Source organism: Eschrichtius robustus, chromosome 2, assembly GCF_028021215.1.
Source record: "Eschrichtius robustus isolate mEscRob2 chromosome 2, mEscRob2.pri, whole genome shotgun sequence".
Classification (NCBI taxonomy): Eukaryota; Metazoa; Chordata; class Mammalia; order Artiodactyla; family Eschrichtiidae; genus Eschrichtius; species Eschrichtius robustus.
Window position 1 is genome coordinate 136,402,650 of NC_090825.1, and position 288,358 is coordinate 136,691,007.

Below are 288,358 nucleotides of genomic sequence, written 5' to 3' on the forward strand. Positions count from 1 at the left end.
CTGTGAAACATTGAGCAGAATGCCTGGTGCATAGTAAGAGCCCATTAAAGTTGAACTATTATTGTTATCATTAGCTGAGTGAGGCAGCTTTGTATATCATTTCAGAGAAAAGTACTGGGAAAAACATTTCCGGGTCTCTTGCCTGCCAGGTCAGCGCTCACTTCAAGCAGCCAGTTTAAAAGCATCCATTTGTTCAAACAGATTCAGGCCTTGTGTATCTGCAGCACTGATCTTGACCCCAAAGCCTGATTCTCTTTTCTTTTTTTCTTTTCTTCTCTTTCTTTTTAAATGAATGCCTGCACACGTGTTACTTATTTATTCATTCTTTATTTACTTATTTATGGTGAACGTTAAATTGAGGTTTGAACCGAAACTCAAGCTGCGCGTACTTGTAAAGTGGACGGGCTCGTTGGGCAGCGGTTAGAGCTCTCGGGATTTCCCCGCGGGGCTGCGGAGAGTACAGACAGGAAGCCCGGGACCGAGCGCCTGACCAGAACTTCCCCGGGGGAGGCTGGAGCAGAGCACGAGCATCCTGCCCAGAACTCTCCAGGGCGCGCCGGCCGAGCGCGTCGTCGGCTCCCCCGGCGCGCGTGCAGCGGGTCCCGCGCCCCCGCCCGTGGGTCCAGACCCAGCGGGCAGCGGGAGGGAGGGGGAGGCTATTCCCCAGGGAGAGGCTGACCCTGCCAGGCTGGAACCTTCCATGCCGGCCCAGCCTCTTCCCCCTTCTCTGCGCCCAGGAGGGAATCGAGAAGGGACTTTCCAGAGAGCGTTAGCGTGCAGGGTGTGGAAATGGAATAAAAGCATATGCAAATAGGCCCTTTCGTGCCTTCCTCTACCCCTGCGAGCAAGAGCCTTTCTCCAGAAAGATGTCCTTGCTCCAAGACCCTTGACAGCTCTCTTCCTTGCCTGGACGGCGGCAGCAGGGCCGCGTGAAGTGGTAACCCCCTGGCAGCGAGCCGCTGCAAAGCCTGGGTGGGCCGGGAGGACAGGAGGGAGTAGCGAAAAGAGGAGGACAAGAACGGCCGCTGAGCTGGAAAGATAGAGTAAAATGAAATTTTAGGAGCTCGCTGTGAGTATGAGCTGGGAACAATCATCACTGCAGGCTGATTTATTATGTACTTACCCTCTGTCTGAAAGGTAGCTGGCTTTTGTGCAGTGGGTTATTGCAGAGTAAATGGCACATTAAAGATGTAATCAAGATGTTTAAGGCATATTGAATGACGTTAAAAAGTAGGTGAGACTTTTGTCATGGTCCATAAATATAAAAATGTCAGGGCCTTGGAGAGATTTCCAGTACTTTAGTTAAGATGTGGCTCCACTTCCACAAGGAAAATATTTTTAACCTTTCGTTATTTTCAGGGTGGGGTGGGATGGAGTCTGGAAGTGGTGTAGAACCTATAGGGATGATAAAATAATATGCTTTAAACCCTGGAGTTGTAGACTGTCACCTCTACTTAACAAGTCATAAACTTCCTTGCAGTGACAGTAGCATGAAAATATTACATAGTACATGTGGGACTTTTTATTTTATATTGGAGTATAGTTGATTAACAATGTTGTGTTCGTTTCAGGTGTACAGCAAAGTGATTCAGTTATACATATACATGTATCTATTCTTTTTCAAATTCTTTTCCCATTTAGATTGTTACATAATATTGGATCTCATTCAGTCCTGCCTTTGGGTATAAGAGTTTTTGTGTTTTGAAAATAATCTTTTTTTTTTTTTTTTTTAACATGCTGAACCTGACTTTATATTAATGGGGCAAATAGTGTAGCTTTTCTTTTTTGAAGGCTTAATTACTGTATTATTGTATTTTCTTGTCTTTTGGGACCTGCACATTCAGTGTCCATTATTTCACTTGCTTACCCAGAGTTCTGCCTGATTTTTCCCCAAACTCTTCTGATTGCTGTACACTGCTGACATTGGCCCCCATGCTGTAAACTATGGATTTGAATAGAGTGGATTTCTCTTCATTTGTTTAATAAAAATCACCTTGCTGTCCTTAGGCATAGCACTTTTGAGAACAGATAAGCAAACTCTTTATGGTGGAGTTCACAGAGGGAGAAGAAGGTAGAAACTTGACTTGGGGGTTTGCTCGGATAGTTTGGAGCTGCTTGGATTGGTGGCACGTGGACTGACTGGGGTCGGAGTCTTTTCTTCAGGATCCCGCCAGGCCCAGGCATGGATGGGGTGCCGTGCTGACTGGAAGGCCGGTGATGATTCTTGCTCATCCTCTTATGTCTGAATTCCTATCACCCCACCTTTGTCCAAGGACCCTGAAGAAACTTAGTGTAGTCTTACCTTCTCAGTGTGGGCCTTTGGGCTAAATCTATAGCAAATGTTTATTTTCTCTGACTGTCAGCATTTTATAGGCTTGGGTGTGGTCCCGAAAAGCCAGCTTTAGGTACTTTTTACAATTCAAACGGTGATTCCTCCCTCTGGTTGTTCTACAATCTGGCAAAAGTTCCTTATTTTGGTCCTGGCCTCAATCTTAATAACAACAAGACATTCTTTTTATTTTAATGATGACTAATGAAGTATTTTTATGGTTTACAATTTGCAAAGCATTCTCATGGGTCATTTCATGTAATTCTCCCATAAAATTTGTAAGGTTAGTAGAGACAGTAGAATTGGCACATAATGGGAGCTTCTTAAATATTTGTTGAATGAATGAATTATACCCATTTTACCCATTGAGACTCAAAGAGGTCAAGCGACCTACTGAAAGCCCCACTGCCCAGGAGGGACTCGAACTCAGATCTGCTGATTTTTTTCCACTCCAGGTCGGCTCTGATATAGTGTTTTACGTGATATTTGTGGTCTTTTCTCTAGGAAAATGTCTTTGATTCTCAAAAGAAGATCCTGAGAAACTGCAAACAGTTGGCTATACTATCAAAGGGTGGCCAAGAGCTTCCCTACCCCTTTATACAGATTTTTCTTAGGCTCCTTACTCTGCCAGAAATTTATATCTTTAAGGTCATGACTATTTGGATACATTCCTTATTGGGGATAAACATTCAAGGTTATGCTGAAAAAATGACTGTCTTGGATTTTTAGTATTTCTTGGAGGTGTGGGCATAAAACCACACAGATCTCAGAGGAAACTAATACCGCGGTCTTGCGTGTGTAGCTGAAAAGTTGTCTCTAGCTTTGTCTCCTGAGGTATGGGGAGAGGCATGCAATGCCATCTTTTGGCCGGGGGCCTGGTGTGCAGGGACCAGAGGTTGCCTGGCCTACAGTAGTTGTGACCACTGCTCCCACTGCTTGAGGAACTGTCATGTCATCCAGATCCGCTCGGATATTAAAATAACAAGGAAAGAGCCTCTTGTTCTCCCAAAGCCAAGACTTAGGCTCTATGCACCAGTTAACACTCCATCTGCTTGCCAGAGACTTCCTTCAGCCCCGTGACACCGGGAAGGAGAATTTCCCTTCTAAATCTAAAGCTAGTTAGAGAGGAATGCCAGCGGGGGTCCACCTGGGCCCTTTCCCTTTGACTTCTGGAATTGGAGATTCAGAGCTTTGGCTGTGAAATTTCTCCCAGAGGAAAGTTGGGAAAACAGTACTGATACCTTCTCTGCTGAACTGATACCCCTTGTGTCTTCAGTGTGTGATTGTATGGCCACCTAGGTGGTCTCAGACCTGCCAGTGTTGCCCTTGATGGTTTATGTGCCTTGTTTAGAAAGGCCTTTCTGAAGTGAAGGCTATAAAGATTTATTCTTATATTTATTTTATTTGCAGTTAACTCTTTCATCCAGCTGAAGTGTATTTTTCATAAGGTGTGAGACAGATCTGATGTTAATATTTTCCTCTATAGATGCCAGTTTCCCCCTCTGCAGTTCGTTTGTTTGTTTTTTAATAAGCTTTTGACTTTAGGATAGCTTTAGATTTACAGAAAATTTGCATAGAGAGTACAGAGAGTTCCTGTATACTCCTCTCGGCTGCTTTTTGACTTGAAAGGATATTTTTGCCTGCTCCTAAATTCCCACGTATACACACATGTCTTTCTAGAATCTTACTTTTATTCTATTGATGCATTTGCTATTTCTGCCTCAACATCATATGTTTAATTAATATTATTTCTAGAGAGTTCATAGCTTTTGCTAGGGAATCTGAGATCTTACAAGGCTTTTAAGAGGTCATGTCCAGACCTCAAGGAAGGAAGCCAGTATTAGCCCTGTGTATGGGTGTTACTGCTGCTGAGGTGACTGGCCAGGAAGGAACACATGTACCTCCCTAGTACACAGGGAGGGGTCATCATTGGTGACCTGAGTCTCGTAGAGAATGCCCTGTTCCTTGAGCACAAGCCTCGGACACAGTGACACGGACTAGGCTCTGGAGTAGGATTTTTCCTCCTTAGCACCAGTGATATTTTGGGACTGATCATTCTTTGCTGTGGGGCTGTCCTATGCATTGCAGGATGCTCAGCAGCGTCTCTGGTCTCTACCCACCAGAGGCGTTAACAGCCCTGACTCCTCACGACCATCAAATTATGTGCAGACGCTGAAAATATCTCCTGGGGGCCAACCTCCATGCCTCACCCTCACCCCAGCTGAGAACCACCGGTCTGGTTCTAGCTGCCTGAGCGTTAACCCTGGCTCCACCGTTCAGCAGCTGTGTGCCTCTATTTCTTCCTGTGTAAAATGCAAACAATAATGGTGTTTGTCTCCTAGGATGGTCCTAGGAGACCATTTGACCATTTGGGCAAATACACATACAACACTCAGAACAGACACTGGTGGGACAGATCCTAGCTCAATGTTAGCCATTACTATTATTTAAAAAGCCCTTTATATTTGCTCACACTTCTAATAAACACACAGACTTCCCATTTTTCTACTACCTCCATAGCTTCCCCACCACGGAGCAAACGTGTTTAAATCATAACAATATTCGCCCCAAAGTTACATGTTAATGAAATGGAACTCTATTTTCAGGGTTCGGTAACTGCTAATTAATCAGCTCCCATGATAAACTCATCCGAGCTGCCTGTGATTTTTATTTGCAGCTACAGAAGAGCAATTCCAGTTAGTGAACAGGCCTTTAAGTGACAATCCAGCTTTGTGGAACAGTAGAAGGGCCCAGAAACGATTTTCTAAGCAAGACAGTAATGCCAGTGGGAAGAGAGAAATCTGGAATGAGGACAAGACTGAGGATTTGCTCGATTCATTCACTTGGTGGCTTTGGGAATGCTGTGTTCATTTACCGTTGAAACACATCATCATCTTGCAGTTCAGAGAGGGCTGGATGGAAGACTTGTCTTCCAGCAATTCATGTGAGTCACCCAGAGGTTTTTTTTTTTCCTTTTGTAGCAGTAGCTTTTGTAAAACCATAATGTCTGCTGTTATAAGCTTGTCCGAGAACCCCTCTCGTGGGGATGATTATTTCCAGTGTGTAAGAAGATCTGGCTGATATGGGGGAGGGGGTGTGGGCTTTTTCTACCTTTGTCCAAAGGGCTCACTTCCTCCAGTGAAACCAGGAGTGGTTTGAAGAGGCGAGGACTGCCCTGGCTTGAGCTGGAGGGGCTGGAGTCTGGGTGGGGCTCATTAGTTTGCTGGCTTCAGTGAAGCTTGGTTAATTCGCTTAGCCTGTGCAGCTGGGCTGTTGGGGACCTGGGTGCGGGAATTGGAATGATTAGGTTGAAATCCCAGTTCCTTAACTCGCTGGCTGTGTGGCCTTGGGCAAGTCCCTTGAACCTTTTTTCATCTTTAAAATGATGTTGATGATTGTACCTTCCTCATAGCTTTTTTTGGTGAATTTTAAGTGAGATAATTCATTTAGCCCAGTGGCTGGTGCATAATAAGCACTTAATACATCTTAGCTGTTATGGTAGTTGTATAATTATCATTTATTTGAGTGTCCTCTGTGAGTACATTCAGGTCAAAATTCTACAGTTTGTGCCTCCGAAGAGTTTAATACTCTGGAAATTAGTGTTTTGACAGGTGAGCATCGAAGGCTGGGGAAGTGGGAGGGAGTCAGAGAAGTCCCCAGAGACTGGTACCTTAGTAACCACAAGGGCATGGACCCTGGATGTGGCAGAGCCTATGGATAGAGGGAGAGACAGTCAAGGCCATGGAAACAGGGACAGGGAACTTAGAATCCTCCCCTCCTCCCCCCCCCGCCCCAATAGGAAACAGTTACCAAGTTTAAAGTGGATAGCCTGGAAGACCAGAGAGAGAAGTATCTTCCACTTCTGCTAAGTGAATCCAGCCATCAGTTTCTGCAGACTTTAAGCCTGTTTTGTAGTAAGCTCTGTCTGATTCCTGGCCGAGTGGGCCCTAGAGCCTAGAGGTGCCTCCCTGACCCTCTTCCCATGTACGGGCTGCAATCAGTTGTTTGGTGAGTTGTGTTTTAAGTCTCTTTTCTCTTCATAGGAACTCACCTCATGTTTATAAGGGGATTTTGTTTTACACAAAGGGCTAGTGAAGTTCAACCCTGCAGGATAACCCTGCAGTTTCTTACTGGCAAAGATTTGTCAACTCAGTTTCTTTAATATGGCCATGTCTGCTCCAGCTTTCCTCCTAAGGCTGTCTGTGGAGACCTAAATGAGATAATTACTCAGGCTGTTTAAGATAAAAAAAAAAAATAAAGTGCTACGTAAGGGACTGTTTTTTTAGTAGCGAGCATATAAAGCAATTTGGAAGCATCTTCTTTATACCTTTGGGAAATGAACTGGAAGACCAGGATTCATTTAGCTCTGAAAGGATTTTAGATTTGCAAAGTTATACCAGATGAGTAGCTCTCCTAAAAGCCTCACATACTAGAAACTCATTCCTATATTCTAAATGTATATAGCAAGAGCAAAGTGCCACAGTAGTAATTTTGGGGCGGCAAAATCTTATTTATAACAACTTTTGGGTTAGTTTTTATTTTTTCCTCAAAGAGTGGGGAAAATGCATGAAGGAGAAGGGCATGAATTCTTGGAAACAGAAATGGATAATTCGTCTATCATAACACACCAAGACCAAGTCAGGTGTGGGTTTCTTTCCGTAGGATAAATTACATACATTTACCCAGCAGAGTTACACAGTGGAGTTCTGTCTTAAAAGAGAATTCGGGTTTTTATTGATTTAATACAACTTTAGCTTTCCTGGGCTCTGTACTGGGGAAGTGCTAATAATGGGTAGAACAGGAGTGTTGATAAATGTGAACAGTCAATGGTTAAAAGGCCTTTGTATTGTTCTTTTGTTTCCGTGTTTTCTGACTACAAATCTCATGAAGTTGATAAAATGTCTCATAGTGTGGAGTACGTCCTGGTAAATAGGAGGCAGTTACTTTGCTGAGTTGCTCTGTCCTGTTCTCCATTCCGGCTGAGAAATGGTTCTGGCTGTGCCGTTGAAGTTCACGGTGACCTGGCGGCTTCAGCAGTGCAGGAGCAAATCCTGCCTCATTGGTGATGCAGACTCTGAAGAACCGGAGGTTGGAGGGTCTGGGTGACCCCGTACAGGTGGGGTCCCTGATATCCCCTGTCCGGGTGATGCAGTGGCTCTTGAGAGAGCTTGTGAGGAGGTTATCTGAAAGGTGTGGTGGTCTTCAGAACCAGAACATGACAGTTGGGTGGAGGGTGGGAGAGCAACTGGGGACAGGAGGGAATCTTTCAGAGGGCAGAGGGAACGAGTTGTTCATTGTAAGAAAGACATAGAATTTGTTATCACAGAACAATTACTTGAGAAATGTTTTCTAATTGTCTACCATGTGTAATGTACCACTGTTATGGCGAGGGAGGGCAAAGAGGTTGAAAATATCACACCTGTCTTTGAGAATTTCAGTCTCACAAGGCATGCACTGATGGATGCAAGACCCCACAGGATCAAGTGTTAAATTGCATGATGGATATGCGGGACTATTTCGTGCCCTCCCCACAACTGTTCATCACATCCGGCCAGAATATTTTAAAAATGCAATCAGGATCACATCACTTCCCTGTTTCTTCTGTTTTCCCCTAATTCCTAAGCAAGGGTGATGCGAACTGGCCCTTGGCTGCCTGGGCCTCCTTCACTTCTGTGCCACGGCTGGTCTCAGTACCATCCCCAGGAGAGGGGTCCGTCTCGGTCCCCACTTGTGTGCCTGCTCATGTCCTATCTCAGAGTGTTGAGAGTGTCTGTTCCCTCTGCCTGAACTCCTGACCACAGCCTATTTTTCCTTCAGGATTTCTCCTTAAATGTCACTTTTTCCTAACTACCAGGTGCTTGATAGGATCATGTGCTTTTCCATTGGTAGTGCTTCTCACATTTGAGATCACTTGTTTTGTATGATTATCAATGAGACCTCAGTCTTTCCTGCTATTTGGTCATCTCCAGGAGCATCAGGGCAGCGGCCGTGTTCATCTTCTTCCCTGCTGTCCCCAGCATCGTGCTCCAGAGCCTGACACATAGCAGGTGCTCTGTAAATGAGTGATAGATGAATGGATGGCTGGATGTGGACAGAGAGATTCCACTGTCCTTTAAAAGCACTTTGTCCCTTCTCCTACTGGGGCACTTGGTATGTTGTACTAAACATCCTGTCTACCCTCACATGCCTACAGCTTCCAGAGGGCAGGAATTGGCTCATAATCATCTTTTCATCTCCAGAGTCTGGCTCACATAGAAACCAATGAAGGTTTGTGGATGAACAATGTATTATGCATGAATGGGGTCGGGGTGGGGGGCTTATCTGGGTTTTAAAGCATGCCTGGGGATGAGGGTGAAGGAAAAGTGAATTTAAGCATCCAAAATACCAGTGAGAGTTGGGATGCAAAATAAGTTTAGGGTTAAAAAAAAAAAAAAAAAAAGCTGAAAACCTGAATTAGAAATATACCGCATAGTCACCAGACACAGCTTGACAGGATGTACTCATACTGCAGATTGGAGGCTTGGGTGGCGAGGTTGCTGGGAATTTCCCCACCCGAACTTAATACCTTGAATAATGTCTGTCTTTCAGCCTGCTGTCCACCTCAGGAGTTTTATTCATTCTACAAATATTTATCAAGCACCTATTCTCTGCATTCCCAACAGGGGAACTGTCACCCCCAAAGGCACAAAAATTGGCTTGTGGGAGGTGAAAAATTTCATCCTTTCTACATATAAAGCACAGATATACATATAGTACATGAACAGATGTATAGTATGTCCATGGTATTAAAATTTCATAGTGGAGGTGATTAGGAAAAAAATCTCTAAAAAGGCTCTTTTGGGGGATGATAATGAAAAAAAGGTAGAGAACTGACTTACTCTATGCCAGGCATTATTCTTGTCAAGGTGCCTACCCCCATGGAACTTTCATTCTTGTGGGGCAGGCAGTAAACAAATAAGTAGCCATAACTGTCAAAGAGTAAGAAATCCTGTAAAGAAGAAAAAAGCAGGCATAGAGATAGAGTGCATGGGGGTGAGTATGGGCACGTCTGTGGCTATTTTAGGTAGGGGGGCAGGTAACTTGGATGAGGTGACACTTGAGAAGACTCTGGAAGAAGTAAGGGGGAAGAGCATCCCAGGAAGAGGCAGCAGTGTGGAGGAATTGGAACGGCAAGGAGGCCACTTGGGCAGGAGTGGATGAGTGAGGGAAGGATGGTGGGAGATGAGGCTGGAGACGGGACAGGGGCCAGATCACACGGGCCTTATATGCCGTGCTAGGGGGTTTGGGTGTTGCTCTGAGCAAGCTGGGAAGCTTTATGCAGGGGAGTGACTGACCTGATTTGCCTGACTCTTGTTTGGAGGGTGGACAGTAGAGCCAGGAGTAGAATCAGGGGACCAGCAAGGAGGCTATTGCTGGGGTCTCCGTTGGAGGTGATGGTGGCTTGGGTGAGAGAGAGGGGTTAAGTTCCATTGTACTGTGAAGGAAGAGCTCACAGACCTTGCAGAGGGATGGAAGGGAGGGTGTGAAAGAAAGAGGAGTCAGGTAAGCCAAGGTTTAGCCCAGGCGCTGGGTTCCATTTATGGAGACGAGGTCGACGGTGGGAGGAGCATGCCTTCCCGGGGACCATTCCTAGAGCGAGGTCTTCCTTCTACCAGCTGCAGGCCCCTCTTGTTGACGCCAGGCTTAGCATTAATATATATTTAATTTAATATGTATATATTTAATTTTAATTGGAAAAATGTTATTTTTATACGATTTTTAAAGGTTACTTTCCATTTGCAGTTTTTATGAAATATTGACTATATTCCCCGTGTTGTACAGTACCTCTTTGAGCCTATCTTAGCATATATTATATATTGCCTTCTACAGTTACTAATTTTTCGTCTGTATACATCGCTACCTTACCTAGTCTTTAAATTTCTTTAGGGAAGGAACCTTTTTTTTTTTTTTTTTTTGTTCTTTCTCCAAGAGGCAGGCAGTGGGGCAGAATGGTTACAATTGTTAGTTGTGTGTGCTAGGCTAAGTGTTTTAACTGCTTAGCTTTTACCCTCTTTCCCTTTCTCTTCTTCTTCCCCCACCCCCCACCTTCCTCTTCTTCCTCAGTGTTTTTTTTTGTTGTTCAGTGAAGAAGGCAACCGTATCTACTTCCTACCACCACTTTGTGAAAGCAAAGTGAGACTTGCATACAAAACCTTGAGTAGGTCTGGCAAGCGGTCGGTGCTTGGTGGTTTTTACGTCACGTGGCTCTCCCCTTCCCATTAGATTTCTGTGTTGCTGGCTCTTGTATCTCAGGGTCATCTAAGCTGGAGCTCTTTGCAGTAAGGGTATCCCTTGTCCCCTTCCATGTCTTGGTTTTCCTTCATAAAAAAAAGGGGAAGCGAGACTTACTGAAGCGATGGAACAGTGGAGCCCCTCAAATGCGGGTATTTGCTCTGTACATGATGTTGAATCCTAAGTGTGACAGGCTCTGTTGAGTTGAGGATGATGGAGAAGCCTTTCCATGCCACCCGGGGGGAAGTGAGCGCCAAGTGAATCATTTTCAGTAAGCGGAATTGATGCTGCAGCCTGAGCAATACAAGACGTTTATATAGTAATCACCAAATTGTGTGGATCCAACCAGAATGAAAAATGCCTGGAGACTTGGCTTAGGGCCATGGATGAACAGAGCATGAAGCCTGGCATGGAACAGGAGGAGTGGAAGGCATGGGGGTAGCACAGTGATATAAACAGATGTACATTTAAGTAGAGATGAAAATGCCTCGCTGCCTCTTTCCCTCTCTGCAGTCGTGGCAGACTTCGTTAATCTATCACATCATTCATTCCTGATTCTGATACAAAGCTAACATTTCTTGAGTGTTTACTGCATGCCAGACACTGTGTTCTGTGCACATCATCTTCTTTACTCCCCACAACAACTCAGTGAGGTGGGTCTATTATTATCCTCCTAGTCCGATGAGAAAACAGTCTCAGAGTGGTCAGTAATGTGCCCAGGGTCTCCAGGCTGGCCCGTGGCAGAGCTGGGATTACAGCCCTGGCCATCACACTCCAGCGCCTGCTCTCTAATCGTCATGCTTTACGGCCTCTAGCTGCGCCCGGATGCTACCTCAGAATCCTTCTACCCCGTAAGTTTATTCCCATCTGCTTCATTAAGGTTGTGGGATAGAGGTTCGTACTACATGTGCTCGTTTGTTCATTCATTCACTAAACAATACTTTTGTGCGTCTGCCATGTTCCAGGCACAGTGTTAGGTGCTGAGGGTTCCGTAGTGAATGAGACACAATCCCTGCTCGGGGGCTACACTTAGTAGAATCATCACATCTTGTCTGAGACTCCCTGTGGGTAGGAAGAAGACTCAGAATTTGTGTGATTCGGGATACTTCCCTGTGTTGAACCAGAAGGTATCCCGATTGATGATGGAAGTCAGCAACAACCTGAAAAATGCATTATAATGCCCCAGCATGCACCCTGGACCAGAAATTGGGCCACCTGCCACCTTTTTCTGACTTGACTGATTTAGCTATTTGATCTTGGGCCTCAGTTATAACTCATGTTCAAGCAGTGCTTTCTTATATGTTTGTTCACTTTGTTCCTTCCAGTACCTGAGTGGAAGGAGGCGTTCTCTGATGTACGGAGAGGTTATGTGACCTGCCTAGTTCTCACAGCTGGTTGGAGACTAGCTGGTTGGAGACTAGAACCCAGTTCTAACTTCTAGCTCCTTGTTCTTATTATCTCATCATGCAGTATCTTAATGTCTTGAGGCTTTCAGTTTCTCCATCTATAAAATAGGGAAATTAAACCACATGGTCTCTAAAAGTTCCTCCCTCCCTCCCTCCCTCCCTCCCTTTCTTCCTCCCTTTCTTTCCTTTCTCCCAAATCACTGCAGTGCCTATGTGATCCAGACATGATGCTAGAAGTTGGAAATAATGTTATGGAAAACACACACACACACTCACACTCACTCATCAAACAAGTTAAAAGCCCATAGAATGGGAGAAAATATTTACAAATCATATACATGGGACTTGTATCTGGAACATGTAAAGCACTCTTACAACTCAATAATAAAAACAGCTCAATTAAGAGCTTGGCAAAGGATATGAAAAGACATTTCTCCAAAGAAGATGTGCAGATGGCCAGTCAACACATGAAAAGAGCCTCTACATCATTAGTCATCAGGAAAATGCAAGTCAAAACCACAATGAGATACCACTTCACACCCAGTAGGATGGCTACAATGAAAAGAAAGATAATAACACGTCTTGGCAGAGGATGTGGAGAAACTGAAGCCCTTATACGCTGCTAGTAGCCTTTTAAAATGGTGCAGCCCCACTGGAAAACAGTCTGGAATAGAGTTACCATATGACCCAGCAATTCTACTCCTAGGGATATACCCAAGAGAAATGGAAATGTATATCTACACCTATGCTTGTACACAGGTGTTCACAGAAGCATTGTTTGTAATAGGCAAAAAGTGAAAACAATCCATCTGGATTGTTTGAAGAAAATGTTTTAAAACTGGTTATGTTGATGGTTACATAACTCAGTGAATATACTAAAAACCAACAACTTGTACACTTTAAATAGGAGAATAGTATGATATGTGAATTATATCTCAATAAAACTATTATATATACTTTAAAAAGCCCTAGCATGAGCTCTGCCCTTGTGGAAAACATAATCTTGTTTGGGAGATAAATTTTAATCAAATAACTATACAAAATTTTGTGGTTACCAATTATGGTAAGTGCTATGAAGGGAAAGAGCCAAATCTTATGACAGAGACTAGCAGGAAGTTAATGGGGGTTAGGGAATAGATATTCATACTAGGAAAGCTGTAACATTCCAGTGCTCCAACAGAGATCCTCAAATAGCAGTGGCTTAAACGAGGAAGATGTTGAATTCTCGCTTATACAGTAGTGCAGGTGTAAGCAGTGCGGGGCTCATATGGAAGCCCACAATTTCAGGGATCTTCTGGCGTGTTGCTCTGTCTTTCCCCTGGGGGGGCTGCTCTCATCTGCATGGTCCATGGTGACTCTCCATCAAGTCTACAGTCCGGCACTGAGATGGGGAAGGGGGCGCTGGAATGCTCGTCATTTCTGCTCACATCCAATGCTCAGTCACATGAGGCTGGGAAAGGAAGTCATACGCCAGGTGTCCATGTGCCCTTAGGGGCTCTGTTATAACCTTGGAGATTCTATTACTAAAGAAGGAGGGGAGAACAGATGTAGGGTGAACAATTAGCAGTTTCTGCCATGGATGGCCTCTCTGAGGAAGTGACATTGAAGGTGAGAACCTGAGGATGAGTTGGTAGAGAGGGAAGAGTTTTCCAGGCAGGGGGAGAGCATGTGTAAGGGCCAGAAGGCAGGAAAGCCCAGCTACAACGTTTAATGATGTTTAATGATGCGCATGTCTGCGAAGCACATCTTCCAGGTACTTAGGAGTGCCGGAACTAGACCTGGTCATGGGAAGCAGCGGCTCTGGATTCACCTGGCTTTTCTCTCTTGTATCTTACAGGGCTGGGACAGGCCTGGGCCGTGAGGAGGGGGGCTTTGTGCCGACTCTGGAAAGCCTATGTGTATCCCCAGCTCTGAGAACTGAATTCCATGGGTTGTGTCAGTGTCAGACCTGTGAAGTTTAGTTCTTCAGCTGGGATATCTCTATCATCCTGGACCCGAGGGACATTGGAGAGAACAGATCCGAGTTCGGCTGAAGAACTTGGAAGACTGGAGACAGAAGGGCCAAGTCTCAGGCTCTGAAGCAATAGGGAGGATGGGTTCACAGGAGGAGCGCTCATTTAATTGTGAGAAGACTTGGATTCTAGCCGAGCAGCGTTCTAACTAGCTAAATGGATGCCCTAGGCAAGTCAGTTTTGCTGCTGCTGCTGCTGCTTTTACTAGTTTACGGTTATTGATTACTTACAACGTTCCAGGTGCGGTACTAAGTGCTTTCCATGCTGTTATAGGAGACTCTTGGGAAAAATCACTTTAGTGACGCTTGGGACTCCTGGCGCTGCCATGCAATGATTTTTTTCCCCTTCTACATGGAATCAGACAGAATTAACAGAATGTGACAAGTACTCTTTAGCATGGATTGCTGAGCTAACTGGCTGGTCCCTTTTTAGGATGAGATACATGGATACATCCCTCTTGTGGTCCCCCTCTCCATTTATTTGAATCTCTACTTCCTTGCCTTCTGTAAGTACATTAGGGCTATATAGTGTCTTTGTATTCCAAACTAGGCAAAAGGAGGTTGTGATTAGACCTTACTGTGGTTCCCAGTTTCTCCCAGGGAAAAAGGATACGAGTGTTTTGAAGGCCTCCTCCCTTTGCCAGTATGGTCAGCTGTGTGCTGTGGGTCAAGCCCTCTGTTGTCCTCCTGTGTCACTGTCAGCTTGGTCTGCTCTGAGGGTCACGCTTTCTACAATAATGATGATTTCCACCTTTAGGCAGAGGGCTGAGGGCTGCCTAAGTAATATCTGGGCTTTATTAGGCTTTAGATTTGATGGGGAGCCCGGCGTTCCCATCTATGGGAAACTCATCTTTGAGGGTCTTGGTGTCCTGAAATGTCCATCTCCTTATGTCTACAGAATGCAGGTGTGGTCTGGCCCGGGGAGGGGAGGCAGGCACAAAGTGGGAGGTCCACAGCACATGCCTTCTCACTGTGTCTTCTCAGTGACACTGATGTGTATCAAGTGCCCGCTACATGCTGGGCACTGGGCTCAGTGCATCTTGTGCATGATCTCAATGAATCTCACATCAAGCCTTATCTGGAAATCGAGGACAAATTAACCAAAGGATGTCAAGTAAAAAAGTGTAATGATGTTATACGATGCAAAAGGGTGCTTGGTTCTTCTGAAGGCCCCCGGCATGGGTGTTGGACATGCGTGTGCTCTCTGGGCTGTACTGATGGTATTAAGGGCCTCTCCCACCCCCTCTCAGTCTGCCCACTTCTGTCCTTTGCTTACTAGACCTTTAGCCAGTGACTCATTCTAGAACCAGAACACTGGTGAAACTCAACTGAGACCAGAGATCAATGTCTTTAGTCCTAGATGCTGGAGAAATTCCAGAATTTACTCCAGAAGCTCCAAATGCTCTGGATTTCAGACCGTCTGTGTTGTGAACAGGGGCTTAGAGCACAGACTCGTGGTTTACTGCAAAAGGCTAATCCTTAATGCAGGTGAACTCTTCCTAAAGCAAACCTGGTAAATGAAATATGGAATTCTCTCTCTCTCTCTCTCTCACACACACACACACACACACACACACTTAAAAAAATAATGCAGTAGATCTATGAGGAGTAGGTGAAAATTCACTATAAAAGAGAATATTTCATTTCCTAAGAGAACTTTTATTAAGTAAGAGGTGATTCCATTAAGTAATACATTTTCCAAGGATTTTTGAGATTGTATTTGCTTTATCAAAACTTATTTTATGTAAGTGGAAAAAGTAGGTTACAAAATTGCATGGATTATATGAATCAATTTATGTAAAATTATAAATGCATAAAGGAATATGTGCATTGAAAAATGTACATCAATTTATCAACAGGGATTATTTCTTTAGTGGTGGGAATTAAGATGTGTTTTTCTTTCTTTGTATTTTCTTCTAGTGTTTGATTCTTACACTGAGCATGATTCATTAAAACAATAAAGTTATTATTTTTTTAATCAATTTTTATTGGAGTATAGTTGCTTTACAATTTTGTGTTAGCTTCTACTGCACAGCAAAACGAATCAGCCATACATATACATATATCCCCTTCCTTTTGGATTTCCCTCCCATTTGGGTCACCACAGTGCATCGAGTACAGTTCCCTGTGCTATACAGTATGTTCCCCTCAGTTGTCTATTTTATACATAGTATCAATACTGTATATGTGTCAACCCCAATCTCCCAATTTCTCCCACCCCACCCCTTTCCCCCTTGATATCCATACATTTGTTCTCTACATCCGTGTCTCTATTTCTGCCTTGCAGATAAGGTCATCTATACCATTTTTCTAGATTCCACATATATGTAAAACAGTAAAGTTATTGAAGAAGATTTCACATACAATTGTGACGAATCTAGACTAGTGCTGTGCATTTGGTAGAAGTTATGTTGCACAGGTGTGTCATGGAAGAGTGGATGGAGGTTCCTGATGTGTTCAGTGAAGGAGGTGGGCATAGGGAAATATACAGTGTGATTTTTTTTTCAAGAGGGAACTGTGTATGTATGTCTGTGTATGGAGTCCAGTGGGTAGTGTGTGGTAAGGTAGCAGGCGATTTTTCTCTTTCCCTTACTTATGCTTTTCTGCCCAAATAAGAAGAAAAAGAACTCTCAGTGTATATGTGCTACTTTCCAAGAATCCATCCATTGTGTAAACCAGTGGTTTTCAAGTTAGTTTCTTGGATGAGCCACATCAGTATCACCAGGGAACTTGTTAGAAGTGTAAATTCAGGCTCCACCCTTATCCTACTGAATAAGGAACTCTGGGAATAGGGCCCAGCAATTTCTGTTTTAACAAGCCCTTCGGCTGAACTGTGGGTGTTAATCAAGGGACATCCCCACTCCACCAAACTGAAACACGGCTGATGTTGATATGAAAGATGCTGGCCACTCCTACAAGTACAAGGGTAGGTATTCTGTAAAACTGATCTCTGAGAGATGAAGGGCAGGACCACAAACCTCAAGATCCTTACCAATGATCATTCCCTGCAGCGAATAGTAGATCTCTAAGTTTTTAAAGTGCAAACTTTAGGTGCATAAAATCACCTGAAGAGGTTGTTAATTAAGGCAGATTCCTAAGTCATGCCCCTGACCTACAGACTCAGCATCTCCTGAGGTCTGCCATTTCAACCATCACCCCTAAGGGATTCTATCAAGGAAGTTCTAGGACAACACTTTAAGCAACGGTTTTGGGCTTTTTCAGACTCTCTTTCCACTCCCCCCCCCCCCCCCCCCCGTATCCTCCCTTACATTTCTTCTTTCCTTCTCATCCCCTCCCTTCCTGCTGTGATTGGTGGGATCTCAGAGGCAGATTCATCATCCTTTCGGCTCTGTGCTTCAGAGAGAACAGGTCATATGCTCTTGGAGAGGTGCCTTGGGAGTAATAATAATAATAATGGAAGTATTGACTTGCCATCCTCAGATTACAGGGGAAGGTCATGATTTATCAGCTCACATTGATGGGACACGGTGGGTAGCTGGACACACAATAGTCACTGTCTATCCACGTGACAAGGCTGCTGAGACTCAGTGATTTAGGGACACAGTGGTTTCTTAAGTCCTCCCAGCTGTCAAACCCCTGTGTTAGTTAAGGTGAAGAATCCTGTTCTAGGGTTCTGCAGAGAAACAGAACCAATAGGATTATATACACATAGAGATTTATCATAGGGGATTGGCTCATGTGATTACGGAGTACCACTTGGCAAATCTCATGATCTGCAGGGTGAGTCAGCAAGCTGGAGACCCAGGAGAGCCCATGGTGTCGTTCCAGTCTGAGTCTGAAGGCCTGAGAACTAGGAGAACCAAGGTGTAGTTCCAGTCCAAAGGCCAGCAGGCTCAAGGCCTAGAAAGAGCTGATGTTTCAGTTTGAGTTCAAAAGCAGGGGGAAAAAATGTCCCAGATCAGCAATCAGACAGGAGTTCTGTCTTACTCCCAGGAGGTCAGCCTTTTTGTCTATGCAGGCCATCAACTGATTGGATGAGGCCCACCCACACTGGGGAGGGCAATCTGCTTTACTCAGTCCATCAATTCCAATGTTAATCTCATCTGAAAACACCCTCACAGACACACCCAGAACAATGTTTGACCAAGTATCTGGGCACCTTGTGACCCAGTCAAATTGACACATAAAATTAACCTTCACAGTTCCTTTTTCATGTTTTTTCACATCTAGATTCTCTTGCCCTCTTTTCTGATAATATTTCAGAGCTTGGGTGTCTGGTTGGCACAGAATCTTGAAAAATGCTCTGGGGGGTAGGGGTGGGGAGCCAGGCATCTTGCCCCATTCCTCTTTGTTCTTCTTGGCATTAAAGTGCTTTGAGTAACTGTTTTTAAAGGAAGTCCTGCTCCTACCTCCTGGGGCGGCCCTTCCAAGTAGAAGAGCTAATTTCAGTTTTTCCCGGGAAAGGGCAACAATATGATTACAACTTCCCTATAGTAGGTGTTCGCAGTGCTCCAGGTGTCTTATATGAAGAAAGATATCATCTCCATTTTCTAGATGAGAAAACTGAAGGTCAGGGAGGTTATGTACCTTGCCTAAATTTCACACACTATTAAGTTCACAGCCAGGATGTTAATCAAGGCTGCCTAATCAGAGCCTATGTTCTTTTCACTAAAGTTTTTACTGGGCTTTACAGTTTATAAAGCACTTTAACACACATTATTTTATTTGCCGACCATAGCTTTCCCCAGTGAAGTAGATACTATAACCATAATTTTAGAGATGGGAAATAGAGTTTTCAAAGGTTACACATCTTGTCTATCTCCTGTGTCATGTAGCTAGAAACTGGTGAAGCTGGGCCACAAATCCAAAATCTCAAATAAAAAGATAATTTTTATTCTAAAAACATTCATAGGAATACACATAAACTTAGAAGGAAGGTAAGAAAGAAAAAGATCCCCTGCCTCAGTTTCTCTAATGTGACTGAAAACAGAATAGTATACATTGAGGTCCACCCTAATTCCCCTGCCTATGTCTTTGGTAAGCAGAAGTGAGCCCTTATACATGATCAATTCCGCCCTCTGGGGCACGGATATACTTTAAAATATATTAAAATTACATTGTTGGTAGCTTTTAAGAAACCATAATATATTTTTGCCCTGGGTCTTGCCATATGGCTAAGGCTGGTCAGATTCCACCTGCCTCTGGGCAACAACTGTGTGTTCTTGTTTAAAAAAACTAACATATTTTTATTATATGAGTAATATGAGTTTACTGCAAAAGAATTCTGAAAATGCAGAAAAGTGTAAAAGAGAAAAAAATTTAAACTATCAAAAAAATTTTATTATACAGTAAAGTATTTTTTAACTGTGAATTTGGAAAATTCAGAAAATCATAAAGCAGAAAAACTATCCATAAGATTATAGATGACTATTTTGGCTTATACCTTTTCATTTTCACTTTTTAAAAACACAATTGGGATCATCATTTAAATGTAATTTGTTTGTGTTTGTAATTTGTCTTCCTGTTTTTGTCATAAGTATATCCTCATGTCCTTATATGATCTTTTTCATGCATTTTAAATGGCTGCATATGTAGTTCATGGAGTGGATGTGCATTTGTTTGCATGATCTTCCCCTATTGTTGGACATTTAGAACTTGGATCTCCTGAATCCAAATCTGCTGCTCCCCCACCCACACATATCTGTCTTTATTTCCTTTTAGCCTTTTGCTTACATTGATTCAGGCATTATTTGTGATGACCTTAGGAGTGTTAAAAAAAATAAAAGCCTAGTAGCTTCTTATTCATTAATGTGTAATGATGCTAGTGTTAAGGATTTACTATGTACCAAGTTCTATTTTAAGACTTTGAACAGATTTTCATTAAAGTTACCATTTCTGTTATTATTCTCATCGTACAGATGATACCACAGAGGCACAGAGAGGTTGAGATAAGTTTCAGAATGCACTCACTTGTACTGAGCAAAACATTCAGCTTACAGAGCCTTATACAAATAGGTATTTATTCATTCTGCATATGGGCAGCTATTGATATTGGTTTGGAGGCTCAGACACTTTAAGATTGCTGTCACTGCAGGCCTCTTCTCCCATGCCTCTTGGTTTTAAAATGGCTGCGACTGATCTAGACATCACATCCCAATTCAGGGCAGGAAGAGAGTGAAACAGGTGGTTCTGACTGATCACCTCTGCCCCCTTTATCAGGAAAGCACATTTTCTTCTCAGAACTTCCTTTTTCACTCAGCAGAATTCCACTCATGAATTATTATATTTTATATGATCACTGCCAACTGCAGAAGAGGCTGGGAAAAAAACTTACCTCTAGAGGAGAAGTTGACTAGATGAGAGCAATTTGGTTAGGACTGTTGGGTCAGTTAACCTACATTGGCCACCACAAGATACTTGCCAAGGTCAAGTGTTGGTCTTATTTGACCCACCCAGCCTATTTCATACAGGTGCTAATACCCATTAGCTGGGAATTGCTGTTTCTCACACCTCTAGAAGTGACTAGCGGCCACTAGAAGTGGCCTGGAGCCTGCCAAAACTCATCTTTCACTGAATATAACACCATCTAATGCATGCTAACATTTTTTATCAATATTAATGTCACCGCAAAGTACCATTAAAATAGAAGTGGTTTTCATACATTATTTGTCTGCAGTGTGTCCACCAAGCCATTCTTTTGCTGGAGCGCCGTCTCCTTGGCATTTGTAAACTAGGTAATAAATCTGCAGCTCACTGGGTTCGTATCCTTGGTCTGTGGCAGAGGGAGAGGAGGATCCACAAGCTTTTTGGGCTAAAACAAGTTGCTGCATCACTTTTCTCTCAGCCCTGAGCATGTTCATTAAGGGCCTGGTTGCAGATGCGCTGAACTAGGGGCTGCACAGTGGCAATGCTGAAAATGATGGCCGTACCCCACTTCTTGAAAATATGGCTTTATCTAATTAGGAGGGGGCTCAAAAAAGATCCGTCATTTACTGGAACCTTTCAATTGTGGTTGTTTCTAGAGCAGAAGTCTAAAGTAGCAATTAATAGGAGTGTTTTGTTTGGGGCTGGGACTGGGGTGAGGTGAGTGAGGTGCTTAGGATATTTAAGCAAAATTTAAGGGGATGTTCACTTCCATGGTCGTGTATTACTTGCACGGCCCTGGTTTTGTTTTGTCTTTACTAGTTGCTAATGTTTAAAAATTGGAATAATTATTCAACAAAGGTTTTTTGATCACTTCTGTGTGCCTGGCACTATTCTAGTCACTGGGGATACAGTAATGAATAGAATTGTCATTATTGTCCTCAGGGTACTGATATTTTAGTAAAGAAGAGATTTCATAGAGAAATTTGGATTTTTGGCTCCTTAAAGTATCAGAAGAACTGATAACTGTGAGCTGGCTTTTCCTTATGACAGCCATCACTCACATCTGGGGAGCTGCCGCTTCCTTTTAGTTGAGGCAGGAGTTCGTCACACTCCCCATCACTCCCTACTGTGTTGTTTGATCCTCACGGGATCTCTATGAGTGGATACCACTATTATTGCCAAGTTGCAGATGAAGAAACTGATACTCAAAGAGGTAAAGTGACTGGCCCGGGGTCTTCTAGCTATAGAAGGCAGAGTGGGATATGAACCCAGTTCTGTGCAACTTCCGAGGTTGAGATTGCTGTCTCTGTGCAGAGCAGTGATTTAGGAGGCAGGAACACAGAAGTATCAGCAAGCAAAAACATTCAGCCCATATAAGATCAAATTAGAGAGGGGTATCAGCAGGAAAGAGATGGCACCCTCAAATTAGGATAGCTCAAGCAGAGTTTCATAAACTATTTACAAAGGCGTGGGCAGAGTGTAGGGAAACCACAAGGCATAGTGCAGAACCCCAGATTAGTAATAGTCAGACTCTACTGCCACTCCTAGACCTCTAGGGGCAGGTGACAGGGTGGGCTACTGGAATCGGGGAGATAGGACTGTAGAGAGGGCTGCACACTTGAGCTGAGAACTTCGGATGCAGCTGGCCCCTTGGCACCCCACGGGGAGGGAACTTGGAGAATAAATACCCCAACCTTACCAAGTTCTCTCTACTCCTTCCCATTGATCTCTTGCCAGTGCCAAACTCAATTGGAATTCAGAGGACAAGAAGCCCATTGATGCATCCCTCCAGGTTCTGGGGGTACAGAGCAGGGTGAAGAGCAGTGGAGAGTGGCTCAGGAGGGGCAAACAAAGGCAGGGGGCAGGTGAAAGCCAAGGGCATTTTAGGGGGCAGGGACTGATGATGGGTAGGGGAAGAAATTAAGATAATTGTGAATACGGGGTCCAGCTTTGTTTTTCTTCATCAGTATATTTTTAAATTGAAGTATAGTTAGTTTACAATGTTGTGTTAATTTCTGCTGTACAGCAAAGTGATTCAGTTATACATATATATAAGTTCTTTTTTAAAATATTTTTTTCCATTATGGTTTATCATAGGACATTGAATATAGTTCTCTATGCTATACAGTAGGACCTTGTTGTGTATCCATTCTGTATGTAATAGCTTACCTCTGCTAACACCAACCTCCCTCTCCATCCCTCCCCTAAACCCCTCCCACTTGGCAACCACTAGTCTGTTCTCCATGTCCGTGATTCTCTTTCTGTTTTGTAGATATGTTCATTTGTATGATATTTTACTTTTTTTTTTTCTGGCCATGCCGCGCAGCATGCGGGATCTTAGTTCCCCAACCAGGGATTGAACCCGTGCCCCCTGCAGTGGAAGTGCAGAGTCTTCTTAACCACTGGACTGCCAGGGAAGTCGCCATTTGTGTCATATTTTAGATTCCACATATAAGTGGTATCATATGGTATTTGTCTTTCTCTTTCTGACTTATTTTGCTTAGTATGATAATGTCTAGTTGCATCATGTTGCTGCAAATGGCATTATTTTGTTGTTTTTTATGGCCAAGTAGTATTCCATTTTATATATATATATATATATACCACATCTTCTTTTTCCATTCGTCTGTTGATGGACATTTAGGTTGTTTCCGTGTCTTGGCTATTGTGAATAGTACTGCTATGAATATAGGGGTATGTGTATCTTTTGTAATTATAGTTTTGTCTGAATATATGCCCAGGAGTAGGATTTGCTGGATCATATGGTAATTCTATTTTTAGTTTTCTGAGGAACCTCCATACTGTTCTCCATAGTGGCTGCACCAACTTACATTCCCACCAATAGTGTAAGAGGGTTCCCTTTTCTCCACACCCTCTCCAGCATTTATTATTTGTAGACTTTTTAGTGATGGCCATTCTGACTGGTGTGAGGTGGTACCTCATTCGTGTTTTGATTTGCATTTCTCTAATAATTAGTGATGATGAGCATCTTTTCATGTGCCTCTTGGCCATCTGTGTGTCTTCTTTGGAGAAATGGCTATTTAGGTCTTCTGCCCATTTTTTGATTGGGTTGTTTTGTTGTTGTTGTTGTTATTGAGTTGTATGAGCTGTTTGTATATTTTGGAAATTAAGCCCTTGTCAGTCGCATCATTTGCAAATATTTTCTTCCATTCTGTAGGTTGTCTTTTCGTTTTGTTTATGGTTTCTTTTGCTGTGCAAAAGCTTGTAACTTTGATTAGGTCCCATTTGTTTATTTTTGTTTTTATTTCTATTGCCTTGGGAGATGAAAGGTCCAACTTTGATGGGGCTGGGAAATTTCTTTCTCTTTCTCTCTCTCTCCCCGTCAGCCATGTTTAACCACCTGTCTACTAGAAACATCATTGATTTCATGTCAGAGATTCCTCAAGTTTGTAACACAGGGCTTGAAACTTTTGTTGTCATGACTTTCCAAATGGACAAAATGCTGAACAATGTAGGGAAGTAACTTCTTCCAAGTTTTCAGAAGGGTGACAGAGTTCATTGAACCCTAGCATTGTAGAAGGCTGTATCTTTAAACATCCAAGACTGATCTGTCTGTTTTAAAGTTTCTCCTCTAAAATCTATTCAGCTTAATACTTCTTGTCAAACACTGTATATCTTGCTAAACTGAGCCATATATTACCACCACTAAAAATCATTTACTTGCTTGCTTTCAGAATTCTGTTTCTGAAATGAACTGGACCGTGGCTTTGGATCTTTAGTGGATTTTAATCAGTATGTTTCAATCATCTTTGCAGTTACATTTCCCATATGAGTATCCCTGTCAGCATAGTAACAGTAACAAAATCAGGAGCACCTTAGCTAATACGGTAACAATGCAAATAGTAGTTAAACCTAGTATATGTGGCTCAGAAACAATGTACTTCTGAGAATACATAGCTGCAGGGAGGGACATAGAATGTCCCTGGGTGAGAACACTCATATGAGGAGCATGGTGTCATAATTAATTTAGGGAACAGTTGTGACACCATTGGTTGGGTACCTATGAGCCCTTCCCCCTCTTTTTCCTTGTTAATAGAACCCCAATATTGTTCAACGAGTAGGCAAGTCATGTGCCTTGAAAGGGGGCTGGCCTCTCCAGTCCCAGGGAGAAAATCATTTGTCCATTCCAGGCTGGATAACCTTGTCCCTTTTACCAATGATTGGATTAGCAGGGTCATGGAATGCAGTCCTAATAGGATGTGAGAAGTCTGCTGTGGATATTTCTAGAATAGGTTCTTCTTGTTGCTAAAAAGAGTCACATAGGAAGAAATAGTTGCCTCTTCTTTACTGGACAGTATCATAGCAGCTTGTGATGCCTAGAACTGTGGCAGCCAGGTAATGATGTGAACGGAGCCAGGTCTCATGCTGAGGGTGGCAGAGTACAAAGATGCTCTAGGATGTCATAATTCAGGTAACCACGGAATTCACCATCCTGAGTCCTAGCCTACCTCAGGTCTTATTATGTGAGACACTGTGTTTCTGATTGTTGACACCAAAGACACAGGCAGCTCAGATCTTTATGCATCGTAGAGATGCATGAAATTCAGGAGTTTATGGGAAGGGTAACTGATGATTTTAACATTTTGTTTTCCTAATTTTTTTGAATTCCAAAAGTAATATATAGATGTAAAAAATGCAATCAAAACAGAAATGTTAATAATAGAAGCCGGAGTAAATCCTGAGTTCTCATTGCAAGGAAAAAATACTTTTTTCTTTTTCTTTTGTTTTATATCTATATGAGATGATGGATGTTCACTAAATTTATTTATTTATTTATTTTTTAATTTTTAAATTATTTTTATTATTATTATCTTTTAAAAATTTTATTTATTTATTTACTTATTTGGCTGAGGTGGGTCTTCGTTGCTGCATGGGCTTTCTCTAGTTGTGGCGAGCAGGGGCTACTCTTCGTTGCGGTGTGCAGGCCTCTTATCGTGGTGGCTTCTCTTGTTGCGGAGCACAGGCTCTAGGTGCGCAGGCTTCAGTAGTTGTGGCATGCGGGCTCGGTAGTTGTGGCTCACGGGCTCTAGAGCACAGGCTCAGTAGTTGTGGCTCACGGGCTTAGTTGCTCCGTGGCATGTGGGATCTTCCCGGACCAAGGCTTAAACCCGTGTCCCCTGCATTGGCAGGCCGATTCTTAATCACTGTGCCACCAGGAAAGTCCCTCACTAAATTTATTGTGGGAATCATTTCATGATGTATGTAAGTAAAATCATTATGTTGTATATCTTAAACTTATACAGTGCTGTATGCCAATAAAACAGAAGGAAAAAAAAAAAGAAACTGGAAGTCTCCTGTAATTCTCCACCTCCTACCTACATATGTTAATATAATGTTAAAAAAATAGGATCTTGAATAGACATACTTAACAGGACATCTTAGATGTCTTTTATATGGATAATGTAGATCTACATCATTCTTTTTAGCAATTGTGTAATATTCCTAAGTATGGCTAGATCATACTTTTAAAGACCTGATGTGGGTGGTGCTTTTAAAAAATGTGATCCATTGGTAACTATATTCATCTCTGCCCCCAATCTCTGCCTTCAGTCATTTCTGGCAGGTGTTGCTGTCGTTCAGAGAGGCGTGCACAGGGAGAAGGTGTGTGGCACAGTGAAGGGACACAGGATTTGGGGTCAGGCAGGTTGGGGCTGGGATTCAGCCCTTCCATGTATACTAGCTGTGCCATCTTGGAAAGTGATTAAACCCTTTATGTCTCCGTTGCCTCACCCCGCTAAAAGGGATAATAAAACCTACCTCTTAACGGTGTGAGGGTTAGAAATAATGTATTAAATCACTCACAACCTAGAATGATATTCAATGAATGGCAGCAATTATTCTAGGAAAGGAGCCGCCTCCATGAACTAGTGTAAATGTCTTTGGTCATCCTCACCGAGCACACAATGGACAAAGGTGCACAAGGACTTGTTAGCCTAAAATAATTTCTTGAAATTATTGAGCAATTGTACCCCAAATGGTGCAAAGTAGGTCCATGGAAACAAACAATCTAAATTCATGTTTGTGTCAATCTTGTAAAGGAGTTAAACATTTAACCTTCATTTCCTGGTCAGAGGCCTGCACATACAGTATGAGCAATTTATCAAATAGGCCAAGAAAAGACACCATAGTAAGAAGATTTTGGTAGGCTGGAGTGGTAGGCTAAATTAAACACGGTGAACTTAATTAGGGGAATATGTAAAATTTAACTGTTTCCTTTTCTTTCTTTTTTTGCACCATACAGAATGGGAGAAATGTGATTTAATAACAGGTATGAAAAAGGCATAGGTTTTAAGTGGCTGAGGGTCAATGTGAAGCCATAGTGTGATACAGCTGTCTAATCAAGCAACTGGAATCTTAGGCCTTATAAAGAGAAATAGGAAATTCAGAATGAGGCAAGTGATGCCTCCACTTAGTTTGCCGCGTCAGACCACACGCTGTAACACTAGGAAGGCGAGTAACTGGCATGCAGGCTGAGGCTTCATGTTTGTATGCCATGGCAGGTAACACTAACAGACCATATTCCACTGTGTTTCGATGTAGCCTCTGAATCCTTCTCAACGCTGTCTTTAAGGCAGCCAATATTTCTTCCATGGAGTTGGCATGCAAGATGAAACCTGTCGGTAGCCAACGGACTGCAGGCTTCTCCTATGATCTCCTTCTAAGGACGCATTTCATGCTTAAATCACGTGGTTCAACTTTTTACCAACCACAACAGATTGGATATGGACCCAAGTTCCGCCAACCTATAGGATGCTTAAAGAGCTTTATCCAAACTGGAACAAGTTCCCTCACTTTGATTCTTTTGTGAATTTGAACTGGGAAAAAAAGAGTAAATCAGGCAGTTGCTGGCGGGCTCAGAGTGGACATAATGAACATAAGAAAAGGGAAGCAAGAATGAGGAAGCAGAAGCTCTGAGGTAGAGATAATCTATAAGGGGAGAGGGGATAAGGAATTGGCTGGTGGCAGCAAAAATGGTGGAAGAAGAGGCAGAGCGCTGAGGATAAATGTCACCCTGCTGCTGAGGGTCTGGCAAGATCTCTTGTCCTCTGGCCGGAGATCCAACTACATTGGCATCTCTACTCTTCCCAAGAGGCCTCATCAGCCTGGGGTCCAGTCAGGCTGGCCGGAAACTTGAGGTTCCTGTTTTTCTTAAGTCCACTATAAACACCCCCTCTTACTTGAGGTGACCGAGGGAATCTTTGTTCCTTGTAGCCCAAAACATCTACTTAAGGTTCTTCGTCTAGCTCTGGGCGCCATAGTGGCAAACCAGAGCAGGTGCCAAAGAGAGAGACTAAAATGGTAAAGAAGCCTGGGAATCTCACACAGAAGGAGTTTTCAAAGTTATGAGGGTGTTCATCCAGAGCAGTGGTTCTTAAAGTGTGATTCCCCAGGCGGCAGCAGTGGCAGCAACGTCTTAGAGATGTGAATTTCTGGGCCCACCCCAGACCTACTGAATCAGAAACTCTGCGGGTGGGGCCCAGTACTCTGTGGTTTAGCAAGATCTTCACATCTGATTCATGCTCAAGTTTGAGAACCACTGGCCTAGAGAAGACCAAGGCAGAATATTAGTACCATCTCTAGTTATTTGAAGGACTGTCAGGGCAGGTGTGATATGAGACCCCTGAGGGCAGCACTAGAACTAGAGCTTAGACAAAATGTGGAGACAGATTTCAGGGCAATAGAAGGGGGACTTTGCAAGCAGTTAGTGTGGTTTGAGAATGGTTTGGGTCTGTTGGGTAGTGAGCTGCCTGTCTCTGGTGGTGTTCAAGGAGGGGGCTGCATGACCTCCAGGTGGTAGATATTGTAGAGGGCTGTGAAGTCCACAGGAGGGAGAAGAGAAGACTGAAGGAGGAAGTGTGAATTAGGAAGACTCTAAATCAGGAACAGTGATTGAGGACTGGCATCCTGGGTCCCTCGTTGCCATGGTGACAGTGGTGGGGCGGGGCAGTAACAAGCCAGTTGTGTGTATAGGAGCTTCAGGTGGGGCTTCTTTCCATTAGAGGCAGATCCACAATCCTGGTCTCTGTCAGGAAACAAATCCTAACATCTAGGACCAGGATCCCACTTTGGGATTTGCTTATTAACCCTATCTCTAGATTCTAGCCCTTCCTTAAACGATCTTAAGCAAAGGCAGAGACTCTGATATTGGGGCAAACAGGTCGAGGCAATCTGATCACTCACTCACCCAGTCCTCTTGGGACAGGCAGTAGGATAATGAATATTAATATCAAACTGTCATATTGCGCTTAGTGGGTACAAGTTTTGGCTCTGGAGTCAGAAGGCCAGACATGTCATTGCATGACTTGAACATACTTCTCTCTGCCTTATTTTTCTTGTCTCTTAAATTGAGGCTTATATGAGTTGCTATCTCGTAGGATTGTTTTAGTGTTGAGATGGCAGCTGTGTGCCCAGGCCATGATGAGCGCTCAATATGTTTAACTTTTATCATTGTTGTCATTGTTGTGTCTCCTCAAACTCCTAAAGTGCCTATGAGGAGGGCAGGGTAGGTTTTGTCGCCCCCATTTTACAGCCCCAGGAGCCGAGGCACAGGATGCTTAAGACCAGGCTGACGTCACACTGCTGCAGTGTTAGTGGCAGACTAGAGCTAGGACTTAGTTTTCCTGGCTTCAGGTGGCCAGGACAAAGCACAGGTTCTGTATGTGTGTTCTAGAAAGAAGAGCAGAATTAGTTTTTTTGAAAAGGCAATAGATGCATGTGAGAAACATTCTACAAAAAAGGCATGTGGTGAAAAGTATGTCTTACCATGCCGCTAACGGGCTGGTCTCCTTGTGCCTTTCTGTTGGTGGACTCTGTGCAGCCTCCAGGAGCTGGTTCATGCTTGGACAGGCCTGGGGTGTATGGATCCCTGGGCACTATTTCCAAGGCCTGTTGCTGTTTTGGTATCCAGTTCCAGGCGCGTGCACACGCGTGTGCGCGTGCGTGCGTGTGCGCGTGCGTGCGTGTGCGTGTGTGTGTGTGTTGTGAGGAGGGTTTGTGAGGGCAGAGTGGGGTTTGGGATCTAACCTTGCCCTTGGAAAGAGAGGCCAGTAGGTCTGGGCAGCACCAGAGATAGGCCAGGGCCAGTGCTGGGTGGCCTCCTTCAGCCTCCCTCAGGGCTGGGGGCCTTTGAGTTCTCCCCCCTGTTCCAGAAGGCACAGGTGGGTGGCCTGGGGGTGTGAATGCTGGACCACTTCTCCCTTGCTCTGAGTCTGGCTTTTATCTCTTTCTTAAGGTGCTCTCACTCCCCCTGCTCCTCCCAATCTGCCTGGGGAAGGCTGATGGGGACCCCTAGACCCCAAGCTGCTGGATCATCACACCTGAGGCACAGGACAGGGGTGGGGACGCAGGTCATGGAGGTGCAGGTCAATGGCCCAGGGGCCCGCACTCCTCGGCTCTCCCCTTCCTCCTGGGCTCTCTGCTCAGCCAGCTCCCGGGGGAAATGTCAGACTCACTCAGCTTTAGTAATCCTGCCACTTTCCCAGCTTAGAGGAACAATCTTAGTATTTATTATTATTAGTACTATTATTATTTAACTTCTGGAAGCCATGCTCTGACAAACACAGCATGGCCTTAGCTGCCTGCCATTTTGGTCAGGAGACAAGGGATGGGGCCAGCTGAGAATGCAGGTCCTTTCCGGGGTCAGCTGGGCAAGCAGAGAAAGGCCACGTGCCGAGGCCATCCCCTGTCAAATCCCCTGACAGGCGCTCTGGTGTCAGAGCAGATTTCTGTGCTTCCTGGTTTCTGGTTCTCTCCAGGCCTAGTTCCTGGCTTCCCCTTTCCCTCGTCTGGAGTTTAAAAGGTTCTGCGTGAAGGCCTTGGTGTGTTGCTTCTCTGAGCCTCTCTCAGCAGGGTCCTGCCTCTCTGACGCCTGGAACTATTTAAAAACATCTCTATCAGTCAGCTCCTTGCTGGCCTATGCAGGCTTGAGTATATCTACTCACGGGGGTATAGTCCACCACTTCTGGAATCTCCCATCTCATTCTTAGATGGTTCTAGAGAGAAGAGCAGAACTAGCATTTGTGGCCAGGACTGTTTGTTTTGACAGGTACTGGGCTCCTAACCTCAAATTCCTCTTTCACTTAAAAGTCCTATGGGTTCTTAATCTCAGGATGTCTTTGAACATTTCTCTTAGGGTCAAGTTTCCAGCGGCTCATCTAAAAGTTGGATGGGCTGGGTGGGCCCATTGTTCACCGGAAGGAGTGTAAATGTAGGAGAAATCCATCTGTCACAAGAGAGAATCAGGTAGGGGATGGGCAAAGTGACTTCTAAGGTCCTGTCCTCATCATGCCTTTGGGCTCCACATTCTCTTATTCTCTGAAGGAGCCAGAGTCTGCGGTTTTGGGGCCTTATCCTCGGTGCAAGGAGAGCAAGTTGGAGAAGTTACCGAGTCCTGGGATGAGCCCAGCAGCTTTCTTCCTTTTCTCACTTTGCTTCTCTCCTTCCCCCCACCCTTTCCTTCCTGGGGCGGTATGGCCAGCAGCCAGAGCTCCTGAGCCCTGTTATTTAAAAAAAAAATTCAGCCATCACCATGGCAACCTTCATCCTGCACCACCTCAACCAGAGATACAAAGAAGCAGTGAAAGGGAAAGTTTAATAAGATTTTTAATTTATTTTTTTATTTTATGAATCTCACTGACAGTGTCTATCTTTTTGGGAAATAGAAATGTTCCATTTTCGTGTCGTTATCAAAATGCTATTCATTTTCTGCCCCTTGGCTTCAGGAGCGTCACCATCACTGCTTGCTTTCTAAGGGCTCCCTTCAGAATGGGTGAGGGGTCTTTTTTTTTTTTTAATTTATTTGGCTGTGTCAGGTCTTCATTGCGGCGTGTGGGATCTTTCGTTGTGGTGCACGGGCTTCTCTCTAGTTGTGGCATATGGGTTTTCTCTTCTCTAGTTGTGGCGTGGGTTCCAGAGCACATGGGCTCTGTAGTTTGTGGCACGCGGGCTCTCTAGTTGAGGCACGCGAGCTCAGTAGTTGTGGCGCGTGGGCTTGGTTGCCCCACGGCATGTGGGATCTTAGTTCCCTGACCAGGGATCGAACCCGCGTCCCCTGCATAGGAAGGCGGATTCTTTACCACTGGACCACCAGGGAAGTCTCTGGGTGAGGGTTCTTATTTGGCATTTTGGCTTTTTGAAAGGGTTTGGGGTTGGGCTAATGCTAGAGCATTTCCATGGCTTTATTCTCCCTTCCATTTCCCTGACGTCCAATCAGAGTCACATCAGGATATTGAAAGCTGGAAGGGTCTTTAGAAATCACTTACTCTGCAGTGCCATTTTTGTTTCTGCACGTCTAGCAACTGTTCTCCCACATTCCGAGATTACTTCCTTGATCACCCCCCGGGGTGCCTGGTCTCTGGCTGTGTCAATCCACGTGATTCAGGTGGAGCCCAGAACTTCCCTTGACCACAGCTACTGGCTCAGAGGTGAGCATGTGGCCTAAAGGCACCTGTGAGGGCAGTCCAGGGCCTTTTGTCTGCTACAGCTAAGAGAAAGCCCCTCTATTTTTCTGCTGTGGGGATGAAAGCCTGGAGCTGCTGGAGACCCCCATATACAAGGAACCTTCCTGCAAGGGGACCAACAGAGAGGGAAGCAGAGCTGAAGGATGAAGGAGAGAGACCAGGCTCAGAGGAAGTTGCTTGACATCCTGGACTAAGTCCTCAATCCATGGCTTTTCGGTTTCATGAGTAATACATATCCCCCTTTTACTCCCCTTAAGGCAGTTTAGGTTGGGTTTTCTGACACCTGAAAAACAGTGGCTTTGATGTTACATACCCCAAGAGTTTAGAAATGAGACAACAGAGAGCCGGGGCAGGGAGGCACCACCCAAGGTTATAGAGAGACAGCCCCGAAGGTCAGGTGTCCTGATGTCCGTGTAGCCTCTCAATCTGCTGTCCTTCCATTCTCAGGCTGATTTCCCCACCATGGCAGGAACGAAAGCTGAGCTGGTGGGGGCAGAACGTTAACAAGTGTAATTATGGTAAAGACACCTGCCCAGCTACCTGCCCCAAGGGTGATAGTGAGCATTTGCGGTGATATTCAAGGAAGGTCTCCATCCTCAGAAGATTTTTGTTTCTTTTATAGGTTAGGAGGGATCCCAAGACATGTCAAGAAAAGCAGTAATCACATGGCCGGTGCTGCATAGCCGTGAAACCCTAAGACGTAGCTCACCTGCTTTCTCCACTGAGAAAGTGCTTTTTAACTCTGTAAACAAATATAATTCAGTCAGTAAACCAACACTTGTGATTTCATTAATTCCACGGAAAAGCATTAATTGAGGGCCTCCTATGTGCTAATCGCTAGTTTAGAGACACAGATTCAGTAGTCAACAAGGTAGCCTCAGTGCCTGTCCTCAGGGAACTTACACTTCAGGGTGGGCATGAAAATAATCAGAGAAACACAGACTTAGGGACTGTGGAAAGTCTTATGAAGGAAAAGTACCCAGTGCCATGAGAGCGTATGAAGAGGACCCATCTCGTCTGCTGAGGCAAGGGAAGCGCTGAGCAGAGATGGGCAGAAGGAACAGGTATTAGCTAAGCAGCGTGGGGACCAGTATTTTGAATACTGGACAGAGCCTGAGCAAAGTTAGGGGGGCAGGACTTTGAATTCATTCATGCCAGTGTTTGTTGGGGGCGGGTACCATATGTCAGTGTTCCTCTCTTTTGCTTGCTATTTTAGGTCCTTTTATTCCTGCCATCAGATTCTCAGAGCCCAGGAGTCCTTGAGTCAGTTATATAAACTATTTTCAACCTAGGATCCTTGGTGCTCTGGCCTCACGTCTCCGCAGGTTCAGATACGCTGCGGGCTAACGTCTAGTTAGTCACGCTTTTGTGTGTGAGGTTAAAAAATTCCGCCATCATAACCAAGCCTGCTCTTTTAGAGAAGGGTGCGGATTGCTTCTATCCCTCCTCAAAAGTGCCTCCTCTCCCCCAAATTTCCCTTTCATTTGTCTGTAGAAGAATGTGGCGGCAGTGAAGCTTGCTACCACTAGGGGGCAGGAGCGCCAAAGCAAAGGACTAAGTTCCGGGAAGAAAGCAAATGAAGCTCGCAGGTAACACGCAGACAGTCCGACAGGGTTTGCGCTGGTGTAGGCCCCGTCAAGCTCCGAAGCCCAAGCTTTACGTGTCTCGATTCCGATACACCAAGTGTGCTTACAATGATGATTCCCTTCTGCACACTGTTCATTGCTACAGATACTAGTGCCAGCAGAGAAATTTTAAAAAGGAGCTTCTGGTGGGGGTGGTTCTTATTGTCTGTAAAACAAAGAAATGGAATCTTGGATTAGAATTTAAGCTTGAAGAGTCCTTCAAAATGTGCAGAGGGGCCAGAGGGCCCCAGTCCTGGTTCGCAGTGTGCTGTGTGACCTTGCTTAAGAACATAACCTCTCTGGGCCTAAATTGCTCCTTTATAAAAGGATGATACGATGTGAAAAGTCTCTTCTGATTCAAAGAATCCAAGTGGTGAAGACAGTTAAGAGTGGAGGCCTGCCCCCTCAGATGACTCCTTGTGTAATTTCTAATTTGGGGGGTTCTTTCCCCTGAGGGAGTTCTGTTTTCCTGACTCATACCTCATTTCATTTTACAGATGAATATACTTTACCACAAAGGAATGAAGAGCTATGGGCGGGGTTCTGGCAAGTGGTGAGAGAGATACTGTCGACTCTTTCAAATCGCACCATGACTGAATCCTCTTTGCCTTTGATAGGGACGAGCCATTTGGCTCTGATGTGGGAGACAGGGTGACTATCTGTGAGAAGCAAGTATCTCCCTGAAACTCAAATTAAACCCTCCGTTATCCTGGAATCCAGAGCCTTATTGAACTAGCTCACGAGGCTGCTGGCTTGAGAACAGCGTGGAAACAGGACTGCTCTGGGACTGAGGGATGATCTTTAAGGCCCTTTTCTGCCTTGTCACTCTAGAATGAGAAGATTTATGCCCAGACAAGGCTATTCCTGGGAGGCTCCACCAAGAAGTGGAGCTTCGGCCTAAAGCCACAGTCCTGTTCTAAGACAGGTCCCCTGGGACTGGCCCCTGAGGACCTGTGCTGTCCTCACCGCCCCCTGCTGCCTTGGGCTGGGGGAAGATCGTGGACCATAACGGAGACAAAAACCCCAAACAAATCAAAAACCAACAACAAAAACCCTATAGAAAAACCTCCTTTCTCTGGCAGCACCAGTTTCTGGGATTCACAACTTAGACCCAAAATGTAGAGTGGGAGGGGTCAGCAGGGGCTCGGGGAGGCTCCGCTTGGATTCTCCTTCCCGCCTTGGGTGATGGCTCTCTCTCCCCGCCCACCACTGCCTGATTGACAGCAAGCGGTTGCCTTGCGTGGCCGCTGCCATTCCCACCGAGCAGGATATTATAGATACCTTCGCTCTGAATTAATATAGATCAGCACCATGATTCGTGTTTCTCTAAAGATTATTTTAATGTTGACGTACATTTTAATGGAAGTTTATTTTTTGGTTGGGTGGCATCAGTACCACAATTTGTAATGATTGCAGAATGTTCCAGTTATGAATGTTTTTGGCTTTTTTTGGCCAGGCCTTGCAGCTTACAGGATCCTAGTTCCCCGACCAGGGATGAACCCGTGCCCGCCGCAGTGGAAGTGTGGAGTCCTAACCGCTGGACCACCAGGGCATCCCCCTGCCCCACGGTTTTAACCGGCACCTCCCCACCCAACCCACACATTGCACATCCCCTAGGTTGCCTCTCTTCATCTTGACACCGGGTGGAGGTGGGGAATCACCGCATCTTAGGGATCATCCTCTCTAGCCCTTTCATTTCCCAGAGCAGGGATGTGGCTTCCAGCTGATGGCTGACCGGGGCTAGAATTCAGGTTTTCTGAATCACCACCCCTCTCTGGATTACTGAAGGTGGCCAGGAAGGGAAGAAGAGGGGACTTCACCCTCCAATGCCTGGCAGTTTACAGATTGTTAAGAAAAGTGTCCCCTCTTACGCATTTTTATATTCTCTTCCATGTTTCTACAAGTAAGTGTCCAAAATCCTGTCCCTGGCTGCTTGCTTGTTGGACAAATTTGTCCTGCCCGTCCTTCCTGTGCCCAAAAGTGGCATTTTAAACCCCTCCTTCCTCTCTCCCAGATCTGTCCCACCTCTGCATCCCCCAGATTGAATTTCCCAAGGGTGACTGCCACACAGAGCTAGCAACCCGTCACGAGATGGCTAAATATAAACTGTACAGACTGCAAATAAGCCTCCATGATCATCTGCTCCTTTGTTTAGCTTATTATCCTCCCGAATCAGGCTGGCAGGGAGGCACGCGCCTCGTCCGTGCTGCGCAGGACCCGGTGGGTGTTGGTGTCCCACAGGACAAGCCAAACAAACACACTCTGCTGTGTGCCGAGTCGTTCCCTTCTCCATGGAGCAGGCCCTGCTTTCCAGATAAAGCCGACAGTCCCCAGGCTCTGATTTCCGAAGCAAATAACTGTGAATCCCCTCAATATTGGGAACAGATGCAACAGTCTGGCTGAGGGCTGAGTGCAGCTAGGGACAGAGACACATGATGTGCTGAGGAAGTCGTCTTACCTCCCTCAGGGGAGGATGGGGAGTGGGGGACGATGATGTGGGAAGGGATCAAGGGTTCAGAGCTGTACCGCCATCCTAGAACATGGCATGTTGGGATAGTGACCCACGGAGGCACATGTTTTTCAGGGGAGACTTCCGATCAATTAGTGATGTCTGACCTGGACCCAGGTTTGGTAGGTGTGAATAGGTGTGCCACACACTTGCCATCTGTGATCTAGAGGAAACCAATCTCAGGAGGTAGGATTTCTTGGTATGTAGGGTGGAGCCGTGGCTCCAGAAAGTTACAGGCTTAGCTGAAGCCTCAAACTGTCATGATGAAAACATTCCTAGTGTTCAGGATCTCGTGAATGGTTGGTTTTTCTAGAGAGTTGAGGTCCACTTTGAACCTTGGATTGTAATGGGGACAAGGCACAGGAAAGAATCTGTGTTTGGAAAGGACCCAGAATGGGATGCTATCTTGAAAGGACACCGATGACCTCCACTGCTAATCTGATGGATATTTATCTGTCTTCATCTTAAATGACCCTTATCAGCGCTTGGGGCTACTGGCCATTTCTTTCTTCTTGAATTATGCTCTTCCCTTGCTTAAAAACACTATTCTGCTTTTCCTTCTGTCTCTTTGATCTTGCCTTAATTTCTCTTAAGTTTCATCCTCCTCTGTCATTAAATATTATGGTCCCTTGTCCATAGACTTGTCGTAGGTCCCTTTATTTTCCCACCCTGTGTTCTCTCCCTAGGTTATCTCATCCTAGCCAATTACTTTAATTCCCACCTACATGGATATATTTAACTTCTTATATCTTGAGCTACACAGAATCCCTTAGCTCCAATGGCCTATTTAGCATATCTGCTTGGGTGCCCCAAAGGCGAGTCAAACTCAACATGTGCAAAAGCAAGTCTGTGATCTCCCTTCTGTGCCCCGCCCACTTGGATCTCTTCTGGTGTTTCTTATCTCCAGTTAAATAAGACAGAAATGTCACCCTGAACATACCCTCTCCCTCTCTCTTCCTGTATCCAATCCATCACCTAGCCCTGATGGGTTTTTTTCCCAGTTTTATTGAGATATCATTGACGTATAGCATAACGACTTGCTATATGAGGGGTACAGTGTAATGACTTGACGTACATATAAATACCATAAGTTTAGTTAACATCCATCTCATATAGTTACAAAAACATTTTTTCACCTTGTGATGAGAACTTGTAGGATTTGCTCCCTTAGTACCTTTCAAATATGTCCTACAGAAGTGTTAGCTGTAGTCATCATGTTGTACCTGACATCCCCAGAACTTATTTATCTCATAACTGGAAGTTTGTACCTTTTGACCACCTTCATCTAATTCCTCTGCACCCTGCCCCCCCCACCCCGATTCTAGTAAACACACATCTGTTCTCTTTTTCTATGAGTTTGGTTTCATTTTTTTAAAAGACTCTACATATACATGAGATCATACAGCTTTTGTCTTTCTCTGCCTGACTTATTTCACTTAGCATAATACCCTCAAGGTCTATCCATGTGGTCACAAATGGCAGAATTGCCTTCTTTTTAATGGCTGAATAATATTCCACTGTACGTACATATCCCTCACATTTTCTTTATCCATTCATCTGCTGATGGACACTTAGCCTGATCATTTTACCTCATAAATATTTTTGAATTTGTCCACTTTTTTCTATCATGACCACCATCCTAGATCAAGTTACTAAATACTTTCCTTTCTTGCTCAGACTACCAATGGTCCCAAACACCCCAATTCCTTTCCTTAAATTAATTTCAGCTCCCAAGTGGTCAAAAAAGGTCTTTGTCACAAGGCACCTGGGATCCCCCTCTCTTTCTCCTCCTAGTGCTTCTACACTGATACTGGCCTCTAGTTTACTGCAATGCTGAGAAGGACTGGTAAACTCCCAACATTCACATGGTGCTTTCATTTCAAAGCACTTTTGTTCACATCGTCTCATTTGATTCTCAACTAGCCCTGCAAGTGGGTCACAATCACCGCATTTTAGGGATCTTACCTGTCTTCCTTGGAAACAGTCTCAGAGACATGGATCACCTCTTCTAAGGTCATCACTGGTGAGCAAGCAGGCTCACGTCTGTTGACTCCTGACACTCACCTCACTGTTCCTCCCACTCCTCAAAAGAGGACTTTGGATGAGCCAGATGCCCTTTAAGGCATATTCTAGGGCTCACAGTCTGTGATTCTGTGGTTTACAGGGACCAAGAGGAAGTTGCAAAAACTTTTCAAAGAGAACTTTAGAGGTGAGGTTGAGAGAAAAGGTTCAAAGTGAAACTTGCCTTTCTCCACAAGTGAGTTTCGGATCTGAAGCCTGCAGACAACAGATCAATTCTCTCCGCCTCGCGGCTGCTGCTTCTCTGGCCTCTCGGTGACCATGACTGGAGGCTGGCTTACAGCCTGATGGTGACCCAAGAAGGGTCAAGGGGTTTTAATATTGCTTGGGGAAAAGATTGAACGTGGGAGGAATGAAAACCTCGCTGTTTTGCTAAAGAGGGTAATGAGAAGTAAAAATAATCCACTGTGAATGAGCCCCTGTGACAACTTGAAATAGAAGCAGGGGAGCCGTAGGGATGGAGAATTTGAGGGAAGAAAGAGTCAAAGCAATGAAGGGCTAGTGATTTTATGTTCCCAAATGCAATCCACATAGTTTACATCTGAGAACATAGCAGAAGTTTGTGTTTGTGGTATAGATTGCTATGTCTTCTCGTAGTTATGTGTGAATTAAGGGCTTCTCAAGCTGCAAAAAGATTGCTAATGGACTGAATGATCAGGAGGGACTCCGTTGATGAGATGGTCATACTTCATGAACTTTTCATTAGGCTGGATACAAAAATATAGACATTTCCTTATCCTGGGTGTGAATATGACAAATGGTGAGCTTGTGGACCGTGTAAAGTAGGGATGGTAAATAAGTTTAATTTCCCGTGGTATCCCTGATTGTGTACATGCTTGTGACTGTCTTTTTTCTTTTTTTCAAATATATAAAATGTCCAGAACAGGGAAGACAGAAGACAGAAAGCAGATTAGCGATTGCTTAGAACTGGCGTTGTAAGGGAAGGAAGAATTGGAAGATGACAGGTAAAGGTTACAGGGTTACTTTCTTTTAAATACCTTTTAACCTCCCTTCACCCATTTCTCCCCCCAACCTCTGGCAACCACCAATTTGTTCTCTGTATCTATAAGCTTTTTTTCTTTTTTTAAAAAAGACTCTACCTATAAGGGAGATCATACTCTAATTTGTCTTTCTCAATCTGACTTCCTTCATTTAGCCCAATGCCCTTGAGGTCCATTTATGCTGTTACCTATGGCAAGGTTTCATTCTATTTTATGGCTGAATAATATTCCATTGTAGATATATAAACCATAATTTCTTTATCCGTTCATCCGACAATGGACACTTGGGTAGTTTCCAACATCTTGGCTATTGTAAATAATGCTGCATTGAACATGGGGGTGCATGTATCTTTTGGAGTTACTGTTTTTGTTTTCTTCAGGTAAATACCCAGAAGTGGAATTGCTGGATCATACGGTAGTTGTGTTTTGGTTTTTAAAGGAACCTCTATACTGTTTTCCATACTGGCTGTACCAGTTCACATCCCCACAACAGGGCATGAAGGTTCCCTTTTCTCCATGCCCTCGCCAACACTTGTTATTTCTGGTCTTTTTGATAATAGACGTTCTAACAGGTATGAAGGGTAGTGACTGTCTTGAACACTGGGATGAGGAAGATTTTAAAGCCAAGCATGGGCTTCATGGGGAAATGTGTGATGACTGATTAGCAATTTCTGCCATGTTTGAGGAATGAGGCAGTGGGGAGTACAAGTGCTGACCTGGATCAGTGCTACTCAAAGTGTGATTTGCAGATGGATGTAGGTCTAGAAATATTTGTTACCCACGAAGAAATGAGTACAGAAACGGTAAGTAAGCATTTAGAAACTTTTATAGCAATTTGACATTGCTGCCTCATCCAAGTATATAATTCCTGTTATTTTATAAAGTATTGATCTGTGGCAGATTGAAAACAAAATTAAAACCTGGCCCTTTACCAGAGATAGTTTGAGAAGCAGTGACCTGACAGACTGTATTTGACCCGATTAGTTCCTATAAAAGACTTTGGACTTGGAAAGCTTATGAACGCAGCCAAGGTCCTATACATGTAAATGTTGGCATTTACATGGACTTGTTGACTGAGCATGGGTGTTTGCCAGTTTTCCTCCTCTTGCTTGGCAGAAGGATTAAGGTAATAACTACTCAGAGATTGCCAGAAATGCCTTCCTGGACTTCTCTACCCATTTCTACTTTCCATTTATTCCATAAAGCCTTCACTAACATTGGCTTCTTCCAGTGGAGAGTCAGTGAGACCAGCAAAGAGGTGATGTCATAGAAGGACCTGGAGGGTGGTCAGAGAGAGGTGTCCAACATCAGCTGTTGAATTGGCCTGGGTGGCCGCTGGGATCATACATGAAATCACCCATTCGTTTGCCCATTCATGCATTCTTACTCTTTCATTCTGTCATTCAGCAACTCTCTGTGGAATGCCAACTATAAGCGTCAAAGTGCCAGGTCCTGGAGATATGATGGTGACCAAGGCAGATGAGTTCTCTGCTTTTACGAAACTGACAGTTTAGGAGGGGGACAGATATTAAAGCAATAATGTGTATGAGTGGTGATATAAATCTTGGTAGGTAGTCTGATGGAGAAGCATTGGTTTCTCTGAGAATATTCAGCAGGACCCCTATCCTAGCTAGGGCATCTTGGAAGGCCTCTGAGGAAGTGACACGTCTGCCGGAGTGGCTGGACCATGATGAAAGACTGGAGAGCAAAGGAAGTGACTAAGATGATCCTGGGGAGGTGGGAAAAGGACAGATGGTGCAAGGCCTTGCAGGCTGCAAAAAGAGTTTGCACTTGATCCCAAGAACAGTAGGGAGCCTAATGGAATTACAAATATGGTTAAGACATGGCCTCTGCTCTCAAGAGACCATCAGCACTGGGGGGGAGAAAGATACCTAAACAAATACCTATAATATAATGTGATCTGGGTTGTACAGAGGTGTACACACAAATGGGAAATAATGGGGTTAGGGGACTGAGATGCTTTAACAGGTGAAATTTGACCCTTCATTCTCCTGCTTTAAACACTTCGGTGGTTGCCTGTTGTTCTTAGAATATAGATGAGATCTTTCTGTATTGCCCCACATGGTCTGGTTGCTCCCTCCATCCCCAGACACCTCTGGGGCCACTGTCTTGCTTCCTCCACTTCTGACCGGCATCCTGACTGATCATTCTTTAAGTCCCCAGAAACCACACACTTTCTTCCTATAGAGTGGCCTTTATTTATTTATTTAATTGATTTTTTTGGCTGTGTTCGGTCTTTGTTGCTGCATGTGGGCTTTCTCTAGGTGCAGCAAGTGGGGGCTACTCTTCATTGCGGTGTGCGGGCTTCTTATCGCAGTGGCTTCTCTTGTTGCGGAGCACGGGCTCTAGGCGCATGGGCTTCAGTAGTTGTGGCATGCAGGCTCAGTAGTTGTGGCTTGTGGGCTCTAGAGCGCAGGCTCAGTAGTTGTGGTGCATGGGCTCAGTTGCTCCACGGCATGTAGGATCTTCCTGGGCCAGGGCTTGAACCCGTGTCCCCCGCATTGGCAGGCAGATTCTTGACCTCTGCGCCACCAAGGAAGCCCTAGAGTGGACTTTTGTTTGGAATGCTCTCTCCCTAGGCCCCCACCGCACCCCTGTCTGCTTCACTCATTCACTCTAATTTTTCATATCTCAACTTAAATATCCCTAGTTCCCCAGAGGACCTTGTACTTCTCCCTCCAAGTGCTTAGGACAACTAGAATTCTTTATTTGTATGATTTGTTGTTTAATGTCTGTCTCCCCTGATGCAGTAGGCACCCGACACATATTGAATGAATGAATGAATGAATGAATGCATAAGAAGACAGCCTGCCTGGCCTGGGAAGATAGCAGTGCTGGCGTGAGAGCGTGGACATGGGGCATGGAGTTTGGGTCGAGGGTTGGGGAGTGGGCATGACTGGTCCCAGAGCACAGCTGTTCCTTCTCTGTTGGCTTTTCCTCTCTCCCAAGCATGTGTGAAATGAGCCACAACATGCTGGGACTCTCTGAAAGGCCACTTTTGAGGGATTATCAGTGCCAATCCTTAGCTCTTCAGGGAAAGCAAGTATCCCAGGTAGATAAACCGTGCCTAGTCCTATCTCTGTGAATTATAAGAAAACCCTTCAACCTTAAAGTTGCTCAGGGGGCTTCCCTGGTGGCGCAGTGGTTGAGAATCTGCCTGCCAATGCAGGGGACATGTGTTTGAGCCCTGGTCTGGGAGGATCCCACATGCCGCGGAGCGGCTGGGCCCGTGAGCCACAACTACTGAGCCTGCACGTCTGGAGCCTGTGCTCCGCAACGGGAGAGGCCGCGACAGTGAGAGGCCCGCGCACCGCCATGAAGAGTGGTCCCCGCTCGCCGCAACTAGAGAAAGCCCTCGCACAGAAACGAAGACCCAGCACAGCCATAAATAAAAAAAAAAAAAAAAAAGTTGCTCAGGACCACAGAGCTTCTGTTGGGGTGTGTCATTCAGCAGGTGATGAGCATATTGGAAGGCTGGGGGCTGGGGCTGTGGTCAGCCACAGCTGGGCCCTCCCTCTTCATTCCCCTCTGCCCTGTGTGAGTCAGTCCCTGCTGGCCTTAAGGTTGTGGTTCAAGAACCAAGAGGCCCATGTCTGTAAAATTTTCTCTGTGAGTCATCTATTGCCGTGTAACAGCTTATCTCCAAATTTCGTGGCTTAAAATAATGCATATCATTGACTATGTCTCATGGTTTCTGTGGGTCAGGAATTCAGAATACAGGGGGCATGACTTGTGTCTGGTGCTCCAGGTCTGGGGCCTCAGGTGTGGGAGTGGGAGGGGTTGAAGGCTGGGTGCTGGAATCATCTAAAGTCTCCTTCAGTTATGAGTCTGGCGGGTGATGGTGGTGCTGGCCTGGGGACCTCGCTGGGTCTGTGGGCCGAGACACCCAAGTGTGGCTTCTTCATGTGCTTGGGCTTCCTCACAACATGGTGGCTGGATTCCAAGGGCAAGCATCTCAAGGGAGAGCCAGGTGGAAGCTGAATCCATTTTAGAGCCTAATTCTGAAGTCACACAGTGTCACTTCTGCTACATTTTATTCGTTAGAAGAGAATCACTAAATCCTCCTCGTGTTCAAGGGGAAGGAAATTAGACTCCACTGTTTATGGGCATATTTGAAAACTACCACATTCCCTTAAACAAAAGTCCAGAGAGTACCCTGGAATAGCAGTATACGCTCCAGTGTAAAATAATGACGTCCGGGAATTCGCTGGTGGTCCAGTGGTTAAGACTCCATGCTCTCACTGCTGAGGGCTCGGGTTTGATCCCTGGTCCTGCAGCCACGCGGCTGAAAAAAAAAAAAAAAGAATGACATCATGACAAACATTTCATTTCTGAGATTCTGTAGGACCCTACCCTGGGCAGTGTTTTGACAGCTCCCCACAGCCCCCATCTCCCTTTAGGAAGAGGCCCTAGTTTCTGAGAAACTTCTCTAGCCCTGGTTAAATAAACGTAGGACAGTCTGATTTTACTCTGTGTGTGTGTGTGTGTGTGTGTGTGTGTGTGTATGGTGGGGACCATCCACAGTTCACCTGAAACTCTGCAGACAGGCTACTCACTATCCTGGAACATTGGGCAGCTTCTCAAGGTTCAGTACACATTTCTGATATTTCAGAGCTGCCCAAAGAGATAATAAAGAAATAAATAAGCCACACTAATAGTGAAGAGTTATATTTAAGAGAAGGTTCTTCCACTGAACTAGTTTAAATGTTAATTTTATTACTCAAGAGGACACTTTGGAGCTCCCTGTCATTATCAAACAATTAAACTGTAGTTCCTTATTAATTTTTACTGCTTTCCTAGGGTAATTAGTGGTACATAATGTGAATTGCATCCCATTAATGAATAGATTTTTGAATGTGAGTGGGCAGAAACTTTTCTTTGGCTATCCAACAAGATAAGGCCCACGAAAGGAAGAAAGGTGGACCCTTGCCAGAATAGAGGGCCTCTGCATGTCTCCCTGAGTCTAGGGTGAAGCCCGGCAGTACCCTTTATAAAATATGTAGTCATCAAGCTTCAGGAAGTATGATGGTCCTGGCGCCTTCCTTGAACTCAAAGTTGGCAGTCAGCGAAAGGATAGTTCTATTGGAACAAAGATTTGGAAACCAAAACCACGACATGGAGATTCCTGAAGTCTTAAAGGAAGACTCTCACTTGCGGATTCATCTTTTTGGTTTTCTTGAAAGTGCAGTTTACGAAGCACCTACTATATGCCTGGTACTTTACCAGGCAACCTGAGTATATTATTTAATTCTCCACACTCCTTCATGAGATCGCTATTATTATCTCCATTTCATAGACAAGGAAAACTCATCTCGGGCTTAAAAACATGAGATCATATAGTAAGTGACAGATCTTGGCCCTGAGGCCAAGTCCAGCTGAGTCTCAAGCCCCAATTCTCAACCACTGCATCACTGCCTGATGGTCGGGCCATATCTTTATTCGTATCCTCTGTTGCATCACTCTGATTTATTTTAACATTTTTCTTGTTTGCAGATTCTTAACTAACAAAATTGAACACAAGTGTTAAAGGACCTTAGAGATGTAATGTGATCCCTTCATCTTTTTTTTTTTCCCCTTCATCTTATAAACGAGAAAATTGAGGCCCTGGGAGGAGAAGGGACTGTCGACTGAAAACATATACAGAACCTAAAAGTTGAGAATTATGTTTTATTTAGCGGACTTTCTGAGGACCTCAAGCCCAGGACACAGCCTCTCAGATAGCTCTGAGGGACTACTCCCAAGAGGTAAGGAAGGAGGTGGGATATACAAGGGTTTTTGCAACAAAGACCAGGTTGTTGGAACATTAAAAGATTACCGTTAATTAAAGAAAACCAGATGGCTCAAGTTAATGAATTTAGCACTTTTCTACGTATGGGAAGATGCAAGAGTCTCGGCTCATTGAAATCATTCCTTTGCTATGCACCTCAGCTCTCTGGGGCCAGTGTCCTGTTCTTGCGCATCCTGAGTCCCCCTCAGGGTGCACAACTGGGGATGGCGGCCATGGCTGAGGGCTTGGCAGTGGGCAGCCTGGCAGCCCGGAAGCCATTTGTCACCATGCTGAGTTCCCGCAGGGCTCACCACAGGGGCAGCTGTGGTGGATTGATGGCTGAAACATCCTTTGTTTACTGACATGGCAGGCAACTTTTTTCATCCACAGGACCATCTGACCCAGTGAGGGAGTAGTGAATCTGGTTCCATGTACGTCCTAGAGGTGGTCCTGGCTGCCAGCGGTTCCCCTGATTCCTACTCTGTTTGCAGAATCCTCAGATCCTAACAGAGAGGCTGACCTCTGGCTTCCTGGGTGGGCTTCTCACCAGCAGTGTCACCTGCTCTGAGAATCTAGGTAAGTAACATTCCCTGTATGGGAAAACCATAGCCAACTCTGTCTTGTCCGCTTGCAACCCAAATGTCACCAGCCTGAAAATACAAATTGTGTTGGCACAAGTCCCCACCTGCCTGGCTGACAGCATTCACCCCCTCCTCGGTTGACCTGGGGGTAGGTGGGGGGCAACTGCTGAGACCACAGAAAGCAAAACTGCAGATTTGAGCTGCCAAACCAACCCTAAGGGTGCCTTCCTCTGGGCTTCTCACTTAAAAACAATCAATGCAGAATGGTTTAAGACATTCTTAACCTCTTTATCAGTTATTTCCGGCTGAAAGCTAGCCTAACAGATAGTAGCATGTTGGGTGACGGGACACAGTCCCTGCCCCGACGGAGCTTACATGCACTTTCTAGATGACAGAGAGGCCGGGAAGGGAAGAGAGCGCAGTTGTCAGCTGGGGCAATGCCCGGGTACCAGCTCAACCGTCCTCTTTTGCTTATCAAAGGAGAAGAACAGCATTCCTTGCACACTGTGTCTCCGTTCAGTATAATTAAATTCCACCTCTATTTGCTTTTACTTTTAACTTCTAATTTCTCAGAGTAAATATGAGCCAGGAAGAGCTGACCAAGGAAGCAGCTGCTCCTAGGAGCCTGGCCGGTCTGCAGGCGGCTGTGGTAGATTGCGAGCTCATTTAGAGAACACTTTTGGATCGATAATGATTTCAGTTCCACTAGAGGCAAAGTGTTTGGAGCCAGTGACTCCGGAGGCGGAGTGATGCTTACATTCGGAGCGCTGGGGCCGCGGGTGGAGGCTTTTTCCTTCTCGCCTTCTCTGCGTGGGAGAAGTAATCTCTTTTTTGGCTGGAGGGTTGCTAGGTCAGTCAGTCCTGGCAATGGTTGATTCACAGTTCAGATTTTCTCTCACAGGTGACAAGTTTTGCCAAGGGAGAGGCAGTGGAGGGTGGTGGTTAAGAGCTCCAGCTCTAAGAATCCAGACTCTACCTCTTTACATGCTGTGTGACCTTAGGCAAGTTACTCAGCCTGGCTGAGCCTGGATTTCTTTATCAGTGCTCTGTGGATAAGCACAGGAGACAAGGCTTCTGCTGGCCCTCAGCAGGCCTTCCATAGATCTTTCGAGGAGCATGGTCACCAAAGGCTGGAATGGGGAGGGAGTGAATTTGTGGAATGCACAGAAATGAAAACATCCCCAGCAGCTGGGGGTGTAACATCAGTAAAGGCACAGAGGTCAAACAAAACCAAACCCAAAACACGTTGAGGGAGGGGTACCCAGGGCGTTACCAGGAGGTGTTGAGATGAACTCTTTGTCTCCCTGCCTAGATCTGGTACTGCCAAGGTCCTGCCCTGTGAGAGGTGCCCCCTGTTAAAAAGAACTAAAACACTCCCCCAAACATGACATCCATAAACAAATATTTTTAATGATATTCAAGTTTCTGTGTTTTCAATGGAAGAAATAGGCACCTTTATGCTGCTGGTAGACGTGTATTCTATTAAAATATTTTAGTAGGACAATTGTCAATATGAATCAAGAGCCCTAAAAGTGATCACATCCTTTGACTTGGCAGTTCCACTTTCAGGAAATGATTAAAGGAATTAAGATTATGGTTGTGAGAAATTTAGTTAACATGCTTTTGGCACAGTGTTGTAAAAATAGAGAGCAACTGTCCAATAATTTCTTAAATTCTGGTGAATTTGTAAGTGGAATACCATGTTACCATTAAAAAATATAGAACATTGCTTTTTAAAAAAATTTTATTGAAGTATAGTTGATTTAAAATGTGTTAATTTCTGCTATACAGCAAAGTGATTCAGTTATATATATATATATATATATATATATATATATATATATATATATATACACACACACATTCTTTTTCATGTTCTTTTCCATTATGGTTTATCACAGCATATTGAATATATTTCCTTGTGCTATACAATAGGACCTTGTTGTTTATCCATCCTATATATAATAGTTTGCATCTGTTAATTCCAAACTCCCAATCCTTCCCTCCCCCAGCCCCCTCCCCCTTGGCAACAACAAGTCTGTTTTCTATGTCTGTGAGTCTTTTTTTGTTTCGTAGATATGTTCATTTGTGTCGTATTTTAATTCCCTGTGTAAGTGATATCATATGGTATTTGTCTTTCTCTTTCTGACTTACTTTGCTTAGTATGATAATCTCTAGTTGCATCCATGTCACTGCAAATGGCATTATTCCATTCTTTTTAATGGCTGAGTAATATTCCATTCTGTATATTTTTCACATCTTCTTTATCCATTCATCTATCAATGGACATTTAGGTTGTTTACATGTCTTGGCTACTGTAAATAGTGCTGTTATGAACATAGGGGTACATGTATCTTTTCGAATTATAGTTTTTTCTGGGTATATGCCTAGGAGTGGGATTGCTGGATCACATGACATCTCTAATTTTGGTTTTTTGAGGAACCTCCATACTGTTTTCCATAGCAGCTGAACCAATTTACATTCCCACCTACAGTATAAGAGGGTTCCCTTTTCTCCACACCCTCTCCAGCATTTATTATTTGTAGACTTTTTAATGATGGCCATTCTGACTGGTGTGAGGTGGTAGCTCATTCATGTTTTGATTTGCATTTCTCTAATAATTAGCGACGATGAGCATCTTTTCATGTGCCTCTTGGCCATCTGTATGTCTTCTTTGGAGAAATGTTTGTTTAGGTCCTCTGCCCACTTTTTGATTGGGTTGTTTGTTTTTTTGTTATTGAATTGTGGGAGCTTTTTGTATATTTTGGAAATTAAGCCCTTGTCAGTTGCATAAAAAGTGTAGAACATTGTTGAAAGCCTGAGAAAAGGCTCAAGATGGATGCAGATGTGAAACATGAAGACTGGATTATACTTCTGAGGTTTAAACCTGCTTCTACCACTTCCTAGTTGTGTGGCATGGGACAAATTACACAACTTCTCTGTGTCTAGGATATTTCATCGGAAATAGGGGTCAGAAATGATAGTTGCTTTATGGGTTTATTATAAGTGAGATAATGCTTGTAAAACTTAGGGCAGTGACAAGTACATGGTAAGTGCCTCATCTATCTATCGTTCAGTGAAACTATGAGGACATGTTTCAAAAAAAATTAAAAGGAAGAGGAACATATGTGCAAAAAAGAAAAAGAATTTATTTATCTATTCAATACACATTTATTGAGTACCTCCCATATGTCAGGCTCTGGAATACAATGGTGAACAGAAGAAGCCCAAATATCTGCATTAGCAGGGTTTACAGTTCTGAAAGGAAGTCATCCTAAGAATCGCTGGGGGTGCCTTTACAAAATGCAGGTGCTGGGGACCCATCCATACCCAGAAATCTGGATTCTGCAGATGTGTGGGCATGCCCAGGAGTCTGATTTTGTGTATGCACGGGGAGATTCTGCTGCAGGCTTTGGGAGACTGTGCTGGTGGAGGTACCACCGAGCGATGGTTGGAGAGGGATGAGGAGTGACTGATTTTTTTCCTTGTATTTTGTAGAGTTTTAACAGTAAGTAAGAATATTTTTTTAAAAATTTTATACCTTTGTAAACATTTTATATATATAAATATTCAGCAGATCTGCCCCTCCAGTCTGCCTTCCTCCACATCCAGCACAACCCTTATTTCTTCCCCAATAGAATAGCAGAAGCACATTGCATAGATTCCAGATTAGGAAAGGCCTCTGGGAATGGATAGTGGGGCTGTGATTCTCAGATACCTGCAATATCACAAAGGGAAGGTGGAAAATTTCTTGCCCAAATCATCTACTTTTACTTGAATCTGCTTCGGAGCAGCCTCTCTTATGCAAAAGCCCTCTTTAAAGATGCATTTCATTTGCTTTCTTTTTCCTTCAAATTCTCCTGACCTTGAGATTTCTCTGGTGGCTCTAGTAATTGGTGCTGTTTCCAGAGTCATTTGTATGGACACTGTGTAACGCGGAGGTAGGGGGAGAAATCTCCACAGTCATCCTGTGCTTGTATCAGGTGAATTTATATTTTATGGGTTTTGGTCAGATTGATTTGTGTGAAACACCGTGGAGTGTTTGCAAATATGAAAGTTTTTGTAGTGCTGGTCACTTGTTTGCATTTACAGGAAGAATATAAAGAAGAAAAAAATTTGCTCTCTCTGCCAACAAAGTCCATCGTCCCAGGAGCGTGGTAGAGAAGCAGATGAAGGGGTTCCAACAGGAGAGAAAATTAGAGGCAGGGAGATCAGAGATCAGGGTGAGAAGCTGCCAGTGAAGGCTCATCTGCCCCGGGAATTATTGACAGGTGTGGGCTGCATGTTTTTAAGTACTGGGGAGGTCTCACTAAAGAAACAGGTTAAGATAAACACAACTGCTATGATTAAAGGCTTTAAAATCTCTGAACTCTTTTATAAGTGGGCTCCGTGGTCCTACCTTGAGTTCATTCGGCGAAACAATGTCCATTTTGGGCTGATCTTAGTAGTTACAGATACATAGAAGGAGTACCTGTCAGCTTGGTTATATAAATTGAAAAACATATCTTCCCCAACCCCAAACCAAATCAAACCAAACCAAACCAAACCAAACCAGAATACCTAACTTCTTGTATCAGTTGGTTCTGATGCCTGAAATACTTTTAGTGTGGTTTCTTTTGGTAAAGGTAGGCATAGTAAGTATGTAGCATGCATACTGCTACTTCTTACTTCTGAGCTCATGACAGACATTACTAATCAATTATAGTATTCTCTACTGCTGAGGCCAGATGTCAGCACTAGTGCCTAATAATCTTACTTATAGTCTGGGCAGAACATTCTTTTGGGGTTGGTCTTAAGCATAGATAGGGTTGGTGTTTGACCTAACTAGTAGAAATTATAAGGCCTTCCCTACTCCACCAACCTTTCCCCATTAAGCAACTCCATTCCTAAATTTCTCATCGTGATAGCCATCCCCCCTTTTTAACTGAAGTATAGTTCATTTACAATGCTATGTTAGTTTCAGGTGTACAGCCAAGTGATTCAGTTATATATATATACATATATATATATATATTCTTTTTCAGATTCTTTTTCCTTATAGGTTATTACAAAATACTGAGTATATTTCCCTGTGCTATACAGTAGGTCCTTGTTGGTTATCTATTTTATACAGTAGTGTGCATATGTTAATCCCAAATTCCTTATTTATCTCTCCCCTCTCTTTCCCCTTTGGTAATCGTAAGTTTGTTTTCCATGTCTGTGGGTCTGTTTCTGTTTTGTATATAAGTTTGTTTGTATCATTTTATTTTTTAGATTCCACAAATAAGCGGTATTGTGTAATATTTGTCTTTGTCTGGCTTATTTCACTTAGTATTTCACTTCATGTTGCTGCAAATGACATTATTTCATTCTTTTTTATGGCAGAGTAATATTCATTTTATATATATATATATATATATATATATATATATATATATATACACACACACACACCCCACACACATCTCTCTCTCTCTCTCTCTCTGTTTATATATATATATATAAAATGGAATATATATACCACATCTTCTTTATCCATCATTTGTCGCTGGACATTGAGGTTGCTTCCAGGTCTTGGGATAGCCATACCTTTTGGATAAAGCACAATTGGCAAAGGCAAAGCATCTGTATTGCTTTTCTTACTGCAATGCCTCCATGTTTTATCCTTGACAGGCACCAGTTATAAATCACAGCTCTCACAATTAGTTCAGGAGTCACCTTAGAATCTTTCTCAACACAGCTTTCCTTGCAGCTTCTACCAATAGATGAGATTTTGTATAAAGCAGGAAAGGTATTTGCCATCCATGGGTTTCGGAGAGTGAGGAGGCAAGGCATCTGCTTGTGAATTTTCCCATCTGATTAGTGTCATGGGGGAATGGGGGGAAGGGAGGGAATAAGGGTAGGTGTAAACTCTTCGGTCTGGTACTTAAGACCCTTTGTGGTTTGGCCTCAGTTTCTATCTCTAATCAAAGAGCCTAGGTTTGCTCAGACAAGCATTCCCACTTGCTTCCATACTTCTTGTTTTTTTCCTTTTTTGGGTCCTCTGTTCACTGTTTCCCCCACTTGGAACACCCTCTCTCCTGTCCATCCAATTCTTGCTGTTATTTAAGGCTTAGCTCATGGTCCATCTCTTTTTGCTAAGTCTTGTCTAAATACTAGCAATGCTTTCTCTGTGGTTTAAAGTCCCAGGACGTTTACAATTCATTCTACTCACTTGGCATCAAACATCTTCCCCTGAAACATTTGTTTCCTTTTAATGTCTATGTGTTTGAATTTTTTAGCCACTGGACAATAGACCTTGCCAGCAGGGTCTGAGCCCTCATCTTCCATTGTGTTGAGTGTATATGTTGGGTAAGAACCATTTGTCTGTCCAGGGCTGGTGGAAAGAGGGGATGCTGGTGGAGGGTAAATGAGCCGCACTTCATCTGCTCTGCTCTCTGGTTTAAGCCCCTCTCTGTTTCCATTTGAGGCCTTTGAAATAGGATTCAAAACATAGACTGGAATGTCGGTGGGTTTTCCCACGGAAAGCTAATGCAGTATTGAGAGATGATTAAAGGGAGGATCTGGAGGGTGCAGCACAGCGAACCGCCAACTCCAGGTAGTGGGGCGGAGCACTGAAGTAAGTTTCACTTCCCTTTGGTTCTTCCCGCCCTAGTAGGAAGTGATGACAATATCCAACATTCAAAATCATTTAATCTTCAGTCTTGCCATTAGGGAGGAGTTGCATTTTATTAAAGCAACTATCTTCACTGTCACTCTGCCCTGCTCAGAATCTGGTGTCAGAGAAGTAGGGCTCATTTTGTACGTCTGAAATATTTCTTAGTAAGTTTTTAAAATAAATCTTCAATGCTACGTAAAAGTGATATAAAGTTCATCACATATAAATGCTTGCTTTCTGAGTGTTTTCTATGTATTTCCAGATTATATAAGGATGTTTTATTCAAAACGATTCAAAATGATTTTCCTTCATTACAATGGCAACACATTTGTATTTTTATTTTACTTAGAGAATAAATTGATAACAAATACACAAGTTCATAAAAATATTCAATGAAAAATTTGTACCAGCCACTGAGCATATAAATGATCCTTCTTTTCAGGGTAGTAGATACTAAGGCAGAAGTTATTGAGAACCGAAAGTTCAGTGGAGAAGCTGAAACCCAAAGGGCATGGGACGTGGCTAATGCCCTGGCTTTGTTAACACAACTTGAAAAAATTAGCCCCAATTTTCTTCCACATCCTAGCATGCGTACATCCAGTTTCCATAGCTAGTTGGTAGGTTCCTTGATATCAGAGATCCAGCTTCTGTGATCTTTGACAAGCAATTAGACCAGTAAACCCCACAGTCCTCGTCTGTAACATGAAGAAGTTGGATGAGCTGTGGTTTACAAACTGTGCTCTGCGGTACCCTAGGGTTCCCTGGGGAGGGCAAGAGGCCAGCTCTCTACCAATCTCTCCCACTACAGCAGCTCTTTTTAATTACTGTTTTTCGGTGTTACAGTTAAGATTTGATTTGGAAAAAATGGACTGGATGATATCCAAGTTATTGTTCAGCTTTCAGAAATTCTATCTCCAGTCTTTACTCCTAAGGTCTAGTTCAGTGAACACAAAAGGGCTTAATACATTTCATTGGCTAAGAAAATAAAAGGAAACATTTTGTGAATAATGGCTGACATTGACGGGCTATCTATAATGTGCTAAATGCTTCATAATTATTATTTCATTTATCCCTCACCACAGCCCTGTGAGGCTTAATCCTTATAGAGAAACTGATATTTTTAAGCAACCTGGATAGAGCATAGCATATCACTGGTAAGTGGAACTACACTGATATTTTAAAAGTATTTATAAAGTAGTTATATTTGGGTCCATTCTCAAAACCTTTGTGTACCATTGTAGTTTTCCCTTGAGTTCTCTAGTCCCTTTTATTCAAGAGTTCATAGTCCTCCTGAATCAAAGTTTTAAAGAATCTCAGGAAAAAAATGGAAAATCATTTCCCTAGATCTGGGCTCTTGAGGATGCTTTAATCATGCAACCCACGGGAGGCAGAGGACTAGATGAAATGACCCAGAGAGGTTAATTTCCACGTTCCTCATTCTATGTTCTCATTCAGTGATGGCCAAGATGGCTGTTGCATCGAAGGCCATGTTTCTGAATGGATTTCTGTCTTCAGCATCCAGGGAACACGTGCCCTCTAATCACCTCCACCCACCCTACCAACCCCCAGATAAGAATTACACACCCTCAGTGGTTCAAGATGGCAATTTTGGAGCTAGGTGGTGAGGCTAGGTTTAGGGCATTACATTTGAGTTCTTCCCCCAGTGGTAACAGCTTTAACTAATGTTTCCAACATGTTCTCTGTAAGTAGCAGGAGACAATAAGGGAGCATCTGGGGTTTCCAGGAGCCTTGGAAAACAACTTTGCATAAGTCCTCTTAGGAATCAGTGTGATAATTTCTTGGGGGATATACCAGGAGTAAGATCCATGAGTGGTAGGTAAGCTACACTGACCCTGGGGTAAGGTCGGGTGGGATACACGGTGAGCACTGGTACAGTGCCCTCCAGAATGACCTTAGCTTTTCACTCCCATGAAGATCCCATTCTCCCTTATCCTCACCGAAAGTCTGATGAGTCTACAGAGGTTTCTCACTGTCATTTTAATGTGCATTTGTCTGATTACTAGGGGAGTTGAGCAGAGGATTATCTTTCTCTTCCATGAAACTGTGAGTTCCTCTAAGGCCGTGGAATAATCGTGTGTATCCTTGGCCTCTGCTACCCAGCAGGACCTCCTTACTTACATCAGTGCCTGGCTCGTCCCTCAGCGGAGGCTTCAGGTGTTCCAAATACAAGCTTTTTCTTGATATTTCTTTAAGTTGGAAGCATCTGTGTCTAGCTAGGGTCTGCCAGAACTGCAATCAGGATAATGACCAGAGTATTCACTTGTTTCTGTAAAATCAGAGAACTGGTGAACTTCAAGGGCACGAAGAGGAATGGTCGGCTAATGACAGGTTTCACTCAGTAAACTCTGATTTCCTCTCTTGTTTTTCCTCAGTGTGATACGTCATCTTGTCAGCTTGTGTGCCGCTCACTTTTGATCTGTTTGAAATGCTTGCCTGGGGCCATCCATGGGAAATAATCTAGTCTGACCCATCATGTCCCCATCTCTACACCAGTGGTTTTGAGCACTTTGGGGTCATGTGTCCCATTGATACTATGATAAAAGGTACAGACCCATTCTCTGGAAAATTCATGTGTGCACAAAATTTTGCACATAATCTCAGTGGACACGACCACCTAAAGACTTATGTGGCAATTGTTTGTGCACTCATTTATTCATTTACTTGCTCATTCACTTATTCACTCGTTCATTCATTTATTGTTAGTTAATGCTGTGATCTAGGTGCTGTGTTAGATATTGGAGACCCATGAACAACAGTCCCTGCCCTCAAGGAGTTTATAGTCCAAGCTTACAGATGGTAACTAAACCACCTGTGATGGTAAATTTTGTGTGTCAACCTGATGGGGTTAAAGGATGCCCAGATAGCTGGTAAAACATTATTTCTTGGTGTCTGTGAGGGTTTTTCTGGAAGAGATTAGCATTTGTCTTGGTAGACTGAATAAAAACGCCCTCCCCCGCCCCCCCCCCCCCCAATGCTGGTGGGCATCATCCAATCTGCTGAGGGCCTGACTAGTACAAAAAGAGGATGGAAGGGCAAGTTTGTTCTTTTTGCTTGGCTGAGACATCCATCTTTTCCTGCCCTCAGATATCAGCATTCCTGGTTCTCAGGCCTTCAGACTTGGACTGGGACTTAACCCCTGGCTCCCCTGGTCCTCAGGCCTTTGGACTCAGACTGAATTACTCCACTGGCTTTCCTTGTTCCCCAGCTTGCTTTTTTTATTGTGGTAAAATATATACAACATAAAAGTCACCATTTTAACCATTTTTAAGTGCACAACTCAAGGACATTAAGTACATTTACAATGTTGTACAACCATGCCACTATCCGTTTCCAGAACTTTTTCATCACCCCAAACAGAAACTCCCTATTCCCCCCTCCCTCCTCCCCAGCTCCTGGTAACCTTTATTCTACTTTCTGCCTCTATGAATTTGCCTATTCTAGATACCTCATATAAGTAGAATACTACAATATTTGTCCTTTTGTGTTTGGCTTACTTCAGTTAGTGTAATGTTTTTGAGGTTCATCCATGTTGTAGCATGTATCAGAATTTCATTCCTTTTTAAGGCTGAATAATATTCCATTGTATATATAGACCACATTTTGTTTATCAGTTCATCTGTTGCGGACACTTGGGTATTTCCACCTTTTGGCTATTGTGAATAATGCTGCTATGAACATTGATATACAAATATCTGTTTGAGTCCCTACTTTTGATTCTTTTGGGTATATATCTAGGAGTGGATTGCTGAATCATATGGTAATTTTATGTTTAACTTTTTTAGGCTATATATATTTTTCTCAGAAATTTTTGAAAGGATTTTCAAACTGTGCTTTGTAAATTACTTGGCTACTTATTTAGTTTATGAATGGTTATTTTAATTTTTATTCTATAACATTATTATCCTTTTATTTTGGTAATCATCTAGCACTGTGGTCCTCATATTTAAGCTTGTATCAGAGTCACTCGAAGGGCTTGTGTAAACAGAGAATTGAACTCCATTCCCAGAGTTTCTGATTCAGTAGGTCTGGGGTGAGGCCTAGAAGTCTTCATTTCTAGCAAGTTTTCAGACAAGGCTGACTTTGCTGTTCTGGGGGCCACATTTTGAGAACCACTGACAATGCATACTCAGGAATTCTTGAGGTAAAAATAGAACTTACCAGCTGTTTTCAAATGTAATAATTTTATGAATACTAAACCTAACAATTGCTGAAGTTGGCGTGATATATTTTATAGACACACACATTCGTTGCAACTTTGCAGTTTTATTTTTGTATTTTGTAATCAACAGTCTTTTTTCAGGTCTTTAACATTTTTATAGGCCTCTCCCAAACTTATAGGCCTTAACTGTGCCCAAAGCATTGTTGGAGAGAATGGTTTTTCCCAAGGCTTATAGATTTACCTTATTAAAAAAAAAGAAGACTGGTAATTATCCCATTGTGTAGATGCATCATAATTTAATCACACCCAATCAATAAACTGTAAGCTGTTTGCATTGTTTTCCTTCTAAGCAAGGCTACAGTGAACACCTCTCTATACCAGGGGTTCACATTTCTGGCTGCCTGTTAAAATCACCTTTTCTAATCAGTTTTCTATTCCATATCCTTGGACCTCACTACCAGAGGTTCTGATTTTATTGGTCTGAGTTCATGCTGCTCAGGCATGAATATTTTTTAAAAGGTCCTCAGGTGATTTTAATGTGTAGCCAGGGTCGAGGATCATTGTCCTACATACACCTTTGACCACATGTGCTGTGTCTTGTCTGGGCCAGGACATTCCCTTGAGATCTGATGCTAACCCAGAGGAAGATTCATTGTTATCTTTGTAAAAAAGATGTTCAAATGATTGTGCCACAAGTCAAGACATGCTATGTTATTGCTGCATTGGCAGTGGGAACAACTGTCCTGCTGGTTCTCCTCTGCTCTAAAACATGCAAGCTCCCAGCCTTTTCTGGCACAGATGCTTGTCTTTTAATTGCCAGGGAGGAGGGAAAAAGAGTGTTAAAAAGACAAGCTTCATTGCAGGAATCAGGATGGTAGCTCATTCCTTATCCTTAAGAGTCTCTGAATTTAGTTGTTTTCATTATTTAAATTCTAGCATTGAAGAAATCTTCAGTGTAGAAACATTAGGACAGATTAATAAGTGAAAGGAAAAATACACAAGTGTCTATTTTCTATTTAATGAAGAGTAATGAGAATCAAGTCTAATCATCTTAATCAACAACAGTGTTCAAGCGCAAATGTTACATTTTGGGTTGGAGAAGATGAATGACTAGCAACAGATGCAGAGATTTTTGTCACTGTTGTACGTAGTTGGAGACAGATGTGACTCTATAAACCAAGCCAAAAAAACAAAGGTGATGTTCAAAATATACAACAGCTGGTATGGCATGGGGCCTGGTGCTGGTCGGGACACAGTTCTGGTCTGTTTTGACCAAAACCAGCCCTCCAAAAGCATTTGACGTGGGGGTATTAAGAGTTCCCTGCTTTCACAAGCCTACCCCACTTGCCTGTCACACTGCCTGAGATTGCACCCCTCACCTGAGTAAAAATTTTATCTTTCTTGTAAGATAAATACAGATATCTTTTGGAGGAGAGTATGTGTATATATGTGGGAACTTCATTTCCTAATAGCTTTTTACCCTTGCTATTGATTACTTTATAACCTGAGCAGGTTCCCTGTTGGACATATTCCCTGGTGGACTGGACATAGGATAGATCGGTGTTGGTGGGGAGAGAGAAAATTTAGGACTCTGGGCTTCTGCCTGGGAGAAAAGGCCCCACTCATGTAGTGACATCATTAGGGATGGGGTGGAATGGGAAGAGGACTTGAAGATCAATGTGGCCTGTTTTTATCATTTTGCCAAGTAATCAACTTTAGCAGAGATGTCTAGATCTGGAAGGAACTGTAGAGATCATCTCTTCCACATGCCCCAATTTATATCTAAGGAAGCTGAGCCCAGAGAGGGAATGTGACTTGTTCAAGGCCACACAGTTGTTTAGTTTGGCAATGTGGGAAGAGTTTTAGTGTCAGAACTGGCTTTAAGGTCTGGCTCTGATCCTGATGAGGTGTGACTCTTCTGCTGTCCTGGGAAATGGGGAATACATTTCAAAAAAGTTAAAACATGTGAAGGGATGAAGAAGTCCAGAGTATGCCATTGTAACATAAAAATTATTTTGAGCTGAAGGCATTTGAGATCCTGAAATCCCTTATCTGCCTAAAAGCAGAGCATCTCAAAGGAACTCAATTGTCATAAATCCCCTCCCTGGGAGCAACTCTCTAGTCTTCTTGGAGATGTAAAGCTGGCACCACACCAAAACAGACATTGTTACAAAACTATCATGTCCCCCATTTATTCTAAGTGCCCTTTCTTCCCTCTCTTTCTAAAAAGTCATTTGTTTCCCAGAAGTGCCCTTCTCCCCTTTCCTTTCCCCTATTAAGATGGTATATAAGCCCCTTTGGGTCACATCTTTTTTATGAACTCCCATGATTAAATCTGATTTTTCTCTTGCTAGTCTGTCTGTTTGAGTTTAATTTGCAGGCCCGCAAGAACAGAATATAAGAGGGTAGAGAAAAAGTTTTTCTCCATGACACATGACTCATACAAAAGACAGTAAAGGGCTTCCCTGGTGGCGCAGTGGTTGAGAGTCTGCCTGCCAATGCAGGGGACACGGGTTCGAGCCCTGGTCTGGGAGGATCCCACATGCCGCGGAGCAGCTGAGCCCGTGGGCCACAACTACTGAGCCTGCGCGTCTGGATCCTGTGCTCCGCAACGGGAGAGGTGACGACAGTGAGAGGCCCGCACACTGCGATGAGGAGTGGCCCCCACTCGCTGCAACTGGAGAAAGCCCTCGCACGGAAACGAAGACCCAACACGCCAAAAATAAACAAACAAAACAAAACAAAACAAAGACAGTAAACATGTAAAGATTTTATTCAAAGAAGATAGAGCTGGTTCAAAAAAATTTAAGAAACACATTTATATAGTATGTTAGTCAAGGGAATGTGGAAATGAATTTGCTAAAAGATACAAAATTGGTTAAGGTTCTACAGGGCAATGAAATTGTAACCTTTGGGACAGAAATCTACAAGGTAACATTATTTTCCCAATGTCTGTTCTCTAAACAAGTAGTGAATGGCAAAATCAAACCAAGTCCTAATGAATAATCCTCTCATGAGTCTGTTAAACAATGATACTGAAAGGAGGTACGTTTATCACGGTAGCTTATTTCCAAGTTTTGGGTAAATTTGGCTTAGTATGGGAATGTGATGAAAAAAATGTCTGAAGTACTCCTCAGTTGTTACTGTTTAGCAGGAAAATGTGCTTCTGGAGTGTTCTGGGCCCTTGATTCTGTGAGAGTCCATCCATCTATGTATCTCCTATGTACATACTGCAAGAGGAGGTGACCCTAGGAAAGAGAAAGTCTCGCTCTATCAATCCTCCCAGTATCAATCAGCCAAACTGCTGAGGGTTTGAAATCCTGGACCCAGGAGGGGCCTATTCTTTGCTAGAAGCCATAGTAAACAGATTTAGTTGTCAGTTTAGCCAAGAATGAATGGAAATGAGTGAAGATCTAAAGTTTTTGGAGCAGAAGGCCTGTTGAATTTGGGGGTAGGGGTTTGGCAATGACAGCTCTCTTCTTGTGTTTTGGGAGAGGAGAGCGGTGCCTGAAATCATTTTACTTCCTTTTCTTACCTCAGTGACAAAATATGTCCACACACCTTGGTGATTCTCCAGGTCCAGGACTTGGCCATGAGGTCTGGTCAGGGCTGAATCTGCCCCAGTCAAGGTTCTCTTGGGAGTGCCTATTTCTTTTTTTTTTTTTTTTTTAAATAAATTTATTTATTTATTGTTTTTGGCTGTGTTGGGTCTTCGTTGCTGCAGGCGGGCTTTCTCTAGTTGCGGCGAGTGGGGGCTACTCTTCGTTGTGGTGTGCGGGCTTCTCATTGCAGTGGTTTCTCTTGTTGCAGAGCACGGGCTCTAGGTGCGCAGGCTTCAGTAGTTGTGACACGTGGGCTCAGTAGTTGTGGTGCACGGGCTTAGCTGCTCCGTGGCACGTGGGATCTTCCCGGACCAGAGCTCGAACCCGTGTCCCCCACATTGGCAGGCGGATTCTCAACCACTGCGCCACCGGGGGAGCCTGGGAGTGCCTATTTCTGAATTTGCCTCTGTTTGCATTTCAAGTACCTCTGTTATTTAGTTTAAAACTAGGGTGTTCCTTCTTCTTAGGCTGACAACGACCCCACTGAAACAGTGTTGGAAATACCGCATATACTTGTATTTCTCAGCTCCTGCCTCTGAGCTTACCTCTGTGTCTGCTCTCTCTCACATACCTGCAGAGGCAGGGCTGTCTTTGGCCCTGTTGTGAAATGTTTGGGGAGCACATTCCTCCTTGTGCCTTTGACAGCTCCCACCTCAGCTCTCACATCCTCTACACACCTCAACAGAATGGGTGATAAACGCACTGTTCATTCATACCAAGGCATAAATGACTGATAGCTTTTAATTTGTTAACTATCCCGAAGGTCTCATTTTTTAATATTGAAGTACAATTGGTTTACAGAGATCTCATTTTTAAGAACTTTGTTATTATTTTTTTTAATAAGAAAAGGTCTTGTTCGTTATGAAAGGCTTAGGAAATACAGACATGTATTAAGAAGAAAATTTAAATCACCTAGAATACCAGTATCCGGAGATAACAAATGTGGCTAACATTTTGCTATACTTGCTTCTGGATATACACATACTTAAAAACATTGAGATTATACTTTTTTATTAACTTTTTAATTGTGGTTGAAGCCAGTTCCAAGGGTGGAATTTCATGTATCAGTTAGAGGATTGCAATGATTTTTTTTTTGATCTGGGGAGGAAGTAAATGGGAGTGCGAGTGGGCAGTGGGAGCTCGTGGATACTCATGAACTAACACCCTAGAGGCACCTCTATCCAAGGAAACAATTTTCTGTCCACATGTTGCGCTGGCAGAGGTGGTCTCGGAGATAGAGAAGATTTTTGGAGCTGTTTACATTACTGTGTGTGCGGAGAGTAGGTGAACCCTAGGCATTTTTTTCTCCTGTTTGCGAATGTATGTATTCTAGCCTTCCCCGACTTTCTACGTGGCACCATTGCCTACCTAGTTGTTCAAGCTAGGACTTGATTCTCACTCTCCCTCCCTGCTTATGTTTTGAAGGTTCTACATTTATTTTTTTATTTTTAATTTTTTAAATTTATTTTTGGCTGCACTGGGTGTTCGTTGCCGTGTGCGGGCTTTCTTTAGTTGTGGCAAGCGGGGGCTACTCTTCGTTGCGGTGCGTGGGCTTCTTATTGTGGTGGCTTCTCTTGTTGCGGAGCATGGGCTCTAGGCGCGCGGACTTCAGTAGGTGTGGCACGCGGGCTCAGTAGTTGTGGCTCATGGGCTTAGTTGCTCCGCGGCATGTGGGATCTTCCCGGACCAGGGCTCGAACCCGTGTCCCCCGCATTGACAGGCGGATTCTTAACCACTGCACCACCAGGGAAGTCCCTGAAGGTTCTCACCTTAAAATATTTCCTGAATATAATCACTTTTTACTATCTTCACTGTTATCACCTTGATCTAAGTCTCCATCATTTCTAACCTGAGTGAGTCCAGTTAACGCTTGTGGAAATAAACAAAGACCAACCCAGTGAGAACAGGCAAAGGCTATTTGTACAGAGCTTGCTGTAACAAGGGAGCCAGCCACCATCACTTGCGTTTTGACCGAGACTCAAAAGCAGGCAGAGGAATTGGAAAACTTCATAGTGGAGAAAAGGGAAGACTTCAGGTATGTCCCTATTGGAGGCTGTTATTGTGGGGAAGTTGTAGGTGGGCCAATAAGAGGTAGGACATCTTATGTGACCGGTGAAGGCTGCATATTTGGCTTTCTCTGGTTGGTCCTAAGTTGGAAGCTGCCAGTTATTAATCAAGTCCTGCCTGTTTTGGGCTGGTAGTGATAGGAGTTTGGCTTTATGGAATTTTTTCTAGAGATGGTGGTCTGACTTCGTACAAGTCTGACTTATAAATAATAAGTAGGCTGGCTTCCTGAGCTCCCTAGATAATGGGTTGGTTTCTAGGGCTGGTTGCAGATAGTAGGTTAGAGATCTATTTTTACATATGGTTTGGCCATTGTGTATTCAGTCTCTCATGCTGCATTCAAAATTTAACGGTGTTTCTTTGGTGAACACTTGGAACCAACTTGATTGGGAAGTAACTACTATTACTGTCATCTCCATTTACCTAGAAAGAACCTGAGGGTCAGAGAGGTTAGTTAACTTGCCCAAGATGACAAGGTAAGAAGAGCCTGGCTTTAAACCTTGGCAGTTTTCACTCCAGAAATCACCACCTTAGACTACCTCCCTCAGCCACGTAGAGACCGGAGTCACCCTGTCCTTGCCAGTGTGTTAGCAGATAAGGATTTAAAACGCAACCTCTCCACCAGCAGAATTTGCATTTTGCCTCTGCTAATTCTCTTCCTGAGGAAGTCAGTCCACTCTGTATGACCTAACTCATCTTATATCTTCTCAGTGAGACTTGACTCCATTCATCCTATTTTCCTTTTAAATATCCAATGGATTATAGCATATAAAGGAGTGAATCTCTGAGAGGAAAATAAAAAGCCTTGGGACATCCCTGTATACACATTCAGGAGTCATACTGCCTAGGTTTGATTCTCAGCTCCCCCACTTAGTAGCTACAGACCTTGGGCTGATCTCTGAATTTATCTAAGCCTCAGTTTTCAAATCTGTAAATGGGGATGATGATAAAATACTACCTATCCTATGAAGCATAAAGATTCAAATAACAGACACAAAGCACTTGCATGATGCCAAGGCAGATGGTAAGGGCTCAATGTAAATTAAAACACAAATACCCTTAGAAGATTCTTTCCTATGGCCTTAACCAACGTAATATGGAAAGTGGGAATTTTAATTGTCAATAGTTTGGGCTGGAAAGGGAGGAGAGAAAAACCCTAGAGTACTCTTTTTCAAAAATTTTCAGGACTTCCCTGGAGGTCCAGTGGTTAAGAATCTGCCTTCTAATGCAGGAGACACAGGTTCAATCCCTGGTTGGGGAACTAAGATCCCACATGCCGTGGGGCGACTAAGCCCGCACGCCACAACTGCTGAGTTCACACGCCTCAACTAGAGAGAAGCCTGCGCGCAGCAACGAAAGATCCCACGTGCCTCAATGAAGATCCTGTGCGCCACAACTAAGACCTGATGCAGCCAAAAAATAAAATAAAATAAATAAATATTTTAAAAAATTGTCTGGGAAAAGTGAAGACTTTTCAAAAAAAGTTGACAAAAAGTGGCATTCCCACCCATCCCCACACACACACACACACATGCTTCTCGCTCCCATATGCTATTCACTTTTGAGACCCTCCAATGATTACAGGGAAAAGACTGAATAAGATTTTATTTTTACTGATTGAATTGAACAATTGGTCTTTGTAAATCCAAGTAAATACACAGCACATTAAGAACTTCAAATCCTATTTTATTTGTCTTCTCTGGGTCACTGTACTTGAAGTAAGTAGAAGCCAGATAAATAGGCATCCACTGGAGTAACAATACAGAGATGCCTAGCCTTTTGTTTGTAGAAATAATCGCATATCAAGGGCCTTATCCTCTACTTGGGTACAGAGCACAAAAGAATAATTTAAATTTCCAATTCAGAAGAAAAGCGATCCACACCCCCCAACCACAGTTTATTTTCTGTCTCGGTGGGATCTTCCCATCTAGGGGAGCTAGGGAATGTGGCACAAAGAGGGTAGAGGATTGGCTCAGTGGTGCTGCAGCGTCTGGAATCCCTGCGTGGCCAGAGGGGAAGGTCTCTGGAGTCCTACCCCATAGCCATAGTGAGGCAGAGAGAACGTGGGTGCAGGTGCCGCAGAGTGAAGTGAGGTGGGAGCTTGCGGAAGTTCCTATCTGATTGCCTTTATTTCCAAATGATTTAGAGAAGCAAAGTCAAGTGCTGAAAATGGGGACGGGGACTCAAGGTTTGTAAAGAGAGGCAAAAGCATGAATTGTCAGGGAGTGTGGAAGAGTGAATGGACTAGCAACAGGACCCGCTTGAGGTTCAAGGTCACGACTTGACCGTGACCAGTCAGCCCCTTTCTCTAGCCGCTTTCAGCTCTCAGCGTACAGGGGCAGAGCAGGCAGAGACTTGGTTTTAACTGAGAAATATGTGGTTTAGCCAAGTGAGTCTGACAAAGTAAGAAGAGGCCAGGGGACTGGGCAAGAGGGAACAAGGATAGCAGTGGGTTGGGGAATCTGAGCCTCTATTCACGGTCCCTCCCCCTCCCCCATGCCATGTCCTCACTTGGAGAGTGGGATACTTGAAAGTGAAATTTTGGAGGGGTTTTAGTGACTGGTAGTGACATGGTCTAGGATCTGGGGTGAGACCATGGGGGTGATTGGTGAAGTGGGATAGAGACCAAGCTCATCAGAGGTGAGAAAATCAAGAAACTGAGTGACCAGGGTATTGGAAGGGTCAACAATGTAGATATTGGAATCACCAGTAATTAAGCCGGATCTGTATTGGAGAGAGGGGCAGTGAGCCAGGAGCTAAATATTCAAGGAATAAAGGGGGTGATGCTGGGAGTAGGAGTGTAACAAGGAGGGGTGGTTAGTGGTGTAATCTGATAACAGGAGATTCAAGGCTGCAGGGATTTTACAGAGGAAGGAAGGACAATGGTCTGGAAGAGAGGACAAACACTCCATCTCCAAGTCTAGTGGATGGGAGAGAGTATAGTTCTTACTCGAGGGATCTTCAGGGAAAGTCACATTCTCAGGGCAGAGCCAGGATCCTCTTAAAAAGGTCCCTTTGGAAATTCAGCAAACAGATTAAGGGGGTAGAGAATGATACATAGTAACCCTAGAATAAAAAGTGATACACATGCTGCTTTGATTGCTCAGAGAAGAGGCATGCCGGAGGATTGTGGATAGGAAGTGACAGGTGACCTGAGTTTTAGAGGATGGGTAGAACTTCTCCAGGCAGATAAAGAGAAAGGAAAGAGAGAGAAGAGCAAGGATAAAGGCATGGTGGCATGGTTAGATTTGGGGAACTGAAAATAGGCTGGTGAGAATAGAGGAGGAGGGATGAGGGGCTGGAGAGTCCGAGGCAGGGGTTCCATCACGAAGGGCCTTGAATGCCGTATTTGGAGGTTGAACTTTACTTGGAAGTGGTTATAAGCCATTGAAGGAGTATGAGCAGGACAGTGGCTGGATTTTTAAGTAGTATTGAATTCAGGAAAACAACCATGCTGTGATTTGCATTTGTTTTTTTCATGTATTTATCTATGAATACAGATCTCTACCTAGCTATCTAATCCCAAATATGAAGTGGATTCCAGTTATTACAGCCCAGATTGTTGTCATCTGGACTCAACCAAATACTGAAGATTTAAGGCAGGGGCCAGAGCACTAAGTGGCTTGGGGACGGGCCTAAAGACCCCTAGGGGTTAGGAGTCTTGGCACAGACAAAACCCTGAACTGGATTCTTAGGTTCTCACTTACCATTTTGTGGCCTAGACAAATTACTTAATTTCTCTGACTCTCCTCATTGGTAAAATGGGGATAATAGTCCTCACTTGAAGGTTCCTGTATGGATTAAATGAGGTCATGCAGTAATGTACTCAGCAGAGTGACTGTCTCATGGTAAGTGAATATTAGCTGTTATTAGCTGTTAAATATTAGCTGTTATTTTTATGGTGTATGAACTTCAAGCTCACACATGCGCCTACATTACTTCCTCTCTGGTTTGGCTGCACATTGCAATGACCTGGTCCTACTTTTTAAAAACAGGCATAACTTGTTTCCACCCCCAGGGATTATGATGGATTTGGTCAGGGGTACCGCCAGGGTGTTTTTGTAGGCTCCCAAGGTGATTTTAATGTGTGATGAGGTTGAATGCTGTTGGTTCTCAGAGGGCTACACCCGGCAGCATTAGCATCACCTGGGAATTAGTTAGAAAGGCAAAATTTCCCTGGTCTCCTGAATCAGAAACTCTGGGAGTGAATCAGCAATCTGTATTTTAACAAGCTCCCCATGCACACTCAAGTTTCACAAGTACTGATCCAGGGCTAGCCGTTCAGGGTGGTCATTTCAGCCGTCGACATCACTTGCACCTGACCCAACAGGTCTCGCAGATCCTCCCCCTCCGCTTCCTCTGCATTCCACTGCCTGCTCTCCTTTTTTCTTTTTTTTTTTTTTTCCCCCCCTTCAGAAGAGGATGGTTAGATTTAGGGCTGAGATTTCTCTTCTTTTGCTTATTTAATTTTGTATGTTTTCTTTTTCTTCTTTCAGTTACTCTTCCATTCTCCCAACAAAATGTCGGTGCTGGCTACTGGGGGTATGGAGCCAAGTAAGGAAGACACGGCTCCTAATCCCATGGAACGCCCAGTTGTCGTACTGTGATTTATAATAAATGTGTACTTGGCCTTTGTCCCCATTTCTGGCACAGACCTCCGAAGTTGGAATTTCCCTTGGAATTTTCTGTGATGAGAGCGTTAAAGGTGTCTTTTGTTGTGTTGCTGGTGACTTCTGGACCACACCTAGGGCTGGAGGCTGGTTGCCAGGAGAGCCCATCATGTGATTATAAGTTTCAGTTCCACCCCCTGACCTCGGGGCAGGGGAGAGGCGATGGCGAATGAGTTCAATCGCCAGTGGCCAATAATGTAATCAATCGTGCCTACGTCATGAAGCGCCCGTAAAAGCCCAGAAGGACTGAGTTCAGAGAACTTCCGGGTTGGGGAATATGGAGTTGCTGGGAGAGTGTTGCACCTAGAGAGGGCACGGAAGGTCCGTGCTCTTTCCCCACATCTTGTCCTATGAATCTCTTCCTTCTGGTCGTTCCTGAGTTATAGCCTTTCATAATAAACTGGCAATCTGGTAAGTAAAATGTTTCTTTGAGTTCTATGAGCCGCTCTAGCAAATTAATCGAACCTAAGCAGGGGTTTGTTGGAATCTCCAATTATTGCTGGTCCGTCAGAAAACCTGGGCTTTTGACTGGCGTCTGAAGCAGGGGTGTGGGGTGCAGGGGGCAGCCTTGTGGGGCTGAGCCCTTATTCTTGGGATCTGATGCTACCTCTGGGTAGTATCAGAAGTGAGTTGAATTGTAGGGCACCCAGCTGGTGCTGGAGAATTGCTTGGTGTGGGAAAGAACCCGCCGCACGTTGGAATTGGAGTCAGAAACTTACGAGCATTAAAAAAAAAAAAAAAAAGTAGCCTACTGGGCCTGTCTTGGGCAGGGTGAAGGGTGATTTTTAGGTCCTCAGCTTGCCTGTTTCACAACCTCCTCTTCCTGTGATCTTGTTCTCTCTGCCCTGCTTGTGTAAAAACCTATTCTCATGTTTGGATTTGACCTCAGTCATTTGTAATTTAGTTTGAGCTACTCTGAGTATAAGCCATGTTTGCCTACCGGACTGCATGCACCTGAGGAAAGGGGCTGTGTCTTTATTTCTTTGAATGCGCACACTTCTCGAGTTCACATTCCTGTAATAACATGCCACTTGCATTTTTAAGTGCTGAACAGCACTGGCTTTGGCACCACAGATGAGGGTCTGTCTGCAGCCTGCTAGCTGTGTAAACTTGGGTAACTCATGGCGCTTCTTAGCGCCTCAGTTTGCCCATCTAAAATGGGCTTGATGATCGTTAATGTCATACAGGTGTGAAGACTATGTAAGATAACGCATGGAAAGTGCTTAGGTCAATACTCTACTGAGGATATTCACTGAGAGCGCTCAATGAATGGTACATGTTAATGATCGTTATTAAATTTCACTTCCTGCTGGGAAAGGATAGGTTTCATCCAGGGCAGTATGGTAAAATGCATGTCAGACTCCAGTGAGCTGTTGGGAAGCTTTTGGGCAGAGTCTGTTTTCCCTGAGGTACAATTTCTACTCTGACAGCCCCCGTTCCAGGCAGCCCAGAAATGTCACCTCCACCAATGTCTCCAGAAACCCCTCTTACTGAGCCCTTCATACAGTTTCCTGTGGTCTCACCAACGCTGGTGCTGAAGCTGCCTGGAGCAAGTCCTAAATCTTCTCTTCAGAGGGTTTAATACCTTGCAAAAGCCTGAAGCCTATTTTATTTTATTATTTATTTATTTATTTTTAAATAAATTTATTTATTTATTTTTGGCTGCATTGGGTCTTTGTTGCTGCGCATGGGCTTTCTCTAGTTGCGGCGAACTGGGGCTACTCTTTGTTGCGGTGCACAGGCTTCTCATTGCGGTGGCTTCTCTTGTTGCAGAGCATGGGGCTCTAGGCTTGCGGGTTTCGGTAGTTGCTGCGCGCGGGCTCAGTAGCTGTGGCTCACGGGCTTTAGAGCGCAGGCTCAGTAGTTGTGGCGCATGGGCTTAGTTGCTATGCGGCATGTGGGATCTTCCCGGACCAGGGCTTGAACCTCTGTCCCCTGCATTGGCAGGCGGATTCTTAACCACTGCGCCATCAGGGAAACCCCTCGAGCCTATTTTAATTGAATTATTTTATTCAGTGTCAGGCTTAAAGAGCACCTCTACAGGGTCTCAGCTCTGAATGAATGCATTAAAAAATCAAATACTGTAGATGATGGCATAATCCTCGAGGCAGATATAAATAGAATCTCCTCTGGTGCCCTTTCATTTCCCTGCATTAGTTAATAAACACATTTTATAGCGTCTGCTTTTCATTTTCCTCCCCTAAAGTTCTTTAGTTGCCTTAGTAAGAAAGAGAACAAAACTAGATGTTGGGGAAGAATTTACTATCTTAATTTTCGGGGCTGAAAGGGATTTTCAACATTACCTGGTCTAACCCTTCACATAATTTACCTGGCGTGAGGCAGAGGTCTAGAGGAGGAGATGGCTTAGCCAAGGTCACAGAACTTCACCTCCGATGAACTTAGCTGGAAAAGACACAATCTTTGTTCTGGACGAGTATTGGGAGCCACAGTGAAACACGGTGTAGAAGAATGAGCAGACCAGGGCAGTGGTTAAGGGGGGCGCTTTGGCCTCAGACTACCGGGGATTGAATCTTTGTCCACCTCATGCTGTCTGCCTTTGGGCAAGTGACTTAACATTGCTGGGGCTTAAGTTTCCTTACTTCCAAATCGGGATAATAATCGTACCTACCTCAGAGTGCTGTTGAGTCAGACAACAGTTCACTAAAAAGCTTAGTACTGTACCTGGCACATAGTAAGTGCTCAATACATTTTAGCTGTTATTGTTATTAAATAATTTTTTTAAAAAGCTCTCATGGGATGGGCAGGCCCTCCATCTTTAGCACTTTAATGGCAGTGGCTGTGGGCTCCCCATAAGGAGTGAATTCCTTATTTCCTCCTGTAGGAGGAAAGTCCCAGAGGTCCTTAATCCAAGGGCAGGCTTCTCTGCTAATGAGAGTATGTAGAAGAAGGGCAGGTGTTAAGTGGTCAGCTCCATCAGAGAGGGCTGAAAATGATGCTGTCTGATCCTTTGAGAAGATCAAATACAAAGTGGATTTTAAGTGCTTAAAAAATGTGGGAGCTCAGTGAAAGGGAGGTGTTAGTGACAATAGTAAAACTAATGTTGCCAAGTACACTAACAGCCATTATCTCATTTGATTCTCAATTATATATGAATATATAATCTATAGATATTATGTAGCAAGCCATCAACTCTCTTGAATAAACAAATGAGTAGTTGGATAGGCATTGTTGTCCCATTTGAATGAGGAAATAGGGATGCAGTCTTTGCTATGTAACAGACCCCCCCAAAGTTTAGTAGCTTAAAGCAACAACGACTCCTTTTTTTTGTACGTTTATTTATTTATTTATGTTTTCTTCTTAGTCATCCATTTTATACACATCAGTGTATACATGTCAATCCAAATCTCCCAATTCATCACACCACCACTCCCACCCCCCGCCGCTTTCCCCCCTTGGTGTCCATACGTTTGTTCTCTACATCTGTATCTCAATTTCTGCCCTGCAAACCAGTTCATCTGTACCATTTTTCTAGGTTCCACATACATGCGTTAATATATGATACTTGTTTTTCTCTTTCTGACTTACTTCACTCTGTATGACAGTCTCTGTATGACAGTCTCTGTATGACAGTCATAGTCTCTGTATGACAGTCTCTAGACAGTCTCTAGTCTCAACAAATGACTCAGTTTCGTTCCTTTTTATGGCTGAGTAATATTCCGTTGTATATACGTACCACATCTTCTTTATCCATTCGTCTGTCGATGGCATTTAGGTTGCTTCCATGACCTGGCTATTGTAAATAGTGCTGCAATGAACATTGGGGTGCATGTGTCTTTTTGAATTATGGTTTTATCTGGGTATATGCCCAGTAGTGGGATTGCTGGGTCATATGGTAATTCTATTTTTAGTTCTTTAAGAAACCTCCATACTGTTCTCGATAGTGGCTGTATCAATTTACATTCCCACCAACAGTGCAAGAGGGTTCCCTTTTCTTCACACCCTCTCCAGCATTTATTGCTTGTAGATTTTTTGATGATGGCCATTCTGACCGGTGTGTGGTGATACCTCATTGTAGTTTTGATTTGCATTTCTCTAATAATTAGTGATGTTGAGCATCCTTTCATGTGTTTGTTGGCAATCTGTATATCTTCTTTGGAGAAATGTCTCTTTAGGTCTTCTGCCCATTTTTGGATGGGGTTGTTTGTTTTTTCGATATTGAGCTGCATGAGCTGTTTATATATTTTGGAGATTAATCCTTTGTCCGATGATTCATTTGCAAATATTTTCTCCCATTCTGAGGGTTGTCTTTTCGTCTTGTTTATGGTTTCCTTTGCTGTGCAAAAGCTTTGAAGTTTCATTAGGTCCCATTTGTTTATTTTTGTTTTAATTTTCATTACTCTAGGAGGTGGATCAAAAAAGATCTTGCTGTGATTTATGTCAAAGAGTGTTCTTCCTATGTTTTCCTCTAAGAGTTTTATAGTGTCCGGTCTTACATTTAAGTCTCTAATCCATTTTGAATTTATTTTTGTGTATGGTGTTAGGGAGTGTTCTAATTTCATTCTTTTACATGTAGCTGTCCAGTTTTCCCAGCACCACTTATTGAAGAGACTGTCTTTTCTCCATTGTATATCCTTGTGTCCTTTGTCATAGATTAGTTGACCATAGGTATGTGGGTTTATCTCTGGGTTTTCTATCCTGTTCCATTGATCTATGTTTCTGTTTTTGTGCCAGTACCATATTTTCTTAATTACTGTAGCTTTGTAGTAGAGTCTGAAGTCAGGGAGTCTGATTCCTCCAGCTCCGTTTTTCTCCCTCAAGACTGCTTTGACTATTTGGGTCTTTTGTGTCTCCACACAAATTTTAAGATTTTTTGTTCTCGTTCTGTAAAATATGCCATTGGTAATTTGATAGGGATTGCATTGAATCTGTAGATTGCTTTGGGTAGTATAGTCATTTTCACAATATTGATTCTTCCAGTCCAAGAACATGGTATATCTCTCCATCTGTTGGTATCATATTTAATTTCTTTCAACAGTGTCTTAAAGTTTTCTGCATACAGGTCTTTTGTCTCCTTACGTAAGTTTATTCCTAGGTATTTTATTCTTTTTGTTGCAGTGGTAAATGGGAGTGTTTCCTTAATTTCTCTTTCAGATTTTTCATCATTAGCGTATAGGAATGCAAGAGATTTCTGTGCATTAATTTTGTATCCTGCAACTTTACCAAATTCATTGATTAGCTCTAGTAGTTTTCTGGTAGCATCTTTAGGATTCTCTATGTATAGTATCATGTCACCTTCAAACAGTGACAGTTTCACTTCTTCTCTTCCAATTTGTATTCCTTTTATTTCTTTTTCTTCTCTGATTTCCGTGGCTAGGACTTCCAAAACTATGTTGAATAATAGTGGCGAGAGTGGACATCCTTGTCTTGTTCCTGATCTTAGAGGAAATGCTTTCAGGTTTTCACCATTGAGAATGGTGTTTGCTGTGGGTTTGTCGTATATGGCCTTTATTATGTTGAGGTAGTTTCCCTCTGTGCCCACTTTCTGGAGAGTTTTTATCATAAATTGGTGTTGAATTTTGTGAAAAGCTTTTTCTGCATCTATTGAGATGATCATATGGTTTTTATTCTTCAATTTGTTAATGTGGTGTATCACATTGACTGATGTGCGTATATTGAAGAATCCTTGCATCCCTGGGATAAATCCCACTTGATCATGGTGTATGATACTTTTAATGTGTTGTTGGATTCTGTTTGCTAGTATTTTGTTGAGGATTTTTGCATCTATATTCATCACTGATATTGGTCTATAATTTTCTTTTTTTCTATTATCTTTGTCTGGTTTTGGTATCAGGGTGATGGTGGCCTCATAGAATGAGTTTGGGAGTTTTCCTTCCTCTACAATTTTTTGGAAGAGTTTGAGAAGGATGGGTGTTAGTTCTTCTCTAAATGTTTCATAGAATTCACCTGTGAAGCCATCTGGTCCTGGACTTTTGTTTGTTGGAAGATTTTTAATCCCAGTTTCAATTTCATTACTTGTGATTGGTCTGTTGATATTTTCTATTTCTTCCTGGTTCAGTCTTGGAAGGTTATACCTTTTTAAGAATTTGTCCGTTTCTTCCAGGTTGTCCATTTTGTTGGCATAGAGTTGCTTGTAGTAGTCTCTTAGGATGCTTTGTATTTCTGCGGTGTCTGTTGTAACTTCTCCTTTTTCATTTTATTGATTTGAGTCCTCTCCCTCTTTTTCTTGACGAGTCTGGCTATTGGTTTATCAATTTTGTTTATCTCTCAGAGAACCAGATTTTAGTTTTATTGATGTTTGCTATTGTTTTCTTTGTTTCTATTTTATTTATTTCTGCTCTGATCTTTATGATTTCTTTCCTTTTGCTAACTTTGAGTTTTGTTTGTTCTTCTTTCCCTAGTTCCTTTAGGTGTAATGTTAGATTGTTTACTTGAGATTTTTCTTGTTTCTTGAGGTAGGCTTGTATAGCTATAAACTTCCCTCTTAGAAGTGCTTTTGCTGCATCCCATAGGTTTTGGATTGTCGTGTTTTCATTGTCATTTGTCTGTAGGTATTTTTTGATTTCCTCTTTGATTTCCTCTTTGATCTCTTGGTTATTTAGTAACGTATTGTTTAGTCTCCATGTGTTTGTTGTTTACGTTTTTTTCCCTGTAATTGATTTCTAATCTCATAGTGTTGTGGTCAGAAAAGATGCTTGATACGATCTCAGTTTTCTTAAATTTACTGAGGCTTGATTTGTGTCCCAAGATGTGATGTAGCCTGGAGAATGTTCCTTGTGCACTTGAGAAGAAAGTGTAATCTGATGTTTTTGGATAGCATGTCCTATAAATATCAATTAAATCTATCTGGTCTATTGTGACATTTAAAGCTTGTGTTTCCTTATTAATTTTCTGTTTGGATGATCTGTCCATTGGTGTAAGTGAGGTGTTAAAGTCCCCCACTATTATTGTGTTACTGTGGATTTCCTCTTTTAGAGCTGTTAGCAGTTGCCTTATGTATTGAGGTGCTTCTATGTTGGGTGCATATATATTTATAATTGTTGTATCTTCTTCTTGGATTGATCCCTTGATCATTATGTAGTGTCCTTCCTTGTCTCTTGTAACATTCTTTAAAGTCTATTTTATCTGATATGTGTATAGCTATTCCAGCTTTCTTTTGATTTCCATTTGCATGGAATATCTTTTTCCATCCCCTCACTTTCAGTCTGTATGTGTCCCTAGGTCTGAAGTGGGTCTCTTGTAGACAGCATATATATGGGTCTTTTTTATTTATTTATTAAAAAAAATTTTTTTTTACAGTTTATTGTATGTCTCTTACATGTCTTTAACCTGTACATTCTCACTCAATCTTTTATTTTCACACCCACACACTGTATTTTATTTTTACAAGAGATAAATAAACTGACACCAAGCATTGTACATGGATGACCACAACCAAAGCAACAATGATTGCAACTACCAAACACAAAACACACTCATACTATGTCATTATATTGACATTCAGTCCAGTAATCCTCCACTGTAACAGCTCATTTACTTTGCAGTGAATATGGATTTGTATATTTTTTGCCTCTGAGTCCTTGTGGGATTTTTTTTTTAATTCAAAGTCACAAAAATTATAATCATCCTCATCAGTTCACTCAGTCCCATGTAATTAATTTTTTTTTCATCTTGATCTTTTGTTAGCACTTTTATGAATTCATCAGTTTTCCATTAGAGTTCTGAAAATGCTTATTCATTCAGTTCAACCGTATAGTCAGTTACCAGAAAGCTGTACTTGTCAGAGTCTTTTCCATGAATTCCTTGAAGATGAAACCCTTTTATAGGAACATTTTTGCAAAAGCATCAGAGTACACCCAGAACTGTCTGTAAATGACAAAAGACTTAAAAATGACCACAGTTAAAGATTTGATGGAAGTTCATAATAATGCAATTGACAAGGAAATTTAGTTATTTCTGAGATATACATTTTAAAGTAATAACTAGAATTATGACATAACATTATACCAGAACATATAAGATTTTTAGAAATTTCATGTAATGTCTGAAACATTTATATTAATATATTTCCATACAAATAACCCAAAGAAAGTTTAGTATTAGTTGTTTTTTTGTTTGTTTGTTTTTTTATACTGCAGGTTCTTATTAGTCATGAATTTTATACACATCAGTGTATACATGTCAATCGCAATCTCCCAATTCAGCACACCACCATCCCCACCCCACTGTGGTTTTCCCCCCTTGGTGTCCATACGTTTGTTCTCTACATCTGTCTCAACTTCTGCCCTGCAAACCAGTTCATCTACCATTTTTCTAGGTTCCACATACATGTGTTAATATACGACATTTGCTTTTCTCTTTCTGACTTACTTCACTCTATATGACACTCTTTAGATCCATCCACAACTCAACAAATGACTCAATTTCGTTCCTTTTTATGGCTGAGTAATATTCCATTGTATATATGTACCACACTTCTTTATCCATACGTCTGTCGATGGGCATTTAGGTTGCTTCCATGTGTGTCTTGTATTTGTATCCATTCAGCAAGCCTGTGTCTTTTGGTTGGAGCATTTAATCCATTCACGTTTAAGGTAATTATTGATATGTATGTTCCTATTACCATTTCCTTAATTTTGGGGGGTTTGTTTTTGTAGGTCCTTTTCTTCTCTTGTGTTTCCCACTTAGAGAAGTTCCTTTATCACTTGTTGTAGAGCTGGTTTGGTGGTGCTGAATTCTCTTAGCTTTTGCTTGTCTGTAAAGCTTTTGATTTCTCCATCGAGTCTGAATGAGAACCTTGCTGGGTAGAGTAATCTTGGTTGTAGTTTCTTCCCTTTCCTCACTTTAAGTATATCATGCCACTCCCTTCTGGCTGAGAAACCAGCTGTTAACCTTATGGGAGTTCCCTTGTATGTTATTTGTCATTTTTCCTTTGCTGCTTTCAATAATTTTTCTTTGTCTTTAATTGTTGTAAAGTTGAGTACTATGTGTCTCAGTATGTTTCTCCTTGGGTTTATCCTGCCTGGGACTGTCTGTGCTTCCTGGCCTTGGGTGGCTATTTCCTTTCCCATGTTAGGGAAGTTTACAACTATAATCTCTTCAAATACTTTCTCGGGTCCTTTCTCTCTCTCTTCTCCTTCTGGGACCCCTATAATACGAATGTTGTTGCATTTAATGTTGTCCCAGAGGTCTCTTAGGCTGTCTTCATTTCTTTTCATTCTTTTTTCTTTATTCTGTTCCGTGGCAGTGAATTCCACCATTCTGTCTTCAAGGTCACTTATCCGTTCTTCTGCCTCAGTTATTCTGCTAGTGATTCCTTCTAGTTTATTTTTCATTTCAGTTATTGTATTGTTCATCTCTGTTTGTTTGTTCTTTAATTCTTCTAGGTCTTTGTTAAACATTTCTTGCATCTTCTGGATCTTTGCCTCCATTGTTTTTCTGAGGTCCTGGATCATCTTCACTATCATTATTCTGAATTCTTTTTCTGGAAGGTTGCCTATCTCCACTTCATTTAGTTGTTTTTCTGGGGTTATATCTTGTTCCTTCATCTGGTACATAGCCCTCTGCCTTTTTATCTTGTCTATCTTTCTGTGAATGTGGTTTTTGTTCCACAGGCTGCATGATTGTAGTTCTTCTTGCTTCTGCTGTCTGCCCTCTGGTGGATGAGGCTATCTAAGAGGCTTGTGGAAGTTTCCCAATGGGAGGGACTGGTGGTGGGTAGAGCTGGCTGTTGCTCTGGTGGGCAGAGCTCAGTAAAACTTTAATCCACTTGTCTGCTGATGGGTGGGGCTGGGTTCCCTCCCTGTTGGTTGTTTGGCCTGAGGTGACCCAGCACTGGAGCCTACCCGGGCTCTTTGGTGGGGCTAATGGCGGACTCTGGGAGGGCTCACGCCAAGGAGTACTTCCCAGAACTTCTGCTGCCAGTGTCCTTGTCCCTTGGTGAGCCACAGCTGCCCCCCACCTCTACAGGAGACCCTCCAACACTAGCAGGTAGGTCTGGTTCAGTCTCCTATGGGGTCACTGCTCCTTCCCCTGGGTCCTGATGCACACACTACTTTGTGTGTGCCCTTCAAGAGTGGAGTCTTTGTTTCCCCCAGTTCTGCCAAAGTCCTCCAATCAAATCCTACTAGCCTTCAAAATCTGATTCTCTAGGAATTCCTCCTCCTGTTGCCACACCACTAGGTTGGGAAGCCTGATGTGTGGCTCAGAACCTTCACTGCAGTGGGTGGACTTCTGTGGTATAAGTGTTCTCCAGTCTGTGAGTCACCCACCCAGCAGTTATGGGATTTGATTTTATTGTGATTGCGCCCCTCCTGCCATCTCATTGTGGTTTCTCCTTTGTCTTTGCATGTGGGGTATCTTTTTTGGTGAGTTCCAGTGTCTTCCTGTCGATGATTGTTCAGCAGTTAGTTGTGATTCCAGTGTTCTCAAAAGAGGGAGTGAGAGCATGTCCTCTACTCCGCCATCTTGAATCAGTCTCTCAATGACTCCTTTTTTAAATTTAATTTTATTTAATTTTATTGAAGTATAGTTGATTTACAATGTTGTGTTAGTTACTGGTGTACAGCAAAGTGATCCAGTTATACGTATATATGTATCCTTTTTCATATTCTTTAACTTTATGTTTTATCACAAGATATTGAATATAGTTCCCTATGCTATACAGTAGGATCTTGTTGTTTATCCATTTTATATATAATAGTTTGCATCTGCTAATCCCAAACTCCTAATCCGTCCCTCCGCCACCCCCCTCCCCTTTGGCAACCACAAATCTGTTCTCTATGTCTGTGAGTCTGTTTCTGTTTCATAGATAAGTTCATTTGTAACAATGACTCCTTCTTCATGCTTCTGTAGGTTGGCAGCGTGGCTCCTCTGTTGGTTTTGCCCAGACTCAAAATGCTGGAGGGTCCATTGGGTTGAGGGTCCAAGAGAGCCTCAGTGGTATATTTGGCAGTTGATGTTAGATGTGGGCTATGATGCCTTGCTTCTCCCCATGTTGCTTCCCCTCTTCCATAGACTAGATTAGCTTCCTTACATGGTGGGCTCAGGGAAGCATTCCAAGATGGTGGAGGCAGAAGCTGCAAGGCTGTTGCTTCCACCATATTCTATCTGTCAAAGCAAGTCTCAAGACCAGCACAGATTCTAAGCTTGGAGAAACTCCCTCTGTCGATGAAAGAAGCTGTAAAGAATATGTGGTTATATTTAATTACTAGGAGATTAGCAGATTTCATCTTTCATTAGCATTTGGCCAGGGTCCCAGAGCCCATACAAGTCAGGGTCATGGCTTGAACTTGGGTTCTGTGACTCCAGGGCTTGTGGCGTTTCTTCTACGGCACGACCACCTTTGCTGCAAGAGTAAATGCAGCTCAGGGATGAGGCAAATGTTTTCTGCCCTTAGATGTTTTAGGGCACTGGGCACCTGCTGTGTCTGTTGAAAAATGTCATAATCCTGAAACACTGAGGTTTGGACATAACATAGTTCTTTATTTTGTATAAAATACCCATAATATGTTTACATAGTATAATTCAGTGTAGGCTCTTTAAAATGAGAACCTGACAGAATGGCTTGCCCTTCCAGGAGAACTAATGTGCGCGTGTGTGGCTTAACTTAAGAGAGATTTGTTTAGGTTTCACCCTCTCAGATATTCACAGAAATCTAGGCCTAGGAAAATAAGCTCTTTAAAAATGGTGAGGTTTGTGTAATGGTCACATGGTTCCCAAGCATTTGGCTAAAGCTTGAGAAGATGAAACAAGGGTGACTGAAAACAAAACGGAGATTAAATTTCAAGCCAACAGGGGCTGCTTTAAAACCTTAGAAAGAACAGAGCAGTCTGTTGAATAGAAAACCTATAGGAGAATCTGCCCAAATAGACTCCCAAACAGTAGTGACCTGTTTTGAGTAGTAGAAGAAAGTCGTTCACAAAACAGTTTGATTTTTTTTTTTTTCTTCAGTGCTTGGGATGGCGACCTTTAGAACTGTACTGTGTCCTGAAAAATGTACTTAATGGCACTCAAAATGGTTTCTTAGAAGAGAATGGAGTAAAGTTTAAATACTTGGTCTCCCATTCCTGCCTGCTAAGGGGGAGGAGATTGCTGCTCAGCGGCCTGCTTCTGCAGTGCTGGCTGGGGCAGCGGACAGAAGAAAGTGCCAGGAGGTGGGCAGCTTTGCAGGAGGAAGGGACCCAAGCCACCAGGGAGAAAGGACCCTGGATGGGATGCTGCTGAGAAGCTGTGAAGGATGAGAAGGACAGGTGCACAGGGCACCTTTGGGGAGAAGGAGGTGTGCTTGTGGATCACCTGGGAGGATTTTTAGGAAGTTCCATCTTGTTCTCTAGTGCGGGGTGCAATTCCCCGTTTGACCTTCCCTAAAGTCTTTGCTGCTTCTTGAGACTTTTGGGCTCCAGTTTGTGTTTATTTTGAATATGACCCCACATGGAGAAGCAGGAGCTAGAAGACCTAGTTTCCTTTGAGTTATGCTAGTTTTCTCCTAATCTTATTTTCTAGGCATTTTCCTTTTCCAACCATGAATTTTTTTTTCCGTTGGTGGGGGGTTTACCAACCCTACAGGTTTTTTTTTTTTTTTTCTTTCCTAATCTTGTTGTTGGGTTTTGCTGGTGGTGAGTTCTGATGTCTGTCTACAAGGCTCTCGCTGAAAAGTGCTCCCTGGGCCAATAGTGAGAGTTAAAGATACTGCTGATGCAACAGCAGGCTTTTTCAGGGCCCAGCGCAGGCTGCTGTGAGCTGCACATCTGAGTGCTGGCCTGCTTCCCTAGCACAATTTTGCAAGTAATTTAGCAACTATGATGCTGCCCTAGGGCCACCCTGGCATTGGAGCCAGCAGGCATTCAAGTCATGCCGTTTGTATTCCTTGGTGTTTCTAGACAAGCTTTGTTACTCATATGAGAATCAGTTGTCACTGTGTTCCATTTCCCACTTCCTGCCCTTTCATGTTCCTTTTGTGACGGTCGGAGAGCGCATCTGAGTAGAGGGATATTTGGATTAAGATGAAAAAATAAGAGGCTTCCCTAGGGTAGTGTCAAAACCATAATGATAGCAATGAGAGCACATACATGCATAGGTGCGTTGACTCTTGCAGCCTTAGGAGGTAGGAGTGTCTAAATTTTGTAGGGGCTGGGAAATTATTATTTTTTAAAATGGTATTTTATATTGGAGTATAGTTGATTTACAATGTCGTGCTGGTTTCAGGTGTACAGCAAAGTGATTCAGTTATACATATACACGTATCCATTCTTTTTCAGATTCTTTCCTCATATAGGTTATTACGGAGTACTGAGTCTAGTTCCCCGTGCTATACAGTAGGTTCATGTTGATTATCTATTTTATATATAGTAGTGTGTATATGTTTAATCCCAACCTCCTAATTTTCCCCTCCCACCCACCTTTCCCCTTTGGTAACCATAAGTTTGTTTTCTAAGTCTGTTTCTGTTTTGTAAATAAGGTCATTTGTATTATTTTAAATTAGATTCCACATATAAGTGATATTGTATGATATTTGTCTTTCTCTGTCTGAAGGGCTGAAGGGCTGAGAAATTAAACAATTTACTTAGGGTCTCACAGCAAGTAAGTGGCAAAACTGACTTTTTAAAAAAAAATCTTTAATTTTAAAAAAATTAATTAATTAATTTTTGGCTGCATTGGGTCTTCGTTGCTGTGTGCGGGCTTTCTCTAGTTGCGGCGAGCGGGGACTACTCTTCGTTGTGGTGTGTAGGCTTCTCATTGTGGCGGCTTCTCTTGTTGTGGAGCACGGCTCTAGGCGCACAGACTTCAGTAGTTGTAGTGCATGGGCTCAGTAGTTGTGGCTCACGGGCTTAGTTGCTCTGTGGCATGTGGGATTTTCCCGGACCAGGGTTCAGACCCGTGTCCCCTGCATTGGCAGGTGGATTCTTAACCACTGCACCACCAGAGAAGTCCCCCAAACTGACATTTGAACCCATATCTTGGCATAAGTTCCTAACCCTTAAGCTACAGTGTACCTCCGAGATGAGGGTCAGGAGGTCTGGGTTCTAGCATAGCTGTTTGCTCTTGTGCAAGTCAGTTCCCCTGCCCAGATCTCAGTTTTTTTCAGGTGTAAAGTGAAATTTGGCCATAATCTTTAAAGTCCATTCCAGCTGTATGAGTTTGTGATTCAGGAATTTACAGACACTTCTTATGTGCAGAATGCTGATCTTATGATAGAAGGGAAGGCATTCCTGCCTTCTGGGTGGGCCATGGAACCAGTTATAGTCTAACAGGAGTAAATCAGAGTATAATGGTCCTGGCACGTAGCAGGCAGAGGTCACGCTCAAAGTAGTTAATAACTTGTTTGGTAATGAAAATCAACATAAAAAATTAAACTAATTTGAAAAACCCTTTTAGTTTATATACTATCTACCTATATTTTAAAACTGCTTGGCAAATAATATAAGTTGTGGTGCATATCATTGGTCAAATCATTCTAATTTCCAAGTCATTTGTTGAGTTTTAGATTTTTTCCAGTTTTATTGAGATATAATTGACATATTTAAGATGTACAATGTGTTGCTTTGATACACTTATATACTGCAAAATGACAACTACCATAGCATTAACTAACACCTCCATCACATCACAGAATACTTATTTTTGTGGTGAGAACATTTAAGATCTATTCTTTTAGCAACTTTCAGGTATATAATGCAGTATTATTATTATTATTATTATTTTTTAACATCTTTATTGGAGTATAATTGCTTTACAATGGTGTGCTAGTTTCTGCTTTATGACAAAGTGAATCAGTTATACATATACATATGTTCCCATATTTCTTCCCTCTTCCGTCTCCCTCCCTCCCACCCTCCCTATCCCACCCCCCTAGGTGGTCACAAAGCACCGAGCTGATCTCCCTGTGCTATGCGGCTGCTTCCCACTAGCTATCTATTTTACTTTTGGTAGTGTATATATGTCCATGCCACTCTCTCACTTTGTCACAGCTTACCCTTCCCCCTCTCCATATCCTCAAGTCTGTTCTCTAGTAGGTCTGTGTCTTTATTCCCGTCTTGCCCCTAGGTTCTTCATGAACTTTTTTTTTTTTCTTAGATTCCATATATATGTGTTAGCATACGGTATTTCTTTTTCTCTTTCTGACTTACTTCACTCTGTATGACAGACTCTAGGTCCATCCACCTCACTACAAATAACTCAATTTCGTTTCTTTTTATGGCTGAGTAATATTCCATTGTATATATGAGCCACATCTTCTTTGTCCATTCATCTGTCGATGGACACTTAGGTTGCTTCCATGTCCTGGCTATTGTAAATAGAGCTGCAATGAACATTTTGGTACATGACTCTTTTTGAATTCTGGTTTTCTCAGTGTATATGCCCAGTAGTGGGATTGCTGGGTCATATGGTGGTTCTACTTTTAGTTTCTTAAGGAACCTCCATACTGTTCTCCATAGTGGCTGTATCAATTTACATTCCCACCAACAGTGCAAGAGTGTTCCCTTTTCTCCATACCCTCTCCAGCATTTATTGTTTGTAGATTTTTTGATGATGGCCATTCTGACTGGTGTGAGATGATATCTCATTGTAGTTTTGATTTGCATTTCTCTAATGATTAATGATGTTGAGCATTCTTTCATGTGTTTGTTGGCAATCTGTATATCTTCTTTGGAGAAATGTCTATTTTGGTCTTCTGCCCATTTTTGGATTGGGTTGTTTGTTTTTTTGATATTGAGCTGCATGAGCTGCTTGTAAATTTCGGAGATTAATCCTTTGTCAGTTGCTTCATTTGCAAATATTTTCTCCCATTCTGAGGGTTGTCTTTGGTCTTGTTTATGGTTTCCTTTGCTGTGCAAAAGCTTTTAAGCTTCATTAGGTCCCATTTGTGTATTTTTGTTTTTATTTCCATTTCTCTAGGAGGTGGGTCAAAAAGGATCTTGCTGTGATTGATGTCATAGAGTGTTCTGCCTATGTTTTCCTCTAAGAGTTGTATAGTGTCTGGCCTTAAATTTAGGTCTTTAATCCATTTTGAGTTTATTTTTGTGTATGATGTTAGAGAGTGTTCTAATTTCATACTTTTACATGTACCTGTCCAGTTTTCCCAGCACCACTTATCGAAGAGGCTGTCTTTTCTCCACTGTATATACTTGCCTCCTTTATCAAAGATAAGGTGACCATATGTGCGTGGGTTTATCTCTGGGCTTTCTATCCTGTTCCATTGATCTATATTTCTGTTTTTGTCCCAGTACCATACTGTCTTGATTGCTGTAGCTTTGTAGTATAGTCTGAAGTCAGGGAGCCTGATTCCTCCAGCTTCCATTTTTCGTTCTCAAGATTGCTTTGGCTATTCGGGGTCTTTTGTGTTTCCATACAAATTGTGAAATTTTTTGTTCTAGTTCTGTGAAAAATGCCAGTGGTAGTTTGATAGGGATTGCATTAAATCTGTAGATTGCTTTGGGTAGTAGAGTCATTTTCACAATGTTGATTCTTCCAATCCAAGAACATGGTATATCTCTCCATCTATTTGTATCATCTTTTATTTCTTTCATCAGTGTCTTATAGTTTTCTGCATACAGGTCTTTTGTCTCCTTAGGTAGGTTTATTCCTAGATATTTTATTCTTTTTGTCGCGATGGTAAATGGGAGTGTTTTCTTAATTTCACTTTCAGATTTTTCATCATTAGCGTATAGGAATGCAAGAGATTTCTGTGCATTAATTTTGTATTCTGCTACTTTACTAAATTCATTGATTAGCTCTAGTAGTTTTCTGGTAGCATCTTTAGGGTTTTCTATGTATAGTATCATGTCATCCGCAAACAGTGAAAGCTTTACTTCTTCTTTTCCAATTTGTATTCCTTTTATTTCTTTTTCTTCTCTGATTGCTGTGGCTAAAACTTCCAAAACTATGTTGAATAATAGTGGTGAGAGTGGGCAACCTTGTCTTGTTTCTGATCTTAGTGGAAATGGTTTCAGTTTTTCACCATTGAGGACGATGTTGGCTGTGGGTTTGTCATATATGGCCTTTATTATGTTGAGGAAAGTTCCCTCTATGCCTACTTTCTGCAGGGTTTTTATCATAAATGGGTGTTGAATTTTGTCAAAAGCTTTCTCTGCATCGATTGAGATGATCATATGGTTTTTCTCCTTCAATTTGTTAATATGGTGTATCACATAGATTGATTTGCGTATATTGAAGAATCCTTGCATTCCTGGAATAAACCCCACTTGATCGTGGTGTATGATCCTTTTAATGTGCTGTTGGATTCTGTTTGCTAGTATTTTGTTGAGGATTTTTGCATCTATGTTCATTAGTGATATTGGCCTGTAGTTTTCTTTCTTTGTGACATCTTTGTCTGGTTTTGATATCACGGTGATGGTGGCCTCATAGAATGAGTTTGGGAGTGTTCCTCGCTCTGCAATATTTTGGAAGAGTTTGAGAAGGATAGGTGTTAGCTCTTCTCTAAATGTTTGATAGAATTCGCCTGTGAAGCCATCTGGTCCTGGGCTTTTGTTTGTTGGAAGATTTTTAATCACAGTTTCAATTTCAGTGCTTGTGATTGGTCTGTTCTTATTTTCTGTTTCTTCCTGGTTCAGTCTTGGCAGGTTGTGCATTTCTAAGAATTTGTCCATTTCTTCCAGGTTGTCCATTTTATTGTCATTGAGTTGCTTGTAGTAATCTCTCATGATCCGTTGTATTTCTGCAGTGTCAGTTGTTACTTCTCCTTTTTCATTTCTAATTCTATTGATTTGAGTCTTCTCCCTTTTTTTCTTGATGAGTCTGGCTAATGGTTTATCAATTTTGTTTATCTTCTCAAAGAACCAGCTTTTAGTTTTATTGATTTTTGCTATTGTTTCCTTCATTTCTTTTTCATTTATTTCTGATCTGATCTTTATGATTTCTTTCCTTCTGCTAACTTTGGGGTTTTTTTGTTCATCTTTCTCTAATTGCTTTAGGTGCAAGGTTAGGTTGTTTATTTGAGATGTTTCCTGTTTCTTAAGGTAGGATTGTATTGCTAAACTTCCCTCTTAGAACTGCTTTTGCTGCATCCCATAGGTTTTGGGTCGTCGTGTCTCCATTGTCATTTGTTTCTAGGTATTTTCTGATTTCCTCTTTGAATTCTTCAGTGATCACTTGGTCATTAAGTAGTGTATTGTTTAGCCTCCATGTGTTTGTATTTTTTACAGATCTTTTCCTGTAATTGATATCTAGTCTGATAGCATTGTGGTCGGAAAAGATACTTGATACGATTTCAATTTTCTTATATTTACCAAGGCTTGATTTGTGACCCAAGATATGATCTATCCTGGAGAATGTTCCAGGAGCACTTGAGAAAAAGTGTATTCTGTTGTTTTTGGATGGAATGTCCTATAAATATCAATTAAGTCCATCTTGTTTAATGTATCATTTAAAGCTTGTGTTTCCTTACTTATTTTCATTTTGGATGATCCGTCCGTTGGTGAAAGTGAGGTGTTAAAGTCCCCTACTATGATTGTGTTACTGTTAATTTCCCCTTTTATGGCTGTTAGTATTTGCCTTATGTATTGAGGTGCTCCTATGTTGGGTGCATAAATATTTACAATTGTTATATCTTCTTCTTGGATTGATCCCTTGATCATTATGTAGTGTCCTTCTTTTTCTCTTATAATAGTCTTTATTTTAAAGTCTATTTTGTCTGATATGAGAATTGCTACTTCAGCTTTCTTTTGATTTCCATTTGCATGGAATATCTTTTTCCATCCCCTCACTCTCAGTCTGTATGTGTCCCTAGGTCTGAAGTGGGTCTCTTGTAGACAACATATATACGGGTCTTGTTTTTGTATCCATTCAGGAAGTCTGTGTCTTTTGGTGGGAGCATTTAATCCATTTACATTCAAGGTAATTATCGATATATATGTTCCTATTCCCATTTTCTTAATTGTTTTGGGTTTGTTATTGTAAGTCTTTTCCTTCTCTTGTGTTTCCTGCCTAAAGAAGTTCCTTTAGCATTTGTTGTAAAGCTGGTTTGGTGGTGCTGAACTCTCTCAGCTTTTGCTTGTCTGTAAAGATTTTAATTTCTCCATCAAATCTGAATGAGATCCTTGCTGGGTAGAGTGATCTTGGTTGTAGGTTTTTCTCCTTCATCACTTTAAATATGTCCTGCCACTCCCTTCTGGCTTGCAGAGTTTCTGCTGAAAGATCAGCTGTTAACCTTATGGGGATTCCCTTGTGTGTTATTTGTTGTTTTTCCCTTGCTGCTTTTAATATGTTTTCTTTATATTTAATTTTTGATAGTTTGATTAATATGTGTCTTGGCGTGTTTCTCCTTGGATTTATCCTGTATGGGACTCTCTGTGCTTCCAGGACTTGATTAACTATTTCCTTTCCCATATAAGGGAAGTTTTCAACTATAATCTCTTCAAATATTTTCTCAGTCCCTTTCTTTTTCTCTTCTTCTTCTGGGACCCCTATAATTCGAATGTTGGTGCGTTTAATGTTGTCCCAGAGGTCTTTGAGACTGTCCTCAGTTCTCTTCATTCTTTTTTCTTTATTCTGCTCTGCAGTAGTTATTTCCACTATTTTATCTTCCAGGTCACTTATCCGTTCTTCTGCCTCAGTTATTCTGCTATTCATCCCTTCTAGAGAATTTTTAATTTCATTTATTGTGTTGTTCATCATTGTTTGTTTGCTCTTTAGTTCTTCTAGGTCCTTGTTAAATATTTCTTGTATTTTGTCTATTCTATTTGCAAGATTTTGGATCATCTTTACTATCATTATTCTGAATTCTTTTTCAGGTAGACTGCCTACTTCCTCTTTATTTATTAGGTCTGGTGGGTTTTTACCTTGCTCCTTCATCTGCTCTGTGTTTTTCTGTCTTCTCATTTTGCTTAACTTACTGGGTTTGGGGCCTCCTTCTGACAGTCTGCAGGTTCGCAGTTCCCGTTGTTTTTGGTGTCTGTCCCCAGTGGCTAAGGTTGGTTCAGTGGGTTGTGTAGGCTTCCTGGTGGAGGGGACTAGTGCCTGTGTTCTGGTGGATGAGACTGGATCTTGTCTTTCTGGTGGGCAGGTCCACGTCTAGTGGTTTGTTTTGGGGTGTCTGTGGCTTTATTATGATTTTAGGCAGCCTCTCTGCTAATGGATGGGGCTGTGTTCCTGTCTTGCTAGTTGTTTGGCATAGGGTGTCCAGCACTGTAGCTTGCTGGTCATTGAGTGAAGCTGGGTTTTGGCGTTGAGATGGAGATCTCTGGGAGATTTTCACCGTTTGATATTACGTGGAGCTGGGCGGTCTCTTGTGGACCAGTGTCCTGATGTTGGCGCTCCCACCTCAGAGGCACAGCACTGACTCCTGGCTGGAGCACCAAGAGCCTTTCATCCACACGGCTCAGAATAAAAGGGAGAAAAAATAGAAAGAAAGAAAGAGAATAAAATAAAATAAAATAAAGTAAAATAAAATAAAATAAAGTTATTAAAATAAAAAATGAAAAATAATTGTTAGGAAAAAAAATTTTTTAAAGTAAAACAAACAAAAAACAAAAGAAAACTGGACGGACAGACCCCTAGTACAAATGTTGAAAGCAAAGCTATACAGACAAAATCACACACAGAAGCATACACATACACATTCACAAAAAGAGAAAAAGGGGAAAAAATAATATATCTTGCTCCCAAAGTCCACCTCCTCAATTTTGGATGATTCATTGTCCATTCAGGTATTCCACAGATGCAGGTACATCAAGTTGATTGTGGAGCTTTAATCCGCTGCTTCTGAGGCTGCTGGGAGAAATTTCCCTTTCTCTTGTTTGTTCGCACAGCTCCCGGGGTTCAGCTTTGGATTTGTCCTCGCCTCTGCGTGTAGGTCGCCTGAGGGCCTCTGTTTTTCGCTCAGACAGGACGGGGTTAAAGGAGCAGCTGCTTCGGGGGCTCTGGCTCACTCAGGCCAGGGGGAGGGAGGCGTACAGATGCGGGGCGAGCCTGCGGTGGCAGGAGCCGGTGTGACGTTGAGCCTGAGGTGTGCCGTGCATTCTCCTGGGGAAGTTGTCCCTGGATCACGGGACCCTGGCAGTGGCGGGCTGCACCGGCTCCCTGGAGGGGCGGTGTGGAGAGTGACCTGTGCTCGCACACAGGTTTCTTGGTGGCGGCAGCAGCAGCCTTAGCGTCTCATGCCTGTCTCTGGGGTCCACGCTGATAGCCGTGGCTTGCGCCCATCTCTGGAGCTCCTTTAAGCAGCGCTCTGAATCCCCTCTCCTCGTGCACCAGGAAACAAAGAGGCAAGAAAAAGTCTCTTGCCTCTTCGGCAGCTCCAGACTTTTTCCCGGACTCCCTCCCGGCTAGCCGTGGCACACTAGCCCCCATCAGGTTGTGTTCATGCTGCCAGCCCCAGTCCTCTCCCTGGAATCCGAACGAAGCCCGAGCCTCAGCTCCCAGCCCCCGCCCGGCCCGGCGGGTGAGCAGACATGCCTCTCGGGCTGGTGAGTGCTGGTCGGCACCGATCCTCTGTGCGGGAATCTCTCCGCTTTGCCCTCCACACCCCTTTGGCTGCGCTCTCCTCCGTGGCTTTGAAGCTTCCCCCCTCCGCCACTCGCAGTCTCCGCCCGCGAAGGGGCTTCCTAGTGTGTGGAAACCTTTCCTCCTTCACGGCTCCCTCCCACTGGTGCAGGTGCTGTCCCTATTCTTTTGTCTCTGTTTTTTCTTTTTTCTTTTGCCTTACCGAGGTACGTGGGGAGTTTGTTGCCTTTTGGGAGGTCTGACGTCTTCTGCCAGCGTTCAGTGGGTGTTCTATAGGAGCAGTTCCACGTGTAGATGTATTTCTGATGTATCTGTGGGGAGGAAGGTGATCTCTGCGTCTTACTCTTCTGCCATCTTGAAGCTCTCCCCAGTATTATTAACTATAAGCACTATGCTGTACACTAGATCCCCAGAACTTTTTCATCTTATGACTGGAAGTCTGTATTTTTTGACCAACATCTCCCCTTTCCCCCAAGACATTGGTAACCACAGTTCTAGTCAGTTTGTATGAATTCAGCTTTTTTGATTCCAAATATGTGATATCATAGTATTATTTGTCTTTCTCTGTCTGACTTATTTTACTTAGCTTAATGACCTCAAGGTTCATGCATGTTGTCACAATGGGCAGGATGTCCTTCTTTCTCATGGCTGAATAATATTCCATTGTGTATATACATATATACGCTACATCTTTATCCATTCATCTATTGACTAACACTTAGGTTGTTTTGATATCTTGGCTATTGTGAATAATGCTGCAATGAATATGGGATTGCAGATAGCTCTTCCAGATCCTATTTTCATTTCCTTTGGATATATACCCAGAAGAAGGATTGCTGGATTATGTGGTAGTTCTGTTTTTAATTTTTTGCGGAGCCTCCATCCTGTTTTCCATAGTGGCACCACCAATTTACATTCTGATCAACAGTGCACAAGGGTTCCCTTTTCTCCACATCCTCCCCAAAACTTGTTGTCTCTTTTCTTTTTCATGGTAGCCATTCTAACAGGTGTGAGGTGATACCTCATATGGTTTTGATTTGCATTTTCCTGATGATTAGTGATGTTGAGCACCTTTTCATGTACCTGTTGACCATCTGTATGTCTTCTTTGGAAAAATGTCAATTCAATTCCTGTGCACCTTTTAAAATTATATTGTTTATTTTTGAATTGTATGGGTTCTTTATATATTTTGGATATTAAACCCTTATCACATAGGTGGTTTGCAAATATTTTCTCTCATTAAGTAGGTTGCCTTTTCATTTTGTTGATGGTTTCCTTTGCTGTGCAGAAGCTTTTAATGTGATGTAGTCCCACTTGTTTGTTTTTGCTACTGTTGTTTTTGCTTTTGCTGTCAAATCCAAAAAATCATTGCCAAGACTGATGTCAAGGAGCTTACCTCCTATGTTGTTTTTTTTTTCTGGGAGTCTTGTCATTTCAGGTCTAAATCTTCACACCATACACAAAAATCAACTCAAAATGGATTAAGATAGGGGTCTGGTTTCATTTTTTTGCATGTGGCTTTCCAGTTTCCCAGCACCATTTATTGAAGATACTATGCTTTCTCCATTGTATATTAATGGTTCCTTTGTTGGACGTTAATTGGCCATATATGTGTGGATTTGTTTCAGGGCTCTAAATTTTGTTCTGTTGATCTATGTTTTTATTTTTATGCCAACACCATACTGTTTGATTACTATAGCTTTGTAATATTGTTTGAAACCAGGAAGTGTTATACCTCCAGCTTTACTCTTTCTCAATATTGCTTTGGCTGTTGAGGATTTTTTGTGGTTGCATACACATTTTAGGATTGTTTGTTCTATATCTGTGAAAAATGCCATTGGAATTTTGATAGAGATTGCATTGCATTGGGTAGTATGGACATTTTAACAGTATTCTTCAAATCCATGACCAGAAAATATCTTTCCATTTGTGTCTTCAATTTCTTTCACCAATGTCCTATAGTTTCCAATGTACAGATCTTTCACCTCCTTGCTTAAATTTATTCCTAAGTATTCTTTTGGGTGCTATTTTAAATGACTTTGTTTTCTTAATTTCTCTTTCTGGATAGTTCACTATTATTGTATAGAAATGCAATTGATTTTTGTATACTTTTACTGAGTTTGTTTTCGTTCTAACAGGTTTTTTTTTTTTTTTTGAGCCTTTAGGGTTTTCTATATATGATAGGTCTTCTGCAAATAGAGAAGATTTTACCCTTCCTTTCTGATTTGAATAACTTTTCTTTATCTTGCCTAACTGCAAGTCTAGGACTTGCACTGATATGTTGAATAGGAGTGCTAAGAGTGAACAGTCTTGTCTTCTTTTTGATCTTAGAGGGATGGCTTTCAGCTTTTTACCACTGACTATGGTGTTAGCTATGGGCTTGCCATATATGGCCTTTATTATGTTGAGGTACATCCCCTCCATACCCAGTTTAAGTTTTTATCATTAAAAGATGTTGAATTTTGTCAAATACTTTTTCTGCATCTAGTAAGATGATCATACAACTTTTATTCTTTATTTTATTAATACGTTGTATCACATAAATTAGCTTATGTTGAACCATTCTTACATCACTGGAATAAATTCCATCTAGTTATGGTATATGATCCTTTTAATGTACTGTTGAATTTTGTTTGTTTAATATTTTGTTGCATTTTCTTGAATTTATGTTCATCAGAGATAAGAGCCTGTAATTTCTTTTCTTGAAGTGTTATTGTCTGGCTTTGGTATCAGGGTAATGCTGGCCTCGTAAAACGGGTTTGGTAGTGTTCTCTCCTCTTCTAAGTTTTAGATTCTGTTGTGCTCTTTCAGTGCAGCTGCCATTGGCTGAAAGATGCCTGTCTGAACCACGATTTGACATGAGGCACTACATCAAAGCCTTTCACTGACTTCCCCAATACATGGATGGTATTTAGGGTACCAGAACTGTACACTGTGCTCTAGCAGGAGAGTGCTCAGGAGCATTTCCCATGAGTCATGGGATGGGTACATCCATGGATGCCAATAGTTCCCATATGGATTTGACCCTGAAGGCAGAGACAGAGGCACAAGCTGACTGTACTGTCTGCCTTGATGCCTTCACCAATGCTGGGCCTCTGCAGGGTAGTAGGTGGAGCTGCACAACCTTGCTACCACCACCCTTGCCCATTACACAGCTGCAATGACATGTTAGACATCCAGACAGGAAATCAATAAGGAAACTTTGGCTTTAAATGACATGTTAGATCAAATGGACTTAATAGATACATATAGAACGTTTAATCCCAAAGCAGCAGAATACACATTCTTTTCAAGAGTACATGAAATATTTTCTAGGCTAGATCACATGATAGGCCACAAAACAAGCCTCAGTAAATTTAAGAAGACTGAAATAATATCAAGCATCTTTTCTGACCACAATGGTATGAAACTAGAAATCAACTATAAGGAAAGAAACTGCAAAAAAACACAAATATATGGAGGCTAAACAATATGCTACGAAATGACCAATAGGTCACAGAAGAAATCAAAGAGGAAATAAAAAAAATACCTGGAGACAAATGAAAATGGAAACACAATGATCCAAAATCTTTGGGGTTCAGGAAAAGCAGCTCTAAGAGGGAAGTTTATAGCAATACAAGTTTACCTCAGAAAACAAGAAAAATCTCATAAAACCTAAGCTTTCTAATCTTTCTAACATAACTAGACAAAGAAGAACAAACAAAACCCATGGATAGTAGAATAAAAACCATAAAGATCAGAGCAGGAAAAAATGAAATAGAGACTAAAATAAAGAAATGAAAGAGACTAAAATAAAATAAAATAGAAAAGATCAATGAAACTAAGACTGGTTCTTTGAAAAGATAAGCAAAATTGAAAAAACTTTAGCCAGACTTATCAAGACAAAAAAGAGAGAGGGCCCAAATCAATAAAATCAGATATGAAAAAGTAGAAGTTACAACCAACACCACAGAAATATAAAGGATTGTAAAATATTACTATGAACAAATATATGCCAATAAAATGAACAACCTAAAAGAAATGGATAAATTCCTAGAAACATATAATCTCCCAAGACTGAATCAGGAAGAAAGAGAAAATATGAACAGACAAATTACCACTAATTAAATTGAACCAACAAACAAAAGTCCAGGACAGGATGGCTTCACAGGTGAATCCCACCAAACATTTAAGGAAAAGTTAATGCCTATCCTTCTCAAACTATACCAAAAAATTGGAGAGGAAGGAATGTTTCTGAACTCATTCTATGATCCTAGCATAGAGTCACCCTGGTACCAAAACCAGACAAAGGCACCACAAAGAAAATTACAGGCCAATATCACTGATGAACACAGATGCAAAAATTCTCAACAAATATTAGCAAGCCAAATTCAATAATACATTAAAAAGATCTTATAGCATGATCAAGTGAAGTTTATCCCAGGGATGCAAGGATGGTTCAATATCTGCAAATCAGTTAACGTGATACACCACATCAACAAATTGAAGAATAAAAATCATATGATCATCTCAATAGAAGAGAAAAAACTTCTGGCAAAATTCAACATCCATTTATGATAAAACTCTCAACAGAGTGGGTATAGAGGGAACATATTTCAACATAATGAAGGCCATATATGACAAGCCCACAGCTAACATCATACTCAATGATGAAAAGCTGAAAGCATTTCCTCTAAGATCAGGAATGAGATGGGGCAGTCCACTCTTGCCACTTTAATTCAACATAGTATTAGAAGTCCTAACCACAGCAATCAGTCAAGCAAAAGATATAAAAGACATCCAAATTGGGAAGGAAGAAGTAAAACTATCACTGTTGGCAGATGACATGATACTATATATAGAAAACTTAAGACACCACCAAAAAACTATTAGAACTAACAAATTAATTCTGTAAAGTTGCAGGGTACAAAATTAATATACACAATTCTCTTGCATTTCTATACACTAAAACCAAATTGTTAGAAATTAAGAAAACAATCCCATGTACAGTTTCATCAGAGAATAAAATGCCTAGTAATAAATATAAGCAAGGAGGTTAAAGACCATTACTCAGAAAACTATAAGATATTGTTGAAAGAAATTGAAGATGACACTAACAGATGGAAAGATACACAATGCTCATGGATTGGAAGACTTAATATTGTTAAAATGACCATACAACCCAAGGCAAACTACCAGTTTGATAGGCAATCCCTATCAAAATACTAATGGCATGTTTTACAGAACTAGAACAAATAATTCTAAAATTCGTATGGAAACACAAATACCCCGAATAGTCAAAACAACTTTGAGAAAGAAGAACAAAGTGGGAGGTATCACACTCCTTGATCTCACACTATACTACAAAGCTACCATAATCAAAGGAGTATGGTACTGGCACAAAAGCAGACACACAGATCAATGGAACAAAATAGAGAGCCCAGAAATAAACCCATGCTTATATGTTCAATTAATCTATGACAAAGAAGGTAAGAATATACAATGAGGAAAAGACAGCCTGTTCAATAAATGGTGTTGCAAAAACTGGATAGCTATGTGCAAAAGAATTATACTGGACTACTTTCTCACACTATGTACAAAAATAAATTCAAAATTGATTAAAGACCTAAATGTAAGACCCAAAACCATAAAACTTCCAGAAGCAAATGTAAGCAGTGTGCTCTTTGACATTGGGTTTAGAAATATCTTTTTGGATCTGTCTCCTCTGGCAAGGGAAACAAAGCCAAAATCAACAAATGGGACTACTTCAAACTGAAAAGCTTTTGCACAGTGAAGAAAACCATCTAAAAAATGAAAAGCCAGCCTACTGACTGAATGGGAGAAGATTTGCAAGTGATATATCTGATAAGAGGTTAATATCCAAAATGTACAAAAAACACATACAACTCAACATCAACAAACAACCTGATTAAAAAATGGGCAGAAGACCTGAATAGACATTTTTCCAAAGAAGACATATAGATGGCCACCAGATGTATCAAAAGATGCTCAACATCACTAATAATCAGGGCAATGTAAATTGAAACCACGATGAGATATAATCTCACACTTGTCAGAATGCCTATTAGCAAAAAGATAACAAAATCTCAACATAATAAAAGCCATTTATGACAAACCCACAGCCAATATAGTACTTAATGCTGAAAAGCTGAAAGCCTTCCTGCTAAATTCTGGATCAAGACAAGGATGCCCACTCTCACTACTTCTATTCAGCATTGTATTGTAAGTCCTAGACACAGCAATCAGACGAGAAAAAGAAATATGTAAAAGGTACCCGAATTGAAATAGAGGAGGTAAAATGATTCAGTTATACATATACATGTATCTATTCTTTTTCAAACCCATTTAGGTTATTACAGAATATTGAGCAGAGTTCCCTGTGCTATACAATAGTTCCTTGTTGGCTCACCATCTTAAATATAGCAGTGTGTACATGTTAATCCACTTTCACTTTGCTGTTCACCTAAAACTAACACAACATTATTAATCAACTATACTCCAATATAAAATAAAAATTAAAAAAAAGAAACAGAGAACATTGGTCACTAAACATAACTTTTACTGTTTCTTAGAATGGCAATAGATTAATAAAATATGCAAATAAAAAAACCAAAAATCAAACAAACAGAAATAGAAGAGGTAGAGTTGTCATTATATGCAGATGATGTGAAACTCTATATAGAAAACCCTAAAGACTCCACACAAAAGCTATTAGAACTAACAAATGAATTCAGCAAAGTATCAGGATACAAGATCAATATACAGAAACTTGCTGCATTTCTTTACATTAACAATGAAATATCAGAAAGAGAAAGTAAAAAAACAATCCCATTTAAAACTGTGTCAAATAAAAAATACCTAGAAATAAGCCTAACCAAGGAGGTGAAAGACCTATATGCTGAGAACTGTTAAAACATTGATAAAGGAAATAGAAGGTGATGCACAGAAATGGAAAGATATCCCATGCTCTTGGATTAGAAGAATTAACGTTGTTAAAATGGCCATACTACCCAAAGCAATCTTCCAATTTAATGCAATCCCTATCAAATTACTCATGACATGTTTCACAGAACCAGAAAAAATAATCCTCAAATTTATATGGAACCACAAAAGACCTAGAATTGCCTAAGCAATTCTGAGGAAGACGAACAAAGCTGGAGGCATAACCCTCCAGACTTCAGAGAATACTACAAAGCTAAGTAATCAAAACAAAAACATATAGATCAGTGGAACAGAATAGACATCCCAGAAATAAACCTGCACACCTCCAGTCAATTAATCTTCAATAAAGGAGGCAAGAATATACAATGGAGAAAAGTCAGTTTCTTCAGCAAGTAGTGTTGGGAAAGCTGGACAGCCTCATGTAAATCAATGAAGTTAGAATACTCCCTCACACCATACATGAAAATAAACTCAAAATGGCTTAAAGACTTAAATATAAGACGTGACACCATAATAAGACTCCTAGAAGAGAACATAGATGAAACATTCTTGCATATAAATTGAGAAATATTTTCTTAAATCATCTCCCAAGGCAAGAGAAATAAAAGCAAAAATAAACAAATGAGACCTAATCAAACTTAAAAGATTTGCACAGCAAAGAAAACCATAAGCAAGATGAAAATATACCCTACGGACTGGGAGAAAATATTTGCAAATGTTGTGACCAAAAAGGGCTTAATTTTCAAAATATACAAACAGCTCATACAATTCAATATCAAAAAACAAAAAACAAAAAAAACAAAACCAAAAAACTGCAATAACCCAACCAAAAAATTGGTAGAAGACCTAAACAGACATTTCTCCAAAGACATACAGATGGCCAACAAGCACATGAAAATATGCTCAACATTGCTAATCATTAGAAAAATGCAAATCAAAAGTACAATAAGTTATCACCTCATACCAGTGAGAATGGCCTTCATCAAAAGGTCTACAAATAATAAATGCTGGAGAGGGTGTGGTGAAAAGGGAACCCTCCTACACTGTTGGTGGGAATGTAAATTGGTGCATCCACTATAGAAAATAGTAAGGTGGTTGCTTAAAAACTAAAAATGGAGTTTACCATATGATCCAGCAATCCCACTCCTGGGCATATGTCCAGAAAGATGAAAACTCTAAAAACATACATGCACCCCAGTGTTCATAGCAGCACTATTTACAGTAGCCAAGACATGCAAGCAACTTAAGTGTCCATGAATGGATAAAGATGTGGTATATATATAGATCAATATACACATATACACACAATGGAATATTACTCAGCTATAAAAAAGAATTGAAATAATGCAATTTGCAGCAACATGGATGGACCAAAAGATTATCATACTAAGTGAAGTCAGACAGAGAAAGACAAATATTATATGATATCACTTATATGTGGAATCTAAAAATAATACAAATGAACTTATTTACAAAATAGAAGCAGAGTCACAGACATAGAAAACAAACTTACAGTTACCAAAGGGGAAGGCAGGGGGGAGGGATAAATTAGGAGTATGGGATTAACAGGTACACACCACTATATATTAAAAAAACAACAAGGATTTACTGTATAGCACAGGGAACTATATTCAAAATCTTGTAATATCATATAATTGAAGACTCTGAAAAAGAATATATGTGTATGACTGAATCACTTTGCTGTATACCTAAAACTAACACAATAGTGTAAATCAACTATAGTTCAATTAAAAAGAGAAAAAGACAACAAATAACAAGTGTTGGAGAGGATGTAGAAAAAAGGGAACCCTTGTGCACATTGGTAGGAATGTAAATTGGTACAGCTGCTATAGAAAACACTATGGAGTTTCCTCAAAACATTAAAAATAGAACTGCCATATGATCCAGCAATTCCACTTCTGAGTATTTTTCTAAAGAAAACAGAAACACTAATTTGAAAAGATATATGCACTCCTATGTTCATTGCAGTATTATTTGCAATAGCCAAGATATGGAAGCAACCTAAGTGTCCATTAATAGGTGAATGGACAAAAAGAAGATGTGATATATACACACCATGGAATATTATTCAGCCATTAAAAAACAATGAAATCTTGCCATTTGCAACAACATGGATGGACCTAGAGGGTATTATGCTAAATGAAGTAAGTCGGCCAGAGAAAGACAGATACCATGTGATTTCACTTATACATGGAATCCAATAAAATAAGACAAATGAACAAACAAAACAGAAAAAGACTCATAGATACATAGTACAAACAGGTGGTTGCCAGAGTGGAGAGGGGTGGAGGGATGAGTGAAATAAGTGAGGGAGATTAAGAAGTGCAAACTTCCAGTTACAAAATAAATGAGTCACAGAGATGAAGAGTACAGCAAGGGGAATATATTCAATAAAAATGTAATATCTTTGTATGGTGACAGATGGTAACTAGACTTACTGTGGTGATCATTTTGTAATATATAGAAATATCAAATCATTATGTTGTACATCAGGAGCTAATCAAATTTTTCTTTTTTAATTCCAAGCAGCCAGAATGAAAATTTAAAGAATTTGGCTGCAGCTATTTAACCTAGGGGGTAAAAAATGTTTTACTTGTAGAGAATATCTGCCAGCCAGTTTTTTTTTTTTTCTTCTAAGTTAGAAATACAAGGAAAGAGACAAAAACTGCAGCTTGAGGGAATGAAGCTAGGAAAAAAAAGATCCCTGACAGTGTTGTGATGTTTCTTGGACATTGGAATTGGTTACCAAATATTTGATCAGACTGAGGTTTTGCCTAAAGGTGATCTTATCTATAAACTGCTTGAGAGGTGAGAGTTTAGACAGGATAATTTCCACAGCCCCTTGAAAGCTGTGTTTGGCAAAGAATGTTCTGAGGCCACACATATCAAAATTGCCTGGGGTGCTTCAATTGGGGTTTTGCATTTTTAACAAGTTTCCTTTATCAGTCATGATCCAGTCAGAGAAACAGCAATGGAAGAGAGATGTAATGAAAGGAATCAGTTATTACATGAATTATCTGTTGTGGGGTTATAGAACACCCTAAAACTAGTAGCTTAAAGGAACAATTGTTTGTTATTGCTCCCCAGTCTAGTGGACAACTGGATTGCTCTTCTGATCTTGGCTGGTCTCCCTCATGTATCTGTGGTGGGTGTCAGGCCAGCTAGGTGGCTCTGGTTCTGTGGTCTGACTGATTGCTGGCTGGGAAACTTGCTTCTCCGTGAGGTCTCTCATCCTCCAGCAGGCTAGCTCAGGCTCATTCACGCAGAAGCTTAGTGAGATTCCAAAAGGAAGCATGCAAGGTCTTTAGGTCCAAAATCAGAACTGGCATATTGTTTTTGCTACTATTTACTGGCTTAAGCAAGTCATAAAGCCGGCCCAGACCCAAGAGGTGGAGAAACAGATTTCATCTGTTGATGGGAGGAGCTTTTTTTCTTTTAATAAATTTATTTATTTATTTATTTTTGGCTGCATTGGGTCTTTGTTGCTGCGCGCAGGCTTTCTCTAGTTGTGGCGAGCGGGGGCTACTCCTCGTTGCAGTGCGTGGGCTTCTCATTGCGAGGGCTTCTCATTGCGATGGCTTCTCTTGTTGCGGAGCACGGGCTCTAGGCATGTGGGATTCAGTAGTTGTGGCATGTGGGCTCAGTAGTTGTGGCTCGTGGGCTCTACAGCGCAGGCTCAGTAGTTGTGGTGCACGGGTTCAGTTGCTCTGTGGCATGTGGGATCTTCCTGGACCAGGGCTCGAACCTGTGTCCCCTGCATTGGCAGGCGGATTCTTAGCCACTGTGCCACCAGGGAAGCCCAGGAGGAGCTTTATAGTCACATTGCCAAGGGGAATAAATAGTCAGAAGGGATTAATTGGGGCCATTTTGCCTATAGTCTGTCATGGTAATAATGGTGTGAGGAGGAGGAGGAGTAAAAGGAACAAGGGATGTGCTAAGGATGAGCACTTCTTTAGTAGGATTTTAATGGGACTTCTCCTTTTTAATAGGTGGAGTCCATTGCTCCATCTCTTGAGTCTGGGCTGGCCTTATGACTTGCTTTGGGGCGTGTGGGGCTGCGAGAAGACTGGAAAACAACTGCCACGCCCCTGTGGAATTCTTATCACATTAGAGTTTTGGGATCTATTGCTCTAATATGCTATGATTCTAGGTGGGTAGTGAACTATAAGCCCCATCCCAAAGATGAACACTGGCTGGGTCAACTGTGGCTTGGTGAAGAATTCCTGGGGAATTACTCTTGCTGATTTTGACCTATAACTAGGCTGGAGATAGGGGTGTAGATAAGATAACTATGCTGAATGGGCAAGAAAGTCAGATTTTGGTCTCATTCATTATTATCTCAGAGGAGATAATCTGTATGGAGAAGCAGTAGACACAAAAATCTTGATGTTTGTCATCTGATAAGTTGCTTGGCCAATGATTTTAGCCATCAGCACAGAGGATTTGCATGACGGTGTGAGTGAGTGGGGTATAGCGAGGCAGGCAATCAGCATGAAAAAGTACAAGAATATTAATCCAATCAGTCTGTTAAAGGTCTGTAAAAAGTCACAATTCTGGATCTTCTAATGAGAAGAGGGAATTTACATATTGTTAGAGAAATCCAATAGCTTCCACTTAAGAGTCAGATAATGACTAACTACCACAGCTGAGGGGACATCCAAAGGATGGGGCAAGGGGCAGGAAGACAGAAGGCAGGGTGACAAATGGTACAAGGCTGACTCTGCTTTTGGGGAGTTTACAAAAATTCCACCCTGAACGCCGCAGAAGCTTAATTATGGATCCCGAAGACATTTAAATACGTAATGGACTGATCTGGCAAGAATGTGTTTTAAATATGCATTACTTTCCTGTAAGAACTATTTAACGGTGATTATTTATACCAAGGCTTAATCAATTAGTGTTTGAAACTGGCCTGCAAATGTGAAAGAAATAACTCCATAACCTGAGCTCTTTAAGACACTTTAGAAATCATCTCCTCCTTCTCCCCTCATTGTGTCTATAATGAAACTGGGGCCCAGAAAGCTGCAGTGGCTTGTCTGAGGTCACACAGCTGATTAAAGACAAAATCAGGACTAGAACTTGAGCTGGGTGATTCCCAGTCAAATGGGTTTCATAATTTCTACCTTGTATTTTGACAGAGGTGAGGCCTGTATCTAAATGAAACTTGAAGACAGTGTTTTCTAGATTCATCAGAATCGCCCATGAGTGCTTTTATATATCTGCCTGGAGCCTAGGCCAGAACTTCAGAGGCAGAATTCTGGGACAGCAGAACAAAACCTTAGGAGTGTGTATTAAAAACAACAACTCCCTTATGCGTTTTTGATGTCCTGTCTCCCTTTTCCCTTGCCCAGCTCTGGGTAAGGATATGGTTTTAGGCATTGATTAGCAGGAGAGAGAATTCTTTCCAGAGGTCTACATACTTTCAGTTAGGTAAGGCCTGAAGCCCCTTCTTGACTGAGCGACTTCCTGAGGGGCTCATGTGCCGTACACCCTCACTCATCAGAGATTTCCATGGGCCCATCCTTTGTACAGGGAGTATTAACACTGAAGGTGCAGCATTGGCTATTGACAAGTTGGCTCCTCCAAGTACCTTCAGAAAATTGTAGGATGACATCCAGTTCAGGCCACCTCAAGTATTGATCCCCAGGTGCCATGTTGTTGGTGTGTTCGGCCAATAGTGAGTGTGAGTTAACAGGGAGGGAAGCCAGCTCTAGGGATAAGTGAATCTTTCTTGCCCATTGTGTTATCTGCAGCTTCTAAAATGGTACCGGGCATATGTTAGGTGCTTAGTTAATATTTGTTGACCGACTGAATGAAACGGAGCCCCTTATTGGGTGCCAGCTGTGAAATAGCTGTACTTAATGTATCTTGAGTCATTAAGTGCCCTCTTTCCAGAAGTGTGGTTGGATTCTGAGTGAGTGTAGTTGGGATTCATCCTGTAAAGCTCCACAGGGTCTTAATGGATGATGATAAATCATAACCCTCCTAGGTGTTCAGAATCAATTTCACGCCTCATCTGTTATCGTGAGCAGAATGTGTGAGAAAGTACTCTCATCGTGGTAATACATCAGCTCACAAAAATAAAAAATGCCTGAAGATCAGAAAAGGGAACGCCGTTACAGTCCATGGTGCTTAATCAGCTACCCAGACATTGATGGATTTCAGGGGATATTTACATTTGAATCATGGCATCTAGAATGTCTCAAGTACAACCCATAGTTTATGGAAAGCATGGAAGCAATTTAAAAAAATCATTTCTCATTATCTGTAGTTAGAAACAAGGTCTCTCTTTGTAGAAATATTCTTTCTACCAAACAACAAAAACAACAACAAAGGATAAATCCTATCTAGAGCAATGATAGCCTGGGCTGCCGGAATCCTCAGTGTGTCCCTGACAGACATCACTAACTGATCACAGTATATTTTCCTGCTGTGCCCAGTACAGTCTCATTGCTTCTCCATCCAAGGCTCTAAGAAACCATTACTGATTGATCTGAGTTGAACGGAAACTCACTCACTATTGCTGATCTAGAGTTTGTCTTTGACTGTTATTTCTCTGAAAAGCTAATATTAGCAGATAAGAGGATGAAGGGAAAAGCAAAGGAAATGCTATCGGTTTGGAAAGCATCTTGCATTGGTCAGCTGATCTACTCCCTTGCTTCTGGACAGGATCATAGTCAAAGCCACGGGCTGAGGATGATTTCCTCGCTGGCAGTGTTTCACCAACTGAGATTTTGGGGCCAGGTGCATCAGAATCACTTGGGTGATACTGTAGGTACTTGTGCCTCACTCAAGACTTACTGGATCAGAACCTCTGGATTTGAAGTCAAGTACACTGCATTGGAACAGGTATCCAGGTGTGTCTTAGTCACTCTAATGTTGGAGAACCACTGCCCTATGGAGATCTGGGTTCTAGTCTCAGCTCTTGCCATTCACTTGGACCCATCCCTTACTTGAGCCTCAGTTTTCTTGTCTTAAGGAGAAATAATAACATCTGTGCCGTCTACCTCATAGGGCAGCCGTGAAGCTCACTTGAGATGAGACACCTGAGAATGCTTTGAGGCAAAGTGACTGCTATAAACATGGAGTATATTGTTGTCCACCTATTAAACTTGGTGGGGAGTTGGGGTATATTTTCAAAAGTATATTTTAACTTTAGCAGGAGCCAGTGATCTACTAAAAAACAGAATGACATAGGAGAAAAATAAAACAACTCTGCTGAAGAGACCAGGGCAGTAGTTCTCAACCATGCTTACAAATTAGAATCATCTGGGGAAGTTTTAAAAACTGCCTAAGCCAGAGCCCCATCCAGGACAGAGTTACAAGAATCCAGGGAGTGAGCTTGGCACTTGGCAACCCTCGTGGGATGTATTCTGGTTTCCAGCCTTCCTGAAGAATGGCTGACCTGTTTGTCTTTCAAGCCTATCGGCATTTCAGTATTTTGCCAACACATTTCATTTTATTTAAGTAACTCAGGCTCACATTTGTTGCTTGCAACCAGAAAACCTTAATTGACATCTCATTAGCTGGTTAACCCTCAAAGCTAGGGACTGTGGCTGTCTCCTTCACATCTGGATCCCGAGTGACTCATGCAGTTCCTGACATACAGTGGAGATGAAAAATTGGCTTAAATAAATTGAGAGCTACACAAGTGCTGATCCTAACTGGGGCAGAGTAAATCTAGGTGTCCTCAAAGTGAGGAGATAATGCATGTAAGGTTCCTGGCATTTGTATGTGGACACTCAGCAAATGATTGTTGTGGTTGTTTTTGAACACTGTGGAGATATAAAGGTGGGTAAGACTTAAATGAGTATGTGGTAAACAAAATTTTTTTTATTAATTAATTAATTTATTTATTTTTGCCTGCGTTGGGTCTTCGTTGCTGCATGCGGGCTGTCTCCAGTTGTGGCGAGCGGGGGCCACTCTTCATTGCAGTGTGCGGGCTTCTCATTGCAGTGGCTTCTCTTGTTGCAGAGCACGGGCTCTAGGCGCGTGGGCTTCAGTAGTTGTGGCACGTGGGCTCAGTAGTTGTGGCTCGCGGGCTCCAGAGCACAGGCTCAGTAGTTGTGGCTCACGGGCTTAGCTGCTCTGCGGCATGTGGGATCTTCCTGGACCAGGGCTCGAACCCATGTCCCCTGCGTTGGCAGGCGGATTCTCAACCACCGTGCCACCAGGGAAGTCCCAACAAAATTTTATAAATAAAGAATGAAAGTCAAATGTCACTGAACACAGTCATGCTCACTCATTTGTGTTGTCTATGGCAGATTTCGTGCTATGAATACAGAGTTAAGCAGTAGCAACAGAGACCATATGGCCTGCAAAGGCTAAAATATTTACTTTCTGGCTCTTACAGAAAAGGTTTGCTGACCTCTTGTCTAACGGTGTAGATTGGATAAATGAGTGTGTGCTGGATATTCTCCTTTTGCCCCTCAGGATCAACTTTTCACCCCTTCCACCATGTTCTGTACCCTAGGAGGCTGGCCTCTAGGGTAGGGTTTCTGGCAGTTGTTCTCAATGTCTGGTCCTGGAATCAGCATCATGCTAGCATTGATGGTGATCTTGTGGCAGATTCTTGAGCCCCATTCACACCAGACCAATTGAATCAGAAAATCTGGGGGTGGGGCCCAGGAATCTTTAACAGCCCTCAAGTGATCCTGATGTATGTTAACATTTGAGAACCACTGATCTATGAGTTCCCCTCCTCTTCAGCTTCCTGTCGATTTCTGCCAGTGAGGAGCGTCGGCAAAAGATGGATGGAGGGAGGGAGGAAGGAGAGCAAGGCAAGGTATTTGTTCACTGTCTCTCACCCTGTGGAGTGATTTATGTATGTACGTCTGTATGTATTTATGTCTTTCCCCATCTGGAATTTTTTTAAATTGAAGTATAGTTGATTACAATATTATGTTAGTGTCAGGTGTACAGCAAAGTGATTGTTTTATATATATATATATATATATATATATATATATATATATATATATATATATATATATATACTTTTATATATATTTATACTTAAAAAAATTATTTTCCATTATAGGTTATTACAAGGTATGGAATATAGTTTCCTGTGCTATACAGTAAATCCTTGTTGCTTATCTGTTTTATGTATAGTAGTTTGTATCTATTAATTCCACACTCCTAATTTATCCCTTCCCTTTCCCCTTTGGTAACTGTAAGTTTGTTTTCTATGTCTGTGAGACTGTTGCTGTTTTGTATATAGATTCATTTGTATTATTGTTCAGATTCCGCATGTAAGTGATATCATATAATATTTGTCTTTCTCTGGCTGACTTACTTCACTTAGTATGATAATCTCTAGGTCCATCCATGTTGCTGCAAATGGCATTATGTCATTCTTTTTTAATGGCTGAGTAATAGTCGTGTGTGTGTGTGTGTGTGTGTGTGTGTGTGTGTGTGTGTGTGTGTGTATCTCACATCTTCTTAAGCCGGTTGTCTGTTGGTGGGCACTTGGGTTTTTTCCATGTCTTGGCTATTATAAATAGTGCTGCTGTGAATATTGGGGTGCATGCCTCTTTTTGAATTAGAGTTTTAGTCTTTTCTATGGAGTTGTTTAATTCCTCAACTGATAGTCCCAGCTCCTGTAAGGCAGCCCTCTCCAGGCAGCCTTCTTTGTATTGGGTCCCATTAGCGACAACTGTTTCCTCTTCTCATCCTCTTTTAGGCCTGCGAGTGGTTATAGGGACCTCTATTGCCAGACTTGGGGTTCAGACTAGCTGCCATAGTTTCCCTCTAGACTTCCCACACCTTTGTAAACAGTCCCTTTATTAAAAAGTCCTCAAATTTTTCTAAAGTGAATGTGCTTTGTGCTGGGACCATGGCACATACGATGCATAAAATGCTAACTTGTAAGGTGTCACACTATCGAGGCAGACTGACCGATACTCAGTAAGGGTTTGGGGAGCCCAGAGGACAGAGAATCATTTCAGAAACTTCTAGGGGCTAAAGTCCTCACAGAAGGCTTCAGAGGAGGTGTGACCTTGGCTGGTCTCTTAAAGATGGATAACATGCACCTAAATGTAGAAAGCGTTCCAAGAGTTGGATAGTATGTATGACTCTCTAGGCAACCATGAGTCGTTGAATTTGATGAACATATAATGCTGGGTTGAGAACCACTGTTGTAGGTAGTAAGGTGCCATTGAAACTTTCTAAGTAGGTAAGTGATGTGGAGATAGCTTAAAAATGCACAATCCAGAATTTGGTGATTAAGCAGACAGGCTATGGGATCGGAGGGACTAAAGTTAAAATCCAGGCCTGCTTCATACTAGCTGTGTGTCCATTAGTAAATAATTTAATATTTCTGAACCTTAGTTTCCTCTATAAAAGAGAAATGGTGATACCTTGTATAGATGTCATAAAGATTAAGTGAAGAGTTGTATGTAGAGCATTAGTACTGTGCCTGGAATACTGTAAATGTTCAGTAAATCGTGTCATTAGTATGGTCACTCTTATTATCCTTCTCAACCCCAAGAACTTACCACATGCCCAAGAGCTGTGAATGTTGGAAGGGAGACCAGTGGCCTGGGCTCTGACAGCTAGAGGATACGTCATCGTTGTGACTTAGCGTCATCTTCCAACATGCTTCTCCTTTCTCTGATGGCCTTCTGGAGAAGTTGCTGTGCACGTTCCAAGCAAGCTACTATCCCTACAGCTATCTCTAAGGGACACAGGGTCAAAAGGGTTCTCATATAAGGGTGTCGGTACAGAAATCACTTGCACATTCTTAATTTTTAAAATTTTATTTAAGTATAGTTGATGTACAATATTATACGTTACAGGTGTACACCATGGTGATTCACAATTTTTAAAGGTTATACTCCACTTATAGTTACTACGAAACATTAGCTATTTTCCCCATGCTGTATAATATGTCCTTGTAGCTTATTTTATACCTAATAATTTGTACATCTTACTCTTGTACTACTATTTTGTCCCTCCCCTGTCCTCTCTCCCTACTGATAACCACTAGTTTGTTCTCTATATCTGTGAGTTTGCTTCTTTTTTGTTATAATCACTAGTTTGTTGTGTTTTATTAGATTCCATATATGTGATATCATACAGTATTTGTCTTTCTCTGTCTGACTTATTTCACTTAGTATAATGCCCTCCAAGTCCATCCATGTTGCTGCAAATGGCAAAATTTCATTCTTTTTTATGGCTGAGTAGTATTCCATTTTGTGTGTGTGTGTGTGTGTGTCTATATAGTTATACCTATATCACATCTTTTTACTTGTTTTTGTTGAAGTATAGTTGATTTACAATGCTGTGTTAATTTCTGCTGTACAGAAAAGTGATTCAGTTATGCACATATATACATTCTTTTTCTTAGTGTTCTTTTCCATTATGGTTTATCATAGGATATTGACTATAGTTCCCTGTGCTATAACAGTAGGACCTTGTTGTCCATCCATTCTGTATATAATAGCTCACGTCTGCTAACCCCAACCTCCCGCTCCATCCCCCCCAACCCCCTCCTCTTTGGCAACCACAGGTGTGTTCTCTATGTCCCTGAGTCTGTTTCTGTTTTGTAGACCTGTTCATTTGTGTCATATTTTAGATTTTACATATAAGTGATATCATATGGTATGTGTCGTTCTCTTTATGATTTACTTCACTTAGTATGATAATCTCTGGTTGCGTCCATGTTGCTGCAAATTGCATTATTTCATTCGCTTTTATGGCTGAGAAGTGTATATATGTAACATCTTACAGAAAAACCCAAACGAACTTTTTGGCCAACCCAATATATCATCTTTTTTTTTTCCTGAAGGATGTATAGTTTTTTTTTTTTTTTAAACTTCTTATTTTATGCTGGAGTACTGTATAGTTGATTAACAATGTTGTGTTAGTTTCAGGTGTACAGCAAAGTGATTCAGTTATACATATACATGTATCTATTCCTTTTCAAATTCTTTTCCCGTTTAGGTTGTTACATAATATTGAGCAGAGTTCCCTGTGCTATACTGTAGGTCCTTGTTGGTTATCCATTTTAAATATAGCAGTGTGTACATGTCAATCCCAAACTCCATAACTATCCCTTCCGCTGACCCTTCCCCCCTGGTAACCGTAAGTTCGTTCTCTAAGTCTTTGAGTCTGTTTCCGTTTTGTTAATAAGTTCATTTGCATCATTTTTTTTTTTTTTAGATTCCACATATAAGCGATATCATACAATATTTCTCTTTCTCTGACTTACTTCACTCAGTATGACGATCTCTGGGTCCATCCATGTTGCTGCAAATGGCATTATTTCATCCTTTTTAATGGTTGAGTTAATATGTACCACATCTTCTTTATCCTTTCATCTGTAGATGGACATTTAGGTTCCTTCCATGTCTTGGCTATTGTGAATAGTGCTGCTGTGAGGATAAGGGTGCATGTATCTTTTAAAATTATAGTTGTCTGGATATATGCCCAAGAGTGGGATTGCTGGATCATATGGTATTTCTATTTTTAGTTTTCTGAGGAACCTCCATAATGTTTTCCATAGTGTCTGCACCAACTTACATTCCCACCAACAGTGTAGGAGGGTTCCCTTTTCTCCACACCCTCTCCAGCATTTGTTATTTGTAGACTTATTAATGATGATCATTCTGACTGGTGTGAGGTGGTACTTCATTGTAATTTTGATTTGCAGTTCTCTAATAATTAGCAATGTTGAGCATCTTTTCATGTGCCTGTTGTCCATCTGTATTCTTCTTTGGAGAAATGTCTATTTAGGTCTCCTGCCCATTTTTTGATTGGGTTGTTTGTTTTTCTGTTATTGAGTTGTATGAACTGTTGTATATTTTGGAAATTAAGCCCTTGTTGGTTGCATCATTTGCAGATATTTTCTCCCAGTTCATAGGTTGTCTTTTTGTTTTGTTTATGGTTTCCTTTGCTGTGCAAAATCTTGTAAGTTTGGTTAGTTCCCATTTGTTATTTTTGTTTTTATTTCTATTGCCTTGGGAGTCTGACCTAAGAAAACACTGGTATGATTTATGTCAGGGAATGTTTTGCCTATGATCTCTTCTAGGAGTTTTATGGTGTCATGTCTTTTTTTTTTTAAATTTATTTTGGCTGCACCAGGTCTTAGTTGTGGCATGCGGGATCTTTAGTTATGGCATGCGGGATCTGCTAGTTGCAGCATGCAGACTTCTTAGTTGTGGCATGCATGTGGGATCTAGTTCCCTGACCAGGGATCGAACCCGGGCCCCCTGCATTGGGAGTGTGGAGTCTTACCCACTGGACCACCAGGGAAGTCCTGGTGTCATGTCTTATATTTAAGTTTTTAAGCCATTTTGAGTTTATTTTTGTGTATGGTGAGAGGATGTATTCTAACTTCATTGATTTACATGCAGCTGTCCAACTTTCCCAACACCACTTGCTGAGAAGAATTTCCCCATTGTATATTCCTGCCTCCTTTGTCGAAGATTAATTGACTGCAGGTGTGTGTGTTTATTTCTGGCTCTCTATTCTGTTCCATTGATCCATATGTCTGTTTTTGTCATACCATGCCATTTTGATTAGTGTAGCTTTGTAGTATTGTCCGAAGTCTGGGAAGGTTATGTCTCCTGCTTTGTTCTTTTTCTTCAGGTATATCACATCTTCTTTACCCATTCATCTGTTGATGGACACTTAAGTTGCTTCCATATCTTGGCTATTGTAAATAGTGCTGCTATGAACATCGGGGTGCATGTATCTTTTCAAATTAGTGTTTTTATTTTTTTGGATATATACCCAGGAGAGGAATTGCTGGGTCACATGGTAGTTCTATTTTTAGTTTTTTTGAGAAACCTCCATACTGTTTTCCACAGTGGCTGAACCAATTTACATTCCCACCAAGAGTGTATGAGGTTTCCCTTTTCTCCACATCCTCACTGACATTTGCTGCACATTCTTAATTTAAATGCAAGAAAAAGGGTAGAATTTCCTCCTCAGAGAATGCCAAAATGAATTAAGTTACCCTGCATGCAAAGATATTGGGGTGTCCTTGGTGCTTATCTGCAGGCGGTTTCATTTGAGGGGGTGGTCTTTTTGACCATTTTTAAAATGAGCGATTCTCGACCAAGACATGCTGGTGGGATGCAGACAAATAACTGGGTAGTCTGGCTGTGGCAGCCTCTGTTCTTTCCTGATGCCCCTTTGAGGTAGGACATGGAAGTTTGATCCATCTCCCAAGTAGACACAGCTCCAAGGAGTGTCCAGGAGAAGTGACATTTAACTAAAGATTGTGCATGGGGATTAGAAGAGGGACCTAACTTTATACATCTTGTCCTTCTCCCTAGAGTAGTTCTTCCTTGCAAGCCATCTTTTGTATCCCTTCTTTTTTAATCACAAATCTCCAATATTAAAAAAAAGACTCTGCTCTCTCATTCTGTGGCATTTCACCCTTGCCCTGTGCTTGTACACCTCCACTCAGCAAAACCTACCATAATAAGGTATATTACTGATTTCCCTCATCCCCCCCACTCCCTGCCAATGAAATGGGGTAGATTCGATTAAAGCCTCCGTTCACTATACTCTAGGTAGAGTTCAGCTAATGGTGGTGGCGGTGGAATTCCAAACAGAAAAGTGTTGGGTTGTGTCTCTCTAGGGCAGAGGGAAACAGCGGGTCTTGAACAGTTTGCTTTTCAAATGATGACCCGCCTGCCTTCTTTTTTATTAAATTATTATTTTTTATACAATTTTAAGGGTTACTTTTCATTTACAGTTATTACAAAATATTGGCTATATTTCCCATGTTGTACAATACATCTTTGAGCCTATCTTACACCCAATTGCTTGTACTTTCCACTCCCCTACCCCTCTGTTGCCCCTCTCCACTTCCCTCTCCCCACTGGTAACCACTAGTTTGTTCTCTATATCTGTGAGCCTGCTTCTTTTTCGTTTTATTCACTAGTTTGTTGTGTTTTTTAGATTCCACATATAAGTGATATTGCACAGTATTTGTCTTTCTCTGTCTGACTTATTTCACTTAGCATAATGCCCTCCAAGTCCATCCACATTGCTGCAAATGACAAAATTTTGTTATTTTTTTTTATGGCTGAGTAGTATTCCACTGTGTGTGTTTATATATACCACATCTTCTTTACCCATTCATCTGTTGATGGACACTTAGGTTGCTTCCATGTCTTCTGCCTGCCCTCTTTTGATGATATTACCTGAAAATCTCTTCTCTTGGGCTAGTCAACTTACCAAAAAAGAGTTCTCCAATCTCCTGTTTGGGAGGGGCCTTGGCTTTGGGGCTGCCTGCATTCTAAGAGCTGAGGGCCTAACCTTTTGATCAGGGAGGACCTTGCTCTCAGCCTGTGCTCTGCTCATGGTACCTCCTGCAGAATCTTCATTTCAACCTCCCACCTGGTTTGGGGAATGGAGGTTCCATGTCTGCACTGGTTGGGGTAGGGGAGCTGGCTCAGGCTTTGAAACACCTTGTTTTCAGCTCTCTACTCCCTGGATCCCCATTTTCAGAGTTACCTGGTGCTTCTGATTCCCAAACCTCTGAGGTCTGTTGGTAGGCACTGCTGGGATTCATGTTGGTTTCTCACCCTGCAGGTCCTTTGCAGAGAGTAGACAGCTGAAGTGTAATCCAGTTACCCTTCCCTTATTTCTTTTCCATTTTCCTAAGTTTTTTTTTTACTCCTCTTTGTCTTTAGTTTGCTCCTTTTCTCTTTGTTCTTGAGGATTTACACCTTTCTACTCCCTTAACTCATATTCTAGTGGGATTTTAGGAGAAAGTGGAGGTAAATGTGTATGTCAATCCACCTCATTTAACTGGAAGTTGAGCTGATGTTCTCTTTTTCTGTTTCAAAAGTTAACTTTTTCTGTTGTTGCTGGTGGTGTGGGTTTGCCAGGCTTTCATTAACCAGAGTCATTTGTTTTCATCCTGGAATACCCATGGAGATTTCTTTTAGGTTTCAGAATTTGTCTTTAGAAGATTTTCAGCCAAGGAGCTGATATATGCCCTATTTTCAAAGCTTGCATGGGTGAGCAATGCATCCATTCAAGAGAGAAGGGGTAGAAAGTCTTATCAGTCTGGACCTGTCAGCCTGGATAAAGGGGCCTTCCATCTTCCCAGGAAATCTGCCACAGAATGATGCTGAGCTATCTTAGTTATTAAAGAAAGCCTACACATCACTCAAATCAGTTCTCAGCTCCCCTGTGCTCTGAGTTTCTATCTACAGTCGTTAGTATCTCTGGGTGTTTTCTCTGCTTTGCTGGGATTCCGTGTTAATCTGCTTCTTGCTTGGCCCTCGTGTCTCCTTCATCACTCAAAATATACAGCTGGCATGGTGGGTTCCTTATACCATTTCAGTTCTTACTACTTCATACGCTCCAGAGCTATGAAGGATTTTAGAGATCACCTAGTGGCTTCAAACCTGCAGTCTACAGATCAAAAAGAAGAGTTTTAACCAGTCTTGGGGGAAAGCCTGGTACATGAAGCAGGTAGAATGAGAGCCGTTCTGGGTAATGTAGGCAAGGGAACCTACCCCATCCTGATCACATCTCCCCAAGGAGATGGATTAACCACCACTGATCCCATTTAACTCTCAACTTGAATGTGAGAGGCTGAGTCCCTGAGTTGGGAAGTAATTTGCAGAAGCTCATGTAGTGGACTAGTTCAGGATTTGAATCAAGGCCTCCTTATACTCTACCATTTCCTCTAGATCCACAAATGATGAAGCCAGAAGGGTGTTTGTGGAGACTTTCAAGTGAGTGATCAAACAGTGGCTGCATCCTATGAGCCTGACTGCCCCTTTTTTCAAAGTCTCCACTCATCCATAGTTTTGTATGAAAAAATCATAAATAATAATTCTCACTGAAACGGCCTCCTTTCTGCCCCAGAATTGGTGTCCCGCTGGCTTGTTAATTTTAGTTTGGGAGTCAGAGACCTAGTGACAACTGGTATCGTGCAGGGCTCCTTGGCTGTTCAATAAATGCTAATAAACCGTAAGCTGCAATCCTAACAATCCCTGCCGCCCGAACCAAACTGCAAGGGCAAAGATGACTTTGGTCTGAATTGGATTTGAAAAGGCTGAAAGAACAGGCTTTGAGTACGCAGTGGAAATGCCAGTCGAATATTAATTATATTGGCAGTGCCGGCCTGCGGAAGGTGCAATGGTTCAGCCACAAGAACGGGAGAGGGATGATGAATGCAGATGAGATGCTTCTGCCTGTGAAATCCAAGTGTGGCTTCACAGAGAGGCCAGGGAGCCTCCGGTGGTTTTCTGCAACTCTCCTGGTGTTCAGAGAGGTCTTTCTGGTCTTCCCATTTGCTCGTTTTATTTATTCCTCAGAATCACCAGGGTGACGTGGCCATGAGCTATCTTAGGGGCAGGTTTTAATTAGTGGCTTGGGGATTCCAAAAGTGGCAGCGAGGTAGATGGGGGCTCCATAACCTCTTTGCCCCACTGATTATTTACCACATTCCAGGAGTGGGCTGTTTGGGTCCACAGTGAACCAGGCACATAATTATAACCGGTCCCTTTATGCAGCAGGCGTCTACACACAAACACACACACACACAGCATTAACAGCATCGGGCTGTAGGGTGGGCAGGGATAGAAGTTTGCTTACGAACATAGGAAGCCATAGGTAAGAGATAATTTCCATATATCTCACCCCCTGGCAAACTTCTAAATTATGTATACTGAAGAATTTCCTACAGCTCTAACTGCCCAATAGATTGTGTGACTAATTGTTTCTTTCCACTTAAAATGGGAGCCTCCTGGTAGGCTGTATGTTTTGGTGCAATTATGTCGCCCGGACCAGGGCCGAGGCCATTTTAGCCACCTGAGGGGCGTGCTAATTGTTCTGAAGTGTGCTGCCTGGGGCGCGCCTCATTGCTGTAGTGGTTTTAATGGAACTTCTAATTAAGAATAAGAAGTGAAAAGGGGCTGGGTGCATTCCTCCCACATCAGGGGTTCAGGCAGGGCGCCTTTGAGCACAACAGTGTGAACATGCCCATGGTGGGAGCCAGCTGGGTCAGAAATTGCTGTGCCTCAGGTGTGGTTTGTCTACAGGCTTGGTGCAGGCTGTTGGAGCTGTAATTAGAGCTGGGCCAATGTCAACGTGGTGTCCGGGTTGCCAGTCCTCCCAGGCTCTGTGTCAGTGTTTGGAGGGGGCGCCTGTGGAGGAGCTGGAAGGGGAGGAGGCTGGAAAGTTTAAGTAGCTGGAAGTACAGCCTGAGGGAGTTGGTGAGACAGGACTATTCTGGCAAATCACATGCCCTGACGCTTCCGTAAGACCAGGCTGCCCTGGTTGTTAATTATAGTGGGCTGGGAATCCCACTGGGGTTCGGAACACTAGTTTTGTCTCTTGTTAACAGAGCATCTTTGGGTAAACTGTTTAACTTTTCTGAGTCTCAGTTTGCTTTACCTGTAAAATGGGGATTAAAAATATGAATTAAGTTTGATGTTATTTTGGCATCATGGACTTAGAACTCAGGAATGTCTGCATCCCACATGGACAATCATTTCTCCCCTCTGTGGGCCTCCACTTCCCAATTCCCCTTACTCCGTTCTTCCCAGACTAGTACCACAAGGAACATTAGCAGAATGGGAACAAAAATAATTTACTTATAACTGAGCCCAGTGAACCAAAGTAGGAGAAAGAAAAGGGAACGAAAGAGAGGTTGGCTTTCTCCATGAGACGAGTCTCAACTTAGTGTGCTGGCTGACCTAATGGAAGGAGGAAAGAGAGACACAGGAGACCTCAGATGTGTCTGGAACTCTTTTAAGATATAGGCCGTCAAGAATCACTGATTTTCCTGGCACTCTGACCATTGGATCATTCTCTGGTCTTTGCCTATAGGGAAGAGAAGAGTGGGAGGCTGAGACACAGACCTCATGGTATGAGAGAGGCAGAGGAAATGTCTCTCCCCACCTCTGTCTCCTAGATTTGTAGTCAGGACTAGATGAAAGAACATTCTTATGAGCCAGTCTGCTACTATCATTGGCCAAGGCTTGGTTCTAGCCCTGGAATGACCTGTGATTTCAGGCCCTGACATTCTATCAGGAGTGAGTAAAAAAAAGAAGACGCGAGTCTGTATTGAGTTCCATAAGTGGTGTGCAGAGAGGTTTGAGAGTTCAGTGACTAGGGAAAGCTTTATGGAAGAAGTGGTCGTTAGAGGTCTGAATTTGAGATTTGGGCTTTGATCAGGCGTTCTAGGCAGAGGAAGTGGCCCAACCAAAGGAACAGAGGTTGGAAAGTGTAAAATGTGTTTAGGATGGCAAGCAGCCTGATTCCCTCAATTGCAGGCTCTGAGCTCGGCAAGGTAGGTCAGGGTCAGGCGATGGGGGCTCATTGAACACCTGGTTCAGGAGTTGGGTCATAAATAGAACACACAGCTCTTGCTTATCTCCTTTGGGAGTTATTTTTATTTTTATTTTTTTAAATAAATTATTTATTTATTTATTTTTGGCTGCGTTGGGTCTTCACTGCTGTGCGTGGGCTTTCTCTGGTTGCTGCGAGCGGGGCCTACTCTTCATTGTGGTGCGCGGGCTTCTCATTATGGTGGCTTCTCGTTGCGGAGCATGGGCTCTAGGCGTGCAGGCTTCAGTAGTTGTGGCCCGTGGGCTCAGTAGTTGTGGCACGTGGGCTCACTAGTTGTGGCTCACGGGCTTAGTTGTTCCGCGGCATGCGGGATCTTCCCGGACCAGGGCTCAAACCCGTGTCCACTGCATTGGCAGGCGGATTCTTAACCACTGCGCCACCAGGGAAGCCTGGGAGTTATCTTAATATCCTTCAGATTCCTTCCCTGCCACCTGCTTACTCTCCCTGCCCACCTCCCACTTTCCAACTATGTTTGTGGTTTGCTAGTGTTTAGCCAGTCAGCAGGTTTTCAGTTGACTTAGTAGTGGCTTTAATTATCCTTTTGAAAAGCTGATTAGTCTGGTTTCAAGCACATCTACTGAAAAAAGATTTCTTATTGATAGCTTGAGTGGAAGCTTCAAGGGCATTTAGGAGTCAACTGAGTATGTGTTCTTACAGAGGAGAATCATGAATTCAGAAAAATGTGGTGGCCTTAGTCGTCTCCAGGCCAACCTCTTCATTTTACATATAGAGAAGAGTGAGAGAGGAAGAAGTCCCACAATAAGAAATTTGCAGATTTGGGAATCAGATCTCCTGACTCTTAATTCAATCAGGTCTCTTTTCACTGCATTGTGGAAGGAGTGTAAACTAGAGGTTAATAGTTTGGGCCCTGGAGTTGGGCTCCTCGATGTTGAATCTTGGCTCTTAGCCACATAATTGCCTGTTGACTTTTGGGAAAGGTATCAAGCCTCAGTTTACCCATCTATAAAATGGGACAAGGAAGCCAAGTGGAAAAATACATTATCATTTTCAGGGAACAAAAGAAAGGGTGTATATTGATATTTCCTGTTTGTACAAGAGCTGCCTGATGTGTAGGCAGTCATGTCCAAGGGGTGAAGCAAGGGTCTTCTAAAGAAAGGGTCTTTTGGCCAAAGATGTCGATATCCTCGCTCTGTCCTGCCACCCTGCCTGCTTTATCTTCGGGATGAAGGACCCCAAGACCTCTTAAAATAGATGAATTACCAAGATGGGATCTCACATTAGATCATGATGATCATTAAGACCGTGGTTTGAATGACATCCTCTGGTTTATCCTGGGCCGATGGTGAGGCCAGGAGGGTGACATGAGGTCCTGCTTGGAAGGGTACACATGGGCCCATTTGGTAAAAGCACCTATTGAGGGTACCTCAGAGATTCCATTTTCTTTTCTTTTTTTTGATATATATTTTAAAATTTATTTTATTTATTTACTTTTGGCTGCGTTGGGTCTTCATTGCTGTGCGCGGGCTTTCTCTAGTTGCGGTGAGCGGGGGCTACTCTTCCCTGCGGTGCGCGGGCTTCTCATTGTGGTGGCTTCTCTTGTTGTGGAGCACGGGCCCTAGGCACGCGGGCTTCAGTAGTTGCAGCACACGTGTGGGCTCAGTAGCTGTTGCATGTGGGCTCTAGAGCGCAGGCTCAGTAGCTGTGGCGCATGGGCTTAGTTGCTCCACGGCATGTGGGATCTTCCCGGACCAGGGCTCGAACCCGTGTCCCCTGCATTGGCAGGTGGATTCTTAACCACTGCCCCACCAGGGAAGTCCCCGAGAGGTGACTTCTTACTAGTATAGCCCCATCCTTCACCCCCCAGGCTGCCCTTTTGCAAACAGGGCGATATGAATTTCATAGTCAAACAGATCTATGCTGGCTCACCTGCCGTGTGGCCTGATATTTTAAAATTTTACCCTTTTGGGTTAATCTTCTCATTTTTAAACGTGCAAGCAGAGCTGGAAGGGACTGCCAGTTCATCTCTAGCTGATGAGATGGTTGAAGAGTCCTCCTTGGGGCGTGTCAGGAGACCCCAGTTCCAGTCTCTGCTCTAACTCCAAATTAGTGCGTGACCGTGCGCACAGCCACTTATCTCTCACCTCAGTTTTGTCATCAGCATCTTAAGGAATATCTCCCACCTCAACCTGTGGGAACATAGGAGAGCTGGGGTAGGAAGGGCTCAAGACACGGAAGAAAGAACACTTTTCCTCAAAGTTCAGTCAAGTGTGTGTCAGGCAGCCTCCCTTTGCTGCACTGGGGTCTGAGAACAGGCTCTGAGGATACTGTGCCTCCCAGGTGGTCTGGGGCTTTGTTGTGCCTGAGCTTACCTTCCTCCAGCCCTGCTCTGCGAGGGGCTGGCTCCCCCGATAGCCTGGGAGTCAGGGGAGAGACGGTGGCTGTTTAAATCTGGGGTCAGAGGAGGGGCTTAGGGGCGGTGATGTGCATGGTACTGGAGCTGGTCTTGGTGTTTTATTTACACAGCAAGCAGCTACGTTTACGGAGGGGTGTGGAGGTATTGACAGAGATTATAGGAGAGTGAATTTCCTATTCGTCCACCCCTTCGCACCTGGAGCGAGCTGACAGTGTGTGAGGGAGAAGCGTCCTGGCTCCAGCTCCCTCCTGACAGCTGGAAATGCCGGCTGCCCTGCCCGCTCCTGAGGTGTTTGCAATTCCTTAATACCTACTGATCTCAGAAAGGCAACGTGGCGCCTCCCCGGGTGCATTATCTTCCCAAATAGGGTTGCTGCCTTCCTTCCTTCTCTACTCTCTCTGAAACCAGCCCCCATCTATGATTTTCTTCAACAGCAAGAGTCACCATATTGCTGAGCTCTGACCTGTGCAGGGCACTGGGAACACATCAGAGAACAAGACCACTGGCTCCCTCCCTTATGGGATCTTTCTGTGTGTGGTGTGCGCATGCGCACGCGCAAGACTCAAAACAGCTGCGCGAACAGTACGTTGATTTACCAGAGGTCCTTCCCCCACTGTAACCAGCCTCCCCAAAATAGCTTTTAGAATCACAGAATGTTAGAACCAGGCCAATTCCCACCCTGAGTGTTTGGGGAATCTGAGTGAACCTCAGTTTGAGGTTGAAACCCGGGCAAGGGATTTGTCCAGAGTCACAGCAGAAACTGTGGGCAGGGCCAGAGTTGAAATCTGGCTTCCAACTCCTGGCTCGGCTTCCCCTGCGTCTTGTTATTCCTGCTTCAGCTGCAGGAGGAATCCTCAGGTGTGGCAGCTCCTCCGCCGATGCTAAGATGCTAGGTGGCACCAGCACACCTTGGAACAAAAAGGCTCCCAATCTGGCTCCCATCTGAAAATGCCCGAATCCTCACTGCTGGCGGCCTGAAGTCCGGGCTGGGCGCTGTCTTCTCTTAGTGCCCTCACAAGGCCTGCCTGCTCGGGGGCCTGCCCCTGATGACAGTCCCACTTCCTTCATCCATGGAACTCTTCCCGGGTCCCAGATGCCTTGGGGACCTGTTCGCTGGTTACCTGGAAGAATTCACTCCTATGTGATTGATTTCTTCTGGGGGCTCTCTGTGCAGAATGGAGAGTTCTGGCTGGGTGATCAGCTCAGGGGAGCTATTTTAGGGCCATGCAGGCACAAATTCCCCTTAGGTGCTGGTATCTTTCTTACTTACTGAAGCTTCTGTTTGGGTGAACAACCCAGCTGAACATGGTGTGGTCTCTCCCCGGGTCACATTGCCAGTCTGTGACAGAGGGGGGATGGAGTCCAGGCTTGCTAAGCACCGCATTACTTTGTCTCTCAAGAGAATGTCCAGAAGACAAGACCCTCTGTCACTTGGTCCCTACCTGCCCCTCCAGTGCCATCTCACAGTTGTGGAGCTCTGTGGCTAAGAGTATGGGCTCTGGTTTCAGACTCCTGGGATTGGAATGGCGTCTCCCCAGTTGTTAATTGTGTTACTGTACCATGTTTATGGAACATTTCTCTGCCTCAGTTTCTCCCTCTGTGAATGGGATGGGGTAGATTACATAGGATCTCAAATTTCTTTGCAACTTCCCCCACTAAAGGTGGAGTATACTTTCCCACCCCCCTGAAACTGAGCTGGCCTTGTGACTTGCTTCCATAGGAATGTGGTGGCAATAATGTGTGAGTTCTGAGCCTAGGTGTCAAGAGGCTTTGCAACTTCTGTTCTTTCAGGACATTGCTGCCATGTGACAAGCCCGGCTGATGTCATTGAGGATGTGAGGCCACGTGGAAGGAGATCCCAGCCATCCAGCCCACATTGCCACTCACAGCATTGTGAGTACATGAATCATTTTGGGGGTGGTTTGTTATGTTGCTGAAGCTGACTGAAATAGGGGAGAATAATAGTACAGTAGTCTCTCCTTATCCATGATTTTGCTTTCTACAGTTTCAGTTACCTGTGGTCAACCATGGCCCAAAAATACCAAATGGAAAACTCTAGAAAGAATTTGTAAGTTTTAAATTGCATGATTTTGTGAGTAGTTTGATGAAATCTTGTGCCTTCCCACCTGGGACATGAATCATCCCTTTCTCCAGCGTATCCGAGCAGTATATGCGACCCCCATTACTCACTTAGTAGCGCTCTAGTCTCAGTTATCAGATCGACGGTCCTGGTATTGCAGTCCTGGGGCAGGTAGGGACCAAGTGACAGAGGGTCTTGTCTTCTGTCCAAGTCACCCTTACTTCACTTAATAATGGCCCCCAAACACAACAGTAGTGATGCCAGCAATTTGGATATTCTCTTACTGTGCCTAATTTATAAATTTTATCATAGGTATGTATGTATAGGAAAAAACATAGTGTATGTAGGGTTTGGTACTGTCTGTGGTTTCAGGTATTTACTGGGGGTCTTGGCGCATAATCTCCTAGAATAAGGGAGACTGCTGTACCTACCTTGAAGGGTTGCGTTGAGGTTTACATAATAATGGGAACTTAGATCAGCGCCTAGCACACATGAAGCAAATACAGTCGTTACTACTAACATCATCATGGGGCACTTCGTCTTGCTTATTGCATTCTAGTCCCACTGACCTTTCTTCTTATTCTTCTTTCTTCCTTGTTCCTTCTTTCTTCCTCCTTCTCCTCCTCCTTCTTCTTCTTTTAAATATACCAAACTCTTCCTTTTTCAGGGCTTTCATACTTAATTCTCTCCATTTGGAATGGCCCTTCCCTGCTGTCTTGTTTTATGGTTGGGGTCTCAGCTGAAACGTCTCCTCCTTGGAGAGGTCTTCTCTGAATCTCCCTCCTCCCTTCCTCTCCATTTTTGCTCCCTTTCACTGTGTCTGATCATCACATATATTGATTTCCTTGAATATTGTCTGTCTCCCCTTCTAGATTTCAAGTACCTTGAGGGCAGGAGCTGGGCTTTTATCCTTGCTGCCCACCACGGTGCTGTGCACAGCAGGCACTCACTTGGTATTTGCTGAATGAGTGGATGGAAAGAGGCATCTAATCAATATGAGTTTGAGGTTGGTGTCTGGTTTCCAGGAAGAGGGGAGTATCCAGGTTGCAGTTTCAGAGAGAGGAGACTATGTGCGCTGCTTCTCATTCTTACAGCCGTTTAGGTTTTTGTCACACTCTTTGTTGGATCAATGATGTTCCTGATATCCTATGTCCAACAAGGCTGTGGGCTTCTTTAGAAAGAGATTGAGTCCCTCACAGCCCCAAGCACATTGTCAGGCATCTAGTCGGGGCTTAACGGAAGTTTATTGGATAGATAAATGGACGGACGGGTGGATGAATAGGTGAATAAATGAGTGAATGTAAAGAAGGATGGATGGACAGTACTACTCAGACTGCAGGCAACAATGGAAAACCATGTTTATTTTTTCCTTCTAATAAAGGACAGTACATTTCCAGTCAATCTGTAAAACGTCATGAATGTATAAAAATGTATTAAGTACAGTCATTAGTATTACATTGCAGAGAAATAGTTGTTATAACCCTTTCCCCTAAGATGGTACTTGGACGGTCACTGTTGGTTTGCTTTAACAAAAAAGGGCAAGAGTAGGTGACCAGTTGGCCTGGTTGGCCCAGGACTAAGGAGTTTCCCAGGATGTGGGGCTTTCAGTGCTAAAACTGGGAAAAGCCCAGGCAAACTGGGATGGTTGGTCATGCAAGAAAGAGAGCAGCACGAAAATGTTGGGTGTGCTTTGGCATTTAGGTACAGGGGTCCGATATTTTCTCAACTTCCCACGACCTCGCTTCCTCTTAGCTCTGGAATAAAAATCCCTGTGTTATTATCAAGGGTGTTACAGCTTTCAAAGGGTTTTAACAACCCCGTGTAATTTGGACTTGATCTTTATGCCAAGCCTGGGAGGTAGGGCAGTTCTAACCTAATCTGCAGGTGAAGCATGCCACATCAGTGCTCCTAGCTCCTAGAGAATACGGGGCAGAGAAAAGACTCCCACCCCCATCTCCTGAGGCCAGTGTTCTTCTCACGACTCTGTTCTTTTCTGAAACATCCTACCTGTCTCATCTGGTTTTCAGGAGTGAGCAGGAATCATACGGGGGAAAGGAAGGACCCTGAGATCCAAGCTTTGGCTCAGTCCCCTCATTTGGGACAATTTATATCATTACTGCTTTGCCTGATGTGTTTATCTGCTCCTCCTCTAGCAATCCTCATGAAGGATTCCCCTGAAGACCCACCAGCTGGTCAGTGCTGGCATCATTATGTGGCAAAGTCAGTGAAAGAGATCCAGTACATTGACTCTAGGATGATGTCCCAAATGGCCCTTCCAGTTAAGGTTTGCCAGCAGGATGGTCAGAGGACCAGCTCAGTCTGCCATGTGCCAGCTTGATTGTTGAGCTCTTTTTGGGCACTTCTGCTGAGAAGTTACTCAAGTGATAAGTCAGTTCATGGGGTGGCTGTAACTTGCCACTTGTTCCCACCCTTGTACTTCTTGCCTGACATATATAGGCACCACCTTAAGGCGGGAGGGTTCAGTAGTCCTCCCTGGCTCACCTTAAAAGACTAGGGACAGGCTATCCTTGCCCATGGTAGACCTCACTTCTCTTGACAGTGTATTAGAATCCTATCATCCATTCTTTTATTCCAACACTGTTTTGAGCTCTTTTGCATTTTTGGCATTTACGACCGCTAGGGATAAGAAGTCTATGTAATCCTTCTTTTCCCTGTGAAGTGAGACTTCCTCTGGCTCTCCCTAATTCAGCTGAAGCCTGTGATATTCTGGGATAAGCTTAATCAATGGGGTTTGACACTGGTCCTACTCTTTCAGATGTTGTTGTTTGGGCTCAGAGTTGCTCTGTCATGCGGGTCGTCTATTCTGGGTGCAGCTGTGTAAAGGTCTGATCGTAAGAGTTTTCCTTTTCTGAGAGTTGAATGAGGGATGGTTACAGGTTTCCCCTGCTATCTGAAAGTAGAGCGTTAGTATGAAAATTTTCGTAAGCTGAAAAGGCGTAAACAGAGAAGCAATTACCTTAGGACGCGTCTTGCTAATGGATGCACAAAATATCTGGATAAATCCAGGTAAAGCACAGCTGCTTAGACACAGTTCAAAGCTATGGCAGTTTGATTCTGAGATGCTGAGTGCAGTTCCTGGGGAAGGAGTTGGGTGGTGCCACTCAATGCTCAGTGCTCTGTAACCGCTGGCTGCAAAATAAACGCTGAGCGCTATTCTCACTTTTCACCTTTTTTGGGGGGTAAAAGCAGAAAGAAATTCAACTCTTTGGATTTCTTTCGGTTAGCAACAACAGGTACCAATGTAGGTCTTTTGTAAAAGTGAAATGGCTTAAGGCAAACTTTTGAACAGTGGGGCATATTTGTACTTTTATTTAAAAATAAATAAAGTAAATATCTTTAAAAGAAGAGTGCTGCCCACGCCCTCTTGGTAGATTCCCCAGACTGTGGGACATGTAGCCTATTAGCTAAAGCGTGGAGTTTTTGCTTCACGGGCTTATGTCTGTTCGCTTTCACATGCTTACGTTCTTTCTGCCTCTTACACTAGCTGCGGCCTTATGACCCTCAGAAGTGTCTGTGACTCTGAGTTCAAATCTGATTTTAATCTTTAGACGTGATTTTCTTTGGTTTAGAGCAGACCCAACTCTGAGAAGGGAAGGGGTGTTAACCCCGACATGACCATCCCTGCAATACACTTGAGATGAGGCACTTGCGTGAGGCTCTTCTGAAACTTGAACTCTTGACACCAGGGGGTGACGTGATGGTTTGACAATCCCAGAAACTTCCAGATCTTGAGATATTGGCTGGCTTGCTACACTTCTTGGCATCTGGGAAACTGATGGCCCAGTTGCATTGGGTTGTAGGCTGTACTTATCGAGAGGGTCAAAGAATGTCTCTGGGTTAAACAATGAAAAAAAACCTCAATGCAATAGAAATATAGCCTCCTTATAAAAAACCTTTTGCAAGAAGTGCTGCCTGGCAGCAGGAGAAAACTAGAGGTCGACTGGTTTCCAGTCCTTTTTTGTCAGACCCCTTGGGGCCAGCACTTCCTCTAAGGAAGTCAAGCCTGGTGGGGAGAAGAGGATTAGACGGGCACATTCTTCCCTTCACGAAGAGGAAGAGTCGTGGTTAATTAAGCCAGTGATTAGCGGCCTCCTCTGAGTTTGTGCAGATCTCTGCAGGCCCCTCATATGGTCAGTGAACTCTGGGATCGGCGATGGCTGCCCTGGCTGAAGGGCCGGTTCGAGTTCGTCTGTCCACTTGAGTAGGCTCCGGACGCCGTCACCCTACTAGGCTCCAGGAGAAGGTGCTCCCCAGATGAGAACTGAGCCCAGGAGTCCCGTGAGCACGGGTCATCCCTTATGTGGTCCCCACTGCCTCTCTCTCCGGGCAGCACCCAGTCCTCCTTGGACTTGCACTCCACAGGGCTCGAGCTCTTTGGGGTGCTGGCTCTGAAGCTCTGTTCTGGGGCAGGTGGCCCTGGACGGTGGGTGGGCTGGGCCTCTCCAGGGACAGTGGCAGGCCTCTGTCGGCTTCTCCAACTCTGGATTTCCAGCTCTCTTTTGTCCATGGGGAGTTTGTCAATTTTCTGAGCTTTTAAGATCGGAGACTTCCCGTATGTCCCTTGTAGAGCCAGGAAAAAGTACCTGGTGGGAAATAACAGAATAAAGATATTTTCTGACTTCTGACTTCTTGAATTTCAGCATTGGAAGTGTCCTTAGAATCCAACTCCCTGCCCAGGGAAAGATCATCTTTTTTTTTTTCTTCAAACAATGGTAATTTAATGTTAGTTATTATAAAGAAAAGGTTACCATGTATTGGCCTTTAATGACTGCATGAATCATGGGGTACTCCCTTGGGGAAGCCTTTTTTGATTGAACTTCCTTCTCATAAATGCTTGTACCACCTCTTAGTTCATAATGATGGCACTTTAAAAAGAATTTTTTTTTAATTTTTCATTTATTTTTAACATCTTTATTGGAGTATAACTGCTTTACAATGGTGTGTTAGTTTCTGCTTTATAACAAAGTGAATCAGCCATACATATACGTATATCCCCATATCTCCTCCCTCTTGCGTCTCCCTCCCACCCTCCTATCCCATCCCTCTAGGTGGTCACAAAGCACCGAACTGATCTCCCTGTGCTATGCGGCTGCTTCCCACTAGCTATCTATTTTACATTTGGTAGTGGATATATGTCCATGCCACTCTCTCACTTCGTCCCAGCTTACCCTTCCCCCTCCCCGTGTCCTCAAGTCCATTCTCTACGCCTGCGTCTTTATTCCTGTCCTGCCTCTAGGTTTTTCAGAACCTTTTTTTTTTTTTAAGATTCCATATATATGTGTTAGCATACAGTATTTGTTTTTCTCTTTCTGACTTACTTCACTCTGTATGACAGGCTCTAGGTCCATCCACCTCACTACAAATAACTCAATTTCCTTTCTTTTTATGGCTGAGTAATATTCCATTGTATATATGTGCCACATCTTCTTTATCCATTCATCTGTCAGTGGACACTTAGGTTGCTTCCATGTCCTGGCTATTGTAAGTAGAGCTGCAATGAACATTGTGGTACATGACTCTTTTTGAATTATGGTTTTCTCAGGGTATATGCCCAATAGTGAGATTGCTGGGTCGTATGGTAGTTCTATTTTTAGTTTTTTAAGGAACCTCCATACTGTTCTCCATAGTGGCTGTATCAATTTACATTCCCAACAACAGTGCAAGAGGGTTCCCTTTTCTCCACACCCTCTCCAGCATTTATTCGGGAAAGATCATCTTTGCCACTCTCTTGACTGATGGATCAAATCTATGCCTGTACACCTCTGGTACTGGGGAGTTCAACAACAAAATATAACAGCTAACATTTGTTAGGTACCAGGACTATTCTAAGTGCTTTACATATTATTAACTCATATTATTCTCCCCCAAATCCCATGCGGTTGGTACTTTTGTTTCCTGCTATGTACAGACATGGAAACTGAGGCACTGAGAGACTGATTTGTCCAGAGCCACACAGTGGTCAAGCTGTGGTCAAGACCAAGTGCTCTGGATTCTGAGGCTTTTCTCTCATCTACCATGCATGAGGCAGTCCATTCTATTTCTGAGCTGTTCTAATTTAGGCAAATTTACTTGCTTTGGAATGTCAACTCTTTGTGGGACTTAATAATTTTAAAGTAGTTTCCCAGTACGTTCTTTTCTTGAATCCACAGGCTATGCTAGCTTCACAGCATCAGTGTATTATCACTGTTTTCCAGATGAAGATACTGAGGTCCCAAGTGATGAGATGGGTTTCCTAAGGTCTCCTGAGAAGTTGATAGATCTCCCTGATGGTTAACTCAAGTTTCCTTTCCCCTGCCAACCTTCTTGTAGCCTGTAGTGGACTCTGGAATCAGGGGTCTCTATATGTGCCTAGAATATTTTCCTGTTCCAAGTTTAGGTAAGAAGGTAACTAAAACTATGTGATCTATGGAGAAGCATATACCATCTTGTGACGCTGGGCAGCTCATACCCCCTCTCTGGGTGTCAGTTTATCTAAAACGTAATCCAGTTGGTCCAGACGACGTCTAAGGTCTTTTCCAAAAATAATCCTTAAATGTTTTTTTAATTTCTAAAGCCTTATAAGCAGAGAGGCTCCCATCCTTCTATTATGTCTAAAAGGTTCAGGATGATCTCAAAGTGAGCAGGGGTTTCTGAAGACCACAGTAGATCCTACGGAATCAGAAACTTTTCCCCATTCTTTCTCATCTCACCCAGGGAGGCAGTGCAGGTGGTCATACATATGTGTTTCAGGAAAGACTCAACTTCTTGCGGGAAACTGGAATTTTCTCAGTTTAAACATTCCCCCAAGCTACCAACTTCCCTCTCTGTCCATTTAGTGAACAAATACCTGTCAAGTTCCTACAATGGGCCAAGCCCCAAGGGATTATTAAGCTGGGAACCAGACTGACAGGAATCTTGCTGTCAGGAAGCACAGGAACAGAGTTAGTTAGAAGCCGAAGGAGCAGTGAGAGTGTCAAACACGTGATCTGGTGCAAGAGACCTTCCTTGAGGAGGAGACATTAAAGGTGAGGACTGAGGGATGCACAGGAGGAAGCCAGGCAAAGAGGGGGGTGAGAACCAAATCCTGGGCTCAGTGGCTGCAGTGTGGAGAGTGAGGGAATAGGACACAGAGGGGTTGGCAGGGTCAGAGCAGGCAAGGACCATGGGGAATGTTTTGGGTTTTGTGCATTATTGTAAAGGCCTTGGGAAGGCCCTGGAAAGTTATGAACATGACACGATTACACTTTGACACAATGATAATGGGTTAGAGTAAAACCCAATAGGAGACTATTGAAGTAATTCAGAATGAAAGTCTTATAACCTATCCATGGTGGTGGCTGTAGAAATGGAAATAGCAGATGGAAATACCTACTGAGAAATAGGTTAGCAGATAAAATTGTCAGGTCTTGGTGATGGGCGAGAGAGGGGCATGTGGTGGTGGGTGGTATCAAGGATAAGTCTCATGGGCCTGCCTTGATCCTAAGTGGGTCACAGTGGATGAAAGGAACTCGGGAAGAAAGCCAGGTTTCTGGGATGGTGGTGGTGACAGAAGGTAGATAGCGAATTAAATTATAGATGTCTCCCACTTTTCTGAGACGTAGCAGGCCCAGTGCTGGTGAGGCATAGGTAACTAGAAAGATCTGGGCTGGGAGTTTATACTAGAGATTCATTTGTGAAAAATGATATTTAACTTCACAATAGTGGTTGCTATGTTTATGGAAAGAATTAAAGTGAGAAGACAAGAGAACCTAGGACAAAGGGTTGACAATACACCATGTCAAAGACATGAACCAGCAAAGGAAACAAAGAAGAAGTAGGAGAAAAACCAAGAGAGTTCTGTTACTGAAGCTAAATGAAGAGTGTCCAAGGGCTCTATTGTAGCGAATTACGGTGCTGCATTGTGTTTTAAAGTTTGTGTGTTAGTTATTTAAGGGATAAAACAAAAGAAACTTACTTTCTCTTAGTTTAAGAGAATCCATACAGTTCCTTTGTACTGGTTGAAGTAATTAGACCGAGATAAGTGAGGTCACGGTTAGTGGCTAATTATCACAAGCTTGGTGAGTGAAATCAATCTTATTATAAGTACAGCTTACATCTTTAAGTGAACAAATAGAGTTTTCTATAGCAAACATTCTATCATGTAGACTTCTGTAACAAAAATTAATTGTTCTAAGGTTACAAGTCAACAGTCCTTGGAGCTATTAAAATAATCCTTTCTCTGTCAAAGGAAATCTCTTTGCCTTGCTTAGGCAACAGAATTAAACAGGAATTCAAGTTTATGATGATAATATAGAATAAGCAGAGATTTAACTTACGCACTGTGGTAACTGGCAAGAAAATATTTGCTGACTTTTCCCTAAGTTAAGTTGTCCCTCATTTGTTTAACAAGCTGTAATGTTGAGTGTCTGTCTTTTCCAAGAACGTTCATACTTTTCAACAACCCTCATCAAGCTGGTAGCCTCTGGCTCCACATGTGTCTTCTAGCCAAGGGTAGGACAAGAATCCTCCGCTGATGATTTGCTCTTTCCATACCCCAAATAAGACACAGAACAGAGGAGGTCAGTCCTTGGTCAGAGGTGAGCATAACCGTGTTTAACCCCAAAAAGTGTGGACAAAAATATTTAACCCACATATTTGATGCCCTTTTCCAGTGAGGGCAGGACCTTCATGGTCTCTCCCAGGCTCTGTCTCCCAAGGGGTTGGGCTGAGAAAGGGGGTGGGTGGGAAATAATGTCCTCTGAGGCTTGTGCTTAATTGCTTCCCACTCTTCAGTCCCAGGGCCCTCTTTTAATACTAGTTACTTTCACCTGTATTACAATCAAACTTCTGTCTGAATTGTCTGCTGGGTTGTAGACTTCTTGAGAGCAAGAGTTCTGTTTTATTCATCTTTCTGTTTCTTTAGCATCTTTTTCTCATTTATCTCTGAGGGCAGCCTACGTGACAAGAACTCTGCTAGCTGTGGGTTATATAATGATAAGGAGATACCTTCCTTCCAGGAGTTAATGGTCAGACCAAGACAAACAGATAAAACAGATAATGTGGGCTAAAGGTAGTAGTGACAGACAGACCCAGGTCATGGGAACACATGAGCGAGGGGGATCTGTTTCAGCCTGAGGGAGGTAGGTGAAGTCAGTCATGCAAGGGTTCTGGAATTGCTCATGACTGAAATGATGTCAAAGGGTGAGGAGGTCTGGTAACGAAGGGCATTTTGAATAGAAGGGACAGCAGGAACACAGGCAGGAAGGGGAGAGGGCAGGGAGCCTTTAGGGAAGTCCAAGAAGCTTGGTGATGTGGAGCCCAAAGTTTGAGCTTTGGGAGCAGGGGGAGAAGGCTGTAGAGGCCAGTAGGGGCCAAGCAGGGAGGCTGCGTCCACAGTGCATACTCAGCCGTTTGCTGAGTTCACAATAGTGTTTGTCATATTGGTATCTTCAGCCTCTAAACCCTGCATCAGATGTCAAGGTTCTGAGGTGGCTTAGGAAGAAGAAATGGAGCCCAAACTAGGTTAAGCAAGCTGCCAAACTTATTAAAGGAAGCAAAGCATGCTAATGGCTCTCTGCCTAATTTTGGATTAGAAAAAGTTCTACACAATGTTGCAATGGCTTCTTGATTGTGGCTTACAATGATAAAAGTAGCTGAATTTCAATGTTCAGAGCAGACAAGATCCTAAGGATGGAGAGAGGCTGAGTCTTGCCTCTGGGTACAGCATCATTAAGTTCACCGAATGCTCTGACTAGAGAGCGTGGGATGGAGAACAGAATACTGGCCTCCGAGTTGGGAGAACTCCGCTCCCACTGTGACTTGTGGTGGGCTGGAGGACACATTCTGGTGCCTCATAGGACTACAACCACAGCTTTGCCTAATATCTAGGTGATTTTGCAAAAGGCAAATGAGGAGCTAGATAGAAAAGCATGTGTCAAGAGTAAATTCTAAGGACACACCAGGCGTTGTTGTTGCTGTTGCTATTTTTCGGGAAAAGGCGAATGTAGAGGATTTAGGCTGGAAATGTTAGAAATAGTCCCTCTGCATGAATGATTTATTTGGCAAATACAGGGTGTGTGTGTGTTTTAACAAATTTGAGTAGTATTAAAAAGTTGGCTATTTCATGCAAAATTTGAATTTCTGGGAAAAATCTAAAGCTCTGAAATGCTAGTCTTGATCTTTCCTTGTGGCAGTGATAGGCTGAAGCTTAGAAGTTCCTTCTCCTAATGTCTGTACTTCACCTGGTTTGCTGCTGTTGCTTACCTGTCCCTGTAGGCATTTGAGAGTGAGACTCCTGGGCTAAGGAATAAAGGACTATAGAGCTTTTCAAAATGATTCTTTTTACACAACAAAGTTTGTAGGGCAGGAGCGTAGGAATTAGTATTCTCATTTTACAGATGTTATAACAGAGGTTCTGCCAGATTTGGTGACTTTGCTGCTCTGGGGCTGAGCTGGGACCTGAGTCCGTGCTATTTGCCTCCAAGTTCATTATTCTTTCTGTCCTAGCTCCCTGTCTTTGAAACAATAGCCTCAAGCATCCCAGCTGGAGTCAAACTCCTGACTCTTGGGCTATGAAAATGGCTGATTGAGGGGAGAATGATAGTTCTAGGAAGAAAATAGCACCCCCTGTTCAAACCTTGGGAGAAGAGCCACGACCGGTGTGAGGAAGCAGACGAGGTAGAAAGTGGGGTCCGAGAGCTGGCCTTCCATCACCCTGTAGGGGTTGATGGGACTGTTGCAGATGACGCAGGTGGCGTTGTACACTAGGGATACCACAAAGTACATCAGGAAGCTGCCTGCGAGAACAAGCCCGTGGATGATGGTCTGTGGAAGGAAAGAAGTAAACACTGTTGAAGGGATAGCTTAGATTAGGGGGGAATGCAGTCACGCTACTTTAACTTGTTTTAAACTTCCTTTTTTGGAAATGCCACATACCTATAAACAATTTTAAAAAGTGTGCCATTTAATGGCTTATGATAAAGTAAACACCTATGTTGCTACCACCCAGAATTTGAACACACATACCCCGGAAACCCCTAAATCACCTTGACTTTGGTGATAATTTTCATGATATTCTTTAGTTTTACCTACCTATGTTTCTTCCTTAATAGTCTGTTTTTAAAAGTTAATCGTATTTGGTGTGACTTTTGTCTTTTTTCCTCAGTATTATGTTTGTGTGATGAATTCATTTTTTCCACATGTGGCTGTCAGTTATTCATTTCCGAAGCAGTGCAGTCTTCTGTAGTCTGATCTCATTTTGCCCTGCCTGTTTTATGCTGCTTTCCTTCCAATTCTTGTCCTCTTTTAAACTTACTGACAATTCCATATAATTTCATTTCCCCGTCTCCTAGTTTGAAAGTTATGTATTTCCTTTCCTTTCCTTAGTGATTACTCAATAAATGCTAATAAGCAGTTTTAACTTACTGTGGTATAAAGTTTCTATGTTTCCCTCCTCCTGAATACATTAACTTTAGAATACATTAACTTTGTTTACCTCCCTCCTGATTCATATCTCATTGCTACTGTGTATTTAAATTCTATCATCTTTTTAAATCACATAAGTCATTATTACAGTTTAATATGGTCAATATTCATTAAGATTTACATACATGCTTGACACTTTCTATGCCTTCATTCCCTCTTGCATTTTGGACTTTCCATCTGAGCTTTCTTTCCTTATACTTTTAAAAAAAATTTTATATTAGAGTGTAGTTGATTAACAATGTGTTACTTTCAGGTGTACAGCAAAGTGATTCAGTTATACATATACAAGTATCTCTTCTTTTTCAAATTCTTTTCCCATTTAGGTTACTACAGAATATTGAGCAGAGTTCCCTGTGCTATATACAGTAGGTCCTTGTTGGTTATCTATTTTAAATATAGTAGTGTGTACATGTCAATCCCAATCTCCCAATCTATCCCTCCCACCATCCTTTCCCCCTGGTAACCATAAGTTTGTTCTCTAAGTCTGTGAGTGTTTCTGTTTTGTAAATAAGTTCATTTGTATCATTTTTAAAGATTCTGCATAGAAGTGATAGCATATGATATTCATCTTTCTCTGACTTACTTCACTTAGTATGATAATCTCCAGGTCCATCCATGTTGTTGCAAATGGCATTATTTCATTCTTTTTAATGGCCGAGTAATATTCCATTGTATATATGTACCACATCTTCTTTATCCATTCCTCTGTCGATGGACATTTAGGGTGCTTCCATGTCTTGGCTATTGTAAACTGTGCTGCAATGAACATTGGGGTGTCTTTCCTTATACTTTAAATAGAGTTGACCTTTGAACAACATGGGTTTGAACTGTGCGGGTCCACTTACATGTGGACTTTTCTCAACAAATACTACAGTATTACCTGATCTGTGGTTGGTTGAATCCACAGATATGGAGGACTGATTATGGGACTTGAGCATCCACAGATTTTGGTATTTGCATTGGGTCCTGGAGCCAATCCCCTGTGGATACTGAGGGATGGCTGTACATCCTTTAGAATTTCCTTTCGTGAAAGTCTGCTGGTGATGCATTCTCTGATCCATTATTTCATTCTCATTCTTAAAAGCTATTTTTGATCTTGTTGGGAAGTTTTTCTTTTAGTATATTTAAGCTAGCATTTCACTATCTTCTGGCTTCTGTTGTTGCTATTGAGAAGTTAGCAACTCTTTATCTGTTATTCCTTAGAAGGAAATCTCTTAAAACGTGGCTGCTTTTATGATTTTTATTTCCTCTTCAGTGTTCTATAGTTTTCTTATAAGTGTGGATTTTTAAAAAATTTATCTTGCTTGGGTTTTGCTGATCTTCTTGAATTCGTGGATTGATGTCTTTCATCACTTTTGCAAAATTCTCAAGTCACTATCTTTTCAAATATTGCCTCTGTCTCATTTTCTCCTCTTTTCCTTCTGAGACTCTAATCAAATGTATGTTAGATCTTTTAAGATACCACCATATCTTCTGTATATCTCAATATCTGTTCCATAATTTTCATTATTTTACTTTTGTTTTATATTCTGGATAATTTGACCAGTTCACTAATTCTCCCCTCAGCTGTGCCTAATCTGCTGTTAATCCAGCCATTGAAACTTAAATTACAGTTATTGTATTTTTTAATTTCTAAAAGTTTTATTTGGTCTTTTTTCACATCTTCTAGGTTTCTTTGCACGGTTTTCCAATTCTTGCAGATATTTTAAAGTGTAATCTTCTTTAAACCTAGCAAACAAACCTTTTCTATGATTTATATCTGATAATTCCAATACCTGAGATATTTGTTACTGATGTTTGTGCTTGTGATCCTCATTAATGAGTTCTTGTTTCATTTTGAGCTTCATTATTTTTTGTGTGTTTTTGAAATTTTTATTTTTCTTACTCATTTGAGAGTTATTGAAATTTCTTAATGCGATCTGTTGTTATATAGTGCAAGAATCTTCTTAAAGTCTATTGTTTATTATTATATATATTTTAATTGAAGTATAGTTGCAGTGATTCAGTTATATATATACATTTTTTTTTTTCCGGATTCTTTTCCCTTATAGGTTATTACAAAAGATTGAGTACAGTTGCCTGTGCTATACAGTAGGTCCTTGTTGGTTATCTATTTTGTATATAGTTGTGTGTGTATGTTAATTCCCCACTTTATCCCTCCCCCTCCCACACCCCTTTCCCCTTTGGTAACCATAAGTTTGTTTTCTATGTCTGTGGGTCTATTTCTGTTTTGTAAATAAGTTCATTTGTATCTTTAAAAAAAAATTATAAGTGATATCATATATTTGTCTTTCTCTGTGTGGCTTACTTCACTTAGTATGATAATGAGCTTCCTTATTTTTGAATATGTGATGCTTCCCGGCCTTGGAGAATTAGTGGGGATACTTACTTTTAGGCTTAGGAAAACTTTCCCTGGAGAGGGTTTGTGTGTGTATTTTGTAATATCCTTGGGCACTGTCTGTCCGTTACTTTAAACTGAACTCATAGGTCAAAATTTGGCTCACCCAGGTGGTACAAAGAATCTGGGCTGCAAATCTGTGTGAGGCCAGCCCATGGTCCATTTCCCAGGATAAGTCCTTTTTACTGATTCTCCCTGCTCTCTTCAGCACAGTGGGAACAATCCCTACAGTCCCTGCTGGGGAGGGGAGTGCAGGTAGGTCCACTTTTGGGTGTACCTTCTACTCTGAAGGTAGAGCCTTTGAGGTCCTAATTTAATGTGATCTCTTATTAGACTCCCACTTTAGCAGCCTGGGTTTTAATTTCTGAACTTCACGCTCAATGAAGTCTGCCAAAAAGTTCATTTTGGGCAGGGTTGCAAACGCTTTGAAGAAAACAGAGGCTTTGGCTCAGCTTGCTTCTCTACAAACCCACTTTCCCAGAGGCTTTAGTCTTTAACTATCCTGTCATCTTTTTCATACCTTTAGCGTATGTATACATATATACGTGTGTGTATATATATATATTATATGTGTGTATACATATATGTTTATATATGTATACATATATTAAATAAATAAAAATATATAAATATATATATATATACACACACACACACACACATTAATTTGTTTTCAGTGGAAGAGGTGGTTTGAATATCTTAGCCCCTGTTCCTGAAAAAGAAAGCAGTTAGCTAACTTTTTAAATCACTTTGGTGGGGACTGTGAAAGCTGACACAGCTATTAAAATTCATGTTAGATTTCTACCCAGGGAAGAAAGACATTCTCCCTCTGCTTCAAGCACTTTAAAAAGGGAAATACTTTTTTCATAATGATTCTAGTAGCTAACTAACTCCTTTGCCAAGAGCAACAGAAATCACCAGTAACTACCAGGATACCTGGTCTAGAGATGCATTAAGTGGATTAATAGTGCTGAATGGTGAGTGAAAGGAACAGGTTCTGTCTTTTAAAAGCAGATGAATGCAGTGCTCTGAGAAAGAGGGCCAAACGACCAGTCATTACCCATTTAATATATTACACATTGAGGCCTGATTATTTACAGGGCAATTTTGAAAGGTTAATAAGATACCTAATGGTTAAGAGGGTCATGGAGAGCAGAGATTCTCTTGGGAAATATCTTGTGCTGGTGTTTAAAAAAAAGTAATTAAATTATTGTGAAATATTTCAAGCACATAGTCAACAAATCTCATATACTTGACATCCAGCTTTATCAATTTTAACCTTATGCTATATAAATGGGAGCAGAATATATCAGCCCAAAGTAAGTCTCTGGCATAAGGATTATCTTGAGCTGGTTATTTTTAAGAAACAGCAGACAGAGGAGGAGCTCTGGAAACTGAAAAGAAGTTATCTTTTTGTAAGAGACATTTACAGTTATAAGGGAAATCTCCATTTGTAAGGGTGTCTCCTTCTCTGTACCTGGAAGAAAAGGACAATTTATATTTCTAGGAAATCTTTATCAACTCCAATATCTGGCCTCCCCTAGCCTCAAAACTTCTTTTGTCTTTAGCTAGAGATGGTATTTAAGGTGGTGGCCAGGGCCAGTTTCCTGGCCTCTCCCATGTGTATAGGAAGTATTTATTAAACTTTTGTTTTTCTCCCATTAATCTGTCTTTTATTACAGGAGTGTCTAAGCTGAGAACCTAGAAGGGTAGAGGGAAAATTTTTTTTCTTCCTCTACACATATTTGCCTCAGATTTTATTAAAAGATTAAGCCTTACAGATACAATTCAAGCACCCATGTATCCCTTGCAAATGCCTTCTCGTTAATCTTGAAAATAAACTCAGTGTTCATCATTCTTCTGTGTATTTTATATATACATGTTTATGTATCCATGTCAATGGATGCTTTTTAATTTTATAAGTATCCCTCTGAATTATGCTTTGGGCCTTTATTTTTGTTGATAAATGCCATTCTAATTTATTCATTTTAACTGTTCTAGTATATGAATATGCCACTATTTATTTATTTTCCTGTTAATGAACATTTAAGCTGTTTCCGATTTTTTTTTTTTTGCTATTAAGAACAATGAAGAAACAAGCATTCTTGTACATGTCTATGTATATACATGTGCAAAAGGATGGCCCAGGGTGCATATTTAGAAGTGGAATTGTGTCATAGCATATAATGAGTACTTAAACTCCTCTAGCTATTTTCAAATTGCTCTCTAGAATGGTGGTATCAGTTTATAGTTTACCAACAGAATATGAAAGTTCCTTGGTTGGGCTTTATTATGTTTAACGTGCTACTGAGTTAGTGTGGCAATATTTTATTTAGAATTTTTTACATTTATGTTCATTTAACAGATTGGTCTGTAATTTTGTTTTCTTGAACAATCTGTGCTCATTTTCATATCAGATTTTAGCCATGAACATTGAATTGCCTATATTTCCTATTTTTTTGAATCCATGAAACAATGGGTATGAGATAGGAATTATCTGTCCCTTATAAGTTTGGTCAAACTGACCTTTATAATCCTTTGGCTTGGTGTCTTTAGGAACAGGGTTACCGATTCAATTTCTGTAATAGTGATTGGTTTATTCATGTTTGCTGAATGATTTTGACTGTTTTGGTAAATTTTACATTTAAAGGAATTATTATTTTTAAAAGGTCAAGTCTTGGGACTTCCCTGGTGACGCAGTGGTTGGGAATCTGCCTGTCAATGAAGGGGACACGGGTTCGAGCCCTGGTCTGGGAGGATACCACATGCCGCGGAGCAACTAAGCCTGTGAGCCACGGCTGCTGAGCCCAAGTGCCACAACTACTGAAGCCCGTGCACCTAGAGCCTGTGCTCTGCAACAGGAGAGGCCACCACAATGAGAGGCCTGCGCACCATGGTGAGGAGTGGCCCCTGCTCGCCGCAACTAGAGAAAGCCCGCACGCAGCAGAAGACTCAATGCAGCCAAAAATTAATTAATTAATTAAAAAGCGCCAAGTTTTTATTTATTTTTATTTGGCTGCGTTGGGTCTTCGTTGCTGTGGGCGGGCTTCTCACTGCAGTGGCTTCTCTTGTTGCAGAGCACAGGCTTAGTTGCTCCATGGCGTGTGGGATCTTCCCGGGCTCGAACCTGTGTCCCCTGCATTGGCAGGCGGATTCTTAACCACTGCACCACCAGGGAAGTCCCCATGTAAAGAAATTATTGACTTGCTTTAAATTTTCAGAAAAATATTTAAAAAATTGATTACATGGACCTTTGTGTATGCAAGTTTCGAATCTGTAGAGGGCTGAATGTTCTATGCCATTTTATCTAAAGGACTTGAGCATCCACGGGTTTTGGTATCCATGGAGGTCCTAGAACCAGTCCCCCGCAGGTACTAAGAGATGACTGTATATTCATAATTGCAGTCTTTTTCATTCCTAGTAGTATTTTTGCGGTCTTCTCTTTCTGTGTCTTCCCCTGGATCAGTTTTGTCAGAGATGTGTTTTCATTAGGGTTTTGAAGAGCTCAGTTTTGGTCTTACTGATCTTTCCTATTGTTTGTTTCCTTGATTTTTCTCTCATCTTTTTCTTTAGGTTTACATGGTAACTTTTTTAAGTTCCTCGAGTTGAATTTTTTAACTTACCTCTTTTAAATCTTTTTGTTTTTCATAGTAAGAGCTTTAGGTGCATCCCACAAGTTTGCATATATAATATTTTTATAGTTGTTCAGCAGCAATAAGTATAATTTCCATCATGATTTACTCTTGACCTCATGAATTGCATATTTAGATGTGCTTTTTGAAGTATCCAGTCATGTTAGGCTTGTTTGGCTATATTTTTATTGCTTGTTTTTAATCTAAATGCATTGTTGTCATAAAATACGTTCTTTATGATAATGATTCTTTCAGAGTCCTTTGTGATTTAGAATTTGGTCTTTTTCTTTAAATTTTTGGTATATGGTCCAGGTGTCTTTGAAAGATGCATGTTTACTATTTGTGTAGAGCAGGATTTTATATATTAGCTCTAACTACATTAGGTCAAATGTGGTAATTTATTCAAAGCTTGATCTATGTCTGTTTGTTTCTGATAGAGTTCTATAAAAACCTCATACTAGAATTGTTAAGTTTTTCCATTTCTCTTTATATTCACTGGATGAAAAAAGTCCAATCTGATAATTTTTGCTTTTAATAGGCAAATTAAATCCATTTACATTTATTATGAGTACTGATATATTTGGCTTTATTTTGAACATATTTTTTATTTTTGCCATCATTTTCTTTGCTCTTACCTTTTCCTCTTCCCTACAGCCTGGAGAATTGATAGTTTCCTATATTCCTCTAATTTCTTTCCTCTCCTTTATGCTTAATCTTAAGTTTTAGGAGATAATAAATGTTGACTTTTCTGGAACAATTTAAGTGTGTATTTCTATTTTCTTCCTATTCACAATGAAGTCTTCAGCATACGTTAATTACCTATTGAACAGCCCTTCCTGGCCATTATGTGTTTCTTGTAGTTTTAGCTTTTATGTTCTTGCATGTTTCTTTCTTCCTTTAGTGAGGGTCTGTGGGTGGTAGACCTTACAGAGTTTATCTGAAAATGTCATTTATTACTTAGTCTTAAGTGATAGTGTAACTGTTTGTTATTTTGCCTCAGGTCTTTCTTTGAAGATAATTACTCCATTGTTTTTTTGGTTTCTACTGTTTTTTTTAACTGCTGTTAAATTTCAAGTAATTTGTGCATAGTCTCTGGTAGACTTTATTGTCTCTGTCTTTCACACTGTACAGTTTTACTATGATATAACAGGCAATATACCCAGGTTTATTTTGATTAATCGTCTCAGTGATGATCTCTTCAGATACTGCTTCTCTACTATTCTTTGCTTGTTCTTCTGTGACTCTGACTCCTATTATGTAGCTGCTGGAACCATTTATTCCAGCCACCATTCCTCTTGATTACATTTTCATATTTGTGTGGCATTCTGGATGGGTACCCAATACTACCTTCCAATTTGGTAGTTTACTTTTAGCCAGTGCCCAGTCTAATTTCAATGACAAAATTTTTGTATTTTTCAAGAGTTCTAAATGTTTCCTTAGCTTGGCTCAGTTCCCAGTATTAAAGTTATGACTCTTGTCTGCCTTCCTCACAGCTTCTGATAAAACTAAGTGGTTTTTCTGGTGGTTCTGAAAGAAATTTATCCTGTACTTAAGCTTGGCTAGGCCTTTTCGTTTTCATCATTTTGGTCTATCCGTCATCGGCATGAATTGGAGCAAAGGGGTTTTCCAGATGGGAACTCCGTGATCTGGAAGCTCCCTTGGGTGGCTCGTATCAGCCACTGCCCAATGTCAGGGCCTGGCCTAACCTGTGATAGCAGGGCGTGGGGAGGACGTCCCACTGCAGAATGCTGGGAACACACTGAGCCTACTTGGGGAAGTCTTCTAAATGGTTAACACAAATGCTTTCAGAAAAAGCCATTTCAGCTTGGCTAAAGACAGATCTTTCTGTCAAGTGGTCTCCCTGCAGCAGTCAGTCTTACCTTCTCACACTATTAGCACAGAGGTTAAACGGTCAAGAGTCAGGTGGCCAGGGTTCAAACTTGCTTCTGTCTTGAACTGCTTGGGGAAAGTTTCTTAACCTCTGTATATTCATTTCTATATCTATAAAATGGGAATTAAAAAAAATACCTAACAAACACATGCGTATATTGCAAAAGGATTTCCACAGTAAGTTTAGTTAACATTCATCACTTTGCAATACAGTTGACTCTTGAACAACATAGGTTTGAACTGCACGGGTCCACTTATACACAGATTTTTTTCATTAAATACATACTATAGTACTACACGATTGAAACCATGGATGTGGAACTGCAGGTACGGAGGGCCAACGGTAAAGTTATGTGTGGATTTTCCCCTGCGTGGAGGGTTGGCGCCCCTAAACCCCAAACTGTCTAAGTGTCAACTATATATGTATGTCAAGTCATTATGTTGTACAACTTAAACTTATACAGTGCTGTATGTCAATCATATCTCAATAAAACTGAAAAAAACAGAACAAAACGCTCCAAATCCCATCTAACACGAAGGGCTCTGGGAGGTTAAGATAATACATTAAATCATGTAGATATGTACCTGGCATATAATTTTAAGCTCTTTGTTTTTATAATTATCATTGACTAGTCGAATTTAATGAGAAAGATAGTGTTACCTTTTTAGATACTAAAATGTGATATTTGGACGTGCTTGAGATATGCTTACGTGGAGACAGTCTTCTAATCTTTTACCCCCAAGTTAAATGGGGAGCATACCTCCCTAACACAGCCTCAAGTACGATCAGTCTAATGTTTTCCTCGTCTCTCAAACACCCCTGAATTTTTTAATCAAAAATATGTATTTGGGCAACAAATTGTCTCATTGTTCTTTATGAATTAGTTTTTTCATCCTGGCTAGATGGTTACAAAGTTGAGGCCAGCAATTTTATCTTCTCTACCTCTTTATCCCTGTACAAGTGGAACACAGGTAGGGGTTCAGTATGTATGTATCCGGTGGATCAATTATATGGAGTAAAGCAGCTCAGAAATCTGAAGGTGGTTGATGAACAGGAACACGATTTTTAGGCCATAAGGGCTCTGGGGCACTTACCCAGGTCTTCATTTCCATTGCCTGGTGCAGGAGGATTGTGGCGAGGGAAACGGTGTTGATGGGTGTCCCAAAGGTAAAGACGTCGATATCAGAATCCTTGTAGGTCTGCAGAGGAGGAACAAACAGGCACTGGCAGATGTGCCCATGGACTGAAGGCCTTGGCTCTGACAAGTGATTGTAAAACATCAGTGAAGGCAGGTGTCAAGGGAGGGGCAGGCTGGGGAGAAGGCATCCAGCTGCCATCATGTGGAGCTGACCCAAGGGACAGACAAGAGAAGGAGTGAGTTGACAGGACTAAACTCTTTTTAAAAAGCATTTGCAAAGGAAGCCATGATGAGTATTCCAGAACACTGCAGAAGGAGTCAAGAAAGAATTTACCTACCAGGCACAATGCCAGCTGCTAAAGACACTGCTGTGTCCACTTTCAAGGAGTTAAGAGACCAACTAGGCAGGGCAAATGTGGTACAATTTAAGGGTATAAAATGCTATAATGGAAGCAAGTACAAGGAACGCTGGGAGTAGAGAAGAGGAATCAGCTGAGACTATAATAAGAGGAGTTAGTCTCTTGAAAAGAGAGAGGAAAGGCAGACCAGGCAAAGGCGAGAACTGAGGGTGAAAAGTCCAAATCGTCCTAGATGGTAGGTCTGTTGAGCACATAGTAAGGGCAAAAGATGAAGCAGGAAAGGCAAGCAGAGGCCTGACCAGGGAGGGTACTGTAAACCAGGAAATTCAAAGAAAGCACAAAATGCCCACCTCAACACTCATCGTGTTGCTATTTGCAAACGAACATGAGCCAGAGACTAGACACCACTGGTTTCCTGGGAGCAATTACCCCACACCTGAGTTCCCTGTCTAGGATGAATACAGATATCCTATGCTATATAAATTCTCTATAAATTCTCACTCTTTAAACTGGGGAACCAAATTGAGATGGGGCTGGTATCCCTTACTATCTGCATTCTTGTTTTTATTTCATATAATGTAGTATTCCTTATTATCAGAACTTCCTGCCTTGACCTTGGAAGCACAAATCTAAATATAAACCAAGGGTTGCAAATTCAAATACCTTCAGTGCTCAAGTAAGAAGCGGTAAATGAGTGAAGAAGGCCAGGCATGACACAAAAGGGCATGGTGGGGACTACGGCAAACTAGAGCACATACCCCCCATCTAAGCAGGGCAGTGAGTCAACTCTGGATTCTCGCCACGAGGGAAAAATGACCCAGTGTAATGATAGCTTTCAGTGTTTCAGAAGCTGGCAGAAATTAAGACGTTTTGGTAAAATATTCTGACTTTTTGAATACCCAGGGTAGGGTGGAGTCTGCAGGCCTCCTCTTTGGAGCCCCTGCTCTGAAGATGCTATTAGGAAACTATTAGTCTGGGATTTCATATAAGCAGGACCAGTTCTACCCTGCTATTTTTATGGTTAGAATGGGACCATACAACTTACTTACCAGGTAGGGGATAAAGAAACAGACGAGGCTCTGGTAGAACGCATCCGCCATGGAAATCCAGAAAGTCAGCAGGTTATAGCACTGCCAGGAAATAACACATCAACAGTAACCACCATCAAAGCAAGCCTCTGTTCTTTGTAAGCAACTTTCTTGTGCACGGCTGGACTAGACAACACGGCACTTACAATGCTTCTTATCTTAGAGGCAATAGAATGGAACAATTAAGAGCATGGGCCTGGGGGTGACAGACCTCAGGTCAAGTTCCAGCACTGTGTGACCTTAGTGAAAGTCACTAAACTTCTTTGAGAATTGTTTCTTCTTCCTTAGAAAGTAGAGAAAAACACCGCCAACTATTCCCTTGGGTTTCAAGAGGTCTAAATGCAATTGTGCTTTGGTAGCTAGTAAGGGCTCAGCTACCAAATATATTACCAAATTATTACCAAATGATAATGAATGATTATCGTTCATTAGTACATTGTTAGTGCTAATACGAACTTGGTAAGTTTAGAGATTCTGAGGTTTCTGAATAGCATCTGAAAGAGAACTCTCAATCACAGCCCAGGGTCACGGGTTCCCAAGAGCTCAATGGCTTCAGAGACAAGCTTTCTCATTTTGTGCTTCACTCTTCTTGCCTTCCCTGGGAAAAGTGAAACTGTTCACATTGTATGTTTTTGCCACATTAACTTCTTTTAATATTAGTTACTCAAGGAAGACATTACGCAGCTAGCTCGCCTCTGGGAAGGAGACAGTTAGAAGGGCCCAGGATGTATGCGTGCCATCGCCCCGTCTCCCTTGCTTGAAGTGCTGGGGTCGCTGTGTTGCTCTCCACCTGTCTCTGGGTTAGGATGGGGCTTGGTTCTTCACTGGCTGTCCCCAAAATACCACCAGCTCTCAAGCACCACATCTGGCTTTGCCCTCCTTTCCCCCAGGTGCAAAGGTACCCTCGTGCATATCGACATCCCTTTTCCCAGAGCTCCCCCTTCGAGGCAGTCAGGTCCCCTCTCTGCCTCCTGCCTCCAAGCTCCTGGCCTGTGTCTGCTGTGCTAGTCGGGCTGCCTGCTGTCTGACTTCTCCAGATCATTTAGGGCATCAGTGTGGCCTCTGCGCCTTGTAAGAGACTGTTCTAATGGGTTTAGTCCAGGGGTTCCCAAACCGAGCCTTGGGCGTTCTGTTGCGAGCCTACAGACAAAGACCAGATAAGGGTGATGGGATCTTTCTGTAAGCCCTCTTCCCCTTTAACTAGGGCAGTCCCGTATTAATGTGTGATGTAATTAAGAAATAACTGAAAAGAAAAATACCCACTGGTCTGGTCCATCACCTTCAACAGCAAATGAGAAACAGGCCAGAAACAGGGAGCAGCGTTTCCAGGTCACATGGGAGGTAAGTGGCAGAGCGGTGACCAGAACACAGGACGGCCAGCCCAGCACTCCTTCTCTGACACCTCAAGGGAGGAGCTGGAGGTCACCCCCCGCCTGCCCGGGCCCCTTACCTCAGAGTTCTGGCCACTCTTGTACAGCTCAGGCAACGCCAGGAGCGTTTCCATAGAGATGTCTTTATCGAGGACTCCGAAGACAAGAGGAGGCAAGGAGGTGAAGAAGAGATTGAAGAAGATCAACTGCCAGTAATCGATCATGGTGGAGCCAGAGAAACCGCAGAAGAACTGGTACCAGAAGAGCAAGTTGACGTAGCCCTGCAGGCAGAGAGTGCGGCCTTGTGAGTGAGGACCCGCGGGCAGCCGGGTCACCAGATGCTGCTTAGGAGCTCTGACAAGTCCCTACTCAGACTGGGAGCTTCAGTTTCCTTGTTTGTGACAGGCAAGGTTGTATAAGGACTGGAGGTAATTTTCATCCCTTAGATTCTACCATTACCACTTTTACTACTACTACTAACCTCCTTTAGGACCTGAAAGGAATTCAACCGACTTGTTAAGTATACGTTGTTAAGAGCATAGGTTTTTGGAGGCAGAGAGGACTGGTTTTGAATCCCCAGTTGGGTCATGTACTAGCTTGAGTCACACCCCAGTTGGATGTGACCTTGGACAAATTGCTTAGCCTTTCTGAACATCATCTTGCCATCTTTCAGATACGATTAGTAGTACCTAGACCATGACATGTGATACCAAAAGGCAGTAGTTGTGATTAGTAGTAATGGTAAGAGGAAGGGACGCTAGAAAGACTTGACCGTGGGCAGGAAGGCTGGCGGGAGGATGGCTTCGTGAGGAGGTTGACCTCACAACACTTGCCTCATGGTCACACAGCTCAAAAGGTGAAGAGGAAAATCTTATGCCTAAGTTGCTTTAGGCTTTCGAAAGATCTTTCCACCCAAGACCTCCTCACCTGAGAAGGGCTGGGTCACTGTTACTATCTAACATACTGTGATGTGGTTTGGTGACTTGACCAAGGTCACAGAAGCAGCCGGTCCTGAGATTAGAACTAGAACTTCTCAGCTCCACGTGGCTGGGGCACAGAGGGGTGAAGGATGTTGTAAGGAATCTTTCAGCAGGTTTGTGTTCAAGCTAGAATTCTCATTCCCTAATTGCTGGGCCAGTGTTATTTTTAAAAGCCTCTCTGTTTAGTATTGTAATACTACTAGTAATATTAACATTCTTATTAACACCACGATTGTTAATTTGTGACAGGTGTGTGACATACTGTATTAGTATATACCACATTAGTAGATGTACAATATACATAATTTGTCCCATCAACCTAGCAAGATTAATGTTATTGCTAATAATATCGTTAATACTATATTTATGTATTATTGAATATTATAACTTGATAATAATATTATTTAACATTATCTACAGACAAAGAATCTGAGGCTCTGAGATACTCAGTTACTCCTTGCCTGTGTTCACAGCTAGGAAATGGCACAACCAGACCCTGAGTTTTCAAAGCTTCCTCCTCAACCACCCCCAAGACCTCTTAGTCCCGTTTTTGGATTATATAATAACAATGCTGACCGAGATTCTTCCAGCCAAGGAACTCCATCCTTTGGCTTTTCTGCCAAGATGATTAATGGGAGGTTTCCTGGCTCTGAAGGAGACCCCGGTGCTCTGAGACACCCTGGATGGACCTTGCATCTCTCTTTCTGAGGGCCGGGCTCCCCTCCATTACTGCTCTGGGGCTGCAGGTCACCCCACTCCCACTCCAGTCCCGTGATGCTGTGAGGGCTTTTCTCCTATGAGTTTTGGTGAAGTTATTTCTCAGAGGAGGAGATTTGGGAAGGAGAGGGCTTGGTCTGTTTCCTGTGCTGTAGGTAGGTTTGAAATATACTATGGGCAGACACTGAGTCCCCAAATCAACATCACCCACTTGTGCTCTTGACAGGATTGGTTTAAGAAGAACCAAAGTGCTAAAGTCTCCTTGATACTAGGGTTCAGCAACTGCATGAGGCTTTGACTGCTTGTTTGTTTTTTTTTGGCCCTTTGAGCACCTTGCCTTGCTTCTTCCTCCCCAACTAGGTGGGTAAGACAATAACTCTTATCTCTATGTACACACAGGCAGCTTGAGTGGCTCAGATGGGGTGACTACACCAAAGTCCCCCTGCCAGTTGGGGCTGGAACTGTGACTTGAGGTTGTAGAACCTTAGGACGCCAGGGCTGGAAGTGACGCCATCTACAGACGAGGCCAAGAATAGCAACGGCAGCAAACACAACAGCAACAGAGACTCCGAAAGCGCGTCTTATGTGCCAAACTCTGTTCCGACCCACTCAGTCCATCTACCATCCTTATGAGGATATCACTACTATCCTCATTTTACAATTGAGAAAACTGAGCCTCAGAGAGGTCAAATCATGGGGCTGGGGTTACAGACTAGTAAGTTACAAAGCTGAAGTCCAGACCTAGATGTTCTGGCTAAACAATATGCTACTAAACAACCAATGGATCACTGAAGACATCAAAGAGGAAATAAAAAAATACCTAGAGACAAAAGACAACGAAAACATGATCATCCAAAACCTATGGGACGCAGCAAAAGCAGTTCTAAGAGGGAAGTCTATAGAAATACAATCTTACCTCAGGAAACAAGAAAAATCACAAATAAACACCTAACCTTACACCCGAAACAACTAGAGAAAGAATGACAAACAAAACTCAAAGTTAGTAGAAGGAAAGAAATCTTAACGATCAGAGCAGAAACAAATGAAATGGAGATGAAGAAAACAATTGAAAAGATCAATGAAACTAAAAGCTGGCTCTTTGAAAGATAAAATGGATAAACCTTTAGTGAGACTCATCAAGAAAAAAAGGGAGAGGGCTCATATCAATAAAATTAGAAATGGAAAAGGAGAAGTTACAATGGACACCACAGAAATACAAAGGATCGTAAGAGATCACTATACACCAATAAAATGGACAACCTAGAAAAAATGGACAAATTCTCAGAAAGGTATAACCATCCAAGACCCAACCAGGAAGAAATAGAAAATATGAACAGAACAATCACAAGTACTGAAATTGAAACTGTGATTAAAAATTTCCAACAAACCAAAGTCCAGGACCAGATGGCTTCACAATCGAATTCTTTCAAACATTTAGAGAGGAATTAACACCTATCCTTCTGAAACTGTTTCAAAAAATTGCAAGGAAGGAACACTCCCAAACTCATTCTATGAGGCCACCATCACCCTGATACCAAAACCAGACAAACTTACCACACATGAAAAAAATTACAGGCCAATATCATTGATGAACATAGATGCAAAAATCCTCAACAAAACACTAGCAAACCAAATCCAACGATACACTAAAAGGATTGTGCACCCTTATCAAGTGGGATTTATCCCAGGGATGCAAGGATTTTTCAATATCCACAAACCATTGTGATACACTACATCGACAAATTGAAGAATAAAAACCATATGATCATCTCAATAGATGCAGAAAAAGCTTTTGACAAAATTCAACACCCACTTATGATAAAAACTCTCCAGAAAGTGGGCATAGAGGGAACCTACCTCAACCGAATAAAGGCCATATATGACAAACCCACAGCAAACATCATTCTCATTGGTGAAAAGCTGAAAGCATTTCCTCTAAGGTCAGGAACAAGACAAGGATGTCCAGTCTTGCCACTTTTATTCAACATAGTCTTGGAAGTCCTAGCCATGGCAATCAGAGACGGAAAAGAAATAATAGGAATCCAAATTGGAAAAGAAGATGTAAAACTGTCACTGTTTGCAGATGACATGATACTATATATAGACAATCCTAAAGATGCTACCAGAAAACTACTAGAGCTCATCAGTGGTAAAGTTGCAGGATACAAAATAATGCACAGAAATCACTTGTATTTCTGTACACTCACAACAAGAGATCAGAAAGAGAAATTAAGGAAACAATCCCACTTACCATCGCATCAAAAAGAATAAAATACCTAGGAATAAACCTACCTAAGGAGGAAAAAGACCTGTACTCTGAAAACTATAAGATGCTGATGAAAGAACTTGAACATGGCACAAATAGATGGAGAGACATACCATGTTCTTGGATTGGAAGAATCAATATTGTCAAGTGACTATACTACCCAAGGCAATCTACAGATTCAATGCAATCCCTATCGAATTACCAATGGCATTTTTCACAGAACTAGACCACAAAATTTTACAATTTGTATGGAAACACAGAAGACCCCGTATAGCCAAAGCTATTTGAAAAAGAAAAACGGAGCTGGAGGAATCAGGCTCTCTGACTTCAGACTATGCTACAAAGCTACAGTTGTCAAAATACTATGGTACTGGCACAAAAATAGAAATATAGATCAAAGGAATAGGCTAGAAAGCCCAGAAATAAACCCACACACCTATGGTCAGTTAATCTATGACAAAAGAGGCAAGAGTATACAGTGGAGAAAAGACAGTCTCTTCAAGAAGTGGTGCTGGGAAAACTGGACAGCTACATGTAAAAAAAATAGAACATTCTTTAACGCCATACACAAAAATAAACTCAAAATGGTTTAAAGACTTAAATATAAGACATGACAGCATAAAACTCCTAGAAGAGAACATAGGCAAAATATTTTCTGACATATATCATACCAATGTTTTCTTAGGTCAGTCTCCCAAGGCAATAGAAATAAAAGCAAAAATAAACAAATGGGACCTATTCAAACTTATAAGCTTTTGTACAGTAAAGGAAACCATAAACAAAATGAAAAGACACCCTAATACTGGGAGGAAATATTTACAAACAAACAAAGTGACCTACAGGAGATTAATCTCCAAAATATACAAATAGCTCATGCAGCTCAATATAAAACAAACAAACCAACCAGTCAAAAAATTGGCAGATCTAAATAGACATTTCTCCAAAGAAGACATATGGATGGCCAAAAAGCACATGAAAAGATGCTCAACATCACTAACTGGAAGAGAAATGCAAATCAAAACTACAATGAGGTATCACCTCACACTGGTCAGGATGGCCATCATCAAAATACCTACAAACAACAAATGCTGGAGAGGGTGTGGATAAAAGGGAACCCTCTTGCACTGTTGGTGGGAATGTAGATTGATATAGCCACTATGGAGGTTCCTTAAAAAACTAAAAACAGGGCTTCCCTGGTGGCACAGTGGTTGAGAATCTGCCTGCCAATGCAGGGGACATGGGTTCGAGCCCTGGTCTGGGAAGATCCCACATGCCGCAGAGCAACTAGGCCCGTGAGCCACAACTACTGAGCCTGCACGTCTGGAGCCTGTGCTCCGCAACAAGAGGCCGCGATAGTGAGAGGCCCGGGCACCACGATGAAGAGTGGCCCCCACTTGCCGCAACTAGAGAAAGCCCTCACACAGAAATGAAGACCCAACACAGCCATAAATAAATAAATAAAATTAAAAACAAAAAACATTATTTCACACGAGTCTTATTTAAAAAAGCAAAACAAAACTAAAAACAGCTACCATGTGATCCAGCAATCCCACTCCTGGGCATATATCCAGAGAAAACCATAATTTGAAAGGATATATGCACCCCAGTGTTCATTGCAGCACTATTTACAATAGCCAAGACATGGAAGCAACCCAAATGTTCACTGACAGAGGAATGGATGAAGAAGATGTGGTACATATATACAATGGAATATTACTCAGCCATAAAAACGAATGATATAATGCCATTTGCAGCAACATGGACCTAGAGATTGTCATATTGAGTGAGATAAGTCAGAGAAAGACAAAGATCATATGATATCACTTATATGTGGAACTAAAAAAATGATATAAATGAACTTACAAAATAGAAACAGACTCACGGACTTTGTAAACAAACTTATGGTTACCAAAGGGGAAAGGTTGGGGGAGGGATAAATTAGGAGTTTGGGATTAACATATGCACACTATATAAAATAGATAATATAAAATATATAATCAACAAGAACCTACTGTATAGCACAGGGAACTCTACTCAATCATCAGTAATAACATTATTACTGTTATGATTACTAATAACATATATGGGAAAAGAATCTGAAAAGGAATGGGTATATGTAGATGTATAACTGAATCACTTTGCTGCACCCCTGAAACTAACGCAACATTGTAAATCAAGTATACTCTTATATAAAACAAAAATTAAAATAAAGGAATAATCCAATTAAAAAATTGAAACTGTATTAATCCTTAAAAAAAAAAAAAGAATACAAGGTTCCTGACCTCCAGTCTTGGGCTTTTAATACCACGTCATTATACTGCTCTGCCTCTTCTGCTGTACCAGGGGTTTTCAGTTAGAGACATATGTATACCAGTGCGACTCCAAGTGTTGTTCATGGACCTGTGTTGACCCAGGAATGTTTGTTACTGGTCCATGATGAGACAAGTAAAGAAATTGAAAGAAAGCATTTAGAAACTTGTATAAGCAATTTGACAGAGTAGTTTATGTTTGTTGAATGTAATAGTAAACAATTTGGACTCGTGTTAAAAAAAAAACAGTCTTATCCCAGGTTCCTGGCGCGACTAAACTCCTTTTTCTATGTCCTGATCTACACTCTTATGTTTCCTTTATAACTTGCCTACTGCCTTTGTGTTTTTACTGTAAATCTCTTACGGTTGGTTTTGGAATTAGATACAATGTATGCTATAAAATGATGCATAAACTTCCTGAAATATTTCCTGTAAGGACTCAGGTTGTCAGACATCTCCTCCTTGGCCAGGAAACTGATTAACTCATAGTTAAATATCCTTGTCTTTCAGACCATGGTTTAAATGCTATTTTCTTCTGGATTGATGAGGATAAGAGTCTCCTGGTGATATGTCCATAGCACCCTGGCCTTACTCTAGGGAGATGCACCGAAGAAAATGTTTTAAAAATTTTAATTTCTTTCCCCCATAGGAGTGCTTGTCAGTCTTTAATGTTCATATGAATCGCCTGGGGATCTTACTCACAATGAAGATTTTGAGTCAGTGGGCCCGGCGTGCAGCCTGAGGAGCCCCATTTCTAATGAGCATCGAAGTGAGCTAATGCTGGGGGTCCAGGAACCACACTTTGAGATTTATTGAAACCAGGAGGTGACAAACTACATTCTGCATGTCAAGTCCAGCCAAAAATAAGGTTTTACTGGGACAGAGCAACAACGGTGCATTGGCATATCATCTATAGCTGCCACAGTGGAGCTGAGTCGGTGAGACAGAAGCTATACGGCCCACAAAGCAGACAATATTTATGAGCAGGCCCTTTGCAGAAGAAGTTTGCCGAGCCCTGATTTAGACCGTAAGCCTCATGAGAGTGGGGACCATGTGTGTCTAGATCTCTGCTCTGTACCCAGTGCCTGATAATGTTCCCGACGCAGCAGACGTTCAATAATTATTTGAACAAACTTAAGTACATCTTGGTGGTTCTATTGTCCTCACACGCATCCTGGAGTTTTAACATGAACGTGTGTTTCCTTCCGCAGGTCGTGTTAGGACCTTGTGCGTTTCCACTTGCTCTGCCTGGCTGGAATCTCTGCACCCCGGGGAGAGCGCATTGAACCCCGTGATGGCATCGCTGAGACTGGGCGCCTGTTTTTCCTCCCAAGAAGCTACAGTGCAGTAATTAATTCATTGTTCACATTTCAGAGCAGGCAGGGTTTTAATCCCCTCTGAAGTTGGTTTCGGATATGGAAGTCATAGTTCTCCAGCCTCTAATTGCAAAGGGGAGATAATACAGCATCAGTATCGCAATTTCCATCCCGGTATTGAGCTGGAAATAAATATCATTTAAGCTCTGAAAGCATGGCTGGCTGGAAACGTTTCCTTTTCTATTTCACAAATTTGATGCAGAGAAGAGGTTGTGCTTATTCAAAAGAATGATTCTTTTGGAGGCAAGGAAAAAACATTAAACAGGGGCATTTTGAATTCTAACTACACAGTCCTTCTGGTCAAATAGAGACTTGTTTGCATGGACTTGCTGAGATGGTACCATCCAGTGTATGGAATTTACATTATTTTTTGTCATGCTGCTTATTTACATATACATTGAACTTTGCACAGAAATGCTTATTCCCGAGTCAGGGTAACTGTGACAGTGCCTGAAAGCAGGCCTGGGAGAATGGAGTGAGAGGAAAAAATATATGCCATTTTGTAGCTGCTACTTGACTACTGTGTTTCCCTTCCATCACTCTGGTCTTAATCCTCCCTTTTTCCTTATGCAAAAAGGAATTAGATTCTATTTGGAGTCTCTTGGGAATTATTCAAAGGTCCTCAAGCTAGATAATGAAAGACGCAGGCCCTGTTCTCTCCCTTAGTACAGCAGTGCTCTGACTTCTTCCTATGCCCATTGTTAATCAAGGGCTTTGCAAACAAGAGCCTCTGACAGTTTTAATACCTCAGTTGGTGTGTGCCTGCTTTGGGCCCTTATCGACAAGACAAAAACACACATATCTTTCAGAGAAACAATAATACCTTCAAATGATTGTATAGTGCTACGTTTGATCCAGAGCTCTGATGCTAAATCCTCTCGATAATACTTCTAGGGACAAGAGAGAGTCCTAGTCTCCCCATATTATTGATGAGGAAACCAAGGCTCAGAGAGTTGAAGTAACTCTTTCAAGTTCACACAGCATACTAGAGTCAGGCAAGACTAAAACCCAGATGGTCACCCTGTTCTAAACATTTTTGCGAATAGATGTTGTCTTTAGAAGTCCTTGTTGGGAATGCTGGGGATGTTGAAGTGATACACAGGGTCTTGGGTGGAAGCCCAAGATCCTAAACCTTACCCTTCACTCTCCTGAGGGTCAGGGTGCTGCTTTTGCATATCCGGGTGACTCTATCTGGGGAGGAAACCTAAGCTACAAGTTAGGCGAGTTGTTCTTCAAATCCTTCTTCTTTGCAGTCAGAAAAGAAACCTCATTTATGGAGGCCCTCTAGGAGTTACAACAGCAGCAACAATGATAAAAAAAAAGAATGGCTAACTTTATAGGGTGATCACTAAGCGCTAATCACTTTCTACACAAGCTGTCAATTCATCCTCATGGCAAGTGTGTGAGAAAGGTACTATTACCATCCCCATTTTACAGATGAGGAAACTAAGGCGTGAAGCCATTACCAAATACAGGAGCCTCAATTTGAACCAAATCTGATCTGACTCCAGAGTACTCACGCTGCTTCCTATGTGCCAGGTACGTGCCAGACAGTATTGTCAATCTTGACGATAATCTCACCAAATAGTACTAGCCCCATTTTATCAAAGACGAAATTGAGGCCCAGAGAACTGAATTATCTTGCCCAAGGTCACTGAGCTAGTAAGGGACAGTTTCAGGATTGAAAATCCAGGTTAGCCCGACTTATTTCCTTACATAGAGATGCTTTGTCTATTTCAGCGGGGAGAGCTGGCTCCCCTGGCCAGGACTCCCAAGGCTCGGGCGGGAGGTTACCGCAGGGCTACTCACCACGTTCTTGTAGAAGTAGTACACCACCATCCTGGCCAGGCGTGAGTAACACCAGTGTCCGTGCACAAGCAGCAGCTTCTTGAGGTGTCTGAAGCGGGAGATGGCAAAGTCGCTGGACATGACGGCCTGAGAGGGCACAGCAGACACATCAGCTTCCGTTCACAGCTGCCAATGCACGGAAGAGGCTCCCTCAAGGGTGCTGCTCTGTTCTGGGTCCACAGCCGGAAGGGTCTAAAAGACCCTTTGTCACGTGCAGCACCCTTGGGTGGCTTTATGGACTCTGACACCCCACCCTCTCCTCTGGGAAATGCAAACCCCACTAGAATCCAAGGAGGGCAGGTCAGAAGGGACCAGTGGTCTGGTCTGGCCCTTCACCTCCTTCCACTTATCCAATAAGCCTTTATTGTGAACCAGTGCGTGTTGGGCACCATCTAGGGATGTGATGGTTGACCAGAGAGTAGGGGCTTCCATGCAAGTGATCCTCAAACCTCTCAACACCCTTGGCCACCCACCAAGGCAGGCCATTTGCTCCAGTCTCATGTGGAGCTGATGGATGGATAGCTCTTCCTTTCCATGGAGCTGAAATGTGTCCTTTGCCCTTGGGATGACTCAGAACAAGGCCCAGTTCATAGTACTTTTTTGGAGTATGAGGTTTGGACATGCCTGGTTATAAATCCTGGTTCGAGTCTTGGTCAGGGCATTTAACCTCTCTCAGCCTCAGTTTCCTCATCTGAAAAAGTAGAATAACAATCCCTAACACACAGGGTGGTGGCTGCTGAAATTAATTGGGACAATAAGCGTGAAGTGCGAATAGAGTGCTGGCCTACGGTAGACACTCACAAGGTGACGGTGTTCGTTCCTCCCCACCAACAAATTTAGGCACCACCTAATGTCTGCACTGGTGGTGGGAATACAATTGATAATGGTTCAAAACCCCAAGGTGGGGCTTCCCTGGTGGCGCAGTGGTTGAGAATCTGCCTGCCAATGCAGGGGACACGGGTTCGAGACCAGGTCTGGGAAGATCCCACATGCCGCGGAGCAACTGGGCCCGTGAGCCACAACTACTGAGCCTGCGCGTCTGGAGCCTGTGCTCCGCAACAAGAGAGGCCGCGATAGTGAGAGACCCGCGCACCGCGATGAAGAGTGGCCCCCACTTGCTGCAACTAGAGAAAGCCCTCACACAGGAACGAAGACCCAACACAGCCATAAATAAATAAATAAATAAATAAATAATTAAATAATTAAAATGGAGATTTCTTTAAAAAAAAAAAAAAAACCCCAAGGTGGGGTCTGTCTTAATGGGGAACATTAGCAGCTGAAGTTAATATGCTCGTTCCAAGCTGAATTTGAGTAATTTTGGTACACTTTTAAGGTATACCAAGCAACTTATAGGTCCATCTAGCCACCTCGACTAAAATGGCAATTGAAAAATATTTTGCGATGTCCTTACATCTGTCACTGCTCACAGAGGGCGTTGCAAACTTGGATGTGGGTGGAGTTTACAGGGAGGAAGCATGGAATCAGGGGAAGGCTTTGTTTTCCCTGAATGGTTGGGTACTATTTGGCTTTAGAATATGGGTATCACCAGCTGTCTATAAGAAGCCAAGCATCTTTGATCACTCTCTTTATTCTGAAGGACTGGGCAGTAGGGATGTGGTGCTGGAGGTTATGTACAGGCAAGGGTATCTGCCTTTCAGATGATAATTCTGCAACGCTCTTCAGTAGAAATTCCTCCAACACTGTGGGGAATTGCTTAACCCACCAATAAGGATAAAGGAGAGGAAGAAAATAACAAGTAGAGTTGAAGCAAATGATACCTGCATGCCTTCCTGTCCAGAGATGCCAATCCCAACATCAGCAGCTTGAATCATGCTTACGTCATTTGCTCCATCACCTGAAAGGAGAGAGGTCATGAGATCCTGGTCCAACTGCTATGTGACAATGAGAAGTTTTATACAAGTGGCACTAAATTGTCCCTATTTTGTGCATAAGTGAATCTTTTTAACATTGCTCTGAATAGTCCTATAGGAAGAGTCATTGCTACAGGCATTTAGCCTGAGAGATCTTTTCTTCTTTGGACAAGAAGCCCTACTCTTTCTTTATCATTCACCAAAGATTTATTGTGTCTTTTTTTTAGGTACAATGTTAGGTATTGGGAATACAGTGGTATGTGAGCCTTGGGCAGTGCTTTACAGTTTGCCAAAAAGGCCTTCACAGGTGTTACAGTGGGCTTCACTGAGAAGCAAATGGAGAATCTGAGCTACGCAGGGACTCGGCAAGGTAATAATCCAGGTAATGAAGGGACCGGGAAGCACTGGAACTAAGATCTTTCTGTTTCCATGGCCAGCATACCTCCCCTCACTCAGTAGAACTTATACTGACCATATCAAGACAACTGGAATGCCAGACAGCTAAATCATCAGAGATTGTCAATGGTGCCCAAGGACAGAGACAATGTTCAGTGATGTTTCTAAATATAGGAACATGGGATTGACTCATTTTTTAGGTTGAGGTACATTGAGTCACCTTGAGTTCCCAGTCAGTGAATCAGTTGTTTCAGGAAACTGGAGGTTAGGGCATGGAAATACATACACACACATGCCACCTTTTATACCAGCACCGTCAAGCAGATTTTTCTGTGATAGAAATGTCCTATATCTTTACTGTCCAATTTGAAAACCATTAGCCCCCTATGACTACTGAAATGTGGCTGGTGAATTTCTATTTAATTTTAAATTTAACTTTAAATAGCCACATATAACAGGTGGCAACCATGTTGGACGGCACAGCTCTAAACGGTGAGGGCTTCCTCACAAGCCTGACTTTTCCAGACTATGATGCCTTACCCATCAGACTAGAGTTTAGCAAACTTTTTCTGTAAAGGGCCAGATAGTAAATATTTTAGGCTTTGTGGGCCAAGAAGCAAAACTGAACAACTGTTCCTGCTGAGAGGCAAATAGTTTTTACACATTTTACCATTAAAAACACAAAAACCATTCTTAGCATCTCTACAGAAATATGCACTGGGCCAGTCTCAGCTTGAGGGCCATGATTTGTAGACTGAACTGCCTTCATCCTTCTCCTTCTCCTGGCGCCACCTGTTTTTCCAGTGGGTTCTTATAATAATCTGCAAGTCAATTTATATGAGATATTAGAGAGAATATGGATTTGGGGAAGAAAATTTTCTTCTCCTAATTATCTGGCAACAAAATTCATTAAGCTGAAAAATTTTGTCAGTGTAAGTTGCTGTTATTCTTCTAACGATGATTTTTTTTTTTTTCCTTGATAGCACAGCAGTGCATGATTTTCATCTTCCCCATGGCGGAACAAATCCACCCTTTAACCTCTTCTGTTAGCAAGGCAGTGGAAGCAGAGGTGTGGAATCCTGCTATTTCTTGCCCTGCTGGTTTTGTTTCTGCGGCTGTGGCAGTGAAGCCAGTCCCTCACCTCTGGGAATCAATCCCGGGCTATTGCCTTGAACGTGTCTGAAGTTTTGAAGAGGACAATTCAGGGAATAAAATTAGGATGCAGTTGCTAAAGCTCTGCTCCCTCTATTCTTTCTGCCCACTCCCTCTTTTTTTTTTTTTTTTTTCTGGTTTTGAACTGCTTTTACCTGAAGACCAGGAGAAAAGGAAAAAAAAAAAACAAACCACCAATGTAAAGTAGGCCCCTTATTTGAAATGCCAGGAAAGAAAATCTCTTTCCATGTCTTTGTAGGAGGAAGAGAACCTGAACCATCTATAAGAATGTCCTTAAACGAAAGCAACGTTTCCCATGTGCTCGGTGTGCACTGGGCACGGGATGGAGCTGAGTAAGACTGACATTGCCCCTCCACTCAAGAAACGTCTGGTCTCCTGAGCAGCCCAGCACTGAAGGCGTAACAGTGCTGTGGAACTCTGTGGGAGCCCACGGAGTAAAGGAACATTAGGCGGGAGTGGAGGAGGTTTTACAGAGGAAGCGGCTTGAGCAAAGGTCAGGAAGCGAGAGAGCACGAGGCTCCCGGAGAATGGAAAGCAGCTTCATGTGGTTGGGACGTGGACTGCTGAATGTTGCGGGGAGGAAGGTGGCTGGAGAGACAATGGAGCCCAGATCGTGAAGGTTCTTGTAAACCAGCTTTGGTTGTTCCTGGGAGGTTTGAAGTAAGGACACTTAATTTCTCTCCCTCAACCATGGCTAAAATTTAATCCCCTATGAGAAATTCTTCAACAACCAAGAAGCCAGCGTTTATTGAGAGTATGCTTTGTGTGGAGTCCTATATTTAGAAATGAATATACAACACTAAATGCGGGACAAGCTTCACTTTTAAAATCTCCCCACCAGCCATCAACACTCGACAGAATATCAAGTCCACAGGCACCTGAGGTGCGTGGTATTGTGCTGTGTGTTAAGTGTTGAAGGGCACATGGTCGGCATCCTAGAAGTGAGTGGGCCTGAATGTATACTGAGCTACCTGGACATTCTGAACTTGAGGCCCCTCTTGGCTTTGGCCTCCATCCAAGTCCTGACTTTTCCTTAGCAGACCTGCTCACCCTGAGAACTTGGACTTGCTCTCCCACTCTGCTTAGCTTCTTCTGCTCACCTGCTGACTGCCACATCTTGATTGTCACTTTGAACTCTCTCCAAGACGATGACCCTCAGCCTGAGCATCCTGACGGTGACACCTGACCCCTCACCTCTGGTCCAGAGTGGCCTTGCCCAGCTCCCCCCCCCATCTCCGCATGACGGGTACCTATGGAAAGGGTCATGACTCTTAGCCTGTCTCGCACCAGCTTGACAAGCGAACTCTTCTGCAGTGGGGTGCAGCGGCAGCACAGGACAGACCGGCAATACTGGGTCAACTCCAGAAATTTCTCCTCCAGTTTGCCCTGGAAAATGGCATTCAACGTCTTCCCATCGATGACCAATCCAACCTCTGGAACTGCAGCTCCTGAGGCGGGGGGTGGCGTCGCAGAAGGTAGGCGGAACCCAGAGAGCTTGTGGTCCAGCTTCTGTGGTCCATGAAATTGCTTTACCTCTTCCAATACCAAGTTGAGGATGGATTCACAGGTTTCCTATAAAGAGCAGAATAATGAATTTGCTGTTAGTAAGCAACGTTGGAAACAGGTTTAAAATGTCACTTTATCCTTTAGTTAAAGAGTTATAAAACTCTACCCCCATAGAGATGACCCAGGATTTCACTCTCTGATTTTGACATTTCTCTGCAACATTTCAAACAGCATCAAAGCAATAGTAATTTGGAACCAAATTAATGGCCAAAATAGGAGAGACGGCTTGGGAATGGGAGTGGAGACAGCTCAGCAAGATGGGGGACTTTTACAGGGATGATAGAATGTAGTAAATGATACTGATATGATGGTAAATGATGACAATGTGTCATGCTGGTGTCCTGCTTTCCACTTCTCACACGTCATTTCTGTTCTCCCTTGTTCCTCAGAACATTCCTGTGTGGTAGGTAGGGTGAGTATTACTGACTTTAGTTTCGAGATGAGGAAATTGAAACAGTGAAATCCTTAGTAACTTGCCCAAGGTCATCTCGAATTGTGGCTTCTTAACTGAAAAAATACATTGACTGCGTGTTTATCTGTTTGTATAAATGCATTGGTCGTACTGGTTAAAACTGACCCTGTATGTGAGTCTTATTGATTTTTTTCTGATGTTTACCTTGAAACATGGTGAAGAAATTATTTCCTCTTATCAATTCTCCTCCATTACTTTTGATTGTATCAAAGATAAAGACAGATCTTGGATCTAAAGATATCCTTACTACCTCTTTCACTTGTTTAAACATCACTTTTAAATAAAGATAGAGAAAAGTGGTGGCAGTCAGCTGTATTATCAATTTTAATTTCATTGTTCTGTTCACGGGGTCTTTATTTAGCAGTGTTCTTTTATCCGTGGCAAGGGATGATGATTTTTCATTTACTGTAGTGCTAAAAAATTCTTCTAAAAATAAGTTTTGAAAAGTTCCAAGTGAGTCTATTTAAATGAAATCATTAAATAAACAACAGTATAGAGAATATCTGGATTTAGGCAAAAATCGTGAAGGTTGTTCTGAAATGACAAGTGTGGAGACCCCTGATCTAGAAGCTTCTGAGAATATTTGGAATAATTTCTTCTGGAGTGAGTAGGACTGCAGTTCATTATTCTGGAGGCTTCCTTTAGGGGATGCTAAACTGAGCACTGAAAGCAATAGGACGTGCACAGGACCTAGCGGGGCCACAGGAAGGGGGTCAGGAGCAGGTGGTTATTCCCGCAGCACTTTTCTGGGAAAGAGATCAAGGTAGTCCTTGCTGGAACTTGGGGTTGGCACACAGTATATACGGGCATACCTTGGACATATTGTGGGTTTGGTTCTAGACCACTGCAATAAAGTGAATATTGCCATAAAGTGAGTCACATGAAATTTTTGGTTTCCCAGGGCATATAAAAGTTATGTTTAGTAAGTATACAATAACATTATGTCTAAAAAAACTGTACATATATTAATTAAAATACTTATTGCTAAAAAGTGCTACTATCTGAGACTTCAGCAAGTTGTAATCCTTTTGCTGGGGGAGGGTCTTGCTTCCATGTTGATGGCTGCTGACTGATCAGGGTGGTGGTTGCTAAGGCTGGGGTAGCTGAGGCGATTTCTTAAAATAAGACAACAATGAAGTGTGCCACATCGATGGACTCTTCCTTTCATGAATGATTTCTCTGTAGCCTGCAATGCTGTTTGGCAGCATTTTACCCACAGTAGAACTTTCTAAATTGGAGTCAATCCTCTCAAACCTGCCAATGCTTTATCAACTGAATTTATGTAATACGCTAAATCCTTTGTTGTCATTTCAACAATCTTCACAACATCTTCACCAGGAGTAGATTCCATCTCAAGAAACCACTTTCTTTGCTCATCCATAAGAAGCAACGCCTCAACTATTAAAGTTTTATCATGAGATTGCAGCAATTCAGTCAGATCTTCAGGCTCCACTTCTAATTCCAGTTCTCTTGCCATTTCCACCACATCTGCAGTGGCTCCCTGTACTGAAGTCTTGAATCCCTCAAAATCATCCATGAGGGTTAGAATCAGCTTCTTCTAAACTCCTGTTAGTGTTGATATTTTGTCCTCTTCCCATGAGTCACAAATGTTCGTAATAGCATCTAGAATCCTTTCCATAGGTTTTCAATTTATTTTGCCCACAACCAGCAGAGGAATCACTGCCTATGGCAGTTATAACGCTATGGAATGTATTCCTTAAATAATGACTTGAAAGTTGAAGTTCCTCCTTGATCCATGGGCTGTAGAACGGATGTCATGTTAGCAGGCATGAAAACAACATTAATCTCATTGTACATCTCCATCAGAGCTCTTAGATGACCAGGTGCATTGTCAGTGAGCAGTAATATTTTGAAAGGAATCTTTTTTTCTGAGCAGTAGTAGGTCTCAGCAGTGGGCTTAAAATATTCAGTAAACCATGCTGTAAACAGGTACGCTGTCGTCCAGGTTTTGTTGTTCCATTTATAGAGCACAGGCAGAGTAGATTTTAGCATAATTCTTAAAGGTCCTAGGATTTTCATAATGGTCAATGAGCATTGGCTTCAACTTAAAGTCACCAGCTGCATTAGCCTCTAACAGAGTCATCCTGTCATTTGAAGCTTTGAAGCCGGGCACTGACTTCTCTCTAGCCATAGAAGTCCTAGACTGCATCTTCTTCCAATAGAACACTGTTTTCTCTACATTGAAAATCTGTTCTTTAGTGTAGCCACCTTCATTAATGATCTTAGCTAGATCTTCTGGATAACTTTTTGCAGCTTCCACATCAGTACTTGCTGCTTAACCTTGTACTTTTATGTGATGAAGATGGCTTCTTTCCTGAAACCTCATGAACCAACCTCTGCTAGCCTCAAACTTTTCTTGGGCAGCTTCCTCACCTCTCTCAGCCTTCACGGAATTGAAGAGAGTTAGGGCCTTGCTCTGGATTAGGCTTTGGCTTAAAGGCATGTTGTGGCTAGCTTGATCTTCTCTCCAGACCACTAGAACTTTCTCTATATCAGCAATAAGGCTGATTCACTTTCTTATCATTCACGTGTTTATCGGAGTAGCACTTTTAATTTCCTTCAAGAATTTTTCCTTTGCATTCACAACTTAGCTAACTGGCACAAGACACCTAGCTTTTGGTCTGTCCCAGCTTTCAACATGCCTTCTTTACTAAGCTTAATCATTTCTAGTTTTTGGCTTAAAGCTAGAATTTCTAGCTTTTGGTTAAAAGCTAGAGATATGCAACTCTTCCTCTCAAACACTTGGAGGCCATTGTAGGGTTATTAATTGACCTAATTTTGATATTGTTGTGTCTCAGGGAATAGGGAGGCCTGAGGAGAGTGGGGGGAGACGGAACAACCTGTCCGTGGAGCAGTCAGAACACCGACAACATTTATCAGTTAGGTTCCCTATCTTATATGGGTGCAGTTCGTGGTACCCTAAAACATCAAAGAACGCTAGTCACAGATCACCATAACAAGTACAATAATAATAAAGAAGTTTGAAATACTGTGAGAGTTATCAAAATGTGACACACAGACCCAAAGTGATCAAATGCTTTTGGAAAGATGGCGCCAACAGACTTGCTCGATGCAGGCTTGCCACGAAACTTCAATTTGTAAAAAACAGTATCTGCAAAGTGCAATGAAGTGCAATAAAATGAGGTATGCTGTCAATTCCTCCAACATGTGACTGCAGCAAGTCATTGGAAATATAAACTTCAAAATAAAATCTCTGAATTTACTTATTTCAAATTTTCTATGTAATAATCACAATCGTTACCATTCATTTAACATTCAGTATCTGTCAGGTACCGAGGCAGGCAGCCTCTAAGATGGTTCTCAATGATCTCCACCTCCTGGTATTCGTGTCCTTCCTTGTGTAATCTCCAACCCTTGAGTGTGGTTATGACTAATGACTCCTTTCTAATGAAGAGAATTCTGCAAAAGTGATGGGATGTCGCTTCCCAGGTCAGTTTATCTAAAGACTGTGGCTACCAATTTTGGCAATCTTTCTCACTCTCTCTCTTGAATGGCTTACCCTGGAGAAAACCAGCTGTCATGTTGTGAAGCAGCTCGGTAGAGGGGCCCCTGTGGTGAGGAACCAAAGCCTGTCAGTAATCGTATCCGTGAGCTTGCAGGAAGGACTCCTCTCCATCACCAAATGACCCAACCAGTTGAGCCTTTAGATGAGCTCACATCCCTGACTGATAGCCTGACTGCAACCCCAGGAGAGACCTTGAACCAGAGGTACCCAGCTAAGCTGCTCCTGGACTCATAACCCACACATACTGTGGGATAATAAATGTTCACTGTTTTCAGCTGCTACGTTTTGGGGTAATTTGTTAACTCATATAAATACAGTGCTAGTAAGTATTGTTCTTCTGTGAACTTATTTAACCCTCCCAATAGCCTCTGAAATAAATCTTTTTAATCCCTATTCTACAGATGAGAAGAATGAATTTCAGAGAGATATGGTATCTGGACCATATTAAGCCTTCAATATATGTCGTTAATAATAACAATAATAGTTGCTATTACCAGTTCCTATCTAATACTATATAGTCCCTTCTAAAATTCCTTGACAGATCAACATTTCCAGTGATGGGTTAGTAATTTTCTCACATTATCGATGAGAACCCTGAGGTCTAGACAGGTCCCATAGCTTGCTTATAGCTCTAAGATACATAACAAAGAAACCATAGCCCTAAATCAATTTATATTGAATCAGGCAGATTAAAACCCTTGGAGGAAATATCCACCAAATATGTAATCACATTAAACTGGGGTTTAAATAAGTCTGAGATTTAGAATGGGTTTCCCCAGTTTCTGTCTTAACATATCTCTGCACCTACTACTTTCCCAAGGGGATGAGAAAGCCTAATTTTCCAGGTTTAGTGGGCCTGGGGGTGTAGGCAGGGCCCAACATTTCAGGTACCATCTTGGAGGGTTGTGGACAGCTTTAAAATTGTTGACAGTGACTGAGCTCAACTTGGAACGTGGCCCACAGTTCCTTGGGAACTCTGGCTAATTAATCAAGAGACATCTTCCGCTTCCTACAGGAATGCATTGCCTTTAACAGAACCCACAGAAGCCCACTCTGTCCCCCTCAGGAGCACTCACAGGCTTGTTGATACCCTCCTGGAATCTGCTGGAGTGAAATGATCATCGCAACTGGAATTTCCATTGCAAGTGGGGCAGGCAGACATCCACACTATTACAGGGATCAAGCACTCAAGCAAGCTGCAAATTACTTTCTTTCCTAGGCATGATATTAACGCCAAGATTTCCCTGAGAGTAGTTTCATTTTGAAAATTCATCGGGGTTTAATCTAATCATGGCATTATCTGTTCACCTGACAAGAAAGTAAGTGATTTTCCCAATTCATCTAAAGGGCCTCTGGCACTTTTATTAGGATTCACTACCTCTTTAAAAAAATATGTGTACGTGGATTCTTCATGGAATGAAAACCAAATTGAAACCTGTAAACGTCTATTCTGGGTCCAGTTCAGCCTCAGGCAAAAGTGAAGGAGTGAGATTCCATCATCCTTCCTGCCTCTCTTTCTGCGCTGTTCTTTCCATCTTCCATCTTCCTCTCTCTCTCCATCCTTCTCCCCGTGGTATGTTCTAGGTCTCCGGGGGCCCCCACCGCAACCCACTGCTTTGCTTGTTACAACCACACATCTAATACAGTCCTGCTCCCTTTGATAGGAGCACACAACTCAACACCTACTTTCCATATTCATCAGCCAAGGAGATAGTGGAACTTTACTTTCTGCAGTTTGCATCGTGAAAATAGATTTTTTCCTCCTAAATATATAACTGTGTTACGACTTTAAATACGCTTCTTTAGACTTTATACAGCCCTCTGTCTCCAAACCTTGCTCCCTGCCACTCACAACCTATTCAGGCTGAAAATTGCAGTTTTCAAACTTGGCTTATCTTTCTCTCTCTCCTCCATCCCATCAAAACATACTGGTCTCACGTGTCATTTCCTTCAGGTTTTATTCTGTGGCAACAAATTGCGCATACGAATTGGAGCTGAAATTTTAAACTCAGAATCGTTTCTATTTAATTGGGGTTTTTCAATGGATAAGTTAATCCAAAGTACAAGACACAGACAATTGAGGATCTGTGAGCAAACAGTCTGGTATGATGCAAATAGCACTGGCCTGGCCAGAGAAGAGCATTTTAGACTTAGTCCATCAGAAACTACCAGGGTGGCCCTGGGCAAGTGACTTAGCTCCAGTGGTCCTCAGTTTCTCACGTGTAGAATGGGGAGACTGGGCCAAGGATGAGGTTCGAGAGAGGCACAACTTGCTCCTAGGTACTGCTAGATGTAATATAGATAGACTGGTCAACCATATGTGGGGATGGGGTCGAGGATATTGGGCTGGATGCCTTCTAGGACCCTAGGGACGCCAAGATTTGGGAGTAGGGGTGCTTCTCCTGTGTACCCAAGTCCCCCCCACAATCCCATCTCCTGTTGGCCTAGAAGCTGCTCTGCACTTGGACATTTGAGCTCTACTTTGGCCTCACCTGACTTTCTGTGTTAATGGAATAAACGGTGTCCGTCTGGTCTAACAGTCTGCAGGCATAGGCAATATTGACTGCTGTCTCCTGCTTATCTCCAGTCAACACCCAGAGCCGGATCCCAGCCTCCCGCAGAGCAGCGACTGTGTCTGGAACTCCTTCCTGCAGCCGGTCTTCGATCCCAGTGGCTCCTGGAGTGATTAAAGACACCAGAACTCACATTTACGTTGAGAAAGTAGCTGCTTAATTTCCCCAAAGCCCTATCAAGCCAGGCAGTGATTATTAACTTCTCTCTCATGTTCTAGGCTGTGCTAAATGCCCAGGATACAACAGTGAAATAGACAGAGCTGGTCCCCACCCTCTCAGTGCTCAAAGGCCTGTTGAATAAGGATTTATAACTGAGCTATGTGAGGAGAGAAGCCCAGGGTGCCGGGCAAACATATATCAGGAGACCCGAACTTCATTTGGAAGGTCAGGGAAGGCTTTGCTGAGGAAGGGCCACTTAAGCTCAGACCTGGGAGATAAAGCCAAAAGGTGGGGAAGGAGGGGAATTCCAGGCAGAGGTATTAGCATGTGTGAAGGCCCAGAGGTCAGAGCAGAAGATGACACAGAAAGGCAGGCAGAGCAGGGTGAGAGACGGAGGCCAGGCAGGGCGGGGAGGAGCTGGACCATGCAGAGCCTGTCAGGGCATGAAGGGATTTGGCGTTTATTTGGTAGCAAAGAAAGCTATTAAAGGGAGTTAAGTTGGAGAGTGATGGGATCGGTTGTGAATTTTAAGAAGATCATTCTAGAGAATAGATTGGAGGGTGGAGGCAGCAGGATGAGAGTCAGGGCTAACAGTCAGAGGAGAGCTGGTGTGGCTGGACTGGCCTAGTGGCAAGAGGAGTGGAAAGATACGGAGAGGCTGGAATCTTTGCTCTGCAAGCGCTCACCGCCGAATTAACAGAGACTTGGGTTTTTGATAACATTCTTGGAGGGCATTAAAGATGCGGATTCCATCATTTTTTGAATGGTCTCAAGCTTTGAGCCAAAGCTGATGATTCTATACCCAAATATCCAATAGCTGCTAAGTGATGAAGCAAAAATAAATCTGCATTTAAATTGAGATTCATTTCAGACCACAGACTAATGGCTACCCATCTCACTCTGGGCAGGAACAGGCGTGCCATTTCTTTTAATAATCCCGAGTGACAATAGGTTGGCAAAGCAGTTACATTAGATGCATATTGAAAAGTTGATTTAATACTGTGGGACTCGGTGTGAACGCATGGCAGCTTTTTAATGGCACGGCAGTTTCTTCGTGGCAGGATGAAATCTCTTCCCAGCCCTAGTCCTCGCCATCGCAAGCCATCTTGAGGGAAGAAAACAAACCTCTCTATCCTGAAATGTGCCTGTTGTGTATTTCAGGCCCAAGGGCACGGGTAAACCAACCCATGAAAAGTGATGCCCCCATCTTCATCTTTTCCGCCGAGCGTTCGCCTGGAAGGTGAGACTGAAAATGATGTGTGTTACCGGGAGGCAGAGTGAAGGAGAGAGCAGGAAAAACACATTTAGTTGTGTGAAAGAGAAAATGAAACAGGAAGGTGGTGAGAGCCTTTCTCAGTCAGGAAAGCCGACGGGTCCTGACAAGCGTGTTCTCTTTCATGCACTACCGGCTCAGGGGCATTTCTCACCAGCTGAGGCCAGAAGGCTCCCCTGAAACAAAAGAGACCACAGGGGAGAGGGTGTAAAGGGGGTCAGGTGCCCTAATGGGCTGACATCCTGGGGGTGGCCCGGGGCGCCGGATGGCGCTGTCTGGACTAGCTACCCTCTAGTTCCTGTTAAAATGGGTTCTCGAGGCCAGCTTTCAAGGGGGCCTTGTGAGGCAGCAGACAGAGGCCCCTGCAGTCCAAACACAGGAAACAAAAAAGCCGAAGCAGGTGGGGAGCAAACCTGTCTCCCCCTGTTTTCCACCCATCTGACCAAATCTTGCTGGTACCTTTTATATACAAAGAGGTATTACCGTCTTCTTACAGTGACCCTGGGTCTTCCCCCTTCAACCCTGCCTGGCTGAGCTTGGTGATTTAGCCAGAGGAGGCGCAAAGGCTCAGAGGGGTGTGGGGATGTGTCCCTGGGCACACAGCAGGGTCTCCACAGGGCCAAGATGTGGACTTCATCCCCAGGCCAGCACTGCCTCCCAAGATGAAAGAAGCCTTTTGCCACATGGCCAGTATGCGCATGCTGTTCAGGCATTGCCTTTCCTGGATCTTATTCCCGAGCTGTGAAGAGATTAGTCTGATAAATAAAGCCTCCCCCTTCTCCCTTGGCAATGCTTTTCCTTCAACAGAAATCCAACGCTGTCTCTTAGCTGGTGTTTTCCATCTTTCCCTCGAGAGTATCTATCTAACTTCTGTAGAAGTCTTTACAGCAGCAGAGTGAGTTTTGTAAAACACAAATCTGTCCCTGCTTTGATTCCCTTCCCCTCTCCAAACCTTTAGCCTATGACTTACATGGCCCTTCATAACCTGCCTCCTGCCGATCTCTTTCACCTCGCCTCATCCTGTTGATCTCCCCCGCACTCTGTGGTCCAGCCGTAGAAGACCTCTGAGTCTCCAGCCAGCCCGGGCTTTCTTGCCTCCAGGCCTTCATTCGGGCCCTTCCCTCTCCTGGAACACCCTCCCCCTTTGACCAGCTCCTTTTCTCTGCTCAGTTCCGGCTGTCCTGCACCCTCCTTGGCTCCACAGTAGGTTGCCACCTTCTCCTTTGTGCTTTCATCCCACCAGGTACATCTTCCAGCCCAGCTCTCATCACACTCTGTTGAAATTACTTGTTTAATCATCCAAGCGTCTTTGCTAGACTCTGAGCTCCAGGAGGGCAGGGTCTGTGTTTTTTTTTTTTTAATTTTTATTGGAGTAGAGTTGATTTACAATGTTGTGTTAGTTTCAGGTGAGGGTCTGCGGCTCTTGTTCCCCGTTGTAGCCACAATACCTAGCATGCTACTTGGCACACAGTAGGTGCTCAATAAACATTTGAACGACTGGAGAAGAAGCAACCAGGCTTCATCCAGCAGGGAGTGCAGGAATGCTCCTGGGGCATCCTCAGGAAGCTGTGTGTGGAGTCTGGGTTGGATATTGGCACAGCCCATTGGCGCCAAATGCCTGGAAGGGCACCCCAGGGAGGTTCCTAACTGAGACACATTTGTAGCAGTGTCAGAATCAAGGCCAAGAACTCCCTTTCCAGCTTGCAGCATTCCTTTTTTAAAATGTAATGATAACTTATTTTTACCTACCGAGTAAGGTGAGTTGATTCTCCAGGTGCTGTGCTGTCTCCATGAGAAGCTCATCTCTGTTGTTGAGGGACGCCTCAGCCTCACGCCGGAAACTGGCCCATCTCTGGAAGTCCTCTTCACTTAAGATCTATGCAACAGGAAGAGGCTTGTTCACAGCTCTGGGTGACTCCCTCCCCCTGCCCATGTGCTGGGCCTCCTACGGGCCAGTTTGAGCTTCACTGTACAATTAGATGGGGCTTTTCCCTCAATAGTTTTTTTTTTTTTTTGAGTCTTGAATTGATGAAGGATTGTTCTTCGTGTTCCATTATCATCAAACTTCTGTTGAGCCCCTGTGATGCTCTGGTCACCGGAGATATAGCAGTGATCAAGACAGACAAGAATCCTATAGGCCTGGGCTTATGTGCTAGTGGAGGGTGAGAGACATTATCCAAGTGAATAATTTAAAAGAATGGATCATGTCAAGGAGTTCCATATAGAAAACAAAGAGGGTGATATGATGGCGTATGACAGGGTAGGGGGATAGTTGTGGGAAGAGGGGTTATTTCATTTGGATCATCAGGTCCCTTAGACAAGGTGACATGTAGGCTGAGATCCAATGACGAGAAGGGTTCTGTCACAGGGAGGGGTAAGTTCAAAGGCCATGAAATAGCAATGGACTTGGCTTTCTTTCTGTCCCTTGAACATACCAGTCGGCTTAAGGATGGAGAGCCAGGTGGAAAGGACCAGCAATGAAGCTGGAAAGGTAAGGAACAGCCAGATCTTGCATAGCCTTGTAGACCATTCCACCAGCTACTGGGGGTGCCCAATGGCTGAAAGAATCCAACTAGAGGGCATATCTGGAGTCCATAGCACTTTTAGATCCCTCTGTTGGCATTATATCCTCACTGTCTCTTATAGTAATGAATGACTCTTTTCTTCATGCATCAAATATTCTTTAATTTTCCCTCCGTGCATGGCACTGTAGGGAAAACCAAGGGGACACAGGTAGGCCTTTTGCTCTCAAGGAAGAACAGTCTTATCAGAGGAGGCAAAATAGGAATAGATAATGTCAATAAAAAATAGAAGGTGGTAAGGATATAATTACAATTTATAGAATAGTAATGCTGGTCACTCTCCCAGGCGCTGTACCTGTGTTATCTTAGTTAATCTCCCTGACAATTATATGAGGTAGGGAACACTAGCACCTTTTTACAGATAAGAACATCCCCAAACTCAGAGAGGTGGAGAAACTTGCCCAAGGTCACACCACAGATAAGTGGTGAGACTCGGACTTGTCCCCTGGTAGGTCTGGCTTTAAAGTGGGTGCTCTTAAACTTTATGGTGCACTAAGCACCTACAAAAGAGACGAAGAGCTCTGGGGATTTATGGAGAAGAAGCCACTTCTAGCCATCTCGAAATGTATGCCCATCCTAGCTCCCCTGTCTGATTTTAGGTGCCTCATTAGATGCCCCAGCTCTGGGATTCATAGCTCTTTGCCTCCTTTCCTGTAGGGGCAGCAAAGTGAAAGACCTGAAGGGCATAAGGTGGGTAATCTACTTGACTATAGCTGGGCCAAGGGCAATGCGATCGGGAATGGTAGGAACCATGACCAGCCTCAGAACACAGCAGAATATATCTTTCATCAAAGGGATCAGCTACATGGCTCTAGTTACATGGCTACATGCTACATGGCTCTAGCTATTTGTAGCTATTCAAGAATGGAGATCCAGTTTTCCAGATCCTCTGCATTTTCAAGAGAAACCAGAAATCTAGATTTGTATGTGATCACATAAAATCTCCCCAATTCCAAATCTAGGCAAATAATGCAAATGTTCAAAGGATATTTGAAGGCAAAATTATAACATTAAAAAATTATGGGCTTCCCTGGTGGCGCAGTGGTTGAGAATCTGCCTGCTAATGCAGGGGACACGGGTTCGAGCCCTGGTCTGGGAAGATCCCACATGCCGCGGAGCAACTAGGCCCGTGAGCCACAACTACTGAGCCTGCGCGTCTGGAGCCTGTGCTCTGCAACAAGAGAGGCCGCGATAGTGAAAAGGCCCGCACACCGCGATGAAGAGTGGCCCCTGCTTGCCGCAACTAGAGGAAGCCCTCGCACAGAAACGAAGACCCAACACAGCCAAAAATAAATATAAAAATAAATAAATAAAAGAGCCTTCCCTAAATTAAAAAAAAAAAAAGAAAAGCAGCTTCATTATTAAAAAAAAAATTATGAGTTATAGGTTATCAGTTACATAGACAATGGAAAGCAAGGAACCACAAAGCCACACTAATAAGGACCCTTGCCACTCAGATTTTTGTCCCAGCAAAATTGTCAAAGTCATGGGTCTCTGTGGTCAGGATAGCTAATTTTGAAAATATTAAAACAACCAACGTTGAGGATCTTCTAAAAAAGAAATAGAAAAGACGGAAGCAGGGTCGAGGCCTTTCAGCCACTAAGCGTGGAATTTGTTTTTACCTTCTTGGCGATGCACAGTGTTCGAAGGCCGTCTCTTGCATACAAGTCTAGATGCCTCTGGGTCTGGGCTCGGATCTTCCTCACCTTCTTTTCCACATCAGTGTCAGTCGCTGTCAAACAGTCATTGTCCCCCATGAGGTCGTGGGCAATCGCTTAGGGATCCCGTTCCTAACGCTCAGGCATCTTAGGGGAGGAATTCCCTCATACCCCCGCCCCCCGCAAACATGGACCAGCTCTCCCAGGCTGCCCTGGAAGGCGGTAACTCCACGGGTCCTTAAGTTGTCTGCTCTCTATATCTGATCATCCAAAGTCTGGCTGAGAGAAGTGCTATTTAGGGAAGGTAGGTGGTTCCAGGTATTGTTCCCAAATGCCTGTTTGCAGGAATTCCCTGGTGGTCCAGTGGTTAGGACAAGTGCTTCCACTGCAGGGGGGCATGGGTTTGATCCCTGGTCAGGGAACTAAGATCCCGCATGCTGTGAGGCAAAAAAAAAAAAAAAAAAAGCATGGATAACCCAAACATCTGTTTGCATCAGAACCACCAGGGAACTTAAACCAATAATAGAGATTCGCAGGTCAGGTTGAAGGCCTGCTGAATCAGGGGACCAGAAGTCTGAGTGTTTTTTGTTACCTAAGGAGTTTTCCATGTGGCCAGTTTAGCCCTGGATGACCAGTTTGCTAAGTCTCAGACATACTATCCATCACCTTCTCCGTCATCTACTTTAGTCCTTATAGCAAGTTGCTTCCAAGGTGGCTACAGACCTGAATCTCATTACTAAGTTCCTCACCATACCGGGTTTGCTGAGTTAGGCTTAGAAAAAATATTTTTTGGATTCCTATAAATCTAGTGTGAAAAATATTTCATCGTGTTGCTCAAAGTCCCCCTTTTGAAGTCCTACATAATACGATTCTCTTAGAAGAAGTTTATCTTTTTCTTTTGAAATTCCAGTACTTTGATCTATCAGATAAAAAAGAATTTTTCAGCCTGGGCTGGTGGTTATGGGGCAGGACTGATGCCATCACCGCTTCCTTTATCTAAGATGTTACAGACATCACTAATCAGTGGCAGCACTTTGTAAATCTGAGCTTGGAAAAAGCTTCTGAATCCTTCTTTACCAGGGCTGGATTGAGATCTTTAGAAGCCCTAAGCGGTAAACAGATTTTGTGCACTTTGTCCATCCCTCCATATAATGCAAAATTAAAAGTACAATTCTTAACAGTAAGATAAGTATAAGGAAGTCCAACAAAGCTCTGACTTTCTCCATGATACTATTCTAAGGCTGCTTTTATGCAGTATAAAAATCCCTTCAAAGATTATTTTCTCATTTTTCAGTTGCTACTGGTTTCCTGGTACCTTAACCACAGTCTTTGTACCTTATCTTTTTGAGCACTATCCACAATATTTTATTTTCAAAGACATCATCTCCTGAGATTAAACACCTTTTGCCTTCTACCTGTGTGCCTTTGAGTTTACATTTTTGCTCAGGCTACCAGGAACCTCAGGGTCAAATTGAATGTTCAAACACTGTAAATATATTAAACCCTGAGGTTATTTTTTCCCCCTCCTTTTGAAATCTTTGCTTCGCAAATCTTATAGTAACACTGTCTATGTGTTTTTTATTGGAGGCATCGGTAATCCATTTTGGAATCAGGTGAGGAACAAAGAAAGAAACATCTCCAGGGCAGTGTGGAAGGCTGTTGCCCAGGGATAGAATGCCGTGGCACCCTTGACTCGGAAACACTGAATTCACTTGTCTGCCAGAGACTGGGGATGAAGAGACTTAATTAGCTCCCTTCCCATTCAAAACACTCATCAATCTCCATGAACCTCTTGGCTCTGATCCATAGCTGATAATTCAGGAGGCACAGGGCTGCCTGGGCAATTCTAAAGCTTGGCTAGAATCTACTACCCTGGGAGAATCACAGCCCCATAACTGTCTTCTCCTTGCTAGCAATCAGGAAGCGGCTGCACACTAATTCATGCTGTTCCAAAATTGGACACTGATATGCAGGGACTTTGGAACATTTTTCTGGCCTGGAGCAAGTTTATGAAAATCTATTTGGGGGAGGCTGGGGAAAGGGATGATAAAGAGGACCACCTGAGGCTTCCCAGAGTGAACCGAGCCTGATGCAGAATTCTGGCAGCATGGAAAGAGCTCTGAACTGGGATTCAGGACGCCTCCACATAGGATTTACCACTGGTTACCTGGGGCCACTTCTTTTAAGTCACTTCCCTCTTTGGGTTCAGTTGGCTTCTCTCCAAAACTAAGAGTTAAAACCACAGTGTGTTCTAGGGTATGTTAATGGAGGTCCTGGTTGAAAAAAGTTGTGTATGGGGAGTCCATCTTTAAATGAGTCTGGAAAACTAGAAACTGGGATAAATAAAGTTAAAGAAGTTCCTCTATGACAAGACTGCCCAAACAAAGCCTTTAATAAGTTAATAATGAGCTCTGTAATTCTCCAGGTCGTGGAGACGTGTAAAGCAGTGTGTGTTAAGCAAGCTGCTCTGAGGAGAGCATCTTGAGGGTTTGTGCTCCAGTTGGGACCTGCCGGCCTGAGTGACCCTATAACCTTAGCCCCTGGTTACCGTCCACGCCGCCTGTTAAATAAGCCCTCTCTTCTCGGAACCCGCTGAGGTGGCCTCACCGCAGGCTGGGTCTTCCAGCAGGTCCATGATAACGCAGTCGGCACCCTTGGTGTAGACGACGATCTCACCGGTCAGCGGGTGCCTCACGACCACGGACATCCTCTTCCTGACAGAGTCAAACTCCAGGGTGCAGAGGACATCGAAGGTGAGGCAGGTGCCCTGGGGCAAGCGCACGGTCACCTGCTTGGGCGTCCGGGACACCAGCGTGAATCTGTAGGCACGGGCAGCGTGCACCAGGGCAGCCTCATCCGGGCTCTCGGCCTCGTAACAGACGTCGGGGCGGGCCAGGCTGAGGGCCGGGGCCTGCAGCACCTCCTCCAAGGAGGCACCCGGGTCCACCCCCAGGACGTCACCCTGCTCCCACGTGCTGCTCCTGTAGCCGCCGTCGGTGGAGTAGCCGCCACTGCTCACAGACGTGTCGTCTCTCTCTTCCGAGTCCGTGGTGGGCATGTTGGCCCCCAAACTCTCCCCCAGGCCCATGTCGGAGGGTGCGGTGGTCGAAAATGACTGGCTGAGGCTCGAAAGCTTCAACCTGTGGAACAGCTGCTGAATCTTCTCCAGGGATGTCACCAGAGCCTTGGTCAAGGGTGGCACTGTGACCTTGTGGTAGAGGAGGGAAGGAGACCATGACTCTCCAGGTTGGGAAAACTATCAAGCTGTCTTATGAATCTCATTTTGCAATCAGTGAGTTAGGTGGGCCTTCAGTGATGGTGGGCAAGTGTTCTCCCCTCTGTGAGCCTCGGTTTACCCACCTATAACATGAGGGAGTTAGGCCATTGGTTTCCTTCCAGCCCTGACTTCCTAGGGATTGGTGATACTCATTTTCCTCTGTCTTATGACCATCCCACTCTGATCATGGGCAAAGCAAAGCAAAGCAAAGGAGACAAAAGCCAGACTCATAGTAGGGGTTCACACGCCCTGCACCCTTACCAGCGCCTCGTCTGCTTTATTTTTGCACGCAACATCTCACTTCATCCTCCCAGCAACGCTAGGGGATCCTATCATTATCCCAATTTCTGCATGAGGCAACTGAGGCATAAAGAGGTTAAATTGGCTGTGATCACCCAGGGTGTAGATAGCAGAGCTGGGTCTCAAATCTGGGTCCGTCTGACTCCAGGGATTGGGCTCTTGAGCTACCTGCCAGCTAAAGCCTCCCCATTAACGTGAAAATTGAGAATTGGATGCTGTCCTTCCCCAAATGGCACTTCTTTCTCTCTTGAAAATAGGGAGAATTTCTCAGATAATGCTTCCTGTGTTCCCAAAACTCCCTGAAGACTTCTGATTACTTGCCGACTTTTCAGGGTAGTTTAGAATCTGGGTGTAATAATGGGGACTCTGGTTTGGTACCTGGATGAACACTCTTTTTCTTGATTTTGTGGCCACATGTTGTAACACCCAATTATTCTTATTTTTCACTTACAAGGGAGCTTGGGTGAGAGTATGTGGATAATCGAAGATAAATCTATCTTCTGTACTGAAAAATAATTCAGAGTATAACGTCCTATGAGTGGCCATCCAGGTGCATTATCTCCAAACTGGCAGAACTTCACACATGGTGTTAATTATTTTTTTAACCCTCCATTAAAAAGCAGATACCACTATACCGTGATATTATTACAGAATCGTACAGATCGTTCTGCCGTGTATTCACCATACGTCCTTCCTTAAGTTCCTCAAGCTCTCTGAGCCACGCCACTGTTTCTTCACTTGTTAAATCCAAAGACATACCTCCTAGGACTGTTGGGCTGTGAGGATTAAATGATAGTGCAGGTGACATGTTTGGCATGGAGCCTGGCACACAGCAAGTGCTCAGTAAATATTAACTTTTAACATCTACCCTGCAGACAGACAGACACAATAATGTGAAACCTATATAGAGAGCTCATATGGAACTTTTAATATTTTATTTAAAAAATGAGGAGATTGAGGCCCAGAGAGGAGAAGAGCTCTGTTCAAGGCCTCACAGTGATGAAATGGTGACAGTGTGGCTAGGACCCAAGTATCTTGTCCCCCTGTGCAGGGCTTACCCCCTCCCCCTCCCCCTCCTCCCATCCATCCCACCCTTACCATCAGCGGTCCTTACCCTCTGACGGGGCTCTGCGGTCGTGGAGACCGTGACGGAGTTGCAGATGGTCAAGGCCAGGAAGAAGTCGGCAGTGGAGGAGGTGGTGGAGAGGGAAGGCTTGGCAGGTCTGCTGTCTGACAGGGTCTCCAGCCACAGGGCTGCATCTCGTACCTTGGTCAGGAGGTTTTTATCTGGAGTCACATCTTTTTCCTGGGAGAGAGAGGCCCGGGTCAGAGTCTTTCCTGAAGGGACTGGGGAGGAAAGCCCCCTCCGGCAGATTCTTTCATGCCTGGGAAAGGCTGATACAGTACCCCCCTGCATCCTGAATCCAGCACGTCTCCCCCTCCCCTGGGCCTGGTCATTGTAGAGTGTGATTTGGTTCCTCCCTTTCCCTCAACCCCACATGTCCATCAGTTATAGGCTCTGGTAGTTCTTTCCCCACAGGGTGTCCCCGCCATTTACCCCTCATTCCTGATGTTTCCAGCCAAGCGCAGACCCTCTAGCCCTCCAGCTTGGCTTTCTGCATCAGCCTCTACAGTGAGGTGGCTGCCTTTCTCCTCTCTTCTCTCAACCCCTTCATATGCATCACGCATTCGTCCTCCTAAAATACTAGTTCCCGCAAGGTATTCTTGAGCTTGAAAAACTTCCAGGAGGTCTTCATTGTAAACACGATCAATTCAGTCTGGCATCTAAATTCTTTCCCATTTGCATTTCCACTCTTGATTCCCACCACTCTGCATTGTGGACCCTCAGCTAGGCCGGGTGGTCTGTTTGCTGCCTCCTGGGGGTATCCTCCCCTCCTATGCCTCTGATCACAGCCTGTTTGAAGTCCTCTCCTGTCTACCCAAATCCTACCTAGACTTCAATAACCATGGAAACTCCTCGGGTCCATGAGATCTGATCCAGCCCACAGTGAGTTCTCTGTCTTCTGAGCCACAGTAGCAGGCTCCTGAATGCAGAATGTGCACCAGAGTCAGGGTGAGGCGGATGAGGGAAGCTGGCCAAGGTACAGATGAGGACACTATGGGATGGGGGCCTGTGAGACCTGGCAAGTCCCACCCCATCTAAAAGGGGGCGACTGCTCTGCTACTAACATGCTCCAGGGCTGGTACATTTTGCCAAATCTCTGGATTTTTCAAGATAAAGTAGAGATGATGTGGGAACTGTTTTTTGTGGGTTTTTTTTTCTTTTCTTTTTTAAAAAACCTGTGGGCTGGATCTGACTCATGGATTTCCAGTTTTTCCACATCTTTGTAGAAGTTGCCACTTCCACCATCCCTCTAGAATTCACTACATATTGACCTATATTTTAAATGCAGTTTTCTTATGTCCATGTTTAATCTCTCTAGAGATAAACCAAGAGCCTGAAAGACAGAGACTGCCTTTTCCATGAAGGTGTATCTTCTGGAACTCCAAGGATTGCTTTGTTTGAAGCAGAAGTTCAATAAACACTAGCTCTTCATAGATATGACAAAAGCCATTCTGCAAAGAAGTTTCCACATAAAGCCATTTCTATCAATGTTCAGAGTTCACAGGTCAATTAAAGTTTAGAAGAGAGTCAATGATTGGAAACGATGGACTGAGGGAATCTTGACTGATTAGTGCAGAGTGAAGACTGAGGGCCAACAAGCTAGCAAGTTTTACAAACAAGAACCCAAGTTGAGATGAAAAACCTCCTGTGGGGAAAGAGTCCTCAGACTGTGTTCTCTGACTACCAACTGCAGTGACTCCAGAAGTCAGATTCTAACCTCCCTGGGACTGCTGGCACAGGCGAGAGCCACAGGGGAGGAAACCCAGACTGACGCGGAGGTGCTGGATGGCTGGTGGGATGAGAGTCGGGTTTTCCAACAGCACAGCTTGATCGGGGAAGTGGACTGCGGGTGGAGCTCACACTGTAAAGAGTTCTGACCGTCATTTGGAGGGCTTTCCCAGAGCCAACACCTACACTTCCAACTTGCTTATACCATCTTAAGAGGACAAGCCTTTTTATTAAAAGGAAGAGTGCGAGTAAAACCGCGTCAAGTCTGCATTTCCTTTCGTTGCCCTGTAATAAGTAATGGTGGGCCATCCATCCCGTGCAGTGACCCTGTTTTCAGAAAGCTTAGGAAGGAGCAGGAAGCATCCATCCTCTCTGCCTTTGAGTGCAGTTGTCATAGCAGCAACGCACAGTGATGGAGCTAATCCTACCTTTCCAACGATGTCAGTTATGTGATCTCACTGGGTTCTCAGAGTCCCAAGTTGAGATGAAACTAGCCCCAACTTAACTGAAACCCAGAGAGATGTCTGACTTGACCAGTGTCACCCAAGGAGTCATTGTAAAGCCAGGATTGATGTCAGACCCCTTGATTGCGAGCCTAGGGTCTTCCTTTCTGTGGTCGTGGTAAAGTAGCTATGTTCCCTCATTAATGCTCCCGTGCAAACTCCTCTAACCAGATTCCAGGGTCCATCCGGTTTACCAACATCACTCACGGAACTCTGAGCCAATTTCTGATAATAGTAATGACAGTTCCATTTCGTGGAGCGTTTCTTATGTTCTGGGTACATCCACTATCTCACTGCATCCCCACGGCACACTATCTATTGAGTACTGTTATTCTCCCAGTTACCTCTGTACTTCAAACGAGGAAATTGCTGCCCAGGGAGATTAGGTGTCTTGCCCAAGGTCTCACAGCAAGTTGATTCAAGACAGTCCGACTCTAGAATTCATGCTCTTTAACCTCCATGCCAGGCAAGATCTCCCACGAGAAGGAAGTGGCCTTTGATACTTGCTGACAGTTGGCATCTTTAGTGTCTGGGATCCCAAATACAACAGACGGGCTTACATATCTAATCCTTAGGGCTCAGCAGGGAGTCCATGAGATTATAAAGGGGATTATGGGGATCTTTTTCGGAAAGTAGATTTCATTTTGTTTTTTTTGGCAGGGGTACATGAATGGGATGCTTTCAACCCTTACCAAAAATACCCAGACTTGGGAACAAGCTTGGAGGTCAAGGCCAAATCCCCTATTTTCCTGATGCTAAAACTGAGTGCCAGGGAGGAGGGTAGTGAACTCCCCAAGATTGCACATTGAATCAGGGTCAGAACTAGGACAGTTTTCACACCACCTGACTCCGGCCTCTGACAGCACACTGCTTTGCTCCAAGCTATGCATTATGTATTTCCAAACGGTGACACAGTTAAAATGATTTAACGGTTATGTATTGCATGTCCATTACTCTCTAGTCTCTAAGTGCCATGAGGGCAGAGACTGTGATGTGTCCCCGGTGCCTGGCAGCCTGTAGGCACTCACTCAAACCTTTGTTGCCTGACTCCTATCTAGGACGCCATGCTACCTCACCACTGATTAACCCATGGGGGCTCTTTGCTAAAACTCTTATTTAGTATATTTTCACCCAATCATATAGCAATGCACTACAAAAAAAAGTTCTGCAAAGGGCCTGCTTCTCTCTGGCATCGGCAGCAGGCCCAGCCTGCAGGTGTCAGCGACAGATGTCAGGGAAGCTTTATCCAGGCACGCAGACTTGTTTCTGCAGGGCAAGCTTCTTCGTGGTTCCCTTTGTCCACAGCCCATTGGTTTGCTGTCCGGTTCATTAACATTTAGGAACTTGGCATGTAGGACGATTATAGAGAAAACAGTGCCCCCAACCCCCTCCGAGCCCTTTGGCTAGTCTACTTCTCTGAAGGAAAAGAAATATACATTTGTGGGGCTACCAGTTGCTCAGATTAGAGCTTTGTGGCAGCTGGGCACCCAACTGGTTGGCTTTCTTTCTATTGCAGAACATCCGAAGCTCAGATAAGCCCTCTTTGGGGAAGGTGATCTCTGGCCTCACACCACACACTCAAGGATCCTCTTATTATCATCAGATTATATCTGTTGACAACTTATAGCAAAGTCAGGGGCTTTGGTAAGTGCTTCCATGTACATCATGTAATCATTATAACAGCATCAAAATAGCTATTATCATTCTCCCATTTTACTTATGAGGCAAATGAGGCTCACTGAAGATAAGTAACTTGTCTAAGGTCCCAAAATCAATTAAAAAGCTGGGTCTTGAATCCAGTTCTGCTGATGCCAAAACCCAAACCCTTAAACACGATGCCAGCACTTCCCAAACTCTAACATATACACAAATCAGCTGGGTGTCTTATTTAAATGCATATGCTGATGCAGCAGGTCTGGAGCGGGGTCTGAGCATCTGCATTTCTACAGGCTCCCAAGTGGTGCTCCTGCTGGGGGTCAGAGGACAAGAGTTTGAGTAGCAAGGCTCTAGGCTATAGGGCTGCCCTATCACTCCCACTTCCTCTCTGACTGAGGAGTGTTCTGCATTGAAGGCTAGGAGAAGAAGGCCAAGCTCCATTCCATTACTCTCCTCTCAGTTTTAGTGATGGCTCACTCATGGTCATATTGGTGACTATCACTAATTGGGTGCAGCAGATTGTTGCTATGGGAACCCACAGAGCCAGCGGTGGAAATGAACAGGAACCCTGGTGCGTAGGCCTGGAAGCAAACTCTGAGGCTTGGTTCCTCCCATGCCTCCATCTCCTCCTTCACCTCTCTCCGACCTGTGCCTCTTATTCCAGCTATTCCTTGGAACCCCAAGTCTCCATTTGCTTGTGCAGAATGTCTCCCCTAAAACAACCTGCACTCTCCTCGCTAGATGGTCTCTTCTCTTTGCTCTGGTTAACCTTTAAAATTTTGTCTCAAATTCAGCTCTGATGCTAACCCTTCCAGGAAGCTCCCTGATGCCTAGTTTGATGTAGGTGCACCTCTTCTGGGCTCCTATAGCACCTCTGCACCCACACCCCCCAGCACTGAGAGCAGTGTCCTGTAGGCACTGGGGTTCTTGCCCCTTTACTGGGCTGTAAGCGCCTGAAATCAGGAACAATGCCCCGTTAGACTTTATATCCCTAGTGTCTAGAAGAGTACTTGCCATATTATTTAGTATTTGTTGACCGACCGACAATAAATGAAAGCCTATTCTAAAGAAATGTAGACACTGAGAATACAAAGACTTGGAAGAAGGGGAGGAAGCAGACCCTTCTATTTGCTTTTGTGAGTGTCTGAACTCGTACAACCACTTGAGAAGTATCAATCCAAAATTTAAAAATGCACACAATCTCCATTTAGCAGTTATGCTCTAAGAATACCATAGAAAAACTTATATACATGTATAAACATGTGATGGCTCGACCATCCAACAAATTCTAACAGCCATTAAAAATGGGATGAACTGCTCTCCATTGAATATCTGTCAGTTTGTCTACATATATGAAATATTCCCCAAGATTCATTAGGTTAAAAAAAAGTCCAAAGTCCAAAACAGTGTGTATTCTATGCTTCTGTTTGTGGGAAAGGATGTGTTTATGTGTACACCCCACTTGCCTGCTTCTATATAGATACAGCACCTCTGGCAAAGACACAGGAATATACAAATAATGGTTGTCTCTGAGGTGGTGGGGAATAGAGGAGGAAGGGAGGCTTACTCTCTTCATTTGCCCTTTGGTTCCTTTTGAATACTTAGCCACGTGGTTGTATTGCTATTGTGTAAACAAACTTTCCCAGTTGCTGGGGAGCTGAAGGCTGAAGTATTATTTAGGGCAGTCATGTTTTTGCCCTTGATGACGTTGTGGCCTTGATGATATTGAGTTTGGTTCAAGAATGGGGAGAGCTCAATATTAGTAAATATTTGCTTAAATAGAAGCATGTGGATTATTAAGGTAAGCTTTTCCCAAATGGGACAGGAGCCCCAAGGAAAAAAACCCAGTGGCCTAGCAAGAAGAGAGTTTCCCACAACATCCATTCATGATAAAAACCCTTACCAAAGTGGGTATAGCAGGATCATATCTCAGCATAATAAAATCTATTTATGACAAACCCACAGCCAACATAATACTCAACAGAGAAAGCCTTCCTGCTAAAATCTGGAATGAGACAAGGAGACCCACTCTCACCACTTCTATTCAACATAGTATTGGGAGTCCTAGCCACAGCAATCAGACAAGAAAAATAAAAGATACCCAATCTGGAAGGGAAGAGGTAAAATTGTCCTTATATGCAGATTACATGATATTATACATAGAAAACCCTAAAGACTCCATACAAAAACTACTAAAACTGATAAATGAATTCAGCAAGGTAGCAGGATACAAGTTTAACGTATAGAAATCTGTTGCTTTTCTTTACACTAACAATGAAATATCAGAAAGGGAAAGTAAAAAAACAATTCCTTTTAAAATTGCATCAAAAAAACCCAAAACCAAAACCAAGCTTAGGAATAAACCTGACCAAGGAGCTGAAAGACTTATCTGCTGAGAACTATTAAGCAGTGATAAAGGAAATTGAAGATGATACAAAGAAATGGAAAGATATTCCATGTTCTTGGATTTGAAGAATTAATATTGTTAAAATGGCCATACTACTCAAAACAATCTATAGATTTAATGTGATCCCTATCAAATTACCCATGACATTTTTCACAGAACTAGAACAAAGAATCCTAAAATTTGTATGGAGCCACAAAAGACCCAGAATTGCCAAAGCAATTCTGGGGAAAAACAGCAAAACTGGAGGCATAACCCTCCCAGACTTCAGACAATACTACAAAGCTACTGTTATCAAAACAACATGATATTGACACAATAACAGACATATGGATCAATGGAACAGTATAGAGAGCCCAGAAATAAACCCAAACACCTATGGCCAATTAATCTTTGACAAAGGAGGCAAGAATATACAATGGAGAAAAGACAGTCTCTTCAGCAAGTGGTGTTGGGAAAGCTGTAAATGTAAATGTGAATCAATGAAGTTAGAACACACCCTCAAACCATACACAAAAAATAAACTCAAAATGCCTTAAAGACTTAAATGTAAGACGTGACACCATAAAATTCCTAGAAGAGAATATAGGCAAAACATTCTCTGACATAAATCATACCAATGTTTTCTTAAGTCAGTCTCCCAAGGCAAAAGAAATAAAAGCAAAAATAAACAAATGGGACCTAATCAAACTTAAAAGCTTTCGCACAGCAAAGGAAACCATAAACAAAATGAAAAGACAACCTACAGACTGGGAAAAAATGTTTGCAAATGATGTGACCAACAGGAGCTTAATTTCCAAAATACACAAACAGCTCATACAACTCAACAACAAAAAAACAAACAACCCAATCTAAAAATGGGCAGAAGACCTAAATAGACATTTCTCCAAAGAAGACATACAGATGGCCAATAGGCACATGAAAAGATGCTCAACATTGCTACCTATTAGAAAAATGCAAATCACAACTATAATGAGGTATCACCTCACACTGGTCAGAATGGCCATCATCAAAAGTCTACAAATAACAAATGCTGGAGAGGGTGTGGAGAAAAGGGAACCCTCTTATACTGTTGGTGGGAATGTAAATTGGTGCAACCACTATGGAAAACAGTGTGGAGGCTCCTTAAAAAACTAAAAATAGAGTTGCCATATGATCCAGCAATCTCACTCCTGGGCATATATCTGGAGAAAACTCTAATTCAAAAAGATATATTCACCCCAATGTTCACAGCAGCACTATTTACAATAGCCAAGACATGGAAGTAACCTAAATGCCCATCGACAGATGAATGGATAAAGAAGGGGTGTGTGTGTGTGTGTGTGTGTGTGTGTGTGTCTAACTCAGCCATTAAAAAGAATGAAATAATGCCATTTGCAGCAACATGGATGAACCTTGAGATTATCATACTAAGTGAAGTAAGTCTGACAGAGAAAGATAAATACCACATAATATCACTTATATGTGGATCTAAAATATGATACAAATGAACTTTTTTATGAAACAGAAACAGACTCATGGACATAGAAGACAAACTTATGGTTACCAAAGGGAAAAGGGGTGGGTAGGGATAAGTTAGGAGTTTGGGATTAGCAGATAGAAACTACTATACGTAAAACAGATAAACAACAAGGCCCTACTGTATAGCACAGGGAACTGTATTCAATACCCTGTAATTAGCCATAATGGAAAAGTATATGAAAAAGAATATGTCTCTATCTATCTATCTATCTATCTATCTATCTATCTATCTATCTATCTATCCATCTATCTGAATCACTTTGCTATGCACCACAAACTAATACAACGTTGCAAATCAACTATACTTCAATAAAAAAAAAAAAAAGAAAAAAGAAAGAAGTATCCCAGATCTTGTAAGACCCAGTTCTGTGAAAAGGGTCACCACAGCTGTGTGCCCCCATTTGGGACCCTGGGAGCTAAGGGAAGCAAAGCTGAGACAGGCTTCATCCATTTCTTGCCCTGTGTGGTCACATCACTTACTAAAAGATTTTGCGTGCTTGACTAGTTAAATCTGGACTCTTACCTAACCTTGCCGTGGGAGTTTGTGCATGTGGCCTGTCCCTGTCAACCCAGAGCAGACTATAAGTATGGCACAAATATCTTCCCAAGAATGAAAGGAAGACCAAGTTTCAAGAAAGGAGGCAGAGGGCCAAAGACACCGCCTTTACTTCCCTCTATTGCATTCTTTCCAGACAGGTGGGAGGGGTCGTGCCCACAGAAGGGAGAGGTGGTGGGGTTTGGAGCCTAAACGGCCCTGATGCAAACTTTATGATTAGGAAAATAGTCTTTGGTCTGATGACTCAAAAACATTTTTTCAAGTGGCATGTCTAAACAAAGACTCTTACTCCAATCTTGGCTGCTTACAGACAAGGGGGGAAAAGGCATTTCATTTTCCCTCTGCCAGGACTATTAAATGCTGGCTCAGAACTCACCACTTTCCTAAGAATATTACCCCACCCTAAAGCCACAGATTTTAGAGCAGCCAATTAGACAACAATAACAGATGCTTCCTTGATCTTTGTAGTAAAAGAAAAAAGCCAGCTTTTGTTGTAGTGGTTGTTATTGTCGATGTTCATTTTATTTTTGGTTCAGAGCAATGGGCTTCTTTGGAATGGGGTTGGGTGCTCCACCATGACCTGGCATCCCTGGGGCTTCAGAGGCAAGTTCTGGCTGAGTTTACAAAGGAAAGGTAAAGCACTGGTTTTGCCAAGAAGATTATCCAAAGAGATTGGTTGCCAGACGGGCGGGTGGAAGAGGAAGCAACACAGAAAGCCTGCCAAGTGGGGGTCGGGGGAGCGGGAACCAGGAGCCAGGGCATCCACCTGGGGCTGCCACGGACGTTCTCCATGGACTCACTCAAGGGTCTGCCACTCAGCCACAGAGAGTTTACAGGTTAGTGTCAGAGCCCTTTAAGGCAACATAAATCACCCCCTTTAGCCAATGCCTCCCAAGCTGTAGAAGGCGCCTGTCTGAGCCAAATGAAGACTATTTTCCAGTGGGGTGATGGTATGCTTAGAGCGTTTCTCAGTCTTGGTTGCTCACTGGAATCATCAGAAATAAAAACATGAATGCTCAGGCCCCACCCTAGACCGAATATCCCAGAATCTCAGGGGAGAGAGCTAGACACTGTGTTTTATGAAAACTCCCATTTCCCCCCCCTGTCATCAGTTATGTGAACGTTTGTCCAAGGCAGACAGCTTTCCTTTAGAAAAGTCATTTAAAACTTCTATTAGTTATCCATCTGTCTAGAACACATGAGCTTTAAGAATTAAATCCTCAAAATCAACTCACGAGGCATAACGATAATCCCTTTTCAAGATGAGAACATCGAGGCTTCCAGCTCAGTTAGTTGACCAAAGTCACAGAGCTAATACACGGTGGAGCAAAGATGAGAACCTGGGACATTTGACCCCAAATGTGCTTAATTCATAGCTGGCAGTGACCTTGCAGGTCAGCACAAGCATCATGGTATTTGACTTTTAGAACAGCCAGTGAGAGTTGTAAGCAACGTATTTTCAGGTGATGAAACAGGGATAGAAAGAGGTTTAACATGTTGCATAAGGCCACCCAGCAAGCCTCAGCAGAGTTGAAACCAGAGCCTATGTTTCCTGACCCTTGGCCCAGTGCCTCCCTAACAAATAGCCAAGATGCTATTGTCCCACTGACCCCAAATTTTCAGCCTGACTTGTAGAAAAGCATATTTAGCAGCTCATAAAGAGAACACATCACCATCCTCTCCTGCCCAGGCAACAAGAGTTGGGTCTTACTCTATGTGTCAATTTCCTTATTGTTCCTGAATGAATTTAGTTAGAACTGGACTTGGAATGTCCCAGCCAGGGCAGAACGATGACATCCAGGATCTGGAGACAGCTCATAAGTTAACGTGTCCCTTTCACTGACCATCAGCTAAGGACCCCGAATAAAAGTTATACTGACTGACTCAGGGCTGCAGTTTTTCTGGGCTGCTGAGAGTTGTCAGGCTGGGCAATGAATCTGTGTATTCCAAATGAAATCTACACAGGAAAGCTTCCTTTTTTTCCCCGTGTCCTGGGGGAGACATTCTCGGACACACGGGATGCCCGTGGTATCTAGAACTGGAAGATGCCAAAAGACACCAGTAGTGCAAGACTTACTACTTGTGCCCAATGAGAATTCACTGAATTCATTGTCCAAATATTTAGGTAAAGAGCTGAGGGGAAGGGCATTCCATTCAGAAGGGACAGAATTAAATTAAAGAAGGAAAGACTTGACAATATGCATGTCTTGTTGTTACTTCATTTGGGAAAATCAAAAAGAAAAATAAAAACCAAAATCTTCTCAAAGGCATCAGTGGATCATTCTTCTTGTAGGTTTATAAGCATCATATGTCTTAACACACTGTTACTGTTTTCTCCTTGCTACTATTGCATTGCTGTGCATGATAATAACATAAGAGAGTTAAGTTGTACTTACTTAAAGTTAGATAAACAACAACCCAGAACATACAGACTCACAGCATTTCTTGTCACAGTCAGAAAACAGTCCTGGGTAATGAATACTAGGGAGCAATGTGGAAAAGGCTCTTGATATCATGTCAGGTTAAAAAAACCCAGCAGCTATAATTTATGTGTACTATGACTGCAAAAATGTTAAAATATGTAGTTTGTGTGTGTGCACGTGTGTACGTGTGTGTGTGTGTGTGTGTGTGTGTATTAGTGGGGGAAATAAAAGACTGGAAGGAAATTCACCAAAATGATCATTTTGAAAATCTAATGTTCTAATAATGGGCTAATAGCACTTTCAGTCCCTCTGTATATGTGTCTTGTTCAAGATACCTGGGGCTCCCTGAGGCCTTTTCTGTAAGTGCAGAAGACTCTGGATGATGTGTTCCCCAGAGGAAGAGCCTGGTGCAGAGGAAAGTGGGATGAGACAGGAGTCAGAGGCCCTGGTTCTGGCCTTGACTTTTTGGGCATGCTGTGTCATCTTGGGGAAAGAACTCAGTTTCTTCACCTGCTGCCTGGACGTCTAGTGGTAACTATCCCAATGGATCAAATGTGAGGGACCAGATGCAGAAAGCCCCAAAGTTGCAAAGTCGAACATCCCAGGGGCCTGGCAGTTAGCCTAAGGGAGTGAGGTGGACTGAGTAAATTTGACAGAGATGTTCTTTGCTTCATAACAATTTAAGACTCTTTATCACAATAAATACATTCTCCCATTTTTCTTGAAACCTAAGCCTTACAGGCTCATCTTTTGTTTTTCCACTTTATAGAAACATGGACATGTCAGATATTTCTTTTTCCTCTTAACTGTATTTTGGAATAAATGCATAACGAACATGCTGCTGGGCCTCAGCTCAGGGATGAGGATAAAGAGAGAGGGGGTGAGGGACCGTGATGAACTGAGGACGGCACGCCCAGGCTCAGGAGCACCGACTTCTTCATTCAAACCACTTACTGCCACAAGGAAATGCTGGCTTAGTGGGGACACTTTTTTCAATTCCATTTAGAAATCTCCCAATTTCTAAACATTGAACATTTGAAATTAACAAGAATCGTACATGCCCCAAAAAACCCATGTAGATTACATACAAGACCAAGAGCTGCCATTCTGAGAGCTCTTCAGGGTTTTTACACCCTTTTCTCTTTCATACCCCAGAGCCCTCCCCCTTCTCTCCCCGAGACGGGCCACTAGCAATTCAAAGAGGAAAAGGCAGGGACTTACTATGGAGCTGCTGAAGGCCACAGGGGGCTGTGAGATTTCACAGCGCCCCGTGGACCTTTGTCGCAAGTGGCCCTGGATGCGTGCCCGGGCACTCTGGCTCCTCCTCAGAGGCTGGGACCCTCCTTGGCCCCTTACTGTTGCTGGTCCCTGGTCCCTTCGGGCTGGGAAGGACAAGCACTGGTATTGGGTCCACTCTTCACCGTCTGAGTCCAGCTCCTTGGGGGTCTCTAGTCGCTTAGCTGCAGGAAAGGAACCCCGTTATTGCGCCAGTCATACCTTGGCCAGATCATGGTTGGGGAGATGCCAGACTTTGGGGGTGGAGCTAAGAGTAGGCAGCTGGCTACCATGGCTGGTGATAGAGGGGTGCGACTAAGTTGCACAGGTTCAAATCCTGGCTCTCCTACCTCCTAGCTATGTGACTTTGAGCTTCGCATAACCCGTGCCTCTCTTTCCTCAATTAGGGGTTATAAAAAAGTACCTAACTCACAGGGTTGTTTTGAAGACTTAATGATATAATGATATAAAAGTGATTAGCATACTCTAAGGACTGGTAGTGGTAGCTGTATTATTATTAAGAAGAGATTAGTAGCTCCATGTAAATGGTTACCACTGTGGCAAAGGGGATTGGACCGCCTATAATATCCCCTCTTTTCTCTTTCTCTATGCCTCCCACTCAAAAGAATGAATGCTGCTCTTGTGCGTTTCTTCTCCTAGTTAGGAAGTGTGTGTGTGTGTGTGTGTGTGTGTGTGTGTGTGTGTGTGTTGTCGGGGGAGGGAGCTGAGGGGATCAGTCAGCTCTGTCGGCCACCTTCAGTCTATGCAAGATGACATTCCAGGCATTTTATAGCCACATCCCCTAAGGCAAAGCTTTGCGTCAGTGAAAATCTAAAAGATCAGTTAGCATGGAGGGCATTTCCTGGATGTATCACATCTCACCATGTGCCTACGCCTGGGCCTGTCCTGTCAGGTAAGGGGACCTGAGAAATTCTTAAACTTTGGCTGCATGACTGGCACGTAATTTGGACATTTCCCCAGTGCATTCCTGACAGATAAAAATCCTGTGTGTAAATGGCACCAGACAAAGATCAACCAAGGACAAAGATCAACCGACTGGAGGGCTACCACACAGGAGATCACTGATAGCCTTTGTGAACAAATGAAAGTTTACAAGTGATAAGAACAGCATTGATCTGTGACAAGGAAGCCACAGGGATGCAGGAAGCTACTTCCCACAGAGCCACCCAGCCTCTGCTGGGAGCTAGGATAATGGTTTTTATCACCATTCTCTCAGGAGAGCAGGGGCAATTCCGTTAGATGAGGGGTGGGAGCCCCTGGAAGCCCTCGTACCATTTTCTTGGTGAGAATACTCGTGGCCCATGATGGTACAACGCCTGAACACCATCTTGTTCTCGGTCAGCGTCCCCGTCTTGTCAGAGAAGAGGTACTGGATCTGGCCCAAGTCCTCGGTGATGTTGAGGGCTCGACACTGAATGGACAAATGGGTCTCTTCATCATATAGGTCAAGGTCGTTGTGCAGGAAGAAGACTTGCCCGAGCTTCACCAGCTCAATGGACACGTACAGGGAGATTGGGATCAGTATCTGTGGGGAGATCAATTCCCATCGTATCAGAAAGCGGGCTGGTCCTCCAACTCAGAACCTTCACTGGGTGATGGGAGTAGCAAAGCGATTTCATGGAAAGCTCAGGTCAGCTCACATGATGGACCTTCTCTGAGAAATTAAAGGTTAAATGACCTCATGCCTCCCTTGGCATTCTTAGGGTCATCTGAAAAAGAGATACGCCTTCTTCAACCAGAGGTATCCAGTACGGGGTAGGCACTCACCATTGCTTGTTTAATGAGTGAGCCAGAAGGAGGTAAGGAGCTCTAGATGCCTCCGTCCAGAGTCTCCTGATGCCCCTTGGATCTCTATGCCACCAAAGACTGCTGCCCACTTTGACAGGTATTCAGACTCATTTTCTTTGGAAGGATAGTTAACTTACAATGTTGTGCTGGGTTCAGGTATGCAGCAAAGTGATTTAGTTTTATGTATATAATATACATATATATATTCTTTTCCATTATGGTTTATTATAAGGTTTTGAATATGTTACACAGTAGATTCTTTGTTGTTTATCTATTTTATATATAGTAGTGTGTATCAGCTAATCCCAAACTGCTAATTTATCTCTCTCCCCACCTTTTCCCTTTGGTAACCATAAGTTTGTTTCCTATTCAGACTCATTGTTGATCACTGCCCACTGATCCAATACCTAGTACCTATCAGGTGCTTTATGTGTCACATGCCATTCTAGGTCCTGCAAACGGCAGTGAGCAGAACAAAACCTCACATTCTAGTAAACAAGCAAATAAACAGATACTGGGTAGTGGTAAGTCTCATGAAAAAGAGTAAAGAAAAGTGAAAAGGGTGAAGGCTGGGAGGGAGTCGGTCATAAGCCATGACCTTTGCGCAGAGACCTGAAGAAATGAGGGTGTGAGCGTGAGGTTATCTGTGGAAGGAGGAGGGTTCCGGGCAGCGCATGGGTGGCTGGGTGCTTACAGGGCGGGGGTGAGAGTCAGCAGGCCTGTGTGTGAGTGTGCAGGAAACAGCTCGGAGATGTGGTCCAGGAGGGAGTCGGGGTCCAGATCACCTAGGACCTTGTTGGTTGCAGTCAGAGCTTCAGTTTTCACGTTGAGTAGATGTGAAACCACCAGAGGGTTCAGTGCAGAGGAGAGCATGACCCGACTCACATTTTAAAAGGATTACTGTGCTCAATGAATGAACGAACTAATGAATGAAAAAGGTTCATCAGTAAGAGGACAGTGAAACACTCTCAAATACTGTAAGAACTCAAACATAGATGGGGTTTTGTTAAAACAAAACTACAACTTGCCTTATCTTTTCATAGACTGTGATTACTTATAGAGCCTGAGGATTTTTTGAATCTGTCTCTTTATACTTCACTGCAGGTGTTTACCTACAGTAGTTGCCTTTCTTACCTCTCTCGTAGGTGCTCTATGTTTTTGTATTTTTCCTCCTATATAGTGCCGGTTCTCTTTTTCCATCTCAAACTTTCAAATGAGAAAACACTAACCTGTGGTTTCTTTCTCTCAGTGCTTGGGGTCTGAAAGTTCTCTGTAGTTCTCTGTGCTGCATTATCTTTTGTGGTTCCCACAAGGGTTTACCTGTTTAGATCTGGCAGAGTGACAGGCACACGTGGATCACAGCTGACACACCATTGTAAGGCAATTATACTTCAATAAAGATGTGTAAAAAAAAAAAAAAAAGAACCTGCTGTACAAAAAAATAAATAAAATTCAAATAAAAAAATGGAAAAAAAAAAAACAAAAAACTCTGGTCACTGGGGAGACTGCATTGCTCTGGGACACCAGCAGCCCGAGGGGGGGAAAAAAAAATATAATCTTACTTTTAAATGGAAAAGCCTGATAAATATTTTCCTCTGCTATTATCTGAGGCCAAGGTCCCCTCCACAAGGCAGGGCTGGTCCTGGCATAATCCCAGTTGTGAATACTTTCAAAGACCCATAAGAAAGCGATAAACATTTCCCCATCTCAGTCCAGTTAGTTCTTTCACGGGGCCAGCGCTGATTTTTCTTTATTTTGCCAAGTTGTGCAGATACTGGCCACGGGTCTTCTGAGTCCCACGTTACAGAGGGCCCCCTACCTGGAGCAAAATGATCATGGTGAGGAACATGTAGAAGCCTCCAAGGGCAAGGGGAAGGAAGTGGCCCTCGGCATCCGGCACGTCAAAGGGAGGGTGTTCTGCAAAGGTTCCATTCCAGAGGCTGTGACCTAAGAGGAGGCAAAGCCAGGCATGAGGCAAAATCTCCAATTAATCCTAAATTGGTCAATTACATCAGCCCTTCCTTGACCTATTGCCAGAAATGAGTGGGCTTTGGAGGAGCCCATCCTTATTCTATATAACATAGGGGTGTGGTGTGTGTGTGTGTGTGTGTGTGTGTGTGTGTGTATTCATTTAGCTCTAAAGTGGTCCTCCATATATACTACACTTCAATCTCTTGATAGGCATTAAGTCTGTCCTCCCAGAGGAGACTAGCATGGGGATTACTTACATTTTTTTGAAGTCTTGTTATTCAGGGGTTGGAAAGTGAGAAAGGGGCAAGAGTTTTTTTTCAGTTGTGTGGTAGAAAGTACATGGCTGGGAAGTCTTGACAGACCTGTATTCTAGTCCGTCTTTCTCTCCCATGCACATATCCATCCACCCATCCATCCATCCAATCAATCATCCAATTACCCATCCACCCATTCACCCATCCACCCGTCCATGCATCCATACATGCATCCATCTATCCATCCATCCATCCGTCCATCCATATCTCTGTTCACTCACTCCTCCCTGCCTCCTTCCTTCCCTCCTTTTATCCAAAATTTTTTAATTCAAGAAGGAGTCGGTCCTACTTCTTGTCTTTGAGGAGTTCCCTCCCAAGTCAGGGAGTCCGATGTAAAGATACAAATCCCACCTAGCATGAGGGGTGCTGTGCCAGATCCTGGAACACTATAAGAACCCATAGTGACAGCGCCAGATGCAGACTGAACCCTCTGTTTCCTTAACTGTAAATGGGGATAACAACACCCATCAAGTGAGGATTGATAAGTGCCCCTCGCACCGAGCTCTCTGAATCTCAGCATCCTCATCTGTCAATTAGTAATAATACCTTCTCCATGGGGTTGTTGAGAACAGGATAACCTAATGTGTATGATGCTCTTGGCCCCAGGGCAGGGACTATAGGGAATAAAAGGCATAGGGGTTCCTGCCCTGTCCCTAAGATACTTCTTTGCACAGGAGGTTGGGTCACATACCATCAGACACAGCAGAAGAAAGGAGACTTACAGATGTGAGGTTAAGGGCCAAATGTAAGGCACAGAGTAAGGGTTACTGGCCTTCAGAGGAGCTACAGACCATGAAAGAAGTCAGAGCAGGCTGCATGGAGGAGGAGGCCTGGAGGGGTTCTGAAGCCCAGGTGGGTACTGGGTGATCAGAAAGACCTGGGGAGGACATTCTGGGCAAACAAAAAAGAAACACCATCTTCGCACAATTAAAGCAAACATGTGATAAATGACCCTGAATGGTGCTCATTCGAGAGCTTTCACCTCCCGTGGGAGCTGTGTTTGATTTGGTGCCAGCAGCGGCTTGTGTTATTCTCAGACAGAATAGAATCCTGACCCTCCCAATTACTTTCTCCATGTATTTATTATTTTGGGCAATCTACCAAGCTGCTTCTGGTTGGCCTGTACCTTATCTAACTCAGTGACCTTTTAATCATTCACTTCCTTTCCCTGGGGACGCAGTGAGATGATATCCAATGTCCCTCCCAGATCTGACGTCCCCTGAAAAACCTGTCCCGAAGCAGAGCTGACAGTTCTGCAGCATTTCCGGGGACACAGGGATGGCCCACAAAACAAACAGTTGGTTTTCTTGTTTGCCTGCTTCCGTCCCATGCAGGTGCTGCCCTTCCAGCCATGAGCCCCTCACCTGGATTGCCATTAGACACATCTGGGAAGCATATTCATTCAAAACTCCAGGCCATGCACAAGATTGAATCCCACTGTCTTCACTGTGGTGACACAGAAAATCTCTGTGGGCCTAGGAAGATCTTAAACTTTGGACACTGTCTTTTTTTAATCTTTTTAAATTTTGTCCGCACCTCATGTCTTGCAGGATCTCAGTTCCCCTGCCCGGGATTGAACCCGGGTCACAGCAGTTACAGCACAGAATCCTAACCTCTAGGCCACCAGGGGACTCCCTGGACACTGTCTTTTAAAAACAGTGATGGGTGCGATTTCGGACAAAAGCAAGTAAAGCGCAAACGCCAGAGCTGCTCACTGGCGTGGGGTGGGCAGGGAGTTCTGGACTCAGCGTACGAGTTCTTCCTTCTGATCCTCCCTGCTTCTTTTTGGGGTCTCCTTTAGGGTCCTGAGAACCATCCTTAGTGTTAAGCCAGAGAGGGGGAGAGTGGGTAAGAGTGAGGGCCCCTCTTCCCCTACCCTCCGAGGATCCACTGAAATGGCTCCGGATCACTCGTGTCTACAACTCGCTGTTGTAGAACCTGGCCACGGCCCAGTTCTAATCAGGTCTCCATCCTTGGCCTTGCTCTTGGCACACCAAATGGCCAAACACTCCTCTGCATAACATGACTCTCCTTCCTGCTGCTGTGCTTTGCTTGTGCTATCCCTGGGGTAAAGTGACCTCTCTCTTTCCTTTCACAGCTGCCCGCCCCATCCTGTTCCTGTCACCTCCCTCCTCTGGTGAACACCTACTGCATCTGGGAATCAGCTCCAGCAAGACTTTCTTCCTTGATGCTCCCATAATCCCGGTCGTGGGCTGAATAATGGCCCCCTAAGGTGTCCACGTCCTCATCCCTGGGCCCTGTGAATGTGCTACCTTAGATGGCAAAAGGAACTTTGCAGAAGTGATTTAGTTAAGGGTCTTGAGATGGGGAAGAGGAGCCTGGATTATCCAGGTAGGCCCAATGATGGAATTACAAGTGTCCTTATAAAAGGGAGGCAGAGGGCCACACTCCCACAGACAAGGAGAAGGAAATGTGAGTGGAAATTGGAGTAATGTGCTTTGAAGATGTAAGAAGATGCTTCAAAGGGAGAAACACAGGCAGCCAATAGAAACTGAAAAACACAAGGGACCAATTCTCCCCCTGGAATCTCCAGCCCTGAGGACACCTTGGTCTTAATCCAGTGAAACTGACTTTGGACTTCTGAACCCCACAGCTATAACAGAGTCAACTAGCATTGTTTTAAACCACTTAATTTGTGTTGACTTTTGACAGTGGCATTAGGAAATGAACACAGTACCTGGTGCCGCCCTCACTGAGGGGAACAGATGGTGTTATTGATTCTGTTCTCAGGTTGGACTTCCTCCTACTAGACTATGAGGACCTTCCTGCTCTTTGAGGACCGGTCCTGTGATTGATTCATCTCGTTACCCTTTCATGATAAGGGGGTGCCTGGGTTCAGGAAGTATTTCTTGGACAGATACATGACAGATGCTCTTCCTAAGATTTAGAGTGCATGCGACTTTCAGGAGAATGTCATCTGCATTTGTACTTAATTGGCACCCTGTTAAAGTACAGAGTAGGCTTTCTTTGAGGCTTCTCTTTCTTTAGATGAGGAAACTGAGGCTCCGAGTTGCAGCAACTCGCCCAAAGAAACAGAAGATGACTGTGGGGTTGTCCTTTCCAGAACATTCCATACCTACAGCCCCAGTGAGGCACATGAGGAAGAGGATCCCGATGCAGAAGAAGACATCTGTGTTCATGCGCCGCTCGATCTTGCTGCGTTTGTACCGCGGGCCGCTGTTGTTCAGCATGGCTTTTGTCTCATGGCCTTTGAGAGAAATGAGATCGTCAGTCCTTGGCCCCTGTTTGCCTCTGGCTCTTCTCCCATGAGATTTCGATACAAGAGAAGCTTCATTCTCTAACCTGAATCTGTCCTGCTGCAGGGAGGTTCTGGGAATGGCCGGAGAGACCTCACACAATTGGTCAGCAGGTTTTTACTGAACATCCCCTACCTGCCAGACACTGGTGGGCATGGACAGAGCTACTGTGCACAGGCTGTGCCCTGCACAACTCGAGAGGTAGCCTTCATTTTGTAGCTGTCATAGATCTGTAAGTCCACTAGGACACATTTGCAGCAAATGACAGTAAGCTGTCTTGAGGAAGGGCCATCTTTTTCTAATTTGCGCAGAGGGGCTGTTATCGGCTCAGTGGTGGGATACAGTGGTGAGACAGATGATTCACCATGTGGTGAAAATATACAGGGAAACAAGTAAATAAGGTAATTACAGTTAGCCATAAGTCCCATGAAGTAAACAATAAATAAGGGGTTAATAAATAAGAGATGGTGTTAGAGAGTGTGGTCAGGGAAGGCTTCTCAGAGGAGGTGACATTTGAGGGAGACCTGAAGGGAGAGAGAAGGGTTGGGAGAAAAGGTTTTTAGGCTGGGGGAACAGTATGTGCCAAGGCCCTGTGGCAGGACTGTGCTTGAGGCCAGTGATTATCACGCTTGCTTCTTTGCCTAAGGTGTCATCGTGCTTGTCCAAGAGTGGTAGTGGCCAAAGGTCTCCACCCCAGCATTAACTCTGGGCAGCTACTCTCCTACCCTGGAGTTCTGCATAAAGTTTTGTTTAAAGAAAAGACAGTAAAATTTAAAAACTACTGAGCTCATTCAGGCACCCCCCCCCTTTCTTTTTTCCAATTAGAGAAATTCAGGACTGAAACATAGAAGAGACCCGCTCCAAATGAAAGAATAAATTGACACCAGAGCCACATGGAGAACCCAGGATTCTGACTCCCAGTCTATTTCTCCTTCCAACAACTCGTGGAACCCAAACCACCCAGCCAAGAGTTGAGAGTCAAGCTGAGCCTTTGTCTTTAGAACAGAGCCTCCCCTTTGGGGCTGCCAAATTTTATTTACCACGCTGTACCCCTCAGCAGTCAAATTAAAAGAGACCCATCACATATTTTCTGTGCAAAATTAGAGAAAACCAATATATCAGCTCCAGCAGTGTGTGGTTTAATGCTATTTAGCTGGTGGCCTTGTGGATTTAAAGCGGCAACAAAACCGTAGGAGTGAGCATGCTAGGCTTATTAAATTACTCAAATTGCTGCACCTGCGCAGGGGCTGACACAGCTGCGGTTCCTGCGTGCCCCAGGCTCACCCCATACAAGGGGTCCTGGGACCACCCCCTTCACCCACCTGCTTCCTCACTTCCTAAGATCCGCCTGTTCTTTTGGCAAAATTTGGGCTCAAGGGGGAGGCAGCACGGTGTAGTGGATAGAATGTGGGCTCTAGTGTCCGACAGAGCTTGGCTCTGCAGATACCTGACCTTGGGTTATAGGGAATTAATCTCAGGAGACATGTGACCTTGGGGGAATTAATCCTTTTGTATCTCAATTCCTCATCTGCAAAATGAGATATAATCGTTGTGTGTTTTGGGGTGGGGGAGTGAACTGATATACACAAAGTACCTAAATTAGTTTCCGGTACACAGTAGGGGCTCAATAAATGTTTGCTGTGAGGAGCGCATACCTCTACACTGAATCTCTTCCTTCTGGAAAGCTCACTTGTCCTTTTTTTGGCCTTTGACTCTGAGGTGCTCCTACTTTGTCCATCTGTATTATCAAGGCAGAGAATGTAGCTCTTGGCCAGTCATTCTCCCCAGGGGACACTTGGCCAAGTCATGAGAAATTTTTGGTTGTCACCTTTGAGGAGGTGGTGCTAATGGCATCTAGTGAGCAGAAGCCAGGGGTGCTGCTAAACACCCTATAGGATGGCCCCCACCACAAAGAACAATCCGGAACAAATGGCAATGGTGCAGAGGTTGAGAACCCCTGGTCTAGACAGTAACACTAAACACAATTTGTACCATTTTTGCTCACATTTTTTGAGACCCTAATGTGTGCCAGGCATTGTGAACTTTATAACCCTAGGAGGCAGGGGTTATCAATGCTCCTTGTGCTGAAAACTGAACCAGCTTCCCAGGAACTTGCAGCCAGGGAGTGATTCAGCCCCAGGCAGCCTGAGTCCTCAGAGTCATGATTAACTCTCCCTCCATCTGCCTCCTCACAGACCACTCCCATCACCCACTCCGACCTTTGTTTCTGATTAGGCTGAGAAGCAAATCCATGTCTATGCAGGTTTTTTGGTGCAGTAGGGATTGTTGAAGCGTTCATGTCTAGTAGGTCTACCAGATGGCATTGAACTCCACTGCCAAAGACCCTTGAAAGCAGTGACCTATGCTGACAAATATAACATCCCTCCCTCAAATTAGGGGAAGCCAGCTAGATTGTGACACAACTTTTTAAAAAACATATTTTTCTTTTTTTAAAAATTTGATTAATTTATCTTTTATACAGCAGGTTCTTATTAGTTACCTATTTTATACATATTAGTATATATATGTCAATCCCAATCTCCCAATTCATCCCACCACCACTGCCCCCCCCCTCACTTTCCCCCCTTGGTGTCCATACGTTTGTTCTCTACATCTGTGTCTCTATTTCTGCCCTGCAAACCGGCTCATCTGTACCGTTTTTCTAGATTCCGCATATATGCGTTAATATACGATATTTGTTTTTCTCTTTCTGACTTACTTCACTCTGTATGACAGTCTCTAGGTCCATCCATGTCTCTACAAATGACCCAATTTCATTCCTTTTTATGGCTGAGTAATATTCCATTGTGTATATGTACCACATCTTCTTTATCCATTCATCTGTCGATGGACATTTAGGTTGTTTCCATGACCTGGCTATTGTAAATAGTGCTACAGTGAACACTGGGGTGCATGTGTCTTTTTGAATTATGGTTTTCTCAGGGTATGTGTCCAGTAGTGGGATTGCTGGGTCATATGGTAATTCTATTTTTAGTTTTTTCAGGAACCTCCATACTGTTCTCCACAGTGGCAAAGTGGGAGTCTACTTCGACCAAAACAAATCAAATCAAACAAAATAACAAGCAAATGAAATACTACAAGGTGTCCCAGTGAGTGGAAGATCCAGGGAAACGTATTCTGGAGACTTCCAGGGAAGGCAGACACTCCAGGGAGACTGTGTTTCCTCTACAGAAGAAGTCTGCAGTTGTTCACATAACAATAGACACGTACTGAGTACCCACGGAGTGCCAGGTGCTAGGTACTGGGGATACAGCAGTCCCAAGACCTCCCTCCAATACTTCAGGTATCATTGTGAGAAGTGCTGCTGTTACCTTTTTTTCAATGGGAAGCAAAATCAAAGTACAAAGGAGAGACAGACCAACATCTATGGAGCCACAAAATGAATAAAGATAATAATAAAAACAACTGCAAAAACAACAACTAAAACCCATCCTGCCCTCACTTGCTACACACAGTACTGGGTTCTTTCCATGTGCTGGGTCACTGGACCCTCATGGGGGACCTATGGGGCAGATACAAATATTCTTTTCATTGTATAGATGAGGACACTGAGGCACACGAGGTGAAGTTGCTAAGTTTGGTGAGGTTATTCCTCAGGCTCAAGAAGATACTCTTCATCCCACCTATGGTTAGTGTCACAAAAGTGTTAGGGATACATGAGCATGAGTGCCCCTCCCTGTCTTGTCTGGATGAGTGACAGTAGCTTGGAATTGAATTATGTCTCTGTGGACCAAGAGAGCTGCTGTGATTCCAGCCTCAGTTTGCTTAGCTGAGAAAAGGGAAGTCACATGACTCTACCCCTTAGAACTGATGTAAGTTCCCACTGACTGAAGATAAATTTGGAGGAGGTTTTGGAGGAGAGAGGATAAAGGACAGGGACACAGGAAGCTGTCCAGGCACAGTTACCTGCGTAGATGACAATGCCAACAGCCACTTTGGTGTTTCTGATGGTGCAGCCTCGAAGCAGAAGACTCTCACTGCCAAAGCCGGTTCTGCTCTGGTCGGGATGTTCCCTGGGGATGAGGAAAGAGAGGGAGCTGTTTGGTGGCCTCTCCATGCTGTCACCGGTTAGTGTCATAGAATTAGAGTGGCGAGTAACAAGATCCCTCTTCTCGCTCTTCTTCAGAAGAGTGATATTAACTCAGAATCTAATCCCCATGTTTAAGTGCAACTCTTCATTGCTCCTGGGATGTCTAGTGGGGGCTGGACCATTAGAAGGGAGTCACCCATCCCTAAGGACGTAATCATTTACGCACCTAAAAGGCAGAACTCTGCTGAGGAAGCCTTACAATAAACAGACCTCACAGGAGGTGGACCAGCGACCCTGTGCAACCTCCTGCAAGGCAGCTTCTCAAAAGGGAGGTACATGGAGGGTTTCTCTTTCTCTAGCCTCCGGAAGCACGGCAATTTTCCACCTCACACTAGAAACTTCTGAGTCAGTCCACATGAGTGATTACTCAGCGTCTGGCCCTTATTCTATCCTGATGCCCTCCATTTGGGTTTTTCAGGAAATTTAAATATAACTTTCCCACAACGTTGGGGAGAACAGAAAAGTAATAATCTGAACCCTTAGGGATTTTTCTCCTTCTAATTCTTTAATACTTCATTTCTCTAGGTCCAGTTATAAGTGTTTTCCATGTATTAATTAATGCTCATGACAATCTTATAAGATAGGTCATGTTTCATACCCATTTTATAGATAGGGAAATTGAGGCAAGTTCACAGAGCTAGTATGTGGCAGAAAGGGGATTCAAACCCAGGGAGTCTGGCTGCAGAGTGCTATACTACCACTCAATACTCCTCTTAATAATAATTCTTTACTGTGTTTGTAAACTACATTTATTTACATTATTTTATTTGTCTCTTCACAGCTCTGGGAAGTTAGCTGGGTGATCGTCCTTTCCTCATAAGAAAGATGAAGCTCAGGGAGGGTGAGAGATTTTTCCAAGGCCACTCACCTAGTACATGGGATATCCTAGGACTTGGGAACCCAGGCCCCAGACACCAACCCTCATGAGGTTTTCACTACACCAGGGTTCCCAAAGTAGCACCCCGTTAATTTACATTGAATCGGAGTCATTCCCATTTGCAATTCTTTGAAATCTAACGAGGAAATGTCTTAGTATTTCATTAACTTTTTTTTTTTTTTTTAAATTAATTAACTAATTTATTTTTGGCTGTGTTGGGTCTTCGTTTCTGTGCGAGGGCTTTCTCCAGTTGCGGCAAGCGGGGGCCACTCTTCATCGCGGTGCGCGGGCCTCTCACTATCGCGGCCTCTCTTGTTGCGGAGCACAGGCTCCAGACGCGCAGGCTCAGTAATTGTGGCTCACGGGCCTAGTTGCTCCGTGGCACGTGGAATCTTCCCAGACCAGGGCTGGAACCCGTGTCCCCTGCATTGGCAGGCAGATTCTTAACCACTGCGCCACCAGGGAAGCCCTCATTAACTTTTTTCTAGCACTTATTTATCTAACTTTTCAACACAGAGGAGGCTTTGGCAAGTAAGTCTGTAGTTAGAATGAAATAATAACTGTTTTGATTTCATTTTATTAATTTTACTGTTATGAAATTTATACATGGAAAGTAATACTGCCATAAATCTGTGGCAATCTACATATGGCAGTGATTCTGGATGCCCACAGTGCCAGTAACATACATTTTCCTTTTGAAATAAAGAAAGCCAATAAAAAATTTGGAAAGTAGAGGTGTTTTATGAATGTGATACAAATCATAAAGGTGGTCCAAGAATGGCTGAAGTTTATGACCTACCTCTCCTTATCAAGGAGGGAGTTGGCTATGGATAGAATATTGGGGTAGAAACTTGAATGAGTCAGTGTCAGTAGCTAGTGGTTTGAAGAGCGTTTTTTTATGATGCTCTGAGGTGATAACATATGACAGCATCTTTTTCTCCCGGTCGTAATGTTCCTTTTTCAATGGATGGTAGAAAGAGATTAGCCATCTCGTAGCTCTTCCGTTTAGTGCTCTGTTTACAGGGATGTTTATTTAACCGACTCGGAGCAGTATTTCTCCACCTCAGCACTACTGGCACTTTCTGTGGGATCCTTCTTTGCTGTGGGGGCTGCTCTGTGCATTGCAGGATGCAGAGCAGCATCCGTGGTCTCTACCCCCCAGAGGCCAGCAGCACCCCTTTCCCCAGTTGTGACAACCAACAATGTGTCCAGACTCGCTAAAGGTCCTCTGATGGAGAGGAGGAAAAGGGGCTTGAGAACCACTTCTTTATAGAGATCTTACTGTTTAAAAGTTACATTTTTAAATCTGACATTCCTAATCTTCAAAGCATTAAAAACGACTCATTTTCTAGCCAACCTGGGTAGCCCCAGGAGAACTCCTAAATTAAGGGGACCCAAAGAAGTTTCTGGAGACCTGGAGGCATCAGACAGTGGGTTTGCTCAGCAAGAGAGTGCTTATCATCTGTGGGTGCTGGGCCTCGGCAGGGATGTAGGACCACGGTGAATTCCCCAGCAACCCATGGGTTGGCTGCTGGACTGACCAACTGGACTTTCAGGGCTCACCCACGAGGCCCGGGCAGGTGGGGAAAGACAACTCTAGGGGCAGCAGCCAGGAAGAGGAGGTGCTGGGGGTTGATGGAACTGGGAAAGTTCTGTCTGAGATGAGGGGCCAGAGCCCAGGATGAAGCTTAGAAAGGCTGGCTGCTGGCATGAGCTGTCTGGGGGAGAAAGGATTACAAAGAGAAACCCAGCAAGGAGGCTGCTCTCTAAGAGGAAGGAGAATGCCTCAAGGCATGGGTGACTTGGGATGAACCGAATCCACAAAACTCGGGCTCAAGGGGTAGACTCCTTGCCCGGGGAAGGTGGCAAGCTCTACCTTGCCAGATGACTGCAACGAATCCCCTTCTCCCCCAGGAGCTCATGACCTTCTCGCCTGTCTCCGTCCGCTCTCTATGAGCTTTTAAAATGTAATTTGCGTTGAAAAGCTGCTATTTCTCTTGTACTGTTCTTACCCTTTCCCCTCTTATCTGGCTCCTCAAGATATCTCACAGGGCCTGAGAAAATGTGGGTGGAGGGAAAGCATTGACACCTGCCTCCCAAGAAGCCTTCCTAAGCTTCACTGCAGGGCCCATTGGTAGAGAAGTTGCTATAACATGTCTGAGCTGTGTGTGCAGACAATGGAAAACACACCGGGGTTGGAGTGAAAAGACCCGGCTGTAAGTCCTGGCTTTGCCTTGAAGCTGCTGTGTGCCTCTGGGAGAATCCTGAAAAATCTTATCATCAGATCTCCCATCTGAAAAATGGGAATCATAATTCTCACTTCCCTGGGTTGTTGTGCAGATTAAATGAGACGAGGCTCTGTGAAAGTCCTCTAACTCTTAAAGCCAGAATACGGGCATTTATTCACATCTGTTACCACTGCTCTTTTTTTTGGTCTTTTTTTTTTTTTTTTTTTTTTGCAGTAAGACCGGCAGTCAAATGTGGGAGCAAAATTATAGTAAAACTCTCAGGCTGAACCAGAGGTGAGGAACAATAACAACAATAATTGCAACAGCAGCAGTCGCATTAACTATCTACTCTGTGCCAGTTTCTGTCCTACGGGCTTTGCATATGATCAGTTCTTAGACAAGAAAAATCCTGTGATGTAGATATAATCTTTATTTTTACAGATGTGGAAACGAAGGCCCAGAGAGGTTAATTAATTTACTCAAGGTCACACAGCTTGTAAGTGATAGAGCCTGGTTTCGAACCTACGTCTGTCCAATTCCAAAGTCCCGTTCTTACCTACAGGGCAGTAAAGGCCCCTTCAGAAATCTGATCTAAATTCAATCATACTTGCCTCCCCTGAATCAGAGTGTGGTCTTGATTTTGATGCTGTTACACCAGAGTTCTGAAAAAACTATTAGTGAATTTAACCCTGTGAGATAATTAAATACCACACCAGCAAAACAAAAAAAGACTAGAAAAGTTTTCCCAATTTAGTTAGTTTTCTCTAGCCCTTTTTTTATGATGAAAAGAAATAAACTTCCTTAGGACCCAGATGCTTATCTGTTTGGCCATTTCAAGAAAAAATGTTTTCTAGCTGCAGGGGAGATATTTACAAGCAGCACACAGGCGCAGATACTTACATATAACCCTTAAACCTGTTAAGGCGGTTGTTAGGCTTCTCACACACGATGGTGTTGTGGAAACGTTCTGGTTGGAACTGTACCTCCTGTGAGAGAGAGGATGCCGTGAGGTTATTAAGTCAGAGGGATCTCGTTTTAATAGGATCATCAGGAGAGCTAATCACTGTTAGAACCATTGCAAATAAGGTAATCCCCTCTTTGTCACACTGTGATAGTTGTAATGTGTTAAAAGAAACAGTTAAATCCTCATTAAGGAGGAGAGAATAGATGCAGATGAAAAGTTGGATGCGCGGCAAAGGGAGGGCCCTGTCCTGACCACTTTTCCCCAGCCTGGGTTTGAATCTCTAGACTCAAGCTGCCCCATAGAGTTTACCGCAATGATGGAAATGTTCTTTGTCTGCACTGTATAATGTAGAAGCCACGCATTGCATGTGGCTGTTGAAATATGGTAGTATGACTGAGGAACTGATTTTTAAATTTTATTTAATTTCACTTAACTAATTTAAAGTTAAATAGCCACATGGGGGCTAGTGGCTACCAAACTGGGCAGCATAGAAATAGATGATCAAAAAAGCAGAGATTATAAATCACACGACCTACAGCTAGCCAATATTCGTGTGTATATAGAACTTCCAGGCTTTAAAAAATATATGCATACACCTACATACACATTTATGTACAAACATACACATTTATGCATTTCAACAATGAGATTCAGTGTTCATACAACTTGAACATTTTTACATGTTACCTGGATAGATACCTATTGCATGAATGTCGCCCTATTTCATTTAATCCTTTCACTACTGAACATTGACATGGTTTCAATTGTTTGGCTGTTGCAAAAATGCTGTGCAATAATAGCTAATAAAACAAAATAAGTAGGGACTTCCCTGGTGGCACAGTGGTTGAGAGTCCGCCTGCCGGTGCGGGGGACATGGGTTCGAGCCCTGGTCCGGGAAGATCCCGTGTGCCGCAGAGCATCTGAGCCCGTATACCACAACTACTGAGCCTGTGCTCTGGAGCCCGTGAGCCACAACTACTGAGCCCGTGTGCCACAACTACTGAAGCCTGCACGCCTGGGGCCTGTGCGCCGCAACAAAGAGAAACCACCGCAAAGGGAAGCCTGCGCACCGCAACAAAGAGTAGCCCCCGCTCACCACAACTAGAGAAAGCCCACGTGCAGCAACAAAGACCCAACGCAGCCAAAAATAAATAAATAAAAAAAATTCTCAAAAAACAAACAAAAAAACACAAAATAAGTAGCATTTACTAGACTCTTATTTCTGTCAGATGCTGCAATGAGAACTTAAGAAATGCTATTTTTTTTTCAAGCTTTCAATCATTTTATGAAGTAAGAACTTTGTTTAGTCCCTCTTTAGAGATGGGAAAACTGTGACTCACAAGGGTTAAGTGGCTGCCCGTGGTCATATCAAGACTGAGATTTGAATCCAAGTCTGAGTGCAGACCCTCTGTTCTTTACTTGCACAGCACACTGCCCCCTGGTGAACATTCTTATAGCAAAGCATTTAAAACACATTCTTGACGCTTCACTTTTTCTCTTTCATTCAGTATTTTAGTTGTACAATCTCTTAAAGTTCAATGAGGGGGAAGACACAACTAGGGGTGGGGAGATCTTGCTTTCTAATTCTACCCCACGTTGGCTAATAGTACATTCAACTCTTGAGCCTCAGTTTTCTCCTCTGTAGAATGGGGCTAACGCCACCTCCCTGTCCATCTCACTTGTGATCCAGAAGATAGAATTCATGTAGGAAAGTTTTGAAAGGCATAACATGCTATGCATATAGAATGAAGTAGTTCTAAAGGTGGGATTGGAAATGGTTCCCAGGGTAGAGCTTTTAGCATGGGGAGTGAATTTATCACTCCAAGCTTCAAGGTACAGCTGTTCAAAGGAGTAAATTGATTAGAAGAAATGATAGCATTTTCTGGCTTCGTGTAAATATAGTGTCCATTGCTTCTGTGGGGCGCCAACATAAACTCTCCATTCACTTGAAATAAATTACCCATCCAGGAGTTTCTAAAAATACAGCCCTTTTCCCTCCACGTATTGATTCTTTCAGGGACAAACACTTGCCGAGTTCTGAGATGATGACAAATCACGCTGTAATTTGTCAGCTGCTTTCACGGCCCTGATGAAGCCGTGTGCTTCCCTCCTGATCCACACCACTCAGCTCATTGCTAGCTTTCTAAATCCAAACTTATCTCAGATGTGAGTGGCAGCAGGGTCTGAGAGCTAACGACCCTGATGCAGTGAGCCTCTGTCATCTGTTTAATCATACCTGGCGGATCCCTGGCAGTGGTGAAGTCTCTTGTCCCTCAGTGGGGCTTCCCAATGACCTTCCTCTTGAAGCATCCCTTGTCCTTTTATTCTTCTGGGCACTGGCCTTGGGTGCTCTGTCTCCCTCTCTACACGGAGAGGTGAGTTCGCCCTTTCTAGCTCTCTGTCCCCGGGCTCCTTCTGTTCCTGCCCGAGATAGACTGTGGAGAGGGCCACACGGGCCTCCAGACAACCCATCAGCATTGCTTGCTTTTTAGGCTTTCCTGTAACTCACTCCAGGGAGCTGCTAGGAGAACTCAAGGACAGCAGCGGCGGGGGCGTTGCCAAGCCCTACAAATCTGTCAGGGTCCTTAGTTTTTACCTTGTTCAGGAATTTCTGATTCACTTCTGACTCACTACCCCTTAGCTTTTCTTAGCTTGGGAATGAAGCCCACCTAACCACCTTTTCTTTCTGAGCCAGCCTTTTATCTAAGGTGCTGTCCTTATGAAAGGAACAGCCATCAGCGTACAGGAAAAGGCAAACCCTTTCCAGAGAGCACAGTGTGTTTGTGGCTCTTCAGGCCAGACCTACTGATCTGGAGTATCTACTATGTGCCAGGCACCTGTCATTAAGTTCTCACAGTAACCTTAAGAGGTGTGGACAGAAGTGCAAATGCAGGTTCAGTAAAGCAATTGTCTTATGGTTGGTAAGTAACAGAGCCAGCATTGCAATCCACATCATCGGACTCCAAAGCCAATCATCATTATTGTCATTGCCATTGTTATCATCGTCATCATCATCAATACATTTATTCCACTTCCTCCTCTCATTATTATTATTATTACAGTACTTACTGAATGCTTATTGTGTGTCAAGTATAGCTAAATATGTTATACATGCTATTCTCTTGAATTCACACAATAACTCCGTCAGGTAGGTCCTATTATTACCCTATTTTACAAAAGAAGGAACTAAGGCTTAGAGAGATTCAGTGAATTTCCCCAATGGCACACAGCTAGCAAAGCAGAAGACAGGCTTTAACCTCAGGACGTCTGACGCCACACAGCCTGCTCTCTTAAACCACAGTGTTATTTTGATGCACAATGAAAGATTATTGATTAAGATCTCCTTTTGGCTCTATTTCCTTTTCTATGTTCCTTTTCCACTTCCTACGACCGAAGTACAATAAATGAGGTCTGTATATAGTTGACTCTTGAACAACATGGGTTTGAACCGTGTGGCTCCACTTATGCAGGTTTTTTCAATAGTAAATACTACAGTGCTACCCGATCTGTGGTCGGTTGAATTGGTAGATGTGGAACTGCGAGTACAGAGGACTGACTATAAGTTATATGTGGATTTTCCACTGTGTGGGTGGTTAGCACCCCTGACCCCAGTGTTATTCAAGGGTCAACTGTATTTGGAATCTAAATTTAAAAAAAAAAGCTTATTGCCAGAGGCAGGGAGTTGTGGGTGGGTGAAATGGGTGAAGGGGGTCAAAAGTTACAAACTTCCCATTAAAAAATAAATAAGTCAAGGAATATAACATAAGCATGGCAACAATATTTAATAATACTGTATTGCATATTTGAAAGTTGCTAAGAGAGTACACCTTAAAAGTTCTGTTCATGAGAAAAAAAAGTAAGTATGTATGGTGACAGATATTAACTTAGACTTATTGTGGTGATCATTTCACAATATATACAAATGTAAAATCATTATGTTATACACCTAGAACTAATATAATGTTATATGCCAGTTATATCTCAATAAAAAATGTAAGCAAACCCCAGTGTCTAGAAACCATCATCATTATCACCATCACTACCACCCTTCTTAACTTGGGTCAGATAAGGAAGAATCAAAAACTAAATTACATAATATTGTCATGCTGACCTTTGATTTACTGCTATTAAAATTTTTTTATTTCTTTGATTGTTTCTAAAAGATTTGTATTTATGTTTCATGAAAGGTTTTGCACTGGCTCACTTTCATTTTTTCTAGTGTCTACATAGACATCTGGTTGATTGGCAGGTCAAGGCATTTTTAGACCAGGGTAGCTCAACTTGCCACTCTTGACATTTTGGGCTGGGTAATTCTTTGATGTTTAGCAGCATCCCTGGCCTTTACCAACTTGATGCCAGTAGCACCCTCCCCTTCTCCCCCTCAGCTGTGACAGCCAAAAATGTTTACAGACATTTCCAAATGTCCCTTGGGGAAGGGGGAAGAACAAAGAATTGCCCTAGAAAAAGTTCCAAGTTAACATGAGATGAAGTTGCCGAGACTGAGAATACCCTCTATCCTATCAGTCCATTAGGAAAGGACACAATCCAAATTTTTCTATTTTATTCACTTCAATTGGAAAAAAGTTAGGTTTTATGAGTGGGGGTCATAATGACTTGTAATAAGAGAAATCTGTATATATCACTCTTATACCACAGAAACTACTGCATAAGCATGGTGGAGGTTCCTGGCAATATATGTACTATCCTACAGTTACAAATAAAAGGGTGGGGGGCTTCCCTGGTGGCACAGTGGTTAAGAATCCGCCTGCCAATGCAGGGGACATGGGTTCGAGCCCTGGTCCAGGAAGATCCCGCATGTCACAGAGCAACTAAGCCTGTGCACCACAACTACTGAGCCTGCACTCTAGAGCCCGTGAGCCACAAATACTGAACCTGTGCTCTAGAGCCCGCGAACCACAACTACTGAGCTTGCGTGCCACAGCTACTAAAGCTCGCACGCCTAGAGCCCATGCTCCGCAACAAGAGAAGCCAACACAATGAGAAGCCCATGCACTGCAACGAAGAGTAGCCCCTGCTCACCACAACTAGAGAAAGCCCACGCAGCAACGAAGACCCAACGCAGCCAAAAATAAATAAATAAAAGGAGATTTGTTATGAAAAAAGAATTCATTTTTAATATATAGTAGAAAATATATAAAAATTACTACAACTAATAAGCAATGTGGTGTGTTACCTCTTCCAAGTATAATTTGCATTTTAAAGTAGGGTACCTTCAAAGGGTAGAGGTTAAGATACTAAACTGCCTAGACAGAGAACATTCTTTTAAGAATTATTACTTTATATATATTTTTAGCATTTGAGAGGTTTTTTATTTGCCATCTCCTCTATGAAGCCCACCCATATCCCCACAGACTATTTCACCCCAGCCAACAAAAATTGCTCTTTTAACATGTTTCCACATCAACTCTCATGCCTCCATTTAACACTGATGTATCTAGATCTCTGCTTCCTTGAGTAAACTGTCAGCTTGCTCTAGAGCATCTCCTGTGATACTTTGTGTTAATAGGCACACTATAAAGATTTGGAGAGGTAAGGTTAGTGCTGGGGAGATGAATATTATAAATATAAATACTGAAAGGTGATGGATGAGGAGGTAACAAAGAAAACCTCTCTGTAAAGACTGCCCCACACAACTAGGAAAATCCCCAGGTACAAATCTTAACTTTGATTCATGGGAATAAGATTGCTTCTTGCAAGGAAATTCTTTGGCTCAACTAATAAAAAAAAGAAAAAAAGTAGTCAAAGTCCTAGATCCCAACATGGGCCAGACTAGTCTCCCATCCATCCATCCATCCATTCATCCAACCATCCATCCATGTATTCAAGTATTTATTGAATACCCATAATGTATGAGCCATGGAAGTGAGAATGAGAGAGAAGGAAGAGGTTATTGACACAAATCAATAATTGCAGCCATAAAACAACTCAAAGTTCCCAGTTTAGCCGGGTGTGTCAATGGTGGTATCAGTGAAAGCAAAGGAAAGTGAGCCAAGTGTTAGTGTGTAATGACTCTCCAGGATTAAGGTACTCCTCACTGACCTATGCCCTAGATACAGTAGGCTGTATCCTCCTGGGGCAACCGGGAAGGCCATGGTGGAACAAAGAGGTTGAGATATATTCCTGTATCTAGAATAGGCCATTTCCCTTGAATTAGCCTCAACTTTTACTTTCCTAGACTTATTTTTCACTATTAGTCAAAGTTGATCAATAAATATGATTACATAAATGTATGGATGATCTTTTGAAATTGTCTGTAGTGGATAGTTGTTTTCTGGTGACTCACTCTCTATTGTGTTCTCCTTTCTTTAACAATCCTTTAACTTCCTTTTGGAAAACTACCTTTTCTCCCTGGTTCATAATCTTAATGAGACTATAAATCACGATGCCCTGCCCACTAGATTCGCTCACTGTGGGACTTTGCCTTGAGTAGAATAACTCAAGGAAGGAAAAACAAAGGAGAACATTAAATAATTGCTGCTACCAATATTCTCCTGCTGAGCTGAAGTTTCCTGGTTCTTGTTTCTGAGCCTGGTTCTTCAGATGTCCTTAGAATCTGTGAGTCATATTGTGTACTTCACCCCTTCCACCTCACCTCCCAGCACATTTTTTGATAATTCTGTTTTGTTTAAGTGAGCCAGAATCATTTCTGTTCCTTGAAAACAAAGAATCCTAATCAACACAGTGGTCTACTCAGTCCATTGGACATCTCTAGGCCTTTAAAAAATAATGATGTTTATTTACTTGGTAAAATCACACTTCACAAAATGCTGCCCCTTATTTATGTGATCTTATTTGATCTTCCCAACTCTTCTGTGAAGTGTTCAGGACAGGTTAGTCCCATTTTATAAGAGAGAAACCTGAGTGTTGGTGATGCTATGTAACTTGCCCAAGGTCACACAGCTCATGAGCACCCACGTTCGTCTGATTCTAAAGCTTGTGCTTGTTCTTTGCTGGATGTAAGCATTTAATGCTGTCTTCTTATAGAGCAAACCCTCTGGGCCTTTTTCATGATTTCTTTGCAAGTTTTTCCCATTGACAATTCCCTTAAACCTTCATTGCCAAGCTCAAGGGTTTACCTCTTAAGGACCCATATGTCTACCATAGATCATAGCAAATTCTCCTTCCTTTGAGCCTAGACAATTTGTAATATCCATACCACTCACTTGGAACTTGAAATGTTTTACACTTTTATTTGTCAAATACCAAGCTGTTTCTATAAGCCAATTGGTAGATGAAGCATTGCAACTTGTCTATACATCCCCATGTGCACCAAAATTCTGTCTGTAGACGGAGTAAAAATAACTCTCACACATACATGGTTTTCATATTTCTGTAGGAATTCCTGAGATCAATAAATACAAATCCATTTAAAAAGGTCACCAAATTCATAGTAGCTTTTTGCTTTAACTTATTTTCTTAACTAACAGACACTGAAAAGACAACCACTTTCAGGGAGGAGGGATGGGGGGGTTAGGATTATCAAAATTTTTTGATAGTCACTGAGGGTCTTTATGTTAAAGAAAAATAGGGACCCATAGTTCTAAGCTCTTACAGGACAGGAAGTATGTCTTAGACCATTCTGAAACCCCTCTACAGCCATTAGGAAATATTCAAGAAAGATTCTGCTAGCCAGATGGCAGAGTAGGAAAACCATGAGCTCAACTCCTCCCATGGGTGTATCAAATTATAACTATTTACAGAGCAACTATCAATGAGAATGACCTGAAGACTAGCAGGAGAGAATTTTCAAAACTAAAGCTATAATGAAGGAACCACAAGGAGATGGGTAGGAGGTACAGAGATGTGGCAATAGTCAAGACCCATACCCCCAGGTAAGCAACCCACAAATGGGAGGATAATTCACAACTGCAAAGGTTCTCCCCAAGGAGTAAGTTCTGAGCCCTACATCAGGCTCCCCAGCCCAGGAGTTCTGCATGAGGAAGACAAGCCCCTAGACTGCCTTGTTTGAAGGCCAGTGGGGCTTGTGTATGGGAGAGCTGAAGGAAACAGAGACTTCATTCTTAAAATGCACATGCAAAATCTCACACACTCTGAGACCCAGAACAAAGGCTGTCATTTGGAAGGAGCCTGGGTCACACCCACTTACTAATCTTGGAGAGCCTCCCAGAGAGGCAAGAGGCAACTGGGACTCCCTCTGGGAGATGCTGGTGGAAGTCATTTTCAGAAGCTCATTCTACCACGAGGACTCTGATGTTGCCAACTGCCATCTTGAAGTCCTCTTTCTAGCCTATTAGAGCTGGGGCCTGGCCCCACCCACCAGCCTGTGAAACACAATGATTCAAAATCTATGGAACACAGCAAAAGCAGTTCTAAGAAGGAGGTTTATAGAGATACAAGCTTACCTCAGGAAACAAGAAAAATCTCAAAAGAACAACATAACCTTATACTTAAAGTAACTAGAAAAAGAAGAACAAGCAAAACTGTAAGTTAGTAGAAGAAAAGAAACAGTAAAGATTCGAGTGGAAATAAATGAAATAGAGACTAAAAAAAAAAAAAAAAGAAAGAACAATGAAATTAAGATCTGGTTCTTTGAAAAGATAAACAAAATTGATAAAGCTTTAGCCAGACTCATCAAGAAAATGAGAGAAAACTCTTAAAAAAGTCAGAAATGAAGGACGCTACAACTGACACCACAGAAATACAAAGGATCAGAAGAGATTACTATGAACAGTTATATGCCAATAAAATGGAAAGACAGAAGAATGGATAAACTGGTAGAAACATATGATCTCCCAAGACTGAATCAGAAAGAAATACAAAATATGAACAGACAACTAATACCACAAATGAAATTGAATCAGTAGCCAAAAAAACTCCCAATAAGCAAAACTCCAGGACCAGATGGCTTCACAGGTAAATTCTACCAAATACTTAAAGAAGAGTTACTTCCTACGCTTCTCAAGCTATTCCTAAAAATTGAAGAGGAATGCTTTCAAACTCATTCTATGAGTTTAGCATCACCCTGATTCCAAAACCAAAGACAAAAAAAGAAAAATTACAGGCCAATATCAATGATAAATATAGATGGAAAAATCCTCAACAAAATATTAGCAAACCAAATTTAACAATATATTAAAAGGATCATTTACCATGATAAAGTGGGATTTATTCCAGGGATGCAGGGATCATTCAATATCTGCAAATCAATGTGATGCACCATATTAACAAACTGAAGAATAAAAAATCATATGGCCATCTCAATAGATGCAGAAAAAGCTTCTGACAAAATTCAGCATCCATTTATGTAAAAAAAATAAACTCTCAACAATGTGGGCATAGAGGGAATACAACATAATAAAACCCATGTAAGACAAAGCTGCAACCAACATCATACTCAACAGTGAAAAGCTGAAAGCATTTCCTCTAACATCAAGAACTAGACAAGGATGCCAACTATTACCACTTTTATTCAACATAGTATTGGAAGACCTAGCTATAGCAATCAGACAAGAGAAAGAAGTAAAAGGCATCAAAATAGGGAAGGAAGAAGTAAGGGTCACTATTTGCAGATGACATGATACTACACATAGAAAACGCTAAAGATGTCAACAAAAAACTACTAGAACCCATCAATGAATTTGGTAAAGCTGCAGGATACAAAATTAATACATAGAAACCGGTTGCATTTCTATACACTAACAATGAACTATCAGAAAGAGAAATTAAGAAAACAATCCCATTTACATCTGCATCAAAAAGAATTAAATACCTAGGAATAAATCTACCCAAGGAGATTAAAGACCTGTATTTGGGAAACTGTAAGACACTGATAAAAGAAATTGAGGACAACACAAACAAATGGAAAGATATACCATTCTCATGGATTGGAAGAAATAATATTATTAAAGTGACCGTACTACCCAGTGCAATCTATAGATTCAATGTAATCCTTATAAAAACACCAATGGTAAATTTTACAGAACTAGAACAAATAACTCTAAAATTTGATTAGAAGCACAAATGATGCAGAATAGCCAAAATAGTGTTGAGAAAGAACAGAAGAACTGGAAGTTCTTCTCACGCCCTGATTTCAAACTATACTATAAAGCTACAGTCATCAAAACGGTATGGTACTGGCATAAAAAATGACACATAGCTCAATGGAACAGAATAGAGAGCCCAGAAATAAACCCATGCTTATATGGTCAATTAACCAATGACAAAGGAGGCAAGAATATACAATGGGGGGATTCCCTGGTGGCGCAGTGGTTGAGAATCTGCCTGCCAATGCAGGGGACACGGGTTCGAGCCCTGGTCTGGGAGGATCCCACATGCCGCGGAGCAACTAAGCCCGTGAGCGACAGCTACTGAGCCTGTGCGTCTGGAGCCCGTGCTCTGCAACAAGAGAGGCCGCGAGAGTGAGAGGCCGTGAGAGTGAGAGGCCCGCGCACCGCGATGAAGAGTGGCCCCCGCTCTCTGCAACTAGAGAAAGCCCTCGCACAGAAACGAAGACCCAACACAGCGAAAAATAAATAATAAATAAATAATTAAAAAAAAAAAAAAAAAAAAGAATATACAATGGGGAAAGACAGTCTCCTCAATAAATGGTGCTGGGAAAACTGGACAGCTACATGTGAAATAAACTGTACTACTTTCTCATACTACATACAAAAATAAACTCAAAATGGATTAAAGACTTAAATGTGAGACCTGAAACCATAAAACTCCTAGAAGAAAACATAGGCAATACATTCTTTAACATCAGTCTTAGCAATATTGTTTTGGATCTGGTTCCTCAGGCAAGGGAAACAAAAGCAAACTTCCAGTTACAAAATAAATGAGCCATGGGGATGAAATGTACAATATGGGGAATATAGTCAATAATAATGTAGTATCTTTGTATGGTGACAGATGGTAACTAGATTTGCGGTGATCATTTTGTAATGTATAGAAATATCGAATCACTATGCTGTGCACCAGAACTAACATAGTGTTGTAGGTCAATTATAGTTTAATACCAGCCAACCAATCAAACAAACTCATAGAAAAAGAGATCAGATTTATGGTTACCAGAGGCAGGAGGTGGGGGGAGGGGGAATTGGATGAAGGCAGTAAAAGGTACGAACTTCTAGTTATAAGATAAATAACTATTAGGTATGGAATGTACAACATGATTAACATTGCTGACATGAATTAACACTGCTGTATGTTATATATGAAAGTTGTTAAGAGAATAAGTCCTAAGAATCCTCATCACAAGGAAAAACATACTTTCTCGTTTTCTTTTATTTTGTATCTATATGAGATGATGGATGATCACTAAACTCATTGTGGTAATCATTTCATGATGTATGTCAGTCACATCACTATACTCTACACCTTAAACTGAAACAGTGCTGTACGTCAATTATATCTCAATAAAACTCGAAGGAAAAGAAAAGCAAAACAAAAAAATAAAGAGCTAAGCGCATTAAAAAAATAAAAAGAAAGATTCTGTTAATTGAAGAAAGAGAAATCAGCTAAACTCTTTCCTCCAACAGAGAATGCACTTATATACTGAGCTTTTATCATAAGCCGGTGATGTATGTGAAAAAGAAGAGTTGAACAAGGGATTGCTAAGCTTCTGCAAAGCTCTCAGAGTGTGTTTTTACACAACCCTCAGGTTAGACGACTAGGAGAGCCATCTCTACTCCACGCCAGGAGGAGGATGACAAAGCAGCATTAGTGAGTCATTTGTGGACTCTGCAAGGACTGGGGGTTACAGGGTACACAAACCACACCAACCGGGGCAGCTACACAGGAGATATACTGCGACCTTAGAAGAGTACTACTTAAAGTGGTTAAAAAAAAATTTTTTTTTTTTAGCATACTAGTTTGGATAAATGGTAGAATTAAATGTTCTTCATGCCCCAGCTGCTGAGTCAGGTGACTGAGGTTTCCTCCCTGACATGCAAATTAACCCTGTGATTTCTGAGAATTCTATCTGAAAACTAATGACATTTACCAGCACTCGATAACCTTCCTGCTTTCTGGTCAGAGTTCTTTTCAAGATCACCTGCAACAGTGACTGGCAGATACTTTCCTCTCTGACTCCGGATGAGGAAATGGTCTGCGTGTGCAAGTACCTGGGTCTCCCTGCCTGCGCCAGTGATTCCCACAAAAGCACACAGAGCGGGCTGGAGGGCTGTGGGAGAAAAGGTCTATTTAAGGATTCCTTATAGTCTGTGTTCCCTTTTTTTTAAGTGGACAAATATTCTGATTTTTATTCAGGGCTAAGACTAAATTTAATCTTGAAATCTTCCCATGACATTTTTCCAACAAAAAGGCATGGGTTTGGCATGTGAAGCTAATACTGAAAAAAGAATGAGTTCTTCTGTCATTCCTAAAAGGAATCAATTAATTATTTGCGGAATTGTTTGTTAACAATTGTCTGTTTAATTCCCTCTTAGAGCCTGTATCTCTCTTGTTTACACCTGGACCCCCAGAGCATGCTACAGCACTTGCTGTATAGAAGGCATTCAGTCAATATTTGGTGAATGAATGCATGAATGCATGATGCTGGAAATATGGGCAGCTGCCACCAGATGGGAAGTGGCGCCTTAAGGGAGTGTTGCAAAGACATTCTTTTCTGTACACATTTTTACTGCTGTGGATAACTGAGACGCAAGAAAATGACATGAGATCCAATGTTTTGTACCTCATGTTTTGGGCAAAAGAGATGACAAAGAAGAGAGTATGAATTCCAGTTTGAGAAACTCTATATTCAGTTATTTCCGGAAGATATGATCATAATGTGTCACCCCTGTGATAACAACAACAGTGACAAATCCTAACACAGTGTCTGGCAACAGAAGGACCTCATCGGGTGCTGGCTGAGTAAATGAATTTATCGAATGAACTACAAAGAGGTATGTGCAGCGGTTGAGAGTGGCAAGAACGAAGTCTATGGGAGCACAAAGAAAGGAGGGATTCATCCCAGGTACCTGGTGCCTAGAGAAAGGGCAGACGGGAGAGGGCTTTTGGGGAAGAGGAAATGCCACTGGGAGCTATAGGAGAGAGGACACTGGACCCCCATCCTTAAGCATAGATGACCTTGGTTGTACCTAAGTTAGGCTTACATAGCATTGATGCGGAATAGATGCAGTGGATATTTATTGCTGTGCTGTTCAGTACTCTCCTGCTTCACAGGCCAATTTCAAACATGAAGTTGAACTAGAGGATGCCAAGGACAGACTCCTTCCCCACTGGCCAGAGTGAATTGGTCTAGGGGTGGGCACATGATACCAGCCAGGCTAATCACTCCCTCTCCCTGGGATGATTTTCAAGCTGGACAACAGGGAAGGTCCCCAGTCCCTTTTTGGGGGTGGGGTGTAAATGTAGTTTTATTGGTGCCAATTTTTCTTCCACATGAAAGAAACTGGTTTGAGAGATCGAAACCAAACATGGAGAGGAACGTAGACAAAGGAGATGGGGATTGTAGTGATGGATAGAAATTTTGGGTCCACATCACTCTGAGGCCCATCTCACCCTGTATCCCTCCAATAAGATTCCTTTTTGTGCAAGCTACTTCGAACTGGAGTTCTGTCACCTGCAACAGAGTCCCGACTAATCCATATACTAGAGCGGTATGTCTCTCCTTTGAGATACCAAGTATTTTCCACATTGGCCTGAAATACCCACAATTATCCATAGTGTTTAAGACAGTGAAGGCCACTATTGCAACATAAATATGTTATCGTGGGGTATGGAGATAGTGGGAGGGAGAAAAACTTTATGCTGTTAAAGATTTCATCTGTTAACACCTTAATGAGATTATATCTTTCACACAACCTGGCAGAGCTTCCTAATGTGGCCCTTAAGGGGTAAAAATGGAAAAAGAATGTTTAATAGAAGTGGGCAAACCGTTGGGAAGGGGGCATGCCATGTCTGTGTCTGTGTGTGTGTGTGTGTGTGTGTGTGTGTGTGTGTGCACCCATGCCCCAGCAGAACTCTGGAGGAGAGGGTCACCAAAAGGAAGTCAGAGGGCTATAAAAATAAAAACAACAGCTTTTTGTAGGGTTGTGTCCATCAGGGTCATACTAAGTATTATTGTATATAATTATAACTAAAACTTATAAAACTTCAGTATTTTCATATATATGAAGATTGTATTTATTTGAGAAATGGAAAATACATACAAAGGAATCTAAAATTTACTTTAGCAATGGGAGAAATAATCAGGTACGTCAGAATTGAGCTCCAATTCTGTCTCCATACTATATTAGCTAGGTAATCCTTGACAAGATTCAATCTCTCTGAAATTAAGTTTTCTCATCTTGAAAATGTTGTTAATTCTACTTCTAACGGTGAGTGTCCAATATCGAGTGTCAAATATCAAAAGGGAGTTGTGTAGTACAGTGGTTAAGGACTTTGCCTGATGTGGGAGAAAGATTTACATATTTAATATTGATGAGGTTGAGTAAAACCCTCTAGCCCTGAATGTGAAGTGAAGTATCAGCATAATTCTTGATGTATTTAATCTTAAAAAAAAAAAAGTCCTAGTTCTGTTCACTTAAATGGCCTAGAAACAATGGTCAACCCAATAACAAAAAGTACCTCTAGCATGTACTTACTATGATTTCTAAATGCCATTTTTCTATCGAAAGGGACTAGATTTATCAAAGACTACTGAGGTCATGGCAAAAGAACTTGGAAGCCAATTTGAAGAAGTTCCCACTGGCTAAAGATGGGATAGTCACTAAAGATAATAACTGCAATGATTTGACATACATCAAACATGTTTAAATCCAGGAGTTCATACTGATACTAAAAAAGAAAAACTCATTGGTCAACTTTGGAGGTTGTTAGGGAATCAACTCATTGTTTTAAAACTGGTAAATAAAAGGAAAGGAACAAACACTTATCCTGCCTTTATAGAGGGTAGTGCACAGTAACCGAATACTTGATGAGGGGAAATTCCTCTTTCTACATGAGTTAGAGTATCACCATTTTGCAAATCCCATTGAATTAATGGATCTAAACAATGATCATCAATGACTGCTTACACTGAAAAAAGACCATCAGACATTTTGTACCTCAAGATGGTAGCACACTTTATTTCCTATGATGTAATGTTGACATAAACATGCACACAAACACAAGTCTAACCTGAGTCTGATTTAGGCACTAGATCCAACCACCAATTTATAGAAATATAGTGGGTAGGAAAACATAAAATGGAACCACAAGGAAACAACACAATCAGCAAAATCCAGACTATGGGAAATTTTACAGGACAAACAACTTGGTTTATTCAGCAGCAAAAACTAAATATGCAAGGGAAAAAAAAAAAGCTGAATAGGGAACCTACAGAGTAAAAGAGATTTAAGAAAGTAATCTTAGTATTTGGCCTTACTTTGATCCTTATTCAAACAAACTGGAAATATTGAACACTGACTTGAAAGTTGAGATCAAGGAATTATTGCCACTATTTTAGGCGTGACAAAGATAGAACGGTATATTTTTAAAAATCCTATTCTTGACAGATAGATAATGAAATATTTACAGATGAAATGTGGATATTGAAAAGACATGCTTCAAAATAATTAACAGAGAGAAGAGGGTGGGGATCTAGATAAAACAAGATTGGTTATGAGCTGATTGTTGAAATTTGGTGATGAGTACATAAAAATTTATCATATTATTCTTACTTCTGTATATACTTGAAAATTCCCATAATGAAAAGTTAAAATAAAAGAACTCTGCTTGGGTTTAAATCTGAGCTCAGTCCTTTGCTAGCAGAGTTATTGAACTGTTCTCGCTTCATTTGTCAAATGGGGATAATCAAAGTGCCTGTCTCATAGGGTTTTTAAGAAGGAGTAGAAAGAAATAATAGGTATAAAACACTTAGAAGAGCTGCTTATGGCACATAGTATGTGCTCAACCAAGTTATCTATTGATAGCGTTGTTTATTATTATTATTATTGTATATTGTTACGTAGATCTTATATTAAAAGATATAGAAAATGTGATCTCTGCTCAACATTTAAGCACTGGTCAAAAAGTAAAAAGACCAAGTATCATTCTTAAAGAAAATGTGTAACAGTCCACTAGGGGCAGTCCCGTTATAAAATCCACCAGGAAAGAGGATTTTTCTCTGGTTCTCAGGGCAGACAAGTTGAATGGATAGGCAACGACTTTTTGCCTATCATTCAAGATGCGTCAAGATGCGTCATCACTGAACTGGGATGGTGATAGATAATTCCCCACCCCACCTCAACTCCGTAGGTAAAGTGCTCTCCTGTCTAAATATGTTAAATCAGCACACACATTCACTGCGGACGATCCAGGTTACGATGGCTCTTTTTAGTTGAGCAAATGGCTTAAAAGCACTAACCATCAGTGGAATGCAAGCTACTTAAAAGGCAGAGTCAATTAAGAATCTTTAACGTTGGCAATAAAACAGATAGGCACAATTATTACATGAATCAATGATGCTCTAGGTCAGTGCTTTCCAACTTCAATTGCACATGAATCACCTGGGGATCTCTGCAGAACTAAACTGCAGAGTCTGGTTTAGTTTGGGGCAGGGCCTGAAATTTTGCATTTCTGACAAGCTTTCAGGTGATGCTGAAGAGGCTAGTCCGTGTCAACTTGGTGTCCCAAGTTCCTTGTCACTGGGAAATGATCTGACACGCACTTCAGTAGGATTTGGGCTTCAGTGGTTTGGATAAAAGATAACTAGGATAATGGCTCTGAAATACTAATTGGAAGAATTCATTTCTGATTCTTTGGCTTTGGTAAATGTTCCATCTACCAAAATAAATGGCACATACTTATTTTCAGGTGTTAAATCTCTAGTGCCCATCTTGGAACCCCTTTAAAGAAGAGATTTTACTAAGCGGGGGGCGGTGGGAGAAGGATGGATTGGGAGTTTGGGATTAGCAGATACAAACTATTATATATAGAATCGATAAACAACAAGGTCCTACTGTACAGCACAGGGAATTATATTCAATATTCTTTGATAAACCATAATGGAAAAGAATATAAAAAAAGAATGTTTATATGTGTATAACTGACTCATTTTGCTGTACAGCATAAATTAACATAATATTGTAAATTAACGATACTTCAATTAAAAAAATTTTAAAAAAAGAAGAGATTTCAGGTGTCAAAAATGTCCCCAAAGAGAAAACTGTACAACTTATTTCTCTAATGAAGTCCTCTTGCCTGCTCGGCAGACCTCAGCATAATCCTAATTTTGGATTCCTTCCCTTTCTGTCCTTTTCCCAGCCATGGGATGTAGGAATAAATATTTCAAGAACAGGTCAATCATGTTGTGAATGCAAAGATGGCCCATCATGATAAAAGTTCCAATTGAAAACAAAAAAAACAAAAAAAAAAAACAAACCCCGAAACCTGACTTGGTCCAAGTTGCATTCTGGGAAATGGATTTTGAAACTAACTCTTTGGCAACCTTGAGAATGATGTGCTGTGTCACAGGGGAAAGATCCTTTTGAGAAGCTCTCTCATGTTTATAATTTCCCCTGAACCTAGACAGGAAAGGCAAGCTGCCTAAGCCATGAGGATGGTCAGCCTCTCGGTCATTCCTCACCTGTTGTGATCACGTGTGTTCCACGCAACGTAGATTAATGTGTTCAAGTTTCCATGTGGTGAAAAATTATTGTGCCCCAAATGGTTCTGAGGTTTAAGTTTGGAAAGCTCAGGGTTAAAGAAAGTTTAATTGGCCTCCTTCCTCTAGGTCTTCTCTGAGACCTTAAAATGTTCATGGACATTGGAACCTCCAAGAGGGGTCCACAGGACTCCAGCCTCCTAATCAGATTTGACCACAGACCTTGTTTTTTGAGAACTATCTCTTGAGATAAGGGTTTGGCAGACTCCACCTTCAGAAGTGCTGATCTAGGGGAGCTGTGACAAAGTTTGTCTTATTGACTTTGAATGAACAGAACACAGCAGTGAAAATGGTTGTGGGTATATGGTGTGGGGTCGGGAGTTTCTAGAAATCTCTGAGGTTAGTAAAAACCCCCTTTTGGCAAAATAAAAGTCTCATAGTCAATAGGAATAACAAGCTAAAAAAAGTCATTAATACTCATTAAGATATTAAATTTACAAACAAACCACATTTGCAGGTGTTCAAAATCTTCTCTGAGACAAGTGGTGAATTTTGCCTTTTCTGTACCTTAAGGTTTTCATCTGTCTAATGGAGTAGTGATGTCCCCCTCACAGGATGGTCATGAGGACAAAGGACAACATGGGCAAAACATGTCAGACTCCTGTAGATGGTGGCTTTATTCCCATTATTATGATGAGTGTTTTCTGGAAGTAACACTTTCCCTTTATTATACAGGTTTTTGATGAACTAGTGGTAGGTTCATATTAAGATCATCTGGGAGAACATTTTAAAAATATGCATGCCCAGACCACTACTCAGTCCCCATGAATCATAATTTGGTGATAATAATGGGGAAGGATGCATGTATATATGAACAAGTTTCTCCCTGTGATGGTTATGATATATCCAAGACACCTTCACTGCATTTAAGGCAAATTTCTAAATTGTGATCCCACCTCTCCTGTAGTAGTCCTGGGATATGGTCCTTGGAATAAAAGGTTTCTGTGGTTAAATAATTAGAAATATTATATACTAGTACCTACCTCCCCCTCCCTCCCCCTTTATTAAAGTATCTGAGAAGTTCTGCAGTACACACTACTGGAAAACTTGTAATCTATTGCCTTCTGATCTTATTTGACAGTGCAACATGTATTTTTCTTGCAACTCTCATCAACATCTTTGTTCAACACATTTGAGAAATATTATATAGAGAGTTAGAAGAGAATTCTATCCATATTCAGAAAGCTTTTTGCACTGAAGACATAAGGGAGAAGCAAGATAACACAGAGCAGCTAAAATTCCTCCCCGCCAGGGAGCTGGCTAGGTGTGCTTTTATTCTTCCTGCTGCTTGTTACTTACATGTGGAAAGAATATTGAAAATGATAAATGTGTGCTTTCAAGTAAGCAATTCTGGGTAAACTCTGGGTGAGAGTCAAAGGACCAGGGAGATGAGCTACTGCAAACCTTAAGAGCCGAGACTGGACAAACTTGGCTTTGAATCCTGGTTCCAACACTTCCTAGCTTAGTGACCTTGGGCAAGTTACTTCACGTTTCTGTGCCTCACTTACCTTATATGTGTAAGGGCTTTAAAAAAGGGCATTATTATTAGTACTATTTATCCCTGTTCTTATAGAAGTGGAAAAGCACACTTAAGTAAAGTGAGGGGGAGAATCAAGAACTGAAATAGAATAGAGAGTTCTGGAAACTTTCAAGATCAAATAAATCTTATTCCTTTACAAGTGAATTTATTTATTTATTTTTTTTGGGTAAATCATTATACCAAGTACCCTACGAGAATTCAGGGTTAGAGTTTGAGAGATGTGATTAACTTGAATTGGCTGGTTTATAGCAGTGGAGCGTGAATGACCCTTTCATCCAGCTCTTCATTCTAGTCAAATCCCAAACTATCAGAATAATTAATATACAAGAAACAGCTTGGGAGCCGCTGCCAATGGCACAAAAGAGAAAGGACTGGGTGAACCTCAACAGCGCCGAAATAACTGCCTGAGAAAGAGAGTAAAGGACTCAGAGTTGTGGTGAGGATGTTGGGGTGGGCGGGCTGAGGGGGAGATTTACAAACACACACACGTTTTGCTGCTCCCAGAACTTAAAAAAAAACAAAAACAAAAAAACCCCAAAAACCGGGGCTTCCCTGGTGGCGCAATGGTTAAGAATCTGCCTGCCAATGCAGGGGACACGGGTTCGAGCCCTGGTCCGGGAAGATCCCACGTGCCGCGAAGCAGCTAATCCCGTGCACCACAACTACTGAGCCTGCGCTCTACAGCCCACAAGCCACAACTACTGAAGCCCGCGCGCCGCAACTATGGAGCCCGCGAGCCGCAACTACTGAGCCCGTGAGCCACAACTACTGAGCCCGCGTGCCACAACTACTGAGCCCACGAGCCACAACTACTGAGCCTGCGAGCCACAACTGAGCCCGCGTGCCACAACTACTGAAGCTCAAGCACCTAGAGCCCGTGCTCCACAACAAGAGAAGCCACCGCAATGAGAAGCCCGCGCACCACAACGAAGGGTAGCCCCCACTCACCGCAGCTAGAGAAAGCCCGCGTGCAGCAACGAAGACCCAACACAGCCAAAAATAAATAAATAAATTAAAACAACAACAACAAAACCCAAAACCCGATAGAATAGAATAGAAAGTTTCAGAGTCCTTTGCACGTAGTATGACTGAGGCAGCAGTTTTACACACTCACACACATACCCACATGTGCATGTGGATAGGTGTGTGTGTGCAATATGTATTTCTTATTGTGAGTTATGGTTAAAAAAGCTTGAAAACCTTTGCTCTAGAGGGCAGCCCACAGGGCCCTGAGCCAAGAAATAGATTGTTATTTTGTATCTAGAATGACTTTGGGAGCTTACCCAGATCCCGGCCTACATTCTTGTAAACACTGGGATGACTGGGTGAGTGTGACAAGGACAAGCAAAGGAGAGAAAACTCAGACGCCAAGCCCCAGGGCAGTGATTGACTCAATAGAGCCTGGGCACCAATGGGAGGACTGAGCCACTATCACAACCACAAAGCAAGATGACGGCGTGGTGGTCATGGTGGTTTCCATTCCCATTGTAGGAACTGTAGCTGAGGTAGCAGCAATAGACCATTTACTGTGTATCTACAATGCAGCAAACCCTCTATTTTGTTCTTTACTTTCCTTATCTCATTTGAATCACACAGCAAAACTTTGGGAGAGCTATTATTATTCCCATTGTAAGGATGAGAGAACAGAGTTCAATCATAGAAAAGCGATTTTATGAGAACTGTTCATCTGGGGCTTTGAGAGAGGCAAAGTGAGGTGTGATGAGTGGCCTTCTCTTGAGAAGCTTCTGTCTAGATAACGAAACGTTAGCTCATGAGCATCTCTGAGGAATGAACCACTTGCCTTCCTTCTTCTAAATCCCCTGATTCATCCGTTTTCTCCCCAGCCACAGGCTGTCAGGATGAAGAGGAGTGATAGGATGTCATGCTTTTCCATGCACAGAGAAAGGTACCAGATGGGAAATCAACCCTTTCAAGGGGAATTTTAATTGAAAACTGGAATATCACACCCAGTTTCGATCAGTCAACACATATTGCCTATGAACGCCATTGATATTTACTGCCAACTATTTACTGGCCTCTTACTATGCGCCTAGCTTCATGCTAAGTAATTCATGTACATATTATTTTATAATCGAGCAGGACCTTATGGGGCCTTTTTGGGGCTGACCTCTCCCCCATATTCCCTGCTTTAGTTCCTTTCTGAAGTACCTAGATAATAGTATCTGATGCACATTTCCTGAGTTGTTTTACAGACATGAAAACCCCCCATCAAACGGAAGATGTTAATTACTTGATGACCATGAGCACACAGCCCCAAGACCTACTGGCGCCCGTGGATTGATAACCCCTGTGACACCGTCCTGTTCCCTTACCATCAACCAATCAGAGAATTGGGCACGAGGAGATCACATACCCTGCGACCCCCCTCCCTTAGCTGGCCTTTAAAAATGTTTTCCTGAAACCCATCAGGGAGTTCAGTCTTTTTGAGCACTAGCTGTCCCAGACTATTTGTATGGAGCCTTACAATAAATGCTGCGTTTTCCTTCACTACGACCCAGTGTCAGTACATTGGCTTTACTGCACGTGGGCAAGCAGAACCAAGTTTGGCTCAGTAACAATTCAGTCTTCAGAAACACCCTATGGAGAGGGTACTATTTTTTGTGCCCATTTTCCAGATGAGGGAATGAAGGTGTGAGAGGGTAATAACTTGCCTTAGGTGAGACAGCTGATAAATGGTGGAGTTGAGCTTTGAGTTCAGCTCTGCCAGACTCTAGAGCCTGGGCTCTTAACCACCAAATAATCATGATTCCTCCATGATATCCAAGGTATCACACAAATAAAGTGGGGATTAAATTAAAATGTTGATGATCACTCCCTGTCCTTAAAGAGGTTTCAGTACTGTTGAGAAGGTAAGACCTACACAAATGGAAAAATAGTTAATGATACCTTGCTGCTTTTATGCTGCAGTCAAAGGAGTACTAGAAAAATTTCATGGAGGGAGAAATTGCTGAAGCTGACCTGGGCAGGATGAGCCAGGATTGGATAAGCACAGAAAAATGGGTTGGTCTCAAGAGTAATTGAGCAGATACTAGACTCATCTAGTTTAGAGCAGAGAGCACAGTTTCTTCAGTTGAATGGAGGGGGTCCCCACGTAAGGACTCTGAGGCCTTCAGCAAGTTATTTACCTTTCCCAAGCCTCAGTTTCCCCATCTGTGAGATGGGGATGATACCCCTCTCAGAGAGTTGGTGGGAAGATTAAGTGTACCTAAGTGCCTGGGAAAAGGAGGCAACTACTACCTTCTCCTCCACAGACCAGATTAAATCCAGTTTCCCAGTAGAGCTGGCTGGCATCTTCCCTTTGCCATTCCAGTTGAGACCTTAGAAAGAGCCCTACCTGCTCTGTGAAGCCCTTTACAACACGCCTCTGTTTGAGGTTTGTCTCTCCATCCAAGTTGGAGGTTTCCAGGTGACAGATCCCACTGGGGTCCGAGGAGAAGAGGAGGAGCATGTCGGCCGGGATGATCTCATTGCACTGCACTTGGATGAAGTCCCCCACTCGCACATCCTTCCAGCACTTCTGTGTGTAGCTCTGCTCTTTTCTAGGGTTGGAGAAAGACAGGGGTCAGAGTGAATGTTAAAGTTCTCCAGAACATGAATGAGTGAATGGAAAAGGTCCCGCCTGCACCTAATGTCCTCCAGTCAGCCTGTCACAGGACTGCTCTGTATTCTACCTTGTCCCAAATGACCACTATCGTCATCTCTAGAAAAGCTAAGCATGATCTATAGAATCCCACTAGCAAAGGTCCCTCCTTATGACCATGTAGACTTTTGATGGACTGTCGGCTATTGACTGATTGCTGTGCTCAGCCCTTGCTTCTTAGCAGGAGAAAAAATTTAAAGGAGAAGGTGATTATATAGTCATATTAACATAGCATTCTTAATATACATCACTTCCTAGAATACCCAGTCATCACCGTAGAAAGCAGGGTCACAAAAGAATGGAGTATAGGAAAGACTGCTTCTGGTTATGGGTGGAGAGCGGCAGTGGGAAAGGTGAGAATATAGACCATTGTCTAGGAAGATCTGGAGTGGTGCTGAAATAGGAAGCAGGGGATTAGGAAGATGGCACCAGGAACTTTGATAGGATGGGCCCCACAGTCATCACAGGATCAGAGGGCTAAAGAAATCTGAGAAAATGATGTACTTTCTCTTCCTATCCAATTTATCAAGCGCAGGTAATAACAGGGGCGGCAACAATTGTGAATTTAGCATTTCTACCCTGCCAAGCACTAGGGTGAATTAATACTTCATTTACTTGCATAATAACTCACTGGAGGAGATGTTATACCCATTTCATAATAAGGAACTTGAGGGTTCAAGAGAAATTTCCCAAGGCCTTACAAAAACAGAGCTGGACCCTGAGTCTGGGTCCAACTTGACACCAAGCCCAGTTTTCACCGCTTGAATATCCTACCTCCTGGAAATCATTCCCCTCTTTCCTCTCCAATGGAATGGCAGCAACAGCTTTTACAGCCCGGGCAGAAGGACTCGCTACTCCCCAGGGCAATACATTCCATTTCCAAGAGCCCTCATTTTACGAAACTCTTCCTTCTGATTAGCCAAATATTGAACTAATTCTGCTCTACCAGGCAATCTGATTTACTCCATCTTCTACCATTAAAAAAAAAAAAATATATATATTTTAATGAATTTATTTTATTTTATTTATTTAATTTTTGGCTGCGTTGGGTCTTCGTTGCCGCACGCGGGCTTTTCTCTGGTTGCGGCGAGCGAGGGCTACTCTTCGTTGCTTTGCGTGGGCTTCTCATTGCGGTGGCTTCTCTTGTTGCGGAGCACGGGCTCTAGGGCTGCGGGCTTCAGTAGTTGTGGCTCGTGGGCTCTAGCACAGGCTCAGTAGCCATGGCGCACGGGCTTAGTTGCTTCCAGGCATGTGGGATCTTCCCGGACCAGGACTCAAACCCGTGTCTCCTGCATTGGCAGGCGGATTCTTAATCACTGCGCCACACAGGGAAGCCCTGAAAAAATACTTTAAAGTATTCATCAGGTGTCTTCTGAAGCCTTTTGGACTTGCCAAGTCAAATTTAACTTCCCAAGTGCCCTCAATTATTCTGTGTGACACAGTTTCAAGCAAGATCTGTCTTAGAGGTGAGGGCTCTTCTGACTAAGGCTGTGTTTGGAAATGTTCCTCTTTAAATGTGGGATCTGGGACCAAACCAATATTCCACATGTGGTCTTTTAAACTAAGTCCAGCTGGCTTGCGGCTGGATGCTTCTGAGCCCAGCCAGGCCTGGAGAAGCAGGCTCTCTTTTGCTATTTTTCTCCACTGATGCTGAGCCTCTCTGGGCACGTTACTGCTTCTGTTTCTGTGGGGATCTGAGCTGCCCTGGGCATGACAAGACCACTCTTCCACAGAGAAAGAGACGTGACTGGAATTTCACTTTTCTCCTCTGAGTTCGTAAAAGTCCTTGAGGAGGATAAGGGTTTGCCACCTTTCTCCTTTCTTTGGGGGCCCTCTAGAGAACCCCAAGCAAGCCCTCCTAAGACCCCATTTTCCTTGTCAAAAAGATCCTTGCAAAGGACTCCCCCAGTTTCCTGAAACAGATGCACATCCATCTGGAAGACTTTTGGAAGGCCAACCAAGGGACGATCTGATCAGAGTCTATAAAATAATCAGGGATTACAATTAGGGAGCAGTCTTGTAACGCTAAAGACCCACAGAGTTCTGTGGAAGTGCCCATGCTCTAGGGAGCCCAGTGCAGCGGCCACTGGTTAACTGTGGGCAGTATCACCCAAACGGGGACCACTTCTGAGCATTTTGGGGGCAGTGCATCTGTAGCATTTTAATAATAATAATTCTTTTAATGGAAAAAGGATGTAACAGGTTTCTAAGCACTTTTTCATTCCATCATCTTATTTTAGAGCAGCTTATCATCTGCTCTACCTTATTTTTTTATTTTTATTTTTTTTTTTACCATGAAAAATAGAGACAGTCCCCCCAGATCTGTTTCTCACTGCCATTTCAGAAAAACATTTATCTGTTGATTCAGGGAAGAATTTTTTTTTTTCTTCAGAGCAGCCTTGGGAACACCTGTTAAATGTCCAAATATAAAGCTACTTAAAGAAATTGGAATGGCAGATACTCACCATTGGAAAAGGAATCTTGTATGGTGAAGGAGGGAGGCTTTCTCTATTGCTTTTTTTTTTTCCTTTTTGAGAGGGCACTTAAAAAAAAAAGGATCCTTGAATATTACAGCAAAATTGCTCCAAGGAATAAAGGATTATCACTCAATTTGTCTTTACTCTTCTCCCCTTTGACTTCTGTCCTATTGGGTAATGCCTTCGGGGATGGCCCACCATTGGTTGCTTGCTGTAATCTCAGCATTCTGCCCGGTATTGAGATTGGATTTAATGAGAACATCTTTGACTCTGAGCAATATCCTGACTGCCAACACTTCCAGAGCACACTGGTTCAAACCAGAAGGTTTGCAAAAGCTAGTTGGGAACGCTACATACATAGATATACCGAAGGCAAGGCCATGCACCTCCACCCGTGAACACTGAAATTCATTCTTCTTCCTTCTAATAAAGGGCTCCACTGCATATTATGGGATGTGAGTTATTAATGGGATGGAAGATGGATGTTATGCAGATGAACTTATGAAATATATGTGTGTGTATATATGTGTGTGTGTGTGTGTGTGTGTGTATGTATATATATTTATGAGCAGTCACTTCTGTGAGTTTGGCTGGAGTGCTGTCTTGTCAATTCCCATCATGATGATAGGTATCACAAGGTCAATGGAACCACACAAGAAGCTATAAGTCAGACTGCTCTCTGTTTTCTTTCTATTATTCTTTGGGTCCCTGGGAGGTCCTGTCCAGTACTGCTGTCCTGTTAATAATCACCTGTCTTTCCTTTAGATGTAATCTTCTCTTCCTTAGGATGACATGCAGTGGTGAAGGGACACTCTTTGTCCCTGTTGTAGGCTTACCCTCCCCAAAACAGAGATTGCCTATCTCCGGGTCGTGCTGCTCAAACAGAGGCACATATGCCTCCAGGCACACATCTTGTCGTGTGTGTCCAGAAGCACGGAAGCTATGGGAACAACATGATTTTTGGGGTGTTCAAAATTTTTTTGGGGGGGGACATAATTTAGTAATTTAGCTGGTACAAAATTTGAAGAATTATATATTTATATTGACCCAAATGTAGTAGTATTATAGCATCAGAGTCAGATTTTATAGGAATTTTGGGATAAGAAAAAGTGACATCGGGGACATTTCCTTCTTGCACTGGGTTATTCTGTGCTGGTTTCCTGGTCCTCTGGGGGCCCACTTTGTCTCCTCAGCTGTGGAAAAGGCAAGGGTGCATAGCTCCAGGGTTGAGGCATCCAGCCCGAGGAGGTGATGAATGGCTGAATCCAGCTGAGGCAGAAAAGCGGCGTGCTTCTGCATTGAGGGACGCCCAGATGTGGCCACAGCTGGCTGGGAGTCACCTTCGGGAGTCATTCCCTGGCTAATCCAGCCCGTTCGGAACAGCTGCCCCGGGGGGACACATCCACACACTCCTGGTCATTTCCCTGCTCAGTGAGTCCACACCTGGGAACTGATTGCTATTTTAGTTCTGTGGCATGTTCACTGCTGCTTAAAAATAAGACAGATCGACGTGGCTGGGGAGGAAGACTCCATCTGGCAGATTCTGCCTTGGGGAGAAATTAAGTGGTGCAGTGCTAAATGGCTTTCTGAGAGGAGGTAGGGCTTGTTAAGAGGTAAATAAACAGCGAGAGAGGTTTATAACCAACTGGATCCTGTGGGGAAGCAGGTGAAAGGGGGGGAATGGAGGAGGAGAAGGTGCTTAAGCTCCCATTTCTCAAGTACTATGTGGGTTTTGTAAAACGGGTTTCAAGGAACTAGAGTAGAGGGGATTTACCAGGAAGCTTAGCTGTCTGTGGGCTTTCCCATTCAGTGTAGGATGATGAGCTGACCTGGGCCGTCCTTCAGGAAGCGGGAATGTCAGGCCCAGGATGGTCAGTATCGCTACCCCAGGGTGAAAGGGGAAGCCAGGGAGAGTGAGTGCAGTCTAGCGATAAAGAGTGGGTTTGAATCTCAGCTTCACCACTTACTACCTGTGTGACCTGGGAAAGTTACTTAATCTTTCAGAGACTCTATTTCTTCAGTTGAAGGTAATATGTGTATTTGCCTCAGAGGGTTATTGGAAGGATTAGTGACATGACCCATGTAAGGGACTGAGTTCTTGGTTTTGCACTTAGTACGTACTTAATGAATACAAACTTCTTTTATGATGTTGATGACAATGATTGCTAATGTTATGGTGAGGGCTAACCACCACCGCCAGCCCCAGCATTTTCTTCTTCATGCTATTGGGATGCCCGCTTTATGTCCGTGATTACATTTCATGAATTGCGCTCAGGCACATAATGTGCAAACACAAGGAACTTAAAAAATCCAAACATTTTCCCCAAGTCCAGAAAAGAAGGACCCAAATTCAGCCTACTGAAGACTAAGGGCTCTAGATGCTGGCTACTGGGCAAACTCCCAGAAAAATATATCCTTAAAATCAGGGCTGTCCAGCAAGTTCTTGTGGATGTTGACAACCTAGTTCTAAAGTTTATATAAAGAGGCAAAAGACCCACACTAGCCAACTCGATATTGAAGGAGAGGATTGACACTACCCATCCTCGAGACTTACTATAAAGTTACGGTAATAAAGACAGTGCGGTATTGGCAAAAGAATAAACAAATAGATCAATGGAACAGAATAGATAGCCCAGAAATAGATTCACATAATTAGAGTCAACTGACTTTTGACAAAGGAACAAAGGGAATACAACCAAGCAAAGATAATCTTTTCAACAAATGGATATCCACAGGCCAAAAAAAAAAATAAAATAAAAAGAAGAATCCAGACACAGACCTTACACTCTTGACAAAAATTAACTCAGAATGCATCACAGACCTAAATGTAAAATGCAGAACTATAAAACTCCTAGAAGACAACATAGCAGAAAACCTAGATGACCTTGGGTATGGTGATGAATTTTTAGGTAAACACCATAGGCACTATTCATGAAAGAAGCAACTGAGAAGCTGGACTTCATTAAAATTAAAAACTTCTGTTCTGTGAAAGACAATGGTAAGAGAATGAGAAGACAAGCCACCATCTGGGAGAAAATATGTGTTTTGCAAATTAAAAGTGGATAAAATATCTGAAGAGATATCTCACCAAAGAAGATATACAGATGTCAAATAAGCATGAAAAGAGCTCCACATCACATGTCATCAGAGAAATGCAAATTAAAATGAGATACCACCAAATACCTATTTGAATGCCCCGAATCTTGAACACTAATGTCACCAATTGCTGGTGAGGAGGTAGGGCAAGAGGCACTCTCACACACTGCTGGTAGGAATGCACAATGGTACAGTCACTTTGAAAGACAATTTGGTTGTTTCTTATAAAACTAAACGCATTCTTACTATACAATCTAGCAATCACCTATCCTATTTACCTAAACGAGTTGAAAGCTTATGCCATGCAAAAACCCACACATGTATGTTTATGGCACATGTTTATTCATAATTTCCAAAACTTGGAAGCATCCAGATGTCCTTCAGTAGGTGAATGAATGAACTATGGTACATGCAGACAATGAAATATTATTCATAGCTAAAAAGAAGTGAGCTATCAAGCCATGATAAGACATGGAGGGAACTTACATGCACATGGCTAAGTGAAAGAAGCCAATGTGAAAAGGCTACACACTGTATGATTTCAACTGTAAGACATTCTGGAAAAGGCAAAACTATGGAGACAGTAAAAATATCAGTGATTGCCAGGGGTTGGGAGGTGGGTAGGGATGAACAGATGGAGCCCAGAGGATATTCAGGGAAGTGAAACTACTCTGTATGATACTGTAATGGTGGATACAGGTTGTTACACATTTGACCAAACCCATAGAATGTATAATACCTAGAGTGAGCCATCTGGTAGACTATGGACTTTGGGTGACTATGATGTCTCAATGTTGGTTCATTAATTTCAACAAATGGACCACTTTGGTGAGGGATGTTGATAATGGGGGAAGTTGTGCATGTGTGAGGGCAGAGGGTATACGGGAAATCTCTGTACCTTCCCCTCAGTTTTACTGTGAACCAAAAACTGCTTTAAAAAGATAAAGTCTTAATAAAAAAAAAATCAAGGCTGGAGGAAATTTGATAAATCTCCAATTTGGGTGAGGAAACTGACCTGGCCAAGGTGTATAGCAATGAAGCTTGGGTTGGAACCTCTATTCTTTCCATGGCTCCAAGAACAGTCAAGGGTCCTGTAGCTGGTTCAGGAATACTTGAAATGCCCAACTGTCTTTGTCTTGACAGCACTGTGCTCACGTAGAGACAACATTGTGGGGTGGTTAAAAGCTCTGGAATCACGTGAGCCTGACTAAAACCCAGAACTACTTCTTACATACAAGGTAGTGTGACCTTGAACCCACTACTTGACTATATGACCCCCAATTTATTCATCTATCAAATGGACAAATAAAATCTATTCTACAGACTAAAGTGAGAGTTCAATAAGATAATACACGAAATGACCTTAGAGCAAATGGCATTTACTGCTGCTATTATTATCATTACAGTTATTATTAGCTTAGAGCAAACAGGGTCACTGCTGTGGTGATAGGAGAACAGAATCTGTGTGGTTGTCTATTTTCATGAGCTGTCGTGAATGAGGGGTGGGGCTTTGTGGTTGGAGGAGGAGCTTAGCAAGGGGGAAGGAACTGAAAAGAGAGGAAGGGTCCTGTGGCTTCTGTCGTGACCTGGTCCCACAAAAGGGAAATGGAACAGCAGTTAAAGGTTTAGCATTAAGTTAAAGTTATGCTAAAGACAGCGTGGGCCTGGGGCAGAGGGCAGTGAGTGCAGCTGTGTCCCTGCACCCACCTGTTTGCTACAGACCACGATGACGGGGTCTTTAGACTCAGGGAAGCTCCAGAAAGAAACAGCTGAGGCCAGAGGAGTGGGTAGGAGACCCGGACCCCTGGCTTGGATGGAAATATTGGGGGACATGAACATATTAACTATACCTGAGGATGCCCAGATATATCTGGGGAGGCCTGAGTATTAGGGCGGGAAGAATGAAGACCCAAATCAGCAGCTTGTGGCATCTGTATTTATGTGACTTCATTAACACCCAGAGGCCTAATTGTTTCATGTGTCTTCTATTTTCAACTATGTAATAAGCTTGCTGAGAGCTGGGATGACTCTGGGTCTTATATTTCCATACCTACATGGAGCCTGGTATGGTGTCTAGCACACAGGGGAGTGTTCAGTAAATATTCAGTAATTGATTCCTTGTAGATTTGTCTTGAACATGAGGCAGTAGAGGAGAAGCTTTTCCTAATCTTAAGTCATTTTGACATCTATCTCTTTTTGTTATGGACGCACTAACGGAGACTTCCAAAAATGATATCATAATAATATAATATGATGTATGATATGATGAGATACGATGAGATGATATAATATAATGTATTTAATGTAATGTAATATAATAAACTTATTTGTATTAAGTGCCTATAATGAGCCCAGCACTTAACCAACGTTACCATTTAGCTGCCTAATAATGACACAACTTTTATTATTACTGTTATCTCTGTTTCATAGATGAGGAAACTTAAGCCCAGAAAGGTTATGTAACTTGTGTAAGGTCACCTAGGTGTGTCTGCCAGGACATAGGAGTGACAGCTGTGGGGACTTCATGGCTCAGCGTGGTCTCTTGGTCCTGCTCGAAGGTGCAGCACTAAGCAGATGACACCTCAGAAGCTGGTGACATAAACATAACTGAGGCTGGGTCGGGAACAGGAGCCCCAGCGTTTGGAACTGTGGGCTCCCTAATAGCAAATCAGAGGCTATAAATGCTCACCCGCTCAGATACAAATCACGCCTGTTGACACAAGTGCAGAGCTTCAGGGACACCTGAATTCTTGTTTTATGATTCTTCCACCCATTGAGTTTGGGGGAGAACCTAATGCATTCTATCCTGAAATGACAAGCTGAATTGGCCCACATAGTTTATGGTCTTCTGTGAGCACAGGGCGAGGCCATGGGAGTCGGGTGGGCACTTGCAAAACTGACCCTTTAGAGAGGACGCTACTTGGCTGGTGCCAGATGCAGAGCAAAGACCCGCAGAGTGGATGCAGTGGTCTGCTGGTCTGTCAGCTGCAGCCAGTGGCACTTTTCATAGTCATGCTTCAAATGACACTATGATCCTCTGTTTTGTGCATTTTCAGATTCTTCCCCCAGGCCTATTTTGCTATGTTATTATAGCTTGGAGTCAAGTTCTATGGTAAAGCGTTTGTCTTCTCCCATGCGGTTCAAAACCCCAGGCAATGATCTGTCTTTCTTACTCCCCTTGAGTCAAGCTCATGGTGACTCTTGGCTATCAAGGTTATAGAACTCTCCTTAGTAATATTTTAGCCAACGTTTTCTGAGGGCTACTGAATGCCAGGAACTATACTAAGCATTTTACATGCATTACTTCATTTAACAGCTGCAGCAAACTGAGGATATAGTTTTAGGGTAAAGAATACATATCGTATTTCGATGTTAGGATGGCCCTGGCAAAGCCTAAATTCTACCCTGTCAATCATCTCATCTCCTTTGGGTTTCCCAGAGGGATGTTATATGGAGGAAAATGATAGTAGAATGGGGATCAAATAGCTACTATATGAAGAGCCACACAAATATGATATTTGAATGTACATTCTATGTTAGAAGCTGGGCTGGGAGAAGTGGCTTAGGCTCCGGGCCAGATGAAGCCACCTAAATCCCTTGCCTAAATCTAAATCTTGGTCCGGGTGTGCTCAGGAGTGCTGTGGAAACGGAATTAGGGGAAAGAGGTCCAGGCTCTAGAAGGGTTTCCCAAATTCAGATTTTAAATCCTGCCACACAGAATAGAAGAGAAATGAGAGAGCAGAGCATAAGTTTTTGCTTTTAAAACACTGTTACCCTGCCTACTGGTAAATGTGGCTCAGTGAATGTCCTTGATCTTTGCCAATAAAATAAACAATTCCTCCCTTGTAATGGGTGGGAAATGTAGCAAGAAAGATGAAGGCTTAGGTTGGGCCTGACATTGAAAAAATTAGAGTTGAAGTGACTGGAAATTTAAAAAATTACGTAGTGCTAATTATGGTGCAGACACTGAGTTAACAGTTTATAAGGATTATTGCATTCAATCCACATGCCCCTGGGAGATAGGTGCTGATACTGGCCCCACTTTATACAAGTTGAAACGGAGGCTGCAGTGATCAAGTAACTACAAGTGTCCACACATTTAGTAAGTGGCAGTTCTGAGACAAGCCCAGGTGTGATGCCAAGCATCCAGTAAGATGTCACGTTTTAAACATCCTTGCTGAGACTGCTTTATGCACTCTCCGTTGGCACTGCATTGTATAGTTGTTTCCATAGCTCTGCTGCGTTCAAGCCCTCTGACACGTCATCTCACATCTTTTCACAAAATTTACCGCAGAGAGACTATGACCACTATTTAAAGATGAGACAAATGGGGACACAACTGCCTAAGTGGCTTCATTTAGCTCATGTAGTTAGTTGGTGACAGACTCAGGATGAGGACCTCTGGTTTCCTCATTCTCAGGCTCTCCTATGGGGGCACCGGCACGGAAGGAAACTGACATACAAATAAAAACAGGCTGCAGGCCAGGCGTCTGCCTTCTCCAACAGAGCTTTCCACAGCTGGGAAACCAGGCCCTCAGTGCCATGCTGTCAGAAGACTGGCCGCGAGCCTGTAGCATCTGGAATTCTTTTTATGTTAGAGCAGCCACCTGACTTACAGAAAAGAGAATCTCCAAGTCTTGGTAAAAAGTCAGAATTTAAACGTTTCTAGGGAATTCCCTGGCGGTCCAGTGTCTAGGACTCGGAGCTTTCGCTGCCAGGGCCTGAGTTCGATCCCTGGTCGGGGAACTAAGATCCTGCAAGCCATGCGGCGTGGCCAATAAAATAAAATAAAGTTTCTAATCGGAATCATTTCTCTCTTAAGCTCCTGATATCTCTTGATCCTGGTCTTTTTGATACCAGCATAAATCACACATACAACCTTTAGGTGACACGTGAATAGGCTGTGAGCTGACCTGTTTTCTTTACCTATTTGAAAGCTGCTCATCCTTCAGCGCCCTCCTGAAATGTCACCTCTTCAGAGAAGGCTTCCCTCGGCTGGCTCTGATGTTTCTGGCAGGCAGATGTGTCACTGCAGCCCATGCATGACTGTGACCCTTTGTCCATAGGCAAGGGACACTGTAGCTGTTTACAAGTTCCTCGTGCTCTCTGGACTGAGAGCCCCTCGAGGGTACATGGGGCCTTCCATGTTGATATACACGTACTCGGTCCAGACGTAAGACTTGCTGAGCAGATGGATGATTGTGTGCTCGGCTGCTGAAACACTGGAAGGCTTTTGCCGCATTACAATATGGGGACAAAAACCTTCATGGATTCCCTTGGTTCCCACTCCTGCTTCCCTGTTGCCTGTTTTCTGAATACAAATAAAAATGTATGAAGCTGGATGGAAAAATACAATTCTCTTGCTGGGTATGGTTTCTAGATTCATTCAGTTGAGCCCTGGGAGAGCCTAAGCTAATACAATTCTGAAGCTAATCTCTCCTTGAAGTCATTCTATAAATCTGATTAATGGGGTCACCTTTAGACCACAAACACAGTTGCTATATTAAAAGAAAATACTCTAACAGGATTGTAATTCTGTAAACAAGGCTTCTGCTGTTTGCAAAAAGATTCTCTCACAGTATAAACAAGTCTAGGCTGGACGATACATGGGATTAAGGTGAGCAAAATTCTTAGGGTCCTAGTATTCAACTGTACGAAAATGAGGACATTTGACATCAGTTTCTCAAATGTGTGAATCTGAGACAAAATGGATAGAACTAGTGCTTGAGATATAAGCTTTTATGCTGCTTCTCAGAAAACAAATTGTCCTCTCAGATCTTGTGTTCTTTGCCTGACATCCCGTCACGTATTGTGCTGGCCAAAAAGTTCATTCGGGGTTTTCAGTAAGATGGTATGACAAACCCGAACAAACTTTTTGGCCAACCCAATATCTTCAACGTTTGGCAAAAGGAAATGCTCCTCAGCGTCATTACTTAAGATAATAATAATATCTAGCATTTTCTATCTTCCTATTCTGGGGTCTTTCATAGAATTAATCCACTTCAGGGTTAGAAGATCTTTAAGGATATATATTACAGAATGTCCCAAAGTGTGTCTGCTCCTGTTGATATGTGGAATGCAATTCACAAGGAGTTGAGGCTCAAAAATATTTTAAGGTGATGATGTTGAGGACATAGTGGTGGCCTCTCCAACATGTGTTTCTCCTTCTCTTGGAAATACCTCCTTTTTTAAATTTGGATTTTTCACCTTCCCTGTGTAGCCCATATGCTTTCAGGGAAGTGAACCTCATGCTGGGCTCTATGGCTCAGGTATAACCTAATTAGAGTAATCTCATCTCCTGCTCAGAGGGATTGGTTCAGGGATGGGCATGTGACCCACTGGGGTCCCTGAGAGATGAGGAGGATCTGGGGAGTAAGCTTCCTGGACCTTCCAAGAATGCTTCTGGAAGTGCTTTTCTTTCTCCCTTTGTGGGTTATTATATGTAGATGTGAGGGCTGGAGCTGCTGCAGCCATCTCATTGCCATGAGGGAAATCTACCTGAGGGTAAAGATGACACAGAGGGGGACTGAATGAAAAGGACAGCTAACTGCTGCAGCTAGAACGCTGATTGGCTGAATGAACCATGCCTGATCACCTGCCCACCTCAGCATATTTGTAGTGACTTAAGAAACAAAGTCTCTTCACTGTTAAAACTGCTTAAGTTGAGGTTTCTGCTTCTTGCAGTAGAGAGCACCTCAACTGACACAACAGAATATATACAAAACTGAATCACCTTGCTGTATACTTGAAACTAACACAACATTGTAAATTAACTATACTTCAATTAAAAATATGAATTTGTATATCCATTATCAATAACCATAAAGTCTTCCCAAGTACATATTGCATGACGTATGCTTTTCCAAGGTAATTTTTCAGTCCTGACAACTATGGTAATCAAGTATTGAAATAAACTGAACTTAGAACCTGGTTTTCATATACTCTCTTTGTTAAACTATGATTCACCAAAATAGTGAAGGATGATCAAACCCATTATTATCACTAAACTTTTATCTATAATAATTTTAGAAAGATTTCTCTGAAATTATATTATTAAGAAATGAATAAAATAATATTATTTAAAAAAAAATAAAACACCTGTATGTCCCTCCCTGCCAGTGAGCCTGGGGATAAATGTCTCTTTTTTCTGGATTGTTATCTCCTCAGTTTTCTGCCATTTTTCTGGAAGCTGTTTTGAGAACAGAATGACAACAACCTGGCCTGTATCAGGCCAGCACCCGGCACAGGTCAGTCTGTGGTCTGACTGACACTGAGATTATCCCCAAGAACAGGCCTATTTTTCTGGGATGCTCAGGGCAGAGGATTTCTGGCAAAGCAGGGAGAAGAGAACCAGGCTCACTGAGGTCCACCTGGATGCCTCCCCAAGGAACCAGCCTCACTGTGCATCTTCTATGAGAAAAACAACAAAGGAGAAAGACAGAAAACAAAAAGTGATGCGGTGGATTGGTGACAAGAGAAAAACAATGCTTTCTTAAAAAATCAGTCTCTTTAGGGAAGGCGGCACACTCTAACGTTATTATTATTTTTTTTCTCTTTATAATTTCCTTACTCAAAGGTGAGGAATGACTCAATCTCAACTCTAGGTATTCAGTGTGCTAACAATATTCAAGACAATTAGATCCAGCTGAAAAAAAAAAAACAAACCCAAACCTTCAGATTAATATTTTTAGATGTGCAATTTTGGTCCTGTAGGCAAACAGAACAGAAGCTCATCTTTTGCTGAGGAGAAGGTATGGAAGTTCTCTTAGGGGTGCCCTGGAGACAGCTGAGTCCCTTGCATTACATGATCTCCTTAGAAGCTTCCCCAGGCTACAATTTTCCGAGTGGAGTCTGGCTCATAAACCCTATCATCAGCCAGCTCCAAGTCGTAAGCTCCGTGTTCTCTCCCGGGAAAGAGAACTTCTTCGAAAGAAGCAGCCCCTAAACAGCTGTAGGGCACACCTCGAAGCAAGCCCCTTTCACTCTAAGAAGGACCAGAGCAACTGCAGAACGGCTTGGGGTCCATAAGGTCAGAGGGAACAAGTCAGAGGGATGGTGCTTCTTGAGACAGATGGACTTTTTCCCTTATTTGGCAGGAAGTCAAGCCCCTACCTGCTGTATTCATCTAAGTGACTGACTCATTCAAAGTTTCTCATTGCCAGCCCAGAAAGCACTCTTTGTCACCGTAATCTCACTGCAAGCCCAGCCTCCATTCCCTTGCTTCTTTCTGGGCTACATGAATTGTCACAAAGTTGAGACACACGGTAACTCTGTTTTCTTCCCTTACTGATCGAGAGCGTGTCCTTTTCCTAACAACCCAGTTTGGTTTTTGACTCAATGGAGTCTTTCTAAGACAACGACAGGTATAAAATTATGTTAAAGAACATGGCAAGACAGGTGGTGAGCCATTTTTGTTTGGGTTGGGATATCAGAGAGAAAGCTTAAGGACAGTCTTGATCGAGCTAATGTGAGTTTTACATTCTAAAAATAAAGCAATTACAGTTTGCATACTGAGTATTTATCATACATCAGGAGCAGTGCTAAGTACTTTGCAAGGATTACCACATGCAATTCTCACGACCACCTCAGGAAGTGTTCCAGTTTTACGAAGGACAAAATGAGTCTCAGAGAGGTTAGGTCACTTGCCTAAGGTCACAGAGTTAACGACTGATGGAGACAGCGTTCAATCCAGGCAGTGTGTCTCCAGGGCTGATTCTCCTAATACACTGCCTACTGCTTCCCTGAAAAACAGTGATGCCACTTTTCTCCAAGGGTCTCCAAACCTGCTCCAATGTGCTCATGGCCACACTGGACCTAAAATGGATGTGAATTTATGCAAAACTCTTAAATGTCTAACACATTTGAAACAGCAAAGAAAATGTCACATAATAAAGACCTCCTAATGTTAATGAACGATTGACTCAAGCCTCAATTTCTTTTGTTTTGTGTTTTTCGGTTTTAAACCATAATCCCCATTGTGGAGAACTGAACAGCTTCACTGCGATAAAATAACGCTATCTCCCTACCCCATCCTTCCATAAACAGCACCTGCGGTGGCAGCAGCCACAGAAAGATCAGAGCTGGGGCCGAGACTTCCCCGGGTGTTTCGTTTTACCTGCTATAGACGAGGCACTCTCGATTATTGATCATTGTATCGGATCTGTACCTCCGGAGGTCTTCCCAAGCATCCTTGATGGCAGTGACCGTCAGGATGATACAGATTGGTATCATGCTCACCTCAGGCTGGAAAGCATTGACCACGGGGATAAAATTCAGAACCACAATGCCCACAAAATAGAAATTGGCAAACCGGTGTAGCTGCTCAAAGATGTTCTTGGGTAGGAAGGACAACAGAGTGTACTTGCTGGTCTTAATTTGATTCCCATGATAATGTCTGTTGGGGTTCTCTTTGTGGGACCGTCCTTCAAAGGGCAGGTTGGAGACCACCACTCGTTTCTTGTCTTCTTTCCTTTTCTGCCTTTTCTTGCCTTCCTTTCTCATCTCTCCTCAATCCCGTCTCTTTAATTCTCATTGCAGGACAGTTGAGCTCCCCATAAAAGAGGTTCTCCCCTGATCAGTTCCATTGTTCAGCTGCCAGCGAGTGATGTTCCTGACATCTTTTACTCGCCTTCTCTGCTGAAAATTTCTCTCTTCTTTCAAAAGGAAAACTAAAAATAAAAAGCCGGTGTGTAAACACTAGGGGAGAAGTATGACAAGGAAAGAGCTGGCAGAGAACAGGTGTGTACCCACCAGGTCACTTCCTTCTATTTGCTGAGACTCCACCTGTTGGAATGCAGACGTCACCCACAGGTAGCTTCCTTTTCCACCCCAGGCAACCAAGAACAGGTGTGCCAACTCTGGGTCCTAAAACCTACCTGGCTAAGTTCTAAAAGCAAGGATTTTTAGCCAAGAGCCACAGATGCTTTAAAAATGGTATACATTTTCCTGTTTGGGAGACAGTGCCCATCACTCTCCAAAGAGCTGTTCCTGAGCTTGGTCTCCTGAGATGATTCAGTCAATTTTAGAGTTTAATTCTTGAGGTTTCAACCCTGCTCTTATGGCCTTTACATGAGTTAAATTAAGGTTTCTAAATCTCAGCACTACTGACATTTTGGGCCGGATCATAATTCTCTGTTGTGGAAGGTTGTCCCGTATATTGTAAGATGTTTAGCATCATCCTTGGCTTTTACTAACTAAATGCCAGTAGCAACCTCCTTCCCGATATGGCAACCAAAAACGTCTGCAGACATTGTCAAAAGTTCCTTGCAGGGCAAAATTGCCCTGGTTGAGTATCACTGAATTAAATGAATTGAAGAAAATTAATGTGAGAAGAGAGACCAATATTTTGAAAACACTGATAAGTTTGCATAATCTATTTGCCACAGAGAAAACAGAGGAATGATTTCCCTTACCTTTCATATATCTGGATGTTGGAGCAGTTTATCTGTCTATCAAGGCGGTGTCTTTTGAAGTCCTCTATGCCATCCTTGACCACGATGATGAACAGGACAATGGCCAACGGTAACACGGTGATTTCCCTGTGGAAGACTTCCATGGAGGGCATCCAGTTCAGAATCACCAGGAACAGGAAATAGAGGTTAGCCCACCTGGAAGGGGTAGGCAAGGTAGAAATGAAAACCGTGGAGAAGAGAAATATACTTGCCGCATTACTGCTTCCCTACTATTAGCCCTTGCCAAGTAAAAATGACATTCTCTTTCAGTGTCACCTCGAACATCATGGTAAGGGCTTTAAAGTCAAATCCATTTAAAATGGGGATAGTATTATCTACTTTAAAGGGCTCCTATAAATATTACATGGGATGAATATTTGTTATGTATGCAATGGAGGGTTCCAGAGTATAGTAGTTGCTCAATAAATGGTAGGCACTAATAATTACAAAATTTAGGATAATGTCTAGGTGCATATTTTGCTTTATAATTAAAAGATAATTTTGCATATATTATCTCAAAAGAGTGGCTTGCACTTTTACGTCTTCCAAGTGCATCTTGCTCCCTCTTGCCACTGTGCCTTTGCACGTGAAGGTCTGTTTGAAAGAACATTCTTCTGGCTCCCTTCTCTGACTTCTCTCTGCCCCTTTCCACCTAGTTAACACATTCTCTTCTTTCATATTAGACTTCCACAGTTACTTCCTTCTAGAAGTCTTCCTTGACTTTCCTAACTAGGCCCGGTTTCTCTTGTACTCACTCTAATAGCACCATATACTTCTCCTTGGAAGTATCTATCTGAATTATAGTTTACACCAATTTACATAATTCCTAAAATTAAGATCTGTCTCTTTCACTAGCCAATATAGTCAGGACAACGTGTCCTTTTTTTTCCCTCGTGTATCTCTAATACACAGCACGTGACTTAACACAGAGTAGAAACTGATAAATATTGAATGAATGAATGGATGACAAAGCTTCTCAAGGTACACGCATTAGGCCCAGAGGGTAGCATTTCTGAGTTCATCTGAGTGGCAAATACTTGGCTATAAAGTGTGTACTGTTCAGCCAAGTGGTCGTATACCTCTGAAACTGCTCCAAGAGATTCTGGGGCAGGAAGGTGAAGAGGGTATACTTGGTGGTGCAGATTCTGTTGCCACAGTATCTCCTGGAGACCTTGGCCCAGTCCTGGTGGAATACGTTGTTGTTGGGGAACACGACCCGCTGCTGCGCCAGGTTGTAGTTCTGCGGCCCCTCCTCTGGGGACAGCAGTGCTGTGGCTTCTGATGGAGACTGTGGGAGGCCATCTCTGACTCGCCACTGCCACCGGTACCAAGACGAGTCCACCGAGAGGGCCATGTCTGGCAGCAAGCTACGACCTGAGAAAGGACATGAAGTCACCATGGTCAGGAGAAATATGAGGCGTGTCAACGCAAGGTGTGGCTATGGTTAGGACACACGGGTGGCATAGTGGCTCATCCATGTGTCCCCCCAGCCATCCAAGGTAGACTGTGGCATACAAGGTGAGAAAAATATGTTCAATCCCTATAATCCATACATTCTAGGGTCAGAGACATTAAGCAAATGATCATATAAATAAAATACAACTAACACTCTGATAAGTGCCATGAAAGCATTTCAGCTGGTGGATGGTATGGGGAGGGTGTAGATGAACTCGTTGGGGCAAAAGTGTGGCCTGGAGGACTATGAACCCAGGGCTCAGAATTCTAGCTCTGGTTCCTTCCTGACTCCAAACTGCCCCTTCAACTGGCTGGTGTTCAGTGCCCTCACCAGAGTATGAGGAGACCTAGTCTTACGCTAATTTTTTTCACAAGCCTTTTGTGAGGAACAAATCAGACAGTATAAAGAGTAAGTGGAGACATGTCTTAAAGGGAAAGCTATTTATTCTCTAGGTTTTCCCTCGCTCTAAAGTTTTCTGATACTGATGATATTTCAGAGAAGCTCATTTGTGGTCAGAACCTCACGTGAGAGTGATTGGTGAAACAGGAGAAAGTCTCTTTCCTAGGAAATTTGGGCCTGAGGTGACTGGACTGCACTGAATGTGGTTTCCATGAACTCCGTGGGCTTTTCCTGATCTGGTTGTCCGGGGGTGAGGGTTGGAGACCCCTTCCTTTCTCGCCATTCCATTTGGTGGTTTCTGAAACTGAGCCCTTAGTCCTAGATGGAGGAAGGAGGCTGCTTTATCTAGGATATTCCAGTTTCTGAGCTCCTTCAATAGAACCTATAATCAAGCTCTCAAGGTTCCTTTTGGCCAAATCTTGCTTAGAGACCCCGAAGAATTAATTCAAATACATACTTTATAAGGTTAGAAGTTGTAGATAGTTTGCTTCTCACCTAGTAGGCTTGCAGGATGATTTTCTTTTGAATAAATGGATGAGTGAATGTCAGGCATTATTAATCTCACAGTGAGCAACCCCACCTGTCATTGAAAATGTGATTCACTAAAGGAGAAGAAGTTCCATTTCTCGTTTAAATGGTAATATTTTACCTTCCTGATGCTCCTATGATCTGACCCTTACCCTAATTCTCCTCATGACTTTAATCAATCCAAATGATTTCTAATGCACAGACCCCAAGGCGGCAAGAAGCTCTTCAGAGTCTTAAGTGAGCCCTTGCATCAAGATTGAAAAAAAGTAAATGCAATTACTGACGCCCATCATAATGAGACAAAAGCAATATTATGACATGTGGTAAGCCCGAAATAATAATGTATATCTTCTTTCTCATTATTAAAATAAACGCCCCTTTCACGGATTCTTTTTTAAAAATATTATTATTATAAAAGAAAAGGAAATGAAAAGATCATTCATGAATAGAGTGGAAAATGCAAACAAGAAATCTTGCCTTGGCTAATGCCATACATATCAGATGTCTCTCAATTTTACGTGACAAGGTCTTCATAAAGGAAGACTGGATTGACACGGGAGATAGCAGGTATGTCAGGTGGGGCAATTGAGAAAGTCCACTTATCATACTATATTCTTTTCTTTATTAACTGTGTAAAATGAGCTTCCTTAAAAGCAAAGCAGATATAAAGTGGATGCCAAACAAGTGGATGAAGTTAGATGAGGAACTGAATATTTGCATAGTTTCAAAGTATCTTTCCTTCAAATTATTAATTACAATGGTTAAAGAAAAGAAAAAAAAAAGAATCTCTTAGTAGTCGAGAAATGTGGCAGACACCACCTTACCCAAGAGATCAAAGCAAACATCACCCATTTTGGGATAACTGGATATATTGGGTCTCCTGATACGATATACTGAGAAGAACGTCACTTCTGTGGTAGTCACAAGGAAACATTGAAAAATCTCAACCTGGGGGCTGGTCTACAGAATTACTGGCTTAGGTTTTTCAAATGTCAAAGGTCAAAGAAAAGCAGAGGAACTGCTTCTGATTAAAGAAGACTAAAAAGGTATGACAACTAAGAGTAATGTGTGATCCTGGATTGGCTCCTGGACAGGGGGAGATAAAATAGGTATAAAAGACATTATTGGACAATGGGAAAAATTTAAATATGAAATGTGGATTAGAAACAGGATTTTAATAATGTTAAATCTTCCAATTATGATAATTACATGGTGGTTATATAAGAAATTGCTCTTAACATATGGAAACCAAGAGGGGAAGGGGGTGGGGTGGGATGAATGGGGAGATTGGGATTGACATATATACACTACTATGTATAAAATAGGTAACTAATGAGAACCTACTGTATAGCACAGGGAACCCTACGCAATGGTCTGTGGTGACCTAAATGGGAAGGAAATCCAAAAAAGAGGGGATATATGTATATGTATAGCTGATGCACTTTGCTGTATAGCAGAAACTAACAAAACATTGTAAAGCAACTATACTCCAATACAAATTAATAAAAAATAAAAAGCAACAAAGAGGTCAGCAAGAAGAAGCTAAAGAAAAATAAGGGGAGGAAGGAAACTGATTGACTTATTTAGCTAGATTATATTTAAGTATGGTTAGATGTAGGTACTCAGATGATGTCATCAGGAAACCATCTCAGCTCTGCTTTCCCTTACGATGACTTCAGTGTCATTTCCTAACTCCTGCACGCACTGAAATATTACTTCTTGTCCCGCGCATACATGTATTACCTGATCCAGCCTTTTAGGCAGTTGGCTGTATTTAGTCAGTACTTAATTAAATAATAATATATATGAATTCAGTAAATAACCTCTTTCTCATTAGTCATTTGAAACAAAGAATCTTAAGGAAGGGGCCATATATCATGTCTTTTGTATGATCTGTAGCAGCTTGCATACGACCTTTCACAAAGCAGATGATCAATATATACTAGAACAAACAAAAAGAAAAAAAAGAAATTGCTCTTGTTTGCAGGAAATCCATCTTAAAGTAGTTATGGGTTAAGGGGCAAGACACTTCAATGGTTCAGAAAAGAATATGTTTGTATATGTGTGTGTATACATATATGCGTATGTGTATATATACACAGTTAGCTAGGTAGGAGGTTGTGGAAGGGTGTTCCAGGTAGAAGAACTGGTTTTAGAAACAGAAAGTTCACAGGACTGTTCTATAGAGGCCATGAAGTAGGGGACAAAGAGTAGCAAAAAGTGAGGGTGGAGAGACAGGCAAGGGCAAGGTGGCCTGTTCGAGCTATTTATTACGCTGAGAGTAAGAAGTCCTGGAGGGTGTTAGGCAGGGAAGTGGTGAGCAGAGCTGTGGGCCCCAGGCCGTGTGAAGCGCACAAGAATGGGCTGGAGGGACCAAGACGGGGAGGCAGCTCCGTAACCCACTGCTTCCCCTTTGCCCCAGAGAAGCCACTTCTTTCCAAAAGTAGAACAGGAAACAAACGGGGATTGTGCAATTCTTTTATCTGAGGTGTGGTTTATTACTGCTTTCAGAAAGGGAGGAGCATATCTGAAGCAACTCTCCAAGGTCCTTCCGATTGTAAAATCTCTCTCTCATTCTAATTTTTCTGAAATGGCACCTTCCACTAACAATAAACTTGGGGATTATCTTATTTTGCTAATGAACACTCAGATCACCTCTGGCTTGAGACAGTAATCCTCTCCGGAACCAGTATCACTTTTCCACTGGGCAGAATGTCCCCTAGACGGGGTGTGTGTGGGGAGTATTTCTATACGGTGGATCGTTAGTCTAAAATACTGGGTTAATTACAGTTTGCTAAGAAATTCTGTTCTTATTCCCAAACTTTCTCTGTCCTGCCTGGCTCACGTTTTCAATTAACCCTAGTTCTTTGCTTTTACATTTTAATGAACTCAACTAAACCCCATCTTTAGCAAATTCCATTTTTATCGTTAGGGGTCAATTAACCAGTTATTCATTGAATCAAAAAAATACTTATTGAACCTTTGTCAGGATAAGTGCCACAAAGGAGAAGAGGGTGCAATGTGATTGCAGGACAGAGGGATGTGACCCCGTCCCTGAGGAGGTGGGGTTCACTGAGCTGAGATCAAGAGATGAGAAGTAACTGGATAAAATTGTGTGTGTGTGTGTCTGGACGTAAGTGGGCAACCTAGGAAGAAGCCACATTTGCAGGCTTCCTGTGGCTACAGCAAATATGTTGACTTTAAAAATGGAAAGACCCGGGGCTTCCCTGGTGGCGCAGTGGTTGAGAGTCTGCCTGCCAGTGCAGGGGACACGGGTTCGAGCCCTGGTCTGGGAAGATCCCACATGCCACGGAGCAACTGGGCCCGTGAGCCACAATTACTGAGCCTGCGCGTCTGGAGCCTGTGCTCCGCAACAAGAGAGGCCGCGATAGTGAGAGGCCCGCGCACCGCGATGAAGAGTGGCCCCCACTTGCCACAACTAGAGAAGGCCCTCGCACAGAAACGAAGACCCAACACAGCCATAAATAAATAAATAAATAATTAATTAAAACTTAAAAAAAAAAAAAAAATGGAAAGACCCAAGTGGGGCTAGAAAGCAGGAAAAAGTGGTTACTAGAAAATTATTTTCCCTTCATGTACAGTTCTCTGAAAAGGATATCAGTTGGTCAGGACCGTGGGAGTGGGGGGACCCTATAAAATTAAGTTTAATCTACACTTAGATTCTTGATGAATGGTACACTATCCTGATATTAGAATTAATTAGAATCTAAGAAAGTTTGGTCCTCAGTTAACCACAGGGGTTTTTAAAGCACTCCACCCTGAGGACAAAATGTGTAAATCTTACAAAAACAATTTCCTGTTAGACACTGAGTTAAACAATAACCGCCTTAGAAGAAATAGTCTGGGGTTAGCGTGTCCTCAAATATATCAATTATATCAGTTTTCCCCAAATTGCAAGCATTCTTGAGTCATCTTTCCAATTCTTGCTATACCCTAGTAACATTTGTTTTATTAAATGCAGTATATTTTATTTCAAGTCAACTCACTTTTTAAAAGCTTAATCAACTTTGGCTTTGTGCTAAAGCACTGATATCTGAAATTAGGAGCTTGACACACATTATTTTTTTTAATAGGCACTAACAGGGCCGACTTTTATTAAAATAAAAACTGTTGGCCTGTTATTACAGCATTTGTCCTAGACCATCTATAACTCTATTTGCTATCTGGAAACCAGGTTCAGAAACATCACCAATCACCCTGAAAGTATCAGTCATTTTCATTATTTGAGGTATTTCCAACTACTGCGGGAAAGACTGCTAACATATTTTGTAAGATTTCTGTTTGTTTCTCACAGAAGTTTCAGGACACCAGAGGCAACAGAAACAAAAGGTTTTTCATCAACCCTGAATTAAAGCAAAAATCCAGTGACCACATTCCTATCCATTCCCCAAGCATTTTACTAGATCAAGGAAAGATTTGCAATAAAACAGTCTTATCATCAATTTCTTATTCATTTTGCTTTTTGCATTTATGTTGATTGGATTTGCTTAAGGAAATGGCCATCACGTTTATGTAGTCTTACCTATTTTACCCATACCCATTTTACAGATGAAGAAACAAAAATAAGGGAAACAGAATAATTTCTCTGTAGAACCTGTCATTTCTTCCTACTCCATTTCAGGAAAACCTATATTTACTAGAATCTGAGGTATACCTTTTTTTTTTTTTTTTAATTTATTTGGCTGTGTTAGGTCTTTGTTGCTGCACATGGGCTTTTTCTTTCTTTTTTTTTTTTTTTTCACACACACACACACTGTATTTTATTTTTACAAGAGATAAGTAGACTGACACGAAGCATTGTACATGGATGACCACAACAAAAGCAACAATGATTGCAATTACCAAACCTGAAACACACTCATACTATGTCATAATATTGACATTCAGTCCAGTAATCCTCACATGGGCTTTTTCTAGTTGAGGTGAGCGGGGGCTAACCTTTGTTGTGGGCGCGGGCTTCTCATTGCGGTGGCTTCTCTTATTGTGGAGCATGGGCTCTAGGCATGCAGGCTTCAGTAGTTGTGGCACGCAGGCTCAGTAGTTGTGGCTCGTGGGCTCTAGAGCACAGGCTCAGTAGTTGTGGCGCACGGGCTTATTTGCTCCGTGGCATGTGGGATCTTCCCAGACCAGGGCTCGAACCTGTGTCCGCTGCATTGGCAGGAGGATTCTAAACCACTGCGCCACCAGGGAAGTCCAACTTTTTTTTTTTTTTTTTTTTTCACATTTAATTGTTTTGAACCTAGGATATGTCACATTATTGATACGGTAATGTTTCTTTTTTTTTTTTTTTTACCTTCATAACATTACTAAGAGTCTCATGCTCTACCAACTGAGCTAGCCGGCAGGCTTCCTCACAACATTATTAAATTGATAGCGTTTTAGATTCAAAGAAATGTCTTTGGTTGCAGGCCAGAAAACAGAAATCATAGTTTGAGAGCCGCTCACTAAGGTTTCTAGTTCTGGGACCCGTCCAGGAAAGTTCAGTAAGGCTTCATGAGAAAGGAATGGTCACAGGGGAGACCTTATCCTGCAGCAGAGTTCAGCTCGGGTAGAAGCCTTGTGGATGCCTCAGCTTCAGAGTCTTCATTTGCCTTGAACTCAGTACAGGAGTCTACACAGAGCTGCTATGTGCCATCAGTTCCTGTAAGCACTAGACAGTGCTCTGTCCTTCCCAAAGGGAAGGGCAAAAGCTGTGATTGTGCCTCATTCACAGACTACAAAACATGTCCTATAATTAGGATGCCAGATGCTGCCTTCCTCTAGAGAGGAAGAAACACTGCATAAGAACCGAGTCTGCAGGCCCTTGCACAGGGTGGGGTGAGGATGGCTGCTCTCAGAGGTTGGTGAAAGTGGGAGTAGTGTGAAAGGTGGGGGGAGAGTGAGAACGAAGCAGCAACCACCTTAAATAAAATTAACCAAAGGATGCAGTTCTGTAGAAGATAATGAAAATACCTGACAAATGAAATCCTATAGGACCTTTGTGGGAAAGGAACGATCAAAAGATTTTTATAAAACTTACGTAATATCAGCATGCCACGCTCAGTGTCCATCACAAGTCTAGTTAATGTTTTTTACCCGATTGATTTTCTCTTAGCTCCTCAGTCCATAAAAGACTTACTCCAACAGATTTTCAAGGACAACTATTTTTTAAACAGATGAGAAGATATTTCTGTAGTCTGCCATGTTAAATGTCATTATCCTCCAAGTTCATTAGCATTTAGGGCACCACCAGTTATCCAGCAAGCTGATCTCCCATTCAGTGTATTTGGAGCTCAAACCTCACTCATGGAGTATTGGACAGAGGTAATCCCACTGCCTACTTGCCATCTCTACTTCTTTGCTGGGTATCTCAACTTTATCATTTCTAGAACTCTTGGATTCTCTCCAAAATTCACTTTGGCTCTAGTAGTCCTTACTTCTATGAATAGCATCTCCAGTTACCCAAATGACCTAGTCATTCCCTTTGATTCCTCCTTCATTTGATACAGCCAATCTATCTTTGTGTTCTATCCATTTTTGTCTTCTGAATATTCTTCAAATCCATCAGCTTCTCAACATTTCTACTGCTTCCATTTTAAAAAAGGCATTAGCATCTCCTGTCTTGGATGACTGCAACAAACTTTTAACTGGTTCCTACATCCTTGCTTGTTCCCTTTCCAATCTAGCCTTCACATAGCAGCCAGGGTTATTTTTCTAAAGTGTAAGTTAGATCATGTCAGTTCTCTTATTAATGTTCTTTATGATTGCCTTTGTACAAAATCGACACTTCTCACTGTGGCCTACATTTCTTTATAGGATGCAGCTCCTGCCTACCTCTTTCCTTGTTGCTCAATATTCTCAAACACTCCAAGCCCTCCCTCTCTCTCTCTCTCTCTCTCTCTTTTTCTTGGTGTATGGATCTAGGCATTTAGTAGTTCCTTTCCTTAAAAGCTCTTTTTTCACTTTTAAGCTAGGCTAGGCTGTGAAACAAATAAGGCTCCAAATCTCAGTGGTTTAGCACAACCTACGAAGAGTTTGCAGGGCCAAGTAACTCACCTCCATCCAGTGACTCAGGGATCCAGGCTCCCTCCACCCCATGATCTCAACATGTGGCTTTAAATATAGCCATGACAAGGACCCAGAAGTGAATAACTTTACTTTGCTCATAGTCAAATAGCCAGAATCAGTCACATGGCCTCATCCTAACTGCAAGGGAGGCTGGGCTACGTGGGAAGCACACAGAATCTTTGGTGGGTATTGGCTGTCTCTGCCAGGTCGCAGATTAAAAGACGTTTCTTCAGAGAGTTAAACAACAGATTAATCCAGTGAGTGCTACTGGAGTAACGTGGCAGCGTGACGACAGGACACGGTCAGAACGTCATTATTGCCGTTAGCTGAAGAAAGAGTTTACATTTTCCAAACACTCTGACACCTTCTACTTGTGAGTCCTACTTCAAATTTGAGGCCACGAGAGTAGCTCCTAAACTCTGGCCCTTCAACATTGCCCTTGAGGTAGGCTGCTGACAGCAAGAGGTCAGAGAATTCCCATGTGCTCCTGGCACAGTCTGTAGATGGAACACATTATATGCTGCATACATATGTGAGCCCCTATTTTAAAGCGTGGCAGATACTTTTAAGATAGATATATTGTAAATTTGTATAAAGGCATTACCAAATACACGATCGGATTTAGCTGCTATGCATTTTTTCAATTAAAATTATAGCAAATTCCAGGTGGAGGTTGTAAAATTCTTTGATGACAAAAGAGATCTTTGGGCTCTGAAAGGTTGGAAACGCTGGTGTAGTAGGGGGAGCCCAGGACTGCACGCAGGGTGTTTGGCCGAGAGACTGATCTGTAATGCACAGTTCCTGACCTAACAAAATAATTGCAGAGATGAGATGTATACACAGGAAAGGTAACCGGATAGGCTATCAATGGGGAATTGAATAAATGCAGACATCAAGGAGTGGTGGTTGTCAGAGATGGAAGAAAACCTGGATGACTAGGAAGGATGAGGCAAGTTCCTGGGGAAGCAGAAGTGGCCAATTAGTGAATATGAGGGCTTGGGTATCCAGAAGCAGGCGTGGGTCCAGAAAGTATAAGAATAGGCAAGTGAGAAGCCCCATCTGTTGTCCCCACCTCTCAGACCTACTAGTCAGAAAGCCCGGGGCTAGGGTGGGGAATCTGCTCTCTTAACCAGTTCCCAGATATTCTAGGGCAGGGGTTGCCGAAGAGCCAACCTGGAGACGCCCTGCCTTATGCGCTCACATATCAGCTCTCCATTGAAAATGACCTTTTCCCATTGTCTCCCCTCTACTCCAAGCCTGATTTCCCAAGTCTTTTCCTTAATGAAAGACAAAAGGTCTTGGGAAATAAAAAGACAATGTGGGCAATCCTGTCTTTGTAAGAGACAGGTAAAATGAGATGCGTAATTTCATTTTTTATATCCCTCCAGGCAGAAATGTGATTTCACTTAAAAGTTGTTTTATAGATTCTTTTGGTTTGTTTTACTGACAAAATAATTAAGTTGGGTCTAATTAAAAGTGAATAAATTGCTCACAGAAGCTGAATAAATCAGTGCTGAGCTGAAGGGTGAAGAAAGTTGTTCAAAGCCTGCAGGGCTGAAAGCAATTAAAAGACAATAGTATACACTGACGGGCTCAGTTCATGTCACTCAAAACATATGCGTGCTTATGTGAGTTTCACGCTGACTAACAAGCCCAGGAAAGCCTGAGGTGGGGACAGGCAGGGAGCAGGACCTGGGAAATTTGGGAGGAGCTTTCTACAAGGTCAAATGGACGAGTCACCTGGCTTAGGGCAAAGAGCGTAGGACCAGATTTGTTAAGGGGGGTGAGAAAAATGGATATTTTAGCACGTACCTCCAGAGTTTCTCTAGGGAGGGAATGTCCTCTGATTAGTACTTGGGATGAAAGGCAAGGGGACAAGAATTAAGGGGAAGAGGAAACGGGAAAGGGAAGGGGGGAGAATCAGTTGCCAAAAGCATGAGAAATGAGATTAAGATGGTAGCAGGTTGGTGCTTGTGTTGTCAAAAAAGGGCAGAGGGGCTATTTTTTAAAATTGAGGTATAATGGACATATAACATTATAGAAGTTTCAGGTGTATAACATAATGATTCTATAATTGTATACTTTGCAAATGATTAGCACAAGAAGTCTAGTTAACATCTGTCACCATATACAGTAACAAAATTTTCTTTTCTTGTGATGAGAACTGTTAAGACCTACTCTCTTAGTAACTTTCAAATCATTATTAACCATAGTCGCCATGTTGTACACTACACATGACTTAATTTTATAACTGGAAGTTTGTACCTTTTGACTCTCTTCACACATTTCACCGCCCACACCCACCTCTAGCAACTACTAATCTGTCCTCTGTATCTATGAACTTGTTTTTTCGTTTGTTTTAGATTCCACATATAAGTGAGATCATACAGCATTTGTCTCTGTCTGGCTTATTTCGCTTAGCATAATCCATCCTTAGGATACATCCATGTTGTTACAAATGATAAGATTTCCTTATTTCTTTATGGCTGAATAATATTCCATGGTATAAATGGTACTTTAAACAATATTTACTTACAAACATGTATGATATTATAATGTGATATAATATCCATCCATGTTACTTTAAAATTGTTAGTAAAACTTTACAACACAGAGTGGCCTTGTCTGATTGGTACCATTTGATTGGGGGTAGAGGTCTAAAAGTCAAGAAGGAGGTGTCCCCATATTTGGCTCAATGCCAGTGGGAGAAGCTGAAAGAAGAGCCACAAGAAAGAGTAGAGAGAGAGAAACTTGGCAAATGCTGGGAATGAGAACCAGAGGTGACTGGGAGAAACATCGGTCCCACAGGAATTCACAGAAGTTGGGGGCAAGGGAAGTGGTGGCATGGGGTTCTCCATAGGATAGGGGATGGGGGCTCAGGTTGATCTCACCTGGATTTTAAAGGGCAGAGTAAGACACCAGGGCTGACATGTGGCTTACACATCCCACTGACCAGCTGTGTGACCATGGGCAGGTCAGTCACACTCTCTGGGTCTTAGTTCCTTTCTCTATAAAATGAAGGAATTGGACCAGGTAATGGTGAAAGCCCATGTATGTCTCTCACTCTTTCACTTCAGCTTTAATTCACTCTGACTTTTCTGAAATCAAGGGGATGAGTGCCCCTGATGAGGGATATTGCCAGAGGGCAGATTATTTCCTCCCCAGATGCCAGCCTTTCCATAAAAGTTAAGTGATCTCACAGCACATAATTGCTAAGTGGCTGATCTTTTCTCTTTTCAGAAATGCAGCTTTTTCATCTATCCATTTTGGTTGAGTTACTCTCTCACACATACTTTGGACTGAACATTCTCTTATTTCTAAGGAAATAACTTACTCTCTCATTTTTATTTCTCCTTTTTTATTAGATTAATATATTAATAACAAGGTTCTCAGAAGGCTTCCATATGTTCCAAACTTCTATTTTCAAAGCGGAGAGAAATTTCAGGAAAGATCCAACTGTCTATTGGACATCACCACTTGGACATCTCTTAAGAATATCAAAAGAGTGGCCCCCGCTTGCCACAACTAGAGAAGGCCCTCGCACAGAAACGAAGACCCAACACAGCCAAAAAAATAAATAAAATAAATTTTAAAAAGGCACACTTAAAAAAAAAAAAAAAAAAAGAATATCAAGCTCAGTTTGCCTCCAAGTAAACTCATTATCTTTACTCCTACCTCTGCTATTACCCCTTCTTTCCTATCTCCATGGAATGGCAATGCTACCCTTTCAGTTGCCCAAGCTTTTGATTCTTCTCTCATCCAGTGTATCCAATCAGTTACCAAGTCCTGTTTACTGTAACCTCTACGTATCTGTCAGTTCTGCTGACTCTTTTCTGGGCCCATTGCCACCACCCCAGTCCAGGCCACTCGCATCTCTTGCCTTGATTACTTGAACAGTTTCATAGTTTGTCCTTCTGCTTCCAATACCGCCCCCCCCCGACCCCCCCACCCAATCTCTTTTTCCACAGTAAAGTCAGAAAGACATCATCAAATTGTCCATCCATTTATGTCATAACCTTGCTCAAAACCCATTCTGGGGACTTCCCTGGTGGCACAATGGTTAAGAATCTGCCTGCCAATGCAGGAGACACGGGTTCGAGCCCTGGTCCGGGACGATCCCATATGCCGCGGAGCAGCTAAGCCTGTGCGCCACAATTACTGATCCCACACACTAGAGCCTGCTGGCCGCAACTACTGAGCCCGTGCACTGCAACTACTGAAGCCCGTGTGCCTAGAGGCCGTGCTCTGCCACAAGAGAAGCCACCGCAATGAGAAGCCCGCGCACCAAAACAGAGTAGCTCCCCGGTCGCCGCAACTAGAGAAAGCCTGCGTGCAGCAACGAAGACCCAATGCGGCAATAAATAAATAAATAAATAAATTTATTAAAAACAAAACAAAACAAAAAAACCCCATTCTGGCTTCAGTTTCCCTCAGACAGGATAAGGAACAAAACTTTAACATAACTGACAATTCCTTCCCTCCATGAACTAGCGATGGCCACTCTTTCCAGCCTCATCTTTTGTTAATCTCTCGTTCATGCTCTATTCTCATCATAGGAAATTATTTTATTCCCTTTTGTGCCTGTCTCTGTCACAACCAACACCACCAGCACTCCCTAGCTCCCATCCCCCCAAAACCTAGCTAATTTCCATTCATTTTTTTTAGGACTTAGATGTTACCTCCCCCAGAAAGCTTTCCTTTGTCTTGATATATGATTGAGGGGTTACTCACGTGCCTCGTAGTACCCTGTCCTTATCCCGTTTTAGCTCCTAGTTCTGTATATTAAGCCTGTGTACTTGCTGGGATTGAGGGTTTCTACAGGGTTGTCACCACTCTACCCACCAGTGTCTCCTGGGAGCAGTCAGCACTTTACGCCTCCTTTCCCAGGGCAGTGATAGGCACCAAGACATGCTTGATTTCTCTGATGAATAAAAAATGTGTATATCAATATTATTTTTAAAAATTTCAAAGAACTTCAACTCTATTACAAGCATACCTTAGAGATATTACAGGTTCGGTTCCAGACCACAACAATAAAGTGAATGTTGCAAAATAAAGTGAGTCACATGAATTTTTTGGTTTTCCAGGGCATTTGAAGTTATGTTTACACTACATTGTAGTCTATTAAGTATGCAAGAGCGTTATGTCTATGGCTGCTGACCGATCAGGGTGGTGCTTGCTGAAAGTTAGGGTGACTGTACCAGTTTCTTAAAAAAAACAATGAAGTTTGCTGCACACGATTTCTCTGTAGCATGAAATGCTGCTTGATAGCATTTTACCCACAGTAGAATGCCTTTCAAAATTGGAGTCTGTCCTCTCAAACCCTGCCACTGCTGTATCAACTAAGTTTATGTAATAACAATCAAGTTCAATGTCTTATATGGTTGTGGTTCGTGGCACCCCAAAACAAATACAATAGTAACATCAAAGATCACTGATCACAGATCACCATAACAGATATAATAATAATGAAAAGGTTTGAGATATTGGGAGAATTACCAAAATATGACACAGAGACACGAAGTGAGCAAATGCCATTGGAAAAATGGCATCGATAGACTCGCTCGAAGCAGATGTGCCACAAACCTTCAATCTGTAAAAAACGCAGTATCTGAGAAGTGCAATACCATGAGGTATGACTGTATTCCACTTTACCCTCCAAATAATCCTTTGAGGTAGGCTGGGTCTGTATTATACTGGTTCTCCCCAGCTGTAGGTGTTAAGTTCCTCAATATGCCCATTTAGGAGAACCTGTGGTTAAGGAACTTCAGAACTCATAGTAGAAGTTCTTCCTGCGACCAAGTTTGAGAGTATAATAAAAAATATTTTGAAGAAAGCAATCAAGGTAGCATGTCAATATCAATGACATTTATCTTTTAAAATAACCATAGGTATGGCACAATTTCACTCAGAATCTGCTCCCTGGAACATTTTAATGCTTGCCTCAGCTAACACGAGAAACTTGAAATTAATTTTGTTTGTCACTAACATCTGTTATGAAGCATGAAAACATAATTGTTGATTTATGACTCAGAGCTTTTGATTTCTGGCTCCTCAGATCTCAGAGACTCTGAATGACTGGCTTTTTGAGATGGGCAAATTATTGGGGACGTGCTTCTGAAACTACCTTCCCATAACACAGTGTTACATGTCCTTCACTCTGCTCAGAAGGAATTCCGATCAAAGTGCTTGTAACAAAATGCTCTCATACCTCTCAGCAAAGGCTTTCCCTACAGACCCAGGGTGCTGTTCTAAGATCACAATTCACATGCTTTCAGTATTCTTTATCTTTCAGTATTATGTCACTCCCATCTCTACTTCCAATGTACCATCTTTTTCCTCTTTAGTTCCTTGTTCTGTTAGAAATGATGTGATATTTGCATATACCAGAACTGAAATTGCCTGGGTCAACTAGATGTGCAGAAGTAAATCTGTTGCTACTGAATTTTCATATTTGGTGAAATCATGCCTTGGAGGGTATGGCTGTGGATAATTCTGAACTTTTCCATATTTTGCAGATCAATCTGATTGCCCTTTTCCTCTGGAATAATAAATAAAAAGAAGAGAGGTTAGGTGACGTGCTTAAGCTCACAAAAGTAATCAGCGGTAGAGCTGACATCAGTTTCCTAATGTATAGGCCGGACAACTTGGCTTTTGGTTTTTCTATGTCAATGTGAGCCATTTATGTTTATTCCTATAATTTTAGACATCTGTGATTGCCCTGTGATTGTTTGTTTGAAAATAAACTTTTGATTTTGGAATAATTTTAGGTTTACAGAAGAGTTGCAAAGATAGTACAGAGATTTCCTTCACCCGAGATTCTCCTAACGTTACAAAACCAGGATACATTTGTCAAAATGAGAAATTAGTGTCCGTACACTACAATTAATTAAACTACAAACTTTATTTGGGTTTTACCTTGGCATTTTACAATTTCTCAAGTTACAAAGCATTTCAAATTAGAGAAAAATACAGAGCTTGACTCCAGCGCCACAATACTTGATCACTGGCAGCAAGAGACTCAATCGGTTAAATATTTGTTGGTGGATTGTTTGTTTTCATATCCTTCTATTCCTATCTGAAACGATACTAAGTGACTTTCTCATGCGACCCACACTCCTTCTATCTCTCCCACTATGGTAGAGCCCTGAGCTGGTGTGGGTGGGCAGAGGGTTAGCTCTTCAGGGCAGTAACTTTGGACTCTTGAGAAGAGCTAATCACAAGCTTCTTGCCTCATTTCAGACTCTGAAAGGTTCTCTGGCTATTTTAAGACTCAGTAAACTTGCAAGCAAGCAAATTTCTGGACAGAGATTTTTGCACTGGCATGTGACAACATCACATACTCTTTTTCCTTTTTTGTAATATGCACAATTTACCTTCAGGATAGGGGCACACAGATCCACATACGGCTTTGTGAAGAATAATAGACCACATTTGTTAATGTTTCTTTCCCACAGTAAAGAAAAGTTTGTTAATATCCGGTGAGTGAGGTCTACAAGATTGGAAAGGAGAATATGACTGTGGTTTCCTATGGTGAGATCATAAACCCAGAGACAGAAGGAGAGAGAAAATAGAGAAAAAAGAAATGGGAAGAACGTAGGAAAACAGGTTTCACCATTTAAATACTCTTCTGCCTTAAATGGCAAAGGCCCATGGAGATAGGGGAGAAGTGGCACAGTGATAAATCAATCAGCCATGATCAGCTTGAAGGAGAATGACAGACAGAGTGATGTTCCCTGGCTGGACTGCTTGATGGAGCTTGGGGGCTGTGCACGCCTCCAGGAAATTTACCCCTTCTGAAGACTTGGTCCCCGAGGCCCAATTCTCCCCTCTTCATCAAACCTCGGTCCTTGGTCAGAGATCCTGGATGTTTAGAAAAACCACTGGGCCTTGCTTTTTATGTTCTTGTCTGATTGAATTCTGATTGAGGCTGCTGAAGCAGACCCACTGACATTTCCTGGTGCCCAGGGGGGTGGTTGGCAACCATTTAAACATTTACTTAGGGTGTTGCAGGGGTTTTGTTACCTGATTAATAAAGCAAAATCAGCATTCTCTCTGGGGCACTTTGTTTGGCCTATTATTCTGATATAGAAAATTGAGATAAAAGCAAATTAACACATGTAGGTGGCTACACTCACTCTCCTTCCCACCTCCTAATCACTTCATTCTGTCCTTTTATGAAAGAGCCAAGGAGATATCACTCCATCTGGTAAGCAGATAATTTATTTCTAATTTTCTCAACCTTTTTAGAGTTGTGCATGTGGGGATTTGGTGATGTTTTACATCTCCAATATAATGGTTCCTGTCCCAAGTGCTTCATAACTATCCAGGCTATAAATATTGCATCTAGGCACCTTTCCCTTTCTTTGGACCATTAGAAAGACAAAATGGCTTTGCTATCAAGTAGAGTTGGGGGGTACTGTTGAGTACAGCATCATGTAGAGTAAACTCTGATGGTGGCAGGATGCATGTATGGGTTTTGGAGTCTGAAACACCACAGGGTATATATTGAGAAGAGAGGGAAGACGCAAGTTTGAGTTAAACCTATTTCTCCCTTCTGCTGTGTCCCTGTGGCACTGAGACTTGTCCTACGTAAAGCTGGAAGAGCTGTCTGAACAGGGGAAAATCCATCCTAACTATGATTTGATTTATCTGCACGAGGCCAAAAAACCAGGGTTCTCATGGACTAAAGACCCTTTAGAGACTGAGATTCAGGCAGTGCGCACTGGCACTAGGATAGCAAGCAGACAGATGATACACACCAGAGAGCTGGGCAACAGACTCGTGTACATATGGGGACTCAATAAGTGACAGAGGTAGCCTTACAAATCAGTGTGGGTGGACGGACTGCTCAATCAGTAGTGTTGAGATCATTGTTAACTCATACAGAAGCAACCAATTCCTACTTCACACTGCGCGTACAAAAAACAATCGCAGGTGCAGTCAAGACTCCCCTCCTGGGGAGAGGAATTTAAAACAAAATATGGGAGAAAATCCCTATGGCTTTGAGGTTGAGAGGGAACTCTTAAGGCACAGACATCAATAACTAAAGTTTGATAAATTTGACTACATTAAAATTTCTATGCCCTAAAGAATGTGGAAAGACAAGTCACAGATCGGGAAGATATTTTTGTAACATTATTATAGATACAAATTCAAAAAGGAAAAGGTAAACAACCCTGAAGGAAAATGAGAGATGATAAGAACAGGTTCTTCACAGAAGAGAACACCCAAACGGCCCCAAATCACATGAAATTATTTCCAGCTTCACTACTGATAAGGGAAATACAAATTTAAACAACAACAAAGTGATACCTTGCTACAACATCAGATGGGCAAAAAAGAAGAAGTCGAATTACGTTGGGATTTGGGGAAGATCAGCTGTAATGGGCACTTCCTTAGACAGATTGTTATGACCACTTGGGAAAGCAAATTAGCTTTATCAAGCCAGGTGGAAAGTGCACATGGCCCTGGACTGAGCATTTCCACTTCTAGGTAGACACCCTGGAGAAACTCGCACATGTGGACAGAAGGAAACATATTCAGAAATGTTCAATGCACCATCATTTAGTAAAAGTTAAAAACTGGAAACAACTTAAAAATCCATCAAACATAGAATAAAAACATAAATTATAGCATGTTTATAAAATGGAATATTATATGGCAGTTAAAATTGAACTATATCACCATCAATAAGCTGCAAAATAATAGTTAATAAGTCTCTACAGGTTTACTTATTATGTTGCTGTAGGTACAATTGTAAGCACTTTGCATGTGAATATTAACTTAGTTAATTCCCTTGCCAATCCTGTGATAAGGGTACTATTTTATAGATGAGCAAACTAAGATACAGAGAAGTTTAAGCAGTTACCCAAGGTCTCATAGCTGTCAGTGCCAGAGTTGGGCTGTGACACAGCCAGTCTAATTCCAGAATGGGTGATTTAAACCCTATACCTGTCTTGTAAAATAAATAGAGTGCTGAGCAATGAAAATATAATGTTGAACAGAAATTCAATTTGGAAGATAATACATACAGTATGATTCTCTGATTCTCTGGTTAGTATGATTAGGCTTAGCTTCAACCGCATTTAACCACAGTAACAAAACGTGCCTTAACCAGGATATTTAATCATGACACGAAACAAATCTAGAGGTAGGTCTCCAAGGCTGGCTGATACAGAAGCTCCAAGGTACTGAGGGACGCAGGCCTTTCTGCTCCACCATGTTTAGCACTGGCGTCCAACCTCCAGGTGTGTTATAAACCAAAGAGCTACTGGAGTTTCATCCACCTCACTCATATTCCAGGGAGGGAGGAGGAAAAGGGGAGGAAGAGCAAGGGTACACCTGGCAGCTGAGTCTCTTCAAAGGGTCATTCCAGAAACACTGGCCAATGACCTTCACCTTCATCTCACTGGCTGCCTCTCTAGCAGCAAGTGAAGGTGGGAAATGTAGGCCTTTAGCTGGATGCATTGCTGTCCAGAACAAACTACTTGTTCTGCAAAGAAGAAAAGTAAATATTGAAGTAGGTCGACTAATAAATAAATACTGAGTAGGTAACAAAGAGTTTCTATCGGAAGTGCCATTTATATAGGGTTTAAAAGAATGTGATATACCGTTTGTAGATTTATACATACTTATTATGATATAAAAACATGCATGGGAAAAATTAATACCAAATTTAGGACAATAGTTATGTTTGGAGAAGGAGGGAAGTGGGGGGATACACAATAAACTTCAACTGTATCTCAACTTTAAAAAAAAATCTGAAGCAAAAATGACGGTTAAATTGCAATAATTTGGGTGGAGGGTAAGGCCGGGTGTGTCTTTTGGGCATGTATGTGTGTTTTCAATGCTCTCCTTCTTCTTCTGCGTGATTCATTCACCCCTTCTCATTTTCCTCTTTTTCTAGAGAAGGGGAGAGATCCCCCAGAGCCATCTCCCCGGTTGAAAGCTCACGCCCTCACCGAACTTATGGCAGTTTGTTCCAAACTGCAGCATTTTTGGAGTGCACCTGCTTCAACAGGAATAAATTGGTTGAGGGCTTATCAAATGCCAAGCGCTAAGCTATGGCCTTGGCAAGCATTAACTTATTTAATCCACAAGAGCCCTGGCAGCTAAGAACTACTGTTATTTCCATGTGACAGAAGAGGAAATAGGGCTCAGAGAGTTTGCATATCTTTCCGAAGATCCCACAGTCCACAGGGGCAGAGTCCAGATTGGAAGCCACACCTGTCTGGCCTCTGCACCTGGGCTTGTAGCCAGCTCTTCTGATGTCCAATCACTCCCCTGCCCCATCTCCTGCTAGAACTTCTAAGAAGGGCTCTGTGGGATGCAGCCAAAGCAAGATGCCAAGGATAAGGTGGGATGCTAGGATCGGGATGGAAAAACAGGCTGGGTTTTCCTATGGTTGGTAGGGGTCTCAGTTTGGAAGGGCCACAGAGGGCCAGGCTGAGATGAAGGAGAAAGCTAAGTGCTCAGAGAGGGCACTTGGTCTAGAAGCCAAAGAAATAAGGGGGGCTTCGTCAAGGGGCTTTCATTAGTCACAGTGTTACTGCTGCAGGGTAGGACTCAGCCAGGCGCTCAGGGTGGAACCCTGGCCAGGAGGAGTGTACCTACACTGACGTCCCCACCGTCATTTCTCCCTGAGCTTTAAGCAGGGCACAGTACCCATTACTTGTGCTCTCACTGCCTGTTCCCTCTGCTTCCCCTCTAGAGAGCTCCTTGAGGAGACCGTGTCTGGTGCAAGATCTGAGATGGTGCTGGCATACGGTAGGAACAGAAATGTTTGCTGAATAAACAAATAAACAAACAAACTCAAGAGGACTGAGGTTCGCTGGTGTCCTCTGAGTCGGGCCTGAGCACTCAGCACAATAAACACAAATTTAGTTGAAGTTCCTTGAGGGCAAGGCATTATTCGTGTTTGCACACTTTGCCCCAGCATCATGCCCACAGCTGAGCAGAAGTGAGATGAATTATCAAATCAAAACAGGGATTTCTAACAATGCACTGGAATCGTATGGCGTATTCCAGAGATCCACAGGTAAAGAGCCAGGAGGTTGTTTGAAAATGATCCCAAATCTCTAATAAAAACATCATGAATATCATCATCAAAAACAACTATGGCCATAATTTATTTGGTCTATCTTATGTGCCCAGTGTTGTTAAGTATATTATCTCTAAAACTTACCATCACCTTGCAAGGTAGGTATTACCCTTACCATCTCACAGTGAAGAGGCCCAGTCCTAGAAGGTTAAGTGGCCTCTTGAAGCTCAAACATATCACAAGGAGCCCAGTTAGGATTTAAATGCGGGTCTCTTGGGCTCCAAAGTCTATACTTCTACTACTGCGGTGGCCAGACTTTTCCCCTTTCACAGACTGAGTTGCAGCATCAAAAAATGGCAGTAAAGAAGTTACATTTCTCCTTAAGGAAAGATTCTGGCATGTTCCCATAACTCCTCCCAATGCACAGGAGATCTCATGGCTACTCTGAATATACTTAAGCTGCAGCTCCTAACCTAATTGTTTTCTGCTGGCAAATCTAGTTGACTTAATGTAACTCCTTATTTCCCATAGGAGTGGTGCTGTGAATTGGTATTACCCTATGGAAACTTGGTATATCCTAAAAATACCAACATTAATCTTGAACATAAACGAAGGAAAAAGCAACCCCCAAATGCGTGCTTTTGCGAACATTTATTAAGAAGCAAAAATCAAATAGGGAATGTAAAGGCTACGTTGTATTTTCTTCTTTCTGTTCTTAAAGAGGCTTTATAAAAATCTGAGAGCAATGAAGTCTGAAATGCAAGTGCTGGCTTCCTTTTCCGGCAAATATCCCTCTAACAAGCTCCCTAAGCACTCTTTTTTGCTCCAGGGTCCTTTGAATTGAATTCAAATGAAAATCAACTCAAACTTTTCTTACGAGTCAATATGCCTAAAAACCTCTGCAATCAGGCTTTGACCAGGAAACCTTGATCCTTGTTTTGTGATGTAAAATACTCTGCAATGACTACCCTCTTCAAGAGTTTCAGCTCGGTTCTCTGGAAGATTCTTCTTTTGCTTCTTTTATGCATTTATATTTTCCCCCTGAGTTTATAGCCTTGAAATCTCAAACTATCCTTAAACTCATGCTAGAAAACTCGTCTTTGATATCTCACCACATGTGCTATTAGCTTTTCAGAGAGATATTGTCTTGGTAAAAATTGTTGCTTTGGTGGAAAAGTATATGATTTGCATGTCTGCACATAAAGCCATGTGATCAAAAATTATTCCACCTCATGACTTAGCCCATTGTTTTTTCTTTTTCTTCCCCCATATTCTTTTCCATTATGGTTTACTACAGGATATTGAATACACTTCCTTGTGCTACACAGTAGGACCTTGTTATTTATCTATTTTATATATAATAGTTTGAATCTGCTAATTCCAAACTCTTAATTTATCCCTCCCCCACCCCCTTTCTTCTTGGGTAACTGTAAGTTTGTTTTCTACGTCTGCGAGTCTGTTTCTGTTTTGTAAATAAGTTCATTTGTGTCATATTTTAGATTCCACATATAAGTGATATCATAGGGTATTTGTCTTTCTCTTTCTGACTTACTTCACTTAGTATGATCATCTTTAGGTCCATCCATGTTGCTGCAAATGACATTAATTCATTCTTTTTTATGGCTGAGTAGTATTCCATTGTGTATATATACTACATCTTCTTTATCCACTCATCTGTTGATATGGACACTTAGGTTGTTCCCATGTCTTGGCTACTGTAAATAGTGCTGCTCTGAACACTGGGGTGCATGTATCTTTTTGAATTAGAGTTTTCTCTGGATATATGCCCAGGAGTGGGATTGCCAGATCATATGGTAAATCTGTTTTTAGTTTTTTAAGGAACCTCCGTACTGTTTTCCATAGTGGCTGCACCAATTTCCGTTCCCACCAATAGTGTAGGAGGGTTCCCTTCTCTCCACACCCTCTCCAGAAGTTGTTATTTGTAGACTTTTTAATGATGGTCATTCTGACCCATGTGAGGTGATGCCTCATTGTAGTTTTGATTTGCATTTCTCTATTAGTGATGTTGAGCATCTTTTCACGTGCCTATTGGCATCTATCTGTATGTCTTCTTTGGAGAAATGTCTACTTAGGTTTTCTGCTCTTTTTTTTTTTTTTTAAAGGAATTCCTTTATTTTGATTAATTAATTTATTTATTTATGGCTGTGTTGGGTCTTCGTTTCTGTGCGAGGGCTTTCTCTAGTTGCGGCAAGTGGGGGCCACTCTTCATCGTGGTGCGCGGGCCTCTCACTGTCGCGGCCTCTCTTGTTGCGGAGCACAGGCTCCAGATGCGCAGGCTCAGTAGTTGTGGCACACGGGCTTAGTTGCTCCGCGGCATGTGGAATCTTCCCGGACCAGGGCTCGAACCCGTGTCCCCTGCATTAGCAGGCAGATTCTCAACCACTGCGCCACCAGGGAAGCCCTCTGCTCATGTTTTGATTGGGTTTTTTTGCTGTTGTTGTTGAGTTGTATGAGCTGTTTGTATATTTTGGAAATTAAGCCCTTGTTGGTTGTATTACTTGCAAATATTTTCTCCTATTCCATAGGTTGTCTTTTCATTTTGTTTATGGTTTCATTTGCTGTGCAAAAGCTTGTAAGTTTGATTAGGTCCCATTTGTTTATTTTTGCTTTTATTTCTTTTGCCTTGGGAGACTGACCTAAGAAAACATTGGTACGATTTATGTCAGAGAATGTTTTGCATATGTTCTCTTCCAGGAATTTTATGATGCCATGTCTTATATTTAAGTCTTTAAGCTGTTTTAAGTTTATTTTTGTGTATGGTATGAGGGAGTGTTCTAACTTCATTGATTTACATGTGGCTGTCCAGCTTTCTCAACACCACTTGCTGAAGAGACTGTCTTTTCTCCATTGTATATTCTTGCCTCCTTCAAAGATTAATTGACCGTAGGTGTGTGGGTTCATTGCTTTTTGTAATTATTATTGTGCCAATTCACTCAGCTGATAATTGGCATGAGTGGCTACATTGGTTGTAGTAAGTAGGCCAGTTTTAACACAGGTTGTGGATGCTAAGGACTAAGAGTGTGTGTGTGTGTGTGTGTGTGTGTGTGTGACTTGTGATAAGAACAGTATGAATGTGGAAAGTTGCCAGTTGGGCCTTCTAAGTTGGAGACAGTGCACACACAGTGATCTCTTTGAATCACAGGATAGGATGCATCAGAACACCTAGAGATCCACGGACAATGGTGCTTGCTCCTTATGGAACATGTAGTGGTGGAAAACTTTCCCCTTCTTCCTTTTTAGGTTCTTTGGCTGGTCTAATAATTAAATTGACACATGACAGATGAACAGGAGAAAAACAAATTTTGTACGTATGAGAGGCCTGTACAGATGAGACTCCCCAGCAGTCAGGTGATTGAGACTTACACACCATCCTGAGCTAAGGAGAAGGGGTAAGGGATCTGGGGCTTTAGAAGGGAGGAAGACAATTCACAGGAAGGTGAGACGAGCAAATGTTTGGTAAACAAATGTTTCCCCTGTCATCCAAATGAGTCTTTCTGATATAAAAAGTTATCCCTGGTAATAGTTCTCTTCCTGGTACAGGTCCTCTATCTAAAATTCTTTTAGGTGGTTAAGGGGGAGGTAAAAAGCTCTTTCGGAGTTTGCTGGGCCCGAATTGTCTTCAGCTCAAAATAATCCACATGCCAAAGTGGCACGTTCTGGAGATGGTGTGTTCTGCTCCCCACCAAATGTTAACACTTCCTGAGCTTTCATAGGTAATTAAGGTGATATTGACCTAATTCATAATACTGATTGAATATTGAAATGAGGCTTCAAGATATAAAATGGGTTCTGCTAGATCTTCAACACTGTCATCCTTGGGCTAAAGCTCACACTTCTGCCTCCTCTTGGCCCAAGTCCATTGCCATGAGTATGACGGCATGAAGGAAGGAACATGGAATGGGGAGTTTCGAACAGGCTGCTACAGTGCAAATCAAGATTTCCAATGAAGCTTCTGGAGATTAAGTTTAGGAAGCTCAAGCTGTGTTTTGATCAGCTATGATGAGCCATGTTCAAGCTGATGGATGGGTTCATAGGCCAGTCTTGCAGAGAAAACACACAGAAACTCTAAGAGACCAGACAGATGGCTGCAGAGCTTCCTGATGACTTGACCTCTGGTTCTAATATCTGTGAGGGTAGCTGCTTTCTTGCCCTTGGAGTCTATGAGGTGCTCCGATTTCTTTCAATATACCCTCCTTTATAAAACAAAACTGAAAAACAACTCCACATCCATGCTTTCTCCTTGACCTATCATGACATCATGTATACAATTAGATCCAGACTACCTGAGTTAAAACCCCAGCTCTGCCACTCCCTAGCTCTAAGTCCTACTTATCCTTTTAGTATCTCAGTGACCTTATTTGTGTGGAGATAGTAATAATATCTACCTCCTAGGGTTGTAGGGATTATATGAGAAACAATTTCTAAAACATTAGAGCAATGACTGCCCCATACTAAATGTTTCTTTTTTTAAGTGGTTGCTAACTTATATATATAAATATATACATTTATATTTCATATGTAAATATATATACACAAAGACAGTTTGTGGATACTTATAAGTCCATGGACCTGAGTTAGAAAAATTCCCTGATTTGGATTAAAATTTGTGTTTATAATCAGAATGGGTTATTTACTTGAAGATTATATTCCATGGAATATCATCTATACAAAGACTAAATTTTTTAGACCAACAACAGAAAGACTAAATAATAGAATTTAGCTTACTTCCTCTCCTCTCAGCTAAAATCAGAGGAAATAATTTTTGAGGCTTCACTCATTTTCTCACTCATTCATTCATTCATTCAGTACCCCAGTTGTTCTATCTTATCCTTCCCAGTGGGTTGTCTTAGCACCATGTCAGCTGATCACTGGCACCCTCACTGAACTTGATTGCTATTTCAGCTGCTCCCAAGAATATGAAATATTCATTACAGACCAAACAGCCTTTCTGAGGGCAGCAAACATGTCAAAACACAGAGAAAAAGACTCAGGGGTTAAAAAAAAATAAGGCAAGAAGAACAGGACTTGCCATACCAAATGGACAAAATCTTATTTACAAATGACCTCTAACCTCTGAGATCAGCTCAAATAAAGAAACATCTGTCATCTTTGGGAACATCCAAAACTCTTTACCCTGACAGGGGCCTCCAAAGACCAGATTCCATTTCAATCTAATTGGCTCCTTGCCCTTTTCCTGCCTTCTTCAGCCATGCACAGAGAGCTAAACTGTCTTGGGACAGGCAGCCAGCCCAGAGATGTGCGACATCTTGACAGCAGAAACGGGGTACAGGCAGGGCAACAGCTCTGCTAATTAAAGAACTGGATGCATTGATTTCAGCTTCAGAAGGAGCAGCGTAAATTGTGGTGCCTGGAATCTCGGAGCTCCTGTTCTTGGCAGCACTTAGGTAGAACTTTTCTCTTCATCAAGGCATAGTACAGAGACTTCTCTGAGTGAACTATTTAGCCTAAGCGTGATCCACCTTTTAAAAAGGCCCTCCTTAGTGCCATTTTCTAAGCTGCAAATGAACAAGTGTGAGTGCTGAAACAGACAGATGTCAAGCAGAGATATCATGGGAAATGCAGGCTGAGTGTTATAGCCTTTCATGCTTCTACTCGTAAGTATTTACCAAGCATATATTAAAGTTGAAACAGTGTTGTAGAAGCTGATGATATGGCATGAACTTGGCAGATGAGATCTTTCCCCTCATGAGGCTTCAATTTTGGTGGAGGGGATAGATGACAAAGAAAAGTAAACAAGATCATAGCCGATTGTGCTTAGTTCTCTCAAGGAAGTAAGCAGGGAAAGGAGGATAATCCTGAGATTAGTAGCTAACACTTGAGTTTTACATACCAGGAATAATTCTAAGCCATTTGCTTGTAACAACTCATTTACCTTTCACATTTTAATTAATTGACCCATTTGGCAGATGAGAAAAAAGAGGCAGAGAGAGGTTAATCATAATTTGTTCCCAAATTACAACTCCATCCTTCCATTTGTTGGCCAAATACTTTTGTGTCATTCTTACTTCTCTCCATCTTTCTGTCTTTCTCTATTGTACCCTATTATCCAATCATATATAATCAATCAGGAAACCTCTACTTCAATATACAATTGACCTTTGAAACAAAGCGGGAGTTAGGGGCACTGTCCCTCCATGCAGTCGAATAACCAGCCCCTGGGGTGCATAATTCCTCTGTAATTGTGTTTCTGTATCTATACATCCAACCAGCTGTGGATGGTGTAGTACTGTAGTATTTACTATTGAAAAAAATCCACGTATAAGTGGACCCGCACAGTTCAAACCTGAGTCATTCAAGGGTCAGCTGTATTTGCAGAATCTGACCACTTCTCTCCACCTCCTCTGATATACCCTGGTCTGAGCCATCATCACCTCTCAACTGGCTTGCTGCAATAAACTCCTAACTGGTTGCACTTCTACCCTGGCTCCTTGGAGTCTGTTCTTAACAGAGTAGCTATAGTCATTCTGAAAAATAGAAATCAAGTGATTTCACAACCCCTCTCAAAACTCTCCAATGACTTCCCATACGCTCAGAGTAAAAAACATAACTAAATTCCTTTGTGTTTGTATTCCTTAGTTATCTGCAGTCACCACAGAAGGCCCTGTGTATTCTGGCCCCTCCTCTCACCTCTGACCACCTTTCTAAGCCCCCTCCCCTCCTGGCTCACTCCGCTCCAACTATGATGGCCTCATACTTGTTTTTAGGGCACTCCTGCCATATGACACCTCAAAGCCCAAGAATCTGTCTTCATGCTGCCCGGGATCCCTTGATCACCTCCTGTGGTTTTTGCTCAAATGTCACCTTTTCACTGGGGACTTCCCTGACCAATTTAATACTTAAAACCACAAGCCCTGTAGGCCCCAACACTCTATCATTTTTCCTTGCATTTTTTTTTCTCCAAATCATTTATCATCATTTGATAGAACATGTTTTTACTATTTTTTGTTTGCTTATTGTTTGCTCCCCACTACCAAAATATCAACTACTGAAGGCCATGAATTTTTGTCCATTTCATGTTTTAGATCGCCTAGAGGAGTTCTTTGTGTGTAGGAGGCACGTAGTAAATATCTGCTGAGTTAATGAATTAAGGAAGAGGACCTATTCCTCTGACTTGATAACTTTTAAAAAAACCAAGATCGAAAAATTAGTTGACTTTGATGCTAAATAAGAGAGGTCAGGCATAAATATAGCCTGAATGGGTAGAAAGCAAAATGTTTGCTTTCATGCACTGCAGTTTAGTCTTCACGGATTACCCTAGATTACTGAGTCACTCTCTGTGCTCACTAAGAACATCTGGGAACTTGGAGAAGTGACTTTCTCTGTCTAGACCCAGCAGGTAAAATAAGGGCAATGCAGCAGCGTTTATCGTACGCAGCCCTAATTGCTGGGGCTACGTCATAGGCTCGTCATGGCATTCTCAGGCAGCAAATGTGCAGGCGCCTTATCATTGATCTTCCCCAATGCCACGTGCATGGGAAGAGGTGCAGGGAAGAAAACAGCAAAATCTGTGACTCAGATCTTCAACAGTCAGAAAACTGACACCCTAAAGCAGGACTTTTTCTTCTTCATGATTGTAGCTCTGTAGGAGAAGGTATTTGGGGGGAAAGTGTACGTGGAAGGCGGATCTCAATCACAGAATAGGGGTCTGGGGGAAGGTTTGCCTTTTCCCAAACCACAGAACAATTCCAGGCAGCATCAGGAGAGCTGCTGAGAGCCGCACAAGCCTAACTCAGGATGACGCAAGTTCCGGTCTCGATAAGACCTTGCTTCATAACATGGTCAATGTTCCTCTTGGGTGCTTTAGACTCTCTGTCTGTACAGTGGGTAGACTGTGCTAATGCTAGTGAGGAGGGCAGGGCTGTTCTTAGGGAAGTTTCCTGGCACGTGAGCCCAACCTTCCCTGTGAGCCCAGAAGAGAAGCCCAGGCAGGACGGTTGTGTAACCAAAGGTGAAACAGGTCCAGACATCTGTAGCAGCCCAGGTATTTTTAGAAAACATATTTTCGCCTTCAATTTACACCAGATCTGGAGTGGAGCTAAGTCATTACAACGTGTTAGGTCCTGTTCATTCCAGCCCTGGACAGCTAGCTTTGTTCAGTAGACACTGGCAGGGCCTGTCTATGGGGGCAGTGTATGCCAAGGCTGCTGCAGGAAGCTGTGTCCCTTGAATTTGGCATTTCCTTAGTCACAGCGCAGTGAAGTGACATCCTCCTATCCTGAGAGATGATGCAAGGTTGGAAAAGAAGAGAGAATAAGTGAGGAGGGAGGGAGGGAGGGAGGGAGGAAGGGAGCGGGGCTGGGGAGAGGGAGAGGGAGAGAGAAAGAGAGGTGAAAAAAGAATTGAAGAATAGGAAAAGGCTACTCAATTTACTGGGTACCTACTACACATCAGCGTTATATTAAGTACATTAAAAACATCAACTCTAATCCTTACAAACACTGCAAGGGCTAGGCATTCGTATCTCCATTTTCCAAAGGAGAAAACTGGGGCTTAGAGATGTGAGTGACTGGTGAGGTTATACAGGGATAATGGTCGAGCCCGCACAGCCCTGTCTGGCTCCAAGTTCATGCATTTCCCAGCATGCTGAAGTGCGGGTAATAAGGGTCAGAAAGGGTGTCTATGCTGGACTCTGCACAGTGAAGAATTTAACCTTGCCCCAAAGAGGTCTGCTGTTTGTCCTCGGCTTCTGGGCAGTAATCTCTAAGGCCTCGAAATGTCATGTGTGAGTGTTTTTGTTTGCCTGGGGATGTTGGGTCATGTCAGATAAACTAACAACATGACTTAGGGTGGATGCTTTGGGTCATGTAGTGTCAATTCAATGTCCAGAGGGGTTGAGATCAGCCATGTGGGCAGACAGCTGTATCTATAGGATGGACCCCCAATAAAAACTCTGGAGGCCAAGGCTTGGGGGAGCTTCTCTGGTTGAGAATACTCTGTGCATGTTGTCACACATGGATGTTGGGAAAGTAACACTGTCCACAGCTCCATGGGAAGAGGACAATGGAAACTCTGCATTTGGAACCTTCCTGGAATTGGCCCCATGATTTCTTGGCTTACTTTCATCCATATCCTTTCCCTTCTGTAAACTATGACCTTCAGTATAACAGCTTTCAGTGAGTTCTGAGTCTTGCTAGTGAATGATCAACACTGAAGGTGGTCTTGGGAAACCACAAACTTGCAATTGGTGTGAAAGGTGAGGGTGGGCTTACAGACTGTGCTCCCTCTAACTTTGTGGGCTCACTCAGCCCTTGCGCTGGCGGCCTTCTTCTTCTGGACTGTGTTTCTCTCTTCTCTCCTTGTCTGAGTAGCAAATCCTGGAATGAGCCACTGTAACACTGGCTTGGGCCAGCAAGGCACTGGCGACATGAGGTCAGGGGTCAAGGCCAGGAAAGTGACAATCAAGCAAAACCTGGGAATGGCAGGTAGGAGCTGATGAAGGGCTGGTCTGGACAGAGCAGTCACAGATGGCCCCTGATCCTAGCCTAGCTCTGCCTCTTGTTTGTTTAATGCCTCTGGGGGCTGGAGGTTAAATCTCTCTGGGCCTCAATTTTTTCATCTGTAATATGAAGATACTGAAATAATTATTATTAGGTCCCTTAAGGCTTCAGATTTTCTGGGATTCTATGGTCTGACAGCATGGAAATAGTAACAACCCCTTGGAGGCTTAGAAGAAGATGTTTTTTGTCCATTTCTAGATATTCTTGCAGGGCTGGGCAGCTGGGGTGCTTAGAACACAGTGTTAATACTTACTGTGATCACAGATCGATGTCCACAGAGGGCAGGTTAGAGCACCATTCCTCCTGTCTTCCTGCCCTCCTTCCCTCCCTACCTTCCAACAGCTCTAGTGTTCCACCCATACACTTCAGCCACTGTGCTAGCCAACAGGGACTGCAAAGACCATCATGACACAGTCCTGCCTTAAAGGGAACTTTAATAAGGTGGGGTGTTGGGTCACGTGAACAACTTCATAGAACATCTAAGTAAAATAACGGTTAACTAGGAGTAGAGAGACATGCAAAATTTGAAGGAGTGAACAATTGTTCAAAAGGTAACAATAGTAGTGGCTGCAGTAACGGCCAAGGAGGAAGTATTACTGAACTTGAAATAAGAATTTCAATGGATAGAGGTTGGTCAAAGTGTCTTTCCAAGAGATGAAAGTGGCAAGAATGAAGGCACAGAGTTTTAAGTATAGAGTGTGTCTGCGGACTAGCCCATAGCCCGTGAACCTGGGTGATGAAGTGTAGCAGGGGAAGCAGCAGAACAGGAGAGGGTGGGAGAGGGAGGGGGGAGGGGGAGAGGGAGAGGGAGGGGGGAGGGGGAGAGGGAGAGGGAGGGGGGAGGGGGAGAGGGAGATGGAGGGGGGAGGGGGAGAGGGAGGGAAGGGGGAGAGGGAGGGGGGGAGAGAGAGAGAGAGAGAGAGAGAGAGAGACGGAGGGAGGGAGGGAGAGATGAGGTTGGAAAGACAGAGACTGGAGAACAAATGGCCTTGTCTGTCAAGTCAACGCATTTTTATCTTACTTGGTAGCAAGGAAGAGTCTGCTGAAAAAGGAAGGATAAGACCATCCTTTGAAACTATGTTTATCCTTGTTTCTACTGTGCTTTCCTGAATCAGTGGTGATGCGATGATAGTAGTGGTGACAATAATAATATAAAAAAAAAATCACAGTGCACCCCTGTAGATATTTTACATGTTTCAAAGCACCATCACTTAAACACAGTTTTTAAGAAGCACAATTTTAAGCCCTCACACTGCTAGGCCCAATGCACAGAGTTTCTATAAATCACTTCATGCTGACAAAACCCATGATGGGTATACCCGTCTGTTTTAGAGACACAGAGCATGCAGGTCCGAGAAGGTGAGTTTGCACACGGCCCCAGAGCTGGCGAACAGCAGGGCTAGCCTTGACTTTGCCTCTCAGACTCAAGTCTGTTCTCCTGACTCCTGTGCTGCCCCGCTATCTCACTTCATTCTTACCCTGCCTGGGGAAATACTACTGTTCCCATTTTATAGATGAAGAACCTGAGGCAAATAAAGATTAAGTCATAAGCCCAAGACCACACAACAAGAATGAAAATTATTTCTTTGGCTTCCTAATGTGCTTTCTTCTCGCCTGACAGGAGCTGTAACGACGCATGCTACATACAGCGTGCACAGCTGTTGCATATGCTTAAGTCTGAATGAGCTGCTGGGAAAAATCAATATTTTTTCATTATTGAATTGGATGACTGAGCCCACATGGCATGTTTCTTCTGCATGTGTATGTTGTCCATAGTGGCTCCTCTGAACGTGCATTCTATTCTCCCTTATGTGTTCTAGACATTTCCCAGAGTATTTCTCCAATTATCCTTCCTCTTGTGAAAACTTTACCCCTCTAACCTCCAGCACCATTTTCTACTATACGACCCATCCCCTGGTCAATTGGTTGGACCAGTTGGTTGGACTGAGGGCATTCTCAAAATCAGCCAGGTCAATCAAATTCTTTCCAGACTTGGAGTTGACAGGGAGTCACTTGAATAACAGAACACTGGTGGAGAGGGTCCTGGACCTCCACTGCTGAGGCCACTGGGCTGCCCTGGGCCATGTCCATCCTGAGGTCTGGGTTCAGCCATGCTTTGGATTCTGTGTGAGACTTCATTAACCTTCCCATAAAGGCCTTTCTGACATCTTCACTAGTTTGAAGTAAGTGAACCAAAGAAATTTAATCAAGAAAAAAGTTAATTTTGACTACAGAATCTGTAGGGAAGATATAGAAACTACTTTTTTATGCAATAACAGTCTCTTTCATTATTATTTTCCATTCATTTTAAATATTAGAAATCATAAACTCAGGTCACCTACTGAGATGATCCAACCCTGTTTGCAGTTTGTAAGTCTTAGGAAAACATGGGGAGTAAAAATGCTTCTAGGGGAGACCTTCAAGATGGCAGAGGAGTAAGACGTGGAGATCACCTTCCTCCCCACAAATACATCAGATATACATCTACATGTGGAACAACTCCTACAGAACACCTACTGAACGCTGGCAGAAGACCTCAGACTTCCCCAAAGGCAAGAAACTCCCCATGTACCTGGGTAGGGTAAAAGAAAAAACAGAGACAAAAGAATAGGGATGGGACCTGCACCTCTGGGAAGGAGCTGTGAAGGAGGAAAAGTTTCCACACACTAGGAAGCCCCTTCACTGGCAGAGACGAGGGGTGGGCAGGGGGAAGCTTCAGAGCCACGGAGGAGAGCGCAGCAACAAGGGTGCAGAGGGCAAAGCAGAGATTCCCGCACAGAGGAGCATTGCCGACCAGCACTCACCAGCCCGGGAGGCTTGTCTGCTCAACCGCCGGGGCACACAGGGGCTGGGAGCTGAGGCTCGGGTTTTGGAGTTCAGAGCCCAGGGAGAGGACTGGGGTTGGCTGTGTGAACACAGCCTGAAGGGGGCTAGTGTGCCACAGCTAGCCGGGAAGGACTCCGGGAAAAAGTCTGGAACTGCCTAAGAGGCAAGAGACTACTGTTTCGGGATGCGCGAGGACAGGGGATTCAGAGCGCCGCCTAAACGAGCTCCAGAGATGCGCGCGAGCCGCGGCTATCAGCGCGGACCCCAGAGATGGGCATGAAATGCTAAGGCTGCTGCTGCAGGCACCGAGAAGCCTGTGTGCAAGCACAGGTCACTATCCACACCTCCCCTCCAACAGCCTGTGCACTCCACCACTGCCAGGGTCACGCGATCCAGGGACAACTTCCCAGGGAGAACACACGATGTGCCTCATGCTGTTGCAACGTCATGCCGGCCTCTGCCGCCGCAGGCTCGCCCTGCATTCTGTACCCCTCCCTCCCCCCAGCCTGAGTGAGCCAGAGCCCCCTAATCAGCTGCTCCTTTAACCCCGTCCTGTCTGAGTGAAGAACAGACGCCCTCAGGGGACCTACATGCAGAGGCGGAGCCAAATCCAAAGCTGAATCCCAGGAGCTGTGTGAACAAAGAAGAGAAAGGGAAATCTCTCCCAGCAGCCTCAGAAGCAGCAGATTAAATCTCCACAATCAACTTGATGTACCCTGTATCTCTGGAATACCTGAAAAGACAACGAATCATCCCAAAACTGAGGCGGTGGACTTTGGGAGCAATTGTAGACTTGGGCTTTACTTTCTGCATCTAATTTGTTTCTGGTCTTATGTTTCTCTTAGTTTAGTATTTAGAGTTTATTGTCACTGGTAGATTTGCTTGCTCTTTTCCTTTTATATATATATATATATATATATATATATATATATATATATTTTTTTTTTTTTTTTCCTTTTTCTCTTTTTGTGACTGTGTATGTGTATGCTTCTTTGTGTGATTTTGTCTGTAGGGCTTTGCTTTTACCATTTGTCCTAGGGTTCTGTCTGCCCGTTTTTTTTTTTTTTTTGTTTTTTTAGTATAGTTTTAGCACTTGTGATCATTGGTGGATTTGTTTTTTGGTTTGGTTGCTCTCTTCTTTCCTTCTTTCTTTTCTTATTTTTTTCATTACTTTTAAATTTTTTAATAATTTATTTTTATTTTAATAAATTTATTTTCTTTTTTTCTTTCTTTCTTTTTTCCTCACTTTTCTTCTGAGCCGTGTGGCTGACAGGGTCTTGGTACTCTGGCCAGGTGTCAGTCCTGTGCCTCTGAGGTGGGAGAGCCGAGTTCAGGACACTGGTCCACCAGAGACAGGCCGGCTCCACGTAATATCAAAGGGCAAAAGCTCTCCTAGAGATCTCCATCTCAACGCTAAGACCCAGCTCCACTCAACGACCAGCAAGCTACAGTGCTGGACACACTATGCCAAACAACTTGCAAGACAAGAACACAAACCCACCCATTAGTAGAGAGGCTGCCTGAAATCATAATAAGGTCACAGATACACCAAAATATGCCACCAGACGTGGTCCTGCCTACCAGAAAGACAAGATCCAGCCTCATCCACCTGAACACAGGCAGCTCCACCAGGAAGCCTACACAACCCACTGAAACAACCTTACCCACTGGGGGCAGACACCAAAAACAACGGGAACTATGAACCTGCAGCCTGTGAAAAGGAGACCCCAAACACAGTAAGTTAAGCAAAATGAGAAGACAGAGAAACACACAGCAGATGAAGGAGCAAGGTAAAAACCCACCAGACCAAACAAATGAAGGGGAAATAGGGCAGTTTACCTGGCAAAGAATTCAGAGTAATGATAGTAAAGATGATCCAAAATCTTGGAAATAGAATGGAGAAAATAAAAGAAATGTTTAACAAGGACCTAGAAGAACTAAAGCAAACAAACAATGATGAACAACACAATAAATGAAATTAAAAATTCTCTACAAGGAACCAAGAGCAGAATAACTGAGGCAGAAGAATGGATAAGTGACCTGGAAGATAAAATAGGGGAAATAACTACCACAGAGTAGAATAAAGAAAAATAAAGAAAAATAAAGAAAAAAAATGAGGACAGTCTCAGAGACCTCTGGGACAACAGTAAACGCACCAACATTCGAATTATAGGGGTCTCAAAAGAAGAAGAGAAAAAGAAAGGGACTGAGAAAATATTTGAAGAGATTATAGCTGAAAACCTCCCTAATATGGGAAAAGAAATAGTCAAGTGCAGGAAGCACAGAGAGTCCCATACAGGATAAATCCAAGGAGAAACACACCAAGACACATAGTAATCAAACTATCAAAAATTAAATACAAAGAAAAAATATTAAAAGCGGCAAGGGAAAAACAACAAATAACATACAAGGGAATCCCCATACGGTTAACAGCTGATCTTTCAGCAGAAACCCTGCAAGCCAGAAGGGAGTGGCAGGACATATTTAAAGTGATGAAGGAGAAAAACCTACAACCAAGATTACTCTACCCAGCAGGGATCTCATTCAGATTTGAGGGAGAAATTAAAACCTTTACAGACAAGCAAAAGCTAAGAGAATTCAGCACCACCAAACCAGCTTTACAACAAATGCTAAAGGAACTTATCTAGGCAAGAAACACAAGAGAAGGAAAAGACCTACAATAACAAACCCAAAACAATTAGGAAAATGGTAATAGGAGCATACACATTGATAACTACCTTAAATGTAAATGGATTAAATGCTCCAACCAAAAGACATAGACTGGCTGTATGGATCCAAAAACAAGACCCGTATATATGCTGTCTACAAGAGACCCATGTCAGACCCAGGGACACATACAGACTGAAAGTGAGAGGATGGAAAAAGGTATTCCATGCAAAGGGAAATCAGAAGAAAGCTGAAGTAGTAATTCTCATATCAGACAAAATAGACCTCAAAGTAAAGACTATTATAAGAGACAAAGAAGGACACTACATAATGATCAAGGGATCAATCCAAGAAGAAGATATAACAATTGTAAATATTTATGCACACAAGCTTTAAATGACATATTAAACAAGATGGACTTAATTGATATTTATAGGACATTCCATCCAAAAATGACAGAATACAGTTTCTTCTCAACTGCTCATGGAACATTCTCCAGGATAGATCATATCTTGGGTCACAAATCAAGCCTTGGTAAATTTAAGAAAATTGAAATCTTATCAAGTATCTTTTCTGACCACAACACTATGAGACTAGATATCAATTACAGGAAAAAAATCTGTTAAAAATACAAATACATGGAGGCTAAACAACACACTACTAAATAACGAAGAGATCACTGAAGAAATCAAAGAGGAAATCAAAAAATACTTAGAAACAAATGACAATGAAAACATGACGACCCAAAACCTATGGGATGTAGCAAAAGCAGTCCTAAGAAGGAAGTTTATAGTGATAAAATCCTACCTCGAGAAACAAGAAACATCTCAAATAAACAACCTAACCTGACACCTAAAGCAATTAGAGAAAGAAGAACAAAAAACCCCAAAGTTAGCAGAAGGAAAGAAATCATAAAGATCAGATCAGAAATAAATGAAAAAGAAATTAAGGAAATGATAGCAAAGGTCAATAAAACTAAAAGCTTGTTGAGGAGATAAACAAAATTGATAAACCATTAGCCAGACTCATCAAGAAAAAATGGGAAAAGACTCAAATCAGTAGCATTAGAAATGAAAAAGGAGAAGTAACAACTGACACTGCAGAAATAGAAAGGATCATGAGAGATCACTACAAGCAACTATATGCCAATAAAAAGGACAACCTGGAAGAAACGGACAAATTCTTAGAAAAGCACAACCATCCAAGACTGAACCAGGAAGAAACAGAAAATATAAACAGACCAATCACAAGCATTGAAATTGAGACTGTGATTAAAATTCTCCCAACAAACAAAAGCCCAGGACCAGATGGCTTCACAGGCGAATTCTATCAAACATTTAGAGAAGAGCTAACACCTATCCTTCTCAAACTCTTCCAAAATATAGCAGAGGGAGGAAAACTCCCAAACTCGTTCTACTAGGCCACCGTCAACCTGATACCGAACCCAGACAAAGATGTCACAAAGAAAGAAAACTACAGACCAATATCACTGGTGAACAGAGATGCAAAAATTCTCAACAAAATACTGCAAACAGAATCCAACAGTACATTAAAAGGATCATACACCACAATCAAGTGGGGTTCATCCCAGGAATGCAAGGATTCTTCATTCAATATATGCAAATCAAACAATGTGATACACCATATTAACAAATTGAAGGAGAAAAACCATATGATCATCTCAAGTGAGGCAGAAAAACCTGTCGACAAAATTCAACACCGATTTATAATAAAAACCCTCCAGAAAGTAGGCATAGAGGGAACTTACCTCAATATAATAAAGGCCATATATGACAAACCCACAGCCAACATCATTCTCAATGGTGAAAAACTGAAACAATTTCCTCTAAGATCAGGAACAAGACAAGGTTGTCCACTCTCACCTCTATTATTCAACATAGTTGTGGAAGTTTCAGCCACCTCAATCAGAGAAGAAAAAGAAAGAAAAGGAATCCAAATGAGAAAATAAGAAGTAAAGTTGTAACTGTTTGCAGATGATATGATACTATACACAGAGAATCCTAAAGATGCTACCAGAAAACTACTAGAGCTAATGAATGAATTTGGTAAAGTAGCAGGATACAAAATTAATGCACAGAAATCTCTTGCATTCCTATACACTAATGATGAAAAATCTGAAAGAGAAATTAAGGAAACTCTCCCATTTACCATTGCAACAAAAAGAATAAAATACCTAGGAATAAAATTACCTAAGGAGAAAAAAGACCTGTACGCAGAAAACTATAAGACACTGATGAAAGTAATTAAAGATGACACAAACAGATGGAGAGATATACCACGTTCTTGGATTGGAAGAATCAACATTGTGAAAATGACTCTACTACCCAAAGCAATCTACAGATTCAATGCAATCCCTATCAAACTACCAATGGCATCTTTTTACAGAACTAGAACAAAAAATTTCACAACTTGTATGGAAACACAAAAGACCCCGAATAGCCAAAGCAATCCTGAGAACGAAAAATGGAGCTGGAGGAATCAGGCTCCCTGACTTCATACTATACTACAAAGCTACAGTAATCAAGACAGTATGGTACTGGCACAGAAACAGAAATATAGATCAATGAAACAGGAGAGAAAGCCGAGAGGTAAACCCATGTACCTATGGTCACCTTATTTTTGATAAAGGAGGCAAGAATATACAATGGAGAAAAGACAGCCTCTTCAGTAAGTGGTGCTGGGAAAACTAGACAGCTACATGTAAAAGAATGAAATTAGAACACTCCCTAACACCATACACAAAAATAAACTCAAAATGGATTTGAGACCTAAATGTAAGACCAGGCACTATAAAACTCTTAGAGGAAAACATAGGAAGAACACTCTTTGACATGAATCACGGCAAGATGTTTTTTGATCCGCTTCCTAGAGTAATGGAAATAAAAACAAAAATAAACAAATGGGACCTAATGAAACTTCAAAGCTTTTGCACAGCAAAGGAAATCATAAACAAGACGAAAAGACAACCCTCAGAATGGGAGAAAATATTTGCAAACGAATCAACGGACAAAGGATTAATCTCCAAAATATATAAACAGCTCATGCAGCTCAATATTAAAGAAACAAACAACCCAATCCCAAAACGGGCAGAAGACCTAAATAGACATTTCTCCAAAGAAGACATACTGATGGCCAAGAAGCACATGAAAAGCTGCTCAACATCACTAATTATTAGAGAAATGCAGATCAAAACTACAATGAGGTATCACCTCACACCAGTTAGAATGGGCATCATCAGAAAATCTACAAACAATAACTGCTGGAGAGGGTGTGGAGAATAGGGAACATTTTTGCACTGTTGGTGGGAATGTAAATTGATACAGCCACTATGGAGAACAGTATGGAGGTTCCTTTTAATACTAAAAATAGAATTACCATATGATCCAGCAATCCGACTACTGGGCATATACCCAGAGAAAACCATAATTCAAAAAGACACATGCACCCCAATGTTCATTGCAGCACTATTTACAATAGCCAGGTCATGGAAGCAGCCTAAATGCCCATTGACAGATGAATGGATAAAGAAGATGTGGTACATATATACAGTGGAATATTACTCAGCCATAAAAAGGAACGAAATTGAGTCATTTGTTGAGACGTGGATGGATCTAAAGACTGTCATACAGAGTGAAATAAGTCAGAAAGAGAAAAAGAAATATCGTATATTAACGCATGTATGTGGAACCTAGAAAAATGGTACAGATGAACCGGTTTGCAGAGCAGAAGTTGAGACACAGATGTAGAGAACAAACGTATGGACACCAAGGGGGGAAAACCGTGGTGGGGTGGGGATGGTGGTGTGCTGAATTGGGCTATTGGGATTGACATGTATACACTGATGTGTATATAATTGATGACTAAGAAGAAGCTGCAGTATAAAAAAACAAACAAACAAACAAAAAATGAAGACTGAAGTTTCTTTGGGTTATTTGTATGGAAATATGTTAATATAAATGTTTCAGACATTAAAAAAAAATAGATAACTAATAAGAACCTATTGTATAGCGCAGGGAATTCTACTCAATACTCTGTAATGACCTATATGGGAATAGAATCTAAAAAAGAATAGATATATGTATATGTATAACTGATTCACTTTGAGGTACAGCAGAAGCTAACACAACATTGTAAATCAACTATACCCCAATAAAAATTAATTAAACAATGAAAAAGAAAACATATGTTCATCCAAAGACTTGAATGTATATATTTATAGGAGCATTATTTATAACAGTCAAAAAACTGGAAACCACTGAAATGTCCATCAACAGGTGAATAGATAAAAAGTTGTTCAGGGTGGAGGCAGGGATAAGTTAGGAGGTTGGGATTAACATATACCCACTACTATATATAAAATAGATAAACTACAAGGACCTACTCTATAGCACAGGGAATTGTACTCTATATTTTGTATACCTATATCTATAAGGGAAGAGAATCTGCAGAAGAATATATATATATACACACACACACATATATACATATATATATGTATAACTGGATTGCTGTGCTATACACCTGAAACTAACATGATATTGTGAATCAACTATACTTCAATAAAAAAAATCTAAAAAAAATAGTTGCCATACGTTGATACTGTGGACTGTTAGCCATAAAAAGGAACTATCGGTAAACTCAACAATGTGACTGCATCTCAAAACATACTGAGTAAAAGAAGTCAAACACAAAAGACTGTTAGACATCATATGATTCCATTTATATGTAATTTCAAAAAAGGGAAAACTACAGAGACAGCAGATGAGTGGTTTCCAATGACTAAGGCTAAGAGGAAAGTATTGACTGTAAATAGGCCTGGCCACAAGGAAACTTTTGGTGGTGATAGAAATGTTCTATATCTTGATGGTGGTGATGGTTACAGAACAATATGCAATTATCAAAAAATGGGCAGAAGACCTAAATAGACATTTCTCCAAAGATGACATACAGACGGCCAAGAGGCACATGAAAAGATGCTCAACATCACTAATTATTAGAGAAGTGCAAATCAAAACTACAATGAGGTATCACCTCGCACCTGTCAGAATGGCCATCACCAAAAAGTCTACAAACAACAAATGCTGGAGAGGGTGTGGAGAAAAGGGAACCCTTTTGCCCTGTTGGTGGGAATGCAAATTGATACAGCCACTATAGAGAACTGTGTGGAGGTTCCCTAAAAAACTAAAAATAGAATTACCATATGACCCAGTAATCCCACTACTGGGCATATACCCTGAGAAAACCATAATTCAAAAAGACACATGCACCCCAGTGTTCACTGCAGCACTGTTTACAAAATAGCCAGGACATGGAAGCAACCTAAATGCCCATCGACAGATGGATGGATAAAGATGTGTTATATATATACAATGGAATACTACTCGGTCATAAAAAGGAATGAAATTGGGTCATTTGTTGAGACGTGGATGTATCTAAAGACTGTCATACAGAGTGAAGTAAGTCAGAAAGAGAAAAACAAATATTGTATATTAATGCATATGCGTGGAATCTAGAAAAGTGGTACAGATGAACCGGTTTGCAGGGCAGAGGTGGAGACGCAGACGTGGAGAACAAGCGTATGGACACCAAGGGGAGAAGGGGGGATGGGATGAGTTGAGAGGCTGGGATTGATATATATACGCTGCTATGTGTAAAATAGAACCTGCTGTGTAGTGCAGGGAGCTCTACTCAGTGCTCTGTGGTGGCCTGAATGGGAGGGAAATCCAAAAAGGAGGTGATGTATGTATACATATAGCTGACATACTTCACTGTACAGCAGAAACTAACACAACATTGTAAAGCAACTATACCCCAATTAAAAAAATGCAATTATTAAAAATCAGATTGTACATCTAAAATGGATAAATTTTGTTATATTCAAATTATACCCCAATATATCTGGGGAAAAAAAACTCTGATATGTAAGACAGAGATAGGAAGAGCCTTTGAAATTATAGCAAAGATGGGTGGGCCCAGATTTCACCCCTGCCCTCATCCTGTGAGATTCATAAATAAGCAGCATATCTAATTTTAAATTGGCACACTCAACCGTATGTGCCACACCTCATGTACACAGAAATGTACATTAAGTTAAATAACGTAGGTGGTTCCTCTTGCATTCCACCCACTCACTGAGCACGTGCCCTGATGAGAGAGGTGAACAGCTGCGATTCCTCCAATCCTCTAGCACTTCACCCCACTGAAAGTGATTCCAGTGTGTAAAGACCCGTTTTCAACAACATGGTTTCCAGAGGCAACCCAGCCTTAACTGTCCAAGGTGAAAAATAAAATCATATTTATATATAGCTTTTTAGGACAATTTAAAGGATTCTCAAAAGTATTTTATTTTATTTTATTTTTGGCTGTGTGGGGTCTTCGTTGCTGCGAGTGGGCTTTCTCTAGTTGTGGTGAGCGGGCTTCTCACTGCAGTGGCTTCTCTTGTTGCGGAGCATGGGCTCTAGGTGCGCAAGCTTCTGTAGTTGTGGCTCGCGGGCTCTAGAGCACAGGCTCAGTAGTTGTGGCTCACGGGCTTAATTGCTCTGTGGCATGTGGGATCTTCCCGGACCAGGGCTCGAACCCGTGTCCCCTGCATTGGCAGGCGGATTCTTAACCACTGCGCCACCAGAGAAGCCCTCAAAAGTAATTTTGACCAAGTATGATTTTTTTGTTCAGGGCCAACTTCAATGCTAATTTCTACACTGGCTGTGACTTTCTTGAACTTCAAGAGAACCCTAAGGCTACACAGAAGAGTTTGTAAAGCACTCTGTGCCTGGACACCTCAAGTGAGGAACTTGTCACCTCACAAAGCATTCCACTCCATTTTGGACCACTGAACTGTCAATTTTCCAAACGTGGGTCATCTTGCCATGATCTCCACTTACTGGCCCTGGCTCTCCTCTATGGAGCCATGTTGAAAAATCGTCTTTTCCTTGAGAGTTCCTTCAAATACCTGATGGGTATTGGGTTCACCTCTGGTCTTCTTTTTCTAATACTGCACAATCCTAGTACTAGACTGATTTTTCCCTTCTGTAATCAGTATAGCAATGGCCTGTGGCCTCAACCCAAAACAGATGCTGAATTAGGCGATGGTACCTTGGCACCGCCTGTCCTCAAGTGACTTAACAACTTCAGCAATTGCCAAGTACAGGAAGCCTGGGAATATCAAGAGTTCCTGCACTCAATGCATTTTCCCAGCTGAGCTCTGCAGGAAGGAGTAGCAGTGGTGAAAGTCTTTGGACCTTTGCCTGACCTCCATCCCCAGACATGTCACTGATCTGCTTTGGGAGGTCACCATCCCTGGCCAGCTCTCTGACTCGGCTCCCATCTCAATGGGACTTTATAAAGTCATGGAATGGAAACGACCTCCCCCGTCCTCACTTCCCTTGCCCCAGCTTCCGTCGGGGAGCTATTCAATGTACAGTAATGACCATTAAGAAGCTGCATGTTTATTTTGCAGGCAATCTAGGCTGCCTCCATTGCTGGACTGAGCCCTCTCCCAGGCTTGCACAAGCAGCTCTCCTGGGAGCAGTCACGCTTATGAACTGTTTGTGGGGTAAGCTCATCACCGGCTGTCAGCAGCTGAACACTCTTTACCCTGAAGAGATAGAAAAGGAAGGAAAGACAAACAGCTCTTAAGAAACACTTCTGTAAATTTAGCAATCAGAAGGGCTACACAGAATCATCGAATGCCTCTCATTTTGTGAATTCCATTAGTCAATATTTCCAGCCGCCGTACAAGGTCCAGTACTCTGTAGGACCTCTCCCACTCCGTGAGTGAGAAAGAAACTAGGCTGAGGTCACAGACTTGGGTTCTAATCCTGACTCAGCCTTGAGTTGGCTTCAGCAATGGTTTCTGGCAGTCTCTCCTTGTCTAGGAATGTGCTAGAAGAGCCTATGTGTAGTAAGCCTGTCAACTGCCACTACCAGGATCAAAGGCAACCATAACAACAGCAGCATGCAAAGAATGAGAACATTACTAGTAGTTAAATCTGTTCTGCACTTTACATTTTTCAAGGTTCCTTTCTTCCCTAAAGCTCAGTTGAGACTTTCCCCATTTTTCAAACCAATTAGAGGCAAATAATAGTAACTCCATTTTAGCCTGATAGGAAACTATGCTGCAGAGGTTGAGATAGTCACTCAAGATAACATTTAGGGACAGATCTGGGGACTTAGGTCTCCTAATTGCTAATGCTGGGCTCTTTTCATATACTCTCTGCATAGACCCCAATTATTGTCATCTAAATAGCCATTATTTTCAGAACTATTTATTGCATACCTATTAGATGCCAGGGTTTGAGCTAAGTATGTCACACTGTTTACAAACTGAATCATTAGAGCAACCCTATGCAGAAGAAATACAGATATGAAAACTGAAGCTCAAACAGATCAAATGACTTGCCAGAGTTATTCTCCAATCCATTACAAACTGATAAGTAATCTCGAGCAACTGGCAACCTCTCTGACTCTGGGTCTAATGGGTTTAATGATATCTCCTCCTGGTCTCCCAAGGCTTAGCTAGCATGGGGACCATCTGTGCTAATGGACAGGAGAATGTCTTGAAACATGTGAAGTGACAATCCTTTTCTCACAGCTAGTAAACAGCCAAGCTGGGATTCAAACCCAGGCGTGTACATTTCCAGACTGAGGGTGTAAGCACGATGCTATATGTCATACTAAGTATACATAGAAAAACCCATTACCCAGACCACTCACTGCTGATCACCTACACAGAAAAAAGAGGACTCCATGGTAAACACTTCAATCTTTGTTGATTAAGAAAAAAGGTCAGGGACTTCCCTGGTGGCGCAGTGGTTAAGAATCCGTCTGCCAATGCAGGGGACACGGGTTCGAGCCCTAGTCCGGGAAGATTCCACATGCTGCAGAGCAACTAAGCCCGTGCGCCACAACTACTGAGCCTGTGCTCTAGAGCCCCCGAGCCACAACTACTGAAGCCCGCATGCCTAGAGCCCGTGCTCTGCAACAAGAGAAACCACTGCAATGAGAAGCCCGCGCACCGCAACGAAGAGTAGCCCCTGCTCGCCGCAACTAGAGAAAGCCCGCCTGCAGCAACGAAGACCCAACACAGCCAAAAATAAATAATAAATTAATTAATTAAAAAAAAAAAGAAAAAAGGTCAGTAAGTCTTTTGAACCCTTATATCCCAAAGGGCTGTCTCCTTCATTCTGGACACAGGCAGCAAGGAGTTAACGCTGGGTGATGAGAAAGGGGCTATAATTACTTTGGCTGCGCCAGAGATTCACCTCTTTCTTACAAGTCTTTGCTTTTCACCTGCTGAGCAAATAAGTATCACCAAGGAAACAAGATCTTTTCTTTCCTGTCATTCTGAACTCAAGTGTAGCCACTTCAAATAATGGCAGGAGATACTTTTGGAAAAGGAAAGGTGGAAGGAGTGAGGGCGAGGTCCTATGTAGGTGCCTATGAAAAGAAAGAGGGAAGAGTGATTTGGAGGACTTCGTGGGGGGGGGAGGGGGTCTTTGGGGACTTCCTGGTTTCCGGTTCTGGCTGAGTTCATTGTGGATATCCTATGGCCTTCTTGGCTGGTGGTCTCAGAGTGATAGAAAGGTATGGCGGGATAAGTTTTAATTGCTTTTTAAAAATGTTTATTTCTTCAAAAGTTTCTGAAGCAATCCCCTGGCTGCCCGAAGTCATTACCTCCAGATACTTCTAGTGGAAATTGGAGGATAGGGAATGAAGTGATCATTAAAAATAATTATAATGGTGATGATGATAGTGGGAAGAGCGTGTATTGAATGCCTGCTATATGCACAGCATTTTGCTGACTACTTCTCATACATACTTTATTAAATTCTCACAGCCACCATGTGGAGCCGGCACTACTACTGTCTCCATTTTGTAGATAATAAAACTGCAGCTACGAGTCTCAGGAAATTACCCACCATCTGAAACTGGTGGGTGGATGGATGGGCCGGTATTCAAACCTGGGCTGTGGTCTGATTAAGGGGTTTGAACTCTTAACACCCACACTTACATACAGGGTGTGACTTAAGCCCTTAAATTAATAAGTAGTAATTACTAGAGAAAGTTGTTTAGAAAAAGACAATGGAAAAAGACAAAGTAAGAAATAAATAATGCCCCTTGATATGAGAAAGGCTGTCTGGGTGGGTTACACTGACTCAGCCAAGATACTCGACATTTATTTTCATTTGTCTTCTAGTTTCGCATTTGTGGGAAGAGGAGATATGATGAGAGAAGGGAGTTGGAAGCAACAGGAGGTGGTGAGAGAGGCTGATCTCTGCAGGATTATTAAGCTATATGCTTTTAGGAACTAACTTGAGGTCCGGTAGCCAGGAGCAACTGGAGTGAAGGCAAACCACTATGATGTTGGCCTCGACCTATGAACCAGGACCTCCAGACAAAGGACAAGTTTAGCAGTAGGAAAAATATATTGAGCTAAACTTTTCTTCGTTTTTTTTTTTTTTTTGGCCGTGCCCTACGGCTTGGGAGATCTTAGTTCCCTGACCACGGATCGAACTCGCATCCTTGGCAGTGAAAGCATGGAGTCCTAACCACTGGACCGCCAGGGAAGTCCCTGGGCTGAAGTTTTCATTTAAAACTTATCTCAAATATCATAGGGATCACAGGATGATAATTAAATGACCTCTCTGAAATCACCTAATTCAGTGTTCTCACTGGGATTTATTTTGCCCTCTGGGGGATATTTAGCAACGTGCAGAGGTATTTTTGATTGTCACAAACTGGGGGAGGGGAGGACCACGCTAGTGGCCCGGAAGGCGTAGAGGCCAGAACTACTTCTAATCATCCTCCAGTGCCCAGGACAGCTCCCACAGCAAAGAATCATCCAGCCCCAGATATCAATAATGCCAAGATTGAGAAATCTGTTCTGGTTCAACTCTCTAGAAGCAAAATGTTTAAGATCCATGTTCTATTTAAAAGTTACATTTTACCAGTAAAGTGTAAAGAAAATAAAGCTCTGGAGAGGCTTAACCTATCACTCATTGTACCATCAGCCCTGGCCCAATCATGCAAATTAAATAGCTTCTGTGTTGTCCCAGGCAAACCAGAGAGCAGACCAGTATGTTTCTTCCTGGCTAGTGGCTTTCTTTTCTGCCTGGGTTCCCAGAGCCTGAGGTTCCCTGAAGAGGCCTCGTGGGCAGCTGGGCCCCCTTCTTCCTGGGATCACTGCAGATCCTCTTTTATTTATATAAATCCAGTGGATTGGGGTCTGTTTCTAACCACTCTGGACAGATTTTCACCAAATTTGGAGAGTAACATTGGGGATATTCTGACTTCTAATTTATTTTTTGAGGGAGACACGACTATCTCTTTGAAAGACCCACTGAAACACCTCAAAGACACATTAGCTGAGACTGAGGTACAATGACAGGCCTAGTAACTGTCAGTTAGAAGAGATGTTTCCCACGGATGAAGTCCATGTGGATAGTAAAATCAAACTGGGGTTTCAATATGACTCGGAATCGTAAGTGGCAAAGGCATGGCTCTGTGTCACTGTGGCTCTCATCTGCAATAAGCTGCTCCTTCCTTACCCAGGCACGTCTGGAGTAGACTGGGGTGGAGAGCAGAGCGGTAGAAGGGGAAAGGCTGTGGGCCTTGGAGGCAGCCTCAGGCTGAGCTCTGTGACCTTGAGCGAATTACTTAACATCCCTGAGCCTCAGTCTCCTCCTAGGGTTGTTTTAAGGCTTCCATGAGTTACCGTGGGTCAGGTCTTAGCATAAATTGTGCCTGGCACGCAGG

At 42.6% G+C, this 288,358-nt stretch overlaps 1 protein-coding gene across 3 annotated transcripts; it reads right to left on the reverse strand.

Annotated features, from left to right (window-relative positions):
* Window positions 1-122,894: 122,894 nt before the first annotated feature.
* Window positions 122,895-241,411, reverse strand: ATP10B (ATPase phospholipid transporting 10B (putative)). 3 transcript variants are annotated; one of them, XM_068534579.1, is made up of 22 exons: window positions 241,137-241,411; window positions 240,019-240,213; window positions 223,728-223,932; window positions 201,113-201,198; window positions 196,924-197,030; window positions 192,816-192,947; window positions 189,253-189,380; window positions 186,918-187,134; window positions 185,571-185,809; window positions 173,547-173,738; window positions 171,463-172,063; window positions 168,820-168,929; window positions 166,365-166,491; window positions 163,103-163,287; window positions 156,276-156,597; window positions 153,364-153,440; window positions 151,547-151,672; window positions 142,170-142,370; window positions 140,681-140,761; window positions 139,229-139,333; window positions 129,366-129,553; window positions 122,895-123,354 (listed from the first exon to the last, which is right to left on the reverse strand). In XM_068534579.1, exons 1-22 carry the CDS (start codon window positions 241,409-241,411, stop codon window positions 122,895-122,897), a joined length of 4,359 nt encoding a protein of 1,452 aa, XP_068390680.1. The 3 variants fall into 3 exon arrangements, with proteins under 3 accessions (XP_068390680.1, XP_068390679.1, XP_068390681.1); XM_068534578.1 differs by having other exon boundaries at window positions 186,918-187,170; XM_068534580.1 differs by lacking the exons at window positions 240,019-240,213; window positions 241,137-241,411 and adding an exon at window positions 238,722-239,107 and having other exon boundaries at window positions 186,918-187,170.
* Window positions 241,412-288,358: the final 46,947 nt, after the last annotated feature.

What these genes read in the sequence shown, in the direction of transcription:
- ATP10B (XM_068534578.1), bottom strand. Translation starts at nt 241,411, where the DNA reads ATGGCCCTCTCGGTGGACTCGTCTTGGTACCGGTGGCAGTGGCGAGTC. An exon ending in GTGCCTCACTGGGGCTGTAG is followed by an intron (nt 189,381 to 192,815) that starts GTATGGAATGTT and finishes GCCTCCTCTTAG; the next exon opens with GTCACAGCCTCTGGAATGGA. An exon ending in CCATGATCATTTTGCTCCAG is followed by an intron (nt 187,171 to 189,252) that starts GTAGGGGGCCCT and finishes ATCTCCCCACAG; the next exon opens with ATACTGATCCCAATCTCCCT.